This window comes from Vigna angularis, chromosome 1 (genome assembly GCF_016808095.1).
Source record: "Vigna angularis cultivar LongXiaoDou No.4 chromosome 1, ASM1680809v1, whole genome shotgun sequence".
NCBI lineage: Eukaryota > Viridiplantae > Streptophyta > Magnoliopsida > Fabales > Fabaceae > Vigna > Vigna angularis.
In genome coordinates this window covers 63,044,375-63,323,590 of record NC_068970.1, presented here as the reverse complement: position 1 = coordinate 63,323,590, position 279,216 = coordinate 63,044,375, and the positions used below count along the sequence as shown (strand labels likewise).

The window sequence follows — 279,216 nt, the reverse complement described above, 5'->3', positions numbered from 1 at the left end:
TAAGTTGAATATTTGTTCTATGGATTAAAATGACTGTTATTTTTCATTTTAGTTATTATTTTATACATGATGAGATGATATTACGTTTATTTGACTTTATTTTTCTCTAATTCTATATATAAATATCTTTGAATATATCTCAGTCTTTTAAATTCCTTATATCTACAAGTATTTTTATTTAAAAATTGTAATCTCAGTTTCATGTTGTTCTAAATTTATTATAGGTTTAGTTTCACAGTGTGATTTAAGTGTTCTAAAGAGAGTTGTATTATAAATATTTATAAATAATCAATTTTGTTATATTTTTTTGAAATAGACAAAAAGATATAGTGATATTGTTTTCTATTTTATCTTACCAATTATTACAAAAATATATAATTTTTTCAGTTAGTTATTTTTAGAATTATTGCTGAAAAATATGTTATCTGCGATAGTAAAAATCGTTGAGAAAAACAACGTGTTAAGTATTATCGATGGTTTTTTTGGCTAAAATCGTCACAATTTCTCGAGTTATGCTAAAATCGCCCTAATTTCCCAAAATTCCTCTAATACAAAATTCATTTTATATATTAATCCATCCATTTTTTTATATATATTTTCTAACAATGATCTATATAATTGAGAAAACATAACATTTACATTTCAATAGTATATAATTTCTATTCACAACAAATATTCCTTTATCTAAACATTACCTAAAACAATTCTTTAAACCCATAATCATGTACCAATTTAATTGTTACTATTATTATACATTTTAATATTAAAAAATTTACATAAAAATATATTTAAATATATATTATCATATAATAGTATAATTACTTAATTATTTCTTAAATTATTAAACTTCTTAAAATCACATCTATTTATTATATATAATTATAAAAATTTATATATATATAATTAAAACTTATTTATTTAAGTATATAATAATTATATTATTCAATTAAAAAAACAAAAAAAGACAATTAATTTACTATATATAATCTAAAAAATGTAAAAAGAATCACGATCTAACATAAGATATGACTGTTCACTGATTATATAAACAGCATTATAAAAGATACGAATAAAATTGACGAAAATTAAAATATTATTAAAAAAATATTATAATTAAATTGATAAATTGAATAATATAAACTAAACTAGTGTTTTAGTTTTTATAAATTAAGAATATGAATGATATTCAATTTTTTAAACTTGACCTAAAGACTAAAAATAAATACATACATATTTTTCTCATCTTTATATTAGTTTTTCAACTAGTAAAAGACCATTAATTTATTATAAATCATCTAAAAAGTGTAAGGACCATTAAATTCAGCAGTGAGTGGAAGTCCGGTGTAGGTGTAAGAATTCAGAAATTCAGAAATTGGAAGCCAGGTGTGTGTAGCTGAGTGACTGATCGGTTTTGACGGTAGTATACAAGGAAACTTTTCAAAATTTCGTGTCACTCTATTCTGCATGCACTTATTCTCTCTAAGTTTCTGAGTTCATATTCTTCTCCTTCTCTCTACAATTCTCTTCCTTCTTTCTACAAATTCTCACTTTCTTCTTATTCCGATCATCAATCAGGCAACGCCTGAGTCTTCCTGGTGTCAAGGGCTTCACTTTGCACCCATCAAGTTGTTGTTTTGAGCTGGTAAGTTCATCCTCTTCTTAGAACGTTTGTTTTCCAGCACATGCAAACCAAGTTTCTGGTTGCATGAGTTTATTACCTCTCTCTATTAAATTCTGATCACATTTCTGGTCTTGTGATTGGTTTATTTTCACAAATCAGTGAACTTTAAGTTTCTAAGACTTTTGGTGGTGAGCAAGTTTCTGTACTGAAAGTTCTCTATCCAGTTAAGAGGTACGGGAAGCTAGTAATTTAATTATGTTTTATGTGGTTGTGTTTGGAATCTCTATTTGAACGTTTACATGTATGAACAATTGTATGTTTGATTGAATTGTATGCAATATTTTGTGTTTGGACGAAATCTGTGAAGTAGTTGAGAAGTTCTACAAGTTTTGTAAAAAAATCGAATGATCAGTATAGAACGCTCGGTCTGGTCATGTAATCGAGCTTAGCGGTTTTAGGTTCCGTAGTGATAATCTGGTTAAGTGTTGTTCGATTTAATATTGGCGTTCAGTTTTAAAAGTATTCGTTTTTTATCTCGACAGTCTCAGGGTGGGTATTATCGTTTGTTATTAGTCATAATAGGTTTAACATTCGTTATTAATAGTACTCGGTTTGTATTGGTGCTCGGTCTTAACTGAGTTCTACTTTTGTGGATCCTTAGTTAATGACCGATCGATCTTGTATTGATATTCATGTGAATATAGCAGTCGGTCTAGACATAACATTTGAGTGTAAACAACGTTCGGTCTATCATAGGTTTTAATTTTTATTGACCGCTCAGTCATGTACTGTCTTGGTAGTGCTCGGTTCGTTACTAGCACTCGGTCTCAGAAGTAGTACTCAATCTTGTTCTTGTATCTTATTTCAATAGTGTTCGGTTTGAGCCAATAGTGTTTGGCCTAAGTCAATGGCGTTCGGTCTAAGACAATAGTGTTTGTTCTAAATATCAAGTGTTCGGTTTTAGCTTTAGAATTCGGTTGTTCTGACGTTCAACTTCAAAGACGTTCGACTCATGCTTGAGTTTTACTCTTTACATGACCGTTCGGTCATGTTCACATATGAGGAGTGTTCTCTCGTCCGGTCTTGTTCATAGGTTATGTTTATCTTTTCGTCCAGCCTTGTTCATAGGTTATGCTATTATCGCTGTTTGACTTTGATGGGTTGAGATAGTTGTATTGATTTACTGAGTATGGAAAATTGTATTGATATTTCAACAAGACATATGTTTCAAGTAATGTGGAAGAGAATTCCAAGGAGGAATGTCTCAGTGAAAAGTGTATTGAAGTAGTAAATGTCTCAATGAAAAGTGTATCAAAGTGGTGTTATAGTATGAATATGGATAGTGAAATTCACGGAGTTCATCCTGATATTTTGATGATTACCAATTCTCAAGTAGAGATGGGTAAGGCATTGTGTGAGAATGGCAGGAGGTCTTAGCCCATAGGTTCTTGGGTGAGTTATAACGGACTAACCTCGGGTGGCAGCTGATGGTTTTCCAGTTACTACACCACCCGAGTGCATGAACGACCTCAAGCTACATATTCATACAATCCGGATGGTCAAGTCAGGTGTTTGGTTTATGCATAAAGTATGGTTTTCAGTTGTATATGTTTATCGGTGATTGTTGTGGTATGTTGTAGTGTTTTGTTTTGCATTAGTTATAATTGTACGAAATGTATGTATGTTTGCACAATTAAATTACATTAACTTACCCTTATTTCCTGTTTTGTCCATATTCCTGTTCCGTTTTTCTCTTGTGATGATCACCTTTTTGGGTGTAAGCAGATGATGTGGAGTGTTCGCTGGGGCAGGAGTTGGAAGGCGAGAATCCTGTAGTTTAAAATATGACCGTTCGGTCATATTACTATTTTTAGTTTTTGGGTTGAACCGTTCGGTTAAATTTGTAATCTTGAATTACCGATCGGTAAAGCTTTAAATTTTATGATTATTTTAGGATAACTGTAATTTTATTCTAACATCTTTAACTGTCTTACAATATTAATATTATTATATGATAACTTATGTTATATATTTTTTAGGATGTTACATCTAAAAAGTGTATATAGAAATCTTTTTGTCCTTAACTTCTTAACTTACTTTTCTAATACACATATTTTGATTATTTTTATTTTTTCTATTATTATTTAATATTTATTTGATATTTTTATTTCATATTTATAATAATTATACCTTTTTTATATTTGAAATAATGTTATGTTTTCTCTTTTTGTATTTTTTTATTAAAAAATTATTTAATTAATATTTAAAATAATAATAAAAAGGACACAAAAACATTTAAGCAAATATAAAATTTTCAATGAAGATAAGATGCAATCAACTATGGAAATAGGATAAAGATGAATTTGTACTTAGAAAATGGAGATGAAATACTTTAACTTGCTCCATTTCTACTTCTATCCTTCAGTGATGATAATTTTAGAAAATAATAATTTTCTTGAGACATTACATTTTTTTTTCTTATATATGTGTACGCGAAAGAGAGGATTAAATAGAAAGTTATATTTTTTTTTTTCTCACTTTCTTTATTATCTAATAAGAGAAATGTTCTTTTATGGGCCTTTGCACCTATTACTTTTCCTTCTAAAATTCTCCGAAGTAATTAATTCTAAAGAATAAACCATTAGTTTCAGGAAAACATGATGTTGTCAATTAACCTTTGGAAGACGAAAAGTAGAACTTCAATTGTATTTTACTTTCTAAGCGAGTTTTAAACTACTTTAATTTTTCTTTTCTATAAAAAGTTGTTTTATTTTTAGTATTACGTGTTACTCTTTGATTATTTTTTGGTTGAATAACTAGTAAAATAAATTAAGTATCTTAAGATGAATACCAAAAGAATAGTGAATTTTAAATTTGAAAGGATAAAGATAAAAAAAATAAAAAGGTATTGTATATAAATTGAAATAATGTAACACACCACGTACTATTAACTAATACAATACAAATAATGTATTAAATTACAAACAAATAACATAACAATTTGCACGGTTAATGTAAAGTATGATAAATTATTTTTATTTTGTATAAATTTTAAAATATTTGGTCATATGATCTATTTAATTGTGGAGATAAAATAGTTGATGCAAAATTATAACATTATCGTTCCGAGATGATTAATGCACAAATAAGACTAAATGTTATTTTGTTCAAGTGACAGAGTTTGTAATAGAGTATGTGGTTTAGTTTTTATGGTACAGTCTCTTGTGATACATCTTATTGTTTAGTGATAGCTTGAGCCGGTGATGATTAATCATGATAATAATTATATTGTGAATGAATAAAAATCTCGATGGTGGTATGTTAGTGAAATCTGATTTTTGGACTGGTATGTTTTCTTTGGAAGATGTCACTTTCTTTGTCAATAATTTATAGAGTACACAATAATTATATTTAACTCATAATAGTTTTGTGGTAATTTCTAATCTTTTTATGTTTAAGGAGACTTGTTTTGCAAAGAAATTGAAAATAATTTATGAATGAACTAAGATGCTTGATGAGAAGAAAGATTTTAATATTCAGATGGCAATAAACTCGTTCAAATTACAAATAAATTTGATAGGTTAAAAAGTTAATATTAAATCTTTTAAAACAAAAACTAATAAAAATTTAAGTTGTTTTGAAATATGAGAGAATTGAAATATGAAATTTAAAATATAAATGATTTTCATGAAAAGATAATGGATTTTCTTTTTATAATAGGTTACTTTTTCATCTATAGCTATAATTTTATTATGTGTTTATTATGAGTTTGACACAGTCTCTCCATATTTTTCTTTTTCTTTTTTAATAAAATTTTCATGTAACGATAATTATGTTTAGCATAAACTTATTTGTAAATAAATTGCTAAGTTCGTCTTAAACTATCCTAATTTTCATACACACTTGACTTTTTTTTCCCAATTTACAACAATTTACTTGTATATCTAACTCAAATTTAATAACCTATTAAAAATATAAATGATTTAACATATATTTATGACGTGATTTACTTAATTATTATAAATCCAAAATGTTATATATTTGAAGATATTTATTATAATTTAAATTATATATAATATACATTAATACATTTATTTATTATGAAATTTATAATGTAGAAAGAAATTAAATATATCAATTGATTTAAATCATTTTATGTATCATTATTTAAAATGCATATACAAAAGCAGAGATAAAAGGTATCTAATTATTAGATAACAGTTGACTATTTTAACATAAAATAAAATAAAAATGCATTGACAGAGCAGCCACCATATTAGACAAACGATGCATTTTTGATTGGTAAGTGGAAAAAATTATATATTCACATATTTTATATGACTGGGATAAGATAAGATTGACTATTATTCAGTAACCAGTTTGATAATTCCACACTCGACTCTGACTCTAATAATCTCTGTCTTAATCCATTTTTGTACCGTATATATTTTAATGTTAATAATTTAAAATTAATTAATTCCTTAATATATTTGATCATGAAAGGGAAAAATAGCTATTCTATTCTGGCTCCATTAAATTAAGGTAGTGTTTCCTCTACGCAGTTGCGCGTTAATTGTGATTACGAAATTTGAGGATCCGATGGGATGTGGTTAAGTTGATACAGTCGCTCCGTTTCCAGCGCATGCATGCTGTCATTTGAGGTTATCCGTTGGAGACAGACAATATTAGAAAAAAAAATGCATTTTGCATATGAAATTTTGATTACTTTTTCCAAAAATACCTTTGATGGTTTTATTTACTTTTGATTATGCGTTTTCTCAAACTTTATTTACAAATGTCTTTTATTATCACGACACGTTCTCTTCTCTCATTACTTTATTAATTTAGAAATAAATAATATCTTATCGAAAACGAAAACATTAATCATTTTATTAATTTGTTTAAAGTAAAAGAGACAAAGAAATATGTAAAAGCACTGGGGTAGTAAGAAAAGAAGGATATTAAATTAGTAGATGTTGTGTATTTTAATTTTAAGAAATAAAAGAAAAAGGAGGTACCTTTTATGAGTCGGGTTGGGGGCGTTGACTCGGACACGGACACCCTTATAAGAAGCCTAAGAAGCGGAAATGTGTGTGGGTGTGTGTTTGTTGTATAGGGTGGACCTCTGTTCTCAAACACTGACACAAAAATTCAAAAGATAGAGTAATGGCAGGTGGAGGAGTAGAAAGTGGAGCACCAGGGAAAAGGGCTCACCTTTACGAGCACAGATTCACTAACTATTTCGCCTTTACATGTATCGTTGGGGCCCTTGGCGGTTCTCTCTTTGGCTATGATCTTGGTGTTTCTGGTTTGTCTTTCTCGGTCTCAGTTCATGTTTCTGTCATTACTTTCACATGCTCTGTTCTGCCAAATTATGTTATTTTTTCCTTTTATTTCTTTCATCGTTTGTCTCTTTTAGATTCATCACACCTCTTCGTTGCACCGAAAAAAATTTACAACAAAAATTTAATTACTTGACGACGATGATGCAATGGTACTCCAAATATACAATTGTGCAGAACTTAATGTAACGATCGGGAAAAAAAAGGGGGTTTTGATTTGATTTTGATTTATCGCTGAAACATACGTGTAGTGTGTCTTGATTCTGACTCCAAAACTTTGCCGGGATAGCGGCTGGAATTTCGTATTTTAGTGAATTAATGACACCCTGCAATTATTCAGGGTATGGAACAAACACTGTTTTTGCATTGGTTCTTTTACTTTATTATTCTTGGATTTCAAGCAGTATGATTTGTTATATCATTGGCTGTTAATTATTAATTAATTTTTCTGTATGTTAATTCAGATTTTGACATTTTACTTTTTAGAATTAACTTTTGATGCCTTCAATGAACTAGGGGCGTTTCAGAAAACTAAACTGAAAAGACTGGTGTAAAAATGGTTTGGTGCAATGTTATAAAACTGAATCATCAATTTCCATCTTTACAATGTTTGATTAAACAAATTATCTACTTCTGTTGCGTACTAGTAAGGGATTAAAAGTTTGGGGGGAAGTTGCACAAGTTGATTCTGCGGTTAATTTTTAAAAAATTAAATGTATTTTAATTGCCGCAAGCACGGAAGTTGCACATGTCTGAAAGCTTACGTTGAACTATGATTCGTCCGCTTAGAAAATTGGTGCAGCTGTTCAGATCTATATGTCTTATTCAATGAAGATAAGTTTTTGAGAAGAGTGTTTAAAACATCAGAACTAAAGAACTAAGTCGTATAATTTTGAAAACAAATTCGAAATTCATTGGAACTCGAGTCAACACAACAATACAAAAAAAAATCACATTACAGAAAAAAAGATTAACAGCAACGAACAAGACGACAACATCTGCCGAACTTTTATGAAATTAATTTTGATACTAAACTCAAGGACCCATAATCAAATTTGATTTCTAATTTTATTGCAGAAAATAAAATTTTATACCAGCTCTGTGTGCATAAAAAGTTGTGAATTTTTAATTCAATTTTCGGTTGAAGTGGTTTTACCATTGAAGTTTCGTATTAAAAGAAATCAGTGATTGATTTCCCCTCTCTGGTTTCTTTTATTACCTCAAAGAAAGTTCAGAATGAGAAATTTACTTGTGATGGTGTGGTGTCAGGTGGGGTGACTTCAATGGATGATTTTCTGAAGGAGTTCTTCCCAAAAGTGTACAGAAGGAAGAACTCGCATCTGAATGAGACCGACTACTGCAAATATGACGACCAAGTCCTAACACTGTTCACATCGTCCCTTTATATCTCAGCACTGGTCATGACATTCTTTGCCTCCTACTTGACTAGAATCAAGGGAAGAAAAGCCAGCATCATAGTGGGAGCCCTTAGCTTTCTGGCCGGCGCAATCCTCAATGCAGCAGCTAAGAACATTGCAATGCTGATCATTGGCAGGGTCTTTCTCGGTGGAGGCATTGGCTTTGGTAACCAAGTAAGTCAAATACTCCAAAACTAATCCTCACCGTATCAAAATCATTTTAATCATGGAACTTCCTTCACACGTAGCATGTTTAATCAGATGTTTGTGATTGTAGTTTCAACGTTGCTTCTTGTTTCTGACTGGATTTCTAACATGCATACGTTACTTATAAAGAAATATTATTCTCAATGGTGCATTCAATTGTGTAGGCTGTTCCATTGTATCTTTCGGAAATGGCTCCGGCAAAGAACCGAGGAGCGGTGAACCAACTGTTTCAGTTCACAACTTGTGCTGGAATCTTAGTTGCAAACCTAGTGAATTACTTTACAAACAAAATCCATCCCCACGGATGGAGGATATCACTGGGTTTGGCAGGTGTTCCGGCAGTTCTTATGCTTATTGGAGGTCTTCTGTGTGCTGAGACACCTAACAGCCTTGTGGAGCAAGGAAGGTTGGACGAAGCAAGAAAAGTATTGGAGAAAGTTAGAGGTACAAGGAATGTTGATGCTGAATTTGAAGATCTTAAGGAAGCAAGTGAAGAAGCAAGAGCTGTGACGAGCCCATTTAGGACACTCCTCAAGAGGAAGTACAGGCCGCAACTGATCATAGGTGCCTTGGGGATTCCAGCATTCCAGCAGCTAACTGGAAATAACTCCATCCTCTTCTATGCCCCTGTCATTTTCCAGAGTTTGGGGTTCGGTGCTAATGCTGCTCTCTTTTCATCTTTTATCACCAATGGGGCTCTTCTAGTTGCCACCGTCATCTCAATGTTTTTGGTTGACAAGTTTGGTAGAAGAAAATTCTTTCTGGAAGCTGGATTTGAAATGATAATCTGCATGGTAACTACTTGTTCTAGCTCTTATTGTCCTTTAGTTTTATCAAACTAATGCAACGCTTTTAATGGAATTGCTAATTGGACCTTTTGATTGCTTTGCAGATTATTACGGCTGTGGTTTTGGCTGTGGAGTTTGGACATGGCAAAGAACTCGGGAAAGGAATCAGTGCCTTTCTGGTTATTGTGATATTCTTGTTCGTATTGGCATATGGGAGATCTTGGGGTCCCCTTGGGTGGTTGGTTCCGAGTGAGCTATTCCCATTAGAGATAAGGTCAGCTGCACAGAGTATGGTGGTGTGTGTCAACATGATCTTCACTGCACTTGTTGCTCAGTTGTTCCTCATGTCACTTTGCCACCTCCAATATGGAATCTTCTTGCTCTTCGGTGGCTTAATTGTCATCATGAGTGGCTTCGTTTACTTCCTTTTGCCGGAAACAAAGAAAGTCCCAATTGAGGAAATTTATCTTCTTTTCGAAAACCATTGGTTCTGGAAGAACATCGTATCAGACCAAGACCGAAGGACATCAAACTGGAAACCAGTAGCTATAGTGTAAAATTGTCAACAAAATAGATTGAACAAGTATACATTTATTTTCCTTTAGCTATTTGTTTCTTACTTTCGATGTCATAAAGTTAAGCGTATTATGATATTTCTTTTAAATATAATTTGTTGCTTTAATATTTGTTGGATCTCTTTTCCTCCATGATGTCTGACAGTATACTACAAAGACCATTAGGATAATACATAGAGCAATGAAAATATATAAATGAAATAAAAAAAGATTCAGTGGTCATTGTAGGAAATAATCCCACAAAATCAGTAGCAGCACAAGCACCTCAGGAAGATAAAAACTGCACAAAATCAGCAGCACAGAAAGTGTGTTTGAAGGACCGCATGAAATGACTGTGTTCAGCACCACAACTTTTTGCGTACTTTCTGATATAGAAAACCTTATACCATGCACATTCACAGCATCTACATGGATATTTACAAAAAAGTGTTATTATAACTAAAAGTATTATTTTAATATAAGTGTTATCTATATATTAATTAATTATTTAAATTCAAAAGATATTCATAAATTGAAAAAACTATTTATGTAACCGACATTTTATAATTATAAAACTCTTACCAATTTTAAACCATTCATATATGGAATTTTATTAAATAATATTTTTTTATTTTTAAACTATTTTTGAAAACAACTATTCAAACTCAATGACAAAGACAGAAAGTAATGAAGGATGTCTATTTCTAGATTTTGAGGAAGGTTTCGTGTAGATGCTAAAAAGATCCTAATAAGCTGTTGTAACCCATATATAGTTTGTCACATGATTATACGTTAATTAACAATGTTCAGCACCACCTAAATTAGGATTAAAAAATAGATTAATTGAAATGTTTAAAATTGAATATGAACTATAATTTCAAACTTTTTTATATTATTATTTTAAGAGTTAAATATATTTTCAGTGTCTAATATAAAATTAGAATTTATTTTTGTTTAAAATTTTAATAAATTTTGATTCTCAACCAACTTTAACGTGTGACTACTAAGTTGTCAGTATATTTATATTTTTAGGTGGTAATATCTCTTTGTCTTAAAAGGCTCGTAATTTGTTGTATGTATTTCTCACAATCTTTCTGTCGAAACAATTGCATTTTAATTCAAATAATAAATTAAATTACAATAGGAAGAGTATATTTAATAGGACCTATGAGCCTACGACTGATTCGGTTTGATATTAGATGTAGTTCTATTCTTCATTTTGCAAGACTGGGTATATATCACTGAGGTCATTGGATGCTTTAAAAATCAACCCTTTAATGACTCGTCAACATCATTGGAGATGAAAAACTAAATATATGATTATATTTTAAATTATTAGGTTTGTATACACATTATAGCCATTTATTTACACTTATGTAAACCCAGAAACGTTTGTTTGAAACACGAGTATAATGAAAGTTGTGGGATTTGATAAATTCATACACATATTCTTATAAAATCAATAATAATTTATGTCTAATATTATAACCCAGTGATATGAACAAAATCAACTTAAGTTAATTAGATTAATGAAATAATGTTTTATTAGGTTGTGGGTTCCTTATTTTAACAGTTTTAAGATAATATAAGTCATTATTAAATATTGTAATTAAAAAGTATAAAAAATTTAAAATATAATTGAAGTTATCTTTTATATTAATTCTATACAATATTGAAAAATAAAAGTCGATTAGAGTTGGTAAAAAAAATGTTACTGATTATGATATATGAGATATTGAAAAATAAGAGTAGAATGAAGTGGTTACATAAAAGTTAAGAATTATATGAATACTAAGTAAAAGAAATAATTATATTTAAGAGTAATCTTAGAAAAAATATTGTGTATGCTAAATAGGGGAATCCCTAATATTGTATATATTGGTATACGTATATTAATTTAATTTTAATTAACTATCAAAATCTCTAAAACTAAGCTAAGTCAGATCAATTAAATATTATTAATTCAAAATTTTGATTTTATCCTAAGTTCCAACAATCCAATGATTTCATTCTACTATTGTTTTTAATATAAAATATATGTTGTTTATAAATATATATATATATATATATATATATATATATATATATATATATATATATATATCGCATAAAAAATATTTAAGATGTGTCTATTATCACATTAATTATATTTTTTTCACAAATATCATACAATGTTTCATACTATTATTTAGTTTCTAACTGTATTTAACTAATTATTTAAAGCTTAACAATACGTTATTTTAAAGTATAGAATAATAACGAATAAAAGTTTATGCGATCGATTCTAAGTTTATGATATATGATGTATTTAATTTATTCGAAAAATTTGCATTTTTTAAAGTCGTTAAGAAATTATTTTATAGATAAAATTGTTATTGAAACTGTCCCAACGACAATTCAAGTGTCGTAAAATCCAAATGTGACCAAGCTAAGTGCATTGGAATTTAGATACATTAAATTGTATTTTTTTAGCTTAAGGTTCAATATTAACTTTTCTGTTTTTATTCTTCACATCTCAGTTTAAATCGAATTTGATTTCAAGTAAACGAAAACATATAATATATAATATGATATATTTTCAGAAAGAGTTTATCTGTTAAATTTAAGATTTACATACTAAATAAAAATATACTTCACTATTAATTAACAATTAATTTCAATTATAAGAATTCGGCCACCTTTTCCACATATGATCGACAAACAAACCAATTCGAAAAAGATATACACGAAGAAAACTTTTTATCATTAATTATTTTTTCTTTATCTTCTCATCAACCATATTACTTTTTACCTGTCTCAAAAAAAATAAAATGAAGCAGGTTTATTTATAGCTTAAACTGGTGAATAAATTTTCTGTTGTTTATCATTCTTCTCAACATCTTTACCTTATTAAGGTTTCACTCGTATAAAAATAAAAAACAAATAGCTTATTTTATAACGGAAATAGTTACTGTTTGGTTGTTGTTCGATTAAAAGATAAAAAACAAATTGTTCCTTATTAAGAAAAGATAGGTTATTTTATAAAAATGATATTAATATTAACAACGGAATTACATACAAGTAGTTAATATATTCGTATCTGTTTGTAAAGCATGTGAACTGTCATTGACTCCGGAGGTCTTATAGATAGCAGCGTGAAAGTTGATGATTGAAAGAGCAGAGACGGTGAAACATTTTCTTTGAAAAAACAGAGAGCGAGAGTTGTGACAGAGAGAGCAATGGCAGTGGGAATAGTTGGTGGAGAGCGTGGAAAAAGGGCTCATCTTTATGAGCACAAATTCACTTACTATTTTGCCTTTACATGCATTGTTGGGGCTCTTGGTGGCTCGCTTTTTGGCTATGACCTTGGTGTTTCAGGTCATTCTTCTCTCATCTTTTTCTTTTTCATTAATTTGTTCTCGACTCTATTCATTAAACATCTAATTCTTGCATTAACTTTATTACTTTTTATTACTCTTCGTCATCAGGTATTTATTTTTTATATGCAACAATTGCAAAGTGGTATCATGTTCTGGATGAATATCATTGAAAGAACCTGTTCAGTGAATTTTTTATATGGATAAAATGTTTACGATAATTTTTTGTATCATATTTATTTTATAATTCGAATTATTCTCATTTATCATTTTTTATCATCCATAATCAGTATCGTGTGTATTTAACGTTTTGATTTCTGAGTCGAAAACTGGGCCGGGAATTTCGACTTCAATTTCGTATTTCTTTCAGTTGAGTTCGCTGTTCACAATAAACTCCAGTTATTCAGGGAATGGAACAGACGTGGTTGCTTTAAAGAAAAGAAATATACACTACTTCTTCTATTATTATTATTATTATTATTATTATTATTATTATTATTATTATTATTGAGTTCAATTTAATAATTTTTAACTGGAAATATTTAGATCATTCTAATAATTAGAAATTATCTTAATTATTATTTTTGGAACTATTTAATTATATGTACTAAAATTACATGATCATGTAACTGTCTTTTGGTCTAAAGGAATTCATGCTTAGAAAGCAGAAAATTCAGAAAAAGTCTGTGCAGCAGGATAATTAGCGATTTCCCCATTCCATAGGAAGAACTGTCTGTGATGTTATAGCTATGTTCTTCTTTTCATGTTGTCTCAAAGAAAGTTCAAAATGAGAAATTTGCTTGGGATGGTGTGGTGTCAGGTGGGGTGACTTCAATGGATGATTTTCTGAAAGAGTTCTTCCCAAAAGTGTACAGCAGGAAGAACTCGCATCTGAATGAGACAGACTACTGCAAATATGATGACCAAGTCCTAACACTGTTCACATCGTCCCTTTATATCTCAGCACTGGTCATGACATTCTTTGCCTCCTACTTAACAAGAAGCAAGGGAAGGAAGGCCAGCATCATAGTGGGAGCCCTTAGCTTTCTGGCAGGCGCAATCCTCAATGCAGCAGCTAAGAACATTGCAATGCTGATCATTGGCAGGGTCCTTCTCGGTGGAGGCATTGGCTTTGGTAACCAAGTAAGTCAAATAAATACTCCAAAACTAATCCTTCACACGTAGCATGTTTGTGATTGTAGTTTCAACGTTGCTTCTTGTTTCTGACTGGATTTCTAAAATGCATACGTTACTTACAAAGAAATATTATTCTTAACGGTGCATTCAATTGTGTAGGCTGTTCCATTGTACCTTTCGGAAATGGCTCCGGCAAAGAACCGAGGAGCGGTGAACCAACTGTTTCAGTTCACAACTTGTGCTGGAATCTTAGTTGCAAACCTAGTGAATTACTTCACGAACAAAATCCATCCCCACGGATGGAGGATATCACTGGGTTTGGCAGGTGTTCCGGCAGTTCTTATGCTCATTGGAGGTATTCTGTGTGCTGAGACACCTAACAGCCTTGTGGAGCAAGGAAGGTTGGACGAAGCAAGAAAAGTACTGGAGAAAGTTAGAGGTACAAAGAATGTTGATGCTGAATTTGAAGATCTTAAGGAAGCAAGTGAAGAAGCCAGAGCTGTGAAGAGCCCATTTAGGACACTCCTCAAGAGGAAGTATAGGCCACAACTGATCATAGGTGCCTTGGGGATTCCAGCATTCCAGCAGCTAACTGGCAATAACTCCATCCTCTTCTATGCCCCTGTCATTTTCCAGAGTTTGGGGTTCGGTGCTAATGCTGCTCTCTTTTCATCTTTTATCACCAATGGGGCTCTTCTAGTTGCCACCGTCATCTCAATGTTTTTGGTTGACAAGTTTGGCAGAAGAAAATTCTTTCTGGAAGCTGGATTTGAAATGATATGCTGCATGGTAACTACTTCTTCTAGCTCTTATTGTCCTTTAGTTTTATCAAACAAATGCAACGCTTTTAATGGAATTGCTAATTGCACTTTTTTTTTTATTGATTTGCAGATTATTACGGCTGCGGTTTTGGCTGTGGACTTTGGACACGGGAAAGAACTTGGAAAAGGACCCAGTGCAGTTCTGGTTGTTGTGATATTCTTGTTCGTGTTGGCATATGGGAGATCTTGGGGTCCCCTTGGGTGGTTGGTTCCGAGTGAGCTATTCCCATTAGAGATAAGGTCAGCTGCACAGAGTATGGTGGTGTGTGTCAACATGATCTTCACCGCACTTGTTGCTCAGTTGTTCCTCATGTCACTTTGCCACCTCAAATACGGAATCTTCTTGCTCTTCGGTGGCTTAATTGTCGTCATGAGTTTCTTCGTCTTCTTCCTTTTGCCCGAAACCAAGAAAGTCCCAATAGAGGAGATTTATCTTCTTTTCGAAAAGCATTGGTTCTGGAAGAATGTTGTCACTAACGACCAAAATGGATCAGAAGGGACGCCAGTGGCAAATGTTTAAAATCTCAGCATACTAATATATGGAACAACTCTAGGTTTCTTTATATATTTTTTTTCCTTTTTTTAGAATACTGTTTGTTACTTTCATTCTCTAAAAGATAAATCTCCGCATAGTAGTGGATGGAAACAACTCTAGGTTTCTTTATATGTTTTTTTTTTTCCTTTTTTTAGAATAGGGTGGCATTATATTGACACCATTGTCAAAAAATACATATCCACATAGTACTATATATGGAACAACTATATATATATATATATATATATATATATATATATATATATATATATATATATATATATATTTTTTTTTTTTTTTTTTTCTTCTTTTAGAATATTGTTTGTTGCTTTCGTTGTCAAAAATCAATCTATTTAGACATTTTCTTTTAAATATGATTTATCGCTTATATATTTATTTAATCTCCTTTTCTCAGCGATGATCACTTCCTCTTTTAAATATAAGTAAACAAAAGAAATAAAATGAAACAATAAGACTTTTATTATCATTTTTTGAATTGAATAAAAAGTGTGTAGAATGAGATGAATAAAAGGTGACTCGATGTGCCAAAAAGAAGGCAACTTAACGATAAATGCAATTAATCTCTACGTACCTAAAAGCTTTATTTGTTTCCTATCAAATTCGGAAGATTGTGGATTCACAATCTTATTTTTCCACCATTTCTTCATCATTCTACCTGAAGTCCATACAATGAAATCAACACTCCACCCCATTTCATCATGAAATATAAAACAATGATATGATACTTCCCGTCTTTCCATACCACTACGTACATTACATTTTATTTAACACGGCATTCGACGTCTAGCCACAGCCTAAGTCATGAGGAGGCTGATAACAAAACCATGACAGTGAGTAAACCATACCGATATAATATTGGGATCATACCATGGAAAGTAACAAAAGCAAAGGCCGAAGGAAATAAGAAAATACTTTGTCAACAAATGCACTACGTATGATTCAATGAACTCTATGCAATGGCATCAGAACTTTAGATAAAACCATCCAGCATCATAATAAAAGTTTAGCAAGTTCATCAACTCCTAATGTTCCTTGTGGTACATCATTCAGTAATTGGCCATCAAAATTAGCTTTTCTAGAAATTTTAGTACTCCTCGCCTTTTCCCGTTTCGTGGAAACAGTGGTAGTTTCTTTAGTCTCTAAAGTTGAACCTTCATTCTTGTGACTCTTTTCAACCACAGCCACAGCCTTTCTTTGTTTCCCAAAAACTGGTCCAGGTGGAGCTGATTTGGCAAAGGCAACTGCTTTTTGGTAAATATTGTCCGCATCCAAAGAATCGTTATCTAGAACAAGCGCACTACCTTGCTCAACAGCTTGTTCGAACAGTAACAAAATTTCTTTCATATAAGGAGCAGCTGACCTTGGTAACTGACTGACATCTACTTCTCCTAAAGTATCTAGCAGCTTATCACAATGAGGATCTACCATTCCATTGGTATAATTGTCACCACCTCCAACAGTTGTATCAGATCCTGAAATTGAAGCAGAAAGACCAACACAGATGGTTTGGCTATCCATTATATTCTCAGCTCCATGGTTATCACTCATAGCTCTCGTCGAGCCTTCAGAACTGTTATTATAGTGTGATAAGGTCACACTTGGACAGGGACTCGTGCAAGGGTCAGGCTCAGCATAGGAGTCTGTAGCAACATTTGCGGTTTCAACTTCATAAACTTTTGTAAGTGAAGCAAGCTCAGTAACCTCAGAAATAGATTGCCTGCTATTTTCAATGGGATATGGCACCTCAACCTTACCCAAAGTAACATCACTTGAACTGGAGGAAATGGTAGCGTCATGTGATAAATTGCTTTCATGCTCTACTGTGTTCTTCTGTAGACCTTGCGCTGAGATTTCTAGGGCCTCTGATGGCCGTGGTTCAAAATTTTTATTGTCAACAATTTTATTGGCTTCCTTGAGGTCATCTCCAAGATCTGGTATAGAGGACTTCCAATTAGGTCCTCTCCAAATAAGTATGTGCTCATATTGAAAGGAAAGCAATGTGCACGGTACAAGATCCTACAGTCAAAAGAATAGTTGTGAAAGAAAGATTTTAATATAGTATATCCTCATTAATTAATGTAAAAAATCCAAAATAACAGGGAAAAAATCTGAGTCCATATTATCTTCGACAGTGGAGCCAAAATTTGTTATACCCTTAGTTTTGCTCCAATTTTTCGATAGTCACTTTTATTTAGTCCTTGACAGTTTATACGCACAAGGTCACACTCTTCAAATGCCTCCCTGACAGTGTTAACTAGGTTATAGTAAACACCATTTTTTCCTGTAGCATGATAAAAGTAGCCAATGCATTAGAAAAGTGTGTATCAGGGAAAAAAAACAGCTCGATCCAGTTTGCCAAGAGAAATTAACTTTTCTTAATTGCTAAACTACACGTTTCTTCCTTAAAAAGGTACCTAGCCGGCATATTGGAATCAATTTGCGTCCCATTTCACGCATTTCAGTTGCTTCTTCCAGAGTTAGACCTTCAGGAACTCGCGGAATCAACCTAGGATATACTGGACTCACAGGTTTCCACAACATCAGTGGAAAACGTGGGCGTGTTTTATGATTGTAGTTTCTTCCTCGAAACAGGTAGACCTTACCGCCCCGTCTGAAAATGACTTTACCCCCTGTCTTTTCCTGAAAAATCAGATAACATGAGGCAAGAGAAAACTCAAATGATACAGCACAATGTTATTTTGCACATTTCCATTTCCTGACAAATCTGGCACTTCTCCAATCATTATTTATCTTCCGCCTCCTCAATATTTGACTGAGAAGAAAAATATGCTAATACGAATGTATACATGTTTAATTTGCAGAGCTCATTTGAGAGCAAATTAACAACTTGGAAACATTCCTAACAATTAACTACCCAATCTTACAAAACTAGTACAAGTAACATAACTTATTGACTGCTACATTATAGATGAATAACTATTTCGGTAATTATTATAAAATTTCAGGGATGCAAATTATCATAAATGTCAGTATGTGATTAGATGTGAGAATTTAAAAAATTTTAAGCATTTAAATTAACATATTGTTACTACAAAATAGAGAAGAATCCAACCTCTAGCTGCTGGCAAACATTATCCATATCGACAGTACACACTCCCAAACACCTGATCTTGCACACCCTCCGCCGCTTCCAATGAGCATGTATATTATCCAACATGTTATGCGTAAAACCATCTCTACCTAAAATAAAACACAAACAAAGACAATGAATTTTCCACCACAAGCACAACAAAAGAGAGCAGAAAACAGTAGCAAGTAGCAACAAACGAACCCATATTGAGTTGGCGTGGGGTTTTCATGCAGGATTTAACTAATTCACGAATCTCCTCCTTCGTCAATGGTTCCCCCAAAATCTCCTCCCTCGACTTCACGTACCTAGGTCCTGTCCCCGGCAAATACGGCCCCGGCGACTGCACCGGCTTAACCCCCTTCTTGTGCGGCGGTGGAAGCTCGAATGAATCGAACTCCTTCAGCTTCTTCTTGCTCGGCGGTAGCGGAGCGCGACCCGTCCACGGACGCGGCATGGTGGCCGGACCGAATGGCAGGAAAGGCGGTTCTCGTATTTTGGTTGGCTTCGCTTTGGGGGTTTCCGTGTAGCTGTACTTGAACTCGAACGGGGCACCATCGATGACGTAGGATAGTCCGTCGTCGCTGATTTTCACGTTATCCGGGGCGGAGGTTATCCGTCGCGGTTTCAATTTGGGGATGTTGGAGAACCTTAACGCCGGGTGGGACTCCGGGTCCACGTTGGGCCTTGGTGGGCTTTTGGACCTGTTGGCCGGGCCGGAGGGTCGACTCGTTCGGCGTGCATTGGGGGATCTGTCGGAGCGGGTTTGCGGGTTGCTCCAGCGAGATAGTCGGGGCTCCGAGGATGGACGCGGGTTGGGATTGGGGTCGAGGGTTGGGGCGAAGATGGGAAAATTGTGAGTGTGTGCGAGCTTCAGAGCCATGAAGAAGAAGATAAAGTGTTCTGCATTCTTCAACTTAGTTTGGGTTCATGAGTGTGTTTGTGTGGTGTGACATGGCATAACGTATTAAAACGACGCCGTTTTGCATGTTTGCTACCTCTATTCTTATGTCAATTACCGCTTTCGTCCCAAAAATATTTTGTAAATTGCTCTCCGCATTAATTTCGCAAGTTAATTCTTCTTAACTCTTTGTACAAGTGTTTTACCGCCACATTTTCTTTCATTTTTTTCTAACAAAATACATATATTGACAATATGAGACATCTGAATATCAATTTTTATGAGAAACAATGTGATAATTCATAATATTTTTATAATATTCTAATTTAATAAATTTACACTATTAACTCAAGTATTAGAAGTTGGATATTAAGTAATAAACAAATACACTTTAACATAATATGAAGTTATAATCTTTTACGAGTCTCAAATAAATATTTATTAAAATATATAAAGTTTTTTTTTCAATAAAGGAGGATTTATGAAATATAAAATTATATATATATATATATATATATATATATATATATATATATATATATATATTTAAAAATTTGTAACTTTCATATAAACTTTAATTGATCATTTTGATTCTTCTAAAGTTATTTTCTACTAAATAAATTTATAATATTACAATTTAAATTTTTCCCGGCTCAAGAAATTTCAATTTAATAATCAAAATTCTTAGATAAATTCTCATATCATCAATCAAGGTTACCAAATTTCTATAACTAATCCATATTCCACATCACCAATTCACACAACACTAATTTCCCCAGATCATCAATTAAATTCAGCAAAACATGTTATCAAAGGCCATGTCAGCTTGTTAGTATTTAAAAAGTATTAATAATTTTTTTAAAATATAATAAAAAATATTTAAAATGTTATCTGTTTGTATTTTTATTTTTAATTCTTGATTTTTCTTAAGATACAGACAAACATTTTCCTAATTGAAAAAGAAAACGAAAAAATAACTTTATTTAATTTTGAGAAGTTTGTATTTTTAAATGGACAACAATAATTTATAATAAATAAAATTTAGAAGACGAAGTAAATGAAGCGATGCAAATAAATTAAAAAAGAGGTATTTTAAAGGTATAGTTTTTTATAAAGAATAATCACAAAAAAAAAGTTTCGTAATTTTTTATTTTATTTTTTCCTTTTTTGTTACAATTTCCTTCGTCCAAAAATACATAACACATAAAAGTTAATTGAAAAATAAATTTAGAAAATACAAAATATGAAGGAATTTAAATTGTAATTTATAATTATTTTTCAATCTTTTTCTAACGTTAAATGTATCTACGAAAATATTGTGTTACAGGAATAAATATCTTCAAAAAAATTAGTATATGTGCGTTTGATGAACACATTTCCATTATTAGATACTTAAAAAGATTTTACTTAGATCTCGTCTGGTTCTGGTCCCGAACTGTTTCTTTGTTTGGTCACAATAAAGTCAAAAAAATAGCGAAAAGGAGAGAGAAAGAGAGCTTGAAGTTTGTCTCTTCGGTTTCGGTCTTCACTGTACTACTAAGGTTAGTCCTGCACTTCCCCTTGTTGTCTCGTTCCTCTTTGCGAAAATACGAAACAAATGTCCATTTTGAACTCTTTGCTTTTTTTCGCTTTCTTCAAGTTCCTCAAGTTACATGCACCTAACCTTAAGAAACAGTGAAAATTTAGACTCAGTGTTTATTTACTTGATCCGACTCAACATTTTGCTTGATTGTCTGTAGTCTCTCTAACTATAAAATATTCCAATTTTCTTAGTAGGATCCTTTGATTTTTTTTCTCTTCAAGTCTTCTTCAATGATTTGTGAAGTCATAGTAGCAGAATGTTTGGAAGATTGAAGCTAATTTGTCAAAGAACGAAGTGATCTGGTGTCATCTCAGTTCTTAACTGGTTTACCTGTTTCCATATTTTTATGAGTTATGTCAAATGGGGAACCGGAGATTGCTTTTTCTGTTGGGGGTGCTTGCTGTTAATTATTTACTGTTTCAGTCAATATTGGTTCCATATGGAAGTGGAAATGCCCCATGGTCTTCTGTGCCTCAGAAGTTCGATAAAGTTAGATTTCCATCATTGCATTCGACACCAAAGTACTTCACTGATTGGAGCCCCCCAATGGGCTCTGTTTCAGGGTTTTCTAATTCTTCTGCTTTCATTGCCACGGTGGAAAAAACGCCCAATCCTATTGTTCAATTTGAAGTTGGCGACGGTAAGAAAATGGGAAAGCACAATGATGAAAACGGTGACTTAGTCTCTGAAAGAAACATATCTAATGATGATGTTTTTGAACATGGGACAGATAGAAATGATGCTCGCAGTTTATCTGAGAAGAAAGATGTTGGAAGAAAAGGTGACAGATTGGATTTGGAGAGTGTTGGATCCCAAAACTTCAATGCAATTTTGGCCAAGGGAAGTAATGTTAACTTTTCAGGGAAGCAATTTTCGAAAACCGAAGGGGGAGCCTGGTTGGTAAATGATAATAATATGGATTCAAGGGAATATGATGGTGTTCGTGTTCATACCTCGCACAGCTCAACTTCCTCTACTAATGTGACTAGTCTTGAAAATTTTGCACAGAAAGTTGCCTTTTCTGCCTCAAACAACAGTACTGCAATGATAACTCCTAGGAGAAAGATGAGGTGTATGATGCCACCTAAAACAAGAACATTGATTCAGGAGATGAACCACATTCTAGTACGTCGCCGTGCTTCTGCTCGTGCAATGGTATTTATGCTAATATCTCTGTCAATTATGAGTTAGCTACCTGGACAACACATTGCTATGGTTATTTCAATCTGAAGATCTACTTTTTATTGCAGAGACCCAGGTGGTCATCCAAACGTGACCTGGAAATTCTTGCTGCCAGGTTAGAGATTGAGCATGCTCCCATAGTAACTCAAGACAAAGAACTTTATGCTCCTCTCTTTCGCAATCTTTCTATGTTCAAAAGGTACGCTTGATGGACTTGTTAAAGGAAATATGAACTCAACTAAAGATAGTCCTTGGATTACAAAAAAAAACTAAAGTCCTTCCTTGACATGCTTATGTTTTGAGTCAAGCTTGTTCATACACATGATTCTTGTAATTGATCATTTAAATGTAATGTACCTTAATGACAAGGCCATCTTAGTTTTTTCCTCTAAATATGATATTTGTCTTCATTTGTTTGGTCCTACATTCCTTTTTATTGTCTGACTTGGGTCTGAGCTACTATGACCAAAGTTCAAGATCATCTAGCTTTTTTCTTGTTGGATTTGCAGGAGTTATGAACTTATGGAACGCACTCTCAAGGTTTATATATACAAGGATGGAGATAAACCGATCTTTCATCAACCTATACTTAAGGGACTATATGCCTCAGAGGGTTGGTTTATGAAATTGATGGAGGAAAATAAATATTTTGCTGTGAAGGATCCTTCAAAGGCACACCTGTTTTATTTGCCATTCAGTGCGCGTATGTTAGAACACTCCCTTTATGTACGTAACTCTCATAATCGAACAAATCTCCGTCAGTTTCTCAAGGACTATACAGACAAAATATCCGCAAAATATCGTCACTTCAACAGAACTGGTGGTGCTGACCATTTTCTTGTTGCCTGCCATGATTGGGTATGCTGTGTGTTCTTTATTTTTTCCTCCTTAATTCTACTTGCACACGAACCATGGTCATCATGTTCTAAAATTATCACTCATATATTAAGTTTTCTACTGAGTTACATCATCTTTAGTTTTCTTTTGTACTTTGCGTGTATATAAACATATCGGCCTATCAGAAATGTGCATTTGTAGCATAACACTATGCATGAGTGCGTATTGGTACAAAATTTATGAGTGGATTGTTGCAGGCTCCATACGAAACAAGACACCATATGGAATACTGCATAAAAGCTCTCTGCAATGCCGATGTGACTCAAGGCTTTAAAATAGGAAGGGATGTTTCTCTTCCGGAAGCTTATATCCGATCGGTTAGAGATCCTCAGAGAGATCTGGGAGGAAAGCCTCCTCACCAAAGAGCCATTCTTGCCTTCTATGCTGGAAATATGCATGGTTATTTGCGTCCAATATTGCTAAAGCACTGGAAGGACAAAGACCCTGATATGAAGATATATGGCCCAATGCCTCATGGTATTGCAAACAAAATGAATTACATCCATCACATGAAGAACAGCAAGTATTGCATATGCCCTAAAGGATATGAGGTGAACAGTCCAAGGGTCGTTGAAGCCATATTTTATGAGTGTGTACCTGTGATTATATCTGACAATTTTGTTCCACCTTTTTTTGAGGTTTTAAATTGGGATGCATTCTCAATAATCCTTGCTGAGAAAGATATTCCCAACTTAAAACAGATACTTCTCTCGGTATCACAAGAGAAGTATCTCAAGTTGCAACTTGGGGTCAGAAAGGCTCAGAAACATTTCTTTTGGCATGTAAAGCCCTTGAAGTATGACCTCTTCCACATGACCCTTCATTCAATTTGGTATAATAGAGTGTTTCAAATAAAATTGAGATGATGATACATACAAGTCCTCTGAACTACAAAGCAGATGCACACCTGACACGAGGGTTCTGAAAAAGAAGAGCAAGTTTCTGAGTAGTGTGAGTAACTCATGATTATGAGAGAATATAATAGGAACTTGAATTTGTATTCAGTGTTTTAGACTGTCCTATGTGTATAAAGTCTGTACCATATTTCTCTTGAATGCATAAAAAGGAAAGCTGGAATTATTACATTTCAGAAAAAGCAGCCAGAAGAAGTAAAAAATAAATAAATAAAAACTCCCATTGCTCTTCATTTGGGAAAAAAAAAATAGTGTCTGTATTTGTAGCTTGCAACGTGCTGCACCTTCTGCAGGCTTCATGTTCCAACTGTATGTTGTAAAACACTATCAGTAATAGTCCATTGTTTTGATCTTCTTTAAGATATTGCTATGCAGACTTTGGATACTCTTAGCTTATGAACTACTATTGTTAAAACGGCAGCGTAGTCAGAGTTCTTGACTTTGTAATTCCTTGTTGAATTCTGTCACACCTCATCACAAGAATGAATTGTTTTTGGCTTTAGCTCACTTGCACGTGCACTTGACAGAGCACGTGTGTAGGGCTATTAAGTAGCTATATAACCTAGAGATGTCAATTTGACCACTGGTCCATGGGCTAATTCCAGCCCATTCTTCAATAACCTTCTTTCAGGGTGTTCAAACGAAGGGACCAAAAAAAACTTCAATTCCTAAAACCTTTTTTCAAGTAGAAATGACGAATTCCATATTTAAATGAATTGGACTCTATTGTAGTACAAGAACAACAACATAAAACCAACAAAATAAATGACGAATTCCATATTTCATAAAATATCAAGCCCTATTAATGAATGGTTAAAAATCAGTGAATATATATATATAAAAATAATCATCTATCTATATCAAATAAACTGTGAAAATAGTATTAGTGATTAAAATAAACAGTATAAGTTAAAATATAAAACAAATTATTATTATATATCATTATCAACTTCTTAATTAATGAGAAGGTTTTCAAAATCTTTATTTCATATAAAAAATTCTACCTTGTGAGTGAAAACAGAAAAAAAAATGTAATAAAATATTATTACATCAAATACTTCCATTACTAATTAAAAATATAAAAAAGTCAAACATTCTTTAATTTATATTATCTAATACTTCTACTGTATTAATCTAACAAGATGTCCAATTCTCTCTTTTTTCCAACATCGTCTTCGTCTACGCTGATGACGTCCATTGATCTAAATAAATAGGAAAAAAAGGAATTGAATCTCTCAATATGCAAGAATATAAAAAAATAAAGAGTGTGTAAGTGATATAATTTTTTTATATATATAAATATGATATTCTAAAAGTAGTATATTTATTATTTGGAATCTTCTGTACTAGGTTTTATTAATAGCGTGACACTTTATAATTCACTATTGATCTATTATACAATATGTTGACATTCCATTTTATTTGAAATCTTCTTGAAAAGGAATAAATATCGCAGTTACATGTCCTTGTTATTTTGTGGAAGTCTATGTTTTCTTATACAAAATCAAATAAATATGTATTCCCATAATTGCATATCTGGTTAAAGGAAAATTTAAAATTCTTAACGATCTTAACTAATATTCAAATTTATTTATGCAATGCCATGCTTATAAATTATGGTGAAAACAACATTTTATTAATCAAGTTTTTTTAAAAAAAAAAACTTAGATTTTCATGTTTTTGTTATGAAACATGCATCTCAAATTCTAATGAAACTTAATATTTAATGTAAGGATTAGTATGTTAGTGGGTTGGAGAAATCAAAAGGAAATTGAAAGTAATTAAGACTTTCAATTATTTAGTATGACAAGAAAGTTGGATAAAAGAAATGGAATTTGCAGTTATTTAGTATGGCAGCAGCAGCAGTACATGAGAGGAGCAATAAATGACATTGTCAAATAACAGATAACAGCATTAAAGTGTTCATCTTTTAACTACTGAAATGTTCCAAATTTATGGCAGAAATTGCAGAAAGGATTCTAGTTCTATTTGAACCAGACTAACTATATCATAACTTGGACTCTTTTCTGCAGCATTTCTTTCTAGTTAGTTATGGTGTGCTGTAATATCTATAACTAGCTAGACTCAATAAAAATTATTTAATTCTGGGATCTTGTATCCTTAAATAGAGAATTGAGTGAAAACCGAATCATTATAGAAAATAATGTGTTGCTAATAGGTTGTAAAATTAAAAGAATAATTATGATTCTGATACTAAATCTAGAAATAATTTTATTCTCCGTAAAAAATAATTTTTTTTCCTGATGCGACTTTGTTAAAGATAATTTCATCTTTTTTTTTTCTATCTAGGACAAAAGAAAATCATATTAATGCATCTAATTACTATAGATTTTGACGTGTTTTTATATGTTATTATGCAATATTTTATTGTATTATATAGATATATATGTACTTCTAAAAACCCTTCTTTTGATGATGTGACTTATTATGTTTTAGCATTCACATATCCAACAATTTGATAATGTATTAACATGTGTAATATAATAAAATATACTCCTAGTACGTCGAAATAAAACTAGGTTTGGTACTATATTTGTGTTTCTTAAAGAAAACACGTCGTCACCTAATATATATTTAAAAGAATTTTACATAATGAATATACTTTTTTGGAAAATATTTAAAAGTAATTTTAATGTCTTTTTGATAAATTAAGAGTATTTTCTTCTAAGAAAGAACTTTAAGTTTATGATTCATTCTTATATACTTTCCATAAAATTTGAGTTTATAATTATGGATCCTGATTTTTAAATAATCTAAAAATATCTAAGTTTATCAAGTTATATAATATATTTTGCGGTCAATTGTTAATTGGATGATATTTTTTAAAAGTAAAATTCCTTCCGATCAAATCAGATAAACAAAATTTCATAACGATCCAACATTGAAGGTAAAACAAATTAACTCAAATATCATTTTGGTTAATGTGAAACCCTCAATATTTAGCAATAATAATTCGGTGTTAAATCAAATTAATGCACACTCTAATCAATGTTTATCTCATTGAAAACCCACTCCCAACTCTGATTTCATCTCTGCTGTGCACAAAAAGCTGAGCCAAAAATCAATTTCTCTGGAAGCATTAAAAACGCACCAATCTTCGCATGCACGCACGCCACGTGTCGCGGGAGAAGCTTCCAAAGCAGGGTTTGGTGTGCAGGTGGCAGACTGGGAGACGCTCGTCCGTTTTGACGTGGAATCCACAAAATCTGAGTTTTTGAGAAACTCTCTCTCTCTTTTGCACGCACACTTCGTCTTCCCCTCAACCTAAAACCATTCATCTTCTCCAACTTCTCTCTACAAACCCTAAACTTCTCTCTACTGTAATCCTCACGTTTCTCCTCCGATCCCATTTCCAGCACCATAGGAACGTTCGTAGCACTGAGAGCTATCCACTGGACCGAACAGCTTCAAGGACTGAAACTGGTAAGTCCCCTTCCATAGCTCGTCCTTAGGTTTCTGGAAAACTAGGGTTCATAGTTGCATGCAAGCTTGTAGTCTCAGTGTTCTGTATTCTGTGGTTAGATTTGTGTTGGAAGAGTCAAGAACGTAAGAAAAGCGTAGTTGGGCGAATCCACTGTTGCATCTAAGACCAGTTTGGTTGCCAATCCGGGTAAGGGAAGCTTATATGTTTAATTTATACTTGCATGTTGTGTAATCTGGATTGTATGTATGAAAAGTATGAAGTTCGAACTGTTATGGACGTTTACTGATATCTGGTATGAATTCTGGTTTTGATTTATCTGTCATGAACGAGCACTGCCTGTATGTATTAAATACGTTGTGGACTTTGATTGAAATGCATGTTGACTTGATTACGTATGAATGGAGTATGGTTATTGTATAGTTGGAATGATTAAAATTATGAGATCTATATGATGATGATATTTGAGGTGAATTAAATCTGGAATGAAAGTTATAAAGTTTATAAATTCGAAATCTGGAAAAATTTTCTAAGGTTGAGAAATCTGAAATTTTATTCATCCCCTTTGATAAATGACGCTCGTCACTGTACGGTCTTAAACCGTTCGGTTTCCCCTTAAAATAACTTAGGATGGGATTCCTTCATTTGGAAAGAATTCTGCTCGTGAACGAGCGTCCCCATTTGAATATTTGAGAGCGTTCGACCTTATGTCGAGCGTTCGTCTTTGAGAGCGTTCGACCTTATGTCGAGCGTTCGTCTTTGAGAGCGTTCGACCTCATGTCGAGCGTTCGTCTTTGAGAGCGTTCGACCTCATGTCGAGCGTTCGTCTTTGAGAGCGTTCGACCTCATGTCGAGCGTTCGTCTTTGAGAGCGTTCGACCTTATGTCGAGCGTTCGTCTTTGAGAGCGTTCGACCTTATGTCGAGCGTCAGTTCTAAATCGCGCAAGGTCCCACCTCAAGCGCTCGTGCTAATTGATTAATTATTTGATAAATATCGTTCGTCCAAATATTTCAATATTCATTTTCTTACGTTCGTTCAAATACTGGTATCAGTTTATCTTAACTGGTCAAACAGGGAGTCACGTCCGATCATCCAGTACTATATTTGAACGCTCGTCCTAATTCTTCAAAGGACTGAACGTTCGTTCTTTTGTACTCTTAAAGTTAAAGATGAGATCGATTATGAATTATGATAAGTTACAGTGCGAACGTTATATCAAGTGATTTTATGATTTTGGAAATTGAGCGAGCGTTTCAAGGAGGAACGTCTCAGATGTGTTAAATGTTAACCTTGGTAAAGTATGAACATGGATAAGTTAAGCCTCGCGGTCCATCCTGATATTCCGTGATACTCCTCTTCAAGTAGAAGGGGGTAGTCATGCGTGGGAATAGCAGGAGGCCCTAGTCCATTGAGTACTTCGGACAGATAGGGTTAACCTCGAGTGGCAGCTGTGAGATTAGATCAGTTACTACACCACTCGGGTGCAAGGACGCTTGTAACTACATGGTTCATACAGTCCGGACGGTCTGTCTTATATGCGTATTTCTATGATCGCTGATGTATGAGTTACATGTTGTATGTGTGGATTTAGCTGTAAATGTATGTGTTGATTGTATAAACTAAATATTATAAGCTTACCCTTGCTTTTCCATTGTGTTGTCTGCTGTCCATGTATATTCCGTCTTGTCAAAATGCAATGATCATCCGTTGTGGGTGTGAGCAGATGGTGGTGCATCCCTTGAGCAAATGCTGGAAGAAGAAAATTTGGAGGAGGCAAATCTGGTTGAGGTAGAAGTCAAGGCCGAGCCTTAGAACGCTCGTTAGAGTAGGGATGTAATGGTAGAGTAGTTGGACGTGCGGTTAAGTTTTGTAAAACCGTTCGTCCTGGTTATCACTGAATTCTATTTTGAACGTACGTTCTTCCGTACTGACGCCGTTCGGCTTCTTCTTGTATTTCTGTTTAATGCCAAAGACTGTTTATGTTACTGTTAATTGTAATTAATCCTGATTTATGGTAATTACGGTATTTTGGGATGTTACATTAGTGGTATCAGAGCAGTTTTGTTCTCTTAAGGACACTGTAGGATTATGAGTGCACTGTGTTTTTGCTGTGTGCTTATTGGATGTTTAATGAGTTATTATTGCTTTAACTCTTAGACATAACTAACGCTCGTTTTTTTCTCTGTATCCAGAGAACCAATGGCACCTAGATTGCCTCCCCCTCCTCAACCGAATGAACCTGATGCTTCCAACAACTCTAGATTGTTGGAGAACGTCATTGAGAGACTCCAACAACAAAATACCACCCTCATGGAACAAAACGCCACATTAATGCAGCAAAACCAAGCTGCTATGCAGAGTCTGGAGGCCTCTCGTGCAAATTCTGAGACCACGCAGAGGCAGTTGATGGAGATACTTGCAGCAACTAGAGGTGCGTCTGGAGCATCCTCTTCAAACGCCGCTCAACCAAATGCTGAATGGAGTTTGGAGAGTTTCCTCCAACATCATCCGGTCAAGTTCAGTGGGAAAGGTTTTCCGGATGAAGCGGATCAGTGGCTGAGAGATATGGAGAGAATTTTCAACGCCAAGAGATGTCCAGATGAGAACCGCTTGGCGTATACGGAGTACTTGCTGACTGGAGAAGCAAGCCACTGGTGGGCGAGCGCCAGAGCCATTCTAACGGACGCTCACCAGCAGATTACTTGGGAAGTGTTCAGAAACAAATTCTATGAAGAGTACTTCCCTGACAGTGTCCGTTTTGCAAAGGAGGTTGAGTTTTTACAACTAGTTCAGGGGGGAATGTCAGTTTCGGAATATACGAACAAGTTCAAGCACTTGATTCGCTTCAATACAATGGCCACTAGTGAGGAGTGGCAATGCAGAAAGTTTGAGAACGGTCTACGCAGTGATCTGAAGGTTGTGATTTCCAGTTTGTGTATCCGAACGTTCCCTGCTATGGTTGAGAGGGCCAAGGTGTTGGAGAAGAACTTGGCAGAGGCGGAACGGCACAAGAAACAGCAAACAGTAAGGGGGCCGATTGTCTCAAGGGGAAATGTGAATCAGAGAGGATCCCCTTACGCTCGTCCAGCAGTCAACGCGAGTGGATCTCAAGCCTTGGTTCCTGCCGGACAGTCTGGGCAGCAAGGTAGCGTTGTATGTTTCAAGTGTGGAGGGCCACATTATCGATCGTCATGTCCTCAACTGGTTGGAGTGAAATATTGCACTCGGTGTAGGCGAAATGGCCATCTGGAGAACGAGTGCAACATGGGCGGACGCGCAGTAATGAGGTCGCCGAACGCTGGGAGAAATCAGCAGGGAAGAGGTGGTCGAGCCCAAGCTACTGGACGGGTATATGCAATCACTGGAGCGGAGGCAGCGAGCTCAGGTACGCTCGTCACTGGTACCTGCCTTGTTCATGGAATACCTTGTTGTGTGTTATTTGATTCTGGGGCGACGCACTCCTTCATCTCGAAGGCATGTGTTGAAAAGCTGGGGATTTTGGAGAGAGGTATGCAGTTCGACTTGGTGGTATCAACACCAGCGGCTGGAGAGCTTAGGACATCTACCGTATGCATTAGATGTCCTATTGTGGTTGAGGGGCATAGTTATAAGGTGAACTTAATCTGTTTACCTTTGAAGGACTTGGAAATCATTCTAGGGATGGATTGGTTGGCTGTCAACCACATACTCATAGATTGTGGCAATAAGGAGTTAGTATTTCCGGACGAAGATGAAGAGGAGTTGAGTGTGACGCTCGGTCAATTGAGAGAAGACATTATGGAGGGCGCAGCTTGTTTCTTGATCATGACGCATGAAGACCGAGAGAGTGCGGATGAGAGTTTTGAGCGTTCGTCCATTACGTGCACTGAAGGACGAACGGTTGTGGACGAATTCCAGGATGTCTTTCCAGAAGAGATCCCTGGACTACCTCCTGTGCGTGAGGTTGAATTCACCATTGATCTGGTGACAACAGCAGCCCCTATATCTGTTCAACCGTACCGTATGGCACCTGCAGAGTTGGTTGAACTCAAAAAGCAGATTGAGGAACTGATGGAGAAGCAATTCATAAGACCGAGCGTATCGCCCTGGGGAGCGCCTGTGCTCTTAGTAAAGAAGAAGGATGGCAGCTCTCGGTTATGTATAGATTACAGGCAATTGAACAAGCTGACCATCAAGAACAAATACCCGTTGCCAAGGATTGATGACTTGTTGGATCAACTGCATGGGGCAACAGTGTTCTCTAAGATTGATTTGCGCTCTGGATATCACCAAATCAGGGTGAAGGAGGACGACATCCAGAAGACTGCTTTCAGGTCGCGTTATGGACACTACGAGTATGTAGTGATGCCATTTGGAGTAACGAACGCTCCTGCAGTGTTCATGGATTATATGAACCGCATCTTCCGACCATACCTGGACAAGTTCGTGGTGGTTTTTATAGATGATATTCTCATCTACTCTAAGACACAAGCCGAACATGAAGAACACTTGAGGGCAGTGCTGAGCGTGTTGAGAGAAAAAGAGTTGTATGCAAAGCTGTCCAAGTGTGAATTTTGGATGAAGGAGGTACAATTTTTGGGCCATGTGGTCTCGGCTGAAGGTATTTCAGTGGATCCATCTAAGGTGAGAGCAGTGTTGGATTGGAGAAGCCCGCGTTCGGTTACGGAAGTGAGGAGCTTTGTTGGACTTGCGGGCTACTATAGACGTTTCATAGAGGGATTCGCCAAGATAGTGGCTCCGCTTACCCAATTGACTAGAAAGGATCAACCGTTCGCTTGGACTGACTTGTGCGAGGAACGTTTCCAGGAGTTGAAAGTGAAGTTGACGAGCGCTCCTGTACTAGTTATTCCGGACACGTCCAAGCCCTTTGAAGTGTACTGCGACGCTTCTCATCAAGGGTTGGGTTGTGTGCTCATGCAAGAGAGACGGGCTGTAGCGTACGCGTCTCGTCAGTTGAAGGTTCATGAGCGCAACTATCCAACGCACGACCTGGAATTGGCAGCGGTCGTATTTGCACTGAAGATTTGGAGGCATTACTTGTACGGTTCTACATTCCAAGTCTTCAGTGACCACAAGAGCCTCAAGTATTTATTTGATCAGAAGGAGTTGAACATGAGGCAGAGGCGTTGGTTGGAGTTCTTGAAAGACTATGAGTTTGAGTTGCTTTATCACCCTGGAAAAGCCAATGTAGTGGCGGACGCTCTAAGCAGGAAGGCAATGCATGTCTCGGTTATGATGGTGAAAGAGTTAAGTTTAGTGGAGGGTTTCAGAGATCTAAGGTTACAGTTCGAGTTAGAACCGAACAGCATCAAGTTCTGTAACCTTAGAATATCCAGCAATGTATATGATCGTATCAGGGTGAAGCAACGCGAGGACGAGGACCTGGTGAAGATTTTAAGTACGCTCGGTTCGGATCAAGCCAAAGAATTCAATACGGGAACGGACGGCCTATTACGATACATGGATAGGACGTGCGTTCCTAATGATGGCGAACTGAAGCGGATCATATTGGAGGACGCGCATCATAGTCGTCTTAGCATACATCCTGGTATGACTAAGATGTATAAAGATCTTAGGCAGTCGTTCTGGTGGCCTGGAATGAAGAACGACGTCTCTCGCTTTGTAGCGTCCTGCTTGACTTGTCAGCGTGCTAAGGCCGAACACCGCCGAACACCAACGACCAGGTGGATTACTTCAACAATTAGAGATTCCCGAATGGAAGTGGGATAGCATTTCCATGGACTTTGTGACTCATCTACCACGAACGGTTAGGAATCATGACTCAATCTGGGTGATCGTGGACAGACTAACGAAGAGCGCCCATTTCCTGCCCGTGAACTTGAAGATGTCAATGACTAATTTGGCCAAATCGTATATAAATGAGATTGTTCGTCTTCATGGTGTGCCTTCAAGCATAGTTTCTGACCGAGACACGAGATTTACATCTCGGTTTTGGCAATCCTTACAAGGTGAATTGGGAAGCAAGCTGCAGATGAGTTCAGCATATCATCCACAAACGGACGGCCAGTCTGAACGTACCATCCAGACGCTGGAAGATTTACTGAGGACGTGCGTCCTAGACCACTTAGGCGCATGGGATGAAGTCTTACCACTAGTAGAATTCACGTACAACAATAGCTATCAGTCGAGCATAGGTATGGCGCCGTTTGAAGCTCTCTATGGGAGAAAGTGTTGAACACCACTTTGTTGGTTCCAGGAAGGAGAGAACGTGCTAACTGGACCTGAGCTCGTCCAGCAAACAACCGAGAAAGTTAAGTTGATCCAAGATAGATTGAAGACGTCCCTGAGCAGACAGAAATCTTATGCGGATAGAAGAAGGAGGCCACTGGAGTTTGCTGCAGGAGATCACGTATTCTTGAGACTCAACCCAATTACTGGAGTGGGCAGAGTCGTTCGTCCAAAGAAGTTATCTCCAAAGTTCATAGGACCGTATCAGATTTTGAAGAAGATAGGACCAGTAGCCTACGAACTTGCTTTGCCTCCTCAACTCTCAAATCTTCATCCTGTTTTCCACGTATCTCAACTCCGAAAGTACATTGCTAATCCTTCTCATGTGTTGGAGTTGGAGGACATCCAGTTGTTGCCAGACCGAACATTGGAGTTACAACCAGTCCGCATTGAAGACGTTCGCACCAAGCTACACAAAGGAAAAGACGTTCGTTTAGTGAAAGTTGTGTGGGACGCTAAAACTGAAGATTCAACGTGGGAGGTGGAGAGTGCAATGAAGGATATGTATCCGCAATTGTTTACATGTAATTTCTAAATTTTCGAGGACGAAAATTTTTGTAGTTAGGGAGAATGTGAAACCCTCAATATTTAGCAATAATAATTCGGTGTTAAATCAAATTAATGCACACTCTAATCAATGTTTATCTCATTGAAAACCCACTCCCAACTCTGATTTCATCTCTGCTGTGCACGAAAAGCTGAGCCAAAAATCAATTTCTCTGGAAGCATTAAAAACGCACCAATCTTCGCATGCACGCACGCCACGTGTCGCGGGAGAAGCTTCCAAAGCAGGGTTTGGTGTGCAGGTGGCAGACTGGGAGACGCTCGTCCGTTTTGACGTGGAATCCACAAAATCTGAGTTTTTGAGAAACTCTCTCTCTCTTTTGCACGCACACTTCGTCTTCCCCTCAACCTAAAACCATTCATCTTCTCCAACTTCTCTCTACAAACCCTAAACTTCTCTCTACTGTAATCCTCACGTTTCTCCTCCGATCCCATTTCCAGCACCATAGGAACGTTCGTAGCACTGAGAGCTATCCACTGGACCGAACAGCTTCAAGGACTGAAACTGGTAAGTCCCCTTCCATAGCTCGTCCTTAGGTTTCTGGAAAACTAGGGTTCATAGTTGCATGCAAGCTTGTAGTCTCAGTGTTCTGTATTCTGTGGTTAGATTTGTGTTGGAAGAGTCAAGAACGTAAGAAAAGCGTAGTTGGGCGAATCCACTGTTGCATCTAAGACCAGTTTGGTTGCCAATCCGGGTAAGGGAAGCTTATATGTTTAATTTATACTTGCATGTTGTGTAATCTGGATTGTATGTATGAAAAGTATGAAGTTCGAACTGTTATGGACGTTTACTGATATCTGGTATGAATTCTGGTTTTGATTTATCTGTCATGAACGAGCACTGCCTGTATGTATTAAATACGTTGTGGACTTTGATTGAAATGCATGTTGACTTGATTACGTATGAATGACGTATGGTTATTGTATAGTTGGAATGATTAAAATTATGAGATCTATATGATGATGATATTTGAGGTGAATTAAATCTGGAATGAAAGTTATAAAGTTTATAAATTCGAAATCTGGAAAAATTTTCTAAGGTTGAGAAATCTGAAATTTTATTCATCCCCTTTGATAAATGACGCTCGTCACTGTACGGTCTTAAACCGTTCGGTTTCCCCTTAAAATAACTTAGGATGGGATTCCTTCATTTGGAAAGAATTCTGCTCGTGAACGAGCGTCCCCATTTGAATATTTGAGAGCGTTCGACCTTATGTCGAGCGTTCGTCTTTGAGAGCGTTCGACCTCATGTCGAGCGTTCGTCTTTGAGAGCGTTCGACCTCATGTCGAGCGTTCGTCTTTGAGAGCGTTCGACCTCATGTCGAGCGTTCGTCTTTGAGAGCGTTCGACCTCATGTCGAGCGTTCGTCTTTGAGAGCGTTCTACCTCATGTCGAGCGTTCGTCTTTGAGAGCGTTCGACCTCATGTCGAGCGTTCGTCTTTGAGAGCGTTCGACCTTATGTCGAGCGTCAGTTCTAAATCGCGCAAGGTCCCACCTCAAGCGCTCGTGCTAATTGATTAATTATTTGATAAATATTGTTCGTCCAAATATTTCAATATTCATTTTCTTACGTTCGTTCAAATACTGGTATCAGTTTATCTTAACTGGTCAAACAGGGAGTCACGTCCGATCATCCAGTACTATATTTGAACGCTCGTCCTAATTCTTCAAAGGACTGAACGTTCGTTCTTTTGTACTCTTAAAGTTAAAGATGAGATCGATTATGAATTATGATAAGTTACAGTGCGAACGTTATATCAAGTGATTTTATGATTTTGGAAATTGAGCGAGCGTTTCAAGGAGGAACGTCTCAGATGTGTTAAATGTTAACCTTGGTAAAGTATGAACATGGATAAGTTAAGCCTCGCGGTCCATCCTGATATTCCGTGATACTCCTCTTCAAGTAGAAGGGGGTAGTCATGCGTGGGAATAGCAGGAGGCCCTAGTCCATTGAGTACTTCGGACAGATAGGGTTAACCTCGAGTGGCAGCTGTGAGATTAGATCAGTTACTACACCACTCGGGTGCAAGGACGCTTGTAACTACATGGTTCATACAGTCCGGACGGTCTGTCTTATATGCGTATTTCTATGATCGCTGATGTATGAGTTACATGTTGTATGTGTGGATTTAGCTGTAAATGTATGTGTTGATTGTATAAACTAAATATTATAAGCTTACCCTTGCTTTTCCATTGTGTTGTCTGCTGTCCATGTATATTCCGTCTTGTCAAAATGCAATGATCATCCGTTGTGGGTGTGAGCAGATGGTGGTGCATCCCTTGAGCAAATGCTGGAAGAAGAAAATTTGGAGGAGGCAAATCTGGTTGAGGTAGAAGTCAAGGCCGAGCCTTAGAACGCTCGTTAGAGTAGGGATGTAATGGTAGAGTAGTTGGACGTGCGGTTAAGTTTTGTAAAACCGTTCGTCCTGGTTATCACTGAATTCTATTTTGAACGTACGTTCTTCCGTACTGACGCCGTTCGGCTTCTTCTTGTATTTCTGTTTAATGCCAAAGACTGTTTATGTTACTGTTAATTGTAATTAATCCTGATTTATGGTAATTACGGTATTTTGGGATGTTACAGTTAATGATTTAATCGTGATTAATTATGTTTGAATTATAATTATATCGACATTAATTAAAATTACATTATGAAAACTACAAATGAAAAATTCGAAATAAAACATAAATTGCATATTAATTATATATTTATTATTTTTATTTTCAAAACCGAACTAATTTGAGAAATACTCAGTTTATATGGATGAAGAGGATAAAAAATTAAAAATCAAGAAGACTGAAATCTCAAATATTGAAACAAATAAGGGATAAAAATTTCAAACTGAAGTAATTATATTTAAAGTTTGTAACCAAAATTGAAAATAAAAATGAGAGAAGAAGTTGAGAATCCCAATATGTGAAGTATGGGTGACAGCTGAATTGCATGTGAAAAGGATGAGATAGTGAGCGAGTGTTATTATTTGATCAAAAACAAATTACAAGATAAAAGAATAACATGTGGTGGCTCCATTCATTTAATACCATTTGTTTTCAGCTCTGCTCTCTGTAACTACCACCCATTATTCAATGCTTTTTCTCATGTTAAATTTTCTCAATTCAACCACATTTTGCAATAAAGACCCACAAAACAAAAATCCGTATACTCTCAAATCATACACAGAACAAGAAGATTCTATTTAATCACACTCAAATCAATGAATTTCTTTTCTTTCTGGTTAACATTTTCACCATTTAATCATTGAAATTGGGTAGCATGTGAATAGGATGTGGTACTAAGATTTTAAGCTATGGTTTTAGGAAAAAAATGGATGGCTCCACCCATTCAATAGATAAATGTCTGGGCCCTCCTATTTAGGAGTAACTGACAGCACCACTTTCCAACTTCTTTAACTCTCTCCAATTTAACAATTCTTCTTTAAATAATCTCACAGCTAACCTATTTTCGGATATGCCAATTTTCAATATACACTTTGTCAAATCCCTTATTCAAAGCCTCGTGAACCTCTCTTTTATGTTCTTACTTACACCATTTTAGTTACACTTCCTTTAATTGTCGTTGAAAATCAATGGCGGTTGAAAATTTTTGAGACATGGATGTCGTTGCCAAGAGTGCGCCAAAAGGTAACGTTGGTTTCAGAAATTAAAACGATTGCTGAGCTATGCAGCTGTTTCGTAACATTTTTTTAAGATAAAAATATTTTAACAACATTTTAATATTATCTACGTGTCATTTTGTGATTGGTTTAAAATTACTTTACAATTAATAATAATAATCATAAACACTAACATAGACCAATCAATTACAGAATGAAATATAGATGATGTTAAAATGTTGTTATATTTTTATGATCAATGTTAAATAAATGTAAAAATGTGTAATACTTTATTATTTTTTTTAACCATTTCCTATTTGATAATATAGCTTAGCATGGAGATGTTAATTTATTTTGAAACAGGGTATGTGTCATTCTCGATTCTGAGAGAGGTAGTGACTACTGGTGTGAGTTCGGAAGTACATACATTAATAGCTTCCCGACATAAAAGTAGTTTAATAGCCATTTCAATATTTAAAGTCCAACCTTTTCATGCTGGATCCACTGCTCCTTCAACCTTTTTCTTAACTTCTTCACTCTTTTAGGAAGCAAACAACTTTATCCTTACAATTACTTATCAAATTATTTCTCTTCTTCTTTTCTCTCAATTTTTACTAACAATAACTCTACACATTTTAGCTTTTCTTATTATTTATTATAGGAAATCCAAATTTCATTTATGTGCTTCGGAACCAAAAATAGACCCCATGTATTTCTTAGAACAAATTTAGTGTAATATTAACTCTTAGTTGTATAAAACTTATATATATATATATATATATATATATATATATGATATAACTATAAAGTATTATGTATATATTTATTTGAGTTTTTTATTTTTTTATATTGAATGTGTGATGCTTTTTGTAATAGTTGTATACTATCAAATAGATAGGATGTTACACAATTTTCATATAAATATTTTAAAAGAATTTTTTTTTTTAAATTCTTCAGATGATTTTTTAATTTCTAAAGAAAAAATATTCTTCGTAATCTTTTTATGTAAAGTCGTCGTAATTTATAAGAACTGTTTTTGGACGCTAGTTTATGATCATTTGAATTTTAATACATCATATGTTACTGGCTAAACGTTAGCAGTGTTAAATTAAAATGTAAAAAATACTTTTAATCTTAATATATGAAAAATAGAGTTAACTCCAACTTTACAAATAAAAATAGTTAATTATAAGTTAAGTTTATTTGCTAGCTTAGTTTTTATTTTTTTTTTAAATACTTGTGCATGTGATTTGAAATCTATTTTAATTAAATAATCGAACTCAACTATTTAGTAAAGATCAATTACTTCGTCCAAGTATTGTTTCCTTTAAATTTGAATTTGTCATAGTTTTATTTTTAAAAGGTGTATAGAATTAAAAAAGGGAAATATGTATAAACTATGATTAATTCTTTAATAATACGAGAGTAATATGGAATAATATCATTTATAAGATTATAAATTAAATTAGTTAGTTTATAACTTTTTGTAACTTATTTATTACATATCATTCTTTATTATCCTAAATTTTGTTTACCTATCTTTACCTGTTTCAATAATATAAAATTCATTAATTATTACACTGATTTTAATAATTATAATATGCGGTTTAAATTAAAAAAAAACAACCTTAAGTAATTGTGTCAACATTACACACAATACTAGTTGTAAAAAAAACATAAAAAATTAATTTAAATTGATCAACTCATTTAAATAAAATAAATTCTCCAAATAAAAAATATATCTATTTTTTTAAAACAAATATAAATACTAAAAAAATAATTATTTTAAACGAAATCTAAAATTTTAATTGAATAATAATACTTTTTATTTAAAAAATATAAATTTTATTCACATAGTAAAACCTATATAAGTATATTCTTAAATTATTTTATATTTATCAACCAAGTTTTCTAATATGAACGAAAATTATATGTTATGAGTTTATAAACTAAGAAATAATTCAGTCCCTGTTTTTCTCACACTTATCATCATTAGTTTGTAAATTAAGTACATTTAAATAAATATTATATATATAGTATGCGTTGTTATTATTTTAAAATGAATAGGTTTTTATTGTTCAGAAAACATTATCTAATTAAGTTTGGTGAGGTAAAGAGATTGTTAGGTGTTAAAATAATAGAAAAGAAGTTTATGAATAAGGTAATGAATTTAGAATGGAAAAGTGATGATGAATGTGGTGAGTGTAGATGTTTGTGCTTAGCACAAAAAAATAACATAAGCAGCTTCTCCATTAATATATCGGCCAAACCCATGAAATTACTTTATAGATATCGTATTTATGAAAGCTACGGTTTTAGAATTTATATACAGGAAAAGTAATCAGGAGAAACAAGATGTGATGAACACATATATTTGCTCACATGTATTCAATCATCATCTATACCGAATTTAACATGTTTGAAAGAAAAAAAATCTTAGTTACGGTCATTAATGATATCAGCTCAGCAATACCTGAACGAGAAAGTTTCTCTCCACTGTTTCTTAATGCAATGCTAGAAAAACCTGTTTAACCGAACTCGTGTCCATTCCTAATAGGTTAGGGAAACACTTTTTCGTTATTTATTGAAAAAAGTAGAATCACCACCGTATATAATCACAAAATGGATGCCAAATATCCAAAAATGTATTTTATGTCCACGAAAGATGTAGTTGAGCTACGTTGGATTTTGCAATGGCGGGACCAAATATACTTTAATGCCGTAGTGAGAAATTAGTAAAACGATGAAAACAAACTGTAGATTTTGTTCTGTTTTGTCATCCCCGAGAAAATATAATAAATAAAGCATAGGGTAAGCTGAGTAGTAGACACACGAACAGATGAAAACGCCAACGTTTTGTTCTGAGCTCTTGGCTCAAAAGTTAAAACCAGTCCCTTTTCTCATTTCTTCCGGGTGACAATGTGAATACGGTGGCAGTGCTTCTGCTATCTTTCATTCGCTAAAAGACAACGCACTGTGCTATTTTATTTTATCTGGTAAATCCTAATAATAAAATGTAGCAGTGTAATCAAATCGATGAGTAAAAGGGGAAAGATTAACTGACAGGCTTGGAGTCTGAGTCAAGTGTCACGGCCAAACAGGGAATCCAGTAATCACTCCTCCGTTCTGTACTTTCTATCGAATATGTCTATTTTAACATTTTAATTGCATTTATAACACACGTCTTAATCGTATTTAATAATTTAAATTAATGTGATTAAAGGCTAAACGAAGGAGAGCGGGAGAATCAAAGTGGAAAGAGACATTACCATAAAGTCTGCCACGTCGGCAGGAAGAAAATTCCCATTCAGTCCAAGAAGCCCTCCATTCCTGTGCCAGGCTGTGTTTGTTAGGGCAATGGTCAAGCTATTAAGGGCGACTGGCCCCTTGTTACCTTCCTTCACTCACTTCACTCGCTCATCACTTTCGCTACAAATAATTAAATAAATAAATAAATGAATAAATTTTAGATCTTTGTAGATGTGCATGCACCATAATGTGTGACACATATATAGATATATATATTATGTATGCATGTTGATTATGGGATGATGGGTGTTTTGAAAGCAGAGCCATTCGTGTGGGGGTCACTTACAAATATGACCCACGTTTCTCTTTCATATCTTTAGTCCCTCTTTTTCTCTTCTCTCCCCTCTCCTTACTAAAACCCAGCCCAACCCTTCACTCCTCTCATTTTCACTCAGCTCCTACTATATATGTACACACACTCCCCTCCCTCCAAGTTATTTCTCATTACATTGCATCACTCACCACTCAACACCCAATCAAACCTTCAACACACATAACACGCATACTCACTCACACAACCACTGTCCTTTCAAAATACTCAACCACGTAAGCAAACAAACGCAATGACTGAGCTACCTGGCTCAGAATCATCCTCCTCTGCTTCCACTCGCAAGCACTCGTCTCCCGAGGCCCATTTGGCAGGTCCGGATCACAAAAAGCCCAAGCAGGCCCGAGATAGCAGCAGCAAGCACCCCGTTTACAGAGGAGTCCGAATGCGGGCCTGGGGAAAGTGGGTATCCGAAATCCGCGAGCCAAGGAAGAAGAACCGGATCTGGCTCGGCACCTTCGCCACTGCTGAGATGGCAGCGCGTGCTCACGACGTTGCGGCGCTCGCCATCAAAGGCAACTCCGCCATTCTCAACTTCCCCGAGCTCGCCGGCTCCCTGCCGCGGCCCGACTCCAACTCGCCGCGGGATGTTCAGGTGGCGGCGGCAAAGGCCGCCGCCATGGAGGTGATGGATCCCCCGACGACTCCATCGTGGACGCTGTCGCAGTCGTCTTCGTCGTCCTCGGGCGAGACGTCGACGGCGGATGAGCTGGGAGAGATAGTGGAGCTGCCGAGTCTGGGGACGAGTTTGGAAATACCGGAGCGGAGTGAGGAGGTGGTGTTCGTGGAGCCGGTGGGCGGGTGGCTGTATTCTGAGGCGTGGTGTGACGGCATTTATGGTGATAGGGAGTGTGGGGGTTATTTTATTGGAGATGAGATTTCAATGCAGGAGTCAGAGAGCATGATTCTTTGTGGCTTTGAGGGTTCCTTGTGGCAGCATTAATGTGTGGGAACTGCTTTCCTTTTTTTGTCCCATTCATTTCATTTGACTTGGAATGTGTGAGCCCTTTCCCAATTTTTCACTTTAAGGGCTACACACATTTCTTGTCCCTCGACAAGGACGATGGATGGACCTACTATTTCTACTGCCACCACCCCTTCACTCCCTTCCACACCACCCACCTACCTCTACAATTTCTATACCTCCTCAACTTCTTCTGTCCATCATGTAATACTGCTACTACTCATAATAATAATGTTATTATTAATAATGCAAATGAAATCCGATATACCTGTAGAAAATGATGCCAGATCTTGTATCATATAATTATTGTTGTATTTTTGCTATACTTTTCATTGACAGGACCAATAAAAGTAAAAGCAGATTCTCTGTTTGCAGTTTGCATTTTTTTTTTCCGGCTATCTTCTCCTTCTCCTTTTCTCCTAATCAATCCTTTCGTATCTTTAGTTCGGCAGTGAAAATGGGACTCCAGTTTTACCGAGAATTGACCAAATAATAAAATATAATAAAATTTGACAAGTTACTATTATATGTGCGTTATTTGAACTGAAAAGACAAACAGATTTTATCTAGGAGAGAATATACAGTTTTTTATGGTTTATGAAAATAGAATTGGTGACAGTAAGTACAGGTAGAAATGGCTTGTTGCAACTCGTGCGGATGTTCTTATAGTTTCTCACCTCTTTGTGTAGCGATACTGCATTTTGGGAAACTGGAAAGGAGTACCAGCTCCGCCAGTTTTGCAAAATGCGGCAAAGTCCAAAATAATAATGGCGTTTTTACTGACCAGACCCACGAGGAATTAAGAATTTTCAAATATTACTGTCGTAGAAAAACAATAAGACGGACACACGTTGAAGAGTTTAAGCAAGCAATACTAGGTTCTGCGTTTTTAAGTAATTTTCCAAAACTTGACGTGAACAGTAGAGATCCTAGTTCAACTACGTTGACGCGTTTGTTTCTTTTACCACTAATGTCAATGCATAATAAAATTCAATTTTAACTTTCACTTGTCGTAAATTCTGAATCTCTCTCCAACTTCAAAACAAAACTTTTATGGGAAGAGTCAAACTTAACAGTACAGTTTGATTTTTTATATGGTTCGATCATGGTTACGTCTCTGTTTCGTGGGGTTCAGATGGCTCTTGCTGGTGGTGACAGGTTGCGTTCAGCAATTGGTGCACTGTTACGACGTGTTATGTACGTGTGTGCGCAGTGTGGTGTGGTGAGCTTGGGAATGCGGACAAAGACCCAAAATCTTAAACCTTCATAATAATAAAATAAAATAGTCAGAAAGTGTTTGATAATTGAATCCACTTTTAAATTTTGAGTGGGTTATCACTCGGGTCTCATATAAGTCTCTTTCGGTCGTTTAAATTTCCATGGTCCTGTTAAGTGTCCTGCTGTCCCATTATTTTAAATGATAGTACAAAATTAATTAAAATCGTGTCTGAGTAACTTTAATTTCAAGTTATGTGAATATAGAACAGTGGTATATAAAACTGATTATGAAATACTACAGCTAATTAAAAGATCCTTAATATTTGCAATGAATAATGGCACAGAAATTGGGGATCCCGAAATAAAATGAATGATGCAGCCTACACTGGTTACCACCCAAGAAGTGCATTTGATGAAATGAGGCGAAACAAGGACTGTGGATAATAAATTTACCATGCATGATCAAAAAGATAAACTATAATCATTCCAGAGCTTCAAACCTCTTATTTATAAGCCATAAATCTCCTCTTTGCTTTCTATAAGCTGGATCTTACCACTGTTCAACCCCCTGATTTGGAGGGAAGGCTACAGTGCCTTATGTCTAAGTTTTTTTTTTCTTTACAAAATGAATCATTAAGTTTAGATATTTTAGAATTTTCTTTTTCTCATTTAAAGGGTTGAAATTTGACATCAGGCATAAAATATTATTAAAATTATTTTTCAGAATTTAATCGAAACGTAACGGAAAAAAATAGCCGCAAAAAGAAAAAGGCAAAGCCAAAAAATTCCCACGTTCACACTTGCCAAAATTTATATTTAATAACGGTCCCACCTCACAGTACTGTTGGATTCATTTTCATCTACCATTCATCACATTAATAGTTTTGTGGTCCATTTGGTTCGCAATTTTGTGACAAAACAAGAAGATTTCGATTCTCAGTCGTGCGATTCATCATGCATCTAACTAAATCACACTCACAAATCCACCATTTCTCTTCTTAAATAAATAATGAAAACGAACCGAATTTGTGTTATTAATTTTCAAGACTACAATTTCCTAGTATTCCTAAAATTACTTTTTTTTCTGTCAGCTTTTAAAATTAATTGAATAAAAGTACTTTTAACTATCTTTTGCTTTTATAATATACCGGCATGTTTAATAGTGACATATTAGTTAGGATTTGGGAGTGAAGGCCAAATACAATTTAAATACGCTTTTTTTTTTTAACTCTTTGAAGAGCTCTTAAAACAAAGTGACGGAGATACCTAACTGGGCATGTGCATTTTGGTGTGTATTTTTCTTATTTATTGGTGTGTAATTAAAATTTATTCTCTACATTTAATTATTTGCCATGCGTCTTACATGCAAAACTATACATTTTTTTTAATTAAAACTATTAACGAATTACTGCAGTTTCAACCGTTTATTGAAGTTGTGGTCGCATTATATCATGCAGGACAAAATGACAGTTAATTTAGAAAAAATGAAGTCCGGTCGTCAGTTATAAAGCGGATGAATCATAAAATATGTTTGGTAAACATTTTTTAATGCAAGTAAGGATTAAAATAAAGAAATAATATTAAATAGCAAAAATAAACGTTAACTCAACATTATTGAAAATAATGGGAAACCCAATGGTAGGTCGACAGCTGTCACACCATTACAAAGAGTGACTTTTGTTCCAATAATTGAACAAAAGCTTCTACATGTTTCTTAGCCTTTCAGATTCACAATTGCTTTTTCATGTTATTTCAAAAACTTTTCAATACAAGTTACACGTGCTATAGGATATTTAAAATTGATAGTAAAAAAATAGTTGTTTTAACAAGAAGAAGAATATACGTACCTAAAACTTCATGGTATTGATGCAATATTTACAGCATGGTGAATTCACAGTTTCAGTGTGTATAGGTTACAATGGAAGTGAAAACTCGGTGACCCCATTACATAGCTGTAAGATGAGAGGCAAAGGACCCATATTGCTTTGCTTACCTTTTTTTTTTGTATTTTAGTAAAGATTTGGTTGTATTATTGTTGTGAGGTTGGAATTGGCAGGATCTTAGAAACTGCAAACCAGAAACCAGATTCATGTGTATATATGTGTATGTATTACATAAATAGTTTCGCTCCTGTGAAATCTTGTGGTGGCCTTTTCGTTTAATGTTCTTTGTTGTTTTATGCGTGTTTGTGTCTAAAATCACATTTATATTTATTTATTTTGAAGAAAAAAAGCTGGATCCTTTGATAACAGAGAAATTATTTTAATGCTATGCTGGTATAGATCAAACAATAACTGCATTGTTAATGTAATTTGACCCAGGGAGAGTTATATAAATGTTTATTATAAAGTTGTGGAGTTACACGTGCTCCTTCATTACAAAGTTGACTTCTTATCAATACAGGAAACATTTTGGGAACTACAAGATACACTCATGGCTGCCTAAATGCTAGTAAAATATACAGACTGCATAAGCATTTATCACACTCGATCTTCACTCTTCAGTGTATACATGTAAAAGGGTCTTAATCATTATTCACAGTGTGTAGCAAGTGATGTTAACTCATGTGAGGGTTAAGACCAATGTTTTCTTTTTCTTCCGAAGAAGAGACCAATTAATTAATGTGATTACTGTGGAGGATTATTAGGATTCCATGATGCTCACATGCTTCTGCATGCCGTTGCAGGCGCTTCAAAATACAAAGTGTCTATGTCAGTGATTTGCTTAACTTAGCAACAAAATAACTGTAAATCATTAATAGATGCAGATGCAACAGAGAACAGACTGGCTCAAGATACTGATTACTGAGATCTTAGATGGCCCTAATTACGATTGTAAACTAATTAAAAAGTTGGCCGATACATAAATCTTAAGTGTCCCAAACCAGAACATAAAACAAGTGCCAAAAAAAGTACTCCTTCAGATTACCATTTTCTTCTGGGATTTGATTCTATTACCAATTGTATTAGTTGGTGGAATTTTGTGAGAAATAATGTCACTAGCTAGCAGCATGAAAGAAGCTTCTGAATACACGAATAGGACACGGAAAAAGATATTTTTACAATGAATGCAATGAAGCATGTGGAAATGGTGTGTAGTTGCAGTGCAGCCTCCAGGGGTAGTTGAGGTGAGAGATGGCAGTGAGAGGGCCTGAGCACCATGTCTCAAAAAGTTTTTGTCTGTTAAGGAGGTCTATGCAGTCTCTTTCCATAAGGACAATGTTGTACTGTAATGGATGAATCCAGATTTGGGCCCTATTGTGGGGGATAACATAAGACAAGTGCTACAGTGATCAATCTCGGTCATAATGCCAACCCTTTTTCATTTTTCTTCCGTTGTGTGTGTGTGTTTGAAGCAGTGATGCCAGAAATGAGTGATCATAAATAATAGTCTGAATCTCAAGATTCTCTGCTCCTGCTTTGTGCTCGAGTTGAACTGTGACTGAAATATAAACAAACGTTGTTGTCCTCTTTTTCATGTGTAAGATGTTCAAATTTGATTATTTGTCTAAATCAATGAAACATATTGCATTAGACTTTAGGCCAATGGACATTCCTGGTATGAAATTAATAGAATGAAACACGATGGTTAGGTTCACGTTCCTCCGCACCCTCCTTTCTTTTTCAGCAGAGATATTTTTGGTTACAGATATTGAAAGAAGCTTCTGTGTGTTTGTTTTTGTTCTGTGAAAAGAAAAATAAAATGAAATAAAGAAATTTGTCGCAATATTTATTTATATTTATCTCTTTTCCTTACTTAACAATATAAAGAAGGGAGATTTTGCTTTGAAAGAAAGGAGAGGTAAGTGAGGAAAAATATAGAGGTGTTAAGGAAATCTACCATGTACGAAGATAGCAAAGACAACATGTTCTATGCCTCTCTAACACAGTTATAAATGTTACCCGACTACTTTTCCTTTTCTTTTCCATAATTAAGAAATCAGACACTACAAATTAAGCAATTAGTCAAAGGTTTAGCAAGTTAAAAAAGTATTTAATTGATGATGATGCACGTAGTTTACAGATGTATGTTCGAGCTATTCCTAAGATGAAGTATCAGTTTTTATATTATTAATTAAGACATGATTTTTAATTAAAATTTTCAATACGATTAATTTATGAATTTTTCCACTTATATATTAGTTATCTTACTAATTTTTATTTAATATAAAACTTTTAACTCACCTTAAATTTTTAATTTAAATAAGTACAAATTAGTGAAAAATGCACAACATCTATGTAGTGAAAAGGAGCTTCAAAACATTATACGGGTCACGTTTTTCTCAAAGTAGTACAACAATAACTTTGGTTTAATCAGAAACAGTAACCTTTGAGGAACAGAAAGCTTTAAACAGAAAACCATGATAAAACTGTGATCGTTAAATCTGTGTAACACGTTTCAGAAGTTGAACTCGTACTGCTTCAGATGGCCAATTCGATGAATCACAATAATGTGTTTTGTTCGTATGTATAAGCAGTGGCATGTCACATCACGGAGAGACTTATTTATCTTCTTTGAGAAATAAATCATTGGAACTTGGAGTTTGGTGGACTAGGACAGTGAAACAACAACTATCATTTGTCAAATTAATCACATATCGTGATAAACCTTTTATTACTTATCTTAATAGGAAATTTTGTAATTTATAAGATATTGAAATATATTAAATTTAAATTGATTGTTTTAAATTATTTTGATTTTTAAATATATGATTTGTTTTTTCATCTCCATTGATCATTCTTAATTGTTTGTTTTGTATAACATCTATCTCTTGTCTGTTTGATTTTTAAAGTCTTTGGTAATTTTAAAATTGCTCGAATGGTATTTGCATGAATATTATGATGTTAAAGTTAGTAAGTAACCAACCAGAATAGTATTAAATGTTATAATGTATGTGTATGAAAAAATATACTTTAAACTTTTATTTATAGTACTTGTTATAATTTTTTATCTTTTTATTGGTCTAATCATACCTTTAATTATTAACATTGTTTGGTTGATTTGTGGTCATCATTGACTAAGTGTTAATCACTAGTCGGTTTGTCAATTAATTATGATGGTCTGATCAAGATGATAAATTAGAGTGATTAAAAACGGTAATCATTAAAGATAATCCATAACAACGATTAATCTAAAAGCGATCAATCTAAAAATGTATTGATCAGTTTGCCTACTTGACCGAAACGACATGTGTCATTAAGCTTGAATAAAATAATTCAAATTTTTTTAATTTTAAGTTTTTGTTTAGTTTTTCAATTACAAAGAGATACCAAAATATCAAACAATTATAAATAATTTTAAAATATCAATAACTTATTTTTAGTTAAATTTTTTTTTTCACCAAATATTAATATAATGATGTCAATCATAATTGTATAGATTGGGATAAATAAGAATTTCCTTTAAGACGTTGTTAGTTGAAATTTTTTTATCCATGTCGATGAAAAAGTATATCAATGTTATTAATAAAAATTATACTTAATATTCATTAAAAAATTATGAATTTATATTAAAATGATACATTAATATCTAATTAAGATGATAATTAAAATTATGTTGATACTCTAAAATCTATTAATCATTTATTATTATATAAAAATTTATAGAATAAAATAATATTAAACCTGATGAATCACATAAAATTTATATCTCACGATATATAAACAAATTAGACATATTATAATAAAAAATCTAAATAAATAAATAAAAATAATATTAATATCATTAATAGAAAGAATGGATGCAAAAATTGAAAATAAAAAAATCACAACATACATAAATAAAAAATATAAAATTTATGTTCTTCAAAGTAGTTTCCCTATTATTCAAGAAAACTAGTAATAAAACATCTAAGTGTAGATAAACAAAGATACTAAATCAATAATAAAAGTACTAATGATAAAAAAAACGATTATCTCATGGTTGCCTAGACAAATCCTAATTAATGTTAATAGAGAAATAACTAGAACCATGTTATTCAAAAGATAACTCTAATTGATATTGATTGGAAAAATCTCGCCTAACTTTGGCTAATATTATTTGATACTGAACAACAATTAAAATTGATCAAGAGAAACGTGACTAACATGTTGAGTAATAACTCTAATCAATAGTAACATAACTTCAATGATATTGAGTGAAAAACATGTATAATTAACTTTAGTTTAAAAGAATCCTCATCAATATTTGCCAATAAATTGTTAAATATAACTCTTAAACTTCAATCAAACTAATAATGACGACTCAATAGTCAAACTGACACGTTAACCATAATCAAACAAAAAAGATAATTTAAATTATTATATTATATTTACTTTTAAGTAATTTAATTACTAACATTACATAATTTTAATTATTTTTAAAATTTCTTACCTACACAATATATTTTGTTAAGATATTTTAAATTATCAATAAAATTAAATTTACTTATGAAGTTACTATCATATAATAGTAAGCAATCATTACCTACAAATACTCAACTTACATAATTACATATGTTTTAATTACGAATCAATTATTTTTAATATACCCATGACTGTTTTTATCATATTTTTAGTAAACATGCCAACAAAAAATAAACATTTTTAATAAACATGCTGATATTAATGCTGTTTAAATGAAAATTTTGAGTTAACTTTCAACAATTTTTTTTTCCGAATGCTTACTAGTGTTTTTTTTATCCGTGCCCATGCACGAGTTGTTGTTTTTTTGTATATTATTTTTTATATTTATATTAAAATTAATATAATTATGATTATTTTTGAATAAATAATTTATTTAAATAGTTATATTTAAGTGTTATAATTATGTCTAGTTAAAAATATAATATTTAAATAAAGAGTTTGATGTATGAAAAAAAATCAAATAACTAATTATGAATATTTTCTTATAAATAGTCTTATTTTAATATTGTTTTTTAGGGTAAAGTATGGGATTATAGAAAATAAAACTAATAATAGTAATAGATTATACTACTACTGCTACTACTGCTGCTGCTACTACTACTACTACTAATAATAATAATAAATAATAATAATAGTAATAATAATTATAATAAATAAAAACATTGCAATTAAAATATTATTCCCGTACTAAATAAAAGTAAAATGCATTTAAAATATGTTTATGTATAAAATAAAGACAACATGAAGTTAATGTTAAAATTTGTAATTATAAACAAATATAAACAATTTAAAAATTAAGTTATAATAAAAAATATTGACATATGAAATTAAAGAAAAATAAAGTTAAAATTAAAATATTATAAAAAAAATATAACATGTACAAATAAATAGTCAACTTAATGTAAGATGTAAATATATTGTGAAATCTAATTTCTAATAAAAATGTTAGAGTAACATTCGATCAAAGGTCAAAATTTTTAAACAAAAATAAGTAAACTATTATTATCAATGTAGACATTAAGTATATGTGTATGCCTAGGTTTATTCTTTTGTTGGTAAATATTAAAATTAAAAAATAATGTATATATACGAATTTGTTTGTATTAAATTATAAAATTGACATAAAAATTTATCATGCATAATAAAATAATACTATTATATGTTAAAAGTTATAATTAAAATTGAGTTATATATTATATTAAAATGAGATATGTATGTGAGTCATTTTTAAATGAAAATGTAGGCATACGAGAAATATCCTCGTACAAAATAAAAATAACACAAAATTAAAAGTTTTGGTGGGTCAAATTCAATTTTGATACATATTGAAATTTATAATTTTTTAAAAACTCAATCTGAATGGAACCTGTAGACAAGATTGACTGCGGGTTTTAACATAGCACTATAAATATTAATCTTATACTATTACTAATAATACAAATAATAATACTAATAACAATACACAATAATACCAATAACATTAATAATAAGAATAGTACTACTAATAATATTATTAATAATAATAACACTAATGTTAATAATATTAATAAAGAAAAAATTGATCCAGACATACTTGTAAAAAAAAATACTTCTTTTACAAAATAAAAATATTATCTTTGAAATTAGTATCATATAAAAAACAATCATGGAAGAAAAATACTCAACTTACATAATTACATATGTTTTAATCAGGAATCAATTATTTTCAATTAACTTAATGATTGTTTTTATTATGCATTAATCTTTTTAGTAAACATGCCAATAAATTGTTTTTTTAGTAAACATGTTTTGATATTAATGCTTTTTAAATGAAAATATTGAGTTGACATTTCAATAATTTATATTTTCAATGCATATATTGTTTATTAAATATCCTCGATCCTTTTGTACCTGTAACAAAATCATCAATTTTTCATAAAAACTAAATCTACACAAATATAGTTTTAGATCTATAATATTGTTACAATGTCTATAAAGTGAATTAACTATACAGTTTAATGCGATTGAAATGATAGAATTGGTTGTTTATAAAAACTTATAATTTACAATATATTGTAAATAGCAGATTAATAATAATAATAATTTCTAAAATTTACTTTTTTTTTTAATGGAATGATTTGGTTCGGATCAGGAATAGAAACAAACTAAATTATTTATTACATTTAAAATTAATATTATATATTTTTTATTTAATTAAAAACTAAAAAGTTTCACAAATATATATTTTAAAATTGTTTGGAAATTTAAATGTATTTTATTGATAATATATTTACATTTATAAAAATATATAATAAATTTACATTTAATTTTTTACCTTTTCATAAATATAAGATGAATTAAAAGTATGGATATAACAATAATTACATAAGTACCATAATATTCTATTTTGTAGTAACACATTATGCACAAAGAGTTTTGTTTTTATCTTCTTTTGTAAAGGATGGACTCCTTTAAACATGGTGGAGGATGAAAGTAAAACAAGTACGTTTGAATCGAATCATCAACAAAACACGTGTCAAACTTCTACGAGGATAACGTCACTATCCATAACATAATAATTTATCTAGCAGTGCAACTTTATGAAAGTAAAACATCAGAAAAAGACAACCATTTTCAATTCCTGAATAATCACTGTCATTTGATTTATAACACCTGGATAAAACGTTACCTAATACTTTTTTTCTTCATATTATTTATTATTAAATAATTAATTAATATTTGTCACATTTTATATTTAATACATAAAATATTTATATTTTTATAATAATTTTAATTTTATTTAAGTTCTATTAATAATTTTTAATTATTATGTAAAACTAAAAAATCAATATTAATATCAATTAAACTTTAAAAATTATTAAAAAAATTAAATTTATAAAGTAAAAAAATAAAAGATGAAAAATTATCTTAAAAAGTAATGATATATTAATGTTAATTTATTTTTTGAAACATATACTTTTTCCTTTAATAAATATGGGACAAATTAATTATCTAAATTCTTATTGAAATTCAAATAAAATGAAACAAATTGAAATGTTTGAATTAAAATGGTATATATATTTTTATTTTATTGAAAGCGAAGTGTATCATTGAGAGAATGAGAATTAAAAAGTAATTATGTATTTGATGACAATAAAAATAATGTGAAAATGTTTACTTAATCCGATAACAATAAAAACAATGTGAGAATGTTTACTTTTTAATAAGGACAGAAATTGGATAAAAACATGTTTAATGAAAAAACAAAAATTAGTACATCAAATGAAAGTAGAAACCTATGATCTATTTAATGAGTATTACACGATGACTAAACTCATCATCCAAGGTTTTCAGTAAGCAACTAAGTGTTATGATTGAATAGTGAAACAAATTTTTTTTTTCTTTATTAATTATTTATATAGAACTGTGCTATTTTACATTAACTCGTTAGGTCATCCAAAACAAAACTTTCCAGTAACTGTCTAACTTTGTTATTTTATGTTTGTTGCTGTCATAAATTTCCAAACAAGTTTTTACATAAAGCAAAGAGTATGTAATGTAGACGGTGATATAGTATAAAAGGTTTTATAATTTTATTAACATACGTATCTTAAAGAAATATCTATTATGAGTTGTGATTAGCTTATAATGGAAGGAAATAATATACATAAAATTAGTAATATTGAAAGATGAATATAATGTTATATTAAAAGTATGTCTGTGTTTTTTTAACAATAAATAAGATATATATAACGGGAAATATTTGGAGTGTTTACGCCTATATTAAAAAACAGATGACTAAAATACGCCTATGTTATTTGAATAAATTAATGAAAAAGAATGTTAAAAGATATGTTGTACATTAATAATTATATACAATAACCTTGTTTTTTTCCGCTATTAAAGTGATCGTGGAGTAAAGCATATTATTCCTTATTAATGGGTCTAAAGTGAAGAAAAAGTTGTGAAAAATGTGGTTCTAAGTGGTTATCTTATATTTACTTTTTATTTTCCCTTTTGCATCTCTGGTACAATGTTTTCGACGTTGTTTTCTAGAACTGCGGAATGCAATGCAACCACTGAATGTGCTTTACACCTTCGGCTTTTGAATCGCAGTCCTTTTCCTTACGTTTCCTTTTGAATTGTACTGAATGCAACCACGGAATGCACTTACTTTTCTCTTAAATTCACGTAACATAATGTTAGTATATACAAAATTAAATTTTTTAAGCAATACTTTAAAACATTCTAAATAAAGCGATTTTCAAATATATATTTTCTTTTTTCCTCTAAGTCAAGAGGATCAAGATAAATATAACACTCTAGTTATGTTTGCTTTCGCATACGAAAGAACGAGTATTTACAGAAAACAGAGATAACGAAATAATAAATACACAAATTAAAAAAAAAATTAAGTATCACCTTTCTCTTCAAATTGCGGAGAAATACGAAAAAAAGTAGAGATTATACGGAATGCAGTATAGTTATTGAAAGTTGCTATAAAATAACATTAAAATAAAAAAAGACAACATTAATATCAATTAAAAATAAAATGAAAATAATCAACACAGCACAACACGTTTTCAATAAGCACGACACAAATAATTTTAGTCTTTACATTAACTATAACATCACTTCTATATTAAACATAAAAACTTTATATATAAGAGAATAAATAAAACAACCTAGCCAAATAACAATTACGTCAATTCAAAGAATTAAATTACATAACTCAATTAAAAATGATAAATAATTAGATTTTTTATTTATTAAGATATGATTAAACCTAAAAAGTTTCAATTTGAGTTGTTGACTTTGTTTATGACAATTTCAAGCCAGGCGTGATTCTAAGAATTTTTGTGTTTGAGAAAAAAGAGGTGACGGTGAAGAAAGGAGGGAAGGGTGGTGGGACTGGATTTGGCGGTGGTCGGTCAAAACCGCCGGTCACAGTCTGGCTGTCACTTGTCAATAGTGGCTGTCGGCACTGTTTGGGTCACAGCACGTGTTCCTCTCGTCGTCTCAAAAACATGGCTTCACTCATTCAACTCAACCCTTCTTCTTCATCATCCTCCTCAGCTCTCTGTACCTGTCTGCTACTATACACATCTGTGGGCCCACTTTGTTTTTTTATATTTATTTGGGTTTTTATTTCTCGGCCACCTTTCGATGTAGCACGCTCCTACCAAAAACAAAGGCTACTTTTAGAAGGCCCAAAGAAATATCGCTCTCAATTTTATACATGGTCCCCTCATCAGTTGTTCAATTTGTGCGGCTGTGATGCAGAACATGCAAGTCGACGAGAAAGAAAGTGGACCTAATGGGCCCCCTCAAATACCACAGCACCTTGTTCTGGACTTCTTCCTCTTCTTGGGCCTAATCTCATTCTTAAAATTCAAACTTTATTATTATTTTTTCTTCAAATGGTAAGGGAGGGTGTTGACGGTGGAACCAAACATTGCATAATTGTGAAAAGTCAGTTTTATGAAAAATAACAATAATTGCATAATAATAAGAATAATCTGTGTATATCATAAGGTTATGGCTAAAGATAATTGCATGATAAGAAAATATGAGAATGTCAACTTCGACACAATCTATCCTCTCAAGATATCAAATACCCTACACTGCCGACGAACAAAACAAAAAAGAGGTGTGCATGCCAGCCAACTCAAATTTTGACTTCTCAACAATGTACTGGCAAATTTCATCACCAATATTATAGGATTAAGAGTGTACACATTTTGTATAATATGTGTAATGTTCCACAAGTGGGAAACAATAGATAAATTAAATATTGCGAATGAGTTTTCATCAAATTCGTTTTCCAACAAAAATGCATGGAATAGTTGTTATTAATTTAGTTATATTTATGTCAGTTTATATATTGTAAATTGATTTATTTTTAGTTGGTACATATCTTTCAGAGACAATGAGAGTGTGAGAATCGAGGAAACTTATAATTGGTGACACGATTCAAATATTGACTATGATATATTCTTAACGATTTTATTCTATAATAATTTAGTGAAAATGATGTTGATTTTTTATATTTAAAATAAAGAACATATGTAATGATGATCTTTTTGTTAAAAAGGTTTCGTGGACATCTCTTTAACTTATTATAGCTTTTCTGAACTGGCTAATATAAACATTCAATCATTTTCATTACATTTTTCCTAATTTAAATCAATCAAGTTGCAAATAATGCAACTTTACATCACAATCACTATCACTAAAATACTTTTTGATATTTGTTAACTTTTAATTTTTTAAACTAGCCAAAACTCCGGCATTGTATACGTTGAAGAACATCAGTCACATTAAAATCCAATATTCTTTAATGATGGATGACACAAGACATCGACATTTAAATAGGATCATTTCAAATTAAAATTAATATTTAGTCAATATCCACTTTTATTCATAACTTACTACCTTTTTTTGCAAGAAATAAAATAAAAATTTCCAACAATTTTTGTGGGGATAGAGTGTGTATAGTGGAATGAACAAACAAACAGAACATTAGTTTTTGAATAAGTACAGATAAAATAATAACTTTAAATATATCATTTAAGTATTTAGGTTTCCTTAAAAAAGGTTCATTAAACGACGAATCCTTTTCCATGTTGTCTAGTTAAAATCTGGAGTGACAGGTGCGTGTTTTGCATCCACAATTGCTTGCATCTTTATCTTCTTTTTAGAAGTTATGCTTTCGGTATCTTATACGCTTTTTCCGTATACGTAATTTTATATGATGACAAAAGCTTTTTCCAATATACACACTCCATGCCAATTTACATCAATCAAAATCATCTCTCCTGAGGTAGCAAAATATTATGAACAAGGACCACGTCAAAGGTTTTAAATATATGCATGTGATCATTTTTCCCCTTTTGAGAAATCATATGTCATCCCATAAAAAGAAGGGTAATAATGTTTATACTCGTAATCAGATGGACCATCAAATGCCTACGAAACTTTAAGGGAAATTGTTCCACTTTAATTAGTGATATTATTAAGTTAAAAAATCTTAAGTACGTAGCTACGTTGAGAACTTTACAGTTCAATATAAGCACAAGCTTAATTATATGACCGAAAAAGATTGTATTTTTAACAACATATAGCTTGGAACTACTGAAATGTTACAAGAAAGAGACAAAAAAGGTGGGGATTTTGGAGCACCAATTGAAATGTGCCGACTGATAGTAGGACGTGCTGCCTGTAAAGTTGAGTGTTGACGTTGGGAAAGACAGGGACCACGTAAATATTTCATGCACGTGTATCATTTTTCTTCCCTTTTTCTCTTCTCATCTTATTCACATTCAAATCATGTTTGTTTTTCATCTATTCAATTATCAATTAAACTACCTTTGTAACTTCATCTTTCATACGGTGTTGGTAGTAACTTACTACTATATATATATATATATATATATATATATATATACACACACACACACACATATCACCTAAACATTTTTGTTAAGTAATTAAAAAACTTATTAAGTTACCAATCAAAAACTAAATTTGAATTTATTTTAAGTTAAATGACTATCCATTTAAGTATTTTGGTGGAACAGTTTTTATTTTATTAGCTTGCATAAAGAGAAATATTAATTATGATAAGAAACAAGGCAAGTAGTGTAGAGGGAGATAGAGAGGTGGGCTCATGTATGTTTTTGGACTGATTGCTATGCACAAAAAGGAAACAAATAAAAACAAATACACTGGGGAAATTGCTTCCTGGACCCCATCAATATATCAATATAACGAAAATACTTAAATACCCTTCACCATTGTATAAAATGATATTTTTAAAAATTGATGGGGTGCAAGAAGCAGTTGCCAACTAGACCATTGAGTTTCGTAACGTGTTCTAGCCATTAATAAACTATTACCTTGTTGAAGTTCCAAAATGTCTTTATAACCATATATTAACAACTTTTTTTTAACCATTTTTTTACAATAAACTAAGTGTTACTGTTTTATTGGTTCATATTTGAAATGAATTCAACTTTACAAGGAATTGTAAAAAAGTTAAAGTTGTTAAAAATAACTTTTTCCAAAAAAAATATGAACACAATTAACATCAGTGCTCCTCCCTCCCCTACCTAAGGATCTTCGGGAGCAGCAATCACTAACTTCCTTTCGGATGTAACAAAATTGTTTGAAGTATTTGGGAGATATGCACAAAAGAGTTAACTTTGAAGCAGTGTTTCTTCCTTTGTTTATGTTTTAAACGAGTGATTCTTCCCTTTAAATTCTAAATAAGAATAGCTGAAGGAAGCATATTATATGTCTTCTAAGTTTTATCTACAGAGGAAGATGCCTTGTAAGTCAAGCAACACTAACAAACCCAATCTTCACACAAACTCACTCTTACACACACTCAACGACCGCAATTTTCCATTCATTATCTGCGCTGACTAAACAAACCATAGCAATGCTAATCGGCAAGAGTTGTTGTGTTGTCAAACACCATGCACGACCACGTTGTTGTCGAGTTCGACGACCTTCCTCCTTCAGCTTTCTCCGACGCAGCTCCCAACTTATCAGAACCGGAGCTCCGGGAAACGGCATACGAGATCCTCGTCGGAGCCTGCCGGAGTTCGGGGCCGAAGCCGTTAACGTTCGCCTCGCACTCTGACTCTAACAGAGGAGATAAACGGAATCCTTCGCCGTCCTTGTACAGGTCGCTGACTTTGAAGGCGTCGAGCGAGGTGAAGAAGAAGCTGGGACTGAAAACGACGACGTCGTGGAGGAATAGAAGGGCGGCGACGACGGGGGAGTTGATGAGGGTGCAAATGAGAGTGACGGAAGTCACTGACACTCGGGTCAGACGTGCCCTTCTCAGAGTAGCTGCTGGCCAGGTCTCTTTCTGCTCCAAACTTTTATTTTTCTATCAAATAAACCCTTGAGAATTTATTTAATGGTAGCAAGCTTACTTGGTGTTTGTTCTTGAAATAGCTCGGAAGACGAATAGAATCGATGGTTCTGCCCCTTGAGCTAATGCAACAGCTCAAGTGTCAAGATTTTGCTAGTGAACAAGAGTACGAGACTTGGCTAAGGAGGAATTTGAAGGTTCTTGAAGCAGGACTTCTCTTGCATCCTCTCTTGCCGTTAGATAAGCCAGATATTAGCGCACTGAGCCTGCAGCAAATAATCCATGGGGGCCTTGAGAAGCCCATGGATATTGGAAAAGACAATGAATCAATGCACGCACTTCGCAAAGTTGTTATGTCTCTTGCTTGTAGATCATCTGATGGGTCTGTTACCGATACATGCCATTGGGCTGATGGGTTTCCGCTAAACTTTAGGATCTACCAAACTCTGTTAGAAGCATGTTTTGATAATCATGAAGAAACCAGTGTGATAGAAGAGGTTGACGAGGTCTTGGAGCTCATCAAGACAACCCGGGTTATTCTTGGAATGAATGAGATGCTGCATAATGTCTGTTTTTCTTGGACCTTGTTTCAACGTTATGTTGCCACTGGTCAAGTGGAAAATGATCTGCTTTTAGCATCGAGTAATCTGCTGGCAGAAGCTGAGAAAGATGCCAAGGCGATGATGGATCCATTTTACTCAAAATCCCTGAGCTACGCATTGAATTTGATGTTAAGTTGGGCAGAAGAAAGGCTCCTTGCTTACCATGATACTTTCCATGATGGTAATATTGAGTCAATGCAAAGTGTTGTTTCTCTTGCTGTATCGTCAGCAAAGATATTGGCAGGAGATATCTCTCTTGAGTGTAGCAGGATGAAGAAAGAGGATGATATATCCTGCACCAGAGTTGAAAATTACATCACATCGTCATTGCATGCTGTTTTTATTAAGGCAGGTTCAACCCTTCAAACTTCCCTCCCTAAGCACAAACACTCATTATGTTAAGTTTAACTCTAAAGTAATTATTATAAAATTCAATAAATTTAATATATATGACTGATTAAACCACAATGGGAAGTCATATACTCTGTTGATTTATTAATGATTTAATGTTGAATGCTTATGCAATTTTTAAACCTAGTTTTGTTTGAAGCAGAAACTGGATCCACGGAACAGCAAGAATGCAGCTAGAGAAGAGGATAAAGTGTTTACACGTCTCTCAGTTCTTGCACGAGAAGTCAGCGAAGTGGCTTTTGGCGAGAAAGCAATGTTTAGTCCAATACTGAAGAGATGGCATCCAGTTGCTGCTGGTGTTGCTGTTGCTACCCTTCATGTATGTTATGGTCATGAGTTGAAGCAATATGTGAAGAGTGTTACGGAGTTGACTCCTGATACTGTACAAACGCTGATGGCTGCTGATAAATTGGAGAAAGATCTGGTACATATAGCAGTGGAAGATTCAGTTGACAGTGACGATGGTGGGAAATCCGTTATAAGGGAGATGTGTCCTTTTGAGGCTGAAGCTGTAATTATCAACCTGGTCAAGTCATGGATCAAGAACAGAGTGGTTACACTGGAAGAATGTCTTGACAGAAATCTACAAGAAGAGGTTTGTTGCTCGCAATCTAATCAATCAATCTACAAGAGAATTTTTTTTCAAAATCGCCTTCCTCAATTTATTCTTTTTGCTGTAGGTGTGGATTCCTGGTGCAAATAAAGAATGCTTTGCTCCTTCCGCTCTTGAAATTCTAGGAATCATAGATGACTCCCTGGAAGCGTTCTTTGTGTTGCCAATAATACCCATGCATGCAGTTTTGCTTCCTGAATTCATGTTTGCTCTTGACAAATCTCTCCAACAATACATTTTGAAGGCGAAAGCTGGCTGTGGTATATATTTACTGCATACCATTTCATAATCGTATACCAAACAGTTTCTCACCAATCCTCTTCATGACCAGCCTTTCATTTCATATCATCATCTGCAGGAAACCGTAATACCTTCATCCCAATCATGCCAGCTTTGACTCGGTGTTCGCCAGGATCAAAATTTCACGGTGTATTCAGAAAAAAAGAAAAGTCACAAGTGACTCAGAGAAGGATATTTCATGTTGGAACAACAAACGTGGAAAACTCGTTCGGATTACCCCAGTTTTGTGTTCGCATAAATACCATGCAGCGCATTGGCATGGGACTAAAGGCTATAGAAAGGAGGACCGTTGCCCGTCTTGGGAATTCTAAATCCACAACAGAGGATGGTATGGAGAAGAGATTGAAGTTCAAGCTTTCTAAAGCTGCTTCTGTTGAAGGTATTCGTCAACTCTCCGAGGCCATGGCATACAAAGTGATTTTCCAGGATCTCCGCCATGTTCTTTGGGATGGCCTATATGTTGTAGAAGTTTCATCCACTAGAATTGAGCCTTTTCTTGAGGAGCTTAACCAATGCCTGAAGATAATATTATCCACTGTGCATGAGAGAGTAATAACGCATATAATAACTGATGTAATGAAGGCTTCTTTTGATGGGTTCTTGTTGGTTTTGTTAGCTGGGGGTCCAGCACGAGCTTTCTCTCTTGAAGACCATGTTATAATTGATGAGGACTTTAAGCTTCTCAATGATTTATTCTGGTCCAATGGAAAGGGTTTACCAGCTGATTTGATAGAAAAGCATTCTACAAATGTTAAAGAAGTGCTTCCCCTCTTTCGCAGGGATACTGAGGACTTGACTAAGATATTCAGTCAGCTTATTATGGAAATGTATAATTCTTCAACGAAATCTCACTTGCCATTGCCCACGACATCTGGTCAATGGAGTCCAAGGGAACCAAACACTCTTCTGCGAGTTTTGTGTCATAGAAAGGATGAAACTGCTGCCAAGTTCCTTAAAAAGAACTACAACTTGCCTAAGAAGTCTAAGCGTTAATAAGACAAGGTACAACGTATAGTATTCTAAATCAACGAATAACCTCGTGGAAAAACCAATTTGTTCAGATGCTGCTGCTGCTATTGTGCCAGGATGCTTTTTTAGTGACAACCTAGATGATCCAAAATTAGTAATTGTAAATTGTAATTAGTAATTGTTTGCTTTGGTATTTTTCTCTGCTAAAAAACCATTTGAAATTTTCTTTCCAATCCAGATGACTTGAGGTTCATCACCTAGATGAAATTTCTTCATTCAAAAATTAACTTAGACACGACAATTATAGAGAACAGAGGGGAAGGAGATAAGTAGTATAATGAGGGATAAAAGATAAAAAATAATAATACTAGTATAATGTAATAAAAAATAAAAAATAACTGATAAAACTGAATCAATGCTACGGAAAGAATAAATTTTCTTATAAAGCATATAAAAACACCTAAAACAACACTTAATTCAAAAGTAATACAGTTACACATTTGTTTGTTCACGCTGTATAACATTTGTAAGTGCTTCCTAAAGAAAATACAAAACTTTTTCATAGGTTGTACAGCCTATAGATGATCACTCTGAAGTGGGAATTACCATGATGCTCACATCTTCGTTATTTATGGGGCTTCCTATTTGCAAGGTAAACATCATCCTAAAATTATGTAATAGCGTTGTTCGCAGACAACTCAATACAGTTTAAAAATGATAGCATGGAATGTTTGTAAGACAACGTGGTAAAACTATAACCAATGAAACAGCAAGTACATGATTTATTCATTTCTTTGTTATGGATAAGGACTTGGTTCTGCCTGCATTGGGTTAACCCATCAATATAGTTGTCCTGCATTAAGGTTAGACCGTCCATTCTGGATGGGCAGAACTTTTGACAGTCATTTCTAATATCCATTACTTGGAAAAAAAAATAATCCAGCTGAAGAACAACATCGGAGAGGAAAAGAGTTTTGAAGAATGACCATTAATATTAACTTGTTATGGAGAAGAAATTAGTAAAACAAATTTCAATGAATCTCTGGACGATCATTAATCTACACCTCTGCATACCACAAGCTGTGGCAGGAAATATAATAAACAACACCAATAATGCGTTACAATGCTTCTCAAAAATTGGTCGTAAAATAAATATAAATAAAAAAAAATGTGGTCTGCAAAACAAGTAACATATAACAAGCATATTCATCCGACAGGTAACAAATGTTCAGGCCACAATATTATCCAATGGTTGGTAAGCATGTTCTCTTCATTAGGTGGATAGAGCTAAATCATCAATCTTTCAAAGCGGAACCTGCATACATTACAGAAATGATCAAAGTGCAACCTATAACGCAACTATTAAGAATGACAGCATACAAACTATACAGAACTTACAAATGGATCTGCAAGGACAAAGCTTCAAAGTTACTGATTTCAAAGAGGCTGAAGCCAAGAAACTTCTAAGAAAATACATATGAATCAATTTGTTCGATGTTGGGGAATGTTTCCCTGAGGAATGCAGTATAGTTGGGTGATTTAGCCTGAAAGAAACAAGCAGGATTAGTTCCTAAATAAGTACATCATATACAGAGAAGTCCTAAAGAAGAAACATCAGACAAGGAATAACATGGAATCTGTCACTGAAGGATAAATATAAATGTCAAATTAAGCTTCCTCCCAGAAACCCAGTGCTTAGAAAATAACAAACAAACAGGGTCGAAAGGCTCAATGGTGAAAATATATAGCAGTACAACTTATAAATTATGCTTTTTACAGAGACTTCATTTACTTATCCAGTCAAAGCCACAAATAGAATAGTGGCAATGGGAGCTTCTAAATGAAACTCAATAAGATTATTCCCATTTTATAGTCTACAACACAATTCCCTAACAAGATTAATTAAAAAGTAACACTCATAGTATAATGCATAAAACAACATGGGTTATGCTCCAGGTTTCAAGAAGAAAATGAATCAAACACGTTACACTAAAAAGGAACCGTACACATGGGTTATGCTCCAGGTAGATGGTTGTAAGCTTCTCTCTACAACCAACAACAGCCTCAGCAATTCCTTCAAGTGATGCTATTTGGTTGTCGTTAAGCCACAAATCTTCCAATCTGCAATAAATTAAACAAGGCAATGAATTTACCGACGTAAGTCTTTTAAAAGTTATTTGTGCGGAGGGAAAAAGATGGACCAACGGAGAAGCAGACATACTGCGTCAGGTTCGTAATGTCATCCACTGAAGTTAACTTATTTGACGATACATCTAAAACCCGGAGATTGACTAATGTCGACAACCCTTCCATTTTTGAAATACCATTATGGCTCAAGTATAGTTCTTCTAGAGCTATGCAGCCCTGCATCCCAGAATGAAGATTAGCAACTATAAAGTTCTAAATTAATAATAAAGAGTTTAGTGGTTATGCACAGATGTAAAACAGTTTTACACTTAGATCCAAATCACAAATTACCAATTGAATGACTTTTAAGATTATTATAAAATTGAACAAACTTACCAACATGGTTGTTTTGTGATTGTTTGAAAGTGCAAAACCATTTTAAATAATCAATGCATAGTTTTTTTACCCTAAAAAAAGGGTGCGTGTGTGGTGGGGGGCGTTAACCTACTATTCACATAGTCCTTCTATTTATCTTCATCTTATGTTTTAATTCCTACACGAGAAAAAGGGTTAGTTCCTACAAACGCATAAAGTTAATTCTGCTGGTGTTATATAGTCACAAAAAAACATATAAGAACTAAAACTTAATAATTTTTTTGTATGGAGACTAAAACTTAAAATCGGAACTAAAGAGAACAAATGAATAGTTTACCCTTAAAGAATAAATTTGTGGAATCAAATTGAGGGCAACCCCATCGGTAGAGAGCATACCTCAAAACCCGTCATTGAAGTGAGACGATTGCTTTGCAAACTAATTTTCTTAATGCAATTGAGACCACACAGATTTACAACTTTAATTCGATTCCGACCGAGCCACAGCTGCTGCAAATTCGTAAGGCTCTGCAAATTCTCCATTACCTGAATCACAAACAAAAAAAAAATCAAAAACCCCATTGGAACAAACAAAGCACAGACCCGGTAACTTAACACCGTTAACCTCAACACACCCGCAATTTATTGGAGCCGAGTTCAAGAATCTGCAGCTGATGGAAGTGGTCGATCTCCTCGATCTTCAAAACTTGATTCATGGACACGTAGAGTTCCTTGAGCGTATCGGAGACCTTGGCACAGCCGTGTAGCGAACTAATCTCGTTGAACGAAACATCGAATACCAGAAGCTTCTGGAATATGCTGACGTCAGGAATGTTCCTCAATTGATTATCCCGCAGCACAAGCTCCTGCATGTAGAAAAAAAGAGATTAAAACAAACGCGTATGAGAAAATGTTATTCATCCATCCAAACAGAGGCTTAAGCGACAACATACCTCGAGCGACGCGAGGGCGCTCCAGGAAGAGAGAGGGAGAACGGCGTTGTCGGTGACGAGGTTCTGGCGCAGTGAGAGCTTCTTAAGATGGGAGAGGTTGGCTATGCGCGGGTCCAGCGTGGACAAGCGATTCGCGGTGAGGTCCAACTCGGTGAGAGTGGGAGGCAACTCGACCGAGTCAAGGTCGTGGAGCTGGTAACTGCTGAGATCCAAAATCGTTGATGAAGGATCGTCTTCGTCGTGATCCGGAACCGCTATTGATTCTACCGACTCCTCCATCTTCCAATTAAAGAAGATTCCAATTTCACTTTCTGCTTCAACCAAAAGAACACATTGCCTTGCCCTGCCCTGCAAAATGCAACTCAAACTGTTTAATTTTTTCTTATACCTGTCGGGCCATCTGGGCTGGGCCAGGAATGAGGCCTGCTATTTTTTTAGGGCCTTTCCCTACACTCTTTATAATTGCATACTACCTAAAATGCCCTTAGTCTTGGTTTTTGAAAACCTCGCTCAATGTAAACGAAAGAAAAGGCTTGTTTTTTCGGCGCACATGCCTTGCCATGCATATAGCATGTAGCAGCGCAAGGACACTGTTATGTCTATGCGCAAGTTCTTCCAACTCGCGTTCCCCCTTCGTCGTCGTCGTTGTTTCTCTACCCAAAACTCTGCGTTTCGATCTCTTCTGGATTATTCAGGAAGCGACCTTGTAGCGTTGGTAGCTACTCATTTGTGTAATTGTTCTACTGTACAGGAACTGAATCGATTGTATGCCCACGTTCTAAGGACGCATTTTTTTAACTCCAATCCGGCGCCATTTAATTGGAACAATATTATAAGATCATACACCAGGCTAGAGGCTCCACGTAATGCACTTCGCATCTATGTTTTAATGATGGGGAATGGGGTTTTGCCCGATTGTTATACCCTTCCCATTGTTCTGAAGGCAGTCTCCCAAACTTTTGATGTTAAGCTCGGGAAACAGGTTCACTCAGTTGGTATCAAGATTGGACTGCAATGTAACGAGTTCTGTGAAACTGGATTTTTAAGTTTGTATTTTAAAGCTGGCGAGTTTGGAAGTGCCCGAATGGTATTTGATGAAAATCCTGACCCGAAGCTTGGTTCTTGGAATGCTGTAATAGGTGGGCTTTCCCAAGCTGGCCTTGTCCGGGATGCGATCGGCGTATTCCTTGATATGAAGAGGCGGGGATTTGCGCCGGATGGGTTGACCATGATTAATGTGACTTCCGCTTGTGGGAAGATTGGTGACCTCAACCTGGCTCTCCAGGTGCATAAATGTGTTTTCCAGGCTGAAGCTCGTGAAAGGACTGATGTTTTGATGTTGAATTCGCTTATTGATATGTATGGGAAGTGTGGGCGGCTGGACCTGGCTTACAAGGTTTTTGCAACTATGGAGGAACGAAATGTGTCGTCGTGGACGTCCATGATCGTGGTGTATGGGATGCATGGATATGTGAGGGAAGCACTGGAATGCTTCTGTCATATGAGGGAGGCTGGGGTGAGGCCAAATTATGTGACTTTTATTGGAGTGCTTAGTGCCTGTGTGCATGGTGGGGCAGTTCGAGAAGGGAGATTTTATTTTGATATGATGAAGAATGTTTATGGCATAACACCCCAATTGCAGCATTATGGATGCATGGTGGACCTTCTGGGCCGAGCTGGATTGCTTGAGGATGCCAGAAGAATGGTGGAGCAGATGCCTATGAAGCCAAACTCGGTAGTGTGGGGGTGTTTGATGGGTGCGTGTGAAAAATATGGGAATGTGGACATGGCGGAGTGGGTAGCTAAGCATTTGCAAGAATTGGAACCTTGGAGTGATGGGGTTTACGTGGTGTTGTCTAATATCTATGCCAATAGAGGCTTGTGGAAGGAGGTGGAGAGAATAAGATCGGTAATGGAAGAAGGAAAACTTGCTAAGGTTCCTGCTTATAGCCTGACAACTAATTCAAATTGAAGATACTTTTTTAAACATCAGTAATTTACACTAAATGTTTCGCCTGTATTGACCATGACTTGCAAATTGATGTTTTCATTTTTCAATAATGTATACTCCATAAACAGAAGATGTTTCCATAACCATTATTTTTGTGTTAATGGGGCAAGTTAGATAGGGGAAGACCCAATTAAAGGTATGGATAGCTCACCAGAGAGTAGATCAATTTTGATCTGTAAATTCTCTGTTGTTAATTACAGAATAAGTTGATTTTTAGTTTAAGCTTTCATATTGCAAGGTTATAATCTAGTCTTTGTAACTGAGGATTGAGAATCTTATTCATGCGTGATCCGCAGATATGACTGTTAAACTTATACCGAATTCAGCCTTGTGATGCATGGAGTGAATGTTTTTGCTTGACAGAGAAGAAAAATGACACTCTTTGTTTTCGGAAAAGTGAAAGCTAAATTCACTCACGAAGAGGAAGAAAAGGAAGTTGGCAGAGAAAAAAATTGTCACTCCATGATTCATTCACTCAATATGATTCTGATATATACTGCCTCATGCCTTTTATAGGCTTTCAAAAACAATAAAATAATAAAATCAAGATAAACAAAAACTTAGTTCCTAAGAAATAATGGCGGTGCAGTAAAATAAGGAAGTTAAATTGCGTGGCTCTGCCACACGTTCTTTCAAATCAATAGTTTGTTTTTTAAGAAAATACCAATTCATCCTAAGATCTCATTTTGCAACTCCAAAATTACACTTTTAACCTTTTGACATCTCATCCTACACTTTTAACTTTATAAGAAAATTTATTTTTAATTTTAATAAATATATTTTTATTTTCTTTTCTTTTTTTTTTGTTAAAAAGACTCTACACCACCTTAATAATAATTAAATTTAAAATTTTAATATTATTTAATATAATTTTATATTTTAATAATTATTACAATATAATTTATATTATAATAATAGTTATATTAAAAATATAAAAATAAAATAATTAAAATAAAAATAATAACAGAAAAGAAAATTATATTAAATAAAATATTTAATATATTCAAATACATTAAATTATATTAATATATTAAATTAAATTAAATAATTATTAAAATTAAAATAATAAACAAAATTTTAAAATAATTATTTATCAAATAACAAATAAAATTATATTAAATAAAACATTTAACTATACTAAATTATATTAAAATAATAAAATATTAAATTAAATTAAATATTTATTAAAATTTATATATAAAATAAAATTTTAAAAATCATTCTTTAGCGGATATGGATATCCGATACATAACTTATCGGATATCTATATCCGATTAACAAAATTTTCAAAATTTTGTTTTTTTAAATTTTAATAATTATTAAATTAAATTTAATATTTTAATATAATTTAATATATTTAAATATATTAAATATAATATTAAGTATTATTTTTATTTTCATTTTTATTTTTATTTTAGTTATTATTTTTCAATTTTTTTAATAGAACTATTTTAAAAATATAAATTATATTTTATTAATTATTAAAATATAAAAATATAATAAGTAATATTATAATTTTTATTTAAGTTTAATATTTATTAAATTTTAAATAAAAAGCACAAGCATTAACATATTTTATAAATTTTAATATATAAATAAGTGTTTTAAAATATTTACTTTTATTTAAAATTTAATAATTATTTAATTTATTTTAATATTTTATTATAATTTAATATATTTGAATATATTAAATCAAACTTATTATTATTTTTTTTATTATTATTATTATTATTTTTATTTTATTTTTATGTTTTTAATATAACTATTATTATAATATAAATTATATTTTAATAATTATTAAAATACAAAATTATTTTAAATAATATTTAAATTTTAAATTAAATTAAATTAAATTATTTTTAAGATAGTGAAGATTATTTTTAATAAAAAAGAAAAGAAAATGGAAAAATATTTATTAAAGTTAAAAATAAAGTTTTGAAAAAAATGGAGGTGCAGGATGAGATGCCAGAAGGTTAAAAGTGGAATTTTTGGAGGTGCAGGATGAGATCTTGGAGGTGTAGGATGAAACACTCAATACCAATTACTTGGTGATAAAGTGATCTGCGGCCCAATAAAGAAACAATAACTTGAGAGGGTTACTCCCTACACCACCCCACATTGCTCTATGTAACACCACATTTTTTGAAAAATTCAAAATTATCTTTTATATTTTAAAATATCTTACACTCCTACATTTTTTCTTCAACGGATGTCGATATTCGTTGAAGAAAAATACTTCAACGGATATGCTACATCCGTTCAAGTTTTTTTTTAGTTTTTCATTTATTAATTTAATATTTTTTATATTATTAAGTAAACAGATGTGCCACATTCGTTAATGGATGTGGCTACATCCGTAAGGTTTTTTTATTTTTTTTTAGTTTATTAATTTATTATATTTTAAATTAATAGATAAATATTATTTAAATTTTTTAAACTTTATTAAATAATTATATATAAATTAATTTTATTTTATTTAATAAAATAATTATTATTAATTTAATTTATATATTATTATTTAATTAATTATTATAATATAAATATTATAAATGAAGCGGATGTGCCACCTTAACGATCCACATCCGTAGTTTTTTTTTAGTTTATTAATTTATATATTTTAAATTAATATATAAATATTATTTTATTAAATTAATAATAATTATTTAATTGAATAAAATAAAATTAATTTTCGTAATATATTATAAAAAAATGAAAAATAAAAGTAATTTATAAACTAATTAAAATATAATATTTAAAAAACTAAAAAAAAAAATACTTAAACGAATGTTGTCACAACCGTCAACGGACATCCGTTGAATATAATTAATTAAAAAATTGGGTATGGGGTGAAACGAATGTTGATATCCGTTTTATATCAAGGGTAAATTAAGTATGGGGTGGTACAGGAAGCAATTGGTGATGGTGGAGGGAGAAACACTCATAACTTAATCTAATTTTTCCTCAAAAAGACAAGGGGGTTTCTTCTTGCACCCGTTGTTTTCTTCCTGCATTCCCAAATTTTTCATAATGGCCTAAAGAACTTGGCACTTTGACCAAGTTTAGGTTATTGTGGAGGAGTAATGGGCCAAAATTGTGGAGGAGGGTGTAGGTTTTGTTCATGTGTAACAAGGGCATAGTGAAGTGTGAAATCTAATTAAAGATACTTGTTATAGTGAAAGACAATTGGATTTCGTGTTTTAGTTAACATAGAGAATAACAAAATTATAGGATACGTTCAGATAATGGAATTTTGAAATTCAATATACACAAATAACGAACTTCAAAATCCGATAAATATACATAACTTCACATTATTAGATTTCAAAATCCAACACAAACACAATTGGATTTTAAAATTCTATAAACATACATGACTTCATATAATTGAATTTTATAATCTGACACACACAAAGACAATCGGGCTTTAAAATAGTAAGCAAGAATTACGTCGAATAAACTTGTAGAGTTTTTGTGTCTCAGCGTACAGGTTTGTGATTCTAGTCGTGTGCTTTTAAGTTAAGTGTTACGGTGGAGATTTTTTTTTGAATGGTTATGGTGTTATTGATGGGAATTCAGGGAGTCTAAGTTTCACATTAGATAGAAATAAGAGAGTATGACAGTATATAAAGATGAAAGACTTATTGACTCATTGCTTTAAGATTTTTGATAGAGGAAGTAGTGTTAATCACTTGTATGGTTGGACTCAGATCTTATTGATGTTTGTGTATTCTTCTAATAGTTTATTTTGTTACATATGAATATGAGTGTTGTACCGAATTTATTTCATTTTCTTAAAATGTTTTTTTGTTTCTGAGTGATGATTATGGTTTATACTTCATACAAAATTCAACAAGTTGAGAGGCATTTTTCATATATGATAGTATCTAAGGCGCTGGTGGCAAAGATTGATAGGCCAATGGGAAGTCAGTTTCCAAACCGCAAAAGATAGCCATGATATTCTTAACTCATGGGCAACAAACTTGGATAAATTTCTTGATCTTGTGGAGAAGAGTTGTCATCAAATACACAAGGAAACCATGGTCCATAAAGTCAACATCAATCGTGGTGTGAAGATAATACCAAAAATTATATTTAGTGAGAAGAAGAAGGATGAAAGAGATGGAATAGAAGCTGTTACCTTTGTTGTTTGTATGATGTGTGATGGAATCTTGCGTGGAGCATTCTTGATAACAATGTTAAGTGGAACACATAACCTACACCTCTCCTTCACAATCCAGCTCCCATTACTCCTCCACCACAAACCTAAACCTAGTAAAAATCAATAGTCTTATGGCCATTACTAATCTGGGGTGCATGAAGAAAACAAGGGGTGCGGGAAGAAGCCTCAAAAAATCAAATTTGTATAATTCCAAGCACTCTCTTCACTTTTAAAATAATTGAGTTTCGTAAAAATATCCACCACTCGATCTTTTTAGTCTGACAATAAATATTTTCACTTTTTTAAAACTCAATTTCCCCGAAATTGCCTATCAAGGTGCTTTGTCTGCAAGTAAAAAAAACGGATATTTAGTTAATTTAATGGCATATTTGGTAGTCACCAAATATTTTTGTAGGAGAATGTTATTCTGATTTAGTATATGGAATTCTCATCTTTAACATAGATGTTATCAAGATTCGTTCCACAAGTTAGTTAAAAAAAAACATACTTCATTATTACTTATAGTCAAATAATGTCGATTCCTAAACCTAAGACGATATTTACTGTAATTTTTACATTTTTTCTCTCATTCTGGTTGCAGTTTCATTATGTCAATCACACGGATACTCCCTCTTTCCTTCATACTTGTCTCTTCCACTCCATGAGTGTATACACGGATGAAGTTGGGTGTGGAACAAAGACATTAGCTTTTAGTGATAACTTAGTTATGTTCTCGTTTGCCTTTTGGAGAATCCCAATCAATGCAGTGCTGTAACGAATAGAGGGAGGCTGCTGGGTAGGTGTGGGTGAGTGGCTGCCAAATTTAGAGCCAATGCAATTAAAGTTTTCTCTTTCTATTTACCTTTTTCTCACCTTTTTGCATTATTACGGAGTAATAAGGACTACAGCCAAGCCTACAACGTATTGCAACTCTCAAAATGTGATTTTCATTATGAACTACGTCCTTCAGACCAAAAAGAGTAGGATTTAGGAATAAGGCATCACCTCTTACCTCAAACCCTTTACAGCATATCATCGGTATCTTTTATTATTGCGTCAATATATCAGATTTTCATCTATTCTTTCTTTATTTCTGCTAATAGTGCCTCGTATATGTCCACCAACAGCTACCAGAAATGGAGTGTGTTGACTTCATACCTGTGAACCCATTTGTAGGAATTGCCAATCATATCAGAAAACTACTTTTGAGGACCGAATAAAATACTTGGAGATACAACATTCTCCCAAAATGTGTTTTCCATTCATAAAATTAGAAATCATGGGAATCTAAATCCTTGTCACCGATTTGCAATGAAAACCAACTTACTTAAACAAAGCTGAATGTAGCTGCAAAACAAAAATGTATCATTCACAACAATTACAGTTATTTTGGCCTATACAGTTTTTCAAATCCAACGAAAACAAAGCTGCATATCTAAATGAAACCTCGAGGTCCTTGGCCAAATTCAGCAGCTAGTGATCTAAAATGTTACAATTCCCTATGTATAATTACATCATACATAGTCATGAATTAAAAAAACTCTATAGCCTAGAAACTCACCCCTTACAGCTCTGTATTTTATTTTTTTTCACTAATGAAAAGTGGCATCTATGAACTATGGTTTACAAAGATGAGAAACATAATCTCATTAAACCAACTAGCTATCTGCTTCACCGATTTCTGAAATGTGTTTGATGCCTGAAGTATCGTAATGAGCACTAATATTTCCTGCATTAGTTTCTTCATCAGCATCGTTCTTTGATGTTTCCGGATTCACTTCAACGGTGTTATCTTCTACGTGTGTGACCTCATAAATGTGTTTTCTTAGCCAACTTCCTTTACTAACATTTGACAGATTTTCTTCATGCACAATGTGTGCCCGACCAAATACCACTATCTCAGTTTCATTAACATCAGGTGGGGCACCATTTTCATCATGAAAGCTTTGGACCTCGTCTATTTCCTCTGTCAATTCAGCATTCGTGGCACCCTCCACCACATTTTTATGTATCCCGGTTTCCTTTTCTCTTATTTTTGGTCCTTCATCTCCATCATTCTCCTTTTCTGAGAAATCTAATGTGGCATTCTGTCTAACATGCTCATCATATAGCTGTTTCCTGAGTTGTACTTCTTTTTCTATGCCATTACTTTTAGAATCGTTTACTTTTGATCTTTTTGGGTATTTCTCAATGCCATGCTTTTTGTGACCTGACTCACTACTCCTTGATTCTAAACCAACCTTTCCGACTGTTGTTTTGGATGAATCTCTGCATTGATTTTCAGATAACACCTCAGGTAGAGTTTTTGGTTCAAGTTCCACTTCTTTTCTTTCTCTCGTGCTGAATTTCTCATTGATATTTACAAGCTCTGCTTCAGCCTTATCTTCCTTGGCTCCGTCAGATGATTCTGATCCATCATCGCTGCCACTACTTGACTCTTTAGCTTCTCCTGCAGAGTCTACATTTCCCGAGTCAGGAAAATCTATTTCGTATACGCGTGGTAGGATCCCTTTACGCCCTAACAATTTAGCTCCATGTCCTCCAACAAGGTTGGTTTCATCGCTATAGTTCTCTCTATCATTTCTTGATTGCTTGATCTGATATAACATCCAGGAACCAACAGCCAAAACTAGCATCACCTTCAATGCCTGCTTTATAATAGCAACTTTTGGTCTCTGGGCCCTGCCAAAAGCTTGATACTCCATTCTTCTGCATATGATTCAGAATCTCTGTCAATCAAATAAATATTTAACATCTACGTTCTTGCATTAATTCCGGAAAAGTAAAACTACTAGTAAATCTTGAAAACCAGCAAGAGGGTATAAGCAATTCCAATAAACAATTAGATAAACAAGTCCGGTTACAAACAATTACATTAAAGAAAGTTTTAGATAAAAACAAGTACAGCTACAGAAAGATAAGAGGCGCATGTGCAGGCACCGCCAAAAGTACTCTAATAATCCTGACTTGAAACAAAATTCAAGAAATAAAAAGTCAAACAAGTGAAACCAATTCATTCAAACGCGGCGGAGAAGTATTTCTTCCATGGCAGATGCTCTTAGAATCTCAACCAGGACAATCATCAAGTCGATATGCACATTCATGGACCCTTTGATGTCCCAAACATGATTCCCAAGAACATTTAATTTCATGAGAAACTACTTAATCCAAGAAAGAAATTTGAGCATGATGGTTGATGAAAACAAGAAGAAAGAAAGAATAAAAGATTGCAGAGGTATAGAAAATTCAACAGAAAAAGAAAGAGAAGCAAGAAACGGAGTGGTCTATCGAGTAATTTACCTTTTGCCTTATTTTCTTAGCTGAGGAAGTGATCTTGTTATTTGTTGTGTGGGATTACGGTTGTTCAGTCTATTTGTACTTTAAAATTGTAGTTGGAACAAGAAAATCAAAATGAATGGTTTTGAAAGTACAGAAAACCAAGAAGAGTAGTTGGGAGAACCCAAAAGTAGCAGTTTACATTTTGTCGCCATCTAAAATAATCCTGGGACGGGATTCTCCGACACGCAACTAGAGAAAGTCAAAGAAATCATTCGGCCAAAATTTCAGAATTCAAACCACTTATTAAGCCTTCCCTTCAGTGATTTACTTTTTCTTGATGGACTCAGTTTCTTACTGCACCCCCATAATTTTCTTCCTGCTCCCATATAAAAAATTCATTTTATTCTTTTCTAATTACATAATTCGAAAAGCATTTTTTATTTTATTTTTGGATTATATAATTTTAAAATAGAAAATAACTTCAGAATTATATAATCCTAAAACTAAATAACTTTGGGATTATATAATCCAGAGTTCATTTTTATTTCCAACACAATTCACAGAAGACAAAATAGGAAGTTTCTTTTTACGAGGTGCACAAAAAACTTACGAAGGTGTAGGAAGATAGGAAGAAACTTCCATAGGATCAACTTCCTATGTTGCTATTGACACCTCCAGCTTATTAATTAAACCTCCAACAAAGTTAAGAAAATAAAAATTATTGAAAATTTAGCTAAAAAAACCTTTGTTAAAAACAAATTATCAGTAATTAACTCAACCAAAAGTTTCTGTATTGTTAATTTAAAAAAATGTCCTTGAGAAACAAAAGAAGTAACTTTTTTATAAAAAAAAAATTATTAATATGTTAGTTTTTTAATAGGAAGACTCGAATTTATGATACATCTATCTTTTTCTTTCTTCTTTACTGATAAGGAGAAGTAAAATGAATAGGAAAACTTTGTGTTTAATTATATATGAATTTGTTTATAAACACCTTTTTATTATTACAAAGACAAAAAAGAAGTCCATGGCAAGACAGGTTTGATAATGTATATTTTAAATATTTTTATAATTAATATATTATTTTATGAAAATATTATGTTGTCAAGAGTCACGCGTTACAACTAAAACTCTCTTTTTTTTTTCTTGGTAAATAAAATATATACTACATCCTTGAAAGTCATGCATTACAACTAAAACTCGTTTTATTCATTAAGCTATTTAATGTTAGTAAAAATGAAATTGGAAGAAACACGTTTTGAAGAAAACATCTAGGGAAATATTTGTTAATATTTGGATCAATTTATTGAGAGAGAGATTTATAGTATTCAGTTAAAAGAAAAGGCTAATTTAAGTTATATGTTGCATATAATTGGAATGATCTCACCCTAGAACTATATGTCACGCAAATGCAAAGCAATAAAAGAAAAGTTATGAACAATTTATGTAAAATAATTGAAGAAATAAATAAGAAAGAATTACCATGCTAAAGCAACATGATTCAATATGTTTATGACAGAATTTACTATCACAGATACTATAATATGAGGTTTTTTAATAATACACTCTGATTAACATACTATTCAAATGTTTCAGTTCAACAACAACTCTAATTTATTTATCAACAGGTTTTTGTATATAATACATAACTGAAATTAGTTTTTGTGTGAAATGTGCTTAAATAAAATGTTCTACTGAGATTATCCAATACAAAAAGACACGTTTTACTACTAGACATTATGAATAAGTTATATAAGATAATTTAGGAATCTTGACAAATTTTTTAATAAATCAATTTTCAAATTCTATTGTGACCAAATGTGATTATAAAGAACTAATATGTAGCTAATGTTTTAAAAAAAAGTAGAAGAAGACAAATATTTTTTAAAACATACAACAAAAAGTTATTGCTCAAGTCAGGCCCCCAATTGTCTTTTACATTTATATAAATTAATATATATATATATATATATATATTTAATTTTTTTAAATATATTTTATATATTTGACATCTAATCTTTTTTATAAATTTATATAAAGATTTTTATATCTCTAAAACATTTGTTGAAGATCCATTAATACATAAGCCATTGTAATATAAGGTTGCACTATTCGATACACAGCTAAAGATAAAAAAAAAAAGAGAGAAGTTATAGAAAAAAAAAATACTAACTTCATAAATGTCTCTTGCAAAATAATCCTTAAAATGGGTTTACATAGATTGGAATTTGATAAAATATTTTATAGAGCTGGAAAAAATTATAAATAATACATTCAAAATATTTTCATCATATTTATTTCACAAATGAAAATCTTTATAATGCCAATGAAAAAAAAATAATAAAAAATATGGACATTTGATTTTTATTCATGATATTTTTTGTATAAATTACTCATATTTTTCATAATTATTTATTCAATTGTTCGTATTTATTTAACTAAAGTTATACACTCTTAATTAATTTCTTGTTTTTATGTTGTTTATCATAAATCCACACTTAATTAAAACTCCTAGTTATTCAATTTTTCGTTTAATTAATCATTTACATACCTCATAAGTGTCTAGTAGCCCTTTAAATTCATATTAATCTGAACACTTATCATACATTAAAAGAATACATTCAAGAGAAAAACAATCCTTTCTAATTTAAAATACAAAATGAGGCACTGAGAATCTAAGTTATATGAAATTTAATTATTTATTGTCATTTTGCAGTACAAATGAAAGGAAATAAGCTGCAAGGTACTAAGCCATGGAAGAATAAAAGGAAATAACAAAATATTTTAATATTTTTCATATAAAGCACTACCTAAGGCAAAAATCACGTGGAAGGTATTACCCACACCATCAACTTATTATTTATACTATTCAATATATCGTATATATGCTTGAATCCCACATTAATTAATCCCTTGATTTATGGTCACTTTCCACATGCTTACCATTGTATACTACTATCAGAATAGAAGTCCTATTTGCATATGTCATTACAAAACATTTTAACGATAAAGTGAGAAAAAAAGAGAAAACACTTACAATTTTCATTAAGAAAAAAAAATATATTTTAAAATTGAAATATTTTAGTTACATTATTGTTGTTATTATTAAAATGGTAATCTAATATATGTTTCCATTATATTCTAAAGTGAATCCAACACACAAGTGTTGAAATTATAATAATGGCTTAAATTGTGTAAAGTATTGGAAAAGTGAAGCATGTGTTATCCCTTCGAAATTGTCTTGCTCTTATCTAGATGCTTTTATAAAGTAAAGTGTCTAAAGTCTAAGACATGATTCAAAGTCAAAGGTTTTTGCTTGGAAGAGGACTAGGCTAAGGAAACTCCTCCATCTATATATTCTTATCCTCTATAATAATAACATTTTACTTGTTGCATTAAAAAATAAAATATTACTTTACTTTCTCACTCTCTCTGTAACAATGTAAACAAAGTTGAAGAACTTAAAACAACTTTTTCATAAAAAGATTCAATGGAAACAAAACTTAATTAGATATAGGTGAACGGAATTTTATCTTACGCAAAAATATTTGTACTAATATGTCATAATTTTATTTAATAAAATTCAGTTTAACATAAATATTGTACAATCTAATGTATAAAAACATTAGATTTTTTTTACGTCAAACATGGTATAATCTAATGTAAATAACTGTTTTTATGTTAAATATTGTACAAGTTAACATAAAATTATGTTAAGTGTTTTTCATTCTATTTAAATTTATGTGTCCCACATTAATATCAATCCTAAAACAAACGAAAAAAAAATCCAAAATAACATAATTAAAAAGTCCTTAACCGTATATTAGTGTTAATTGACTCAAAATATCAAATTGTAATAAAAAAATATAAATTGGATTAGTAATTTATCTAATCGACTATATAACAAATAATAATAATAACATAAATTATGTAATATTAATTCTTAAAGAAAGTATGTCATAGAACAATAAATAACTTAAATTTATATCATTGGAAAACGTATAAATTTATAATTCCTCTATAAAAATGTATAAGTTCTGGCATCCAAGAAAATTCTACTTAAACATTGAATTGGACATTCAATTGCCATTAAAATCCAATTCAGCTAACAAATTAGCTATAATTAAATATAGTCATTTTTATAAAGAGGAGGCTAGATATATTCTATTTTCAATTATTTTTGTCTCTTGTAAATTATCTACACTCATTTGTTCTGAATTAATGTGAGAATTGATCTTTCGTACCTAAATACTCAACGCTAGATATTAGAATGCCACGATACATGGGGAGATAGAGACACATTACATAAGACAAATTTTAGGTGTAATACGTATAAGCATTTTGTTTTTCGATAATTTGTGTCAATTGTGTTACAATGTCTCACTGTCAATGAAATCATTAAATTAAAACTCTAATTTTTAAACTTCTAATGTTTTCCCAATCACACATATTAAATTAAAATATTATGTTTTCTCTGGTCGTATAAGAGAACACCAGAATGCCACGTTTCCAAAGTACTTGTTCTATTCATGACCGATGATTGCGATTTTGCCGTGAGATATTTTTAGTGGTGTTCGTTAAGTGACACTAATAACGATACACACATATTAAATAACCTACATTATTCTCTCTAGTCGTGACTCATATTTTTTCTATTGTAATCGAGAGGTGCAAAAATTATATGGTTTTTCAGTGTTGTTGGGATTTTAATTTTGAAAATGTTGATATCAAAATTTTATTACACTGTGAAGTTGTATATGAAACGTAAACAGAAAATTAATGGCTGGAGCGATCACACCTCTCGATATTTGAAAGGGATTGCAAGACGATTATGGATCTCTTGTTTTTGCAGTGCTGAAATTGGTCCAAACAGGGCATTATTCACTGGTGACACCTTTTGTAATGCTGGTGGTTTATTATTTATATTATAGTATAAACATTTTTAATTAACGAGCAAAAGTAATGAAATAAATAATAAATTAAAATTGTTTTATGGTTTAACTAATTAGTAAAAAACACCTTGTAGTGTCTAATCTATTTCCGGTGATCAAACGCTACTCTTTCTTTCGTGATTTTAATTTTCATACATACTTTCCAGAAAACGTCTATTAATATAATTGATTTCTCACAAAAAAAAAAAGTCGCGTACATCTTAAAAACGTATCTCAAGTAAAATGTATGTAAATCATGTTAACTTATTTAATTTCAATAAGCCAAAATGTAATTTAAACAGTAAACTACGTGTTGACATATCACACTTTCCTCGAATAATAAGGTCAGAAACAAATGACGCAGAATATATATAAGTGGAACTTGACGGTAAAGATTATAAGACTTGTGAGGATGTGTATCATGTTTGTTTTCATTGTCCATTTACACAATATATTTTTAAATATTAATGAGTGAACATGTTTATGGTATATAGTAAAAGAAACATGATTGTTTCTTCTTTTGTCAAATTCTTTATGAGTGTATATAGGAAATTTATAATAATACTTAATATAATGTAAGTAGTTGTAAGAAGTAAGGTTATCAAGTTTCTTTTTTACTAATTTGTCTTTACACAAACTAAATATATTTTTTTTTTATTTTTCAAGTTAAAATCTAGTTCATCAAATTGAAATTGAAGAAATAAGAAACATTTTATCAAAATTCAAAATAGTTTAGGAATAACTCTGAAATTTTTACTTGTACAAGCTATTTTAAGGTAAGAGAAATAATTTTTTTTCAAATACATGTTTAGGTTTATTCAGTATGTTCATATATGTTTGATATCTCCTTAGTAAGTATTGTGTGAATTATTGTGGCTTAAATTGATTCTTGTTATATACTTTGATCTTATTTATTTATGTTATAATATTTTAGTTATTTAAAGTTATGAGTTATCTTGACAAAAACTGTAATAGTAAATTCTCCTTTGAATAACTCATGAGTTAATAAAATGAGATATTAAACATCGAAATGTGTGTAGTTTTAGTAAAACCTTTTTTTTTACTTATTTCTTCAATCTAACTACTATGATTGATAAGTAGAGGTTTGTGGTTAGAGAAATAATTTTCGCAATTTTGAGATAAATATGAAAATCACTACATTACTGTTTGTTTGGAATTATGTTGATAAAACTCAGGTTTCTACTCTGTTAACCATTAGATTAATCTAAAAATTTTTACACATGATTTGTAACACATATTTCTTCAACCTGATTGTCGAGATCTTCCTTTATAGGTTTGTGTTTAAAAAAGTCATTTTCACAATTTTAAAGAGTTTAACATAATATTATTTTGTTTTTTAAGTTTTTTTTTTTAAATTCTCCCTTTTTAATCATTGAATCATATCGAAATTTAAAAGATATTCTATGAAACTTGATTTTGTATTTTTACCAATATGTTGATAATTAGAGATTTATAGTCGAAAATTATTTTTGAATTTTTAAGAGAAATTTGAATATTATTTTTTCTATTTATATTTTCACGATAAAGCTTTGTTTTCTACTATCAAGTTAGAGATTTAGTGTAAAATCTATCATGTGTACTATAGAATGATATAATTAATATAATATTATCTACTAATTTAAATTATTGTTACAAAAATTACACGTATTGAAATACATTTAATCAATACCTAGTCAACACGGCAACAATACTTGGCTAAAAATCTCAAATAACGTCTCTAATTATTTGTTTTTGGTATGCAAATCTGTCTATTTACCTCTAATTAATTTTCGTTAGATTAAAATATTTTTTATTAAAATAATTGATTAATTATTTCTGGTAGGATATATTTTATTAGCTATGGTTTTTATGCATAAATTTTAAGTTTAAAACTCTATTTAAGAAATGGAGTTGATATCGACGAAGTCCTCTTAATAATTTTATTAAAGTGTAAAAATGCAGTTTAATAAAATAAATAAACATGGGTTTCCATCAGAGAGACCTTCGAGTAAACTCCAACGTCCATTCCTTGTAATGCACCAACCTACCAACATCAATGGCACGCTTTTAAATAACCATTTTTGTCATTGTCATATAAATTTCCTCTCACCTTCTCCAATCTATCATATATAATCTTTATCAATCCTTTTATTGGTGTTTGTTTAACTGGTGTTGATAATTGAAATTTTTAGTGGTCAATAAAATAATTTTTATCATAAATTATGCGAAGTACAACAAATAGTAGTAAATGAGATTTTTCATATGCGTAAACTATGCCTAAGAAGTAAATAATTAATTTAATATTTTTTATTTTATTAGTAAACTAAAACCAGCTTTTAAATTGTCAGTTTTTGTATTCTTGCCAACATATATAATAATCAAAATCACTTATATGAAATCTTATTTCTTTTTCTAAGGAAACTTGTTGAATCATTATGATAATAAACTTTATTAGTCTTCAATTCTTTAAACTGGAAATTATTAGTAAGAACACAAAAAATTACTTAACAAATTTAAAATTTCATCGCAACGTTTCAACCCGAGTATCGTTCGCAAATGATCACTTTTAAAAATTAAGGTAATGTAGCAAATTTTGAAAGAAAAAGAGATGGAAATATCAACCTATGAAGTAATTATAGTTTTTTTGTTTATCGTTAAAATACAAATTCTCATAAATATTGATTAAAATAGCATATGTAATAAATATATTTTTTTAATTCATGCATTATAATAACGACTTTTCATGTGAAAGATGTGTAGTATAATAGAAAAATAGAACATTAATTAACAAACATCTTTAAACTCTAGCTTTGAGTTTATTACGTTTTTCTCTCTTCTCTCGTTTCTTCTCTTTCTTTGTTCATTCTCTCATAATAATTGTGTCCCACTCGTTATCTCAATCATTGGTGGCATTATTTATTTATTTTTTTTGGAAAAACTTCATTTATTGTCTCGTCCAATATCATACACGATCATCTGAAGAATATATATATATATATATATATATATATATATATATATATTATGTATTTTGTATATAATTACTTGCACTGTTTTAATTATCTTTTATTCATTGATAAATAAAAATAAAATAAAAATAAATTATCGTGTATATTGTTTATAATGATTGATTTTTTTTTAACGTAGAGTAATGATGTATTATGCTAAAGATACAAATAGGTTTATAATTGTTAAATATGGCTGTGGAGATTTGTCGCGGTTGTATTTCTAAACCATAATATCCCGTTTAAACATTTTCATTCCATTAATAAACATAAATTTTAAATTAACTGTTATAAAAAAAGAATAAATAATGATAATGAGATAATAATAAGAACAACACACTTGCACATCACTGACTCCTTTAAATAGCTCCTACCCCCTCTCCCATTGCATACCAAAACACATTCTAATCATTCAAATCTCTCTCTCTCTCTCTCTCTCTCTCTCTCTCTCTCTCTCTCTCTCTCTCTCTCTCTCTCTCTCTCTCTAACTCCCTTAAGCATTTAGACATAAAAAGAAGAAAAAAAAAACACAAAAGAGAGTGAGAAAATGGAAATTGAGGGAAGCACGCAGGTGGTGGCGAAGAAGGTATGGGACATCATACGTGTGATGTTCTTCATGTTGAGGAAGGGCATAGCGAAGAGCAAAATAATGGCGGAGTTCCATCTCATGCTGAAGCGTGGGAAGAAAGCCTTGGTGAACAACCTCATGCTCAACCACCACTACATCATGGCCTCTTTCACCTGCCGCTCCAACCACAACCACGCCACCTTCATCTCCCCACGCGACTACGAGTTCAGCTGCAGCAACAGCCCCGCCATCCCCTTCCACGCCGTCAAACGCACCCACAAAAACCACCGCTTCTCCAAACCCTCCCAACACCACGACGTTTCCACCCTCTCCGCCGTTCAGAAGGTTCTCGAAATCCTCAACAACGACGCCAACAACTCACCCTTCCCCGCCTTCGGAAAAAGCCCCGTTGGCAAACAACTCAGAGTCACCGACTCACCCTTCCCTCTCAAAGACGACGGGGATAGCCAAGTCGACGTCGCAGCCGAAGAATTCATTAAGAAGTTCTACAAAGATCTCAACTTGCAGAAAAAAATGGCATATCTTGAGTCCCCATATCATACTTCCTGGAGCAGATGAACAATATTGCATTTTTCAAAACAACAACCTTTGTCATCTCGCATGAACAAAACCTTCCGCATATTTTTGGCTGCTACATCATGAGAGTTACATGATCAGATTGATCATTTGCACGGTGACATGGATGGCATGTGACGTGACTTTGTTGCTTTCGTTCGATGCAGCGGCTTTGCTTTTTTGGATGGGTTCTTGGGAGATGATTGTCCTGATGCTTATTTTGTGTTTTTGCATATACTGTCTTGTTTCGGTTCACTACACTATACTACACTGTATATTAGTGTTTTGGAACTATGTTTTTCTTTCTTCCCAGTATTTGGGGTTTGAGAATGTTGGTGACAGTACCAGTGTAATGTAAGAAAAGAATGAAAGGAAAATAAAATTAAAAAAAAAGAAAAAAGAAAAGAGATGTTATGTGTTTGTTTGTGAAATTCTTTGTGCGTGTCTTCCTCCAGTGGTTTGGAATTTCCCAGTCCCCAATAAAGGAATGCACCTACTGCAACTTTGCACAATAATAAATTAAAGTGGGAAATCAATGCAGCTATTGGTTATGTGACCAGAAATTTAACTTACAGCTTTTTCGAGTTTGGTGAGTTGGAAATTGGCTTTATTAGAGCCTTTATGTCTCTCTTGTCCCTCAATTGCTCTAATCATTCTAAATTTCTCCTTTTTCATAACCGGCTTCTATATATGCTATTACTTGTGACATAATTTGTCGGATAATTATAAAAAAATATTTTTTTACACTCTCAATACCCATAAATATTCACACATATATATATATATATATATATATATATTTTTAAATATACATTTCAAATCTTAAATAATTTTTTTTAAAATTAGATTTTCAAAATCTAAATTTATATAAAAATTAATTTTAAGTAATAATTTAAATTAAATTACTCACTAAAATATTAATAAAAATAAAAATAAAATTTTTTAAAAATCAAATCAAAAGAGTTACACTTAAATATGCATTTCAAATATGTAATCTTTTCTAAAAATAATTTTAATTCATATATCTAAATACAAAAACAAAAATATATGAAATCTAGTTTTAAATAATCAAATCAATGTTTTTTTACTAATGATTTTATTTTATAACTTTATTTTTTTTATAAAAATTTACTAATAATTATTAGTTGATAGTTGATATCCAAGGATCAGATACCATGAATCATGATATCATAATATTGTAAATTCCATCAACAAACATATAATTATATATCCATACTCGTAAATACTAATTAAATATTCATCATAAATTTTAACCATTATATATATATATATATATATATATATATATATATATATATATATATATATATATTATCATGTACTAATTTTTTATTTTTCATTCCTAATTAAAACTTCATTATCAAATTATAGAAAAAATTAAATGACAGGTATAAAAATCAAGTCATCGTGTTAAATAGTGAAGTTTAATTATTTTACTTTTTTTTATAGTGTATGGTCATACGGTCACCTAGAGGGACAAACCGGTCGAATAGATTGAGATCAATATCACCACGCGTCATGCAACCAAGATAAATAAATGTTGTTTATTAATTGATCGCATGATCATGGAAGATGAGAGATCGAATGGACAATCTGCACAACAACTACCCCTAAACATTACTTCTAATCAATATTATTGGTAATAACTACTTAGTGGGTAATAGGTCGTAATTGGACCGTGATTAGGATTTCACTAATTACAAATCCATTTATTGCGAATTTAAGATTTTATTGTGATCCTGATCGGATTAATCACTAACTTAGAGTGTCAAGATATCTTTGAATCAGGATTTTAACTAAAAACGTTTAAAACTACCTAAACTGACTTGGAATAAAGTATGAATGAACATTTTGTAAAAATGCTAGATCCTATACCGAAAACAACATTGTAAGTTTAAAATATCAATGACACGGCTAAAAAGTCTTAGAAAGGACTAGTATTCATTAATTAATATAGTAATATATTTTTAAAGTATCAATCAATGGGATTGTGTTTTTTTTTTATAAACTCAAGTTATTCTAAAATATAAGATTCATATTATATGAGTTTAGCATTGCCAATTTTTTTAATTTTTTTTTCTTTTCTAAAAGTGTTATAAAATTCACACTCAAATAATTTTGTCTTTATACTTTAATTTTTCAAATTTAAAAAAATGTTTTTTTTATGATCCAAAATCTTATTAAAAATTTAATAGCTTAAAATAATTTCATTTTAACATAGATATATTTCTAACAAGCTGTCCTGTAAAAGAATTTTATATTGAAAATGTTATGCTATTAAAAATGGTTACTTCTGAACATATAAATATAGACTAGTTTCATTATTTCGATATTAGGTTTTATATATCATATTAATATTGTGGAGTATTTATTGACTTTATCTATAATAATTACTTCTTCTTTTTTACAGAAAAACATAACTAATAACTTTTTATTGAATTTTCCTTTCCAACTACAATACTCGAATTTGAACTATTATGTAAAAGATCGAGTTTATTAGTACTTGAATTAAAAACTTAGTAGTATTTTTATATTAATGTAAGTATGGGATATCCAATTTCTTAAAATATTAGGAGGAAGAATTCTATCTATCTAATTTGAAAAAAATTGTCTCAATGATTGTATATAAAAATCATTATTTGAACTTTTTTTTTATTATGATTTGAATGTACTTTGGAGTTATCACGTATGATAAAAATAATGAGTTATTTAATTGAAAGGCGTGTCTTTGTAACACCACTACACTTTATTATTTAGTTTTGCTGGGTTGGCACTTGTCGTCGTGTGCCATCATCTGAATCTCAAAAAAAGCCCTTTGCAAGATAAACAAAATCATTGAATCTCAACATTTGGGATCCGTATCTTCGTTTCCATTTTTTTTCTTATCAATGTCAAAAATGTTATCTTCTACAAAAATAGTATCTCTTAGTCTTTATTCACTTGAATGAATTTAAAGGAGAGTAACTGAGGAGATTTGAAGATAAATTTTTTTATTGTTTATTTGAGTGGATTTGGGGATTTGGAGGTAAGTGAGTGTGGATTTAGAAGTAAAATTTATGAGAATTAGTGTAGAATTTGATTGATATGACTGATTAAAAAAATTTACTTACAAATTCACTCTCACTTATTTCCAAATCCACTCAAATAAACAATAAAAAAATTTATCTTCAGATCCTCTCAAATCCCTTCAATTACTCTCCTCCAAATCCATTCAAGTGAACAAAGCCTTAATGTTGGCAAGATAAAACTCTCAACTTTAAAGTATTTTCTTAATGAATTTTTTGATTTATGGATCAAGATTAACTATGTTTTTACATAAGGTTTTCTAATCCTAAAATTTAAGTTAAAGTTCTATTTTCAATTTGTTCTCATAGTTTGATTGAATAAGGATTGAATTAGAATGTTATTTGCAGAAAATATTTCGATATTAAAGTCAATGTTTATATAATAATAAATGTATTTATAATTACAAACTAAATGATGATGATTCAATTTATGGTTAATATAATTATTTTTAGTAATATTCAATCGATCGGTTCATCGACTGACTCATATATGACAATAGATTAGTTGATCATTTCGTTTGTGACTGATTGGACGATTATACGTTTTTTTAAATTTAAAAACATTTAGATGATTAGTAGTTTGATTATTTGGATCAAAGTCAATTCAATCTAATTAAATTTATTATTGTATAGATTAAGCATTGGTATTTTAGGTTTAACATACCCAATTACAGCTTGAAAGAAGAAATTGTTTTGGAAAAATGATGTGATTGAAAAGTGTGATTCTGTGATAGTAATGGGCATACAATACATGTGGGTCAGTGGTATTATTTGAGGGAACTTTAGTTAGTGTGTGGATTAGTTTGTCTATTTCTTCCCAAAGCAGTGGCTATGGCAAACATCGGAGCCAATTTGTCAAACACAAAATAAAGTACATGCTGCTTTAGGGATCACTAAGGACCCAAAAGACCATTGTTGCTTAGTTAGGTAATACACAGATAAAACCCACTTTCATTTTTCCTCTATGCCCATTTTTTTATTAATATATTCACTACAAGATTAGATATGTTCAATAATTACCTAATAACATATTACATGATAAATTTTAAATGATTAATTTAATCTAATGAGATTTAGACTCATTTATATATTACAAATTTGTATCATTTCAAATCAATATGAAATTTAAAATTAAATATATACATTTGAATAATTAAATGAGGGGAGTGCGAAGCACCTTCGGTTGAAGGCAAGTTGGTTGAAGCTACGACCACAACACCACCACCAGCGAAGATGCACAACAACCACACAGTGAAGAAGAAAGTGGCTGAAAAAGTTAATATTGAATAACAAAGGTTATTATTGGAGTTTCACATAATGATAGGGTGTAGGAAGAAATTTGAGGGGTGCAGGAAGTAATTCTCAAAAACAAACCACGGACAATGTTGTTTCGGCAGCCCAATTGTGGCCCACGTCCATATTGCATAGAGATAATAACAGAGCAAAACCAATCACATTGATTCAGCCCCAAAATTAAAGCAAATCATAAACTATGTTTCAAATTACCCAAAACAACACCAACGAAGTTCGACGCAGATCCGAGAAGCCTCGCAGAAGATGATAACTGATTATAAAATCTTTAGTAGGAAGGAGAAGTAGAAATAAAAGGAATACTTGATAATTATGTAAAATATGTCATGCAAATGTTTTCATTTGTTTAAAGATATCTCTATACTTATGCTAAAAATTCTTATAAAAAATATTTATTTTATTATTATACCATCAACATTTTGTATTTATGTTGATTATTTATCATTTTGCATCAATTATTGAACTATTTTAAACATGTAATATTCACATTAAATTAATATAGATCCATTATGTTTATAATTGATGTGGAATATCTTCATGAGCTAGAGATAGGCCCCGTGTGAAATATGTCACATTTTAATGACTATAATGAGCACAGAATGTGTCACCTTTTACAAAAAAATTTGATTACAACAAATATAAAGTGTAATTATTTTAATACTATATTATTTAAGCGTTTCTCCATGTAGATAAACAAATGAAACTAAACAATGTACTTTATGTGTATTAATCTTTAACCAAAATTATATTAAAACTAAACGTACTTACCACACATATATTCACCTCATTTAAGTCAATACAAAAAGTTCAAACACATACATTTTAACTTAATAAATCCTAAAAAAATACATAAAAGTTAGTAGTATTTAAATAAAGAAAAAAAAAACTTTGCCACACTTGTGACAAATTTATTCAATTGTGTGATGTGGGTACTGGTGAGCCTTATGCATTTTTTTTAACATATATAATAGATAATAACCTTCTATTAGAAAATTTGAAACTACAAAATAAGTTACTTAAGAAAATTTAAAGTATATTATTACGTTATCTCGAGAAACCTTAATATCCACATAAACTGTGGTTTACATTTAATATAATAGTCAGACTCAAAACTCTTTTTTATTGTTTATTCTAGTATATATAATTTAATCAAATTAATACTTTAAACAAAACTCTTTTTTATTTTTTATTCTATTAAAATACAATTTAATCAAATTAATACTTTAAAATAAAAATTATTTATTTCTGAAGAATTAAATACGTTAGAATAAATTCAATGAAAACTGTGTAACAAATGAAGTAAATTTATCATGTAAGACATCTTAAATGTTCACTTTAGTTAAAGCGCTCGTAATTTGTAATATTTTGGATGATCGAAAAGATTTTGATTATTTTGTAGTTAAACCATAACTTTACTACAAGTTTAAAATTCACATTCAACGTTTTTGTGTAATGAAAAAAAAAATCTCACGATTGTTTTATCTCCTAAAAAATAATGTGAATTAAAGATATATTTATATTGTTAAAGTAGACATTATTAATGATATATTTATATCATCTCAAAAATAATGAATATATAATTGTAATACACTTTCAAATATGTTTCACTCGTGAGATTTCAATTTTGTTGAAGTCTAGTTTTAACTGCAATCATTTTATTTAATATCTTAATGTTTATTCTTTTTTTATTGGTAATGAGTTTACTTTTAGTACCACTCCAAAAGGTTCCTTACAAATGGAGGTATCTTATGTTGTTATTTTATCTGATGTTGGACTTTAGTTGTATCTAACAAATTATCCTTTTAAAGATGAAATACTATAAATGAAAAATATCAAAACATCCATATTTTAATGATATCAAATGAGGCAATTTATGATACATGACAACATTAACTTGTATGAAATGTCCTAAATATATTTTAAAAATATATATAAGAAACAAACAATATTCAAATATGTTTAACAAACAAGACACAACATGTACCAAAATAACTACAATCTCACAAACTTCTAACAAAGTTTCAAATTCTCATCTATTTCTATCTCTACGAAACTTCGATAAATTTATTTCAAAAACACCATATAATAGTATCACAAGAAACATGTTACAAAACTTAACATATCTTACAAAAACTTTTCACAAAGTTAATTATCAAAATATAAGTCAAGTAGATTAAACATGTTAAATATTTAACATAAAACATATCAATATGATGTGGAATTGTCTAATAATTAAGTCACCAAAAACACTCTTTAGAAATTTTCACACATAATATTAATAATTAATGTGTACATGTTCAATGTTGTACTATTAACACTAAATAATATTTAATAAAGGTAAAACATGTAATTCACAAATCTCTTAGACCCATGAATGAGTGGAAATTAGAAAAGTAATAAATAAGTTAATTGAAGAGCTAAAAAAATAATAATCAAACCATCTCACTAACAACAAATAAAACAACACATCAATAAATTTAAATAAATACTAAAATTTATAAGTTACTCAAAACTTAATTATCCTATTTAAAAATAACCTGTTATCCATACAAAGATATTCAAAACCCAACAAATTATCTCTATATTCTCCTTAAAAAAAAATTCTTATTCCAAAAAGAATAAAATAAACTGTCCAATACTACAAATCTATATCTTTATACAAAGTACTATAGACAAGAATATTATAACTTTGCGTGTGATGATCAATATACGAGGTCAGTAGTTCTCTTTAGTTTTAAAATTCCCACCCTTGCTTCTTTTGGACAAACAACTCTCACCTCTCGATGAAGCACGTGTTCATAACAGCGATTGTTTCCTTCTAATTTGGACACCTTTCTTCAACCATGTTACAAAGCATAACAATAATATAATTAATAATGTGTACTTCGAAATAAATAATTTTGTTGCTTTAACAATTTTCTTAACATTATCTGATCCCCTTTATCCAACAAGAATACGTGACATCAGACAAAAAGTCTTCCTCAAGCCAATTAAGACCACACAGTGCCACGTATTCAACATTATCATCTAGAAATTCTATATATCTACTGTCGCCGAACAGAGACAAAGCCTTTGTCTTTTCTCTCTCTCACCTCGTATGATTTCGTTGAACATTGCCAATTTAATGGTAATTAACGACTCTCAACCAGAGATGGTTCCTTTCTTTTTTCGTATTTTACTTGTTTTTTGGTTAAAATTTGAAAATTTCCAACATGGTCACCATTAGTTAACCATCTGCAAAACGTAGTAAAATTGTAACGATAATGCACAGAAGACGAGACTTGACATGGTTTTTCGAATAGAAAATGAACTGACACATGAACCCCACTTGCACAGTGTTCCCTTGACTTTCTCTCTTCATAATTGTTGTGTTTGACATTTAACTTTTATGAAGTAGGGACACAGGTGCTCAAAAAACTTGGGAATTTCTAGCTGGTGTGACGGTGATAAGAGGAAAATATCAGAGAAAGTTGTGTTGCGTGTGAACTCGAAGGTTCGTCAACATAATAATATCCATAACACTGGTAAAGAAGAAGAGGGAGAAGAGAAGAAAGTGATTGGTAGGAAGATGGAGAGCGTACTGAAGCCACTGAGAGATGGAGAGTCAGTGTTGGACCTCAGCCCCAGATCCACCGTCAGCGGTGGCGTTGAGGATGTCTACGGCGAGGATCGCGCCACCGAGGACCAACTTGTCACCCCATGGACTATCTCAGTTGCCAGGTCCATCTCACATCACACGCATTTCTCAGTCATTATACTTCTTAATGAGTTCAATTGCATGTGGTGTATCATGGAATTGTGTGTTTTATTTAGCTGATAGCTCTGTGTTTCTTTTCTGCCATTTTGCTTCTTTTATCCCTTACTACTGGGTTGATTTTAGTAACCTCTTTATTTCTATGCACTGTTATTATCATAGAGAAACATACATGGTAAACCAATTAAAACTCATGTTAGAATGGTTTTTAAGATAATTAATGTAACATCGAGAATTTACCCTATACGGTAAGTTGTGATTAGATAGCTGTATAAACATCGTTCCTTTATGAGTGCATGTACTATTTAATCTTTTAGTAGACTCTGACTCTGAGTATCTATCTGATGTGAATTTGTGGTTTCTGAGTTTTGGAGCAATTTGTTTTACATGCAGTGGTTGGTCTTTGCTAAGGGATCCACAGTACAACAAAGGGCTAGCTTTCAGTGAGAAAGAGAGGGATGCACACTATTTGCGTGGACTTCTACCTCCCACTGTCCTCACTCAGTTACTTCAGGTTTGTGCCTTCTGAAAAGAGTTTTATTTAAAATCTATGAGAGTATTATTTTTCTCCCCCTCTTTCGTCTCATTATTTCTTTGTACTCTCTACAGGAGAAGAAACTGATGCACAACATCAGGCAATATAAGGTTCCCTTGCAAAAGTACGTGGCCATGATGGAACTTCAGGCAAGAATTTCAAGTCATTATAAATAGATTAAACACCATAAGATTAGTTCCTGTTTAGGTTCTCTTGTTCATTCATGGCGTTTTTGTTCGCATTAGCTGAAAAGAAGGGCAGTATATCATCGCAAATACACGATGCCCTTGAATTTTGCAAGAACATAGAAAATGTATCAATGTGGTGAGAACTGAAATATTTTATATAAAATGAGGATATGAAAGCTGAGAAATAACTGACGCAGCGTTTTGTTGTTGCAAACAGGAGAGGAATGAAAGGCTGTTTTACAAACTTCTCATTGACAATGTTGAGGAATTGCTCCCAGTTGTATATACTCCTATTGTTGGTGAGGCTTGGCAGAAATATGGGAGCATATTCAGGCGTCCTCAGGGTCTTTACATTAGTTTGAAAGAAAAGTATAATTCCTCATTTTCCTGCATTAGTATGAAACTTTCAGCCATATTTGGTGCGGGGTTGTGAAGTTGTTGGCCATTTGCAGGGGTAAAGTCCTTGAGGTTTTGAAAAACTGGCCTGAGAGGAATATTCAAGTTATTGTTGTAACTGATGGTGAGCGAATTTTGGGACTTGGGGATCTTGGATGTCAGGTACATATGCAGGGGAATTGAACTACTTAATTTGCACAGAAATTATAGACATGTGAAAGTGGATGAACAGATAACTAATTACGTTGGTTGTGCTTCAGGGGATGGGGATTCCTGTTGGTAAATTGGCTTTGTACACTGCACTAGGAGGAGTTCGTCCTTCAGCTGTAAAGGATTTTCCATTATTTGTTACATGTTACATATGATGTTTGTGTTTTGTCTTCTTAATTTCTTCCTCTCTTCCTTTCATTTGATTTTGTTTTTGTGTTCAGTGTTTGCCTGTCACTATCGATGTGGGGACAAATAATGAGACATTACTGAAGGATGAATTTTACATTGGGCTTAGACAAAAAAGGGCAACTGGGCAGGTTTGTATAAGATAGATGTCTTATAAGAATTATTTTATCATATATTGTTGTACAGTTAATAACTTGTTTTGATCTGTGGCAACTTTAATGGTTTCATGTTAGGAATATTATGACCTTCTGGATGAGTTCATGACTGCTGTGAAGAAAAATTACGGAGAAAAAGTTCTTGTACAGGTCGATACAAATTTTCTATGCATGGTTTATGTGGCTTCTAAACCTTTTCTTCACTTATTATGCCTCATTCTTTCAACTTCAAATGATTTTTGCAGTTTGAAGACTTTGCAAATCACAATGCTTTTGAGTTGCTTGCTAAATATGGTACAACACATCTTGTTTTCAACGACGATATACAGGTAATTTGTCTCGCAAAATCAGGCACTTATTTATGGAATATTGTTAGAATGTTGTAATTGTTAATGTGTTATTTCAGGGGACTGCATCTGTTGTTCTAGCTGGTGTTGTAGCAGCCCTGAAGCTCATTGGTGGGACCTTACCTGAGCACAAATTCCTCTTTCTCGGTGCTGGAGAAGTAAGACCATTTTCTGTTTTGTCTTTTTTTCTGACTTGTTATTTATGCTTCTTTCCATGCTACGGAAGTGGAGAGAAGCAACTAAAGTGATGGATCATTCAATTTTTTTCATCATCTAAATTTCATCTACATTCCGAGGGTGATAATACCAGCCATTAATTACCCATTTTTTTGTTACTTAACAAATCAATTTGTCTAATTCATTGTTTGTACACTTTCAGGCTGGAACTGGTATAGCAGAGTTAATAGCTCTTGAGATGTCGAAGCAGGTGAATCAGTCACTTATTCAGCAACACTGGTTTCTTGAGTTCATTTCAATTCACGAGTGGTGACGTTCTATATGTATTTCTATTTGTTTCTCTGGCAGACTAAGGCACCCATAGAAGAGAGTCGCAAGAAGATATGGCTTGTAGACTCAAAGGTAGTATAGAGCTTGACATGTTTCTGCAGGAAAATCTTCTCTGCTGATTAATTTTTTATTAAATTTTAGTTTTGTACACTTTTCTAAAGCATTTATTTATTTATTTTCATTCTGTTGCAGGGTTTAATTGTTAGTTCCCGGAAGAATTCACTTCAACACTTCAAGAAGCCCTGGGCTCATGAACATGAGCCAGTCAACAGTCTCCTAGAAGCCGTCAAGGTGTTTAATATGTTTGCATATGGTCTTCAAGGGCTATGTCCTTCTTCTTAATTACTGCACATTTCAGGTGATCAAGCCTACAGTTTTGATTGGATCCTCTGGTGTGGGAAAAACATTTACAAAGGAAGTGGTTGAGGCTATGACTTCAAACAATGATGTAAAACCTAATCTCACTCTTGTTGTGGATGAGTAATTAGATATACAATTTTACTTAAGAACTGCACTGCCATGCCAACTTGCAGAAACCTCTCATTTTGGCTCTCTCCAATCCTACCTCACAGTCTGAGTGTACTGCCGAAGAGGCTTACCAGTGGAGTGAGGTAAAGAGACTGATGATCACGTCTTTCTCTGGGCCTGGTTAAGCATTTTTTTGATGCAAATTATGCCCAACTCTCTTACATTTTTGCAAGAATATTAATGTCTTGTTGTTTTCAAATAAAGGGTCGTGCAATTTTCGCCAGTGGTAGTCCATTTGATCCTGTTGAATACAAGGGCAAAGTTTACGCTTCTGGACAGGTTTTAAAGTCTTCTCCAAATTCATTATTGTTTCTCTATTTTCATTTGTTAAACAGCAGAACATCGCATCTGATGCTTTCCTTGTTATTTCAGGCCAACAATGCTTACATTTTCCCAGGCTTTGGTTTGGGTTTAGTAATCTCAGGAGCTATTCGAGTACATGATGATATGCTTCTAGCAGCTTGTAAGTGAATGTGACAAATTTAAAAAATGATTTTAGATAGAGTAAAATTGAGAGTGGAATGATGAACTCATTGACATTCTTGTGAATTGTGCAGCTGAAGCCTTGGCAACACAAGTGAGCGAGGAGAACTACAAAAATGGTTTGATTTACCCACCATTCTCTAATATCAGAAAAATCTCAGCCAATATAGCTGCAAATGTTGCTGCCAAGGCCTACGAACTAGGTGTGTACTCATTCTCTTTGCTCTTTCATCCTCATTTATTTCCTTGTAAACTAAACAACTGTTTCAACTGTTTTTGTAGGCTTGGCCACTCGTCTTCCACGACCTCAGGATCTTGTGAAGTATGCTGAGAGTTGCATGTATACCCCTGTATATCGCAATTATAGGTGATTGAGGACAACTTCTATGGATTCTTGCCTTTTGGTTCTAACAAGGATGTGTTTTGTGTTTGATGTTTTATTGTGCTTTCCTCAAGAGTAAACGATACGCATGAACTAATGTTTTTCTACTACGTAATTCAGCTTGGCTTATTTCAACCCTATGTACCATGTATTACTGCCTTTATCCATGTCAGTTAAACACAATGAAAACTATCAGATTCATTTGAGTAAAGGACATCACAATGAAACACGTAACTACTACTGTCAGATAACGCAGAACATTTTAAAGGCACAGAGGATAGAACAAACAAATTCAACTTAAAAAAACCCTGTCAGGAGAGAATTCAAATTCCATATATACGCATAGAAACTATCGTCTTTATTCATTATGAAAACAAGCATAATTGGTTAGAACATTTTACATTTATTCATGTATTTATTAAAATTCTTGACTTATTAACTACTTTTCCTTTTCTCCTCCTATTTATTTATGATAATAATAATAGCAATAAATATTATATTTAAAATTGATAAAAAAACCTTACTAATAATAATAAATAATAAAATAACACTACTACTAATTAAAATAATATTAATATTAAAACAATATATAATTTTTCATCTACTTAAATTCAATTTATTATTTGTAATTGATAATTAGCTTTTAGTTCTATAAAATAACATTAAAAATAAGAAACCTTTTAATGTGCGCATATATATATCATGCATTTGAACCAAAAAAATATTAATGCCACATTAAACTATCATTGATTGCATTTATTGATTTTAATATATATTACATTTATTAAATATAACATTTAATGGTACTATTAAATTAAATTTATATTTTATTTAATACTTATGTCATTGACTTCATTTAATTAATATCACTCTTAAATATTTAACTCTTACCTAATAAATGTGTTATTTTTACAAAATAAAAGAAATACCCAATACATATATTTTAGAAACCTTTTTCTTCTCTCTCGTTTACTTTATTTATATGCGATATTTTTAACAACTCAAATAAATATTTGAGACAACACTAATATATTAATAAACAAAAGAATTATTTATTTCTTGTAGTAAAATATATATCTAACCAATATAGAAATAGTATTTTTGTTTCAAAGAAATCAAAAGATTTCTGCATATTTAACATCAGACTTATTAAATTAAAGTAGGAGAATAGATGAAGCCAAAACCCTTGACAGCACCAATTTCATATGTACAGAAAAAAAGTTATTAGAAACTGCAGTTTCAAGATTAGAAACCTGTGTAAGATTTGAGGGAGTATAAAAAGAAAGATGTGTGGGGATCAATGATCCCACAAAGCAAAACCTTTCTAATAAAGTAACCCTTCTCTTTCAACCATCTTCTTCTTCTTCAATTATGGGTCGTCGTAAGATTGATATCGCAGAGGTGAAGGATCCCAACAGCAAGCAAGTTACATTCTCCAAGCGCCGCTCAGGTTTGTTCAAAAAGGCATACGAATTGTCTGTAATGTGCGGTGTAGAACTTGCTATTGTTATGTTCTCTCCTGGGAAAAAGCCTCACTCTTTTGGCCACCCAAGTGTTAATGCTGTTGCAGACAAATTTCTTCGGAAGAAGCGAACGTCAAATGTTGTCAGAGCAAATTATGTACGAGAAAATGACGCACCTAATGAAGTTGATGGCATGGAGAGGTTAAGCCAACAGTTATTTTCCGTTGAAGTTCACATAAACGAGGAACACGAGAAGGCAACGGAACTTGACAGGAGAGAGAAAGAACAAGAAGCTTCACAAGCCCAAAACAAAGAATTGCAAAATTCACCAGTGCTCCAGCGTATGGTGGAAGATTATGTTGATGCGATGGAGGTCTCAGAGTGTATGTTGCTTCTGGCAAAAGAACCTGTAATTGGAATATCAAATCGTGCAATTACCAAGAGAAGAAGAAGAAGAAGGAATTGATACTCAATACCTTCAAAATTATCTTTGCATCTCTCAGGTAAATTAGTGTTTCTTGAGAAAATAATATTTCTTGTATATCAAAAAGTAACAAATAAACTCTATATATAATTATTGTGTTCGTGTTGTTATTAATTGTATCTGTGCAACAATCAATAATTTTAGTAAGTTTATGGATTTTAATCATATTAAACATCAAGAATTCAAGAATTCAAGAATTCAAGAATTCTGTCACTTTCAATAAAATTCACTTGGTTTAGATTTGTTGAGATCGATTAATATGTTTTTTTTTTCTGAAGAGATCTGCTATGCCTTGAATTAGTAATGGAATAATACAGTATAAATCTTGATATAGAGAATATAATCCAAATCTTATAAAAATATTTGTTGTTAAAGAAGAAGAAGGAAAATTCTGAGATAACTAAGATTTTCTTACTGTGTTATTGCTATCTTTGAGCACTCTTTTGGTAGAGATAAATGTCTATTGAATAATCTTACCAACGCCAGCTCATATTACATTACACTAATTAGGATAGTTATAAATTAAACATTATAAAAATAGAAGTTAATTAATAAAATATTAATTAATAAAACTTTTTAATTAGAATATATATTGTTATGGATTCAAAAGAGGGTTGGTAAAGATTGGTATGTTTGACAGGTAATCATGTTAATAAAACTTTTTAATTAGAATATATAGGTTGGGTTTGATGTCTTCTAAAATTATGATTGTCATGATTGCAGATGTTGTCCGTTAATATAAAATTTGGTAATGGTATATATTTATAATGGACCATAAATAAATTATATAAATGAATTTAAAATTATACTTAACCCAAAATTATAAGACATTAAATTTAAAGATTTTTTTATATATATTATTTATTTTTGTCTAATGTTTACACTTACATTACGATAAATATTATCACGAGAAATTTCTTAACTTGTAATAACAAGTTGATGATACCATGTTCTAAAAGTGTAACAATTTTAAATTATATGAGAATGGATTTATTTTGTTTCATAGAACATACTTGGTATAGTAATCAAAGGACTAGAAGCATATATTGTGACAGTTAAAGTGTAATTAATATTAATTTAGATAAAATTTTTCATAACTTTTAAGAAAGAAAAATAAACGAAATTATTCTTTTAAGATAAATTAACTATACACACATTCAAGATAAAAATGTAGAGAAATCATATAAAAAAAAAGTTTTATAAATTAGATTATAAGATAATTTAGATCTGTATAGATAATGCTAGTGTAGTGGAGTTAATTTTTTTTTATGCAAGATAGTAAGATAATTAATTCTTCTTTGTCAAGGCACATAAGATATCTTAAATCCAAATGGTAATTTAAAAATATTTTTTCATGATCAAATTACAACAAAGAAACTTCAAATCTTACTACTTAAAAGTTCAAAACTCCAAACACAAAAGATAATAATAAAATTTTTTTATAGAATAAGTAAACGTTCAAGAAACTTCCTACAAATGGTAAAGAAGCAAAACAAACTCAACCAAAGAGTGATAGACTTACCTTGATTGACATTCAAAATGATCACGAGTGAGGAAAGTTATAACTTCTTTATTATTGAGATGGTTAGCCCAATGCTTAAAAAAATAACAACTTTCACAAAAACGGTTATGTATCATAGTTTTTCTAACTTTTATATTGTCTTGTCATCTTTCCCTTGTTGAATATCTTTATTTCTTATTTTCAAGCTCTCATCATCTTCTTGAATTGCTTCCCCTGTGTTCATGATCATATAAAAGAGTACAAATCATGGTACCAAGCTTGAAGTTAATAATATGGAACAATTTGAAGTTAATAGTATGCAACAATGTATTCCTTATATATGCACTAATGTAAAAACATATAATAATGATGTTTATGTTGTTGGCGAAGTAATAGAAGAAACGATGACACTATCGTAACTAAATGTAACGTTACACTGACGGTTGTAAGGATGATTGTCATTATAATTGAAAAATTGAAATATGACGATGGTTCAAAAGGAATTGTCGTTATTTGTTCAAAAAATGACAATGGTATCCTGTAAAATCATCATTATATAATTGTTGACAGATAAATAACGACGTTTAAGTGAAGTAACCATTACTATTATTTTTCCCTGAGTTAAAAAGATTAACCTTTTCACTTGTCCACGTACGTACAATGTCTTCTTTCTTGTTTCTACCCTTGGTAGACAGTGTCTTCCAACCAACACTGACAACTTTAGGAAGCTATTTTAAGCCCTTTTGCTATCGACGGTCGCCATCCTTGGAGTAGTTATTTGTTTTTCGATGTACGCCTTGAATGCCTTTCGTTATGCACGAAGTTGCCGCTACCACCGCCCCTCTTCACTATTTGACTTTGGCTACCCTTGGAACAACATTGGCGACGTCTTGGGTGCCCCTTTTCGCACAAAGGCCTTGGATGTTGGCCATTAGGGATGACAAAAATATTTGTGCCCACGGATAAAATCTGAGGTAGATAGTTGATACCCACATGTATTTATTTATAAAATCTTCTTTTTCTCACACATATCTAATTAATTTATAAACATAGTTTGTCAAATTGGGTGGGAAAATTGAATTTACCGAGAAATTTTTCACCAATAATAAAAATTTAGCTCCATTAAATTTAGGGGTAACAATTTTCCTCCACATCTTATCTCTTCTAGGTGTGTGGTTTCCAAACTCTTCTCGTCTTTGACCTCGCCTTGGTCTAAAACCATGCTCTTCTTCATCATTATCCCTTCCAAGCGTGTGGTTCTCAAACTTCTCTCGTCTTTGGCCCCTCCTTGGTCTAAAACATGTTCTTCTTCATCATTATGTGAATAACAGTCTGAATCATCGTGTCTCCTTATCCTTCTCTCCACTCCCTCCAATCTCACACTCACATCTTCATTAGACTTTTGGAGTCTTTCAAACTGCAGTTGAATGTGTTGTTGCATTTGAGCCATCTGTAAGTTCAACTTCTCAAGTGTAACCATAATATTCACAGTCTTAAGTGATGGAGGATCACTATTTTGGGAAAAAGCCACGTCCTAAGAAAATGTTAGTGATTATAATAATAATATATTTAGGACCTCACCACACCTCTAAGTGTCTCACTCAAATTTCACTCGTATATCATTCAAATAGGCTTTTTTCAAGTATTCTCTAGCCTGTTTCCACTCAAACTCCCTTTAGTGCTTGGCAAAAAACTCCAATAACTTAAGCAAAGACTGAACAAACAATGTGAAAAACGTTACGAGATTTAAGTCTTGACTCAAAAGGTCAAAGAAAATAGAAAACTCTATACAAAACTTCAATAAATTTTTAAAAGACACAAAATAATAAAATTAGAAAATTATAGGACTACCAAAAGAGTTAAATGAGACAAGTGGAGACTCTAAATAAAAGGCGGAATATAATTTAATATATTAACCGTTAATAATATGCAACATTGTGTTGAACTATACATTTTTTACTCTTATATCCATATTTTCTCTCTTTTTTTAATATATATTTGTTCCTTTTTTAATTAGATTCACTATTTTTTTTTAATTTGGGAGTTCAACGCATAAATAAAGATTGTCCTTCAAATATCAAAACTCATGCAAGATCAAGGTAAAAATTTAAGTGGGACTACAATTAACAAAAGAACACAAAAAAAGAAAAACAAATAATTTTCACGAATCAAATGTAGAAATACACATAAAAGAACAACATAAAAAAATACGAAAATTAAAAACTCAAGGGAATTGGATTTTGGGTTTTTTTAGTATGATGAAAAAAAAGAAGATAAAAGAAGATATTCAAACTAAAACCTTGTTCTAGATACCAGATGATACGACCGTGTCCAGGAAAGAGTACGATCTTTTCTGAATTTGAATCCTCAAAAGACACAACAAAAATAAATCAGAAAAGAATGTGAAACAAGACAGAAATAAGGATGTCACAATCTAACAGATTGATAAGTTGAGTGAAGATTTGCCACAAAGATGTTAATCTTTGATAAGAATGAGAGTTTTAATCCAACAACAAAGAAAATCCTCTCTAAAAAAATACAAATGAATATATTATGACTCAAAAGTATCTAGTTTGGTGCCCCTATATATAGGCACAAATGTTTTAAGGAACTTAAGAAACCTTAAAAGAAAAAGGCCAAAGACATTGAGCCCAAAAATAATTCAAAAATTAAAAAAAAAGAAAACAGAAACAAATTATTTGCCACTAAAAGAAAATTGCAAATATTTTTAATTGCCTAAATTATTATATAATTATGCTACAAGCCATGATCTTCATGTTCTTTGAATTCCAATCTTCATGGAGTATCATGAGTCTAAAGGATATTTGTTTCTCCAACTGTTTGCTCTTTGACCTTGTCATAGGTCCTTTGAATTGCAAAGACTCTTCCTCAAGTTTGCCTTTTATAGGATCAAGGGATAAGGGAGTGTAAAGGATTTTGAAGGGTAGAGAAGAAAGATACTGCTTAGATTTCGTAGAAAAAAGATCAAAGTAGTTTATCAAGAGGTAAAGGGAGCTGACCTTTTCTATAATAGTAATAGTTAGAACTACTATAGAATTTTTTTTCTTTATTACAAAAATGTCACTATATCTCCTTTTTATACTAATTATAACTCCAACTGATATAAAAAGTGTTATCTTATTTATAATTTTGTCACCATATCACTTATCATAGCGAATGAATTATCATCAATATAAAAAATCGTTATAAAAATATTTTTTGTACTAATAATTATAATCAACCATCTTTTAAATTCAGTTATAGGTCTATTTTCACAAAAATAAACTATAGTTGTTATCCACATATTATACCTAACAACTCACTATTTGAGAGGATATTGAAAAAAAAAAGTTGGCAAAAATGACCAAACAATAACATTTTCTTTTAAAACTTACGCTAATATCTAGCAAATATAGAAACCATATATATTTTTCAATATAACTATTTAATATCAGTGCCATCTAATAAGGAAGTTCATAGCCAAAATTGTTGATATAGCATCAGATTTGATAAAATTAGAAACTATAAAACATTTTAAAACACTTTCCTTATGCACAATAAAAAGAATAAAAAATATAAAAAAACTTCATATTAAAAATATTGACAATTTTCATGAGTGTGTATAAATAAAGAAGTGTGGGAGTGATATCATACACCTAAACCTTTCTAATAACCTCTCTTTTGAACCCTCTTGCTTATGGCTCCCCAATAACTTTTCTTTCTTTTTAAAGCTTTGTTCTTGAATCATGGGTCGTCGTAAGATTGAGATTACGGAAGTGAAGGACCCCAACACCAAGCAAGTGACATTTTCGAAGCGTCGAACAGGTTTGTTCAAAAAAGCAAACGAATTATCAATTTTGTGTGGAGCTGAAGTTGCTATTGTTGTGTTTTCTCCTGGGAACAAGCCTTACTCTTTTGGGCACCCAAGTGTTGATGTTGTTGCAGACAAGTTTCTGCAACAAGAAAGTGCATCAGATGTTGTTGTCAAACCAAACGTTGTCGAAGGAAATAGTTCATCGAATGATGACAACATAGATGCGCTGAATCAACAGTTGTCTGGTGTTCAAACTCAAATAAGCGAGGAACATAAGAAGGCTGTTGAACTTGACAGGAGAAAGAAGCAACAAGATGTGACTAAACTTACCTATAACAAACAATTGCAACGTTCATACCTAAAGGTTCAGCGTAAGGTGGAAGACTATCTTGATGCCATTGAAGTGTCGGAGTATATGTTGCTTCTTGCAAAAGAACCTGTAATTGGAATAACAACGCAAGCAAATGCAAAAAGAAGAAAGAATTGATGCGTTGTAGCATGAAAATTATGTTCTTATTTGGGTTCCTTATAACCCTTGTTGTTCCCAGTGTGTTGGTTGAAAAAAAAATAACATTTTGTGTGTGAAATGGTTGTTATTTATATTTGCAGAATCTATGTTATGGTTTAGTATTTCAATAATTTTATCTGTAATTGATTACTAAATTTTAGCTTGTTTCAATTTGAATGCTTTTTACAAAAGAAATCTCATTGTATTGGATGATGAAAGAATCTTGAGAATATCATGAAAATCAGGAAGATATAATTCATTCTTGTCAAAGCATTGTTGATCTAAGTGGTGATTTTCTTTTTGTTTTTTCAAATAAAAATACAAAGGTTCTGACAAATCCTGAGATATCTAAACAACAATTATACATTTTTCACTATGAAGATGTCTACATTGGATAATCTTGAAAGGTATCAACTAATATTACATTACATCTAAGATAATTGTAAACTCAAAATTTTAAAAATAGTAGTTTTTAATAAAACTTTTTAAATACAGTTCGCATTTTATTCTTAATTTAAGAGTTATGCTTACTAATTATGTTACTAGTGCATTAGTTTATCAAATTATTGATATGTTCTTATCACAATTTTTTTTTCTATCTTCTCGACGGATAAAAGCCTTAAAATTTGTCTTCGTTGTTTATGTTGTCCTCTTTTAATGATTATTTGTTCTCACTACCTAACAGTTATCTCATTTTTATTTATTTATTTATTTATAGCATTTCTCTCTTATTTATTTGATATTTGGTATATCAATTTGAAAATTCTTGCACCAGATATCAATTTTTTTATATACCATTTCCCTATATGAATATACATTATCTTAATTTCTCTAAATCCTTAACATGTAACCAGGTGCTGGCCTTATTTTAACTGATAGAAGATAATATGCAATGTATGAATATAACTATCTGGTTCAAAAATTCCAATCCTTATGTATATTTGCGTTTTATTTTTATCTGCTATGTTAATTTTCACCCCCTAAAAATCAATCAAATTCTCATAAAAAACATTTTATGCAATTTTCATGAGATAGAACAAAGATTCTTTGAAAACAAAGACTCTGACAAAGAAAATATAATAAACTAGCAATTTTACATAAATATTAAAGTTTCAAATAGAAAAACAAATGTAATATGATGCGTTATCCTAATATAGTACTACACTATAGTAATTCCAATAATGGAAAATGATCTCTAATCTTCTTAAAATTCTATCACCCATGTTAAAAGATGGTTAGATCTGGAGCGTTCAAAACAATTTGAAACTTAAGGAAATAATGAGAGAAATTTAGAACTAATTCATTACAAATATAAGAGTAATAATGAATTTATTAAGTAATATAGTGTTAATACATTACTGCATTTAATACAATAAATATATCATTGAATATATTCTTGAATTTATTAAATAATACCATTTCATGAATTCAATAATATATTAAATGTAATAATTAAATGGAACAATATATTTAATATATTAAATGTAGAAATGTATCAACAATACATTTTCTAATAAATTAATTAATTACAACTATTGAATAATAATTATTGTAAAACAATAATTAAAACAATAAATGCCTAGTTTGTTATATTATCTTTGTAAAATTTAATAAATACATTATATTTCATAAAATCATTAAATTAAATTGTATATTATATTTAAAAATACAATGACTGCAGTTAATCATTTATGTTAATTTAATAAATGTTATATCTCTTAAAAATATGAACAACATATTAGTAAATATATTAAATTTAATAATTAATATTGTATTAATATCTTGTATTTTTTAATAATTTATTACTTACTATTATTTAACAATAGTTTAAAGTAAAATAAAACATGCTAATACAATGTATTTGATAAGTTTAAGAAATCTAATATAGTTCATAAAATTATTACTGTTAATTATATAACATATTAAATAATTACTAGCATGTAAAGAAAATATTTTATTTTATCAATTATTTGGGGGTAACAAAGTTTTGAAGTATTACACCACGTTCATTAACACAAGAGTTATTATCCACACTCAACTTAATTTTGACATTCTAAACTTATTTTGACATGTAAAAAAAATACATAATAATATTTTTGTAAATAATTAAAAAGAAATTACATTTGATTTTTACAAGTCAAACTTAAAAAAAAAAGATTTTTATATCTTACTATTATAAGTTAAACATAAATTTATGTCTAATAATTATATGTTAGATTTAAATTTATGTTTCTCGAGTGAAAATTAAGAATCATATTTTATGTCTCACCTTTATACGTGAGACATAAATTTGTTTAAAAAAACATGCAGTACATTTTTTCTTTGTTTTTCTTCTTATGAAAAAACTGTTGTCAACTCTAGTGACGAAAAAAGGAAGTTCTTTTTGAATTGAGTTAATTTCTATTTGAAATTTTGTAGAAATGATTAAATTTTAATTATTTGTATTAAATCTTCAATTATCCAAGTTTACAATTGAAAATTTTATTTTTTATAATTTGTTAAAATGTGTACATAATAAGGTTATGTATAAATTAGATAAAATTTTAGTTGAGACTATTTAGTGTTATTTTTTAGATGTATAAGAGTAACTAATTTTATTTTATGTATTTCAGATATCATGCAACATGTTGTCAAATATCAAATTTATTATGAAAAATATTAAATTCTTTTAAAATTAATATTTAAAAGAATTTAATATTAACCAAAATATTAATTATACCTTCTTATTATACATTAATACTATATGCAATCTTAATTATCTCATTTTTATATAACAAATAAAATTACCTTAATACTAGTTTATGAAAAGTTCTGAGTATAATAAAAATACGTGAATACGCGTAAATGATTTAATATTAGAAATTTAGTTTTTTATTAATTAAATTTAATTACATACCATCGTTATTTATATAACGATAAATTTCAGAAAACAAACTTACTGGTACGAAATTTCTACATGAACGTTCAAATGGAGAATACATTATTTTATTATTACATTATATCTTTAAGAAAAAGGTTGACTAAAGAACAGCAGAAGGAAGAGGAAAGCAAAATTGGACTTAGAATAAAATAAGGCGGCGGCAAAGGGGGCAGGAGTTGCAGTGCTCCAACCAGATGGTGATGCAGCTTGAGTGGTACACGTGGCCGCAGGGGATTCGCTTGTTTTCCCCTTCCCCGCTGTGCCGGCTGAACCCCTCCATGCAAACGGAGCAAACCTCGTCCCTCCTCACTTCGTTCACTGTCGGCAACTTCGACACGTAGCTCTTGCACGTTGCCACTACACACCCTGATTCTCCCTCCACCACCGCAAGAGCCTCGTCCAGATCAAAACCACCCAAGTCTATGAAATTGTTCACCATTGTCACCGGCGATACCATGATCACCGCAATATCATCGCTGTTCTCTGAAATCCTATGATTAGCGTTGTTGTCATCCATTGCACAAGCTCAATAACGAATCACCTATATATATCTCACCCTCTACGATTACTTTTCCTTTCACATATTTATTGACATAGCCTGGGTCTTTCAACAGTTTCATTTTTTCAAACTCTTTTATAATAATTTATTATAAATTTGATTTTGATTGATAGTCACCTTAACATTGTTATTACCCATTTCACATATTTTAGTCTTTGTTTATTTATTTTATAATGATTGACATAATTCATCATAAATATTTTTTATTGGAAGTCATTCATATTTTGATGACAGAAAAAAAAAATATAAGATTATATAATTTGTTCCTATTTTTTTATAATGACCTGGATTTAAATTTGTCAGGTTGAGTCAAATGTTTTACTTTTGTCTCGTCTTCTTAAAATAAATAATTATCCCTTGAATAGTATTTTTCTTTTGGAGAACTTTAGAACTACTGTGAGTGAATTATAGCAGGAATCCTGCCGCATTATTAGGTATTAAGATTACAATTTTTTTACACAATATAGAAACTTAGGAATCCGTTAATTAAGAAAGACCTGGCCAATTTTAATTTTGTGCGTAAGGTAGATAAATGATAATTTTATTTTGCTTGACTTAATTTGTTAATTCTTATAATTTGATTAATAAGATAATAAATTTCGTATGGTTTAGTTTTTTTTTAGTAAATCTTTTCTAAGAATTTTATATTAAATCATCTATTATTAATGATTTATAGGATTATTAATATATATGAGCTTAGTGATGATTCAACTATCAACAGCCATTTGGTGGTCAACATAGACCTAAAAGAAATTAAGACTGTTTTTTTTAATTTAATTAAAAAGAAAAAAGTTATATAAAAAGAAGCTGAAGTGTTTTTGTACTAGTCCACCTGTTGGAGGCTCTTTCTTCCTACATCTCGAATGTATTAAAAACATATATTTTCAATTGTACATTTTTTTTTTCAAAGTATTTTTAGATTTAGAATTATCTTTGAAATATATAATTCAGAATTATAGTTTTTGAAATGTATTACAGATTGTATATTTCATTTTTAAATTTAGAATTCTTTTTCAGAATATACAACCTTGTATAAAAAAATATTTTCAATTATATATTTAGAAAGTATTTTCATATTTGAGAGTATCTTTTAGAATACATAATTCAGAATCTAGTTCCTGTAATGCATTCTGAAATTCTGGAATGTATTTCAGAAACCTGCAGTCAAACAAAGAAAAACATACCAGAACCACCATTTTAATCACCCAAATCGAAAAAAAAAAATGGAAGAATTACCTCTTCAATAGGTCACCAAAAAAGTTGATAATGCTCGTGAGAAGAAGGAAGTAAGAAGAAAGTGAGAAGAAAAGAGGTTGCAGAGTTGGAGGAAGTGAGAATATTTAAGCAAGTAATAGGATTTTAATAAAATTTTCAACAAGAATAAATTGGGAATTACGAATTTTATGAGGGTGCAGGAAAAATAAAAAAAGATATGCAGAGAGAAAGAGCCCCTATTGGATCGATATTAGTCCAAAACTCCTTTTTGTTTTTTATATATATTAGGTCTTATTAAGTGCTTTAAGCACTTGGGCCGGAAACAAAATCATGTTGTAGAGACCCCCTTTTCATTTTTGTACCCTCTTTGCAATTTTTTATTTCTTTACTCATTTTAAATATGTTCATTTGTGTGTGATTCTTTTATATTATTAAATATATATTATATTAAAAGATATTTAAATATATTTAAGGATTAAGGGGAAAATAATAATATTTTTGAATTTATAATCAAATTTTGAATAGAATTAACGTGAAAAATTATTCATAAATTTAGAAAATTAATATATATGTATATAGAAATTTAAAAAATATTTTTTTAAAAAAATAAAATGATGAGAAAACATAGAATGAATCTTCTAAAAATATAAAGAATAAACACTATAAAAATTTGTTAAGTATATATTTGTTATAAATACAAATCAATACATAAATATATTGGTCTAATGTATATTGATAAACTGGTATAATCAGTACATAGCCAGATTTGTTTAGATAAATGGTATCAAAACACACTTTTACATTCATTTAATATATAGTACAAGGTAAAAGAATCATAAAAGTATAAACTTTTATATTTTTTCAAGACTGAAGAGAGTAAAATGTAAAAAAGATAATGTCAAATGAATGTAAAAAATTTAAGTGTGTGAAAAGAATAATTTTTCATTTGTTTAATATCTAAAATTAGTCTCATGTGATAAATACATGGACACATTCATGTGAAAGAAAAATCAGAATATAGTTCTTCTTGAAATGTTGTTTATATAAAAAAAAAGTTATTTTATTCAACTAGAAGAAAACATGCAAACATGAAATCTATTACCTTTGTTTTTTCCTTCTAAAAAAAGAATATTTTGAAGAAGATGTTTGTTTCATTCTAGTTATATATGATCACCCTATTTAAAGTAATTAAGTTAAAATAAATGGAAGAAGAAGAATGAAAGAAAAATATATAACACAATATCACTCGTATAAGAGAGACGTGAACAACACGGTGAAAAATAAGATTTTTCTAGAGTAATCAATTACAAAACCTTATAATTGATTAGATGGTTTTTCTAGAGTAGTCATGATCCTCTGTCTCTCTCTAAAGAAGGACTATATAATTCCATTAATTGTTTATTACATGTTATCAATCGATAAAAGAAATCCCCAGGTCTAAACCAATACATAATATAGTATATTTGTTAGAATTCAAAACCAATGCATGATAAAAAAAAATATATATATTCTTACAGAATAATAGCATAATTCGATACAAGAATTAATGTAAAACCTGTTATTTCCATCCCATCGTATTTTTCTAAATTCAATCCCCAAAAAACACATACTCAATGCTATTGCTATTTTTTTTTTCTCATTTCAATCCGCATAAGCGGCACGAGAGAACAAAGTTACATGATAAAGTGAAATTAAAATTTAACTACAAAATTACATGTTACGTAACATCAATTCTTTCTTCTTTTCTTCACCTGTTTTGTTATTTGGACAACGGGTTCTTGTGCAAGTAGAATCAAACATTCTGATACCTCAATCGCATCAGTGTAATCTTTCAGCCTACGTTGGAATTCTAAATATGAATCTTGTAATTGTTTAAATTGGGAAGGCTGTGACAGTTGGTGCTGTTTTAGTATCTGATCAAGCTCTAAGCCCTTCTTTTCCTCCACAAGTATTCGGGCTTCAATATCTAACAGTTGTTGATTCAACCTACCAATGTCACCAACTTCTACGTTGTTTTGTTCGACATCATTTGATTTGACGATTTCATGTTCAAGAAATTTGGCTGCAACAGCATCGACACCTGGGTGCCCAAAAGAGTAAGGTCTGTTTCCAATAGAGAACACGACAATTGCAATTTCTGCACCGCACAGTATCGATAGTTCATTCGCCTTTTTGAATAAACCTGTTCGACGCTTTGAAAATGTGACTTGTCTCGTATTAGGATCCTTCACTGCTGCAATTTCAATTTTACGACGACCCATTGTTTCTTCGCACTGCTAATTACTAAAAACAACACAAGAATGAGAGAATAGAAAGAGAGAGATTATTGTCAAGATTAAGATGAATATGATATGATATGATACTTCCACAACCCTTTATTTATAAAACTTTATTTGAAATTCTTCAACGTTTCTAATATTGAAATTTTCAATTCCCAATTGTTTTCACTCCTCTACGCAAGCATTTTATTATCTTTCCTGATTTTTCTTTGAATAAATACCTATTTTAGTCTCTCTTTTTTTTAAGAAAGATCCTATTTAGTTTTCTAAAACTAGTCATTTTTTTACAATTAATATCTATTAATTGTCATTTAAGATCAAATTTATCATTGTCTATATATAATAGAATTTATTTAAATACATTTATAGCATAAAATAATATGTTGTTTTAGATATTTGTGCGCGTTAATATATCTACCTAATGCAAAATCTTGATGAGGGATTAAGTTTCAACAACGACTCTAATCGAAACATTAAGGTTATTAAAAAAATGCACCGGTGATGATCTAAACATCACTGCCATGTATGCTTAAACACGTGGTCATTATTAGATTAACCCCTTTAAGGAAAATTAATTAATTAAATTATTCGTTGATAACTCTGTTAAGGAAGGAGAAAAAAAAAGAATTATTCATTTGGTACTAAAGTGAAAAAATAGGAGGAGATATTTCATTAATGATAGTTAATCAAGTTTTCTTTTTATATTACAGACACGGGAAAAAATTGTTGTTTTTCTAGCAACTGATAAAATTATATTATTTTAATTGGATTTTCGTCGTTAGTGGCAGATTTTCGCAATTGAATCTTTGTGGTTAGTAATTTGCAGCGTATTGCTAAATTGAACTCCGAGAACTTGATTAAAATAATGTCAAAATATTTCATTAGTAAAAATGTAAACTATTTATAATTTTGTATGTTGGTCCATAGACTGAAAAGATTTTAATTCGGTTTTTCATAGAACTGATGTCATATTGACTAAATTCAACAGGGATTCAATTCATAAAATTTAAACAATTCAAGGCCCAAATAAAAAATGTTTAAAAATTTACATGAAATTTCTGAATAATATATATCCAAAAAAAAAAAGAGGTTGTATAAGTCATGCCATAATAAACAAAAGGCATACTTGTCTTCTAATATTAATAACTATATTAAGTATTCACCAATTTTAAATAATTGAAACTATACAAAACTAATACCTTTATATTAAAATATAATACACACTAAATTACAAAAAATTCGTATTTTTTATATAAAAATTATGTTAGATTTATAGCAAATCACTTATAATATAACACTATAAAAAAAATTATTGAATAACACTTAATTTTTAAGAAAATAATTAGTCACCATAATTAGTAACATAAGGCTGAAACTAATCTGATTCGATTGAAAGGTAAATAAAGTTTGACCAATACTTTTTCCTTTTTACTAAGAATTAAACTCAGAAAATGTATGAATAATTCGATCCTAGATTCAATAAATTAAGCACTTGTTACCAATTGTTTGGTTACAAAAGGATTTAAAAGTAGTAGTAAAATTTGTCTTTCAATTTTCATTTTTTAGTGAGCGGTTCTTTAGTAATTTTTTATTTGTTTTAAATAATCATATACTTAATAAAAAGGTTAAAGGAATGAGAAAATAGAAGGTCTCATATTCGGTAAATTGTGTCTTTAATTAGTTTATAATTTGTGTAAACAGGGAGTGGAATTACAGCTAATATGTGATTAGTTAACCATTAATCAGATGACTTTGTTTGGATTAATCAAATCAAATTCGTGATTCACTTATCTATAGAAGCAAGGAACTGCTTAACCTAACAAATTTGATTAATTACAACTGAGAAAGGATGATTCATGAACCAATATTACACTTTAACCCTTTTATTTATTTAGAACCTGATCGTGTGTTCATTAACAATTTAAAACTTTAAGAGCAACGAATGTACTTTATAAGAGTGTAATGTAAACGGAATAAGAGAATAAAGTCTAATGTCAGATAAATGAAGTTAATAATTACAAAGTATCAGAAAAATTATATTATCAATTAAATTAGAACTTTTATTGATTGGATTTAAGGATAATTATTATTATACAGTTAATAAATTTGTTGTAAAGCATGACGTGTTATTCAATGATGGTATAAATTTATTGTATATACAGTTTGTATTTTCTATAAAATTGGTAAACATAGATGGAAATTTGTGATGGTAGATGTTTAACGGAAATGATTGACCAGTCATAATAATGATTAGTCGTCATAATATGTTTCTATGTTTACTTCCAGTTATAAATAAATAAATAAATAAAAATGTTAATATATTTTTATTGAATTTTAAAATTTGTTTTAATGGTCGGTATTTTTAATTTTTTTCAAAAATTGGATTTTTAATTTGTGTTGGTTGGATTATCTATAAATTTGTTAATTACGCTGATTTTGAGAATTTTTGGGTTGAATTTTTTTATGATAGTTGGTAAGATTTTGAGTTTTATTGCTGAGTGAACCATTTTTGATGTATCGTATTACCATAGTTTATTCTCTCACGTGAATGATTGTAAAAGAAAAAAAGAGAAAGAAAAGAATATTAAAAAAAGTTGTTCAAGAAGCAAGAAAAGTAATTTTTAGTTATTTTTAAAAGTTTACTCTTTTATTATTTTTGGATTTTAAACCCCTAAACTCTAAATTTATCTAGGTTTACCTTTATATCATTATAGTAATGTTTGCTTACATTTTCACCAATATGCCATAAAAGAACTTATATAAGATCTTAATATACAATATCTTTCGGTGTACATTTTCCTGTGTGTCTTTGTTGCTCCTGGATGTCTGGGATGCTTGCATTTCTTCAACTGTTGTCCTTCATACTCGCCAAAGGAGGGAGAGGTACCTGCAAAGATACTCCGACGCTCAAGTCAGATATGAGTTATGGAGCTGAAGCTCAGAAGAGAGTAATTGGATACTGCTCTGAAGTATTATTCAGGATCTCTAGAGCATAAAGAGAACGTACCTGGACTTGGGTCCTGTCACTGTATTTATAAAGAATAAAAATAACCACCTTACCTAAAAGTGTGGTTAGTGGCTTTGACTGATATTTTAACTGTCTAAAATATCTAAGATATTTATGTTATTACATAAATATCCTTACTACATAACATGCCCCCCAAGTCCGAGTTAACCGTTGACGTGGTAACTATAGGACTTATGAGTTTGAGGGAGGCTGTCTTTGCTGTAATTAGAGAGCGTGTTCCTGGTGGTTGAATTTGATGGACCAAAAGGAGGCGAAGCCAAACGGCAAAAAGCTGGAACAAGTGAGGCCGAACGTGAGGATACGTATGACCGAGCGGTAGAGGCCGAGTGGCATGCGAGGCCGATCATGAGGACGCTCTTTGACAATTGAATGTTGAGCGTTGAGGCCGAACGACTGACTGAGTGGACGCTCGCTGACAATTGAATGTCGAGCGTTGAAGCCGAACGACTGACTGAGTGGACGTTCGTTGATAATCGAATGTCGAGCGTTGAGGCCGAACGACTGACCGAGTGGGCGCTCGTTGACAATTGAATGTCGAGCTTTGAGGCCGAACGACTGACTGAGTGGACGCTCGCTGACAATTGAATGTCGAGCGTTGAAGCCGAACGACTGACTGAGTGGACGTTCGTTGATAATCGAATGTCGAGCGTTGAGGCCGAACGACTGACCGAGTGGGCGCTCGTTGACAATTGAATGTCGAGCTTTGAGGCCGAACGACTGACTGAGTGGACGCTCGCTGACAATTGAATGTCGAGCGTTGAAGCCGAACGACTGATTGAGTGGACGTTCGTTGATAATCGAATGTCGAGCGTTGAGGCCGAACGACTGACCGAGTGGGCGCTCGTTGACAATTGAATGTCGAGCTTTGAGGCCGAACGACTGACTGAGTGGACGCTCGCTGACAATTGAATGTCGAGCGTTGAAGCCGAACGACTGACTGAGTGGACGTTCGTTGATAATCGAATGTCGAGCGTTGAAGCCGAACGACTGACTGAGTGGACGTTCGTTGATAATCGAATGTCGAGCGTTGAGGCCGAACGACTGACCGAGTGGGCGCTCGTTGACAATTGAATGTCGAGCTTTGAGGCCGAACGACTGACTGAGTGGACGCTCGCTGACAATTGAATGTCGAGCGTTGAAGCCGAACGACTGACTGAGTGGACGCTCGCTGACAATTGAATGTCGAGCGTTGAAGCCGAACGACTGACTGAGTGGACGCTCGCTGACAATTGAATGTCGAGCGTTGAAACCAAATGACGAACGCCTTCGATGTTGAACGACAGATTCTTTGAAAGTAGATGTTCTTGGGCGAACATAAGCTAGGCTATGGGGATGGTCCCCTAAGTTTGATTGTTTGGGTGTTCTGGGGCGAACATCTGCCAGCGAGAGTGTGTCCCTTTGTTCGATGCACCTGGGTGTTCTAGGGCGAACATCGGCCAGCGGGAGTGTATCCCTTTATGCACGTGTTGCTCGATGCAGCTGGGTGTTCTAGGGCGAACATCGGCCAGCGGGAGTGTATCCCTTTATGTACGTGTTGCTCGATGCAGCTGGGTGTTCTAGGGCGAACATCGGCCAGCGGGAGTGTATCCCTTTATGCACGTGTTGCTCGATGCAGCTGGGTGTTCTAGGGCGAACATCGGCCAGCAGGAGTGTATCCCTTTATGCACGTGTTGCTCGATGCAGCTGGGTGTTCTAGGGCGAACATCGGCCAGCGGGAGTGTATCCCTTTATGCATGTGTTGCTCGATGCAGCTGGGTGTTCTAGGGCGAACATCGGCCAGCGGGAGTGTATCCCTTTATGCACGTGTTGCTCGATGCAGCTGGGTGTTCTAGGGCGAACATCGGCCAGCGGGAGTGTATCCCTTTATGCACGTGGGTGTTCTTGGGCGAACATCTGCTGGGTTTAGGAGTGCTTCAGGATGAACGACTCTCAGGTGTTCGCTTTTACGCACAAGGTATGCTTATCTGCACTGTAAGAAATAATATTAAGCATATAGGTGAGACCGTTTGGTCAAGTTTGCAAACCTGGTGGCCGCACGGTCGAGGCCAAAGATGGCCGAACGTTGTTGAGACTGGTGGCCGAATGGTTGAGGTGGCCGAACGTTGAGGCCGATAGAACAAAACGTCACTTGCGTCGTGGAGTGTTCGTAGCCGTGGTGTGTCGAGCGTTCGCATTCAAGGGCGAGGAGAACGGTCTTTTGCTTGAACGCTCGTCCACATTGAGTGTCGAGCGTTCGAACCCAAAGGCGAGGACGAACGGCTGAATGCTTGGTCGCTCGTCCACAGGTATTGTCGAGCGTTCGACTCCTTGAACGTCGAGGCCGAACGTTGGTTGTTGGGCGCTCGCACACACTGATTGTCGAGCGTGCGAGCAGTAACGTCGAGGCATAAAGTCGAGCGTTCGAGCAGGAACGTCGAGGCCGAACGTGGGCTGTTGGGCGCTCGCACACACTGATTGTCGAGCGTGCGAGCAGGAACGTCGACGCCAAACGTTGGCTGTTGGGCGCTCGCACACACTGATTGTCGAGCGTGCGAGCAAGAACGTCGAGGCCGAACGTCGAGCGTGCGAGCAGGAACGTCGAGGCCGAACGTTGGCTGTTGGGCGCTCGCACACACTGATTGTCGAGCGTGCGAGCAGTAACGTCGAGGCAGAACGTCGAGCGCGCGAACGGGAACGTCGTGGCGTCGAATTGCCGAATGGTTGAATTTTGGGGATTAGAATTTGGGTTGAATGACGTGGAGGAAGAACCGAATCACGCGTGGATGGCGCGATTGTTGCGGAAGACGTGGAGAATGGGTCTGCGATCAGTTTGGCAATCTTTTGTGTGGGAACCTTCCGCGCAAAAGGCGAGTTTGCTGATGTGGCTGTGACTGAGTTCAATTTGGGGATTTAGGGTTTTTGATTATTGGGAAATTAGGGATTTCTGGTGTGTGCGAGTGCAGAGAGGCTGCTGGCGGTGGTGCGGTGGCATTGCTCTTCATTTATTGGACGCGCTCATGGAAGATTGATTTAGGTTGCTGTTGCGATCTCCATGGTGATACGAATTGAGTTTCGCGACTCTGGAAGGGAAGTGCGAGTTTGATAATGGCTCCCTAATTTCTGGGTTTTGATTTGGGAGTCTGATTCCTTGGCCGGTGATGAGCCTGACAAATGGCAGTGGCTCTGGCTTGGTGGCATCAGATTCAAAGATGAACAGCGAGGAACAAACCAGAGATTCGAGGTTTGTTCGGTTAAAAACCGAGGGTTTGATGCGGAAGTGGTTTGAGCAATGGAGAAGTGATTTTAGTCGGTGAGGAAGGATCTAATCGGTGGAGAATGGTCGTGAAGCAGAGAGGAATATGTGGTTCGGTGGATTGGGCAGACATGAGGAGTTTGAGATTCTGAAGTAAAGAATCTCTCGAAGGCTTCGTTGATGAGGAGACTTGAAACGTGGCTGATAAAGTTGATGATGCGACGAGAAGAAATGTGTATGCGAGGAATACTGACGCGTGCCAAGTGCTGCTGGATGGAGGAGAGGTGAGTATACGGATGAGCGAGAAACTGATGATGAAGGCGACAGCCCTTCCACGACATTGTTGTATCTTCCAAATAGAAGGAAAGACTGGGATGACGACGTCGAGATTCAAAGAGGCAGTGGAAGAAGTTTCCTCTCATTTGTCCACCATCGTTGAGGGAGGTGAATGATGAATTTAAGCATGTTTTTGTACTGGATCTGACCCACAAAGGGGAGTGATTTCGTTGATGTCTACTGACATCAATGGCTCACGGGGGAAGGAGGAGAGAAACCCGATGGAGGCGTCATTTGATCTGGTAGTGACAGTGATGTCAATGGCTCGAGGAGGGGAATCTTGGTGGCGATGCCGCGATTTGATGGAGTAGCTCTATTCGAAGGAGTGATTCATTGAGGCCGAGGCTCCTCTTGTGGCTTCTTTGGGTTGGCCCTCGGCCCCACGGTGGGCGCCAAAATGTTTCGGTGTACATTTTCCTGTGTGTCTTTGTTGCTCCTGGATGTCTGGGATGCTTGCATTTCTTCAACTGTTGTCCTTCATACTCGCCAAAGGAGGGGGAGGTACCTGCAAAGATACTCCGACGCTCAAGTCAGATATGAGTTATGGAGCTGAAGCTCAGAAGAGAGTAATTGGATACTGCTCTGAAGTATTATTCAGGATCTCTAGAGCATAAAGAGAACGTACCTGGACTTGGGTCCTGTCACTGTATTTATAAAAAATAAAAATAACCACCTTACCTAAAAGTGTGGTTAGTGGCTTTGACTGATATTTTAACTGTCTAAAATATCTAAGATATTTATGTTATTACATAAATATCCTTACTACATAACACAATATAACTTAAAACTTTAATACAATAATAATTTTAAGATTCATTATATTTATATATTATCAATTTTATTCATTTATATGACTTTTAAGTCACATTAAATTCCCATCACATATATTATGCAATTGCAGAAGAAAAATGACAGCAATAAATCAGAATCTTCACTATCGTTTCACTTTTTCCTTCTCATTTTTTCTTGATACTCTAAATTTTGCATTACATCCATCTCCATACATTTTTCATTCCATTTACTATTTCATTACTTTTTTTGCAAACTATGTTATATTACACGATGAGGGTGTGGGACAAGTAAATGGTTGAGAATTTGATAGAAAGTACTGGTTATTCAAACAATAATTAAGGTTGGGCATGGTGTGCGGATCCGACCCGCACCCTCCGAAACCGAATAAGAAAATAACTGACGGGTCGGTTTTGCACGAAAATGAATTAAATTGGATAAACTAGAATGGATAAAACGAGTTTAAATAGTTGGATACGGATTTGGATAAAAATATTCACATATACCCACTCGACCTGAGGATATTATTTAATTTGTTATGAACACTCTCAAGGTACAAACTTTAACTTTTCCTTTCCAACTCATCCTCTTCTTCATATTCTTTCATATACAATCCTCACACTTTCTAAGATCTTCCATAATTTTTGGATATTATTTACTCTTTTCTATTGTCAATAACTTCAATGAATGGCTATTAGAACTCAAGGTGTAACACTAAAAAAAAAAATAAGAAATAGAAAACATATTCAATAATCAAAATGGCTTATATAAATTTTACAATAAAAATAAAAAGCGCAAAATACATACTATGTATAAGTAAAGGAAGAAAAATAACAAACACTCTTTTAAAAATGAAGATGACTAGTTCAATTGATCAAGTAAGAAACTCATTGATATATGAATAATAACAAAACAAAACTTAACATTAACATTTCCTCCTATAAGTTATATAATAGTTATATTTAGTTTATCTCGATGACGGCTACTACTTCAAGCATGTGTTGAGATTCTTTTAGATTGATCAAGATTTAATACTTGATCATTATGTCTGTTACTTGTTTATTAAAATAGAAATAGCTCAATCAAACAATATGGTCATATATCATGTCTATAAGAAACTGAAATCTCATTGTAACATGATTATCAAATAATTAAATGGTGGAATTATTGTCACGTAAGATTTATGTTGCTTCCTTTTCTTTTGACCCAAAATGTTTTAAGATTTCTCGAATCCAAATGCAAACACAAAATGCAATAACAAGCCTCAATAGTAGATAAACTTACCAATGATTATTTTTTTAAGCCCATGAGACACTTTCAATTCCAATCAAAAAGACTGAATCAGAAGTATATTTTTTATTATCTAAGTCTCTAGTATAGTTCTTGTTGGATTCGAGTGTGAAACGAAGAAACAGAAAACCCAAAAAAGGAAGAAGAGAAAAAACACAGAGAAAAATGATATGAATATTTTGAGATTGAATCGATTCTGAAAAACAAAGACAGACTACAATATATAGCCAATTCAAGATGACAGAAATAAAACTAAACGATCGTAAGCAGTAGAGGCCGAACGTAGGCCGAGTACAACAAAGACCGAACAACATAGCCAAGAACAAAACATGAACATACATAACCGAACGCTCACAAGAGAACGTTCGACCACAAACGACCAGAACAAGCCGAACGGTTATCAACAAGAAACCGAACGGTTAAAAGTAATAGAAGAGTCTAACTAACAAATCTCCACCTAGACTCAACTATTACAAGGAAGAACAAAATTACCGTACGGTACACAACTACAGACCGAACGATAAAAAACCAATTCTGGACAACAACTTCAGAAACTTCTCTTTAGCGAGCGGCTTAGTCAGCATATCTGCAGGGTTGTCTTCAGATGCAATTTTGCATATTCGGACATCACCAGATTCCACAATGCTCCTGACAAAATGCAGCTTGACGTCAATATGCTTTGTTCTAGAATGGTATATCTGATGATTGACCAAATGTATGGCGCTCTGACTGTCACAATGAACTCGGACGGTCGTTTGATCAATACCCAATTCCTGAATCAAGCCTTTTAACCACAGTGCCTCCTTTACCCCTTCAGCGAACGCACAATATTAAGCTTTAGTGGTTGAAAGGGCAACAACCGATTGCAATGTAGACCTCCAGCTTACAACAGTACCGAACAGTGTAAACCCATATCCTGACTGGGATTTCCTTGTGTCCATGCACCCAGCAAAATCTGAATCAACAAAACCTTCAATATAACCTCCACCTTGAAAGTTATTCTGGAAGAATAATCCAGTATCAAGAGACCCCCATATGTATCTAAGCATCCACTTCAACGCTTCCCAGTGAATTTGTCCAGGATCAATCATAAACCGACTGAGAACACTTACCCCATGCGCCAGGTCAGGTCTTGTGCAGACCATGCCATACATGATGCTCCCAATCCCATTTGAAAATGGAACAGATTCCATCTTCCTCCTTTCATTTCCGGTCTTTGGTGAGTTTCAAGTGTTGACCGATCGGTGTGCCAGCCGATTTGGATTCAGTCATCCGATACCTTGAAATCACCTTCTGCAAATAACTCTTTTGAGATAAAAACAAGTTTCCCTTCAATTTATCTCTCTTTATGTCAATGCCCAAGATCTGCCTTGCTTCTCCAAGCTCCTTCATTTCGAAAGCACCACCCAACTTTGCTTTCATCTCATGAATCATGCTCTTGTCACTGCTGGCAATCAGAATATCATCCACGTATAAAAGAAGATACAGTACCTCATTGTCACGGTTCAGAGTATACACGCAGTCATCATAATTGCACCGCTTGAAGTTCAGCTTCATCAAAAAATCATCAAATTTCCTATACCATTGTCTTGGACTTTGCGTTAAGTCATAAAGAGACTTCTGTAACAGGCACACTCTATCATCCACAACAAATCCCTCCGGCTGCTTCTGTAACTGGCAATTAGAACCGCAGTCCTCACATCCAACTGTTCTAGATGCAAATTGCGGTGAGTAACTATCGCCATTAAAACTCTGACCGAATAGTGCTTCACGACAGGAGCAAAAATCTCATGATAATCTACACCTTCAATCTGAGTAAAGCCTTTGGCAACAAGTCTTGCTTTGTACCTTGCTTTCTCACCCCCTGGTATAACTTCCTTTTTCTTGAAGATCCATTTTGAACCTGCAACCTTCTTACCCTTTGGTAGATCCACCAATCTCTAGGTGCTATTCTTCCTCAATGCCTCCAGCTCTTCCTCCATAGCACCCTGCCAAAGATGACGGTCGCTGAGCCTTCTTGTAACTTCTCGGTTCACCCGAGCTTTCAAGATCTTCAGCAGCATTCAAGGCGTAGCAAATTATATCTGCCTCTCTAATCTGTTTGGTTGTCTTAGAGATCCTTCTTTCCCTATCTCGGACAAGCTGATAATTCCTCAATACATCACCAGCTCCTCTTGAGTGACTCACATCACCAGATATACCATCTGTTTCATCACCAAGATCTGTTTGCATTTCACCCGTTCGATTCTCCTCTAATGACCGAACGTTTTCATCTTGTCCTTCACCCGTTCGGTCTTCCTCAGTCAATGACCGAACGACCTCATCAGTACTATGCTCCACCTCAACGAGCGTCTTCTTCTCGCATCCAGGATTTTCAGCATGCATTGCGATTCTCGTTTCGTCAAAAACGACATCCCTACCAATGATCAACTTGGACGATTTAGTATCTAACCTCCACAACCTGTATCCCTTAACTCCTTCAGCATATCCAAGGAATACACTTCTCACCGCTCGGGCATCCAGCTTATCTCCTTTGACATGAGCGAACGCCAATGAAATGAACACCCTCAAGTGTGAGTAATCAGCCGGTTGTCCACTCCAAACCTTCATAGGTGTTTTATAGTTGAGAGCCGAAGACAGAATCCTATTAATCAGGTATACGACTATATTGGCAACCTCTCCCCATAAAGCCTTTGACAACCTTGATCCAAGCAGCATGCACCGAACCCTCTCCAGAATTATTTTGTTCATCCTTTCAGCCAACCCATTCTGTTGAGGAGTTCCCACCACAGTGTTGTGCCTCCTGATCCCTTTAACCTTGCAGAACTCATTAAATTCCTCTGAAACGAACTCTAGACCATTGTCAGTTCTCAGACATTTTAGCCTATACCCCAATTGGTTCTGGTACGTGTATGCCACTCCTTGAATCTCTGAAAAGTTTCAGATTTATTCTTCAGAACGTAAATCCACACTCTTCTTGAAAAAGCATCAATTATGCTCAGGAAATACGCTCCTCCACCATGAGTCTGAGTTCTTGCATGCCCCCACAAGTCAGCATGGGCGTACTCAAATGATTGTTCGGTTAAGTGCTTTCCTTGACCGAACGGTATCTTGTGTGATTTCCCCAAGATGCAAAGATCACATAAATCCAACTTCTACAGTTTATCACCCAGAAGTAAGCCTTGCTTTTCCAATTCTTCAAGACTCTTCTCACTGATATGACTCATCCACTTGCTATTGAGACATGACCAATGACTATGGATCCCTCCAGAATGTACAGGCCATTCTTGCTTCTGCCTTTGACAACCACCGAATTTCAAGAACACACCCTCATCACTCCATCCTCGACGTTTGTGGTGTAACCTCCAAGATCAAAGGAACTTATTGAAATTAAGTTTATCTTCAATTCAGGCACATACCTCACATCCTGCAGTACCATCTCTCGGTTATCAAACATCTTCAGTCTTACCGACCACACTCCTTGCACTCGGCAAGCCTTGTTATTTCCCAACAACACATTTCCATGCTCCTTTTGATCCAGATTCTCAAAGAACTCCTTCACCGGGCACATGTGATAGCTGCAGCCAGAATCCATGACCCAGCTCCTTTGAGAATTTTCAGACGAAGCCACCAGAACACCAGCAGATTCATATCCTTCAGAAGCCTCTGCCACATCAGCAGTTTCCTGTGGCCGAACGGTTTTTCCCTTCTCTGGACAATACTTCTTGATATATCCCATCTTCTGACACTTGAAACATCTCACCTGTTTCACACCTTTTGGCTTCGACTTCTTCCCATTTCCAACCTGCTTCTTCCATTTCCCTTTCACCGAAATCAGCCCAGATGCCACCTCCTCGGTTGCCTTCGAATCTTGGAGCTTTTGAAACTCCTTGGTTCGAATTGACGTCACAACCTCCTCTAGAGTAATCACCTGATCTTTACCATAGAGCAAGGCATTCCTGAAATGCTCAAAGGTTCTTGGAAACACATTTAGAAGAATAACAACTTTATCTTTATCTTTCAACCTCACGTCAATATTTTCCAGATCATCAACAATCTTGCTGAATTCTGCAAGCTTCTCCTCTATGGTTCTTGATTCTGTCATCTTGAACGAATAGAGTTGTTGCTTCAAACACAACCTATGAGACAACAATCTCGTCATGTACAGAGATTCCAACTTTGCCCAAATTCCAGTCGCAATCTGCTTCTTTGCAACCTCTCTCAGTGCCTTATCACCTAGACACAATATAATTGCGCTTCTTGCTTTATCAACCATTCTTTTCTTCTCTTCTTGCGACATCGCAACACCCATGTTCAACTCACCCTTCAACGCTTCATCGCATCCATGCTGTATCAAGATAGCCTCCATCTTGATCTTCCACAGCCCGAAATCATTAGAACCATTGAACTTCTCAATATCGAACTTGGTTGCCATCGCTTCTTGAGTTTCTTGATTCACTAGCCCCACGGTGGGCGCCAATTGTTGGATTTGAGTGTGAAACGAATAAACAAAAAACCCAGAAAAGGAAGAAGAGAAAAAACACAGAGAGAAAAATGATCTGAATATTTCGAGATTGAATCGATTCTGAAAAACAAAGACAGGCTACAATATATAGCCAATTCAAGATGATAGAAATAAAACTAAACGATCGTAAGCAGTAGAGGCCGAACGTACGCCGAGTACAGCAAAGACCGAACAACACAACCAAGAACAAAAAACGAACGTACATAACCGAACGCTCACAAGAAAACGTTCGACTACAAACGACCAGAACAAGTCGAACGGTTATCAACAAGAAACCGAACGGTTAAAAGTAATAGAAGAGTCTGACTAACCGTTATTTTCATTGATGTGTTGATCTAAATCCAACCTAACCCGAGAGTCCTAACAACAATAATATGTAGTAAAGGTTATTAATTAAAGTAGCATGAAAAATTATTAACGTTTAAAAAAGGCATGGCAACATTTGGCAAAGAGTTGAGAGAGATGGAAGGTGTGTGTCGTGTGAGGATTCGATGATGCAACATTATAATTTGAAAAGGAGAATGATAAGCGGTGAGGGGTATAGTGGTAATTGGAGTGGAAAGGAATCTGTGTACCTTGGGAGAGGTCCTTGTCTAGGAGTGTTTCCCAGCTAGCCCAACCCAAGACTCGTGGAAGCCACCAATATTCAATCATTCAGTGAAGTGGAAGAAGAAGAAGTGTGTGGATGTAACAACCATGGAGCCTTCAATTCCACACACGCCCACGTGTTCACCCAAACAGACCCTCCTCTTTCACACGTACCCACAAGAATCAATCCCAAAGCAGATACCTCCTACTCCCAAATTCTTTCAAACACAATTTTAAAGCTCTTTCATCATGGACACTTTCTTCTTCCTTTTTCATTTTTTTAATTTTCTATTCTTAAAATTATATTTCTTTTAGTACGGACTTTTACCACCTGTTTCCTATAATTGAATTTCAAGTACCCCAGTACAGTGACAGGGATTCATCATCAGTGCTGTCCCTGCATTGCTTCTCACGCAATGTTACTTAGGAATGTTACAAACTTGGTCTATCAACACATTTAACTCATTCATTCATGGTGTATTCGGTAGGAATGGAATAAGAAACTAGAGTCAAAGTACAAAAGGTAAAACCCTATATCTATACTTTACACAGGAGAAGTAGGTGAGAAGGAAAAAAATATATCATTGTATCCTCAAAATAAATATAAATTCTCTTTCTTCTCTATTTTATTAAAAAAAAATATCCAACACTCTTTATAATTTTATTATATTTATCATTTATTTATATTTTTCATCCGATTTTGTTTTTATTTTCCTCAACTGAAAACACATGGATTTTAATGAATCAATCAGATTAACTTTCAACTTTTGTTATAAAAATTTTAATGTAGTCTCAAAATAATGCTAGTGTTACCTTGAAAAGGCATTGTAGTTCTAGATGATTGATTCTTCCAGTTGGCATTTGTCTAATCTCTTTCTACCTTGCTCAAGAAATTAGAAATCACCACGCGTTGTTGGTGTTTGGTTGAAGTCCACACCGCGATGGCTTGAATTTCAGAAGAGTGAACACCTGGAAGTATAGTAATAGACTTGTAGCCTAGAACGACCAATTCCTCTGTCGCAGTCAAGTCCTATAAAAAAATTACCCTTCCAAATTTTCTTGTACTTTTTTTAAAAAGATACTCATTCATTAATGCAAAGGGAAAATTGAAGAAAAAAAATCATGATTTTCTCATTGAAGTTCAATTAACTCGCACGTCAAATTTTACCAAACGAGTAGGTCCCCAAAGTAAGCCTTGATGCCACCTGGCGTTACTCTAATTAAAGACAGAGTACCGTTGCTTACGTACATAGGTTCCTCACACGTCACACACGCAAGGGAGCAATCCAGTGCAGGGAGGTCTGCGTGGTACTTTGAAAAGGGTTTTATCACGATTCGTAGGATGAGCAGAGAGAACAGGATGAAAGCGGGTGCAGGGTTGCGTGAAGCAGAGGATTAGAAAGATGCGTGATAAGGAAAAGAAACGTGTGGAAGGAAGATCAATGGAGGGACAGGTGGAGACACACCATAAGGCAGGTGAGTACGACTACAATTTACAAACAGTTGGTGTCTCTCTCCCTTTTCCTTTCTTTCTTTTCTTTCCCCACTCACAATTCACAATAGATGCGTGCGCCATCAACAAAACTTACAATTTCTTCACACGTGTCACTTTCTCGTCTCTCCTTTCACCTCCTTTTATCACCTCTTCGCTTCCTTTTCTTCCCGTTCCCTCTCTCAATTACGACACCGTTGAGCTATGGAGGAGGACGACCTACTCGAACGACTCGACTTGGAGTTCGCGTCCACCAGTTCTGGCTCCGTCATTTCCTCCACACTCAGAACCGAAGATTTCCGGAACCTCAACAGCTCCGGCGACATTTCCTCCATCAGTAGTGGCTCCGGCGAGATTCCTCCTTCCGCAGTCACCGAGGCGGTACTCTCGCCGCCTCCGCTGCATCGCGCGGGGCTCAGTGACTGCGAGACACCGGCGGTGAGGGAGAAGTGCATCGGAAGGAGTAACAAGGGAGTGAGTTGGGGTCACACTTCAGTGATTGGAAGAAGGAAAGAGATGGAGGACGCTGTGGCAGTTATTCCCGGATTCATGTCTCGCACGTGCGATCACTTCGGCGGTTGTACCGCTCCCGGCTCCAGATCCTCCGGCGAGATCTCTCCCGTTCATTTCTTCGGCGTTTACGACGGCCATGGTGGCTCACAGGTTCGGTACACCTTCTTCTTCTTCGCCTTCGTCCATTTTCTAATAATTATTTATTTTTTGCAAAATTTATGTTTTCATTTATATATATATATATATATATATATGTATGTATATATATATATATATTTTTTTTTTTTTTAAGTTTGAAAGAGTTTTTGGTGGTTGTGGTGACTGCGCAGGGAGGGAGTGTGGCGTTCTGATTAATATTTACTTATTATCTTTTTCAATTGTAATTTATCTGGTTGATTATTATCTATGTTTATTTTACTACTATTATTTTCTGTAAATAAATAAAAAATGATATCGGAATTATTGTGCTCGCTAAGTTTAAACTGGGAATGTGGTTGGTGGGTGTGTTGCTCAGAAAGGCCACGTGTTGTAGGTTCATAGGCAGAGTGGTCCTTACAAAGAGAGATAAATTCACGGTGCTTTTCATTCTGCTGTGACACGTGTAAATGCGATCGTGCATAATAGGGGCGTGGGCCTTTTCTTTTCTAGGATGGATACTTGTACTAATTGGGAATGGGGATTGATTTGTGTGACTGAGATCTGACGTGGTTTCTATCACAGACAAATCATCATCTTGTGGCAAGACGAAAGGTTTCAGAGATGAGTCTAGCTCGAAGAAAAACAGCTCGATTTGAAATAAATCAGAAATTCTTCTCAAGCTTGATTTTATTTTATTGTGTTTATGACTTTTTCATTAACACTACAAAAACTTGAATCAATTTATAAAAGTTTTTATATTATGTTAGTTTATGATTTTTTTCATCTTTTGTTGTTTTTATAAATACTTTTGGAGCAGTTTATTTATACAGATTCAATTTTGCCAACTAATAAGAAATTATTTTTGTATAATTCTTAAGATAATTATTATAAAAGTCACGATTTATAATTAGGTGATGACATTTTTTTGTGCATAATATTATTTATGTATATTATTTATTTAATCTAACAGAATATATTGACAATACTTAATTATGTTTTTTACCCACCTTTATTTCAAAGATTGTATTTAAAAATTCTTTCTTGATACAATTATACGTTGATTATTTATTTATTTCCTGTGAAAAGAAATATAATGATTAGGACGTGCTACTGTTGGGTGGCCACCTGGATAGAAGGATGAGCTTTTTGTCTAAAGAAAAGGTGTATTGTTCATGTGTGACGAAGTGGGACCTATACTAATTATGCTCCTTTGCACTACTTTTGGCATGTTATATTGTGGGGCCGACCGATGATGGCTTTGGTTAGTCTGTTTCATTCTAGAAAAAGTTTCCTATGTTTTTTGAATACCAATTTTTAATACATTATAATAAATTGCATAGCATTGCTCATCTCTATGTCATAGATTAAATCTCAACTGTTACAGACATTATTCTTTGAATATATAAAACAAATTTCCCTGTATATCGGGTACCGAACAACACCTATAGTTTATGTGGAACTCTCTCTCGTACAAAGATTATGCTCTACACACTCCACAACAGATAAGATTCATGCCTTGTTTAACAATTTTGATTTTAAATTTTAGGATTCTTTTTCAGCAGGATATTGTTATTTCAGCAGTACTTTTAGTGATGTTTAGTTACATAAGTAGAAACCAATCATTGTAACTGGGGTTTAAGAATGGCCTTTAAATATGCAAGTGGAGTGAAAATGGCGTAGACAGAAGGTATGAAAAAAATATCACCCTTCTAGATAAACCTTGGAAGTTTGGTTTCCCATTTGTTTATCCATCTATTTCATCCCTCGGACAAAACGAAATTTGTATCTACAATTCAGACGTCGAAAATGTCTGGGTCCCGAACTTTTTTAGTAAGGATACCTGGCGAATTTCCACTGTTTCATTAGAGCTTTAAGTAACTATTGAACTATCAGCAATTTGTCATTTTACTGTACCCATTTTATCCCTTTCCAATTCTGAGTGGCGGAAAGCCTCTTCCCGAGTTTCATTCTTTGTTATTCTGCGCGATAGCTATATCTTTGATTTGCATTTGAAGTGTATGTGCAACAGAATTTCTAGGTGAGTTGTGTGGGAAAAAAATGTGGAGCGCATAATATACCGTTGGTGCAAGAGTTTAATTCACCAGAAAATGAGAAAAACATTTAGTGGTAGTCTCGCCGTTCTTGTTCTCGTACATTTAAGCAAAAATAGTTCTATGGATGAATGAAGTTCTCATGAAAATGCCTGATTAGACTCGGTATTTGTTACAGGATGATTAAATGAGAGTTTTTATTTTATTTATATTTTTGTATCAGCAAAAAAACGAGTCTATTTTATTTTTCTTATTGAACAGCTTACCATGTAGATTGGGTGAATATTTTGCATTGTATAAAATTCATGATATTAATTATGACATTGATACCTATTATTTTGGCGTATTAAATTGAGTATATTTCCTTGACTACAACTATCTATTTCAGAATTATGATATCAAAGATGGATTAAGAAGGGCAACTGAATCTGAACGTCCTTCTCCTTGTACAAGGGAGGAGAAATACCTGTCCAAACTGCGAAGCCTGGAGCTCATTGTAGATGGATAATATTTTAGTGTTAAAACTCGTCGAAAATTTCCCCTTGATGGCTATTGTTTCTTTTTTTTTTTATCTAAACTGTACCGATCTTTGATTCTAGTCATATGCATTCGCCCAATGTATCTGGCCATCCTGATGAAGTTAATACGATAAGATCCATTCAAGAAATATTTGTCAGTCCTTAAAAGAAGACTCCACACAATTTGTTGAAGTCGTCACCTTGTTTCCCTTCTTGACTTTAATCAACTAATTACTCTACAACTAACATTAAAATTTGGTGTTTTAAATAAGGATAAACTTTGAGTGTTGTCATAAATTTTTCAAAAAGAAATAGATTATCTAATTTTACTTTTATTGATTCGTGTGATTTGGTTAAATAAACACCATATAAACAGGATGGAGTACATCATGAAATTTTTACCATTCTCCTAACTGTTGTGGTAATTTAATACTCCTAGGTGGCTAAGTTCTGTGCTAAGCGGATGCACGATGTTATAGCAGAGGAGTGGAACCGAGAAATGGCAGGTGGGGCTGAGTGGCAGAGAAGATGGGAAACCGTATTTGCTAACAGTTTTGAGAGGACTGACAATGAAATCCTATCGGACGAAGTTGCACCTGAAATGGTAGGATCTACTGCATCTGTGGTGGTTCTAACTGGTTGCCAAATTATTGCATCCAACTGCGGCGACTCAAGGGTAGTTCTTTGCCGCAGGACACAAACTATCCCCTTGTCAGTGGATCAAAAGGTCAGGTCTAGTCATAACCCACTTATCTTGATAATATAACTCCGATCATGTGATCATGCGTTCCGTTTTAGGTTTCTTGAATGGAAAATTATATGTACTTCCAGTTTATTAAAGTAGGCCGGATATTTTTCTCTGTCGTTCTTTAGTTTCCATGTGTATGTAAAGACCATAAATTTATTGACAACAATTACAATAATAAAAAAGATAAAAGCACTGACCTCTGCTGCTTTTGAAATTCTTAATAATTCGGGAGAAGGGAATAAAAAAGAGAAAACTCGCCCATGCAGTCATGTACTCAACGAAATCAGGGTCGGATGTAAGGAGGGTAACTCTAAAAAAAAACTTCAAAAATTGTATAGTTTGATTTTATTTATATAACTTTATAACATTATAATTTATTGATTTAGTTATGTTAGTGAAGGTAACTTTTACTCCCCTATGCTTATATCATTAACGGAATTGAGATACCATTGTCCTTGTTTGTACAGCCGGATAGACAAGATGAACTCTTGAGAATTGAAGGAGAAGGAGGAAAAGTCATAAACTGGAATGGAGCTAGGGTGTTTGGTGTTCTTGCCATGTCCAGGGCCATAGGTACCTTGATTTATCTTCATACCCAATCTTAGGTTAAGAATTTGCGAAAGTTTTTCTTCTTTCTGAACCATTAATAAAGGGACAAAGTTATTATGTCTCTGCTATGGAAAAATAAAAAATGCAAACGGCTATAACTGTCTAGTATTTTGATTTTAATCGTCTAGTAATTAGGGATTATTGTAATTATCTATACTCCTGTAAGAGGGTCATTTTCTTGCTGGTGTCACTATAAATAAGTTACTCAAAGAAACAAAACAAAATGCGCAGACACCGAAGCTTATTGCATTAGTTTCGATAACGAGACAGTGGGAGAATGCAGGTTAAGATAAGGAATCTGAGTTTGAGTTAAAAACCTTCCTCTGTTTTGATACTTGAAAATGAGTCCGAGGATGAGTGTCGTGACTCGTGAGATAACACAGTAAGAGGACGAAGTTGCTAAGTAATGAGAGGGGGAAAATTTATCCATGCAGAAGGAAATAAAAGCCATGTAAACCGTAAGTTATAGATGAACACAAAGAGAGGTGCTTGTGTGATAGAATTAAATGAGTTAGGTGTCAACTTTATGCTATGTTTGAGTGTAATTTTTCCAAGTTTGTTTGCTTCCTTTTCTTAAAAATTGGTCAAACACTTTTTTTTTTAAAGTTCTTAAAATTTTGGCAGCTTAACTTTTATAGAGTAATTGAAAAATAAGTTTTTTATTTTTTTTTAAAGATAGGAGAAAGATTTTTTTTTTTTGTTTTAAAGTAATTGATTTCTCGTCTCTGTCTAAATTATCTTGTTCTCTCGCTTCACATGGACTGTGTCTCTTTTCTTTCTTCTTTTGTAGGGTGGTAATAGACAAACACTCTATATCCTAATAAACTTCTATCCAAAAATCTATCATATCATATTTTTATTTTAAAATATAAAATAATTTAAAAGGAATCAACTACAAAGTTAAAAAATATTATTTTTTATTAGGTATATTATTGAGGTAGTAAAACTTTTGGGTGTTATGTAAAAATTTCCTTTTTCTTTTATTTCTCTCATTAGTCTCTCAAATTTTTTGGGTTGTCTCTTTTAATTAAAAGAAATAAAAACTGACTAACATTTTCTATTTTAATTTTAAAGTTCTTATTTTGAGGTTTAATCATAAATTAACCTTAATAAAATATTCCTACAATAACTTACTAAGAGTGAATTTGATCAATGATCGATACACACACTTTAAATGTTTGTGGAACTTGATTTTTCATCATTCACATACCTTCCTAGAAATATTAGGTACCACTAAGGGACATTTTGAATGTTGAGCAAACGTTTAAAAGTCCAACATCCATAATTTGGTTTCTTCGTCTTCTATTCATATATGGAAGGATATTCTACATTGTTTATTTGCTAATCAAACTTACGAAGGATTTCCAAACCTTCACTGCTCATGTTATGTTATCAATTTTGTCACAATTTCTTGGTTGTATCTTAAGCAACATTTGTTTTTCTCTTGAATAACTTTTCTTGCAAAATAAACGAGGACCGGACAACAGGCATGCTTCATCTGTTAAATTTACACATACTAACATTGAATTGATTTATCATTCCAATTATGCCTAACTTAGGTGCTTAAACAAGGGTTAGAGACATATCAAAAGTTTGTGATGTGGTTTTCCATCTTTACCATACCAAAAAGGCTTTACCTTCGATGAAAAAAGTCTACCATGAGGGATAATATGGAAGAATGCTATTAAATTAAATATCCAAATGCAACATTTACATAATATTTTCCTCTTTAATTAGAAATACAATTCCTATCGTTTGAATCCATTATCATTTTATTATTGTCTTCCCTCTTCTTCAATTTAATCAAATCAAGGTAGATTATTCCCGCCTCTGGCTTCTTGTGGCTTGAACTCCATAAGAATACAACTTAACCTTTTGGTGTGACGCTTGAATTTTTCTCCACCACCATTCATACACGTTGGTTCAAGTTTTATATGCTTGATCAAATTTCTCTGCATATATTTCTGTTCTGATTATAGCAACATTTTATGATTTAGAAGAGAAAAAATTCTTGCATTATAGATGGTCCTTTCACAGAGGAGGATCTCTCAATTATCAACAATAATATATTATAGTATTTCTCAACTCCCTTGAATTATGGTATAAATAAGTTTCACTAATTTGAAAAACTCCCTATAACTTTTGGTATATTACTTAGGAAGTAATTTTATAGAAATTATTCTTACGAAAAGTAAATGTAGTTTTGGAAGTTAGACACCAAGAAGCTTGCCTGCAGTGAATAGCTAACCATTATTATCACTTTCTTGAATGGGACAAATTCTAGCTATACTGCAATTTGTTAGTCTGAAATTATTTTCACAATTCCTGAGCAGTTGGGACTTGGAAATTTTGTTAATAGAATGAATTGAGTCGTCATTATGTTTGACTTTTGGATAGAGAAAAAGTCCGGCAATCCTACTTAAGTTTTGTTAAGTTCTGGCTGAATTTTGTCAAACTTTTGCTTTAAATTTTATAGTTTACACTTTTAGGTTTTTTGACACCAGCATGAGCAGTTAAAAGATGTTAAGAAGAGATATATTGACTTAGGGGATAGAATTTAAGAGAAAGATATAGCCAGAGGAGTGACAAAACCCTATTATTGTTAGTTGCTAAAAATGAGAGTGAGTTGGAGGTAAGGCTAGGTAGAGGGGCTAAGTTGGACCTCACAAAGGTAGTTTTATATCTAAGGGTTAACCATTTGTTTCCTCAACTTTAACTAAAAAGTAGAATTAGTCTCTCTTTTTTTCTAATTTTGATTTAATTTAGTATTTTAATTTTAAAAATATATGAATTGAGTTCTTTTAAATAAATTTTATTAAATTTATTTGATATTCAAGTGTATTTCAAATATTATTTTGGTGTAAATAATTTTAATGTTATTATAAAATTTGAATATTAAATAATTTAATAAAACTTAGTTAAAAAAACTAAATTAGATCAAAATTTCAAAAAAAAATTAATTTAAACTTTTAATGAAAATTAAGAGATTAAAAACATATTTAATTAAGTTTATAGGATATATATATATATATATATATATATATATATATATATATATATATGAATATGAATATGAATATGATATGATAAAACAATAGAAATTTGCAAATATATATTTATATTCAAGACTCTTAATAATTTTGTTCTATTGACTTAATATTTTTTACTTTTCTTTATGTAATTTGTTATTTGATTTTTTTTTATCAATGGAATGACTCATCTCTTTCATCTTAAATCTTTTTTTATTTTTTGGTAAACTCATTATTATAAAAAAAATGTAAATTGACGAATAAATTAAAAAAGATTATAAAAAAAAGAATAAGTTAATTGGTAAACAGGAGACAAGATGATAAAAATAAAAGACATGATACTTAAAAGAAAATATTTTAACTATACAATAAAACAACTTTCTTAACAAAAATTTAATTAAAAATTCTAACGTAGACGGATCCAGAAAAATAAGTCTTTTTCTAATTTCACATTTTAATTTGTTAAGTAGCTCCCTTCCACCCTTAATTTGGTATATAAATTTAGGAAAAAGTTTTTTTAACAACTTTTTACAACCGTATACATTCCAGTTTGTTTGTGATTGATCCATTTCAAATATATATACTAATAAAATAGTGACACATAATCTATTCTCAAAATATTATTAAAAGAATTTTTTAATATATCATACTCCATAAATTTACATAAACATTTTTATTAAGTGATCCTTGTTTTCTTGAAAGGAAAATGTTCTTTTAACAATTTTTTTTATAAATAACACTTATATGATAGCTTGTGATTAGTCCATTTCAAATATACATACCAATAAAATAGTGAGACATAATCTAGTGTAAAAAAAATTATTATCATATAGTTCTTCTTGAAATTTTGTTATCATATCATACTTCTTCTTGAAATGCTGTTATTCTTCTTCGTTCTTTTATATCCTCCCTCTTTCATAAACATGGTTCCTTGTTTCAATACCTTTATTCGTTGAACACCTTTTTCTTCCGGGTAAGTTGTCATTGTCCATTTTTTTCTCCAGACCTTATCTTACCTTCCATAAATTACATTATAGAAATATGTATCTATCTATTCTAAAAAATTATTATGGATTTTGGCTTATAGTTTTATAAATTACTTTGAATAGGTATATATTTTCCAAAAAGTTACTTTCGATGTAAATAAAATTATGATATTTTTTACAGAGAATAAAAGAGAGAGGAGAAAATAGATGTAAAGAGTTTACCAAATAAGGAGATGTGATGCACGTATTTAAAGAATAATCAGGATAAGAGTACAGGGATCAAAAGAACAATGAAGGCGAAGAGTGCAAAAATAAGGTTTAAAGTGTAATGAGGATGATACAAAAATAGGGTTTTATTATTTTTATACAGAAGATATCTTGGTAATAAAAAATAACAAGGGGAAGAGAAGGTTAAATAGCAAAAGGCAAAAAAGTTGTAGGCATACGAGCCTACAGTTTTTTCTAGTCCTAATCTGCATGAAGCATGATTCCTTATAGGGGCCAAGATGTAAGTAAACCCAAGTCTAGATGGGTCGCTTTGGTTTAAGTTGTATTCTCACAGTCCTAGAGAGTTACAAGATCGACCTATTTATCTACTTCATCTTACAAACCTATTTTTCTTCTAATCTAATAATAATGTACGGTTATTTTCTCTTTCGATATTACTAAAAATCCCAGAGTACGTAGAAATTTCTAGTTGATGGTTCTCCAGAAATTTTAGCAGAAGCTATTTAACTGTTCAGTTAATTCAAGAAAAGTTTTCAGCAATAAGATTCAGATCATCTGGAAGAAAGGTATTGTGTTTGTGGTATGTATAGCACCGGATTTTCAAGGCTGCATGTTTTTAACAGCATCTAGTGCAAAATTTGGGTTTGTTCTTTTCTTTTGGGGCTATTCAGTTACAGAAACTATATGGACAGTCTTCCAAATTGAGCTAGTATTTGGACATCTTGAAAACAAGTCTATGACTTGTCCTGTATCTGACCTGCTTAACGATGATGTTTCAGGTGATCGGTATTTGAGACCATGGATTATTCCCGTGCCTGAGATAACTTTCACAGCTAGGACAGACGAGGATGAGTGCTTAATTTTGGCAAGCGACGGACTCTGGGATGTAATGAGCAATGAAGAGGTTGGAGAAGTGGCACGCCACATTCTTAGAAGACGACGCAGATCCTTGTCAGTGGAGGAACCGTCTCCTGCACAAGCTGTTGCCGACAGCCTGACTGAAATTGCATATGGTAGAAATAGTAAAGATAACATTTCAATCATAGTTGTTGATCTGAAATCCAAGAGAAAACGTCAGCAAAGGCCTGCTTTAATTTCCTAAGAATCTGATTCTCTTCAATCTTGAGAAGGACAAAGACGGTAATGAAGTTGTAGAGTTGATCTATAAACAAACCTTTTTTTTCTATTTTTCATATGACCTCCTTGGTACTTGGTATCACTTCACCTTGTGTCTTTCTCCTAACCTGCTGTACAGAGTTGATTGGGAAAAAAGAATCTGCTTCATGACGGGTCACAACTAGCAGGGCTGGCTTGTTCTAATGAAGTATATAGATCAGTACTATTTTTCCTTTTCCATTTGCTCCTGATTCCTGAACGATTATGTGGATAACAGAATGAAAAGCCATCAATTGTATTGTTTGAATTTCTTTTAGTGAAAGAAATGGAATAAAATATGGTGAACTTTATTCCATTTCATTGCATTCAATATTCTCACCATCTTCTATTTGATTTGAAAACATAGAATGAAATTAGTCTAATGAAGTAATACTCTTGCTACCATGTCTAATTTTAAAACAGTGAAACAAAAATTACTATAATAATAAGAGATAATTATTTAATTTTAGTCTATGTCCTACCTTTTTTGTTCACATGTCATTAAATATTTAGACATAGTTGAAGTTGGAATAAGAAAATTGTCTATTTAGGCTGTTCCTTGAAACAAGAAGCATAAATTTCAATGCACTTCAATGAAAAAATTACTCAAAGAGATACTTTTGCAAATATATGTTAGAGGAAACCAAAGGATTGAAGAATGTCTTATTTTAATTACATATTAATGTTTAAGGTTGTGTTTTTTTTTTTTAATTATGGGAGATAGATTTGAATGTAAAGTTTGTGTTTTTTTTAAAAGATTTGAAGGTGATGGTAAAATTGATTTGAAAATAAAGTTTGTAAAAGTTTATGAGAGATTTGATTGATGTGATAAATTAAAAGGTAACTTATCAAATTGTCCTTGATGTTAAAAGAAATATAAAATAAATTAAAATTATTTTAGATTTTTTTAATGAATAATTTTTTTTAAAAAAGTATTAATTAAAATAAATAAAGAATACAATATATTTAGTATTAAAAAAATAAATATTTTGATTTTCAATATTAACATTTAAAATAATTAAAGATTATTGTAACTCAATTAATAAGATGAATTATAATAAATATAATCGAGATAAATTTATTATGTAATTCATCTAAAATTTGTATAAACTAAGATATATATAATACATATTTATAATATTTTAAAAAAATTTGTCACTCATACAAATCAATGTACATACACACTGATACATTCCATGGATAAACTTGTATAATTGATCTCTGTATACAAACCTTGAAGAACTCATTTTGCATCACCAAATAAAAGGTACAACACCTCCTTCTACAAAGTATCACCTGCAACACGGAATAAAATTCAAATCATAATAATATCAAAAAAAAATTATCAAACAAAACACATGGCAACATGTAACAGTACCCAAAATCACCAATGGAATAGTACACAAAATTCACAGTACTGATATAACAGTAAAATACTCAAATAATTTTTGCACCAGTAAAAGGAATGAATATTAGAATAAATTTTATTCTAGAAACGGAAAAGTTTAAGAATCATTCTATAGCTATCATAGACAATGTCCAGAGAGAGAGATGCGGTACATCAGAGAAAAGAAATTATACAGAGAGAAGGCAAAACAGAATTTCCCACAACCCCCTCTTTTTTCCTCTCGACCCCCAATATACGACTATGCTTTTCACCAATAGAAATCCTCCAGCCTGGAGTTTGTTATTTTGTTTCTAGAACTCTTTCTCACTCCTTGATGAGCTGTATTAACATTGGACCCTTCTGCCCTTTCATCATGTGTTACAATTCCACCCCCATTAAGACCAACCTTGTCCTCAAGGTTGAGATTCGGGAAAGCTTGCTGCAGGGTTCTTTGATCCTCCCAAGTGACGTTATCAACATCTAATCCCTCCCATTGCACCAAATATTGTGGAACTTGGTTCAAGCCTCGTAATAGGACCCTGGATTTTAAAATGGCAACAGGGTGAATAACTGGTGGCAATTCATTGGAAGTAGTAGGTAGAGGCACATAAGGCTGAGAATGATCCCCTCTACAAGGTTTCAACTGGGAGCAATGGAATACTGGATGGATTTTAGTGGTTGGGGGTAGCAACAATTTGTAAGCAACCTGGCTAATTCTTTGAATAACAGGGAAAGGACCAAAAAATCTCATACTCAGCTTATGATTTTTCCGAAGAGCTACAGAGTGTTGTCTATAGGGCTGCAGTTTAACCAAGACCAAGTCACCAATTTGGAATTCCATGAACCTCCTTTTCTTGTCAGCCTCTTTCTTCATGTATTGTTGAGCTTTGTGGAGATTAACTTTCAATTTGTTGATTGTTACATCTCGTTGCAGTAATTGTTCTTGAACTGAAAGAGAATCATGTGGATTAAGGTTGTATTTCACCAAGGCAGGAGGATCTCTTCCATACACGATCTTAAAGGGGGTCATTCCACAACTATGGTGATAGGAAGTGTTATACCAATACTCAGCCCAAGGCAACAACTTTGCCCAATCTTTAGGAGATTCATAAGTGAAACACCTCAAATACATTTTCAAACATTTGTTTAAGGATTCAGATTGGCCATCGGACTGTGGATGGTATGCAATGGACATGTTCAAAGAAGTACCACTTAATTTGAATAACTGCTGCCAAAAATGACTCAGAAAAACTTTGTCCCTATCCGAAATAATAGTCTTAGGAATGCCATGTAGTTTTACCACTGATTTAACAAAAATTTCTACAACTGATTTACTAGAGTAATCAGCCTTTAAAGGGGAAAAATGGCCATATTTAGATAATATGTCAACAACTACCAAGATGACCGTAAAGCTAGTTGAAGAAGGGAGGCCCGTGATGAAATCCATAGCAATGTCTTCCCAAATTTGCTCTGGAATGGAGAGTGGTTGTAACAGACCAGTAGGGAGAGTGTGAGACATTTTTGCTTGTTGGCAAATCAAGCAATTTTGAACAAACTATTGTACATCTTTGTTCATACCCTTCCAATAAAATTGAGCTGCAATTCTAGCCAAAGTTCTTGTAAAACCAGCATGCCCTATCATCAATGAGCTATGAAACTCATGTAAAATCTGTTGGATCAAAGCATGAGATCGAGGAATAACTAAACGACCCTTCCAGAAGAGTAAATTATCATGCACTGAATAATGAGGGTGAGGAGGCTGATTTAGCAAACACAAGTCTAGAACACCCTTAAGATAAGGATCCTGAGAAACAGCTTCCCGTAATGCATGCAGAATTTGGAAATTAGGTTGAGACCACGCCATGAAACAGGATCGAGAGAGAGAATCTGCAACAATATTATCTTTCCCCGGCTTATATTCAATGGTAAAATCATATCTCAGCAATTTGTGCAGCCATTTTTGTTGTTATGGGGTCTGAATAGCTTGCTCTGTTAAGCTTTTTAAGCTTTTTTTATCTGTTCGAATCACAAATTTATGGCCCAGGAGGTAATGACGGAACTTGGCAATGGCTTCTGTGATAGCAAAAAATTCTCTAGTGTATGTGGATTGTTTTTGCATGGCAGCCGAAAGCTTCTTAGAGAAAAATGCAATCGGATGATGCTCTTGGCTGAGAACTGCACTGATTCCCACTCCTGAGGCATCTGTTTCTAAGACAAAAGGTTTCAAAAAATCGGGCATAGCTAAAACAGGGGCTTGGGTGATTGCCAATTTTAATTGCTCAAAAGCTGCATAAGCCGACGGTGTCCACTGAAAATTGTCTTTTTTTAATAAATCGGTGAGAGGGGCGGCCACCACTGCGTAATTTTTTATGAAGCGTCTATAATAGCCTGTAAGGCCAAGAAAGCCGCGCAACTGCTTCAAGGTGTTAGGACATGGCCAATCCATCACAGCTTGCATCTTGCTTGTATCCATTGCCACTCCTAAGCCGGAAACAATGTGGCCTAAATAGTTCACTTGTTGAAGACCAAAAGAGCATTTAGATAGTTTGGCAAAGAGTTGATGTTGCTAAAGTTTCTGCAAAACAACTTCAAGATGCAGTAAATGAGCAGACCAAGAAGAGCTGTATACTAGAATATCATCAAAAAACACAAGAACAAATTTCCTCAACAAGCCTTGGAAAACGTCATTCATCAAGCTCTGAAATGTAGCAGGGGCATTGGTGAGACCAAATGGCATTACAACCCATTCATAATGACCTTGGTGGGTTCTAAAAGCTGTTTTGAATCTGTCCTCTTCCTTTACCAAAATCTGGTGGTAGCCCGAACACAAGTCCAATTTAGAGAAAAATTGCGCTCCATGTAACTCATCGATGAGTTCATCTACGGTTGGGATAGGAAAACTATCCTTAATAGTGATAGCATTCAATGCCCTATAATCAGTACAAAAGCACCAAGTTCCATCTTTCTTCTTAACCAGAATAATTGGCGATGAAAAATGACTAGTGCTAGGTACAATAAGTCTTTCCTTCAACATCTCTTGGACCATTATTTCAATTTGGTGTTTCTGGCTATGGGGATACCTGTATGGTCTCACTTTCACTGGTTCCGATCCTTGTAACAAGGGAATAGAATGGTTCTTTGACCTACTAGGAGGCAGCCCCGAAGGAACAAAAAAAACCACCTTATATTTATTCAATAACAATACCAATTCAGGGTCGACATCGTGGTGTAATTGCAGCTGTTGCTCTGGAAAACCGTCTAATTGTTCGAATTATAATGTAAAAAGCTCAGTTATGGCATGTGTATGAGTCATACATTTGAGATGATGAAACTGAGCTTGTACTGGTAAAGTGTTTTGCTCCCCATGCAATGTGACAAAATGATTGTCCAAATAAAATTTCAGTGTAAGAGTGCTGTAATCTGAAATATGAGGTCCAAGAGTGGCTAACCAGGCAGCTCCCAAAACTAAATCAACTCCAGTAACAGGTAGTAAATATTATTGGCAATGTCAAAAAGTGACCCTGAATTCGGACTTCCAAGTCTTTAACCAATCGTTCAGCAACTAAAGTATTGCCATTACCAACTAGAACTTTAAAATTGAAGATTGGCTCAATGGGCAACTTTAAACAATGAGCGATTCTGGGCTGCAAAAAATTATCACTCGAGCCACTGTCAAGTAAAACTTGAACTGTAATGCCATTAATTAAACCTTGGAATTTCATTGTACCTAGTCCAGAAGCTCCTTTTAAAGCATTATAAGATAGGTGGTGTTCTTGTAACAAGTTTAATTCACCTTGTTGCTCCATATCCGGTGGTTCGGGTGGTAAGTCTGCAGCATCCACGTCTTGGCATTGTAGAAACAGGTATTGCTTGTTGGGACAGCGATGGGTAGGAGAAAATTTCTCCTCACATGTATAACAGAGCCCTTTTTCCCTTCTCAGTTGCATCTCAACTGGGGTGATTCGCTTGATATGGGTATTTCAGATGGTGGTGGAAGCTGTAATCGGAGTTGGAAGCAAGGGTGGTAGATTTGTGGATTTAATGGTTTGGTGTGTGTATAGGCTGGCTAGTGTTTGCGATTAGTGTTTTGGCTGCTGTATAAGGTTGATATGGTTTGGGTTTGGTCATGTATTTTTCTTCATACAATTTAGCTAAGGAAACTGAGCGAATCAATGTTGAAGGGGATTGAGCAATTACATCCCTTCGAATATCCGATTTTAACCCTCCAATAAAACAATCTAACAAGGCTTCAGTGGTGACACCTTGGACACGGTTAGCCAGGGCAGTGAATTTGACATAATATTCCTGCACAGAATTTGTTTGGGTCAACTTAAATAAATTGGATCTAGAACACTCATAGGGAGAAGGACCAAATTCCAATTCTAGCGCACGAGTAAAAGCAACCCAGGAATGGAAGTTATCTTGACGGTTCATCATTTGAAACCATGGGACTACATCCTTGTCCAGATGTATGGCAGCAATCGTTAAACGATGATCATCAGGAGTATTGTAATATGAAAAGAATTGCTCTGCCTTGAATATCCATTGCAAGACATCAGAGCCATCAAAGCATGGAAAATCCAACTTGACGTTACGCACCTGAAACGGTGGAGCAGGGTTTGCTGTTTTCTGCTGCAACAAGGCATCAACAACTGACTCTAAAGTTTCAAATCTTGTGGCGTTTTCACGGTCTCTGATCTCCAGTACGTCGAGGATGCGTTTGACATCAGCCGTGAGGTCTTTGAGGCGAGTATTCTCCGCCATGGGCAATGAAAGCACCAATTGTAACAGTACCCAAAATCACCAATGGAACAGTACACAAAATTCACAGTACTGATATAGCAGTAAAGTACTCAAATAATTTTTGCACCAGTAAAAGGAATGAATATTGGAATAAATTTTATTCTAGAAACGGAAAAGTTTAGGAATCATCCTACAGCTGCCATAGGCAATGTCCAGAGAGAGATGCGGTACATCAGAGAAAAGAAATTATGCAGAGAGAAGGCAAAACAGAATTTCCCACAACCCCCCATTTTTCCCTCTCGACCCCCAATATACGACTATGCTTTTCACCAATAGAAATCCTCCAACCTGGAGTTTGTTATTTTGTTTCTAGAACTCTTTCTCACTCCTTGATGAGCTGTATTAACATTGGACCCTTCTGCCCTTTCATCATGTGTTACACAACATCATCACTTTCACCATGCACATGAACTCCCCTAACCACAAACCACCAAAATCCATGCAAATTGAACCACTCAACCACCTTTATCGGGGAAGTCACATCCACCACGAACAATCACCAGAGGCTTTTGATTCAGCTCTGAAACCACGTCATACAACTTGTCCAACGCTTCCTGCAACACAATACATCTTTAAGAACAAACCAAAGCTCTGGAATAAGTTCCAAACACGAGAGAATAAATTCCAAAACTCTGAATCAATTCCAAACAAAAGAACACAAATTTGAAATCAGTTCCAAGTTTTCACATATCCTATTAACTCTTGATATGGATTCTTGAAACCGAGCTTCTTACACTGAAAGCGAGTTTCCCTTACTTGTTCAATTTTTCCTATGTTGTTAAACTTGACTCCACTTCTTAACAATTCTTACTACAAACCACGAAAAGCACAAATATAAACCATGCACACACTGTCTAGTATTCTTCAAAAATTCCAAATAATTATGTGAAAATAACTATGGTAATGCATTTAAAAAATAAAACAATGCCAAAATACAGTAGACACGTGAAAGATATTTACACAAAAACAATAGATTCGATTGCAAATCTCTTTGCAATAACGGGATGCAAAACTCATAAGTGTATGTCACACATCATCACTTTCCGTGTCTTTCTCATCTCTAAAAACAAACTAAAAAGCCTTCAAAACATCAATTCTTTTCTCAATCAACTACAAAACAACACAACCTAAAAACGTAACGTAGGTGGCATGTTAAAATGCATGGCCCAAAAGAAACATCACTCTCTCACAATCTGATTTGACTCTCACAATCTGATTTGACGCCACTTCATTATGATCATACGCGCATGTTTGTCGTTCAACAAGTATATGAATATTTACAACTAATAACAAGGTTCAACTGTTATACAAACTTGCATTGTTTGCAAATTCGGTTTCCACAACCAAACTAAATTGAAAAGCAAGGCAAGTAGTCATCTTGGAAATCTTTCCCCAATATTGTTATTTGTAAATGACATTAATAAATTCAGTTGTTAAGTTGCGCATTCTATTAATATTTTCACAATATTTATGTGAAATCATATTGTCTAAATATTTCAATTTCACACTACAGAGATTAAAATTTTGCATAAAATATTATCATATTTTTATTCAGGAATGAAAATTTAGATATTAAATTGATTGAGTCTGTTAATAGTTAAGCTGATTTTAACTTTAAAATATTTTTCAATTGAGGTATGAATTGAATAACATGTTTTGTATTTGTATAGCTTAAAATAAAGGGTGAATTTTGAAATGTGTTGATTCAACAAAGTCAGTTGTTAAATAATGTATCAATATTTGATAACTAAAAAGTCCACCAATATAAAACTAATTATAAACCATTATTTCCCTAAAGGACTATTGAATGTTTAGCCCATGTTGCTAGAATCTATCACCTAATCAGACATTTCAGAATTTGGGACTTCTGATCAGAGCCTGAAACTAAGAATTATTAAGATAGTTATCAATTTAAAATAAACTTAGGCATACAACAATTCTCTGCGTTCTGGTTCTGGAATTGTTTCAAAGTTTAAGGTAATCAATCATGTGCAATTAATTCCAATTCCAATTACTCATCTCTTCCCTCATGATGGCATTTTCCACCAATCAGAAAGTTGAAAACTTGTCAGGTGCAATTAATTCCAATTCCAATTACTCATCTCTTCCCTCGTGATCGCATTTTCCACCAATCAGAAAGTTGAAAACTTGTCTCAAATTTCCTCTGGATGGCCGAGCATCTGTTGCAAACTTGCATAAATATACAAGCCGTCGCCTCATATCCCATTTAGTGACTTGTGCTGCCTCGAAGGATTTCCCATCATCAAACTTACCTTGAAGAAAGAAATGTAAACACAGGGACCAAAGATTAGTGATGGACTTATTATAAAGCATCAAAACTCACAATATTCAAGAATACGAATGCAGAAAACTTAGTTTGAGCCTGGATTTGCAAGCATAGATCTAACTCTTACTCATTAAATCTACTCTCTTATCATCTATTGCATAGAACATCATGCCAACTTACTCATCCTACAACCAATTTAAGCCTAATGACCTTTTGAGCTTCACACACAGTGATGGACATGCAATAGCAGCATAGACAAGTGAAAATGTATTATATTTGTTCAAAGTCAGACGCTTATTGTGTTTCAAACTACATGAATATTTTCATCTTGAGATAAAGAAAATGGAAAGACTATTCTAAGTGTACAATTATGCTGTAATCATTCATTTTGGTTTTAACTTTCCTATGCTTAATGTTTCCTACATAATTCCCTTACTCTATTTGACAATCAGTTTTTAAGTATTCAGTAAATAAATATGAACATGTCTCTCCACCCTCCTCTCTCTCTCTCTGTATCAAAATTGTCTTAAAAACATAAATTTTACATCAATAATACTTGAAAAATGATATGATGAATATGCAACAATAACTTTGATGCATTTATTATATAGTAAGTGAGATATGGGCTTCTTAACTAAAGTTTTCTAACAAAGTGAAAGATATACAGATCCGTACCTTTTTCATCAAATAATGACATTAAGATTGCTAAACAAACACATACACTAATATCTTCCCCTGAAAAGCAAAGAAATTTTATATATTATTTGTTTGACACATCACTTAATGGTCTATGATAATCATTTTAAAGGATTAAGGAAAGGCACCTTAGAGATTCAAAATGAAGTTAGAAAGAAAAAAAAAAAGATACAATAATACAAGTTCAAAGGGCAATGAATGTAACTCTGAACATACAACAAACACTTGAGAAGTACATATGAAGGAGCTTGGTTCACAGGAAAATATCTTAGATACACAAGTATAGGATGAGTAAAAGGTACACAGGAAATAGGTACAAAAATTGAAAGATATAAAGGATACACGTGTAATTTATGGAAGTTTGTAAAAGCATGAATTGAGATTCCCACATTTTCTTAAGTATGAGATACTATGAGTGTTGTAATGATAGGCTTTAAAGGAATTTTTACTAATGAAGATTCAAGATACCAAGAATCCTAGAGGAAGATTCATGAAAGGGGTGTTGAATTGACTACAAGGATACAAAATTGGGAGTGAACAGTAAGCAAAACAAATATGTGGGAGAGTGAAATGGGAGTTCAGGTATTCATTCATCAAATATACAAAGGAAAAGAAAAATAAACTAGAAACAATGCTATATCAATGGAAATTGAACTGTTTTCAAATCATAAACATCACAGAAGGAATGAATACATGTCATTTGGTTTCAAACAAATCCTAGTCCACTTAATAAAATACAGAAAGTAGACAGAGGCTACTTCAGAGCCATTACCATTATTACAACAAACTAGAAGTCTTTTTCCCTGGCTGAGATTGAACTTTGCAAAGCTCACCGCTTTAGGAAGATTGATCAATAAAGAAAATCTATCAAACTTTGAAGTCTGACCATAAAAGATTAAGATGAGTAGGAATGAGTAAGTATTTCCACAAGAATAAAACCAAATAAAAAGTTTCCCTTCAACTACGTACTAACCATCATTGGTAGATGCAAATACGATTCAGCACTGGGAAGACAGACAGAGAAGGACTCCTGATCACAATTCAGTATGCAATCTACATTGGCAGCATCTGCAGCTGCACCATACATGGACACCGAACAGTCGGCCACATAAACATTTTAGAAGAATCTAAAAACAATGCTCAATGTGTGATTGCTGATCAGAAGCAGAGGCAACAAAAGTATGTCCGAACTGTAAGTTTAACAGTGTATTTCCATTTTACAGACCTTTGTTTTCAAAAATTGTGATCATAAACTCAACAGGACCGGTCATCATTAAAAGAAATGCACAAAGGATTATAAGTGGCCTTGATTAATTAACTAAAGCATACCCATTCGAGATGTGCCAACTGCCAAATTAGTTGACCCCAACCAAGAAAATCCAGAATCTTGGGAAGACTCGGCATCAGTTTTAACAATCGAAGCATCGTAAGTCACTGATGGTTCTTCCTGTGTAAGAGAGGATGACTTAAGGGGCTTAACTGTAATCTGTGGTGCACTTTCTCCTCTATAAGCACGGTTTACTCTACTCTTTTCAACTATATCTGCAACCTTCTGGTTGCACACATCAGGACCTGAGTTTATAAGATCATAAACATGTTTCCAGAAAAGGACAGGTGATAAACCCCTGGCCCAGCTTTCTTCATCATCTCCTGCACCAGGTATGTAATTCCAGCTGAACTCAGAGGTAGTACCATGTTGGCTCACACCAACTGATGAAGAAGCTGAAACAAGAATGATGGGTGTGAAATCCCAAGATTCATGGTGAGGCACTTCATTTAACCAGATGACAGTTTTCTGCGAAATCCAGAGAGGGCGCAAGGGCTTCCTCAAGCAGGCAGCAAGGGATGCAATATCAGCCCCACTTGCTTTCAGTAACAGAGTCCATTCCTCTAACCTCTTCTCAATGGAAGCTCTTTCTGTTTGGGAAACCCACAGGGGAAGGTGCAAGGAGCAATCCCATTCACGAACACTTTCATCACAACCATTAGAGTCCTATTTTATGAAGACAAAGCAGTCAATCACATAACTGAAACATTAACATAAGCAATAATATTTGCTAAAGTACACTTCAGTCCCTCGTCCTTTCAGTTAAGAACCAATTTAATCTATCAGAAACAAAGAGAATCAAAAGTGAACCAATTTAATCTATCAGAAACAAAGAGAATCAAAGTGAATCGTATCAAACCAAGGACTAAAGTGAAACCCCAAAACAAGATGAATAACCAACAATGTATTTCAGCGATGAAAAGAAAATTTTCTCACACGAAAGTCCCTGATGGCCCGATTGAAAACACAGGTCCAAATGGGTATAGTTTTGGACATGCTATCAGGGAAGCGCTTTCCTCTTCGAGTGGAATCAACGATGATGCAGCCTCCCTTCTTTCCTACCTACCCAGATGAAAAATGGTGAGCGTTAACGCAGAAAGCTTACGTCTTTGACAATTGGGAATGAGAAAGAAGAGTACCGGCCAGTTGGGCGACGTGAAGGTTGAGGCGAGCGGTGCTGAAGGAGCAGTTGTTGGTGTGGCCGTCGGTGGATTTGAAATAGCAGGTGGAGTGGAAGGCTCGAGAATACCAGAGTCCACAGCGGAGGTTGGCGAGGAGAGGGAGCTGGGGCCATAGGACAGAGATTTCAGAGACAAAGATGGAGTCTTGGTAGATCGATCTGAGAGCGTTGTATAAACTGTTGTCTCTTCGCTTTATGGTTCTCGCCGCCTTGTAAATGCTAAGCCTCGCACCTCCTTCCTCCCCTTCCATAGCTCTTTTTTCTCTTTCTCTGTCCTATGTAATCTCCTATATATGATCTAATCTATGATCTGTTCCCACAATCTAACGTTGTTTGTTTCTGTTAGATTTAAAGAAACATAAATGTACTTGAACTTCGTTAGATGTTAACATACGCCCTCACTTTGTGGACCCCACAAATTTCTTCTCCTCCTATTTATTTTCGTATCAACTTTCCAAAATAAAATAAAAAATTATATTTTATTTTATACGTCTAGTTTATTTGGAATTCTGAAATTTCCAATCATTTTGTCAAATGGAAAAAGAAATACTACTTATCTTATTAGGTTTATAGTCTTGTCTGTGTTTATCGTCTCATTAGGTTTCCAAAGTATACAATGGCAATTTGCAAATAAAATTAAAGAATCAGCACATCATAAGTTGTATTTTAAAAGATGATTTATAATATATATTTATAAATGAGCTTTTTTAAAAATAGAAATCTCATTTGAATTTAATTAAAAATATTTTACTTAAAATTACCTTTGAAAATAAAAATAAAGAACTAAAATTATATTTTAAAACATAACTTCAATTATTTAAAAAGATAATAATAAAGTCTTACTTCGAAACACTACTTCTTGTTAGATGATTTGAAGTATTATTTTTAAATACACTTTATCTATATTTTTTTTTAATTACGCTTAATTTCTTTTAATTGTATTAGAAGCTATCAAATACTTGTAAAAGCTGAAAATACACATAATTATATTGCGATTTTTAATATTGTTTAAACCATTACTGTCAAAATATTTTTATACATTTTCTCACATCATTTTAACCAATATATGCTTGTTAAAGTATCTTTATAATCCGATCGCGTAATCGTGCAGAATAATAAAAGGAAATAAACAATTTGCGGATTATATACACTTCTCTCTAATAATTTGATAATTTTCAAAATAAAATAAAATAAACTTTAGGTAAAGAAATACTTTTATTTTAGTTCCTTAAAATAAAATGGAAAAAATATTGTTGGTAGTTAAAATATAGCTATAACAAGTGTTTAAAATTTTCACAATGCTACATGCTTTTTTTTTAATTATATGTTAATCAAATGCAATTCTGTATTTCTATTTTTTTTCTAATTATTTCTCACTCTTTCATTTATTTATTTTTTTTGTTCTGTTTTAAGATGGAATGGACTCATGCGGATTGTAAACTCCTATGGGTGAACTAAAATAGAACTAATTTATTTATTAGATTTATAAGTAAAGTTTAAATATGATGAAATCTTTTTTTGTCTTTGAAGGTATATGATAAAATATAGAAATGAATTTTAAATATTGAGATTAAATTAAATGCAGACCTATCTAAATTTAAATTAAATCAAAACATTTGTTTTTGCTCTTTTAAGTTTTAACTGTTACTGCAAACTAAGTGATAAATTTAGATAGGTTTGCATTTAATTTAATTTCAGTATTTAAAATTCATTTCTATATTTTATCATATGGCTTCAAGTTGTTTTAATTTGATCCAATATCACATTTTTTTACCAGCGATCCATTTTGTCACATACATTATCCATCTGCTCTCATAAATTAAAATGTAAACGCTATTATTGCTGTGTGATAATCAATCTCTCAAACATCAATGATAAAATAAAATCTCACGGCAAGACCTATTTCACTAGTCTATGTTTATGTGAGCATTCTTCATGAAACACTGAATAACTTAAGTTGGTTAATTAAAAGAATATTGGAACTCACATCATAATCAAAATCATTGTAAAAAGTAAACCTTTTTAGAAACAGATAATGCTGCTCTCTTCATTAATTATAACATTTTTTATCTAACGATTTCTATTTAGTGTTGATACTCCATCTAAAATGGGTTACCAATTAAAATGTGAAAGCCTGAAGTGATTAAAATAGGTACAAATTGTTCCACCACATGGTGTTTATCTTCATTAAACCTTTCATAATCAAACAAAAAAAGAAACTTAATTTGGTTTTTATTTAAAAGCTGGAACCTTGGCAGCTTTTTTGAGCACTCCATTGGTTGCTGAAGAAGCTGGAGTTAAAGCTTTTCGTATCTTAAAGACATTCCAAGCAGTGTTTGCAGCATGTCCAGCAGCTGCAAATACATGTTCAGTAGCTTCCCCTGCACCTTCCCCAAACCTATTACCAAATCTCATCTTTTAAATTCAACTATAGGCAAAAAAGCATATGCATATTACTTAAATATCATATCATAAGTATAACATTTAATCTACTCTTATTTGAAGTACTTTTTAAACAGTTTAGAGTAGATTCTTCTGGTAAAAGTTATATCTAAGAGTTTAAGAATTTTGTAAAAAGAAAGTAACTAGTTTGCTTAAACTTAAAATAAGGCTACATTTAATCTCTGCATAACTTATTTTCTGTGCGATGTCCTTTACCTGTTAGAAACCGCTCTTGATGCAGCTTTGGAAGTGGCAGAAAGAGTTTGTTTTTCAGCAGCTTCAACAGCATCAAGAACCTTGTCTGCAGCACATTAGAAGAGTCAGAAATTAAAGAAGTCAGGGTGGTGGTGCTTATCTGAAAGAAAAAGTACTGTTTGAAGTGTTTCAGATGGTTTTAACTTTTACTTACTCACTGCATCAAGGGAAGCCAAAAGAACCTCCCCAGGAAGCATCTTTAGGAATGCCTTTCCTGGTTGGGATTTAAGCACAGGATTCATCACTGATCCACTCACTATACCAACACCATTAAGCAGAGATTTGCTCAACTTCTCTGTCATCTTGGACACATTTCTCACACTATAATGCAAATACAAGAGACATTTATCATTACTCATTCACATGTGCACTAAACATAATGATTTATGTGTCCAGTTTCATTCCTTGAATACCGTTTGAGATTTTTATTAATCTTGTTCTTCTTTGAGGCGCTCAGAGTCTTGTCCTTCATGCTTTCCCTGGCCACAACAACACCATTTTTCTCATCTGCAGAACTATTTAGGATCTTTTCTCCTCCTTTCTGGACCTGGTGATTTTCCAACCAGCAAGTTTTAGACATTTATTGGTATAAACAGCATTTTGATTGTCTTTCTTTCTTTTTTCTTCAGACAGACTATTCATTTGATGTTTATAAATCTGTCTTTGTAATTAATTTCACTTGAGTTTTAGTCTCAAAAAGCTCATGTAAATGTGTTACTAACAAAAACATTCTAGTGATATATATAACTGCTACAAAATTTTCTAACGAGAGTGCAATATGGAAAACTTTCTGGGGTGGCTTTACCCCACGATAAATTTTTGTAACAATTTCACCTTTCACTTTATTAGCAGTAAAGTTCAAAACTTGATTTTCTGGGCTTCAAACTTAAAATGAAGACAGAGTACATGAATATAGAGAATAGTTTAACATTGTATTCTGTTCGACATCATCAGTCTTTCAGTCACAGACACATTTTTCTAGCCTCAAGAAATTACAAGGTTCAAGCATCATAAAATAAAAGTGAAAAGCAAAGGGAAAACACTGAATTACTCTCTAGTGAGTCAACAAGAGAACAAAACCTTATTGGTGTAAGCATTGCTGCAGATGAAGATGCCCTTCACAATCTGACCAGTTCCTCCTGCAATAGCCTTGGCCAGAAAATGATTGTAATTGTCAACCTTTGGAGCAAACTCCCTCCAATCTAGATTGTTCTTCTTGTTGAAATTGAAGCCAGAAAAGCAAGAGTGGTCCTTGAGAAACGAGTCCAGCGAGCTCAAACTTCCCAAAGTAGCTTCTGAAAAGGTCACACCATAGCTGAGAGGCTCACCATCTTTCACCAGCAAGGAAAACAGGTAATGGAGAGCATCCAGCTTAACTACTGGCTCATCTTTTGTCAAAGGCCATTGAAGATCATCTCCCACTTTTATGATTGTAGCCAGAGACACATTCTCTTCGAAGGTTTTCACGATCATGAAGTGGCCTTGAGCCAGTTCAAGAGCTTCTCCTTCATCCATCAGATGAACTCTACAAGCTGCTACTTGTATGACAACTTCTCCAACACTTGCAGTTGCAGGCATGGAGGTTCCCATGGGTGGTGCTGTAGCTGAGGAACCACGGAGGCAACACCCCATCACTGTTTTCTCCCTCTTGGCAGCCATGTTAATCCAGAAAAAGGAAATCGGGAAACTTTTTCTTGCTGTGGATTCCTTTGCTCCTTGCTTTATTCTGTTCTTCATGCTTTTTCAGCAATTCCCTTAATTATGAAATTAACTTAGTTTTTCAAAATTTATCAATGATAAAATGTCTTTTTTTAGAGAAATATTTGTGACAGTTCGTAATCATTAAAAGTAGTCTCACAAATTATTTGCGTAAAAAAAGGACAAGGACTCACCCATGCATACATAGTTTAATCTAGTTTAGATACTGACAAGATTTACACACAGTTACTTGTGTTGTTTTGTAATTATTGTCTTATTTTTTATAGTATAATTTATTATTATGTATATCATTGAAATAAACTTTCAATTTTAACAGAAGAGCAACACCATCACACTCCTACAATTGTAAGAAAATTTTGTAATTTTATAATTTTGAAAAGTGGCACCATGTGTACTAGTCAAAAAGTCATTCCAAATAACTGGTGCTAAGGTGAACTGACTTTCGGTGGAATATATTCTATAAAAAGAAACTAGAAAATATTTTATAAAAGATTGAGAGCACTGACATGTCGCTATAAAATATATTCTATCATAGTTAACACTCTTTTATCTAGAAAAAGCCTACATAAAAATGAGTATATTGATTAAAAAATATATTAATCAACCTGTGTTGGAGATACCATCTACTACAGATAAGTAGGCACCATTTTTTTTTTAATACAGCTATACACGTATGAGAACAAAATCTCTTCAAATTCAAATAATTACACACAATCTATCACTGCAGGCTTCAGTGAGACACAGATAAAATTAGTTTGTAAAGATATTGCATAAACAAATGCAACAATGGAGACCTTATTGAAAAATGTGAAAGAGCATTACAGCTTGCCCCCAGTGTTGAATCCAAGACTCTCTTTTTTATAGCATGTTCGTTTTTTGTCTTTGTTGAGAATTAATTTGAATTTTTCACCCTGCAATTCTTTCCTTGTTTCTTTTCTTTTGCAAGTTACTGAGTCAATCTTCCGTATCAGTGGAGATAAAACACAACAAATTGAAGTTAGTAGATTCAAATATATAAAATTGAATAATACAATATAATATTTTACCAGTAATCTTCTATAAAGATAATTACTATTGGTTTCTTAAAATTGAGCAGGTACAATAAAAAGCCATCACTACAGTGTAGGTCTGTTTTGTCTGGAAGATTACAAAGTTCCAAGTTTCTAGGTGTTCTCTTTCACTTACATATCAACGTACCAAAATGTGTTAAGATTATTATAATTTAGTTTAATTTGTTGACATGATGATGAAAAATTTATTGACATAAAATAGAACAGCATTGTATGATATATTTGAATTTTGAAATTGGGTATGAAATCTACTTAACAAATTCTAGTTTTGTTCTGTCTTACTATAAACAAATTATAATTTTGTTCTATCTTCCTATCCTATATCCTAGATAATAGGTGAATATTAACTGTTTCTAAACCTATATAAATATAGGTATATACCATCACTAACCATCTTACAATCCTAAGTAATAAGTGAGTATTAACTATTTCTAAACCTATATACCATCACTGTAAAAGGATATATACTACTAAATGGGTTTAAGCAAATCTTCAGCTTTTGCAAAGAATAATTCAGTTTTAAAAATATGATTTATAATTATCTTTTCATATTTTTATTTCAATTTCTTTCTTTTCATTCTCTCCTTTTTTTTCTTTTTAATGATTTGGATTATTTATACTATGTTGGTGGTTTAAAATTATAAATTTTATCTTAAAATCTTATTCATTAATTTAAGTTCTGAATTTTTCCAAAATTGTCTACAAATATATTGCCAATCGCCTTAACAACCTTTAACAATGACATATTAATGAACTAAATTAGACGATTTCTAAATTAGAAGACTAAAAAATCATGTTATTTTTTTCTATATTTAAAGACTAAAAAACCCAAATATGTTAAATGAAAGAACTCCTATAAAGTTGAAGTACATAAATTGACTTTGATCTATAAAGGAAAAATAAATATTCTTTTGGAGTTTTTTAAACACGTTTCATTTACCCATATAAAGATAAAATTAGGTGTTGATAGATACCAATGAATTTTAGAAAATGGTTTTAAAATATTGCTTAAAACCATGCCAATGATATTGCAATCTAATGCAACAGTTCTCTTTGGTGACACGAATAGAAGCGTTGTTGTAGGAATAACATGTTTTGTAATGTTTTTCTTTTTGTAATTATGTAAAAAAGGAATTTAAACCTTTTTAATTTCATTTTCTTTTACTCATATTTTGTTGAGTTATTTATTAATTTTAAAACACTTCATGTAATCATTCAACAGTAAAAATAAAAGTTAAATTAATGAATCAATAAAAAGAATAAACTAGATGTTTTTCTTACCCATTGTCTGGATGTGGATGTAAATGGCTACCTATATAATTCTGCAATTCTTGATCACTGAATTACATAAATCAATCACCGAACCGTTACAATTACAAAATCAACCCTAAGGGAGAAGGCCTGGGCTATAAAAAAATCATATGGATTGAATGGACAATGAAAAAATGGAACTGGAATTCCTACCACACTAAAACAATCAATCATGAATGCACCAAACAATAATTGAGACCAATGTGATCTATCAACACCCAAGCTTCCCGAGTGAGGCAAGGAAATTGAGAGAAGAGAAGGTTTCCTAGTTATCAAATTTCTTGGGTTGATGCCATTGTGCCAAACTTCTGGACAAAGAACTCAGGAATGATCCTCTAGTAGGCATCCCTTTCTTTCCGTATAAATGTTTTCCTCCCAAATCTGTGAAAACTGGACCCATATCCTTGCTTCTTTGAGTTCTTTCAATCTGCATAACATACCAAAAAAAGGAATATATTTTGGTTAAGGAAACAGCTGTTAGAGTTAATCTGGTCTTATAAAAGCTAGGCACCCCTGCACTGTGGCCTAATAAGGAAATCACAGATTACATAAAGCATCAACAACCATCTTACCTTGCTAATTTTCCCATCTTTCAAATAGTACCGAATACCAGACCAGTTGATAGATTGAGAAAAATGAGAGCGGAAGGCAGATACGGGATATAGGAAGTTATCCACCAGCATTGCAATGAACACCTGTTCAAAAGAAGTCACTTTCTAACTTTACCAACTAGTAGCAGGCTTGTTTGATATTTAACACCCTTTGTATCATAATACTACATTCATAATCATCCCCAAATATAAATTTTTCCAACATATACTCACAAGTCCATGCATTACTTTCTCAATTTTATATACCATAGTTCAACGTGTTTATGCCAGTGGCTGACCCACGTCAATTCTTTGTGCTTTCAATGTTTGATTGGACTCAAAATTTATGTTTGTTGTTTTATCAAATTTTAGAATATGAGGAGTCATTAAATACTGCATCGTTCTCCTCCCCTTGAATATCATCGTTAGCTATAAAATTGGAATACAAGGTTGATACATAAAGATTTACTCAGAAGAACTCAACTTTACAGTAAAAATGTACAAGACATCAATGATAAACAATGCCTGTCAAATTTGTCCACATAAAAAACAGGCAAGACGAAAATACTCACAAGACACCAATTATAAGATGCGAGGGAGAGTTGTGGCGCCTCCGGAGACAACATGTTGCACAGCTGGACTTCTATCCGCGTCAAGTTCCACATTGAAAGAAGTTCAACAAGAGTGCATATGGCTAGGATGGTCACCAATAACAACCCTGGGAAAAAGGTACTTATAAAAACACAAGAACTGAAAATGTAAAGTTTCATGGGAAAAAGTTCATCGCACAATAATGCAGTACACCCCATTTATGTTTTCCTACAGCCCCATCTATTCATGGCAAATACAGAAATAGCACCAGTGGAAATGTAGCATATAACAATGGGAATAGAATGTTATGGCTGGATTGAATTTCATGTCATCCCATTGCGTTATTAAAAAAGATAATCCAAACCATATTGATAGCAGTTATCAGTTTATATAATATTCCACAGAAGGTAATGACCCTTAACATAAATAAAATTCCAATAAACTTATATAATAACAAGTATTTATGAAATCATGTAAGACGAAAAAATCACACAAATACTCATGAATAGAGAGCTTCTAAAACTGCATATAAGTTGAACAATAATCCTGTTTCAGCATCATAATCCTGTCATTTTTTATCCATTAATCCACACACTAACAACATACCTAGAAAGGAAAAGTAGTGTGCTCACCACCAGAACTGTAGGTAATTTCTTCAGGAAAGAACTCTTTATTGTAAAATCTTAAGGCTGCTGCAACATGAATCATCGCCATAACATATGGTGCTACAAATCCCCATGATAAATAACAGTGTGTAGTAAACAATGCACGATTCATTATCCAGTTAACATTTGTTGTGTAGGACTCCAAAACAAATGTTTGCTTCCTCAAGTAATTCCAATATCTACAAACGTTAAAAAGAAAGTAAATCATCAAATATGCAAAGAAACACAATTTAAGATGAGAAATAATCACAAACCTTCCAAAATTAAGATCACTTGCAAGGGGATGAGGAAACACAGCAACAGGGGGAGAAGTAATGAGCCTTTTGTGAGCCCCTGTATAATAAATTGTAATACTTGTTAGAATATTAAGATTCTTATTCTTTTAGATGACTCCTTTGTTTAGTTGACTTATTAAGTAGGGGTATAACAAAATTCACAACGGTACTATTTTGGCCTATATTATCAGTATAAGTAGGACTATTAGTGGTTAGTACAAAACATTAACATCTGTAAATGAAATACACACACATACATGTTCTCTTTTCTCATTATTTTCCAACTTATCTGTATAAATTCAATAGCAATGAACTCACTCAATAAATAGGAATGAAATGATAGGAAAAAAACATTAAATATGTACCATAAAAGGTTAGTCTATCCAAATGGAATGAGTAAGAGCCTATTACATTGCCAAAAAAATGATGTCATATATGTATGTGAGTGTGTGGAGCAGTCTCTTGCACAATAATAGTTTAATGAAAACAACATTACCCAAAAGAAAACTATCATTCAATGTCATTTTTCTGCAAGATGCACATAAACAAGAAGAAATTGTTCATAGGATTGCCAAATCTATAAGGAATTAGCTTCTTCGTGGATCAATCTTCAAGTAATCATTATTTTCAATGAATGATACAGATAAAGTAGTTGTATACAATGACAAAGTGAACATAAACAAAAAGATAAGAGAACCAAAGATTAACCGGATATGGCTGCAAGAGTCATATCATCGGAATATCCACCATCTTTAAGTCCTGAGACTACACCGTAACGATCTTGCCTAAAGTCATCAGCATGCATCTGAAAGAAAAAAAAAAGCTAAATAGTTAGAACATAGTTTCTTCAAAGCATCAACTGAGTAAAAAAGAACAGTAAAAGCTACTTGCCATCATGCACCCTCCCCACAAAAAGAATGTTTTTCCACCAGTGGCAAAGCCCATTGAACAAGGCTGTGAAATAAAATAAAAGCACATTAGGAGCAAAAGAGTGGAATTATTATAACTAAATCTCGTCAAATATTAGGATTTACAAAAAATCCAAACTAAAAGTTATCCAATAAATCCTGAAACTTGAGTAACATTCAATTAGCTGAGTTTCATTTGTAGGACTTGTACACTTTATAACAAAAGGAAAATAAAAGAAAACTCAATCTTATACACAGACATGTGCTGCAGAGATTGGAGATATAAATCCAGAGGAAGTTGTGTACCATATGGTATTCATAGATGCAGTAACTCCCCAGGCTTCCAGATGGCAGATCAAGAGGGTATCCCGTTTGAATAAATATCTGCTAAGCATCAAAGAATTAAGACCATAATAAATTAATTCAGGGAAGTGAAACCACAATAGTTATAATTAATCCTTTAGAAAAGAACCACAATAAACAAATTTAAGTTAGACCTCAGGGTTCTTCTCCATCTCACGAGTGAGTGCTCCAATTGATCCAGGATGTAACCTAACATCATCATCCAAAAACAATACATACTTGCTATCTTTATGCATTGTCTCCACTCCAACCTGCACAGGTGTTAAGACCACTCAATACACCTGTGATTGGTAAAATACATCTAGCAAGGACAATCTAGGAAATCAACAAGGATGCACATGAACCAATTTTCAATGTGGGATTTCTACGAGTTAACCCTGGTCTTTCACATATGTATTTGCCTAGTTAGTGTTACATATAGAGAAGTGCTTTCTAAGATCCAAGATCATCATTTTCAACATAGATTCAGATTGACTTCCACAAAATACAAGGAAGATAAGATTACGTTCTGCATATAGCATGGCCCCAAGGCAACACTTAGTATTTGAAAAAACTATCAAAAATATATGTCAACAAAATTCCATACCAATTGATTGTGAATTTTTTGACTACAAGTTGTTGACAAATCAGCTACAACAACCTTAGCATCAACATGATCCTGCATATATCAAATAGGCATGTATTTAGCGTGAATGAGACACAGACAAGGTAATGGAGACAGTCCAAAACAGAAAAAACTAACTCCAACAGGGCAAAGCAATTAATTGAAAAGACTAAGAAGTGTGAGCGGCAAAATTTAAACGCAAATAATGAAAGACATGAAAGTGGAAATAAAATGAAAAACATGAGAGAATAACTTGTGAGCTTATTTATACCTCAAATTCTGCTATTAGCCTTGATACAGCATGGTAAGCAGGATCCTCGATACTTTCTACCACAAAAAGAAATTCAATAGGACCACCATATAGAGATGTTATCTGTGTTTAAAATGAACAGAATCAGATATTAAAGAAAGTGGACAACAGTTGTTCACAATTACAACCAATTATTATTTACTTTGCAACAAAACTGAATAACTAATAGTATGACTACAATGACAATAGATCATACCATTTAAATTACAAATTTAGGAAAATGCAAGAGAAAGTGTGTGAAATACATAAATCATACAAGATCGAATTATATTCCAACTTTCCTATTTCTAGTGTATTACTATTACTTGTGAAAGAACCAAAAAGGCACTGCACAGAAACCAAAATATTGGAAACCTCAAATAAATTCCAGGGACATGTCATATAAGTTATCACCTGACTCCTCCAGTTATGGAGATTATGTTCTCCAAACCCTTTTAGGGGCATAATCACAGTTACTCTTGGAAGATTGAGTTGGTAGGAGTGCTCAAGTTCGTTAATGTCATGAGAAAGGAAAGAAAAGCTATTGCCATTCTTCATACAATCCTTCATTTGTTTGATCTCTCTGTTCCTGTGAGTGGGGGAAAAAAACTGTGAATTTCTCAATGAAATGAAAGTGTTTCCTAGTTGATTTATATCAGTGACTACCTCACATAAGCAGCACAGGCCCACCCAAGAGCAAGTGTTAAGCAAATCATACACCCCTGCAGAGCAAACATAAAATTCAGGTTTTAATGCAATGTTCTCTTAAAAAAAACGGTGGAGAAAACAAAGCGAGATTTCAATTTAAGGAAACATAGATAATTATCATTCAATATTGAAATGCAAGAGTTATATTGCCATACTTAAGACTGCCACAAATACACATAGCCCATATTCTGACACTTAAGGTTCCATTACCTCCTTTATTATTTCCATTTCATTCAACAAACATGCAATTTTACAACCTGAGCTTGAAATGCAGCTCAAGGGAAATCCCTTTCAACAATGCATAATTTTCTATCTCAATTATTTATATTGTTTCTTCTGTTTCTAAATGTTAATTTAAAGTCTATATAGACATCCCAACTAAAGGGATTCCGGATGCTAAATCAATAAAAATGACACACATGCCGGTACCTCAACTGTCAAAATTTCTGGGCGAGAATAAAATTTGTGAAAAAGATTTCACAGATAAAAAATAAATACTGGAGACTTCCATCCATATCCTACCAGGCTAAACTAGGTCACTTTCTCAAACTTAAACAAAACACAAAACGAATTCAATCCTATTCCTGGAGGCAGAAATTGGTTTCAACAACCCATAGAAAAAAGAAACTTCAATTTAATTCAAGAACTAGCAAATTGCCCCAATTGCTTAAATCAAACGCATCATTACCAACACAGGAGCTTTATCTCGTGTTTCACCAAGTGCCATTGGGAAGCACGTCATCCAGACATACCCACTTTCCCTCCCCAGACCCTTTGTAACCACAAACAAATAAAACATAAAAAGCACAATTTTGTTCGGTACCAAAACCATCATAACTCAGCTGAAAAACCCTCGCATGGAGATACTGAATGAAGAGGAACAAGTTCATATTGGTTCCCACAAAAACCTGGAAGCCAAGAAATGCTAGGAAGGAAAGAATATCTACCCACCAACAAGAGACAAATGCTGAATTAGTTGAACAATAATTGAGACAAAATTAGTCACCCCCAAAATCAAGAGCTTTAAACAGAGATAGATCAAAAAGTGATATAAGTGAAAAACCTGGATCTGAAAGAAAACCGCGATGGGACTACACAAGACCCTGCTCAGAGAAAACAGTAACAAATCAAAGGAAGACATTGTTGTGCTTTCTTCTTTCTGAACACTTTCTTTTCTGTCTGTCTCTGAACGGAAACGCTCACGGTGTCTCTCTCTACCTCAGAAGGACATGAACAACACAGAGAGAAACACAGGCTGCAAGGGAGTTCAGGGAACTCTCTCAAAAAAAGCTCCAATTCAATTTAAACACTTATTGCGTAATTAAGGATTTTTTAAATTCAAAATTTCATCATCACCTTCAAATAATATTTGTTAATACAACCTGGTATTTTTAGCATATTAATGCTATATTTTGTTCTTTATCTTCTACAAACCTAGTTATATAAAGTACTATTTAATTTCAAATATTAATGAAAATTAATTGCGTTTAATATCTTTCTTTTGTTTGGTGGAAAATATTTAATATCTTCTACATATCCAATTTAATTATTTGTTTAATAATTATTTATAGAAGAAACAGGATATATATATATATATATATTAAGGATATAATAGGAAATGAGATGAATGTATAGTTAGAAGAATTTAAAAACTAAAATTTAATTTATTTAAAAAATTAGTAATCTATTTTTCATAAAAATATTCTCTTTTCACCTAATTCTGTTACCTTATAAGTTGCTTTCTACCTTTTCCAGTTTCTTTGAGTATTTTCGCTTTATCAATTTCATCCAAAAAAACAAAACTTTCTCAATTATTATGTAAAGATTACAACATTTTAAATAGGAACAGTTGAAGAATGCACTATGTGAAGAGAAATTTAAAAAACAGAAAAAAATTATATTAATATACTAAAAAAATTCATAAAAAGTATGGTATATAAATTTTAATAAAGAAAAAAAAACTTTTTAAACAAAATTCCAAATAAAAAAAACAGAAATATTACGGGTGAGTTCAATTTAAGTTCGGATAGGGAAAAAAAAGTCCACCAATTGAAATTAATTTGATTTATTTGCTTTTTTATTTTTAAAACAGTCAACAAACTCAAGGTTAACTAAACTAAAAACAAGTTAATTAGGTCCAACCATCAAGTTGGAAATCTATATATGCTTTTAAAATTCAAATTTTAAAGTCATATTTTTTCTAAAAAATATAAATTTTACCATAAAAAATAGATGGTAATTTAAGATATTAGTAGAATGTATTTGCTGAGGAAAAAAACTTCACAGTCCTAAAAATATAAGTACCAAATGAAGTATTTTTTTTCTCACTCAAAAAATAGTTAATCAAACCAGATTAGATGCCAAATCTGATGTCATTCAATGTGTGAGAATCCAAATACTAAATAGCATAAAAAATAAATTGAAACCCATAGTTATCTTCACCAAACTTGTCTGATAGGAAAACATAATTGAAGCATTTAATGAGAATATTCTTCCAAAAACAACACTATTTTTGTTTTATACACCTTTGTGCTGTTCTATATAAAGAAAAGAAAACGAAATATATGTTTTTCTTATAATTTGAAATTTTGTTGGTGTGCAGTGTTAAATCTGTGAGAAAAAAAAGAGAAACAGACCGTTGGATTGGTGGTTATTGATAGGTTGAGAGAAGAATGGCAGCTTGCAAAGTTTGATGAGAAGGAAGGTGCCTTTCGTAGGATCCGAATCTTTTTCCATATATCGCTTTTGGTACACACAACGCAACATTTTTTCCTTTGTCATTTGATCACTTCACAGTACATGTCTTCTCCTATCACTTTTTGGTCATTATTACACTTCATGCAACTTTGTATGAACAATAAAGAGATGAATATTTTATGAGGTAAATAACGTGTAAAGGTTCTTACTATTTCTGCTAAGTATTGACATGTACTATGTTCAGATGTTGATGTTTTTTATATGAGATGATCTTAACCTTTAAAAAAATGGTGGCAGTTTCCTCTCAGTTCCTTCAATGAGAAAATTTGATAATGCCGTGAAGGAGTTTGATATCAAATTGAGAAGAAAACAATAGAAGAAATATCGTGATTTGGTTGAGATGTGTCCATGTGAGAAATCCGTGAAACATGCATTAAATAGAAAAACAAAGTAAAAGGTTGCACAGTAATAATTAAAAGAAAGCAACATGGATGTTGATTAGAATGTGTATAATGTTATATGATTTGTATAAGTGAGAAGTTTGCAAAAATTGAAGGGAAGAAGTGAATAAGGATAATGAAGAAAGTGATGGGATTTGGAATGCATGTGTAAGTGCCCCACCTTATTCACATGACATTGCCAGCTATTGCTTTTGATGTTCTAATGGAAAACTACTCATCAAGTGGTCCATTGCAATTTTTTTGACAACATAATCTATGGTGTTTTTTGTAACTTTATGATTGCCAAAAATCAAACTCCAACAATCTACCATTCTTCATTCTATAAATAATTGCATATATATATATATATATATATATATATGTAATCCAACCTTTCAAGATTTTCTTAAAATAACTTTCAATATCCTCTTCAACAAAAAATTATTAAAATATATGTTTTTCTCATGTTTTCCATCTCAATCACTCATATTTCAATTCTTTTTATAAAGAGGTCAATTTTACTCTTTTAATATATATATATATACTTACACTCTTAGTGAATATCAATAGTTAAAAATAGCAATGTATCAAAAAATAAATTATTTATCATAAATAAAGTATAACTTATATGTTCAGCCTTGTAAAATAATTCTGTACAATATTAATTAAAAATAATTATTTCAATAGAAAATATCTTAGTGCACTTTAACTAAAAGTAATTTTCATTAATATTAACTGAAAATCTATTGATATTTTTTTAATTGTTAAGATTATTTAGTTATTAAATATTATTTTACATATAATTTAAATAGTTTATTTAAATATAAAAATCAGATTAAACATATTTAAATTATTTTATAAAATAAATTTAAAAAATAAATAATGTAAAATAAAATAAATTTAAATTCAATCTATAATATATATATATATATATATATATATATATATATATATATATATATATATTTGTGTATGAGGTTTGCTAATTTATGTAACTTCTTAAAGTGTACTAAATTTTAATGGATAAAAATATTTTCATATATTATGAATTTTAAATTTTAAGGTTAAGGATATTTGAATAATTTTTTATTTTTTTATTTTAAATTAAAAATAAATATTATTAAAATATTTCTGTGGTTAAAGTATATCTGTTTTTATGAAAAAAAAAATTTGTCAACTAAAAATTTGGTACACTTTAAGAGGTTATATAAATTAAAAAACATATATATATATATATATATATATATATATATATATATATATATATATTAAGTCAGGAAATTAACAATTCAAATATATATATTTTGGCGCACCATATAAGTATTCATGCAACTGTATAGTTGATTATAAAGGTTGAAAACTTGTCAAGTAAAATTTTTAGTATAAAGGTTGAGACTATTTTCTGACCAAACAAAGTTGTAGAAACTCATAGTAGGAAATATATATATATATATATATATATATATATATATATATATATAAATTAAGAGGAATGAGCATAATTACTTCGTTGTCATCCATAATTATTTATACTCAGAAGATAGAAATTAATCTCTTATCAGAAGTACTACTTCCAAATGAAAAATGGCATTTGACATTATTCATTTAAGAGGTGAAACAGGATAAATCTTTTAAAATAAGATAGTGATTCCAATTGTGAGAAGGAAAAGAGGAAAATAAGTATTTGATAATTTGTTGTTCATGTGTGGCTCAGTCCTTCAAAATAAAATAAATAGTGAAGCAAATTTTGAATTCTAATTGAAGAAGGGTGTTCACATTAAAAGTTCCAAAAATAATTGCCTGTACAACAGGTCCAACTTCAAAAATGTCAACACTACAACTCCAGAATATGTTTTTGGTAATATAAAACTTGAATTTCAGTTTAGACTAACTCGAAAATCATGTGACATCCATGCTTTTAGTAGGAATAATGTTTTTCTGCTACTTTATGTTGGGATTCTGAAAAATTGAGAGCATTCACTTCAACTTTCAAAAATAAGATATATCAAGGAATTACAAGCTGTTGACCACTTAAAATTGCAATGCTTATATATATATGATGATGATAAAAACTATGGAAACATAAGGACCAAATGAAATTTAAGGAAAGAAACAAAAAAATCCCCTTATCTTAAGGGCCATATAGGAGAGTGTTTTTTCGCTGTGTTGCTGCTATGTCCATATATTATTTAATGATGAGGCTCTTGCACAGTGAACTTTGTTATCTTGTTCCTATTCCTCTTATCCCCATAATTTTTGTGGGCATGTGTATGTATCAGACAGACAGACAGAGAGAAATTTCCTTATGATTTTGATCAACTCTTACCATATTTTACAATCTGTTTCCCTTAATTGAAGTTTACAATTTTTTATTGTATGATAATATGTAATTAGATTATAAGAGTTACTCTATCTCTCTATCTTCATCCAATTCTTGCTACTAGCTATTAACTGAGATGTACCACACTGTATCTATATATCTGGTATATTCATAGAACATGTAACCTTTGTTAATATCAAACTTAATCCTAGAAAATCAGAGGAGTAGATCGTGATATGATGAAGTTATATGTAATTAGTCCGGTATATAAAGAAAGCATCAATCCTGAAGGATCATCTACGATATTCTAATAAAAAATAAAGACATTTCCACAGGTTCTAACACTCAATTTAAAGCTTATTATAAAGAAAACCCTCCTTCTAATAGAAAACAAATAAGTCCTAAAAAAGTCAGGGAAAGAATAACCTAAAAATATTGCACAGCCACCGAACAACTAGAGGGACACAACAAATCAAACATGGGTGTCAAACAAGAGGAGAGATCAGGTGTGAAGCAGTAGTTTTACTTTCCAGATTATCCTTTATGGACTGAAAGGGTGCTGATTAAGGCACTAAACTAACATAGCATAAAGACATTCAAGAGAGATCCAAAGACCAAATAAGATATAAAAAATAGCGAGAGACAAAGAACATCAAAGTAAAAGCCTAAAGTCACATCCAAAGAAGTAAAGACTGGGACACCGACAACACTCCATGGGACATAGCTAGGGTAAAAATAAAGACAAAAAAACATATTATTGAAGGAGACACACTCAACCTGAAGTCCAAAGCTATCACAGATTTGAACAGAGGCAAGCGAGTTCAACCATGGAGCCAAAAAGGGAGATACAAACTTTCTGAGAAGAAGATACACAGCAATTTTAACTATACGAAATTAAGCACAAAAAGTTGCAGAAAGTAAGATAAGTTTGGGAGAAAGTTTATTTTTTAAGAAAGAATGAAGTTGAAAACAGTAAGACAAAGAGGATGACATCGCATAATGCTCTAGATAACCATGTGGAGGAAAGGAAAGAATTGAGAGAAATCTATCACTGAATTAATGTTAATAGAAATATATCACAATTTCAGAATATTTTTATATATTCATTAAATTTATAATAGTAACTCTAATGTATATTAATCTAACTAAATATGTGGAGGAAATCATACTAAGATAAAGAAAGATGATAACTATTCATAAGAGATAAAGATGAACAGAGAAATTGAACCAAAAGATAATTTAAAATGTGATAGGATATGATAAGATATTTTTGTATATTCTAACATTTATTTAGTGTAAACTAAGGCATGTTGTGCCTTGCTCAAGACATGCAGAAGATCTTTGCATAATAACGGTCACGAATGAAAATTGTAATGCTCCAGTTATATCATGCCTATATGTTACATACTGTCTTTCCAGAATAGAAGCATCTATTATTTACAAATAATAAATTTCTTAAATATAACACTGAAAAAGATGATTGTGATACTGCTTCTGGTAATACAAATCTTGCGAGTATGAAATAAATAAATTAATTCTTGATTGCCAAAATATAAATATCTAAAATACAAGGGAAGATTAAAATACGGTGTGTATAAGTACAAAACAAAAGGTATTTTCTTTAGAGAATTCAGGATAAACCATTAAGTGGAGAACCTTAACGCAATGCTAGTGTGTATCATAAAGTTCAATCTGCTGGAACTGCAACTGCATGGCAACAGTTATTTACTCATCATATTCGGAACCTAGCCATTCATTAATGAGACCGTTCGCAACCTGGAACTGAAAGTAGAGAAAAGAAAAGAAAGATAGCATTTCTTGACTGATGGCAACACAACAGAACAAAGGAGAGAGATCAGGTTTCCATTTCACAACGATTCCTCATATCCCAAAGAGATTATTGTCTATTTACAAATGATAACAAATATGAAACAATTCCTTTCCCTCCAGTAACTCCCTTTACCTACAAATGATCTAAAGATGCTAATTAACTACCCCTTTCCAACAGTCCTAACATATGCCAAAACAAGATCTTGATGTCATGTGGCTCTAATGCTGGACGAACTGAGCTCACAAACCACAAGAAGAGGTAAAAAACTGTAGGTGTGGGTTAGGATGCCCAGTCTGTAATTCAAGTCCAAAGGTCTATTCAAGACAAAGAGTTATAGAAGACGTTAGTCAGACATTTGTTGAGTTGGTCCTTGAGAAGTTGTGTTTGGTTCAGAAAGGGATTGCTCTTTAGCACAGTCATCTACTAATTTTAATACAGAAAAACTATTTGTTTCCTATTCTCTATTTCTGTTCTTGATATTTTCAGTTTGAAAAGATCTCAGTTGCCTAACAGTGGGTGTTGTTGAGCCTGAAACTTTACTCTGCAAGAATGGGTAATACATTTTACAAACAATGCAGAAAGTAATAACACGTTTAACCCAAAAGTCCTTCAGAACTTCAACAAGAACCAGAAAGAAAAAGCAACAAGAACAGGTAAAAGTAATTATACTCCGTTAGATGGTGCCACTTGTCATGGAGTCATAGGGATTCAGCTAAAGTTAAGAGTATAAGCAGGCCACCGGTTTCATGTTATATGGAGACAATGTGCAAAATTCAGGAGAAAGAAGCAGCCAACTCATAAACTTCAACACAGAGAACACAGTAACCACAATAAAAATAAATCATAATTTTCAATTGTTTCAAATTTGATTTATAATGAAAAAATCACATCTGAAACTCAAAACAATATAATTCAAGTTAAAAATAACACAACTATAAACTAATACAACTTCAATGTGATAAGCAGCAGAAGCCTCGACTTTTGATTTAATTGATCAATTCTCCTTCATTTGAATAATGATGTAAACTATATTTAGCCTTCAAGTTATATTGCAGGCAAAATTGTGAACCGACTCCACGGCAGGACAGACCAACTTTCTTACATGATAATAATATGAATACATAATCAAGTGATAAGAAATTACACTGTATTCAAAGAAACAAAAGCTGTGATCCATCGGCAAACAGTAAGTAAGATAGAACTAAATAAATTGAGGCAATGCGTCTCACTCAGACACGACAACCTGTTTATTGTCCTCTGGCAATGAATCCACTAACTTCTTCCCAATTAAATGGTGAACAAGTACACCTGCTGCAACACTAACATTTAAGCTTTCCACGGCCAAAAATGATAGAAACTCTCTACCAGAGCTCTGAGCATTCAAATCATCACTTTCACCATCCAATTCACTAGTATTTGGGTCAAGAGGAATATTCCCAGGAATCCTAACTAACTGAGTGCATGATCTCTCCACCAATGGTCTCAAACCAGTGCCCTCGCTGCCCAAAACAAGAATAGTAGGCGGACCTGGTACAACCTCATCCAAAGAAATAGCTTTGGTGGAGACAGAGCCCCCAAGAACCCGCCAACCATTTTCAGCTGAAGACACCAAGAATTGCATCATATTCTTGCAATATCTAAGTTCCATTAACTCAAGAGAGCCTGCACTTGCTTTGCTCACAACACCACTCAATGGAGCTGAATTCTTGGCACATAAAACTACCCCAGTCGCTCCAAAAAAGTATGAAGACCTAATTATTGCCCCTAAATTCTGTGGATCGGTAACCTCATCCAAAGCTATCCAAAGGGAACCCTTCCCCTCATCAACAGAAACAGGGTCCAGTTCCTTTATTTTCACCATCTCTAGTGGTGAAGCATCTAAAACCAAACCTTGATGAGGACGGTTATCAACCACCATATTCAGATCGTGTTTTGATGCTTCTTTTACACTCAAATCTAGCTTCTCAGCAATCTTTAGAACTCTTTCAAAGCCTTTCTTGTCCTTCTTCTTCCTATTATTGCTACTCAAATCCAATCCTTCTTGAACATACAATGCATAGAACTCCCTTCGATCAGCTGACAATGCAGCCAAAACAGGACCAACCCCATAAATCCCTTCACCAACAATCTTAGGCACAGTGGATTCAGTGGCCTCTTTCCATGTCTTTCTACCCCAGTTCTCCTGCTTATTCCATCTTCGAAACTCGGGTCTCTCCGTTCCAACTTTTGCCCCCACCGTCCCCTTGAACCTATTCTTTATGTTATCCCACCTTGGATCCTCAATCTCCTCCCCCATTTCATCATCAACTTCTTCCTCGTCACTATCATCATACTTCACATACCTTTTGCCATAATCACTCCTGTGCTCTCCAGCCTTCTCAACCAATCCACTCTTCCTTTCCTTACTAGCAGCTGCTGATGCACCGCCTTTCATAGAAACTGTTGCAGCCGTTGCTGATATCGGCTTAATTTCTGGAACTGTTGTTTTATGACTTTTATCTAACCTTTCAATGGATTGTTCCCAAGAGGACTTACCACTCACCTTCTTTGCTGACCCTTCCTGGATAGAGGCACTAATCCTAGTCATCTTTGCTTTCTCCACCACCTTACCTTCTCCCTGAACCTCATTAGCCACTTCTAACCAAGGAAGTTGTTTTTCGCCACTTCTTGACCTATAATACCTTCTAGCAATTTGTACCATAAAGCCGTACGGATTTGCTAACTTCCCCGCTTCCGAGGTTCCAAATTTATGTGAAGTGGGGATCATTAAGATGTGGTTTTGATTATAAGCAAGCGGTAAAGATAGGGACCTTAAGGCGTTGGGTGAAGCGAAGCATTTGGGTTGCGAAGAGATTTTAGCGGCAAAAGGAAATGCCTGGACTTTGGAGATGTTGGTGTACATTGAGGTAGCACTAGAATAACTACGAACTCGTCAAAGTGAAAACCCAGAAAAGAATCTCAAGTATTGATAGAATGGATTGAGGAAGGAGCAACCATGTGAAAACTGGATTAAAGTACAGTGAAGTTTTCAAAATGATAATGCCTTATCTTTCTTTCCTACATAGATGTGCATGCGAAATTAGGGCAGACAGATACTACAGGAGATGATTCGTAATTGTTCAGAGGGGCGATTAAACGACACCGTTTAATGTTCTTAGTTGACCTTTTATTGATTAATAAATTATTTTAAAATAATCATAAAAGTAAGAAAATGTAAATTAATAATGAAATCTTATGTAAATATGAAAAATATACTAATTTTACAATTTACAGAAACAAAACATTGAAATTAAATTAAATATATCCAACAATATTTAATCTGGTTGATCCAAAATTTAACCATAATGTATAAATAAATAGTTTATTTTATTTTTTGGAAAAATATTATTTGAACTTTAGATAACATCTCTTTTTTATATTCGAATTTTTTTTTCTTAGCTCCTTAATAAGGATAGAAATCAATAAAATTAGTATTTTTTAGCTCCTACAAACATCGAAAAAAAAAATCAAGAATTTGCAACTTTAATTACAAATAATACTTTTTTCACTTGGTGAGTCAAACTCGAACCGAGTTCGCCTTTAATTGAAGAATAAAATATAAAAAAATTCTCTAAGGTTAACCACATAACAGGATAATCGGACGCGAAAATATTACCGATATATATGTGGCTGGCAAAAGAAGAGACATGCCGCTCACCTCTCCCCTGCTAAATCTCCGCTCCCTCCACTGTCGTATCCGCCACTGCCACTCCTCCACCGTCCGAAACTTCATGGCCGCCGCCGAGCCCATAAGCCCATCAAACACTCGTGTGGGCTGGATCGGCACTGGCGTCATGGGCCAGTCCATGTGCGCCCACCTCATCCGGGCCGGCTACACTCTCACCGTCTTCAACCGCACTGCGTCCAAGGCCCAACCTCTCGTCGACCTCGGGGCCCACTTCGCTGCTTCCCCCAACGCCGTCGCCTCCCGCTCCGACGTCGTATTCTCCATCGTCGGCTACCCCTCCGACGTGCGCTCCGTCCTCCTCCACCCAACCTCCGGTGCGCTCGCCGCCCTCCGCCCCGGCGGTGTCCTAGTTGACATGACCACCTCGGAGCCCTCCCTCGCCGCCGAAATTGCGGAGGCAGCCGCGGACAAAGGCTGTCACTCCGTCGACGCCCCCGTCTCCGGCGGCGACCGAGGCGCGAAGAACGGAACCCTAGCGATTTTCGCCGGCGGGGAGGAATCGACAGTGAAGAATCTGGAACCCTTGTTTTCAGTGATGGGGAAAGTGAACTACATGGGAGGGAGTGGGAAGGGGCAATTCGCGAAATTGGCGAATCAGGTGACGATAGCGTCGACGATGGTGGGGCTGGTGGAGGGAATGGTGTACGCGCACAAGGCGGGGTTGGATGTAGGGTTGTACCTGGAGGCGATTTCCACCGGCGCGGCCGGTTCGAAGTCGCTGGACTTGTACGGAAAGAGGATCTTAAAGAGGGATTTTGAAGCGGGGTTTTTCGTGAACCACTTTGTTAAAGATTTGGGGATTTGTCTGAAGGAATGTCAGAACATGGGGATTGCTTTACCTGGTTTGGCTCTTGCCCAACAGCTTTATTTGTCGCTTAAGGCTCATGGTGAAGGATATTTGGGTACTCAGGCTCTGATTTTGGTACTCGAGCGACTCAACAATGTCTCCCTTCCTCCCTCCGATGCCTGAAATCTCAAAGCAACCATTCTCTCTATCGTCTGTTACTATTTTACTTCTACTGCATTGCCCTCTCCACTCTGCTGTCTCACACAACGCTATGGCATAATAAAGTCTGGTGATTGAGTTTTACCCTTTTTCTCACTGGAGAATCCTTTGGTATCAATTGGGGGTTTAATGTTTCCTACCTCTTTATCTGAAGAGTTATAACATTGTTGTATCATTTAGTTATGAACAAATTATCCTATTTTCAATGAAGTTTTCACATCATGGAAGTGTAGCTTCCAGAATGCATAGAAGGAGGCTGATAGCAATTTGGGGTGGCAGCAATGGCATTTCGCTTTATTTCTGGTTTCCTAGTCGATGGGTTAAAAAACAACACCGATTAAGAGGTTGTAGTTGGCCACGCAAAACCAAGGTTGATGTTTGATGTAGTGTAGGTTTTATACTTTTTGTTTTTTCTGTGATGTTTGGATTGGACTTGGACCTATGAATGTTGTTTACTTGTGAAAGCCTTCTCTCTATCTATTCTCAAGTTATGCTCCGTTAAACCACGCCAAAATCTTTAAAAGTCAATTTCCACTCAATTTTCCTTTGATATACAGTGCTGTTTGCTGGATCCAACCCATATTCGTAGTGAAAAGATTGACAACAATTTACTCTCCTCAACGAAAGGAAAATGTTGATAAGGACAGCTAGGTAGACTGGCTTATGTTGCATCATAGTAAAAATGTTCGATTAGAATACAGAAAGATGACAAACCAAAATCGGCCACCCAAAGCATTTGTCTTGATTTCATTATTAGTTAAATTAAAACAAGCAATAATATCGTTAGTTGATTTTTATAGAAGACAGACGCGTTACCGATTTATCAGATGCATCTTTAATAATGAAACTACTGCTTCGTGATGAGTCATATTTTTTCTCCACTCAACAACCCTTTCAGAAAGAGATTTTGGTTTCAATGAGTTGAAACTCTTTTACTCTTTTAGCTCACCTCACTTCACTAGTCTACAAAACGCGTTAAAACTTGCGGTTGCATGTTTTGCACTAAAATACCACAGATCCAAAACCTTTCTCTTGTGCCTTGTTACTTTCTTGCGGACAAGAGAACAGCACAAGACATTTCGCCAAATCTAAGCTCTCTGATATTTATGTATTTTCACAAAAGATATGATAAAAACATGTTTACTTTTCTCATGAACAAGAAAAAGAAAAAAACAAATCCAAGATTTGCTACAACAATAACAGCAACAACTCCTGATAACTCAAAATCAAATCCAAGAAAAAAACAAATATCACCGACAAAAAAATTGAAAAACTTAGCGTGTTTCATACAAGATAATGAAATACTACAACAATAACAGCAACTCCTGATAACTCAGAAAAGGTTTGAATAAAAAAGCACTTAGGCTTCTCAGTGCATTAAGTCCTGATTTATTCCGGTTGGCTACATCCGCAAAAGGTGACTAGTCACTCATGATAAAGTTTATATCTTTGATATTATTCCTTAACGAAGGAGAAACAAACCCCGAACCAAAATAATGAATGCCCCAGTAAGAAGAGAGATCCCTCCCGGTGGCCATGATCTGCAAGACCAATAACCAAGGCATCATTGCTTCAATGTGTTGATCTATTACCTAAGAAAAAAATGAAACTAGTATTACATTCCCTCGGCAATAATTTAAGACTCCTCCACTCCCAAATATTGGGAGTGAGAAGCTGCTAGAAGGGCTGCACCAATGCCGGAGCCATCATTAGCGTGCTCAATGACAATGGTCTCAGCAGCCTCCTCTCCCAGCAATTCCTTCAGTGTACTCTCCAGGCATTCTCTGAATTTAGTGTAGTGTTCATACAATCCTCCATCCAATGCTATCACTGACTTTTGCTTCTCCCCAACCTTAACTGTGTCTCTTCCTAGTTTCTTGAGGATGCCCAAAATACCAGCAGCAGCAAGGCGGGCCCCGCGAGTAGCAACAATGTCACATAGTTCCACAACAATCTTCCTCATTTTTAGGGAAGTGTTCGAGATCTGACAAAATGAGGAGCATTAGAAGCACCAACTTTTATTGCCCTAAACATAATCAGAATGCTATTTACTTTAAAAGACATGTCACAAAGAATAGGTGTAGTTTATCTTATCGTCATAATTTCTGTCCCCCCCACATCCAATTCAAGAAAAAGCAATTTATAGAATGGGGAGACACGATAGCAATATTTCAAAATCTTAGAAGAGCATGCATACCTCTAATGTATCCTTTAATTTGTTTCCAACCACTTTCAGATCAGGAGTAGTGTCGTGGTGCATGGCTGCCATGTCAGGTGTCCTAATAAAAATGATGTTAAAACTCTGAATATATGTTGCAATGAAGGGTTATGCAATTCAACAAGGGCACGGGTAGCATAAACAGTGTACACTGTGGAATAACAGCTAAAATGAGAAGTGAATACAATTTATTAAGATTGATTGGTATAAGCACAGAAAAAAAAAACAGCTGAAAATGAAAAGGCTAAAACTTTCGTCACACTCCAGTCTTAGCCAAAACTTTTGCCACATTTTCGGATGAAAATGTAATCCCAATAATGCCACAAAATAATTTCTTAGTTGTCCTTCTATCTTAAGCTTATACATAGAGAATAATATTATCATTTCCCTATTTACACCGCCTAAAAAAATGGTAATAAATCTTTCCCCACCACGTTCATCTTTTCTCTTATCCCTGTATCTCCTACCAACCCACCAAGCAAACCCCAGAAGAGGCAATGACAACCCAATCTTGTATTGCAGCATTCTTGTCTTGATTTACAAGTTCCAAAAAAAATTGATGCACAAGTTAGTTCATGTGACGACCTTGGTCATCAATTAACAACAGAGCAAATATCAAGCAATCTTGAGAAATAAGATTTAAATAGAAAAGGGGGGAACAACACTTTGTCAAAAATTAAATACATGATGATACTGAAGTGGTCCACATAAAAAGTCTAAACAGAGCATGCATCTTAATTTTCTCAGGTTTCTGTGTAATTCATGAAATTAAACAACTAGGCTAAGCATCAGAATCATTACTGGCACGTAAATATGCAGTAAAAGAATACTCCATATAAAGGTCATGGACCAATATTGACAGGTATCATCCAAGACAAAAAAAAAACGACTGTTTGGTGGCAGTAATCATTTCCAGACAGTGGCGCTAAGTAGCCAGACCCTAAAACCGATGTGGCTGGATAGCACATAATGGAATGACCACAATTTTGAAGGTATGATTATCAGTTATATAATTTATACTAGTCATGTATCAATCCTTAAACATTTAAAAATACATACCAAAAATTAAGTTGTAAAAAATTGTAGTTTTAAGCTAAACACACGACTCAATGGCACCGTAAGTCAAAGAACAAAAAAAAAGAGACAAAACTCATTACAACTAAGGGATAGATTGGTGATCGTGGTAAGGAAGATATCATATCTTAATCCATTGTTTTGTGAACCAATTGGATATGATCAGACAACCTTATCACCTAATCCTATCCTATCTTTTTCACCAGTTAAATTTTATCCTGTGATTCTATGTTGGAAGCTAACAGGATAAGATTAAAATATTTTCCACTTAAGTTCTCTCCGTCCATCTGTCCCCGTACTGTGTTTCATTTGCACTCTCACTGCATCACTTGTTCTCCTTTTTATCAGTGGCAGCTCACGAATCAAGTTATCATCACATCCACATTCTCCATGTTATTTTAAAATGGGAATGAATTTTTTTAAGCATATAAAATATGTACATTACGTGTTACACTCTTTTAGTTAAAATTATTTTGCTACTTTACATAATTTATTTACAATTTAAAATTTAATTGAGTTCAATACAAGATTTAGAAATAATAGCTCTAAAATTCAATGCATCCATATTAAAATTAGATATTTATAGATTTAAATAACTTTATTAAAATTAGGTAATTATTTTGTTACGTTTTTTATTATTTAAACAATAGAAAATTTGACAAAACTATATCAAAGTTAACTTACAAAAAGTGATATGCAATTGTGTCACAAGGGTAATTTTGCCATTTACTATGACTTGCATCACATGCCATTATTTGGTCCATCTCAAAACACATGATAGAATAATATAATACTATTTAGTTGTTATTCTGTGTCTACCAAAGACAGGATAGGACAAGAGCTTACTGAATTCATATCATGGTGTCTTTGGAAAAGCTTATTTAGAACTTTAGGTTTATCTTATGACATAAGCACTTATGCAAGTGTTTGGAAGAGCAGATGAAAATGGTTTATGGTTTGTCCATAAGCTAATTTTCACACACTCTTATCCTATCATTCCATATCTTATCATGTTAACCAAACAGACCTAAGAAGACCAGGGAAAAGAAGGGACAGAGCAGTGAAATGAAGGACCTATGTTGGTCTGTTATACAGAACATAGAAAGCTCCATAGTAGAGTACAGAGCAGAAGAAAAGAACAAGATAAGGGTTCACTGGAAAGTTGGAAACAACACCAGAACTGACAAGTGCAGCGGATTTGCCAGAAACAGAGCTGCACTTTACCAGCACTGCTGTTTGATCTCATGTTCATTTTGAACTTCTAGAAACAGAAAAAATGGTGGGTCTTTCTGTATCTCTGCCTCTCTCTCTATCAAAAATAGAGAGAGACGATGATTCCTATTCACAGTCATGACTCCCACACCACAAAAATGCCAAATAGCAGCCGCTGGCCACTTCTACACCAGTGCAGTATTAACAACTACGTTTGCCAGTATGAATTAGCATACCTAAGTATGAAAGGAACTTTCAATTTGGGTGGAACAGTATCTCCAAAAAAGTCAGCTTCTTCAGCCATCTTCAACAAAACTCTCCTAATAATCTCCCCCAAATACATGCCCGAAATCAATTTCTCAAAAATCTGTAAACAACAGTGGAATAATGTTAGAGTTGCATTAGTTAATTAAATAATGGATACTATAGATGATTATTACCTGTTCTCCAGGGTTTAAACTCTCAGCATCAAGAGCCAGATCATATTCTGTTAGAGAAAGATTTGATCGGAAATTACCCCACTCCATGTTTATAACCTATAACATTTAGAAATAATCAGAGCATGCTTCGTCACCATATAGTAACACCAGATAGCACACGGTAAAGATAACTCTTTCACAAGAAATTAAATCTCACACATTCATAACCTACATACCATATCTCCAGATTTTGGTATAAGGCCGTGCCATTTTGGAATAGCATGTGCACGTTCTACATATGCTGCATTTGTCCCAGTACCAAGAATCACAGCAGCAATTACATCCTGATTGTAGAATCTGCCTCCGGCTAATGTTCCAATGGTATCATTAACCTACATCAAATCAGCAAGTTAAGTTTCATTTCCAGTTTATATATTAGACCACCAAGAATGACTTAAAATAAAATAAAACTGACATAAAATCTTGTAACTCAAAAAACTCAGTCAGACACATTGGAAATCGTCATACTCAAATCATAGCCATAAAATATAAATAAAAAAAGAGAGAACAGTGAGACTGACTAGAGCAGCAATTCGCATATCCAGCCCAATTTTTTCCATGGACTTGGTTAGCTCTCCCACTACATCTTCACCAACCTACAAACGAACAATGAAGGAGTATCCATGCTCAGCAAGAGATCAGAGAAACAACAAGAAATTCACTCTATAAAAAAAATGAAAGATCCTATGGCTAAGATGCAGTTTTGAATTATAATGAGGCAAATAATGATTGTACTATTGCAATATCTGGAGACTTGCAAAACTTTATACAAGAGAGAGTGACTCGTTCAAATTTCTGGACTATCCGTCACAGTGTAATTAAGATGAGTGACAGGAAGAAAATAGTGTCTGCACAAGTAAATTGAATATCGAAAAATGCTAACAATAGGCTTTATAACACACTCTCTAGTATTGGTTGAATTTATGGGATCAAAAAACTTTGTGGCTCTCATTTCAAATATAGTTAATCAGCTTCATTTGTGATTCTGAACTTTCTCGTATATTTTAACCAATAGTAGGTGTAAAAAAGTGTGTGCTAGGACTGCTAACACTCCTCTTGAATAACAGGAAGGCAACAAGAATTACCGTATCTTCAATATTAAAACCTTTAGTCCACTTAATTAGAGTCCCAGATGAAATTGATGTTTGCCTCACTGGGAATGAGAATGTAAAACCCAGTTCTCTTTGTCTGCCGGGTGGAGGATGAAAACCTTCTGGTTCTGAAGCAACAAACTTGGCAAGAGCTGCTGCTATAAAATCAAATAATGCCTGTAACAACATAATGAATATGTATCAAAGTGTAACAACGCTTAATAGTCTGATAGATTTTCCCATAACACGCTTACCTCCGAAGTACCAGTCATCAAATGTGGAGGAATTGAAACTTCTGCAAACTCTTGGCCAAGAACACCTTTGTCTTTCCCACCCAAATGTACACGAAGGACACGGAAGTTTGTGCCACCAAGATCCAGTGCATAATAGAGTCCTTTCTCATCCCTGTATGTAATGGATGTGGTGATCAATGAACTAACACAGAAGAAATCTTTAAGAATAACTAGTTCGTATTTCTCTCTCGGCATCTTGACTGCAGGGTCTTCAAACCACAATATAAACAATCAAACGCTTTAGTGATAAACCGTTATAATCCAGAGGGTCACAGAACCATGAATGATATGTTAGTAAACACCTCCAATTTAATCACGTAATGAACTGCTAAAAAGCAGTATAATTCTGAACCTGTGACATTCGAGTTTCAAAAACCCGGATTTACAACAAACAAAAAAGCTCTAATATTTATTCTTAACATTCCAATACCACAATAAAATCATAATTGAGATAATGCATAAAATGAAGTGAACTACTTCACCACTGATCCAAATTTGTCAGTTCACGGTATCAGAATTCAGAAAGTAAAATAAACAGCACGCATAACAAAACAAAAAAAAAGGAAAAGGAGAAACATTGATTAGCCAAAAATCCATTAAAAAAGTCAAATAAAACAACAAGATCAACATTCCAGAGAGCAGGACAAATAGACAGTCAACAAAACCCGGACATCCTGATCCTCTAGTGTCTGAAACTTTTTTTACTACAAACTTTATTTAAAAAAATATAGACAAAAAAATCCTATATTTTATAAATATTAGTATTGAAAAGCTAACAGATGTGAAAAGGGAAAAGAGATGGATAAATCTACGAACCCAGTAGGGAGATTGTCGACGAAACTGATCAACATGTTAAGCTTGCTACCACCTTCAGATGCGAGCCCTGCGTGCATCTCCACATCCATGGCATCAGCCACTTGTCTGAGCTTCGCAAGTGGGGTCCCACTCTTTTCCTCAAAGTCTTTCAGTATGGCCATGGCTCGACTCCACTTGCGGGAACTAATCATGCGGTGGCGCACCACCAGCGCCGCCGCGGCACAAACGGCCGCGGCACAGACAACAGCAGCTCCCACCGCGACCTTGCCCATGACAGCAGTGGAACAAGCCGAATCCCGTAAAGTCCGAAACTTTGTCCTCTGAAGAATGAAACCCAGATTAGATTTTAGTGGGGAAGTGAGAGATTGTTGTTATTGGTGCACATTGTGGGAAAGTGACAGTGGCGTGGCCTTGGGGGTTAGGAAAGAGAGGTGAAATGAAATCAGACAGACAGGCACACAACACATACATACATATACATCAAATAGTGTTAAACACAGTAAAAAAATTTGAAATTTAGTAAAATTATGTAGATATCTCGCTTCAAATAATTAATTTCATTAGGGTTGAGTTGAGATGCCCAATCTGATCTCGATCTTACAAATTTAATGTAAAACTTCACTTTCAAATTTAATGTAAAACTTCACTTTCTTGGTAAAAAAAAAAGAAAATAGAAAGTTGATTAGTTAATTTTAGTAATTTCCGGATAAAAAGATTTTAAAAAGATTTGGTTTAATTTTTTTTATTTCTATAAATTGAATAACTAAGCTCCTTTCCTTTGTTGGAGCTTACCCAGTGATAGATTCAAAAATTCTCTATTATTTAGTAGAGGACAAATGTATAAATTTAAGAAGTAAAAAGAATAAAAAGGTAAATATATTTACTTGTAAATTAAAAACAATGAGGGGGTACAAGTGTCCATCCTTATTTAATAGGTTCACCGCTGAGCTTACATAGGGATAAAAAAATTAGATATGACAATTGAATTTCATCATAAATGAATAAAGAATGAAAACATTTGGCTTGTATTTTTTTCATCTTAAAAGTTCATTTATTATAAATTATAAATAATGACAAAGAGGGACAATGTTTCCTTAGAGAGTGTTATTAATTCAAAGATTTTTGTTTTCACTAATTACAAATCAGCACATTATTGGCAATTTGATAAGGTTGAAAGAGTGATAGAAGGATAGGTTTATATTAAGTTTTAGTTTGATTAAGAGTGTGGAAAGAGAAGGTTGGTATTTGCATAGAAAAAGAGAGATGAGTGGTGGTATGAATAAGTAAATATGTCAAAAGAAAAGAAGGCAGTGACAGATAAGAGACACTTTTGTGCATGTGTCCTAACAAATGTGTAAATAAATAAAAAATAAATAAATTATATATATACATATATATTATTTTAAAATTTTCAATTACAAATCTTATATGTATTATTTTATTTTTTTTACTTTCTCCTAGTATCCACTTTGCTTGTGAACATAATTACTATGACTTACATTCAGGAGCAATCTTACATGGAGTGAGGAAAGTTGTGTTCCCTGTTTTTTTTTTTAAGTTACTTATATATTAAGTTTTTTTTATATAGATATTGATCATTCACGTATTTTTAATTATTAATCAATATTGTACAAGTCAATTAAAAACAAATATAAGATAAATGATAGTATTAGACTGAGATAAAATTGGTACAAAAAGTTAAAGGTGTTAAAATATATAAGATAAACATACAAATAACTAATTCCATAAGATAAAGAGATTAAAATAAATCAAATCACAATGGATAAGGGGTTTGAATATAAGATATATTAGGTCTATAAGATCAATGTAATAGAATACACTATATATATATATATATATATATATATATATATATATATATATATATATATATATATATATATATATATATATATATATATATATTTGAATATAAATATAAATAGATAGAGATATTAATATAAAATATAAATTGAGTTTAAAGATATAAATATATAAGCTACTAATTTTAAAGACGAAGATATTATACTATAAAATAAAACATAAAAAATTAAGAGATCTAAAAACCTAAAAAATAAATAAGTAGTGTTTTATAATTTTATAAACGGAGTTTATATATTTTATTCTTAAAAATTCAGAATTTATAAATATAAAAATTGTTTAGTTAAGTTTTATGTTACAAATACATATTTTTTTAACTATTTCATTTCTTTTTTTGAATTTTTTCTAAGTGTTTGGTCTACCTGTTCATTTCTTTTAAGATCATTTAACTTCATACATATTTTGGTTCAACAATTATAATTGTTCAGAATTTTTTTTTAGATAAATTCATCTTTACTTCTTATTTTAAGTCATTTTTTAAAATTTATATATATATATATATATATATATATATATATATATATATATATATATTCTAGGACTATGTTTGTGGTTCAAAAGAACTAAATATTTGTTCTTTTATGATTGTTAGAGAATATTCAAACTATTAGTTTAAGTTTTCTATGTACATATATGTTATCATTTAAAAGTGAAAACTCTTAGTTTTGTTAGATTAAAAGACTTATACTGAGTGAGGGAAGTTAGTCCAATTTTCAAATTGCATTGTATGTTGAGGTTACTAGTTTTGACAATTGTAAGAGCATTCTATGTTACTTTAGTAATTAATATCGATGAATACTCAATGAAATTATGTTGATAATGGATTAATTTGATTTATATATTTTATGTATATTTAATATTTGTTATGATTCGAATAAGGAATAAAGATTTTGAATATTAAATAAAAATTGATAGATTAAGAAAAAATTGTGGTTTAGTGAGTTGTTGAATGATTTGATATATCAATTTTGTTAAATCGTTCTATTTAAAAGTATTTTTGAATTATATGTAGCATTTTTTACTTAAGAAAGGTGTATATTGTTCAAATTGACTAATTGATTGATTTGATCGTATCTCTTAAGTTTTTTTAAATTATGTAGATCCAGTAAACGAGTTAGTCATTAGTTGAGCAAAATTTAAATTTTTAAAATCCATTCAAATTGTTTACTCCTTGATCAAGACTTTAAGAAAGGCTTTCAGGTATTTAGATGGTTGGGTGAATGATTTGCTTGTTGAGAAAAAATCATTTTATAAAAGTTCAGAGAGTTTTAGGTTGTTGATCGAGTTTGATTTTGTTGAATGAATCTATTAAGTTTTGCTTTTGATACATAGTTGATATTTTGTTGTTGGGTGAGTCAACAATGAATCAGTGAATCAGAACTTGAGGATGAATATACTTTTACAAGTGAGCATGTAATGTTGATAAGGATTTAGATTATGTAATTTGACATATGATTCTTGCACTTAAAATACATCTAAATGATATATTTTTGTAATAAATCAAACCCCTTTTGCTTGGAATTATAAAATGAGGTAATAAGAAGCAGAAAAATAAGAAATTAATTATTTTTTTTATTTGCAACAATTTTTTAAGGATTTAAAGGATGATGCAATTGAGTTCCATAAATTTTTCGTTGACAAAAGCAGTTTACAAAGATCTAAAATATGACTTTTTACAGCTGAATCACAAGAAAGTTGTGGCTGAGCACTAAAAGAGGTTAAGAGAAAAAGTCAAAGGCGGTGCATAAATTAAGCAATAAAAAATGGCGTTGAATACTTAAAGTGACAAAGAAAGTAAAAAACCTCCATAGAAGGAAACCTATGCAACTAAGCATCCATGAATAGGGTTGAGCATCGATGAAAATTTTGTTAAACATATACCTCATGTCTTGGTTTTAAGCATTGAGTGAAGAAGTAAATAAGTGATAACAAAGTAGGAATCGATGTCTTGAGGGTAAAGAGATATAAATTCCATGTTTAGATGTTGAAGTTATATTGCAATATTATATGAGCAATTAAACTCTTATGTTGAAGTTGGATGTGATCAATTATAAATATCTATACTTCAACATATTTATCTATGCTTTCATTCAAATGTTTGTAGTTTGATTTATACTTTATTGTTTGGGTGAATTAACTAATCATCTTACTTTATTGATTTGGATTGAGTTGAAAAACTAATCTTAACTTGTGGTCCAATCAAACCATCTCATTTTTGTTATAGACTAGTGTATGATCTAAAGCTTAGGTTAAATATAAAGTCTTGCACTTAAGACAATGATTCATTCAACTAAAAGGAAAGGAATCACATTGGGTTTAAAGTATGCAAGAATAAGTCTAGAATTACCTTAGAGTACTTTTAAGGCATTGAATAGTTTGCATATTAAATAGACAAAATGAGTAATGATGCAATAAAAAAAAATGAGATGAAATTTAATGATAGTTTTCACTCTACTCAATCTATATAATATATACTATTATTCATATTTTTTCTACAAAAATTTCAAAAACCAACTATCAATATATTTTTGTTAAATCTCTTTGAATTACACTTGTCAACATGTCACACATCTAATAAATAATTATTTTAAAACTTAACCTTGTGTGATGTTAAGAATTTTGATACTTAATGGACATAAAATTGTCACTTTTTTTTTTCAATTATTCTTCATTGATGTTTTTCTTGTAGTAAAGCTATGTCTTTAAAGGTAACAAAATCAATAAGCTGTCCAATCTCATAACAAATTTATGACAGCTAGGCTTGACCTCATGTTAAGTTAAAAGGTCATTAAAAATTAAAGGCAGTTTTTAAAATTTAAGTCACTAATAAAATTACTCTTAATTTTAAATATAATGATTTAATTTATAAATTATAATATTACACACCTTTTAATAAATTATTTTTCAATAATTTTATTCTTTAAAATATAACTATTATTTTGTAACATCATTCTACTTGACATAAACCACGATGATAAGTTATTAAAAATGACTCGATTCAGTTTTAGTCACAAGATATTTTTACATAACTTATCAAATCAAAACCATCTTAAAAACTCTAACTAAAAAAACCTAAACAATGCAAATTTCAGCGTTCTCTAACATGGCAGTATTTTCGACAACCACATTCCACACAAACATTACATACCTATACTCCTTCTCTTCACCTTTACCTTAAACACCCAAACTCATAACTCACCTATTTTTAAATCACATGTCTTCTCCTTTTTCCTCTTTCACCCTACCGCTTCAACTACAACAATTTTAATATCTCAATTATAATCTCGTTCCAATACTCATACATTTTTGTCATAAAAATGAAAATTTTGCTAAAAATATAATATGAATCTAAGTTTTATATTGAATAAAAATAAAAATAAAAAAATCAAACAATATATTAAAGTAAATACTTATTAACTCATTGATTTAAAATTTTGAATTAAAAGTGATGTTAAAATTATATTTAGATTCATTAGTCTTATCTCTCGGTACAAAATCTTCACTGTTTTGGTTTATGAGTCAAGATTAGATCTTTTTATACAAATAATTTTTGAACTCCAAACTTAGTTTACAGTTTAATCTTCAATTTTATTTTCATCGTTCGGTCCAATTAGATATTATATATAAGAAAAACACTTCGATACCAAAATCATAATTTATCCAGATACCTTAATAATAAATACTAAACAAAAAATAATCAGTTATTACATATCATTTCATTATTGGATTGAAGGCTTTATTGACCGCTTGATCCATAACTGACCAGACGATCCTACCATCCATAAAACCTAACAAATTCAACTACAACAATTCATCTTCATTTATTTTAAGGAGTATTGGCGTGATGGTTCTTGCGTTCATTCACAATGAAATGACACAAAACAGAAGAGGACAATAATAATTGACGAAGAGTGGAGGAAAAAAAAATAGTAATTGAAAAGATTGGTGTTGCTTAGTAGTTATCCATGGTTTGGTTTTGTTGTAGGCATGTTGGGTGCGATCAGGTTTTGATTGGAAGTGTAACCAAATCATTCCAATCCAACATCTCACGCCAAAGATTCTCTCACTTTCCATTCTTTCATTTTTTTTTTATTTCTAAAATCAAAGATATATTCTTTAAGCATTCGTGTGTATAATAATTCTATTAACTACATGTACAAAATAAACCACACCAACATTCTATTCCTTTCAACATCTTGTGTTTTCTGAAATTTCTCTTCTTTCCATAATATTTTATTTTTCTTTCAACCGATTTGAATTTATTGTCATTATTTTCATAATAAATGTATCGTTTTCATTTAGACAAGGACGTAGGCCATATTTTGCTGGTACGTAAAAGCTAAAATACCTGATATTCTATTCTCATCAGTGTTATATATTTTATTACATAAAATACTTGTCCTAACCACAATTAAGTTTTTTTAATTCAATGATGAGATGACATCACAATCTAATACTCAAAACCAACCAACTTACTCACCAATGTTTATATTTTTTTCATTTTGTAATTTATAAAATATTATATTTTTTTAAGATAGAAGAGAACTACCACTGAAAATAACATGGCTATTCTTTCTTCTTAATTTTACCATTCTATTTAATGAAAATAAAAAGGAAGGTAAAGATAACATTAAAAATAATTGATGTTTCTTTATTTTTATAAAGTTGTTGATAAAATATGAGTTACTCTTTTCTTTAATGGTATTCGCTTTGATTCGTTAAGAAATATTTATATGTAGTGCTGGCTACGTTTTTGAATAAAACACTAAAAAATATATATTCAGTGAGAGTTAGATGTTATAAAAAATCCTCCACAAATTAATATGATTTTAAATAATGTTGATGAATTGTTTATAAAAATTAATAATAATAGAGGTTTTAATTATATTTTCAAGAATTTTATAACCTCCACAAATTAATATAAGATAGAATAAATTTTGTTGTTTCAGTAATTTTTTTTATCTATCTAATAAAGAAGAAAACACTCAAATTAAATAGTAACTGTTAAATTGGGTGGAAACCAAAATGTTAATTAAAAGTTATACTATGTTTATAAACTAATTTCTTTTTCTAAGTTACTTCCATCTAATTATTGAAAGATTTCGATTTTTATGGAAATTTATTTTAAATTACAATACTTTATGTTGATAAAGAAATATTCAGTCATTTACAAGTTAAAATTGCTTTACATAGAAACTAATTTGTAAAAAATATTTATTTTCCTAGTAGTTTGTCCTCATTAATTAAATAAAAATATTCTCAATCTTCCTCTTTTGGAAAAATTAATAGAACCAATACGAGAAAAAAAAGTAAATATAAATAATATGTTTAAACATGAAAAGAACAATAATGAAAAGAACTGAATAATACCACCAATTTTGTGCCCAAAGTGGATAGACAAGGCAACACGTTTATTTGACCGAACTATGTCCGATGTTCTATGATAACATTATGTGGTATGATAATTTTCTTATATGTGTATTCGAAGACACATTACAAACATGCTTTTTTTCATATTAATAGTTGTTCTTCTTATTCAAGTACCATGATTCTCACCCGTTGGAGGCTAATTAATGGTGAGTTGGGCTGTTAAAATTGTAATACTGGGGCGGGGGATTGGATTTGGGCCATTCGGTAAAGGGTTCATACTTTATACATATATTTTTCCTTTCATTATGCACCTCCAACAAAACTTCATTGTACCTTCAACTTTTTCAAAAATTTATTTTTAACCTTAGTAAATATTTCTTTCACTTTTTTTCTTTCTATTTAAAGTAATCCTACACCTACATTTTTTAACTCTGTACCCTTTTAACAAAATTTTTAAAACTTTATCTCTTATTTATAATTTAATAACTATTTAATTTAATTTAAAAATATAATATTATTTAATATTTTTTCATATTTTAATAATTATTAAAATATAATTTTTTATTTAAATTAAATTATTATTAAATTTTAAATAGAAAATAAAATTTTAAAAAATTTCATCGGATATTGGTATCCAATAACTATGTTATTGGATTTCTATTTTCAACACGAAAAATTTGTTTTTTATTTATACTTTATTAATTATTTAATTTAATTTAAAAAATTAATATTATTTAATATATTTTATATTTAAATAACTATTAAAATATAGTTTACATTATTATAGTAGTAATATTAGAAAAATAAAAACAAAAATAATAATAATTAAGAGATCTAAAATTTTTGAAATCTTATTTTATTAATTTAATATTTTAATATAATTTAATATATTTATATATTAAATCAGATTTTATATAATTGTCATTATTTTTATTACTTTTATTTTAATTATTTTAATATAAATATTATATTAAAAATTAAATTATTATTAAATTTTAAATAAAAAATGAAATTTAAAAAAGTTATCCGATATTGGTAGGATTTCCAATTCCCACGTAAAATTTTTAAAAATTTGATTTTTATTTATATCTTATAAATTATTTAATTTAATTTAAAAATTGTTATTATTTAATATATTTCATATTTAAATAATTATTAAAATATATTTTATATTATTATAGTAGTAATAATAAAAAAATTAAAATAAAAACAATAATAATTAAAAAATCTAAAAAGTTCAAAATCCTATTTTATTAATTTAATATATTTATATATATTAAATTAGATTTTATATATTATTTTTATTTTTATGGCTTTTATTTTAATTTTAATTTTTTATTATAATTATTATATGAAAAATTAAATTATTAATAAATTTTAAATAAAATATAAACTTTAAAAAGAAGTCATCGGATATTGGTATCCGATAACTCTGTTATCAGATTTCCAATTCCGACACTAAAAATTTGTTTTTTATTTATATTTTATTAATTATTTAATTTAATTTAAAAATGTAATATATTTTATATTTAAATAACTATTAAAATATAATAGTAGTAATATTAAAAAAATTAAAATAACAATAATAATAATTAAGAATCTAAAAATTTTGAAATTCTATTTTATTAATTTATTATATTTATATATATTAAATCAGATTTTATATAATTTTTTTTATTTTTATTACTTTTATTTTAATTATTTTAATTTTAATTTTTGTAATATAATTATTATAATAATACAAAACATATTTAATAATTATTAAAATATGAAAAAATATTAAATAATATTAGATTTTAAAATTAAATTAAATAGTTATTAAATTATAAATAAAAACAAAATTTTAAAAATTTTGTTAAAATGGTGCAGAGTTAAAGGAGTAGAATTACTTTAAATAGAAAGAGAAAAAGTGAAAAAGTATATTTAATAAGGTTAAAAGAATATTTTTGAAATAGTTAGAGATGAAGTGTTGAATGAAACAGCCTTTTTCAATATTTCAAAGGTGATTAGATTTGGGAATGGAGGGAGAGACACAAAAATTATTACAATATTAAGAATGTTTATTTAGGTTTTTGATAGTTAATTTCTTTCAGCACTTTTATATTTTAATATGTTATTATTTATTTTATAAACAATTTAATACTCAACCATTCATTACCTAATATAAATAATTCATAAACTTGTCATTATATAAGAGGGTACTTTTTCTACACCACCACAGTATTCTTCCTACACCACCACATTCCTAGAGTTAAAGATGGTTGGTAAAAATATTTTAAAATCATCTCTACACCCCCACAAAGAATTTGTAGAATTTTGGAAATATATTCTCTATTAATAAATTAATTTTTTTTTCTGGAAATCTAGAATACATAAGCACAACACTCTGAAATCTCACAAACATGCAATAAATATACACTCACAATTTAAAATACAACCCTCCTCTCTGTTTTGTTCTTCATGGTTCTCACAGAACACACATAAACTTTCTTTCTTCTTCAAACGGTACTCCTCATTTTTACTCACTCTTTTTAATCTTTTTCTACGCGGTGCACACAACACTGACACACTTTATTTCTTCTCTCCTACACCGTGCCTCTTCATTTGTATGTGTGCCCCTTTTATAATTAAGGAGGACACAAGGTCCAAAATACCACTCATTACAAGCAAACAAGAAATCTTTCGATGCAGCACTCTCTCTCAAACAAACCAACCTGGATGCCGAAACGAAGAACTCCGCTCTACTCCATGCTGTTCCTCGACAGTGCTCCACACCACCACTCAACGGCCAATGGAAGCAGTGAAACAGAAATGCAAAGGAAGAAGAAATGAGAATGACAAATGAAAACGAAAATCAAAAGTGAAAGGGGAGGAAGAAGAAGGGAAAAAAAGGAAATGGGGAAGAGATCCGTGAGAGAGAGAACTGGGGTGGGGTGTAGTGACTGTGGAAATAAGAGAGGGTAGAATTAGGGTTTAAAATAAAATCTAAATGGTAAAAGTAAAAAAGAAAAATTAACTTAAAAGAATATTTTTGGAAATAAAAGAAATTGGGAGGTGTAAGACTATTTTTGAAAATAAAAAAAGCTGGGGAGGTGTAGAGAGAAGGGAGCAGTGGTGTAGGGAGAAACTCTCCTCTGTAAGATGTTAAAAATAAGGGCCAACAAATTATACTGTATCTTTAAATTAGTCCGACTTTGTTCTCAGGTATTTTTTCCCTGCACCTCCATGATTGCTCGATGCACCCCCAAAATTTTGAAAATGACATTTTACTCTTTGTAAAAGTGACTTCTGGTTTACCTGTTTTGAAAATCGTTTGAAATCGCTTTTTTGGAATTTCTAGAACATGATTTTCATAATAAATTTTCTTAATGGAATTTTTGCAATAGGATCTGTGGAACAGGATTATACGACATACATTTTAGAATAAACTTTCTGAAATACAATTTTTGGAACAAAATTTGTGAAACATGTATGATACTTTCTGGAACGAGTTTTTTTATACAACACTGTTTCTGTCTATCTTCTTCTGCAGCATAGACATTCTCAATGATAATGTACTGTAGTGCAATGAGAGAGAATATTTTAGTCTTTTCCATTAATATGAGGTACAGTTAGTAATGATTGGGGTGCAGGAAGAAAACATATTTGTTTTCTTTCTCTCGGGCCAGTTTACATTTTTTTTCTTGGTTTACTTTACCCACGTCGGGAAAAAAATACTAACAAGCGAAAGACATTCTTAGCCTCAAAAGTAGGAGTTTTTCTTTTTCATCATCTTTTATTCATTTGGGAACAAATTTTCCTAAGTATAAGAAATAAAGAGGTTTAGAAAATAGTATATTAAAATATAAACATGCTAATAAAATATAGGTTGTGTGAGGTGCAAATTTTATAAGCCTTACTTTTCACGAATACAAATCTATAATTCTGCAGCAATCGAAATTTGACCTTATTCTGTAACACCTCCATATATATGATGTAACTTTGTAGATCACTCTGTGTAATTGTGTCACGGTTTAAAACATCCAGATAGCTTTTCTGACCTTATAAGGTATTAATTTGTGAAATGAAATTCAACGTGAAAAAGGACAATATATATTCAGTTCCGGCATCAAAGGGATTTGCTCTACAGGAAAATGTGAGAGCTTTTAAATGAGAAGCAAGGATCACTCACAAAAGTGATTAATTTGTGATTTGGAAGCTGATTTTTGACTCTGGCTAGTGTCTTTATTTTGATGGAGGAAGTGATTATGACTTTTTTATGGTCTCATGGGATTCAGCAATAATGATTCTTTAATGACTCTTACGATTGATTTCCATATTCAAACATGCTAATTATAAACCGCACATGTTACGGGCCAACTATAATGTGTCTAGCATAGATCAATGCAAAAAAATTAACCCCCCAAAATCCAACCATATCTAACTATAATCATTTCCCATTCTGTATTGCGGTTGAATTTGTAGACACCCCTTGTGAAAATGCTCCCTGCTTCCTGCATAAATATATCTAGTTTGACAACACTAAAAGACAACCTTAGAGATAATGTTTGCAATGCTCAATTGTTGTAATGGATGCTGATGACTTCACTCTTTCTATCATTTGACTGCACCACCACTAAAAAAAATGACCTCGTGAGCTTCGAACAATTCTAAAGTTTATCGCATATTTCTGCATCATGGATCATTTGGTCCCAGAAAAACATTGATTTTGTAGGGTGGGGATCAAATTCTCTTACCGACAAAACTTAATTAAAAAGTAATTATTTTATACAAGTTGAGGAATATACGCTTAACCCTGTAACATTGGATTTTATACAACACCTAAATCTCCTATAAGCAAAAACCACCATACATTGCACACGGCCATGCTACATGGAATCCACGGTTTTGTTTGCTTCTGGCTTTTTCTTCGGGGCAAGGTATAATAAATTAATCACCAATTAACACCTCTAACTAATCAGGTCATAGTCAAATTCGTCAAAATCAGTGACCAAGCTGGGAAATGCTGTTTGGATGAAATGAAAAAGGGCACGCACAGCAATACACAGTTGGGTTGGTCATAATTGGTACTCTGCATACATACATACACAGTAGAGGGTTAATTACAAGCCAAAAACATGAAATACAAGGTAAAATTTAAGGTTTTTATGAACCAATAATACATGTACAGTATGGCCAAGACAGTCACGGATTGAACAATTAACATATTTTTTGATCCAATACAAAATAATTGATGGGTCGATCGGTCAGACCACGTACCAGATTAACCATAAAAATAATTATGATAAATCATTATTGTATGAGTTATAATTAAGTCATTACTAATCAGAAATTCATCCAAAAATCTATAAATACAGATTTGATATACAAATAATTAATTATTTTTTACTACACATTTATTAATAGAGTATTCAAACAAACATTGATTTTAACATAAGAAATAATACTTGACTTAACCTAACAATATAGAAAGGACTGAAAATAAAGCTTTAACCTAAACTTGAAATTTAGAAATTATTTATGAAAATAAAGCTTTAACCTAAACTTGAAATTTAGAAATTATTTTTGAAAAAAGACTTAATCTCAACTTCACAAGAAACAATACATAATTAAAAAATATTGTTTATTATATACATTGATTCCATATAATTGAATTCAGATCTAAACTTAACTAATATATTATACTTTTACCACATTTTTCTGAGATTTTTATCATGAGTTGGCTAGTTAAGAAAGTTGAGAAAAATGATCAATCTTGTGAGTGATGCAAACAATGTCTAATGAGCATGTGCAGGAAAAAGTCCCCACGTGGGTTATGACAAACGTGTGGGTCTCTAATTCCAAGTGTCGCTCTTTATTTTGATAGTTTTGGCAAGATGCAATCTTCTTGGATAACAAAACTTCCTTGTGAGGAAGGAAAATCAGGGTTATTGAGAGAAAAGATGACAGAAATAATGGTGAATGAAAAAGTATAGATCTTATATTAATTAATTGCAAGGTTTGGTGATCAAGAAGGAAGCTTTATTTAAGGTATACAATTCCCATGTTGATGAGACTTATGAGATATTCTTTTTTCCTGAATCCCAAGATGAGAGCTGTGAGTATGTAGAAAGGAGCTGGCTTAGCATCTCTTTTCCAAAATCTTTTCACAGTTTCATCAATGAACTGTCTTTCTTATTTTTAACTAATGTAATTATTATTTTCTAAACTTTTTAAAAAAAAAAAACTAAACTAATTTCACATGAATCAATTTCTACCAAAGTTTCTCATTCTAAAATTATTATACTTTCTCTTCTTTTCATAGTCTTTAATGGGTGTAAAGAGGACAATCATGACCTACAATTCCTTGTGTACATATAAAATTGAAAATAAAACATTTTTCTAAAATATATATAAGTGGGAGAAATGGAGCTACATGCATAGGTAGTGTTGTTGTGTTGTATTCATATAATGTTAACCTTTTTGGCTAAAGGTAAAAGCTTGTGATGGGAGGAAAAAGGGGAATCTGGTGACCAAAGCTTCTGTTTTTGGCTATTTACTATTTATAGGGGTGCTGCCAAGTCTATATAAATAGATATTTAATTCTGTTTTCATGAGATATGTGAAATATAAAAATTGCATTCCACATGCCCCAACCCCCAAGAAATCGAATTAGAGAAATAAAAGTTTGCAAGTCATCCACGCTTAGTTACAGCAAATCAAATTTATAGACTCTAGCTTAAAAAAAAGAGTTAAAATTTTTATGTAAGGAATTATTAACGTTTCCATCTTGGAAATAATGCATGCTCAAATCCTTTTCATACAATAAAAGAATTAAATTAAATAGGGAACTTTGTATAACCATAAACAATGAATTAAATTAATATACTTTTGAGTGAACTGCTAAAACTATATAAAATATATTAAAAACCATAACATCTTTAACTATGTTAACCTATTAATTCACTAGCTTGAAATAGATTAAACTATGTTTCAAAGTTATTGATTTCTAAAATGTGAGTTAGGTTGGTTTAACATCTTGGTAACCAAAATGCAAATATATAATTAATTAAAAACTTGAGATAGAATTAATCTATATAGGAAGTCCAAAACTTTTAAGCTATTAATGAAGAAAGCATAATATATACTTTTACAATCAATGCTATATATATCCCAAAATAATCTAATAAAATATGCTCAATATTATTTATGTCGTTTTAAGTTTTAATCAATATAAAATGTCCATACTCTATTGTTTTTATTATGTGTTATTCAACCATGATTGAGAAAATAAATATATTTTGCAAGTGAAATAACTTTCTAATATTCAATTAGAATAGTAAATACTAGAGTAAATAACTTTCATAATTATACTAACCAAAATTATTACATCTCAACATATTTTACTATTTTCTTCCAATTTTATTTTTTCTGTGGATTAACTACAAGATTATTTTATTGTATCTATTTTTATTTATTAAAAAATAAATTTTAAATTTAACTTAATTTCTCAAAATTGTACACACTTATATATTTAAAAGTAAATTGAAGTGGAGTGATTGAAAGAGTATAGAGAGATGGATGTTTGAGAATTGATCGTGTCATGTGCTTCTTCCATGATATCTGGCTATCATACTTCATAGCCACACCCTCCAAGAAAGATGCTGAATTCAGAAGCAAGGTCCCACCTCACCCCAATCAACAACCATGTTCCCTTTAAACCAACAATCAATACTCACTTCACAACTCATGCAAACCTACTTTCATCATTAAACTATTATATACTCCACAATTTTTATAAACAATTTCAACATTTTTCTTTTTTCTAAGTTTCTCATTTTTTAATCATCCCATTATTAAACTATACTTGTAAAACAATAAATCACTCAAGATAAATATTTCTTCCTTATTGATATTAAATATATCATACCCTTCCAACCTCCAACTCTTGTCAAGTCACAAGATTTTATTCTGCTTTAACAAAAATCTATTTTTGGCACCAATCCTATAAAACAATTACAGAAACATTAATAATTATAAACATTTATAGTACAAATAACTAATTAATAATATCAACTTTTTCAATGCATATTTTTCTAAAGAAAAATTATAATGCTTATACGTGTATCACCTTGAAATTTGGATGATCACGTTTTTTTAAAATAACAAAACGACATAATAATATCAAAATGTAAATGATATAATACAGCTAAAGCTACCCAAAAATAGCCAAGTATATCCATACATGCAAGGGTTATGTTACTTGTACGAAAATATCTTTCTCCTTCATTAATACAATAACTAAAATAGAAGGAACAATATTTAATTATCGGATGAATGAAACCTCGAACATGCACAATGCATTATAACAATTTGATTCGTGATTTACCCCTCCTCCCACTTGATTCAAGAAAAGCGTATTTCTTTATTTCCATGAATAAAGAAAAAAGATAATGCAAATTAACACAAAAAATGATAGAAACATAAGAAAAATAATAATTCTTATTTTACTATATATTTAATATTTGTGTCCTTATGACCACGCCTGTGTTAAGTTCACAATTGCCTAAATACTTAATATGTAAATTCATTTTTTCTTAGCAATAATCACTACAATATTTAAGCATTTTTTATTTTAAAAATTAATTAACTTTTTTTAATATCCCTATACATCGAATTTCTAATGAAAAATTTGATGTGATACTAAAATACTATCATAAATGTGCCAACCTAAATTAATGTGTATAATAGAGTGTAATACTAACATTGATGCTACATATTAAATATCAATTTAATGAACGAATCGAAATACATAATTGAAACTGTAAAAGATCACATTCATAAATAATAAATGGATAAATTAAAACCTATAAATAAATGAGCAAATTAAAATGATCGATTTTGAAGTTAAACAACAATAAAATGAATAAATTATTTTTGGAAAGAAATTGTGTTTTAAAAGTGCGTATGCCAAGAAAGAAAGAGGAAGTAAAAAGAAAAGAAAAAAATGCATAGCATACGAGAAAAAAAATGGTGATTATAAAATTAAGGTATGAAAAAGTTACGAGTATAAAAGTCATTTTTGAAATAATAAATTACATTTATAATTCTCAAACAGCTTTAAAAACTTCAAAATGATTTAAGAGGAATATACTTTTGCATGAATGAAACAGTCAACATGCACTTCATACAAAAAATACTTATTTTAATTATACAAAAATGTTTATTAAATTATTTATTTGAACAAACCACTGTATTTCTTTCTTTATACTTCTTGAGTAACTTTTCTTGTCTCACACCAAAGTGACCGGTTAAAATGCATTTATATTTAGATAGTATTTTTTTTACAAAATTTTAACACCATCTACGTATCATTATGTAATTGGTCTATGTTGATGTTTATGATTATTATTATTGGTACATGTTGATGTTTATAATTATTATTATTGATCGTGGAGAATTTTTGCACCAATCACATAATAAATAAAACGTAGACGTTAAAATGTTGTAAAAAATGTCAAATATCATTATCCTTTACATTTTACCTATTCAGCATGTGAGATATCAGTGTTTCAAATATCAGTTACAAAGTGAAGGTGTAAAACAGGCGCAGTGGAAAAAGCAATAAAGAAAACCACGTTTTCAATACAAAACATACAGAATATATATAAAAGATTTCAATGTAATAGTTACTGTGAAATGGAGGTGAGTGAATACTAACGAGATAATAATGTTGTAGAATTACTGTAGTGAGGTATATGGAGATTTGCAGGTGAAACTGTTGAGAATTGGAGAATTTGTAAGAGTGGGATAGTTTTACTATTTAAGGGGGACAGATTGCAGATAACATAAGTAGGCATTCTGGGAAAGTTTTGGGAGTGAATATGTGAAAGCAAAGGTGGGTTGACATCATGTCATGCAAAAGAAAGAAACATGCAACTATGTTTGAATTGGGAATCAGAAGATGTTAAATATTTTACGTGGCTTTATGTGACCTATGGTCAGTGAGACAACCAAGTAATGAAGCACAACACAACAACACTGCATTATGTAGGCTGCTTCCCCCAATGACAGTAAACAAAAAGAAGAAGTGGTGCCACTGCCTCCCAAATGTGAGACTCTCAGAGCTGTCAGATGGGGATGGTGGGGACTGCGTTTTCTCATCTCTTCAACATCATAACACATTTTTTTACCACCTTATTCTCCTCAATTTCCTTTTCTTCTCTTCTACATATTGTCACACACACGACACTAACAAGGGACACAGGCAAAACATGCACATTTGGATGGGACAACAACACTTAATACCAACAACTCAACAAGACAGAGATAGATAGAAAGAGAATGCTACAAAGTAGAAAGTAGTAAATGCTAACCAGTACTGTATGGCCTATTGTTATGAGGGATGTTTCCCTCCAACCATCTGTTTGTGAAAATGGAAGCTGAGTGCTGTGCAGCCTCCGGCAATTTCGCACGCACCCATGTGATCCATTATGCTCAATCCACCACATATTCTTATACTCCTATCCATCTTTTGCTTCTCTCTTCTTTCATCAACCTTTCTTTTATACTCCTTTTGCTTATACTATATGCATGCCACACCATTTTATTAACTTCTCCACTTTAAAACCCTTTTGCTGCTTCCATTCAAACCCAGTTTCAGCTGCTTCACGTTCAGGAGATGCCATGAAAAATTAAGTCTTGCTCTCAAACTCCACGTGTGGCCCTTTCCTTTATCAAATCGAACAAATACAATTCATCGAATAGTCAACTAATATCTTATTACCGACTACACACTACCTAATTGTCTTCTTTCTCAACTAAAATCAAACTTAGATATCATGATTAAACAGAAAACCACGCTTCCTCGTAATTAATTTTAAACAAATGTGATTAAGAGTGGACTAATTGCGAGGGAGATAGATAATATTTATTTAATTACCACTGCCAGTTTTTAAAAATAAATAGATAAATATTATACGCCTTATTATAAACATAAAAACATTGAATAAATTTTGAAACAGCTGAGATATAATTTAATATGAAAACATTAACAGTAGAGAGCATGATAAGGCTGACTACGTTTGTGGTAAGTTTGTCATAGGAGAAAGTTCTTACTGGTCAAACACTAATCAATGTTTGGTCATACGCTTTTTACTCTTTATAATAAACTATTTTTTTACTGTCTAAATTAAAATTAAAATATCGCACAAATTAACATTTTCATGATAATAAAAAAGTTTAATTAAAAGAAATAAATATTAATGAATAAGAAGAAAAGTAATTAAAATTTGTTTGTGTTTAAGTTAATTTTCTTTTCTTATAATTGAGATTGGAGAAAATACTTTCATTATTGTTAATTAGCAATTGAAGTTAATAATGAAAGTCAAGAACATTCTTAGCTTTTGATAGATACATTAACGATATAATTGTGGAGCAAAGTCAAATGCTTTCGCTAGACCAATATGTAAGCCGTACATGCATTATGTTTTAATGATGAATGACACCTTTGTCAGTAATCCAGTGCTTTAATGCTTTTTCAAGAATTCTCGGATTAAATTGAAGTAATTGCATTGCACCTGAAGATGGCAGTGATCAATTGGAAGTTTTTGTAATTTGATATCGCAGTTACCTAAGAAGGCCAAGAAACTAGCATAATCACAATTTCACAAAAACCAAATAGCTATTCCGTTGTTGGAAATTGTTCCCCGCAGAATACACTGACTTTCCCACGTATTTAAGTAATTTTCATCCATACAATGGCATTAAACCTGAGCACACGTAACATAAATATACATTTTTTACCAAAGAGATTGGAAAAGTATGACATGTTAAGAAAAGTATAGAAAGGTTGTAAGATTTTAGGTTATTAGAAGAAACGAGAGAGGTGAGTCATGAATGACTGTTGCAAAAGCATGGAACTTGACATCAACCCTCGTCTTTTTTTTTTTGTTATTAATAATTATATATAATAAAGGAAGAGATGTAAATATTTAAAGAGGAGGTAAAAGAGTTGAAATCTCTATTTATACAAGGGTGGCCTTCCTGGACTTGTCATTCAAACTTGGTAATTATTAGTTTCGTGTATCTATCTATCTATCTGTTCACACACTCTCACTAACTCTGTGGGTGGGAGTGTTTGTTTGGGTCATCCCACACATAACAGAGTGAGGAGTGCGAAGTGTGAAGTGCAAGTTGGTAGAACTAATCCATTGGGATGGGATCAAAAGCAGAGGGAGGAGAATACACGATGATGGAGGCAGCGGAAAAAGAGAAGCAGTGTTGGGGAATAAGGAGAGAAGTGAAAGCGCTGATGGAGCTAGCGTTTCCCATAGCGTTCACGGCACTTATATTCTACGCGCGTTCCATGGTATCGATGCTGTTCCTGGGACACCTAGGAGACCTGGAACTGGCGGCGGGGTCCTTAGGAATGGCCTTTGCCAACATCACAGGTTATTCGGTGCTGTCGGGTCTGGCACTTGGGATGGAACCTCTATGCTCCCAAGCCTTCGGCGCAAAACGCATGAACGTCTTGTCATTGACCCTCCACCGCTGTGTAATGTTTCTGCTACTCTGCTCCATCCCAATATCTTTCCTCTGGCTCAACATCTCAGACATCCTTCTACCCTTGCACCAGGACCCTAACATCACCCGCATGGCACACACCTACCTCATCTTTTCCCTTCCCGACCTCCTCACCCACTCCTTCCTCCATCCAATCCGCATTTACCTTCGCGCGCAGGGCATCACCCACCCGGTCACCTTAGCGTCCCTGGCTGGAACCCTCCTTCACTTCCCCTTCAACTACCTTCTCGTCACGCGACTCCGCCTTGGCCTCGCCGGCGTCGCGGCAGCTTCCGCTGCCTCCAGCCTCTCCATCCTCCTCTTCCTCGCCACGCACGTTTGCCTCACAGGCCTCCACTGCGCCGCGCCGACCCGGGACTGTCTCTCCGGGTGGAAGCCGCTGCTCCGGCTCGCCGCGCCGAGCTGCGTCTCCGTTTGCCTGGAGTGGTGGTGGTACGAGATCATGATAGTTTTGTGTGGGCTTTTGGTTAACCCCACTTCAACCGTTGCTTCCATGGGTATACTCATTCAAACAACTTCCTTTATTTACGTTTTCCCCTCTTCTTTGAGTTTTGCGGTTTCCACTCGCATTGGAAACGAACTGGGCGCAAATCAGCCTTATCGGGCGAAGCTTTCCACCGTAGTATCTGTTTTTCTGGCCGTGATTATAGGTTTCTCAGCCATGCTTTTTGCCATTGGAACGAGACGGTCTTGGGGAAGAATGTTCACCAATGACGAAAACATTATAAGGATCACATCCATGGCACTTCCGATCCTCGGAATTTGTGAACTCGGCAACTGTCCACAAACGGTGGGTTGTGGCGTGGTAAGAGGGACGGCGCGACCCAACACCGCGGCAAACATCAACCTGAGCGCATTCTATTTGGTCGGAATGCCTGTGGCGGTTGGGCTTGGGTTCTGGTTAGACGTTGGGTTCTGTGGGCTGTGGCTGGGCCTGTTATCGGCCCAGGTGTGTTGCGCGGGACTTATGTTGTATGTGATAGGGACCACAGATTGGGATGTGGAAGCCCATCGGGCACAGTTGCTGATGTGGCACGATGATGGAACGATGGATGAGCAGAAGCAAACGTTGACCAGCATTGTTACCGTGACGCCCTTGGCTTGATTGTTTGATGAAAAGCAACACCCCGTGTTGATGATGGGGTTTATTTTGTAATTTCACTGAGATGAAAGAAAGTGAATTATAACTGCATTTTTTTTGCCTCTTTTTTCCCACCCATACGGGAACTGGATACATAGAAAGAGAGGATAACATAAAGGAAATTATTGTGTGTGTTTTGACATTGTTTTGTTATTATTTTAGTTACAGGAAATGTGGTGTAGGAAAAAAGATATGTGTGAATAGGAAAAAATTGGTGATGTGATGAAAATAATAAGATTATAGAAAAATTTGAGAATATTTTTGGTGTGAAATGGGTAAGGAAAGCACAAAGTGATTGTGAAAGGGTGTGGATCCGTGTTCCTTGGGAGTGGAATAAAGAAGTGACACCTGGGTGGGTGCATTTGAGGAAATGAGTGAAGAGAAAGGCATGTTTGCATGGTACTGTACTCTGGTGTGTGAGGAGCTCCCTTCTGTTAACTTTCGCCTTTATCTCTCGCCACTGCCACCGATAATGACCCATATTCCCTCTCTAAATATTTTCTTCTTAACTTTCTTTAACAACAAACACAACCCTCCACACTAACTTTATATATTCAACTTTTTTTTTATTTACACTCTTCTTCACACTAACGTCAAAATTACATTTTCTTTATTTTCTATCAAAACTACACATTCAAATTATTAAATAGAAACAATATGTGCGTCAAAAAGAAAATAGGAGAGGAGATAGGAGAAAGAAAAGAGGGTCGTATTTGTTGCAGTGTTAGTGTTGTCTGCATTAGGTTGGTGTGCAGAGCGTGGGTAGCATATGTCACAGAATCTTAGTCCTTCAATTTTGTTTTTTCAAACTCCACTTAAATATCTTTTAACTTCTTATCAAATTCTTTTTTCTAGTTTTTTTTTTTAATTTTTCTTTTAATTTTTCTTTTATGTTTCATGTATTTCACTGATATAATTACTCTTTACTTATTGACCAATATATTTGATTTTCATTACATAAATTAAAACGACAATTCATCATCACATGTGAAACCACGTATATAAGATGCCTAATCTATTCAAAAGCAAATTTCATTTAAAATTATATATATATATATATATATATATATATATATATATATATATATATATATATATATATATATATATATATATATATATATATATGTGTGTGTGTGTGTGTGTGTATATATATATGTGTATGTGTGTGTCATTCTTTTTTAATTAACTGGTAAGTCGTACATGCTTGGATTGTACAACCTTTTTTCTTTTATAAAAAAAAAAAAGTAGAAGTCGTCATGTTATATATTAATATTATAAATGAAATATGTAAGCTGTATATATGGTTTACGACTTTCTTGTTATTTTATTATAACACAATACATATAAGTTGTATTGCTAACTTATCATATGTTAGTGTATGTATGATCATCCTATCCATATTAGATACTCAGTGATTATTCAAATTATCTATCAAGTTATTACTAAATTCGCTCTGTCATAAATCAGACTATATATATTAATTTTAATGTTTATCAATTTAAAATTAAAATATGATTATTTATAATTAAACTAATTAAATTAATGTTAATTAAAATCTACTAAATTTATAAATAAAAGTGGGAGGTAAAAAATAATATTATACACATTTATTATTATATTGTTAATGGTAAAACATTAAATTAATTTTGATATCAAAATACTTTTTACATCAAAATACTTTTTACCGTACTTTTTCAATTTTAATATATCACTTAAACTTTTGGACAACATTTGAACTTCAAACAACATCATACAATCTAAATCATTGACCTCAACTCTATATTCAAAACAATTATTTTTTTCTCTAAATATCTTAAATTCAAAATTAATATAATTCTTTTTCTTACTCGATTGTTATTTAGTCTTTTGCTATATAAATATTTATAGTACAAAACATAAAGAATATTAAATAGAATATTTTTTTTTATTAAGTAAAATCAGCTTATGCTTTTTAAGTTTAAACTATACGAGCTTTGAGGTTGATATGATAATACACCATTTACTCTATGGAAGTTCAGGCAGGTTCCATATAGCATTTATAATAAATTAGTAATTAAAAAAAAAAAAACAAGTAATTTTGAAAATTTCAGGATACCTTTAGGATATTGCTCTGATTAATTAAAAAGATGTTATTAAGTCTGGTATTGTGAAAATTTGAAGTGGGCGTCAATCTTATCAATATAATGTAAATTTTATACGAAAAAGTAATTTGTTAATGAACTATTTTTTCACGGAAAAATTAATAAATTTTTAATTTGAATTGATTAAACTAAGCACGCCCTTTAAATCAAATCTAAGTCTTATATTAAAGCTAGCATGTGTTTGAGTTTGTAAATAAGTCGTATAATTTTTTTAGCTAATATATATTTATTTCTTATGCATGTAAGCAAAGTATGTAATTGACTACGTAAGTTATATCTATTTGACTTCACTTAATTTCTTTTTTTTTAAATTTAATGTTAGATGACATAATTGAAGATGACGGAGGATTTGTTAAGGGCTGACCAGGAATATTATGGCTTTGTGACTATTGGACTTATCGCATGGTCGTTGCTAAAATTTATATCCAAGGCTCAATCTAATAATTTTATTTACCAAACTATTAGTCAAAACCTTTATAAAATTAGTAGATACACCACGAAAAATAATAATTAATAAATAATATATTATTTATAGAGGAACCGTATTTATATTTTTAATCACAAATGATAGTTGTTATTACTTAGTTTTTTTTAAACATTTCAACTGACCACTCATTTTGTAATTTGGTCCTTAACACAAAGTCAATTTCATCGTAACCTAATAATATAGCATGTTTATACAAACTATTCTTTATTTTTTGACATTTTATTCAATTGGTTTACTTTTATTTTTAAAGTTCAAGTTAGTACTTGATATTCTTAAAGTAATTTAAAATATTCTTTGATCAACTTGAACTTAATATCTTCAAAATTTAAAGTTTCATCTTGCATTTTATTCCTCCGGCTTTCCTTTTATAAGTTTTTCTCTCTTTCCATAGAAATCCAGCAACTTTTTTTTTCAGAAACAAATAATGGCAAACTATTGCCAGCAACAGAAAAAAAAACTTTATCTTTTAAATAAAGAAATAATTTTTTTCATATATATATATATATATATATATATATATATATTCAATTTTGGAAATAAGTTTGCTACATAATTAAATTTCAAGTTATTTATCAGTTTTAACATTTCTCAGTTAAGTTTTAATTAAATATTTGTTGTTTATTAAATATTTTAAATTATATATTTTTTATCTAAGTGCTAACGGTTTAACTTATCTATTAATTGGATAATATGATCGACTATTATTTTATTCTTTTATTTTATTTATTTGTTTTAATGTATTAAAATGTACTTTCATGTATTAAAAGACATAAAACTATAATTAATACTAAGATGATATCATAACTAATCATGAAAAACGAATTTAATCATTTTTATTCGAAACTTGTTTGATAATGCAATTGTGGTAGCTTTTGGTTATTTTATAAATTATTATTTTAAGGGTATGTTTATTCTTTAAAATAGATTTGGAAAAGTAGATTTGAAGAGTAAGAGAGGTGAAAGTATGATAACGAAACTGTGGTAGTTTTCGATTATTTTGTAAATTATTTTTAAGTGTGTGCTTATTTTTTAAGATAGATTTGGAAAAGTAGATTTGAAGAGTAAGAGAGGTGAAAGTATGATTACTTGGATCAAGAGAAAAATGATGAAAAATGAAAAACTTTAATATAAAAGTTTACAAAATTAGTTAATAATGTGATAGATTTGATAGAATAACAAGACTATATTAATTGATAAAAATGAAATGTTATTATTTTATATTTTATTTTTGGTTATAAAATAATTTAAAATAAAATATAATTATTGTGAATTATATTAGAATGGAACATGAGTTATCATTTAAAGTAAAAAAATTAAAATTAATAAGTTATATTAAATTAAAATAGACTTGGTAGATATCACGTTAAAATAAAATGTTTGTGAGTAATTTAAATAATCTAATGAGTTATTAAACAAAATAACATTTTAAAACACCCTCAAGTATTTTATTAAATAATTTATGCGTGTATATAGTTGTCTCTTTTTCTAGAGTAAACAATTAAGCAAGGTAGGTGATTGATATATAGGATATAATATTAAGTAGATTTGTTTCTAATGATTAATTTGAAAGAGGGTGGAAAGATGAATTTGAGGAGATAAAGAGATAAAAGTGGTGTTATTTATTTTAAAGAATTAGGAGATGAAAGTGAAAAAATTTGAAAAAAAAATTTATGAAAATTTGTGATGATTTGATGAATAAAATAATGTTTTAAAAAAATTATTAAATTACAGTTTTACTCATATGATTAAAAGTAATATAAAATAAAATATTATTACTATTATATTATTAATTTTAGTATTATTATTATAATGAATATTACTGTTATTATTATTAATTATCTACCAAGCAAGAGCACCATTACACATTTGGAGGAACAAATTGTGTTGCATTTTTGCTGCTACTGTAAATAACAATCACATGTTATCTTGATGGCCCTCTTTCTGGTCATGTCAGTTTCATTCATCACTGTGAGAATTTCATACTGTTTAAAAGTCATACTATAACCAATTATACTTCCTTGCATAATATTCTTATATTGTCTTTCATGCTCTATTTTTCAATTTAAAAAATTTTAAATTTTAATATTGTTAACTTGGGATCTTCATCATAACTTAACTTAGGAAATAAATTCTTGTTAACTTGGGATCTTCATCGTAATGCATGCTTGTGATATCTTAATTTTTATTGCTAAAAATATTTTCAATTTTTTTTATTAATGTTTTAATTAAATAATTAAATAATTTTGTAATTATAATTTTTAATTTAATATTTTATTATTAAATAGAGCTGACAATTTATGGTCTGAGAAAAAAAAATCTCATTAATTCAAACAATAAGAATAAGGATTGTCAATTTGAATAATTATACTAACTTAATAACTAGGCGGCTAGTTACAACATATGATAATTAAAGCATAATATGCTTCTCAAATGGCTACCCTTTTGCTCCCTTCTATAAATCTTTTACCAAACTTTACTCTTTCTCTTTCTCTGTGCCTAATAACTTTATCACTATAAAATGAAATAAAATGGGTATATTGAGTAACCAAACAAGAAGCCTATGCACGATTATCAATAGCATCTTCGAATGAAATTATACATTTTTAATAGTTTATAAGAAAATATTGAAGAAAAATAGTTATGCTTGATGATTTTTTTTTCACGAATTATACTTTTTTTTAATTACCCCCAACTATGCTTAAATCCACTTTAGGTATCAAAGTAGACTTTTACTATTATTTAAAAAGTAATGTTTTAATATAGTATTTTAATTTTTATTTCTATTGATTAGTTCCTATATTAATTATTTTATTAAAATATTCTTTAAATTTAATTTATTATTTAAAACACAATAACAAAACAAAATAGGACTATTATTATTTTTTTTATTTTTATTAATATTTATTAAAGTAATATTTTTGTTATTTGTTTGCAAAATATAAAAAGAAGGAATCTCATTAAAATTCGGTTTTTGTATATGATGCAAAAATAAGGTGAAAATTTGATGTTTTTAGAAATTGAATTTTAAAGATGATAGTTAGCTTTCTTACCTAATAGATTACCAAATCACTCAAAGCTTCAAACACACAAAAAATTATATTTGCATGAATAACATAAACACGATCAAAATATATTGTTAGAATCACTAATCATCAAAGACTCAAATAGATGAATCAAAAGATACACGTAAGCTGAGCGAAGAAACTCAAAAGACAATAGATATAAGAAAATACAAAAAAAAGAGGATTGAAACTTAACTTACTCAAATAGATAAATTGATTTGTCTAGATTAAAGAACTCGCTGCAATGATCAATCTCACGGTATTGGTTCATCAATCGGACGAATAGAGGATGAGAACTCTTAAAGAAAAATTAGAGAACTCTAAAAAGTTATTTATAGAAGGACTGTGTCTTTTAAAATAATAAAATTAGTTCATAAAAAAATTATTTATATTAAAACTTTTTAATATTAAAATAATCGAGTCTTACCAATTTAAATCACTACTACTTCTAAAAGGTCAATTTCTAAGTAATTACAAATACACTAAAATATTTTCAAAAGAACTCAATTAAAAATAATCAAATATATCATTTAATTAAACCTAATTTTATTTTAGGTAAGTAAATGTATATCATATTAATATATAGAGATTCCTTCTAGTCTAACAAAAGTTATTTAAATATGAGATCATTTCATATTGACTACTTTTTTTTTAAGTTGGAAAGTTAGACATGTAAGTGTGGTTATATTGAAAGAAAAATATTTGACATTTATAATGATCCTACCTTTAAAAAAACTATTTATAATAAATAATACCTTTTATCTATAAAAAAAATGGCTAGTTTTCCATGATTTGCACAACCAAATGTTGGCTTTTATTTCTGAAGTTGGTTTGACATGTTCCCCTAACCTCTCACAAGTCACAAGGGTTATCCTTATGTTCCACACATGGCTATAACAAGATAGGGTTCTCTTCCCCACCCATCATTCTCTTCCACCTTTAAGGTCTACACTTTCTGGGCCCACACATTTTCTCAAATTCTTCTCGATATTAATTATACACTCATGCATGAAACTTTCATAATTAATGAATATACATATTAATAAAATTTTATTTTTTCCTGAACAATTATTGTATATGAGAAAATAATATTTACCATCATGGATGTCTTTTACCTCAGCCACTTCATCATTCAAGTGAGTCAAATTTTGTTGAATTAAAATAATTAAATTGAGTAAGAAAGACCATAAACACATTTATAATTGAAACATCATAGTATTCAGTGTAAACATTTTCATGGTATGGAATAATGAAAGTCAATGAAAACCAATTAAATTTGATTTTTCACACCTGTATTACCGTATTAAATCATTTATTTATTATGAGCATATGAAATTTTAATTAATTTAAGATTATTAGTCTTATACAATAGAACGAATTTGTCTCCTAGTTTATGTTATTTTTTAACCAGATTCAATGTTTTATATACAGAATTATTATTTTTTGTCTTTGTTCTTAATTAGAGGAAGATTTTATTTTTTTTCATGAACATGTTATAAGTTTTATTTGCTTCCCTTCTGTTTGTAAATATGGCAATTCGTTTATAGAGGAGCGAAGCAAAGGGTTGGACTTTTCCAAAATCACTCTAGGCAAAGAAATAGGCAGGCTTTCGTTTGGGCTTAACAAAGCCCAATTCCATACAAAATTACGATTGAAGTAAGCTTAGGACACCAGCAAAATATAATAGAAGAAACATGTTTAGGGTAAAAAAGTACAATTAAATTTCAAATATCTAAACTAAATATAAAACTAGTTAATAGAAATGAATTATAGTAAGATTAAATGATTGAAAAAGAAAAGAAAAATATAGAACTGAGGAATAAAGTGAAGATAAATATTGTAGATAGAAAAGAAACGGAGATGAAATTCTTTTTAAAATTTTCTAAAATTTAATATTAAATTTTTTATTTATTATAATTATTTTTGTTTAGTATTATTATAATGAAAAGTAAAACAAACTATGAAGTAGGTTTCTAATCTGAGGAACAAACTATGTAATAGATTAAAATATTAGTTGACGATTAATACAAATTTATAAAAGAATTATCCTAAATTTATGAAATTAAAAATGGTATACGAAAAGGATCTGGAATAAATGAAAGATTAATCTTTGTAAAAAGAGCTTAATATACAATATTTATGAAGATGTCAAGTTATATCCAAGTTATATCAAATTACCTTATATGAAAGACATACAAAAAACCTTTATATATAAAAAAAGTATATCTTATTAAATGGCATATATTATCTCTATAAGAAGAATTTGTAATAATAGAGATATATACAAAATTTTATATATTGTAATTGTATGTTATTTAAACAATATTTTAATATCTAGAGTTTTGTATTTTTATCTTTCTAAAAGTTTTGTATTTCTTTTTGCTATTTATTTAAAACAGTAAACATTTTTTGTTTGGAAAACTGAAATCTTTGAAGGTAATTAATTATTTAAGTTTGGTGCTGAATATATATTAATTTGAGATGCTAAAATTTAAGTGTTTTACGAACTAAACACTTTAGTTTTCTTACCTAATCTATTAAAGTTAGATTTGTAGCTTGTTAAAAAAAAGTTTCCTAAACTAAAGTTTAAAATAAACTTACACAATATGCATGTATATGTATTTTATGTTGACCAAATAGAAAACGGGTCGGGTCAGTAGACCCATATTGGCAGCACTAGTGAAATGATTGAGATTAAAATGAATGTCCAATCATTCGGCGGTGACATTATAAAAAGGAATTGAGCATAGAAATGACATAATGGAAGGTGTAGGCAGGAAAAGAGTGATTTGATGGAATAATGTTAGGTGATTCCTAAAGAAAGGAAAAAATGGTCCTAATTGATATTGCCATGAGAGTGTTACATGTACCTATCTAATGTCCAAATTGGAAATACAGAATGTCATCAATTCTCATATATAGGATGTGATGGCCATGTTCTGTCTCTAATCATACCAACTTTATCTAAATTCGAACACTGCTATGCTATCATCAGCTTCAACCACTTAAATATCTGCTTCAAAATATTCTCTCATATTCTGTCAACGAATTTATAAACTATATAAGGTTTCTGTTTGCTTCATCTTTAAACTGATATGTTGTTAAGATGTTGAATTTTAAACATATTTTCAATGTATAGTATAATATATCACTTCATGTCTTATTCGAAGACTTGCTCATTATAAATATCTCACAAAAAACTAACACCTGATTAATCAAAAACACCACTGATCAAAATCGATTGTAGTTTCTTAAATTAGGATAGTTCATGTATTTATTTCCTAATTAAACTTACAAACCTATTCAACTTGTAAGATTTAATATCTTAATCTCATATGATATTTATTTCTTTAATGAATTTTATGTTTAATACCAAATATTATTACATGTATCCTCCCCATTTATTTATGAAAAAAAAGCAACTATAATAGCTCATCCACAAAGGACACATATTCTACACAAATTAGAGTGTGTTTATAATTTTCTATTTGGACTATCATAAACTAAAGTCAATAATTTTAGATAGTCAATACTAAAATTTAAACTAATGAAAATTGAAGTAGATAAAATTAAATTCACAATTAAACCATACATATAACTAAAGTTAAAATTTCTTATTAATAAATATTTAAGATATTTAACAATTAAAAATTAATCATCTGTTATTTATTGGTTTACTTAAAAAGTTACCAATACCCATTAAAATTAAAAGACAAAGTGAAACTTACCTTATTATTATTCTCAACACATTTCTACTATAAAACTAAAACTTTTAAATGATCTAAATTAAAAAAAATATTACCGTGACATAACAAGATTCGGAATGATATAGTCAAAGTGCATGTGAGTAAGATTTCTGAAAATGTTCAAATTTCTGAATTTCATGACCACATAGTGGATCCTCTTTTTGAATGGTGTGGATTCTCTTCTGCTTTACCATAGTGAACAACTCAGATTTCAGAGCTTTGTATAGAACTGAAAACTTTCAAATACAAATTATTTTATTAAAAAAATATATCATTATTAAAGTGTAGAGGCATGTGTACTTTGATGTAATTTTTTTAGTATTAATTAAGTGGAACTTACCTTTGGTATTCAAAGAAAAAAGATTCAAAAACACAGAATACATGAATTATTGATAGAGAGAAGTTGTGAGATAAGTAATTAGTAGACATAAAATTTTACCCTGAATTACTGGAGTACTGTTTCATATGTTCACTAAATTACAAAATGGCACAATAATAGTAAACAGCGACGTGTTCAGCAAAATTTTGTTTTCATCTGGATCGTTACAGTCAGCAATGTACTGGAAGCATAGTACAGCTAGGTTTGTCTTTGATGTTTTGAATATCCAAAAGATTTCTATAAAAACTTGATAAACATAATCAAGTTTTTCATCATTAATCATACTTAATAGTGGATCATCCCAGCTGTTTTCTAACAATAGCATGCAGTGGAGAGAGAGAGAGGATCATGTTGATGATTTCTATGTTGCACAAAAACGACAGTAAAAACAAAGGGGAATTGGAGTTGGTACACAAAATAATTGAGGGAAGAGTAAAACGAAACAGTGAAAGAGAAAAATGGGAGATAAAAAAGGAGGAAGTGTTGCAGAGAAACAGCATAGGTATCTTGGGCTACATGCAGAGAAGGAACATGCATTGTTTCTGGTGATTCAGAGCTAGTTGGTTTTGGGAAGTGAAAGGTGAAGAGAGAGCTGAGAAAATAGAATGAATGAGAGTGGTTCATCGATTAGCTAGGAGTTAAACTAGGGAGTAAAGGAGGGTAAAACAGTTGCAGAGCACAGAGAGAGTTGATCTGTGGTACAGTTTAGGGAATGCCTTCACGAGACACGAGTGTGTCAGATGTTTTTGGGACGCTGAGGTATCTTGCTTTTCGAGGATACGTCCCTCCACAATGTAGCAGGAGACAGATGAAGATAGAGATTTCACTATGGGCCTGTTCTCTTCTTTGAGCCTTTTCCATCTTTTTCTGTTCATTGGATCACTGCACAGTTTTTCCCTTCTCACTTCCCTCTCCTTTTCCTTTTTCCCACTTCTGAACTGTTTTGGCCTTTCAAGAACTTGATTCTACCAAGGTGGGTTATCTCACTCCTGATTTTACCATGCACTCCTTCTGTTTAATACCACCAACATGGTTTCTTTGTCTACTATCTTATAGTTTCCCCTTTCAATGTAATGTGAACCCCAACACCTCAATTGAACTCTCTATTTTATATTCCAAGATTTTAATGTTGTTTGATTTTGCTCATCGTCCTGCATTTTGTCATGTAATGCATATTTTAACTGCATGTTTTATTTATTGTGTCTTGAAAAAACTGTCTGTGATTTTTTTAAGGTAGGCTTCCCAGTAGGACTATTCAAAGGCCCCAGTAACATTTTCCTCAGGCACCCAATGGAGAGAACCATTAGGTGGTTGAAGGGATTGTTTGGGATAAAGACAGACAGAGCGCGCAAAGAAAATTCAAATCCTGGCTCCAAATGGTGTCACTCAGACAGAGATTCCAGAGGTTTATGTCATAATCCTACCACCATTCCTCCCAATATTTCACCTGCTGAAGCTGCTTGGCTACAATCCTTCTACTCAGAAACTGAGAAGGAGCAGAACAAGCATGCCATTGCAGTTGCGGTGGCCACTGCAGCAGCGGCTAATGCGGCGGTGGCTGCTGCTCAGGCTGCTGTAGCAGTGGTTAGGTTAACCAGCCATGACAATGGCAGAGACACTATGTTTGATGGTGGACAAGAAAAGTTGGCTGTTGTCAAGATTCAAACTGTGTTTAGAGGATACTTGGTAAGATGCAAATTCTAATTAGCTTTTAGTAGATCCATGATACTTTGATGAAAATGCTTGCTTATTATGAACTTTGTTTCAATTATATAAAAATAAACATTTCATCTTGTAAAATTCACATCCTAAAACACTAGTTGGATTCTATTACATATCATTCTTAGTTAGTTATAACAAGTTAAATTAATATCAGTTAAAATACTTACAAGAGTTTTCAACAGTGTGCAATACAGTGCACTCAAAGAATGTCAACAGATAAATATATTCTCTTGACTGTTTAGAAATCAACAAGAGAAATACTTTCATCTTGAAATTCTTTGATTCTTCTACCCAGGCAAGGAAGGCATTGAGAGCTTTAAAAGGATTGGTGAAGTTGCAAGCACTAGTGAGAGGGTACTTAGTGCGGAAGCAAGCGGCAGCAACCCTACTCAGCATGCAGGCTCTAATTAGAGCTCAAGCTACAGTAAGATCTAAGAAATCTCAGGGACTCATGAGCACAAAGAATGAAGCACACAGGTTTCAAACACAAGCACGAAAATCCATGGTAGTATTGTATGACAGATCTTATATTCCTGTCCACTATCATGATTTGTGATAGACTTATAGTGATTGTTGTCACAATGTTTTTGCAGGAGAGATTTGAAGACATACAGAGTGAGTACATAGCTCCCATCCACAGCAGAAGGCTGTCATCTTCCTTTGATGCCACAATGAATAATGCAAACAACAGTGTTGATGGGAGCCCCAAAATAGTTGAAGTGGACACTGGTAGGCCAAAGTCAAGGTCTCGCAGGAGCAACACATCAATGTCAGATTTTGGTGATGACCCATCATTTCAAACACTTCCTTCTTCTCTCCCATTCACTCATTTATCCATACCGAACCACAGGACTTTTCTGGACTCAGAGTGGGGCTTAACAGGAGAAGAGTGCAGATTTTCAACAGCACAAAGCACTCCACGCTTCACCACCAACTCTTGTAGTTGTGGCTCTCTTGTTGTTGCCCCTATGACACCTAAAAGTGTTTGCAACGAAAACTTCTTCTATGGGCAGTACCACAATTTTCCAAACTACATGGCCAGCACTCAGTCTTTCAAGGCTAAATTGAGGTCTCATAGTGCTCCGAAGCAGCGTCCAGATCCTGGTTCAAAGAAGAGACTTACCCTCGATGAGATGATGGAGTCCAGGAGCATTTTAAGTGGTACTAGAATGCAAAGGTCTTGCTCACAGATTCAGGAAGCAATTAATTTTAAGAATGCTGTGATGAGTAAGCTTCAGAAATCCACAGAATTTGGTAGGGAGACAACACCAACTTTTCCAACCAGAGGAGGTGGCGATTGGTGAAACTTGTGATAGTGTATTTCCTTTTGCCTTTTCACCTTGTTAGTAGTAACTGTGCCTGTCTGCACCCCCATGATTGGCAATTTGAGAACATACAGTGAGGGGAGACAAGACAAAATAGGAGAACAAAGAGAAGGTCCCCCTTGTAATTTGCTCATGGAATTATCTCATCATAATCAAATGTTACAGCAATTTGAGTTTTTTTTTACTGAAACTATGCATTTGTGCTTATTTATCTGTGCAATTTGTTAACTTTGTTACGCAAAAAATAAAGCTTCAATTTGAAGGGTTTCAAAGAATGGCGTTAGAACAAGAAGACTGTTCTAAAGTTTGAAAAAGGAGCATTCTACTCTTCTTCTTTTGATTTCTTTTTAGTTGAAAAAGTGGGTTATGTTATGTACCTATAAAAAAACAAGTTATATATACATCAAAAACAAATTAAAAATCTAAACATTAAAATTTAAATTTAAGTACCAATTAATTCTGTTAACATCTTTACAATTGTTCATTCCCTTCAGAATTTATCAAACACCTCAAACAACAGCATTCCAAACAATAACATATACTACACAAGGCTTCAACATGTAATATCAAGAAATTTTGTTGGAATATAAAACATCAAGACATTGATGTAGCAATTTATTGGTTCAAGATAGCATGGTTGTTAAGTTTTTAGAAAAATAAGTGTTTACTAAAATAACTTATTTCACAAAAAAGATAAATAACCTGAAGATGTCATGATCTGATATTTAAACTGCAGAGTGTGCAGTTATTTAATGAGTGCAGAGAGTTCAAGCAATTAAATTATTGAAATGACAACTATAATTAACAATTAATGATTGAAAATTGTATTTGATTTATGGAGTGAGAGAGAATCTTGAATGTCAGGGAATGCAGGTTTTTGGTTATCTCTTCTCTCTGAGTTCTGATTCATCACATTCATACGTACTATAATCTGACCTTTTTATGTCGTTTCTTCAAATCTTTCCCTAATTCTTTTGAATTTTGAACTGTAGGGTAAGTGCTGTTTTTGTCTTTTACTGTTTCGTTTGTTGGTGCATGTTGCTTCCTTCATTCCAAAAATTATCTATTTTTTAATTACTAATTAACAATGATAACATAAATTCTTTTATGCTTTATTTATATAACACTATTGATTTTCTAAAATATAATAACATTTCTAAATTAATGTTAAATTTGAGTATTAAATCTGCAAAGTATAACTAAAGTACATTTAAGGGGGGAAATAAATGCTTTCTATCAAATTAACTATGGACAAAGTCAGATATGTTTTGATGAATGCTTTAATTTTAAAATATGTATACATATGAAAAAAGATAAAATGAAAGTGAAAAACAAAATATATATGTATAATATTTACATATAATGCAAATTAGGTCCAGTAGTCACTTTTGAACTCTCATCTAATCACAGAATACTATGAGTAGCAATTTTGTTAAATTTCAGAATAATTAATTTAAAAAATATATTACAAATAATAATTTTTATTTAGATGTCATGGTAAATTATTTAGAAGATACATATCTAATAATAGCTGTTTGTTTTGTGTTTTAAGTTTTTTTTATGGGCCTCAACATAAATGGGCTCTATGTCACTACTGATCTAAGCCCATAATACTATTACACTCTCTCGTTACAAAGGACACAATAAATCACAAAAATGTTATATGGAGATTAAATGTAGGGATTAAAAAAGTTAATTTCCGAATTAAAAATAAATTGTAAATTAAAAGAGCTAAAAAATATATTAAAGTCAACTCTTGAATACTGTTTTATTTTTTATTTTGATTTTCTTGCACCACAGCAGGAAAGACCAAATTAGAAAATGTAAAACATTTCTTCTTTTTAGAAAGAAAGAGCATTTTTTTATAAATATTTTAAAATTAATATGCATGTTTTGTTGATTTTAGTTTTGGCAAACATAGGTACAAGAATAAAAGTATAACTAAATTTTATGCCATGTTTTTCTTTAAAAAAACATGATATTATTCTGAAACATGTATACAAGAAAATAAAAAGAAGAGAAATGGAAGTAAGAAAATTCTCCTGGACCCTACCCACTTTCCCTAAAAAGAAAGTTATAGAAGAAATGTGAAGCAGGAAGAAGTTGAAGTGGGAAATGTGAAAGACAGTGTAAAAGTGTAATAATTTATATAAATTTATACATAAAAATTTTGTAATGAGATAAATAAAATTAAATCAAAAAGAAAGATTGATCCATTCAGAGCCATCGATGTAGCTAAGGGAAATAAACGGCTTAGCTTCCTCATCAGTGAGCTCCCTTGACCATGATACTCTCCCCGCGTACCTTGCTCCTGCTCCTGTGCATTTGTACTGTCCATAGAACACAGTCCTGGTGGACCCAAACCAAACCAAAACCAGACAAAATTCAAATCAACAACACACTCACATGACCATGCCAACAAAACATACATCAACAAATTCATAAATATCTACTCAACTAGGTGGCTAAGTTGTCATGCTCTTTTCAGACTTTATGCACACTGATGTGCCTTATCTATGTAAGCAAATATAGTTGCATTGTATGTGGTTTGTGGGTAGGACTCTACCTATACCATTTTGAGTATTGGAATGGGCATGATTAATGAACCAACAACAACACTTAGACTTCCACCACACATGTTAGGTCACTTCTGTTCCTGGTGGCACAATACTCTAACTAGCTATACCCAACAATGCTCTTATTCTGTCATGAGACAATGAGACTCATTAGTTATTCTGATATATTGTTACCATGATCATAGAGGCTTACTTAGTGCGTTTTCTTGTCACTTGGCATAAAAGCATTGAGAATTGCGGGGGCTATTTGTGACTTTCTCAAGTGCGAACTTCTATCATAAAGGGCAAAACGACAAACACTACTGTTGCAAAAGGTATTCAGAACATAATCTTTCTAGACAACACACTACACTTTCCGTTACCCAGAGAGATACCTTTGGTGAAATACTCTTAACTTGTAATCTAATCAGCAGAACCTATATACCCAGTGAGAAACAACACTTTATTTTTACTCTCTTGAGATAATTTGCATGTTTCTATAAAGCATTGAACAAAAGTGAGTTGAAGCAAATGATTATATACTAAGTTATGCAATGAAAAGTTGAGTGGTGTTTGAGATGTTAGTTTGATGAAGGTTTAAAGGACTTACATTTCACGGTTAGGGTCACCCCAGTTATACCATCCTTTGGGAATGATGATGTTGTCCATGTAAGTGTAAGCAAAGACAACGCGAGAAAAGGGACCCCAAGCCCTTCCAAGGTAAAGTGCTCCTGAGCCCGTGACCTTACAGTGAACGAACGAGAATCCCGTGTCCTGTAATAAGCTGCTCCTTCCTTGGGCTGTTAGGGCCCCTGTAACTTGTGCTATTGCATGCACGTGACATCCCTGTTAAGTGTTTCCAATGTCATAACGTAATCTCAACACAACAAAGGTTGAAAAATCTTACCAATGCTCAGGGTACCCCTTGTCTATCGTTTTTAATAAAAACATTATTTCTACTTTCTTTTCATTTGAAAATAAATTAAATGGAATGAGTAAGACATAGAGGTAAGCAACAACTTAGATTCCATTTCTGATTAATTTATTGAAAAGCCTTGGATTGTTTGACAGCACTGATTCAATATCACAGCTGTGAAATTTTGGAGAAAAAATCTAACCTCAAAGAGAGAGAGAGCGTTTCCAAAGATGAAATCGACAGAGCCTTCGATATAACAATCCTTATAGTAATGCCTACCCAGATGATCGTAGAGTGTGTCCTGTGCTCCCAAGAATTTGCAGCCTAGGAATATTGCATTGTCTGCTGAAATTCTTAATGCCACCGCTTGCTTTCCTACTGCTCCTGGTGCTGGAATCGGGGCAGTGTTCTGAAAGCCCATTCAACAACGTTTTTGTTGTAGAAAAACAGACAGAGCAACATTATTTATATTCTAGCAGAGGAACGGAGCTTGTTACTTACTTTGAATGTGATATTCTTGGCTACGAAAAAAGGTGAATTCACTGCAAAAGTTGCAGAACCGTAGGTTCCTGATGGCTGGCTTTGAGCACTGTCACCCCATTGAACAATGGTGTTATCCGCTCCAGCTCCTTGTATTGTTATGAAGGATTTCAAAGGAGGGATGTTAACTTTCTCCCTGTGTGATTACAAAATTTAACAAAGGCAAACAAGAGATTTTCAGTCAAATGTAAATCAAAATTTGTTCAGCAATGAACATAGAAGAAAACTTGCAATTTGTGAAACAAAGAATAAAATAAAAACAGGACAAGTCTGAAAGAAAGGACAGTCCATTAGGTGCAATGTCTCCTGCAGTCAAAGACCAATCCTCAGGGCATTTGAATCAAAAGGAAAAAGACACGTTATTATCACTTCCCTATGTACCAAATCGCACGAAAACAAAAACAACAAATAATAATATTATTATTACTATTATTTTTATTGAACGTGAACAGGACAAACAGCAAAACCCATGTCTCACATGAACAAGGACATAAAGAAGCAGCACATGGCAAAAAGACTTGAATGTGGCAGAATTCAAGTGGAGCAAGTAGAAATATAATACAAGTACTTACGTATAAACCCCTGCATGGACCTTAATTACCACTCTCACTACATTGATGAATGGAAGGGAATCAATGGCTGCTTGAATTGACGAAAAACCTCCTTTGCCAGACTTCTTAGAAACATGCAGAGTGTGAGAAGGAAAAAGCTTATTCTTTGCTGTCTTAAAGACAGAATGTTTGAGGCCACCCACAAATCGCACCCATTTCATGAACTGTTCTTCTGAAAATTGAACTCTGGTCATGTTGGTAGATAAACCATACCCAGGCCTGGGTCTGATTCCCTTGGTATGGCATTGTGTTGAACTGGGATTCTGTAGAAGAATGATAACTAGAACTAAACCATAGAAAACGGAATGAAAAATTGACATTCTCAGAGAGAATGTGAGCAAAAGAATAGTAAGGAGAGGAATGTGGTTTGGAAGTAGAAGTGCCGTGGGAATTGGCTTGTTTAACGGTTTATATACAAGCTAACAGTACTTGTTTATAGGTGGCACTGGAAAGTGAAGCTGAATCAGAGAATCAATGACAGAGAGATAGGTCACGGGTGCTTCTACTGACATGTAATGAGAGAGAGGGTGAGATGGGCAATCCAAACCACAGGACAGGTTGCACTTTTTGCCTATAAAAATGTTGTTTTTATTTTTTTTAATGTTTGGCCACTTTCACTTTGTTGTAATTGTTGTTGTTTGTTTGGTGCTGCCCGTGAGCCCCTCTCTTTCTGTTTGTGTGTGATCGTGAAATTATTCTTGTTGAGATGACGGGTCCTTTCAGATTGTGCTTCAAACAATACCATATTTTGTAAAATACTACCTACCTACCTTGAATCATCGCCGTTCAGTTGTTGGACCCTCCTATATATAATTAAGTGCTTCTTCTTTACTTGTAAATTTTTATTTCAAAACTTGTAATGGTTGAGGTTGGTGAATCAGAGAAGCACCAAAGCCACAAAGCATAAAGCACTGTTGTGGCCATAAGTTATAGCTTCAAGGAGGTGAAAGAACTCACTATGAGGCATAAATAGTCACTACTTTTGTTTGTTTTCTTTTCGGAAGATTCTCAGTTTACGACATTTTTATAATCCCACTGCATCAGTAGCTTCTCTTGCTGGATCATTTCAAATAAAGTGCTACTGTAAAATAGTATAGAGATTTATAGAATATAAGGGAAAAAACCTTTATTTTGTTCTGCAATAGATGCCAAGAAAGAAAAGAAATTTATCAAAAAATGATACTGTAGTTGTGAAAAGTTAAGCCTACAAACGCTTGAATTTGATCCAAACCTTTATGACAAGGAAAAAAATGAAAGGGTTATTGTCAATTGAAGGCCCCACCAACTGATAAGAGACAACTAAAATGATGTATGAGTTCAATAATTTTAATCAGAAGGTGAATTACTCTTTATCTGTACCTGTATCAGTACCATACCAAATCATCAATCATAATTTTGTCTTCCATAGAAATTTCTCATTACAATTTAACTAGTTGGTCTGTTTGGGAGTCGTCATCTTTATAAAAAATATTAAGCTGTAAGAAAACTTTTGACCGTAATATTAACTGATCCTTCAGATCAATTAACTTTGACTAGTATATAAAACTCCTAATTTATATATAATGATATAATGAAATAATATCTCTAACAATCCAAAAATAATTAATATAAAAAACATATCTTTTAAAATTATACTAAAATGGACAACATTTTTACATCACAGCAAATATCTATTTACCTAATTTTACAGTGAAATCAAAGCACGGTACTACTAGGGGTTGAAGCTACTTGGTACAAATGTGGCACAATGCCAACACGAGATTTTTTTTCTCCACTATCACAAACTCCAGCAGAAGACACATAAATAATAGAATGGTGAGAGTGGCACGAGCCGCGAGACATGCACTCGTGTCAGCTTATTCTAAGATAAGTAACAAACAGTGCCTATATTTTAGTTTCATGTGTTACGAGATTGGAAAGTTAAATAGATCAATTAGTATACTGATTCTAAAATCATACGTTAGACACTTACGAAGAGAAGATAATGAATGATAGAAAGTTTAGAAGGCAACATTAGACAGCTGTGCAGAAAGTCAAGATCCCTGTCCCTGTCTGTCACTTATGCTTTAATAGCTTTAAATCGCACATTTAAATCAAGTTTAGGAAAACCAATTACCCTCAGAATTTCTTTTTAAAGAAAATTGTATCTAAAGTTTTTTGCTATTAATAAGATCAACATTATTACATATTTACTTGAGTTATTAAATTTTATTTGTTTGTAAGTTAATTAATATAGGAATTTTTAACGTTATTTCACAAAAGAAAAATAATTATAAAATTGTTTGTTTTCAAATCAAAGTAGCTAAATTTTTTTTAGAAGAATTTGATATATTTTTATTTTTTAAACTTTCAAACTAAATTAAAATTTATTTATATCTCATATTCGGATACAATACAATTTCTAATTATATGATCTGCAAATGCCACCAAGAATCGTAGTATCTTGTTGAAGTACTTAAAACATCATTACATTTACTAAAGTCCTAAAATTGATAGAAAGATATGTTCTTTGGATGCTCGGTTAGAGTTAATTATACACCACCAATGTTCATATTAAAATATCGTAATATATACTAATCTCTTAAAGAGGGAAATACAACTCGTTTAATTTTTACTAATTTCTTCTATGGTTTTTACATTATAAAAGCAAGAAAATGATACAAAAGCAACTATTATTTAGTATTTATGAGTTTTAATTCTACGAATAATTGAATTATAAAATATGTTTCAGTTTAAATTCATTCATAGTTTGAAATAGAGAATGAGATTTTGGAAGAGAATTTGCAAGGCTTATTTCACCTTAATTAGAAATTTGAAAGCGCTTCGTGATTTTTTAATAATTTTTTTAATTTAAATTTAAGTTTTCAAGGCATCTATAATAGCTCACTATGCCTATATTAAAAAACGAATCGATAAAAAAAACAAAAAAAAACGATTTAAATAACCGATAAATGAAAAAATGGAATTTTTTAAATTGTTTTGGATTTTTTTATAAGAACGGAAATATTTTAAAGAAAAAATAATTTGTTCCAAAAAAAATTTCTCTTTTAATTAATTTTTTTTGGCTCAGCATTCTCTTTTCGATCATATAAGAAACAGCTTAAAGGAGTTATTTGGCACTAATTAAAGTTTACTCAAAGTGATGTGTTTGTATTAAAAAAATGAAATAATTTATGAATTGTAAATTGTTATGCAACTTGTGAACAGTGTGTTGTTCTTTGTTTGTTTGTTCCTTCCATTTATTCTTTTAGGTTATCCTTTTGTCTCTATAAGAAGAATATGTTTTAGACGTGAAGCATGAATATGATGGGAGAAAAAAGAACTTCTGTTTTGTGAGTGGAATCCAGACCCATTATAGCCAAATATAATCGCAAAAAAAAATGTCCACACGTTCATTTGGATAATTGAAGCCAACACATGAGATAAGCATTGCTGTTTGACCATAGAATCAAACAACAACATCAGGGATCGCACAAAAGCATCCCACTTTATAAATACGTACCTTAGACGCTGGGTTCTAATATCAATACTTATACCATTTTCTTTTTCTTCTTAAATAAACCATATTTTTCCTATTATTATGTCATACAATTTAATTAAACATAATTGTTTCAATTACGGGATGTGGTTATTTGTTCGTGACAAATGTTCCAATACATGTCTTCATCACTGTTCGTTCCAGAAATCTGTTAGCTCAAATTGAAAGATCATTGAGAGATGATACTCAAATACCAAAATTAGTAAAAAATTAGTAAAGATATGACAGTGTTAGTACTTTTTGAAATATATTTTGGATTACTTATGACTTAATCAAGACCCATTGGTCCTAATTATGTTTTGTTGTAAGTTAATAAACATTAAATCCAATCGTTCTTAAGGGTGACCGTTTAGTGTATAAGTTATCATTGTTCGATATCGACATGGTTAACATGGTTATGATTAACCGTTTGAACTGTCTGATAAGATTGACTAGACAATCATACGATACAATAATAAAAAAAATTTATTCTATTTCAAATACATTAAATAATATTGTTAGAGTCAATCATCGTTTATTTAAGATATTGTTTGTTTTGAAATATAAAATTTTGTCATCTTAAAAATATTGAGAGAAAATGCAAGAAAAAAAATATTTAAATTTTTTTCAAGTTGATCTTGTAAGAATGTGAAATTAATGATGTAGCATAAATATTTTTAATTTTGTATTCAATATAATAAGTAGTTTCACAGTACATATAAAAATAAATGTAGTCAATAATATATAATTGTCAATACTCATACTTAATGTTTTCGCTTACAACATTTAAATTTTTTAGTTCATGTAAGTCATTCATTATATAACATGCATTTACGTCATAATTTCACTCAAAATGTTTAGACGCTTCGGAAGTCATCATTAAATAATTATATATGTATTAATCGTTTTAAGAAAAAAATATGGTAACTAAAACTTAACATTTTTAATGGCAAAAGAAATGTATTTTTTATAAATATAAAAAATGTAATAAATTTATTTTATTTTAAGTTTTTAATCTTTTTATGTTTGATCATGTTTCAAACTTTTTTCCAATCATTTTAATCGATTAACTTCGTACTATTGTATTGGTATATAGTTGTGTGTATGCTATATATGATTTTTATTTAAACACATGTATATAATACTTAAAATTAAATATATTTATATTCAAATTTTTTATTTCATAAAAAAAATACTGCAACACATAACTATATATTTAAATTATAATGGAACTATAACTTTTTATTCAAAGTAAGAATATTAATTAATCAAGAAATACAGAAAAATATTTTTAAAAACTAAATACAAAAAAAAAAAATGGTTTTGTTTTCAATATCGGCTGGTTTAAAATTGAATTTGATACTCAATCAGTTTCCATTATATTTTTTGAGCGATTGAATCAAAATTAAACCTAACTATGTTCAATGTTTTAATTTTTCAATCAATTTATCTTTTTAAACATTTTAAGTTGATGAATCCAGTCTATTAATTGGTAGTTGTTGTAACATTCACTCTTGTTAAAATAATTGTTATTTATATTGTGTATACAATAAATAATTAGATAATAAATATCAATGTTCATGCTAAAAACATCCATGTTCCGACTTCTAAATTCATCTTCATCACCATCAATATCCCTACCAACGCTACCCAATCATTCCTTACAAAAAGTCTCTAACCTTTAAATACCGTCATGTACCACCTTCAATTGATCTATCGTCCATCACCATAAATAAACTATGACTACAAAAGCTGTAAGGTAGAACCTTTGAGCAACCATAACACTATTATTTCCACAAACTTTCTATGTCTGCAACCATGGCCTATGTGATTACAAAAAGATTAATAGAGTGATACGGTGGTATAGTAAATGCTAAGTTCTTGCTGCAGTTTTGCGATGAAATATATATATATATATATATTTGAAAGTGATGAGGATAAGCACAAAAAACTAATAATAAACCTAATTATAAAAATTTGTAAACTCAAATCCTCTTTCTATATTATCAACAGATTTCCACATAACTGTTTCACATATATTCCACAGCCTGTCTCTCACCAACAACGATTACCTAAAAGTTGTCGCATACATGTGCTAATTGGCAATCATGTATTAATTTAACTTTATTCTAGTAATAATGAAACACTGGCCATGATCCTATTGTATGAAAAACAAAGTACCACGAATTAATGATACTAATGAATCATGCGTATATGAATCAATTAACAATATGAGTATCGGGTCAGAAAAGAAGCTGAAGGTGATGAGGGCTTGAAAATTTTCCCCATTCTGTGCATAAAATAATAAGCAAGGTCTAACTAGCAAGGTTGGATTTTTCAAAAGTTCTTCTGTACAGCAAAGGAAGAAGTTCTGGAGGCTCCAAGGAAACTCCGTCTTTTAGTTAGAACAGATACAAGAGTTCCTCTTGAAGCTTTCTTTGAAATTGTAGCCTTTGGAGTGAAGGATATTCTGGGGGTATCCAAGCCTCCCTCGAAGCTTTTGCATGATTTCATTTTCTTCCTGTAAGGTCTCTCTTTCTTCACAAGATCTTCTATGCTCTCTACGCTCGCTAGAGAACTGAAAGATTGTGCCTTCCCTTGATAAAACATAGACAAGCCCCTCCTGCACATTTCACATACAATAAACTCTTGTTAACTCACCAACTTACACCAATTTTCAAAGAAGGGAATTGAATAAAGAAAGAGGCATATGCATCGTCGATCTCTTACTTTATGGGAAGTTGGTTCATTAGCTCTGACAGTTCAAACAAAGGTCCGTTTGAATGAGAGGAGGAAGACAGATAAGATGGTGAAGAGGATGATGCCTCCTCGGCCAATTCTGATGATGAAAATGAAGACACGGAGTTCTCTGAATCTCCCGAGATTGATCCAATGGATATCGAATCGCTGGTATCATCATTGACATCTTCCTTGACAGCCCAATTTGTATTTCCGTCGCCAAGATCATTATTCCCATCCATGATTCCCTTCACGTTCATTTCTCCCAAGATTGACTCTGCCTTCTCAACTGCTATATATGCGTGAAGAAGAGATGAAGAAATTAAGATCTGAATGTGTATGCTTTATCAAGTGTGTGTGGAACAGGCCTTCATTGAGGAAGGTTATCTGTGCATACTCAGACAGATTTTATAACACATGATATCATCAGATTGGGGTAGTTGTATTTAACAGATAAAAAATATATATATATGTATATTGGGTAATGGATGGTGTTATTTATAGGATTAGCAATGAAGAAATGGCTATATAGCATTATTGTTTATTTAAGTTGATGAATATTAACACTTTATCCTAAATTCTGTCCTTATCAAATCACGTTATATCGTGCAAACTTAATACCCTTTTGTTTGTTTGTTCTTCTTCTTCTTCTTGAGTTACTTGTATAGATAAGGACTAAAATTGAAGACATCCATATCCTGAGTCGAGTCAGCCATTGTTTTAGTTTTGGCGTGTGAAACTGTGGTCCCCCATCTCCCCAACTTTGCTTCTTAAAGACATGACAGATGGGTATATTCCCATCGTTTATCACACCATATGTATCAAATTTAATTATGTGACATTTTTAGTAAATGCTAGTGCTATGGCCAAGGGAGAGAGAAATAAAAGGATGACCAGGTTAAGGTTTTAAGGTCAAGTGTGGTTGTAATGCTCACGTTGCCCCTTTACCTCATTTTGCTTGGAAGTTGTGCTACCAATCGGAACAATTTATGGGGCACCCCAATTCCAATATATTCTCTCCTTTAATTATCAAAACATTAACATTTTTCAAAATTTATTTAATTCTTAACTAATTTGTAATTCTAATAGGAATATAAATAAATTGCAAATTTTCTCAAAGATGATTACTGCAAAGAATTGATATTAATTGGTCATGCACTTACCTAATTATTTTTTTGGCTTAACCTTCTTCTTGGTAGTTAAAGTCACGTGGTGCTACTTAACATCCAAAATTAATTTTACTCGATCTTCTTAACCAAGCAACCAACAAAGTATTGAATCCACGTGTTTTACGAGCTTTGAAACGATTGGACTGTAATGGCATATTGCAATTGGTTCAACGTTTTCGACTCTATCAACCATGAATCATGCTACTCTCTATACCAAATCCTTCATAACTAATACAACATTAATAATTCTTTTTTTTTTTCAAAATCACTCGAATCAGACCGGTCCAGATCTTCATAAAAGCTATATTTCATTTAATTAAATAGAATCAGTCGGTCGAAATGGTTATAGGCTTAATAAAACTGAAAAAAACATCGCAGGATTAAAATGACGGTTGAATTGGTTGTGTTTTTTTTCGAATTGAGAAAATTAACGGATTGATCGATTGACCGAAAAAATGTTTTTTTTTAGTTTGTGTTTTCAGAGATTTGTCGTTACCAATAAATCTTGTTTGTTCTTTTTGAATTTAAATATAATACATTAGATTTGTTTTCTGTTATATAGGGCTTGTTTTTGTTATATGTATTCACTTGTCGAACTTTTAAGTGAAATTTTAATTTTAATTTTATGAATTTAATTGTATTTTTTTTCTTAAATAAAAAATAAACTTACTTTAATACCACTAATCAATATCAATGAAGACTTTTTTATAGAAAATTCAAATATCACGTATAAACTAAAACGGCTCATATACATAAAAAAATGAAAAAAATAAGTAAAATAGTATAATTGGTTAGAATTTCTAAAAATAGGGTAGAGTAGAGAAAAAAAGTTAAAAAAGATAGTATAACATTAAATGATGATCTAGACTTTTAGATTATATGACTTTTTTATCTCTTAGGTCGAATATTTGTCATTTTATTCTGGACAACTTTGACTAAAAAAATTTATTTTACTTAAAGTTGCTTCTATACCAACAATCAGAGTCATTTACAAGAAAATATTATTATCAATTCTACAAAATCACGTTATAAGATTCACTTATATATTTTAAATTAAATTGATTTCTAATCGACGTTAAACTTTTAGTATTTTTATTAATATATTACATCATTATATTAAAAAGATAAATTAAGAGTATTTGTTGAAACATGTCAAACCTTGAACATTGATCAATGCTTATAGTTTTGGCAACATAGAGTATTATTGTGTTTTCCTTTTAGAGCTAGGACAACGGGTGGCCCAGTCCAAGTGGAGCAATTAAAAATGGTGTTGGTTAGTGATCTAATGAAAGTTGATTTTGATTTTGCATACAGCTAAACATTTGATGAAAAGCAACTTAAGTCCTACATAGGATGAGGTGGAATATTTATAGTAGTTAGAATATATAAGGATGTGAGACTATATGTGAGGATAAGAAGGTTGACTTGTGTAGAATGATGTGGTGATATGTGAATGGCAATGAAACGAGCACCACATGATTTTATTGTAATGTATTGACGGTGACAAGGGCAGGTAGGCCTCACGATATCTTGTTTATTTTTGGAGAAAATAATATCATGTTTCTTCACAATCTTATCTTTGCCCACCACTCATTTATTGCACATTTTCTCTTTTTATTTCAATATTTTTATTAAAATATTTAAATCAAATCCATTTACAGAGACCTTTCCCTTTCATCCAACCTCTCCATCAACCTTTTAACTTCTCGTTTAATTTTTTTTTATCGATAAATATATTAATTATTAGTATTTTGCTCTCAATAAATATATCAATTATTAGTTTTCTTGATTTAATGTTTGGTGATTGGAAACCATGGTATTCCCCCTTTGAGAGAAACAATGGGCTGATGGATAAGATTCACTGTTTTTATTCAAAACCTGTTACGAATTAATAGTTACCATGAGATACATATGGAATATGATAAAACGTAATGAGCGGATTCGATTTAGACTCCTCTAAAAACAAACAAATATATAACTTATAAAGAAGATCCAATTATTTATATCACTTTCAAAATAATTAATGTATTTATATACTTTATTTGGAATAGACCATAGATCCATACAATGTTATTTTCTTTTACAAAAGTAATTTCATCTTAATTTGATTCTAAGATTATCTCGAATGAAAATGTCATATCATAAAATCTTATTTTATTTTATGTGTCTTATTATGTTATTTCACTTTAAGTCACTTTTATAACGTTTTTTGATGGTATAGAGCCCAACTTTAATAATCTTTTCTTTATATTTTAATTTTTTTAATTTTAAAAATGTTTTCTTAACTGGAGTTTTATAGTATACTCAAAATCTTAAATCTCATGTGTTATGTAACTTATTTTAAGCTAATTTTAACGTTACATGTAACTCATTCGTTACAAATATTTAAAGATTATCTAAAACTGTAATTTCCTATTAATTACTAAAATATATCCATAGAGTCATAAAATAAACAGAAAAATGTTTATAAAAGTATACAAATATACTAATTCTCTTAAAAGTCATACTCAATTTTCAAACATGCATATGTTATCACGTGAATAGTTCCTTATTCATTTCTCATACGTCTACAAACTACTCTTTCTTATTTATGATATGGATGAAATTTATTTGTATTCTTTTGATACAATTAATTATCATGAAAATATAAAAATCATCTACACCATACGACTATAGTATATACGTCAAATTATTTAAATAAAATTTAGCATGTAATGTCATGTATATTTAAATATAATAAATATCTAATGAGTCAATCAAATAAAATTTAATTTTAAGAATGTGTTTAATTATAGTCATTAGTAACTTTGAAATTTTGAAAAGACAACTTTCCTTTTATTAAAGAAAAAGTGAAACTTATTTTGTATAATTTTTAAATATGCATGGGATAAATTCAAGAGGGATTTGTTATTATAATTTTTTTGATATGCTATTTTCTGAAAAATACAAAAATATGATTTATGTGTATGTCAATCCACAATTACAAATATAATAACTGATTATGAAAAATTATGAAAAAATAAAATTTAATATTGGTTAGTCTAATAATGAAATTATGTTTTAATATTAAATATGTATAGTTGTAAACCAAATTATTTATAAAATAAAAATATGAAAAGTAAACTAATTAGATAAAATCATATTGTCTAGATAAAATAAAATTTAAAAAATAACTAATATTAAATTATACCATTCATAATACAGTTAATCACATTTCCCAACACCATAATACAGTTAATCACATTTCCCAAACTTTACTATTCATCACGATTTTCATATCTCCAACCTAATCAATTATCAATTTACGAACACAATCAAAATAAAAACAAAAAAATCATATTAATAGAAGACAGCGGCGCCAGTGATGACCAAGGAAGTGATTGGTGTCATCAATGGTGACTCTGGCCGAGAAGACTCGTCGGTCGGAAGCAATGTCGGATATCTGGAACTGGAGAAGGGATTCCCTTACGCAGGCTTAACGAAGAGAAGGATGAGGGGAAACGCCACTGGGTGGCGCTAGCGACATCGCCAGAAACGTCGTGCGGCGCGGCAAAAAAAGGTGGCGCCGCTGCAGAAGGGGCAGTGGTCCTGTAGTTTGTGCAAGAAGGGGGATGTCGTCGTCAACGCCCTCGGTCTGGGCGACGCCATGCGAAAAGCGGCCATGCGAACGGCGGCGCTGTCACGGAGATGGGGTGGAAGGAGTTGCTATCACGAATTAAAGAAGAAGATCGAGGGGAGGAGGTAAACAAGTCAACGACGCCGGCGAGGCCTCTGGTGGCCATCGGCGCCGCCGCCTGTGGTCTCGTCAAGGTGAACGGTGTGCTGTGGCTGAACCCTAAGCATAGGTTTTGGAATGGCGCGAGGATGATGCAAGTGGACCTGCTAGGTTGTCGTCAGCCTTTTTTTTTTCCTTTAACTTTAGTTACTATATAGTTATTTCTTTGTAATATAGGACCAATTATTTAATGAGTGCGAGATGAATAACGAAGTAAAATTATGGTTGTAATATAGTTCAATTATTAACATTATTTTATTTAATAAAATTTATTACTTATTGATAATAGAGAACTAAAATTTTAATAGCTAATATTAGAGTTTAAATTAAGTTTTAATTTACCGATTAATTATTTTTTATTAATGATATATATTATTTTAGTTAATTAATAATTTTTAGTTTATAAAAGGATATTTATCTTAGTCAATCTAATAATATAAAAGACTACTTGTAATTTTATTAACATTGATATTTTTATTAGCACAAGTTAATATAAAGTAAATTATGGATATTACTTATCAAAAACTAAATGTTACATACCAAAATTAGAGTACTATTTTCTACTTTTTGATGGTTGGGTGTTGTTTATTGAGGGTTTACATGTCATATGTTGAAGATTGGATTACTACCTTCGGAAGTTTATGTGTTACTTATTTAAGATTAAATGCTACATGTTAAAGGTGGTGTATTATCTTTTGAAAGTTGTATGTTGTGGGGGTCGAATGTTTCATGCTAAAGACCGAGTATTTCCTTTCAAAGGTTATGTGGTTGTATATAAAGGGTCAGCAACTATCTGCTGAAGGTTCTTTATCGCTTGTCGTCTACTAAAGTCAGGTGCCACCTACTAGGTGTCAACAATCAGAGTCAGTTATCGCTTACCAAAACCAAGTTAATCTATTAAAACCTAGATGTCGCTTACTAAGTAACGATTATTAGAACACACCCTATGTGTTGTTTGTCGAGATTCATTTGTTGCCTACTAAAGCTAATGATGAACTATATGTTGCCAACTTATCTCACTGTTTCTATCCGACCACAAGTCTACTTGTCTTACTATTTCTACCCATCCACAAATTGTCATGTCTTACTGTTTCTACCCAACCATAAGCGGGCCTACTTGACTACAAGCGGGCCTACCTAACTACTTTTATCCGATCACAAGTCAACCTATTTTATTGTTTCTATCTGACCATAAGTCAGTTTGTTTTACTCTTTTTACCCAACCATAAGCTAGCCTGTCTGACCAACATTGGTTATAAGTTGATCTGTCCGACTACCTTTCAAACTACCAAAGTCAATGATGTAGAAACAACTGACTCATAAGTTAAACGGACCACCGGACTCATCCAAGTCCATATAGGTAAGACACACAAACATTATAATTACCCTATAAATAATACAACTATCAAGATAAATAATTACGTTCATTATTATAATATTAACTTTTCTATGATGCACTTAACTTATTTGAGCGTCAGAAAATCTTTTACATACATATCCCTCATCCATCTTGGGAAAAACAAATAGCAAAAGAAGGAAGAAAGACTAGTTAAAGAATAAAAAAAAAATCGTGTAATTAAAATCTTTTCACAATAAGATTATGTAAGAACAATAATTATTATTTATATTTGTAATTTTAGTTATTATTTAATAATTTTCTTATAATATATATTAGTTACTTAATGATTTATTTGTTAGTGAGTGTGCAAGATCAATAGCTAATAAAAGAAAGAAGTAAAATTAAGGTTGTTGTGAAGGAAAAGAGCATACACAAATTAGCATAGGAGAAGGAAAAGTGGTGTAGATCGCACAATACAAACAGTGACGAACGAAAAGAACAAAAATGATGATGAAAATAGGTCCAGCTCTAGATATGTAGGTCATGGTCCATAAATAAATAGGACTTTTGTCCTTTGCTTGAAAAAGGCTATGGCATAACTGAGTTTTTCACAGTGATTAACATGATCTACCAAGTAAATAATGCCAAATTAACTCATCCGAATAAATCAATTATTCTTTTTCCACCAACATAAAGATGGACCAAGGAAATAAAAATCACCTTCTCAAAATCCCATTGTATCCAAAAGAAAATGAAATCGTTAATCGGGAATTGTTTATTACTCTGTTCAGTGGACACCCAACTCATGGATAATCATTAGACTTATGCTTGGTCTAACAACATTGACATAGGCCTAGGAGTAAGCTTTTTTTATTTTTGACTGAGCCATAACTAATCATAGCTTTAAATTGTAATTAATCATAACATCATCCTATTAGACTCCATGCCAATCTCTAATCACTGTAGGACACTGTGGATAAAGTTTCTGCCAACTGTTCTTAAACACAACTGAGAAAGGAAATATATACTTGCCATTAATTTAACTTTGTTAGTCTGTTACTACTAATAGCAATGTGTGTGAGAATACAAAGTTATGGTAGAGGGAATGAGCGTATGAATTTTAAAGTGAAGAAACTGTATTTCATTAAAAACTAAAGTGAGAATGGTACAGTCTGGTATATATGCGAAAGGCAAAGTGGAATTGGTCAAATCTACATGACCGTTATTACAGTTGCAATTTAAACTACTCAACACACCCCTCCTAAAGTGAAACTGTTGAAAGATCTAATTCCAAGGTGTTCTCTCAATTTCTGAAATCTGTTTTGGCGAAGTGCTTTGGTAAAAATATCAGCAGCTTGATCCTCAGTTGGGCAATGTAGAAGATCAAGTTTCTTCTTATCAACTTGCTCTCTCAAGTAGTGATACCGTGTTTCTATGTGTTTGCTGCGTCCATGTGCCACAGGATTTCTGGCAAGGCTGATTGAAGATTTGTTGTCTATCATGAGCTTCACTGGTTTGCAATAGTTGATCATCAGTTCATCAAGCATCGCTTCAATCCAAGCACACTGACATGCGGTTTCTGAAGCAGCCACATATTCGGCCTCGCATGAAGACAGTGCAACAATGTTTTGCTTCTTCGAGCACCAACTAAATGTAGCCTCCATGAACTTGAGTACATATCCGAAAGTGCTTTTTCTGTCAAGCTGATCTCCAGACCAATCAGAGTCACTCCATGCTTCCAGAACTTCATTCATTTCATTGTGTTTCTTTGGATAAAATAGACCATAATTTGATGTTCCCTTTAGGTATCTTAATATGTGTTTGGCAGCACTGAGATGTGATTGTCTCGGATCTCCCATATACCTGCTAATCAATCCAACACCGTAAGAAATATCAGGTCTACTGTTGCATACATACCTGAGTGAGCCCACGATCTGCTTATACAAGGTTGCGTCAACTCTTTCATCCTCTGCTTGCAGTGACAGTTTTGTGTTGGCCATTATGGGTGTACATGTGCTGTTGCAATTCTCCATGCTAAACCGCTTCAAAATATCACTTACATACTTCTTTTGATGCACCAGGATTCCACCATCTACACGTGAGAATTCCAGCCCAAGAAAATAACCTAGACTTCCGAGATCAGTCATCTCAAAGTCTTCTTTCATCCTTGCTTTGAACTCATTGATTTCTTCTTCATTATTACCTGTTATTAATAGATCATCTACATACAAACAGATTAATACAATGTCATTGTTACTAACCTGTTTTGAGTAGACTCCAAACTCAACCCTGCATTTCTTTAATCCATTCTTTATCAGCCAGGAATTAATGTGTGTGTTCCAGGCTCGTGGTGCTTGTCTTAGCCCATATAACGCCTTGTTGAGTTTGAACACTTTAGCTTCTTCACCCTTTTTGACAAATCCAGGAGGCTGTGTCACATATACTTCCTCTTCCAACGGGCCATTTAAGAAGGCTGACTTCATGTCCATTTGACTGATTTCCCAACCTTTTGCATTTGCTATAGCTACCACAAGCCTTACGGTCTCTAACCTTGCTACTGGTGCAAATACGTCTGTAAAATCCACTCCAGGCTTTTGGAGAAAGCCTTTTGCAACTAATCTCGCTTTTAGCTTGGATATGCTTCCATCTGGTTTTAGTTTAGTTTTGAATACCCATTTGACTTCTATCGGATGCTTGTGTCTAGGTAGTTCTGTCATCGTCCATGTGCCGTTCTTCTCAATTGACTTTAATTCTTCTACCATAGCTTCCTTCCATTTCTCTTCTCTGATAGCTTGTTCCCAAGAAAGTATCTCTGTATCAACAAGAAAGGCATCATGGAAAATCTCACCTGTTTCTGTAATCTCTCTATCAGTATAGACCTCATGATTCATTAGTCTTGTGGAAGGAAATCTGGTACGTTGTGATTTCCTGATGTTGTCAACTTCTTCATTTGTAGCCATCTGATCACCAGCCTCAGGTCTCCTATCTTCTAACCAGCTGGTAACTATTCTGCTAGAACTTGAAGTTGATTCCAATTCCTGCCAATTATAGGTTGCTGATTCATCAACAATAACATCCCTACTGATTACAATCACCTTTTTTCTCGGGTTGTACATCCTGTAGGCACCTGTGTTGTGATATCCAACTAGTATTAAAGCTTCACTCTTGTCTTCTAATTTTCTTCTCTTCTCATCTGGAATGTGCTTATGACAGATTGATCCAAATATTCTCAGATGTTTTATTGATGGCTTGACTCCAGTCTATGCCTCTTCAGGAGTAGAGTCTATCAAAGCCGTGGTTGGGCACCTATTCAACAAGTAGGCTGCTGTAACAACAGCTTCTCCCCAGAGATTGTGTGGTAGATTCTTTCCTTTCAGCAAGCATCTTGTCATCTCAACTAGAGTTCTGTTTCTCCTCTCGGCTAAACCATTGTGCTGTGGGGTGTAGGGTGCTGTGACTTCATGATTAATTCCCTTTCCTTCACAAAACCTGTTCATCTCGCCTGAGTTGAATTCTCCACCTCCATCAGTCCGAAGTATCTTGACTTGTAGGGCAGATTGTCGCTCAACAAATGCACATAATTTAACAAAATATGAGTAAACTTCCTTTTTTTCTTTTAGCAAATATACCCATAATTTTCTTGTCCATTCATCAACAAAAAGGATAAAATATTTATTACCTCCATATGTAGTTGTCTCGAATGGACCACAAACATCTGCATGCACGATTTCAAGCGGCTGTTTGGCACGTTTTGGAGCAGTTTTCCCGAACCTTGACCTGGTTTGTTTGCCCAGAATGCACTCTTCACACAGTTTCTCTGGAACAGTAATTAGAGGAATTCCTTTTACTAAATCTTTGCTGTTTAACAAGCTTAAACTTCGAAAGTTTAAGTGCCCTAGTCTGTAGTGCCATTTCCAACTTTCATCTTCAATACTCATAGATGATAAGCATTGTATGGTAGAAGCATTTAGATTGACCTTGAAGGTTCTGTTCTTAGCAATTGGAGCCTTGATTATTAGGCGATCTTTTTTATCAAACACTTCTATTGAATTGTCACGCATGATCATGGAGTAACCTTTCTCAAGAAGCTGTCCAAGGCTCAATAAGTTGCTCTTCATACTGGGAACAAATAACACTTCATCCATATAGGCAGTCTCTCCATTTTTGCATGTGAGCAAGACTTTTCCCACTCCTTCTGCCATCACCATGCTGTCATCTGCAAACCTTATCTTGCTTTTCTTACTTGAATCTAATTCAACCAGCCAATCTCTTCTTCCAGTCATATGGTTGGAGCATCCCGTGTCAAGATACCAACTCTGATCGTTCTCCACATGTTCTTGGTTGTAGTTTGTCAACATAACGCGTTTTTCTTTTATTTTTGCATCTGCATGTTGTCTCTCACCTGCATGTGACACAAATTTAATACATTCATTATGTGTACCTGATTGACAACAGCTGTCCTTTATTTCTCCAATGTCTGTCAAACGTGTCGTGTTGTCCATAGGTAACGTGTAATCCACATTCTTCCAGCACATGTCCTTTGACATCGAATCTTTGTCCATTTTTCTAATTTCACTTGCAACACCCAATAATACCACTAATTCTGATTCACAGTCATGGGCATCCTGTGCCAGATTTGCAGTATCATCACTTTTACCCTTCGTGGTTGAATCGTTGTGCCAGCAATCATAAGAATAGTGACCATACTTCTTGCAAATGTAACACTGTATGTTCCATTTTTCTGTGCCTTTCCTGCCTCTACCTCTCGGACATCTACCACCTCTGCTACCTCCATCTTCTCCGTTTTCTTCATCATTCTGTTCTGAGTATGTCGTATTTCTTTCTCCATTTCGTCCACCTCTACCTCGCGATCTTCCTCGGCCTCTGCCTCGGTTCTTGTAGTTTTGCTTCGTTCTTGCTTGAAGAGCTTGCTCCGTTGCTTGTATCGCAGCTGCTTTCTCAGCATTCTTTCTTTCAAGCAGTCTCTGTTCATGTGCGACGAGCGAATTCTGTAATTCTTCTATTTTCAACGAGTCGAGGTCTTTACACTCTTTAATGGTGATTACAATGTGATCATACTGCGGGGTTAAAGTACGCAAAACTTTTTCAATTAATTTTCTATCCTTAACAATTTTTCCGCAGGCCCTCATATCATTGATGAGATTCTGGATTCTGCCCATGTATTCTATCACGGTTTCTTCCGTCCTCATGCCCAGAAGTTCATATTGACGCTGTAACGCTTGTAGTTGCACCTTTTTTACTTTTCCCGTATTCCCATAACCTTCTTGGAGAATATCCCAGGCTTCCTTGGCAGTGGACACTTTAGAGATCTTTTGAAAAATGGTTGGAGAAACGCATTGATGAAGAAGCATTCTGGCTTTGCAATCCAGGCGACGTTCTTCCTTTTGAAGTTTCTTCGCTGCTGCTGTATCGTCTTCTTTCATTTCTTTAACTCCCTGTTTCACGACTTCATCAACCTCTTGATACCCTAGAATCGCCTCCATCTTAACGCACCAGTCATCATAGTCTTTTCCATCGAAGACTGGAAGATTGCTGTGAACCATGTTTGCCATCACACCACTCTTTGATCGTCACCAAAGATTCTGCGAATGTCCCGAATCGAAACGAATGCTCTGAATACCATTGTTAGTCTGTTACTGCTAATAGCAATGTGTGTGAGAATACAGAGTTATGGTAGAGGGAATGAGCGTATGAATTTTAAAGTGAAGAAACTGTATTTCATTAAAAACTAAAGTGAGAATGGTACAGTCTGGTATATATGCGAAAGGCAAAGTGGAATTGGTCAAATCTACATGACCGTTATTACAGTTGCAATTTAAACTACTCAACAAACTTAAAGTATCAAACAGATTTAATTCACTTAAAATTATTTATCGGGTAAATATACTTATTTTATCATTTCTCTCATTCTTCATATTATGATGTTTAAAAATAGTAATGAATCATGGTAGTGAATTTTGGATATGATTTCTTTTATAATGGTAGTAACTATATTATTTTTTTATTATTATGTTTTAAAAAAAAGAATTTTGAATGTGAGTTGAGTTAGATGTTTCTCTTTTCTGACATGTAGCTTATGGACAGAGAAGTTAGAATTATGAGAACTCAATAGTACTTCAATAATGGTGTATAACTCCTCCTGTTTCACCATGGATCCTAAATAGGAAATCGAGTTCATTCTCATCAATTATATATACCTCAACGGATAATATTCTAACAATAAATAATACTAATAAAACTAATAAACGAAAATATATAAAATAATATAATCACAATAATAAACGCTTTTAACTTTCTTTTCTTTTCTTTGTTTTTCGAAATCTTTTATTTATTTACAATTCTTCTCTTTCCTTTCTTTTCTTGTAATAATAATCATTTCTATAATATTGGTCGAGTATTCTTAATTGTTTATTTGTATTACTTATTTTAATATTTTATGTATTCAATCTCTAAAGTTTTGTGTGACTCAAAAATACTCGAATAGTATCTTTAGAAGGTATCACTTTTATTTATGATACTAGTTGTGAACTTTTATATATATTTTTCTAATCTAATCACAATTTAATCTTACAATAATCAATATTAGCTGGCTGATTCGTGGTTATCATAGGTTAATTATTTATTATACAATCAATCGGCCTGTTAGTCAATAAGAATGATTAGTTAGTGTGATCACTCAGCATGACCAATCCGAATGATTGACAAGGATGGTTAGTCCAAAAATGATCAACCCAAGAGTGATCGGTTCAAAGGTGTACAGATCTGTCTACCTAGTTGACCCAAATGGTATGTATCGTACATTGACTTCCGAAGCCCAAGTACTTGTAATTGAAGGGACAAAGAGGTTTGAAAAGAAAAAGACACTTGACGCTCGTGTATGTCGAATGTTATAATCCGATTGGGAGGGGTTCATTGGTTGAAACTCGTCCTTAACCAAACATTTTAGTTCAATTGAAAGAGATTTATTAGGTAGAACTTGTTATACCTAATGAATATTTCGGGAGGGATTCCTTGCTTGAAACTCGCCCTTACCCAATGTTGTTTTTTAGAGGGGTTCCTTGGTTGAAACTCGTCTTTATTCCAATGAAGTTTTCGGTTGGAACTTGCCTTTATTTGCGAATATTTTAACTTGATCTTTAAATGGTGAGGCCAAGAAGTTGAGACTGATTGACCGAAAAAGAAGACAAAGGTTGATGATGAATAGTTGAGGTCGAATGACAAAACTAAATTAATAAAGACAAAATATCAAGACTCTAATGAATTGATGAATAAACTATCTTAACACGAGAATACATTATTGAAATACACAATAAAAAATTATTTTAAATAAACATTTACACTAAACAAAATACATGTTTAATATTTAAAATAATTTCTCAAAAATGTTCATATAAAATTTTGATCAACTTAATTGTAATTATTTTATCAATTATTCGATAAGTTTTTTAAAACACTTATATCAAATTTTAATTGAAATCTATCAAAAAAAGTGTTTTTCTTGCCCACAGAACTAGCCAGCTAACACCTGAAACATGGATAAATTCCATAAAATCATATAAATGCATTTCTAATCCTCCACCATTTAAAAAAAAATAGTTGATACAACATAAATGCATTTCTTCTTTTTTCTCATAAAAAAAGGCCACATTCACGCAAACAGCGCATAAGCACAAATTTGATTATACGGAGATTAAAATTCACTCATCTTACACTGTTACAAACCTATTTAGTTGATCGGAGAAAAAGGAACAAACATGCGAAATGGCGGAACAGATAAGGACGTATAAACTGAATTGAATAATAAAACTCAGGACCGCTGCTTTTTCTCTGACACCTTTGTATTGTGTTGTGATGTGTTGCACTCACATAATAAATTCTCTGTCGCTGTGAAATGTAAGTTCATCACATTTCTTCTGCATTCCAAATTAATTTTATTCATAATATTTGAAATAATATTTTACAAATGCTACTTTCTATTTTTTTTACATCAGTACACTTTTAATAGGACGATTAGACATGTACTGAGATGATTTTATGAATACCATATAATATGAGAAATTTAAACTAATTTAATTCGAAAACCTATAGGAATAAAATGTAAACCAAAATATAGAATATTAATTTTAGAACCTCCAGATTATTTCAATAAGATTTTTTAAATATTGTATCATATCAGTTTTATAATTTTTATCACATCATTTTTATTAAAAATTTTAAAAACAGGTAATTTAATAGTATCATATTTTGAAACTTAAATGTATAAAGTATTTCAAAATGTATAAATTTGTAATGATTTTTCATTAATTCTTTAACGAATACCTTTATACTCTTCACTACAAAATTCAAAAATAATTTCGTAATTACCCGATAAATTATGATTTACATTAAAATTATGTTACACGTTATATAATTAAATGAGTAGATAAAAATAAAAAAATGCAATATACATATAAATTATAATACTACAAAAATCACAAGCATTATATAAATAGTAGTAATGTAATATCTTATAAACACTCTCTTCATCTAATCACAAGTGTTTCAATATTTCTACACTAATTATGAAAGGGTAATGTTGAATGGTTAGGTTAGTTGAGAGATTTACTCGCAATAGTATGTTTTCGCTTTTGTTAGGGTTTAGGAAAATAGAGATTTTTTTTAATACAGTTCAAAATAATAAATACAGTTCACCACCTTTGCAGAGTAACATATTCATAGGTAATAAATTGAAGAAGATTTAACACCTTTTGCGTTATAATTTATTTATAATTTATTATTAATATTAAGGTAATGATACGTTAATATAGTTTTTTTTAACATTTTGACACATGTGTATTTTTTATTAATTTATTATTTCTTTGTTACTATATTGACGTATTTTAAATCAATGAAAATATTTTTGTTTTTTTATTCTCACGTGTTACCATCTTTTCATCTTAACATATTAGCTCAGTATTCTAAGCGATGATGAATCATATTACACTAAAACATAATTGTATTTATTTGAATCAAATATCAAGAAAAATAATGAACTCTCGTATTATTGTTGGAAATTCTTTATTGAAATATAATAAAAAGATTTACCTCTTATAAAATATAAACTATCCATATAAAACAACTACCACCATTTTTAACATAAAACTCTAATACTTAATATTTACAATTTTTTTCTTTTTACATTACTTAATTTTCTCAACTTTATTTATTAACCCGGAAACATTGGAAATAATTTATATTGATGAAACATGAAAAAACTTGTATGTATACCGAGGTAATCTTTATGTTTTTTTTTTCACAGAATAAACCTCTTTGCTGGAAACCATACTTGACAGAGCACTATTCTGAAAACATTATTTGGAGGAAAACACAAAAAAGAAACAGTAATACTCCCTCCCTCTCTGTTTCTATGTGCATTTATTTTTTTTAGGATTTATTTACTTAAAAAAATGCATTAGTGGACAAAACATAATGTCCTTCTCGCCACTCTCGAGCTCCAATCTCCAGACAGACACAGAGAAACAGAGAAAGAGAAACAAATAGCCGTTACTTTCTCAGCATTGGAACGTTAGGTAACAAAACCCCTTTCCCAACATTCACTTCGCACTTCGCACTTCGCTCTTCGCTCTTCACTCTTCACAACACAACATCCTCAAACGACATCAACAACTTTCACTTCACACTCTCTGTTCCCCTCACCAATGGTCACTCGCTTCACCCTCATCTTTGCGGCTTCACTTTTCCTCTTGCTTCTCGGTTCGTATCTTCTATCTCTTCGTCTTTTCCTTTTCCTACTTTGCTTCTCACAATGTCGGTGCTTCTAATTTTTCTTTCCTTTTTTACACATGTCAATAGAGAAATAATTAATGATCTCACTTGAACCAACGCTTCTAATAAAAACTAGATTTATGCTTGCAGTTACCTCTTTATTAACCATTGTACCTGAGGTAAGGTTTTAATTAAAGAGATGTGTCTGATTTAGCTCTTCCTAGCCCTTCCCTTTCAACTGGGTAGTGCTTCTTTCTCAATTTGTGTTACAGTTCGTGTGTAGAGATCATTTGCTGCATCATACTTTGGTTTTGCGTGACACCTTATTATAGATAGAGCTGGTAAAATGGTCGATAGAACCCAGTTTTAATTAAATGCTGGGTTTTTTAGCTTCATCCTAGTATTGTCTTATTTTTTATGGGTTTAACCTTTGAAAGCCCCGCTAAAAGTCTTGCTTTTATTTTGCTCATGCTTACTTTAAAGGCCAAGATGACATGTTTTGCCACTTTTACCTTACTGCACTTTGCATTGTGTCTATGGAATGAAAGAACTTAACGATTGATTGTTTAGACTTGCAGATACAGCTAGCAGAGCTAGCATTTTTCACTCTCAATGAATAAGTCGTGTCATCTTTGTACTGCATAATTTTATTTATTTTAATGTTATGAAATATTCTGTGCCAGATTGTTGCTCTGGGAGTTTTATTGGGGTCTGCTATGGAAGAAGCGCTGATGACCTCCCTACACCAGATAAGGTGGCACAATTGGTTCAACTTCACAAAATCAAATATCTCAGAATTTACGATTCTAATATACAGGTTCTGAAGGCGTTTGCAAACACTGGGGTTGAGCTTATGATTGGGGTTCCGAATTCAGATTTGTTGTCTCTGTCTCAGTTCCAATCTAATGCAGATAGGTGGCTGAAAAACAGTGTTCTTCCTTACTATCCTGCCACTAAGATCACGTACATAACTGTTGGTGCCGAAGTCACTGAGAGTCCTAATAATGCCTCTTCACTTGTTGTGCCTGCCATGACCAATGTGCTTACAGCACTCAAGAAACTTGGGCTGCACAAAAAGATTAAAGTTTCCAGTACCCATTCCCTTGGGGTTTTGTCCCGATCTTTCCCACCTTCTGCCGGGGCTTTCAATAGCAGTCATGCACATTTCCTAAAGCCAATGCTAGAATTTCTTGCAGAGAATCAGTCACCTTTTATGATTGATATATATCCATATTATGCTTACCGTGACTCCCCTAGTAAAGTGTCTTTAGACTATGCCCTTTTTGAGGCATCCTCTGAAGTGATTGATCCAAACACTGGTTTGTTGTATACAAACATGTTTGATGCCCAGATTGATGCTATTTACTTTGCACTGATGGCCTTAAACTTCAGAACAATTAAGGTCATGGTCACTGAGACAGGTTGGCCTTCCAAAGGATCACCTAAGGAGACAGCTGCAACTCCTGATAATGCACAAACATACAATACTAATCTGATAAGGCATGTTATCAACAATACCGGTACTCCTGCAAAGCCCGGAGAGGAGCTAGATGTTTACCTTTTCTCATTGTTCAATGAAAATAGGAAGCCCGGTTTAGAATCTGAGAGAAACTGGGGATTATTTTATCCCGACCAGACAAGTGTGTATAGCCTTGATTTCACCGGGCGGGGTGCGGTTGATATGACCACCCAGGCAAATATAACCAAGTCCAATGGAACCACATGGTGCATTGCCTCGAGTAAGGCCTCACAAATTGACTTGCAGAATGCAATAGATTGGGCATGTGGTCCTGGCAACGTGGACTGTACAGCCATACAGCCTAGTCAGCCATGTTTTGAGCCAGATAACCTAGCTTCACATGCATCTTTTGCGTTTAATAGCTATTATCAGCAAAACGGAGCTTCTGATGTTGCATGCAGTTTTGGGGGCACGGGTATAAAAGTTGACAAGGATCCAAGTACGTTCATCACAACCTACTTCTGATACCGCATTTATCTTCATTGTTTGTGTTTTGTCATCTGCTGTTTTCCCATAAACTGTTGGAGAAAGCTAGTAAAATAGAAATCCATTTTAGCAGAAGAAAGTATTAATCTGTAGAGGGACATCTGTTCGATATCATGGGGAAGTTGTTTGATATCTGTCAAACTGGCTGCTCTCATAGTTATTATGAATGTGTCCAAAAGTTGGTTTTACTATGTTGTTTGTTCGTACCTAACTGTTATGGTAGATTGTTTTCGGTCACTGATTAGCTAATGTCTATTCTGCAGGCTATGACAACTGCATCTACATGAGAGCTGGGTAAGTTCAATATAGGCATGATCTTTGGCTGTTCCTTTTATTTTTTGACCTTAAATTATACAAATTCAATTTAGGATCAGTTATGACATTTGGGTTTTTCTTCCATTGTTCTTTTGCAGAAGTAATAAAACTGTGACAAGCAATACAACAGCAATGTCTTCTTCAACTTCATCCTCTTCACAGAACGGAAATTCAACATCAGTTTTTACTATTCTTCTTGTAACTTGTCTCTCCGCCTTGATGAATATTCAATCGTACTGACAAGCTAGATTGTTAAAAGTGCAGCACGATTTTGCTTTGTTTTAGATGTATGCTGCAATAGACATGGATGGGGAAGTAATAGCTTAGTGGAAAGCGTTGATATGCTGTGTAATGTACGCATCAGAAAAAAGTGTAAACTCCGTTGTTGTTATATAAGAATTGTTTTTTCTTCACTGCATTAGAGCAGTGATAGGCCAACAGTCTTTGGTACCAGTTTTGTGTGACAAGTTATAAAAGAAAACGCCTTGTCATCTAATTTATCTTAAATTATGCGGTGTAATGCGTTGCTGCACCTCACTGTCTCGTATTGTTCTTAAGATTATCCCGAGTCTTGGAGATAATATGTGACAGTAGTTCTAATATCAGTGATGCTAAAGCCAACCAAGCATGTAAAACAGGACAGGGAAGTTTAAACTTCTAAATGCGCTAAGATTCATGTAACTGCACATAGGTCAAATACTAAATAATGAGGATATTGATTATGCAACAATAATTATCATTGTTGTAAAATTTGACTGTATTGACGAATTTAACTCAATCTAGAGTTCTTTGAGCGGTTCTAAAACCAGTCAAACCGATTAAAAATAACTTCTGAACGATTCTTTGAGCTTTTTTTTTAATAATTTCAAAAAAATTAAATCTACAGCTTTTTTTACGTAAATAAAAAGGTTTATGTATGAGATTTAGAAATGTTCTGAAAGTAATGTAAAAGATGATTTATTCAAATTTAGAAATATACTATTATATAACACTATAATTGTTATTGGTTCAACCACAGTGAATTATTAAATAGGGAACCCGTGTAGACCATCCAACAATCTGTAGCATTCGTAGCATGTTCTGTAGCAATGATTTAGGAAACTGTTAGGTTTTCTAAATGAAAGGAAATTGTAGGGTTGTTGCTCTGAGAAACTTTAGTAGTAATAATGGGTCTTTTCAACTTTCTATCCAATATTCTTTTATTCATTAAAATGAAAAATGGAAATCCACTAGTAGAGAATCTGCAATGGAAATTAGATTTCTGAAAAATTAGTTGGATTGAGTTAGTCCATGTTTTGAAAGTAAATTGGAAATCTTGACCCAACCCAAGTAGGAGTTAGGTTGAGCCAACTAGACATAACTTAAGACCTAATGCAAATTTCTTGGTGGATGGTCCAGTTTTTTTGGTCCAACCTGTGGTAGTTGGCTTTAGTTTTACCGATAGATGTATCAAAGTTAGATATTTGAATTTACACCAATTGATTGATATTTCACTTGATTGAGATAACAATATACTTCGACACTTGCGTTTCATTGTTATTCAGAAGCAAATTCAAATTATGTGCAGAGTAGTATGGTATTGGTTTAATAAATAGCTAAGAAAGTTTACAAGTGTGTGCTTGGTTATGCTTTACACACAATCGTTGTTAACATCATGTCAAATATTAAGAAAATCGGGGAAGCTACCTCAGGAAGCACTATATTAGATTACTAGATTCCAATAATGACATTGAAAACAATTTTAAATTCAAATCTATTTCCAGGTCAAGTTGTTTTAAGTTATTGTTCTAAGCTTGAGGATTAACTGGGATTAACTATGTTACAACCTATTTTATGGCTAATTGTCATGGTACCAAGTTACTTATTTTATTGGTTTGAAGTTTAGGTGTGTCGTTTTCTACCTTGGCAGACTGAGGTAAGTTAATGGAAGGAGAATGATGCAATGAATGGTCTCAACTAAGGATTATAACATATTAATTCTCTATTATTTAGCAGAAAAAATTACAAGAGAGATTTTTGAAAGGGTTTGTGGTGTTTAAAATAGTACTTTTATGATTCAGTTGTACATGTTGTTTCTGTTATTGATGTCTTTTATTGTATATTTGTGTATGCAGAATGTTTTCTCTTAAAATATCTCTTCAAATGAAATACTTAAACTTTAAAGGATAATGATACTTTGACAACATTTTTTTTTACAATATTTTAACATCATTTACGTGTGTCATTCTATAATTGGTCCAAAATTATTCCACAATCAATAATAATAATCATAAACACCAACATGAACCAATTACATAATGACACATAAATGATATTAAAATATTGTTAAGAAAATATTGTCAGAGTATCGTTATCCTATAAATAAACACAAAGACTTTTAAAGGTGCATTGTTTGTCTACTTTTTATGCCCTTTTCTTTCTGGTTTACATTTTTGTTTTCTTTTTCTAATTTGACTCTTTTAGAATATAAACGTGACTAATGCTCGTTTCTGATTTGGTTCAATTCTAAAGAGAATTTATACAAGAATATTGAATTTGAAGGAAAGAATAGAACAGTGACGAACTTTGGGAAAGGGCTTTGGACTCAAACCTTGAAAATTCAACAGATTCTTCTATCTTTTATTAAATTATGCCCGAATCTATATTTTTCTTATCGATAATATTAGTTATTAGGTTGTTAATATTTATTAATATGAAAAATTGAATTCACAACCTCATATTTCGTCTTTTATGGATCCTTATATTCCCGATGTCAGTATCTATTAAACGAAAAAGTATTTTGGTTTAGCTTCCGATCCTAAACCACGAACAAGAACAAACAAATATGGTTAGAAACACATTTTCGATTTTAATAGCTGAGTAATGACGATAGTATTTTTAAACAAATGAGAAAAGGATGACACCTGAGCATGGAAACTTTCCGATTAAAAAAAAGGTGACACTTGAGAAAAAAGAAAAAAGCAATGACGACAGTATTTTTAAACAAACGAGAAAAAATTGATACCTCAGCGGCTAAAAGCAACCTTTATTATATCTGTACCAATTGTATTAACTATCTTTTTTCTAAGAATAGATTCTAAAATGGATCATTTCATGTCTCCTCATATTCTGCCTACCCAACGACACATTTTTTCCTTCACTTTTATATTCTAAAAATAGTCTCAAAATTACATTTTTTTTAATAAATTTCGAAATTTATTAAATTTTATTTAACAAATTTCAAAATTGGTTAAAATTTTCAAAATATTCTCTTACAGATTAGAGTTTTTGAAATCCGTTGAAACACATTTTTTCAATGACAATCAAATCCAAGCCCAAATCGTCAACAACTTTATTAAGAGATGCCGATGCAGGAAGAAACAAAATTATCACAGATTTTTAATTTCCAAACACAGATCACTTTTTAAAAAAATAAATTACAATAATGACATATTTCTTTTTAAGTATATTTATTTAAATTCTAAATAAAGAAAAAGCTATAAATTTAATTTTTCTATTAAGAACGCCTGTTACTGTTAACAATAATCTTTTACATAGTCATCCCAATAATCACTCGTCACCGTGCTATTAAAAATAGAACAAAAACATACAAACCAAAATCAAATTTAACAAAAACTAGCGGTACCATAAACGAAAATTTCTGTTAAAAAATTTGAATCATAAAACTAAAACTCGACCTAAACGGGGTTTTATATAAATTTACGTTTAAAATAAATAAAGGGAGGTAGGAGTACCAAGTGATATATAAATATGAAGGAAGAATATCTGCCAGATGCATAAGAATCTGCCAACTTCTGATAAATGTGAGAACCATTATACCATATCAATAAAATTTAAAACCAGTGTAATGTATACAGGTACCCCACTAAAAAAGTACAATCATAGAGAATAATAGTCATAATTTCTTAAGCACCAAAACACTTTTTCTTCGCAACACGCACATGCCCTGACTTTTGATACCCAACAATATTATTACACTGCAATCAAAGCATTCCAGTAGAGGTAGAAGCAAAAACTTGTACAGAAGCCAATGAAATATGCACTATGACCAAGCCTTTCAACTATAACAAGTCATAAAGAGGGAATCAAAGACCCTGTTCAATGAGATAATCACCAAGCCTTTCAACTATCATATTGCATTGACCCGGAGTCATGGGCTCATCATAAATGCCAATGACCAAGGCCAAACCGGTCTTCTTGACAGTAGCACCACCAGGACCCTGGGTTAACGGGGATAGATAATTAAAGTCTGATATTACAACTATAATGGCTACACTATGCTAGAAGAATATATCTGCACCAACATGTGCAAGAAATACAACTGATGTATGCTCATTAAATTTCATTGAATTTGAGGCAAAAATTACATCAGACAACACTGAGCACAGTATTTACTTGTTCAGAGGATGCAAACAATAACCACTCTGCTTAAAGGTATCTATGTACATATCCATTTGCTTGAAAATTATAACTTGATTGATAAGAAATTCACAATCACTTAGATGGATTGCGAAAATGTGAAACGCTTTGGAAAAGAGATATTAGACATTGTACGAATTAAATCAGAGGCAACATGCAGTTGCCCAACTAAATTACTGCAGTACACCGTGTACAAGCAAAACTAAATTACTGCAGTACACCATATTCAAGCAAAACTAAATTACTGCAGTACAGCATATTCAAGCAAAACTAAATTACTGCAGTACAGCATATTCAAGCAAAACTAAATTACTGCAGCACACCATCTGCAAGCACAACCCAAATAAAAGACTGAAATCTCAACCAGATCATAGTTTAGACAACAGTATGATTGGAACTAACTCCACAGTCTATACAGTAAAAACATACAAAAATGAATATCTTCACAGAAACTGCACCGTTGTCATCACATAGCCCAGATCATCATCAAACTATATATGAATCTGTGCAATCAAAATGAAGCAAAGATCATAAAGAGTAGTTACCTTCTTGCCTCTAATGACAGAGCCGGGTTCACCTTGGATGACCATATATTTAGTGCCACCAATATACAATCCAGTGGGAGCAAGTGTTCCAGGCTCATTAAAGTCATTCATGATCCCAGATACTTCCTCAGGTTTTAACTAAATAAACAAAAACCCACATGTTATTAAATCACCAACTACAACAGATCAACAAAAACAAAAGCAGATCCGTTAACAGCGGAGTTCATAAGAGCATGAGACACATATAATAAGATAATCAATCAAGCAAGCACGCATCAAACTGACAACATCAGATTAAAATACAGTTGTTGTATTCAACAGCTCAAAACTACTAAGTGCAGTCCAAGTCAATTCGGATTGGTTTCCTTTGCGGATCAGGTTTAGCATATTGACAAACATGCCCTTAAATTTGAACTGTATTGCAAGGCGATCGTTCTGGAATCTTGGCTTGATTTATAAGCGAAGGCATTGAGCAGAGATCGGAGAATCTAGAGACTTGAGTAAAGAATTAAGAATAAACAGCGAAAGGAGGCGATTGAATTGGGAAAAGAATAAGCGAAGATGGAAACAAAAACCTGAGGAAAGCCGGAGCTCTGAGCCCAAACGCTGCCGTCCTGGCCGATGATAGCGGCGTGACTTAGGTGGTTTCCTTCAATTTCGCAGAGAAGGTGGTCGTCGACGTAAGTTTGCCACGACATGGTTCAGATTGTTTTGGGGATTTTCTGGTTGAGAGTGTTCGGTGATCGGATTTGGAGTATATCTCTATATCTCTGTATATCTATCTATATCTCTTCCTCAGCTGCTGCGTTGATATCACGGAACTATATATAGCGATAAAGTTACGTTTACGCCCTTCACATTACCCTATTTTCACTCTCTCAGACCTTGCAGAAAATATAGGAATTGTAAAATTTTAAGTCTCCAAAAAGGAAAAAAGAAGAAGACATTTTTTAATTTATCATATCACGATGTTTGTAACTATAATTGAATATGATCCAGTTACGTGTGTATGTCAACCCAAATTGTTACTTGATGGAGGTTTTCCTACTCTAGATATACTTAAGCTAATTTGTTTTAATGCTGAATCATAAAACACACTTTATCTAGCCATTCAAATTGGAAGACGATGATTAAAATAACATAATGACCTATTCATACCATCTCATATTTTTACATATACAAATAGTTACAATAGGTTAGATTAAAAAATTATACTTTATATGTGACGAATTTTGGAAATATGTTCGTGCTTACGAGCAGTTAAACTTTTTAACAAGTTCTCCAAGACTTCTATATAAAAAGAGTACGAAGAGATAGAAAGTACAAATATTCAAATTTATTAAAAAATTTAATTTTATAATCAAATTCAAGTAATTATTTATGTAATTATGGATATGTATCACTTCTAAACGTTGTTCTCCACCTTCTTTAGAAAAAAGAGTTAGCTGTGCTAACTTATATCCTTTTGTATGTTATTGGTTCAAGTTTTATATATACATAGCATTGATCATCCTTAAGATTAATCAAAATTTTGTTATTATCATTAGTAAAGTTCAATTACATTTTTGAAACAATTTTTTCTTTGTTTTATGGGTTGTGAAAATTAAAAAATATATAATAAAAAGGAATGATTTAATTATATTTTAAAAATCTTTTAGGCACTTTTACAAATATTGTCTCATAGATAATATTGAAACCATAATTTTATATATTAAGCAATTAATCCATGACAAGTGTGTCTAATGGAATAAACTTTATGACTTAATAAATTAAAAATGTTTTGATTGTGTATGTTTTTAACATTGACTCTCCTTCTAAGTTAGTATGAAAAAAATAATATAATACAAAGAGATATTAAGACAAAAAATACACATTGTAGTGATAAGTGTGAAAAACAGATGTTTTGACACTTATAAAGGATCTCAATTTTGTAATTATTCATGTTATTACTCAGTGAAAAGTCGTAATAGGAGGTAGATTGTGTTGTAAAATATTGTTCAGGAAAAGTTGTACAAAAGTGAATTTGTCAGCCAATTCTCGCATAGCAGAAACAAAATTCGCAAAGCTAGGAGAATACATTCGCACAGCGCACCACCATTGGTTCGCTGAGCGAATCATGCCAGTTTGGAGATTTCAAGTCTTGAATTCGCACAGCGCACCAGAGACTGTGCGCTTAGCGAGTTGGTGCAGTTGATTGCTGAATTAATTTTAATTCGCACAGCGAATCTGCTTCTGTGCGCTGAGCGAATGGAGCAGTTTTATGAGAAATAAACTGTCTCTTAAAAGACGTGCTTTGGAGAAAAAAAGGGAGGGACACGAAAATAGAAAAGAAAGACTGGAGAACTGTTCTGGATACCAGGAGGAGACCTCTCTGAAGACATCAAGACTGCACATCATGCAAGGAATTGCAGAAATGAGTATGTTTGTGATGTCTAGGATAGGCTAAACTTTTATTCGTTGGAATTGACTGTAATGGCTGACATTTGATGTAATCCTGTTCAATATAAATTGTGTTCGTGTGCTTTTCTTGTTTACTTTTTATTTTATTTTACGGAAGTAAAATAAACTTGTTTTTATATTTAAATTATACTGGGAAGTAAATTTGAGTATTAACGCAAGAAAAGCAACCACAAGGAAAGATGCTAGGAATAGTTTCAATTCTTCTAGTCATCAATAACATCGTTCTTAATGCAAAGTTTATGTTTAATTACTTAAGGAATTAATAATTGAACATAATTCTTTAGAACTTGTTTTAAGGAATTAAACCAAGATATTGTGATGTTGATGTTTAAACGCAAGTTATATTGCTCAGAATAGTTACTGTAATGTGGTCATGAAGTCAATTCCAATGAAGCTTTCTTTAAATTTTAATTTCAATTTTAAGTTGTCATATACTTTGAGACTATTAATTCACTCATATTTTGTTGTTCAAATTGATTTTGATAAATAAATTTTAATTGAATAACGTAACACAAATTCCCTGAGGAGAACGATACTTTACTTATCACTGTATTACTTGTAACGATTTGGTATACTTGCCAAAAAGTTATCATGTAGTACTTTTATAGTTATGTTCAGTTGTCAATCAATTGATTAAGTTTTATTAAACAAAATAGTAATGTGAAGTACAGTATAAATATTCTTTAAACTGATAATCATTCATTTTTAACTAAACCATTAAGTATTGTTTAGACTTTTATTCACTTTTGACTAACCCTTTAAATACTTTTAACAACTCTTGATTCAAATTTTATATTTTTTAAGCTTCCAACCACTCGTGTCTAATCCTATAATCTTTTTACAAGTCATTTTTTTCTCAATCTTAATATTTTGTTTGCTCTCAACTACTTTTGATCGCACAATTATTACTTATACAAATCACTTTTGGCTCAAACAACTATTTTTTCATAAATCACTTATAACTTACATAATTATTCTTTAAACAATAGTCACTAATAAATAATAATCACCTTTTATTTTACCAAATGTAACATCCAAAAATATAGTAATTACCATAATCAGAATTAATTACATTAAGCTAATAAAACAGTGCAGTCTTACAAAAACCGAACGAGCGCTAAAAGACGAACGGCATAAAGATACAGAAATAATGAACGCTTAAACCGACAAGAGTTCAGGGGCGAACGGCTTTACAAAACTATAACCGAGACGTCCACAAGGTAAGCGTAACAAAACTAAAATACACAAGCGAGCGCTCTACGGCTCGGCTTTAACTTCCACATTCACCAGATTAGCGTCCTCCAAATTTTCTTCTTCTAGCACCTCTTCAAGTGACGCACCTCCATCTGCTCACATCCACACGGATGATCATTGCAAGGACATGACGAACGTACATATACAAGATGACAACACAAGGAAAACGAAAGGGTAAGCTTAAGTAATTTAATTCATACTTCAACATAATCGTTAACATTTCAATTCAAACAAACACATAACTTCAATACACAACATCATTCAAATTATATATATATATAATTATAAATACTAAACCGACCGTCCGGACTGTATGAATCTGTGTAGTTACAAGTGTCCTTGCACCCGAGTGATGTAGTAACTGGGATACACCAAACAGCTGCCACTCGAGGTCAGTCCGTTCTTACGTCGACCATGTTAACTTATGGACTAAGGACCTCCTGCCGTTCCCACACATGACATACTTCCTCTACATGAAGAGAGTATTCACGGAACATCAGGATGGACAGCGAGTCTTAACTTATCCACAGTCATACTTTACTAAATTTAATATTCAATAAATATATCAGAGTCGTCCCTCCATGGAATGCTCGTTCAAATACCAATATCATAATTTCACTTATTATAGGGTTTGCACGCCTTACAACTTTCTTTTATTTACATTTTCATTCTATGTTCCACTTCCATAAAAAGACGAGCGTTCAATCCTCTACTCAACAAGGACGAACGTCGAGAGTGAGACCGTGGGGTTTTCTTTTCAAAATAATAAGGTTGACGCTTTGAACATGACGAACGTTACTTTTGCTAAAATCAGTTGAATGAACCGACTCATAGCGATATAATATAAGTGTTTCAGAATAATTTAAGTTTAAAGACTTTAGACTAAATTCAAAAGGATAAAGATATAACAAGACGATTTATTTAGTATTCTGAGGAAAATTGTTTAAACAGGAATCGAACGCCAGCCAGTGACCGCAAGCGAATATTCATTTATTGAACATTTGAGACGAACGCTATTTACGTACGTTCTGGAATCAAAGATATGGACGAGCGTTTGGTATAAGACCGTACACTTCTTAGGACGAACGCTAAATATAAGACCGAGCGCTATTAGGACGAACGCTCAGTGTAAGACCGAGCGCTACTTAAGACGAACGCTTGGTATAAACCGAGTGCTCTTTAGGACGAACGCTCAAATAGCATTTCAAATGGGGACGCTCGTTCTAGGACAGAATTCTTTCCAAATGAAAGAATTTCACTCTAAATCATTTTCAGAGAAACCGAACGGTATAGGACCGTACGATGACGAACGTATTTTATCATATGACAGGATCATTATATTTCAGATTTTCATCTTCATCTAAACTTAACATTTCTCATACGATTCATAATCTTAAAATTTCCGATTCATCATTTAATTCACATACTATATAGAATTCACGTTAATAAATCATACTATACAAAAATCATCCAGTATCTAATCCATACTTATCAACCAGCGCATACCATATTCATTCATGCATAACAGCGTTCGTTCAGGCATACTCAAACACAGCATACATCTCATACATTCTATTTCTATCATGCTCGCACCCAATCATATACGTATGAATCAAATTATTAAGCTTCCCTTACCTAGATAGCACTGTACTCCCAAAAAGCAAGATTTAGACTTCCTTTAACGACGTCCTACCCTCAGGTTTCGCTCAATAATTCCACTTACTCTAAAACACCAGAATTCAGAATAACTCAGACCTAGAACCCATGCATGCAACCAAAACTAGGGTTCGCATGAAACCAGAAAAGACGAACGCTTAGAAATGAGGACTTACCAGTTCCGTTCCAAATTCTGTTCGGATCAGAATGACGCTCACGTCTCCAGGAACGTTTCTACGGTTCTGAAACGTGATCGGAGAAGGAGATGGTGAGTTACAGTAGAGAGAAGGTGGACTGGTTCTAGAGAGAAGTTAGAGAAAAGAAGAGTTGGATTCTGAGGAAGAAGATGAGTGGTACAGGTGAGTGGAAGGGTTTTTCGAAAAATCATTTTTGTTCAATCCTCGTTCGCGCGGACGAACGTCTCCCAAGCCGACACCTGCACACCCACTCTGACTTCAGAAACTTCCAACGTGACAAGTGGCGCTCGTGCATGCAGCGTTTAGTGCGTTTTTAATGCACTGAACGTGTGGCGCGGTGCATTTAAAGAAGCTGCCAGGTGACTCAGCAGTGCAATAATTACAGATTTGACATTTAATTATGGTTTTAATTTTTCGAGATCTCACATTCCACCTATCTACAAAAATTTTCGACCTCGAAAATTAAAGACTCACCCGGAAATAGATTTAGGTATAAGTCCTTCATGGCGCTCTCAACCTCCCACGTTGAATCCCCAGTCTTAGCGTCCCACACCATCTTCACCAAATGAACGTCCTTGCCTTTGTAGTACTTGGTGCGGCTATCTTTTATACGGACTGGATGTAGTTCCAACGTTCGGTCTGGACGAAGCTGAATGTCTTCCAACTCCAGTACATGTGATGGATTCGCTATATACTTCCGAAGTTGAGAGACGTGGAAAACGGGGTGAAGGTTTGACAACTTAGGCGGCAATGCAAGCTCATACGCTACTGGTCCGATCTTTCTTAGAATCTTATATGGTCCAATGAACTTGGGAGACAACTTCTTTGGACGAACGGCTCGTCCTACACCAGTGACTGGATTGAGTCGAAGGAACACATGATCTCCAGTAGTGAAATCCAACGGTCTTCTCCTCTTATCAGCGTAAGACTTCTGCCTGCTCAAAGACGTCTTCAGCCTCTCCTGGATTTGCTTGACTTTCTCGATCGTTTGTTGGATAAGCTCAGGTCCAGTTAGCACGTTCTCTCCTTCCCTGAATAAGATGTTTGTAGTTAAGTAATTAACGATCAGATGATTGCTCATTGTAGAGATTGATAGTTTGTTGATGTATATAAGATTGATGTTCTCACTTCTAGCTTATTGGATATTAGCTCCAAAATTTTTAATATCATTTTTGAAGTAAAGGTGGTCTATTTTATTATTCTTCTTCTTAAATTGCTTTATATACGTTTTTAATATTTCTATTCAAGAATTTCTATTATGAGAGTCTATTTTGCTGTATTTGTGCAGACCGGACGTATGCCTTGGGGATTGGCACAGTGGCAGAGCTTAGCACAAGGGGGCTTTGGCGCTAATTTTTAAACATGAAAATTATTTTTTTGTATAAATAAAATTAATTTTTTTTTAATTTTAATATATTTAACATAATTGAAATTTCAAAATTTTAATATATCTATTTTTGACACCTAAAATATTTGTTCATGATTAGCCACTGAATCGGTGGGATTTCGGGTAAGTCGGAGTTAAGTGCTGTTGTTATCGTAGTGACGTCAGCTGTCCGGGACGTCTGTGTTTGAGACGTTTTTGGGTTATTATTAGAAATAGAATGAATTTTGTGTAATAAGAAACTGATTATGTCAATTGAAATCAATTATCATCCATTGGAACCGATTCTGCCATATGAGAATTGAATGCTTCTTCTGCCCTATAATAATAATTATAACAAATATGATTATAATTGTAATAATTACAATTTCGCAGTTACTATAATAATAACTATAACAATATTTAATAATAATAATAATAATAATAATATTATTATTATTATTAATCATAACATAAATATTAATAGCAATAGTAATAAAATTAATAATAATTATTATAATTAATATTAATAAATCCAATATTAATAAAAAATTTCATAATAACTATAATATTAATAAAAATAATATTGTGAATTTTTATTATGCTATAATATGATTCTATAAATTTAATTATTTACAATAATAATAATTTATTTTTTATTTTTTCAATTTTAACTTTTTTAATTATAAATAATAACTTCAATTTTATTTTAATATAATTTTTTACTATTTATGTTTAAATGTATTTAACATTAACTTCAAAAGTTATAACATCCCAAAAATACAGCAATGAACCATATAATCGAATAATTACATTTAACAATATACCGATCAGTCTTACATATACGAGAACGTACGGTCTCGGCCGAACGGCCTTACAGAAAGAGTTACAATTTAAACTACAAGATCAGCACAAGTCTGACCGAACGATTTACAAAAGGAAATTACCGAACGGTCAAAATTTAACAAAAGGGAGGGTGATCGAACGACCACCATATACTAACTAAACTATAATATTAACCGAACGTCCTACGGTTCGGCCTTAACTTCAACTTCTACGAGATTCGCTTCCTCCAAATTTTCTTCTTCCAGCGCATCTATCAACAGCGCGTCCGCTTCTGCTCACATCCACACGGATGATCATTGCAACGACAAAACAGACGTACAAAACAAGACACGACAGAAAAACGAAGGGTAAGCTTATGTAATTTAATTTTATGCATCAACATACATTTCAAACCATTCAACAAACAAAGTTCATTTCATCAAACATATCATACGAAACCTATTACTAGACTGACTGTCCAGACGGTATGAAATCTATGTAGCTACAGGCGTTCGTGCACCCGAGTGATGTAGTAACTGGGATGCCCTCAACAGCTGCCACCCGAGGTTAGCCCTATCTGTCCAAAGTACCCCTAAAGACTAGGACCTCCTGCCGTTCCCACACATGACCTACCATCCTCTACGTGAAGACGAGTACTCACGGAAGATCAGGATGAACAACCAGCTTAGCATGCCCACAGTCATACTTTACCAATTCAAATATCCATACATGAGTCGTTCCTCCCCGTAACGCTCGTTCATAAACCACAACCTTTCCATATCACATTTTCTTCATCTTTCACTAATACATATCTCATTTAATCACCTCGTATAAAGATTTATGAGAATTGCCAATAACGAACGTTCAACCGAACTTAAACTGGGCCGAACGCATAGAGCGAGATCGAGAGACCTTCAACTGTGAGAATGTATTTAGACCAAGAGTTGACATCGAATTTTAAGAAAGATAGCGAACACAATAATATATTCCAAGAGACGAACGGGACGAACGTCGATTTCTATGTTGAGCCAGTTAGAAGAACCGACTCTTGAGGACTCTATCTGAACATTAAAAGACCAGACGAAGAACGATGACTCCAGAGTGAAACCAATGAATAATAATATTTCAAGGCACGAAGAATAATACTTAGAATTTCTCTCGTCAGAAGAAAACGAACATTTGTGAATACTTAGTTTAGTGGAATTTAGTATCAAAATCTAAGTGACAGTCAAAGACTAGACACTATAGCGAGCGAACCCTAGAGGACTTGAACGAACGCTCATATAAAGAATTTAACTTAAGGAGATAGAACGAGTGTCGGGTGTGAGACCAAACACTTGCTTAGGACAAACACCTTATATAAAACCAGGTGCTACTAACGAATATGAAAGAAGATGGATAATTATGCCAAAACATTATTAAAGTATTATTTAAGGATACTCAACTATCTCATAGCAGGATATCAAGATAGAACTATGCTTGGCCGAACGCTCAAGCACATAAGTTCAAAGTGTAGACGCTCGTCCTCCACCAGGATTCTTCCCAAATGAAAGGATCCACTACTAACCAAATTTACTATAAAACCGAACGGTTAAAAACCATTCAGTAACGAACGTTACTTTCTTAGGGGAAATATCTTATCAGAATTAATATTATTCGAATTCAGTTCTCAACATATAGTTTTCACACTTTTATACTTTCATACCCAAATCAATATTTCATATCTCATGCCACCAAATCATAGAATTTTCATACATTTCATGCATCATAACATAGTACAATCATTTTTCATATCAAATCAAGTCAACGAACATCCATTCAATACATAGGCATATGAATTAAATTAATAAGCTTCCCTTACCTCTAACGTGAACGATCGTACAAACTTTAGGATGCAATTTGTCTGACTATACTTCCTTCTACCCTCAAAGCTCAACCAACTCTTCAAACTAAAACATATAACAGAAAACCATAATTGGTTCAGGCAAGAAGACAGCATGCAACCAGAACTTGAGTTGCATGTATTAGAGAACGAACGGCTAAGAGGCGAGGAAACTTACCAGTTCAAAACTTGAAATGGTTCGGTTTAAAATGAAGCTCAGGACACCGGTGATGCTTCTACGGTGCCTGAATGTTGATCGGAGGAGGGAAATGGTGAGATTTCTTAGAGATAAGGTATGGTTTCTAGTGAGAAGGAGGAGAAAATGAAAAGATCAGAGTTTGGGAAAGAGGGTGCATGCAGAGGAGAGTGGGACGGCAGTTTCAGAAAAAAATCATTTTCTTCCCACGTCCAAACGAGCGTTCGCTCTGCTGCCGACACCTGCCTTCCACTATCTGATTTCAGAATCCTAGTTACTTGACACTTGGCGTCCGTGCAGAGGGTTTTGGATGCGTTTTAAATGACTGACAGGAGGGTTTGGGTGCGTTTTTCCGAGGTCTGACAAAAGTAAAATAGAATCATTTAATTTTATCTATTAAAATATTTTTTAATTTATTATATTGATTATATCATACATAAAATTTTACAAATTTTTTACTCAAATTATATCATTTTATTTTAATTTAAAAATTACTGTAATTTTTTTATTTCCAAATTTATTTACTCATTTTCTCTTAAATTTTCCTTCCACCATATCCTAATGGTGTTGGAATATGAGAGGCAGAGTGAAACACACACAATAAAATATATTTGAATTGTGAGTGATAGAAGATACGATTTAAATATCTATAAATTCATTATAGGTTACAATTAATCAAAACCATTTAGTATTAAATTAAACAATATCTATAAATTTATTATGGTTATCTTTATTCTTTTATAACTTAAATTAACTTGATTGATACTTTAAATATATTTATAGTTAAAAGTTATTATACTTCTTTAAAAAGATAAAAAATATTAATAAAACAAAGCAAAATTTAGTTAGTGAAAGAAATAAGCAGTAATGGCAAAAGAAAAGCCAAACGGACCCGGCTTCATAATCGTGTGTAACAACCGTGTGTTCTCTTGCACTCTGTAGAACTCCGAAGGTTTTCTCGCTCCGTCACTCAAAGCGCAATTGCAGCGAACGCAACACTCTCCTTGGCACATCTCCGTCACTCTCTTCGTCCCGTTCGATTCAAATAAGAATTCTCTGAGGTCAATTTCATTGAGAAAGTGACGGTTGCAAAGAAGTCGATTAGATGTGTTATCCTTGACTTGCACGACACGCTGCTCAACACAGGTTTGTTGCCATTCGTCCACATAGAATATTTGTCTTTGCTCACACAGTTGAAGCATATAATCGAGTAGCTGCGTTTTTTTTCTTCCTAATCGGGGCTATATATTCTATAACGCTGGCGATTGCGAATGTTTTGATGCAGATGGCATCGTAGGCAACGTTTTGAAGGTTTTGTTAGGTGAGTACGGAAAGGAATGGGACGGCAGGGAGGTTCATAAAATAATAGGAAGGAAACCGTTTGAAGCTGCCGCTGCAGTTGTGCAGGATGATGAACTTTCCTGCTCGACGACTGAATTTCTCTCTGAAATTTCGCCTCTCTTCTCTCTGACAAGTAATAATCCATTACATCATTCTTTATAAGCTTTTTATGTGGTCTGTAGAGATGTCTCGTCGATTGAATTTTGAATGTGAAATGTCGTATGCTTAGTACCAACTAATTATCAATGAGTTAACAATACTGGATTACCGAACTTCGAGTTAGAGAATGCAAATTCATAACTTATTTTGTGAAGGTAGAGTTCCACATGAGATACACTTTCTGGAAATTTATTAACATAATGCCTTGAAATGAAACAATTGTCTAAAATCTTTGTTCGAGTTGGAGATATTGAGCTTGCCTTTCCAATTTCTGAGGGAATTTTTCTCTGAAGTTTTCTATTGGCATTTTAGGTGGTGCAACATCAAAGCATTTTCTGGTGCTAATCGATTGATTAAACAACATTTGAAGAGTCATGGAGTTCCGATGGCCTTGGCGTCAAACTCTCCAAGGGAAAGCGTTGAAGCCAAAATATCTTATCATGATGGTTGGTCAATTTCAGCAACCTTTGGCTTCTTGTGTTTCTTTTCCTTTGGTTTTGTGTGCTAACGTAAGTATGGTCTTGTTTTTTCTTTTATTTTCTTTGCGTGCAGGATGGAAGAATTCTTTCTGTTATAATTGGTGGAGATCAAGTAAGAACAGAGAAACCTTCCCCTGAAATGTGAGATGCAGTGATGTATTCTCTAGCTTTGATTATTGAGGGTCACCTGATTTCTACATTTGAAAGTTCTTCGTCTTCTAAAACTTTTATATTGTGTGTTGTGATGTTAGATTCCTTGAAGCTGCTAGGAGGATAAACATTGAGCCCTCCAGCTGTCTTGTCATTGAAGATACTGTGTGAGTTCCTTGATTCCTGTCTTTCTCCCAGTATTTTATCTTTCATATTGTTGAACAAACTTAAACGTGGATAGTTGCATTAAATAGTTTGTTGTTATAATAATGATGTTAGAGAATTGCAAAAGGTTAGGAGTGCACCTTAGTTTGATTGTCTTAGTAGAAGGATTTGTGTTTAATGCCTGTAGTTGAAAGGCCAAAACAAAGGACCTATAAATAGTTCATGAACTCCTCTATGTATTTTATACAGCAAGCAATACTAAAAGTCTATATTTAGATAGACTTGTTGTCAACAAATAGGCATCAGACCTTCAGAGCCTGAATGTTTAAGAGAAAGACAGAGAGCTAGAGAGTGCTTTGAGAACTAGAAAGTTTGAGTGGGATAGCCAACCTTAAAACAGTATGCCTCTGCCTAAGTTGTCAAAAGCTGTAGATTATGACAACCGGAGTCTGCAAATAAAAGCACTACTTGGTTTCCAAGAAGTGTGGGAAGTGGTTGAAAATGGCCACCAAGAACAACCAGTAAGCACCAAAGGACTGTTGAGTATAAGTAACGGTGTGAAGCAAGTCAGGCTTTTCTCATCTGTCACGATCTGCATAAACTGTTCTTCTACCGCCAGCATCATTCTTTGTTCATGAACCTGTAAGTTACTTTGGAGTTCGTCTATAGTCATGGCTTCCATGTTGGATTCTTCAATAAAGCATACTATGTAGTTGAACTCTGTTGTCATAAGCCACAAAATTTTTGCAGTTATGACATTCTCCTGCATGTTCTCACCACACAGGCTTTCATACTTTTAGGAATCTTCAAGGTCAGAAAAAAATGAATTCACTGATTCTCCCTCCTTCATTTGCAGGCAAATTCAAAGTCTTTGCATAATGCTTGCAGTCGTACTCGTTTAACCCCAGTTAATCCCTGAAATTTCTGCTTCATTTTTCATAATTTAGAATAGTGTCCAAAATTCAGATCCTTCAACTTTTGCTCCTCCATTAATTTGATTTCTGCTTCTGTTGCATTGACTTTATTAGAAACGTCTTCAATTCAATGCTCCACCAAGTGCCAAAACTCTTTTGATCGAAGGAAGTTTTCCATCAATTTTGTCCAGGGGTCATAGCGTCAATCAAAGTTGGGAATTGTTGGCTGCACATACTCTGCCATTGCTTCAGGATATTTTCTCAAGTTTGCACTGTATAGGTGTTTCTCTCTCTCACCCTAGTGTATACCCCTTACAGATTTTCTCTCATTCTCACCAGATTTTTCTCCTAATTAGTTTCTGGTTCATGCCCCTATAAAGGAGCTCTTATACCAAATTGTATAATGTTTGCAATGCATATAAGTGATACAAACTTATAGCCTAGTAAAGCTAAGAAAAACAATAACTAAACCCGCTACTATTACACCTCAGAGTGGGTTGTAAACTGCTAAGATTGAGAACTAAATTGTAGCTCCACTCCCTAAAGACTCGGACAGCAACTGACCATTTATTTAAAAAAAAAATAACAGAACTTCCTAAGCAGAAATTCAAATAAAACAAATATCTACTTAACAATCACTTTGCATTATGTCACTGATGCATATAAATTATAGGGTGAGAAGGGTATAATATGCAAACTTATTGTGTGGAATAACTGTATTATGCGTTTACAACAATAAACACCTGGGATTTCTGGGACAAGAACCTGTTAGATAAATGTTAAGAGCTTCTCAGATACGAATCATTCTTAAAGCTTGAATATAAGGGAAGATCAAGAGCCCTTTCAGCAACTCTGCGATCTTCATAAATTTTAGCTACCAAGCTTTCAAGGGATGGAAAATTGGCCTGTTGTGCACAATGCCCTTAGTGAAACTTTATAAGTATTCGAGGAAACAGTACAAGGATGACAAAGATAAATTGTAAGAAAAATACTCATTCAGCTAATACCTCGGACGTATGTAACCAACTATAACAAGTCGTAGTTCTTCCCCATAGAAATCCTCGTTAAAGTCATGAAGTAACCATGGTTCCTACAGTAAAAAGGCAGAAGATAATATGAAAATTCATTGGTAAATAGTTATAGTTGGGGGTGGATAATAACACTTACTATAGTCTTTTCTTTGTTGTTAAAATATGGATTCCAACCAAGGCTCATCACCATTTTAAAAACACCTCTTGCTGACAATCCAGCCCAACCAAAATAAACTCCCGCAGGATGTTCTGAAAGGAGATCTGAATATCCCTTTGTCGATAAATTTGCTGGAAGAAAATAGAGTACATAACTATTAATATAATGATACACCAAAGATTGTTTAAGACAGTATAATGGACCAGAAATTCTTTAAGAAATAAGTTGAAACAAAGTACAAACCTGTAGGAATCCCAAGTACCTTCGAGCCACGACCAAATCCCTTGACAACAGGACCACCAATATACCAAAGATCTAAGGGCAAAGTTCCCTCCACCCCTGCAATAATTTAGAATACTAGTTCAAATAAAAGAAACAATAACAAAGGCAAAGAGGACTATCTTATAGTATTTGGGATTTAAAATCATCAAAGGGAGGCAGACCCCACTTTTCGAGTTGCAAATCAAGTAGGGAATTGATCACCTCATCTGCTGTAGTGTAGAGATTCGACTGTTTTGGAATATATATAACTGATTATATATGTAAAGAAAGTTTAGAAATTTTGGTTTTCAGTCTTTGCTCACGTACAGGCTTAGATCCAAAGAGACGGCAAGTCTCCGAAGTGTTTCAACTTACTAAAATTTGACTTTAACAACTTGATAGGTTTTCGAATACATTTTTTATCAAAATTATTTCCAAAATAAACAGTCCGATCACAACCACAATTCGATAAGGAAAAGTCCAAATTACTTTCAAACTCCTGCACAATAAACCACGTTATTACAGTTACCAAAGGTTTGAACATGTCCACCTGGTTATAATGATCATTAGCAACGATTCCCGCAGTATGAATAGATGATCTGCCACGCAGAACAACGAGTTTTGGTGTGTTTGGAAAATAGTTCAGTGGACCATAACAAAGATTTTTATCAGGTCCAACACTGTTCTTGATTTAATCCCGTGACTTTTGACACCCACAAGATTACTAAACTGCAATCAAAGCATTCCAGTCGAGGCCGATGAAAAAAAACTTGTACAGAAGCCAATGAAATATGCACCATAACAAGTCATAAAGAGGGGATCAGAGACCCTGTTCAATGAGATAATCACCAAGCCTTTCAACTGTCATGTTGCATTGACCTGGAGTCATGGGCTCATCATAAATGCCAATGATCAAGGCCATATTGGTCTTCTTCACAGTAGCACCACCAGGACCCTGGGGTAATGGGGATAGATAATTAAAGTCTGATATTACAACTATAATGGCTAAACTATGCCTGAAGAATATATCTGCACTAACATGTGCAGGAAATGCAACTGGTGTATGTTCATTAAATTTCATTGAGTTTAAGGCAAAGATTACATCAGACAACACTTGTACACAATATTTACTTGTTCAGAGGATGCAAACAATAACCACACTGCTTAAAGGTATATATGTACATATGCATTTGCTTGAAAATTATAACTTGATTGATAAGCAATTCACAATCACATGGATGGGTTGCAAAAATGTGAAACGCTTTAGAAAAGAGATATTAGATATTGTCCTAATAGAATCAGATATTAGATATTGTGCAAATAAAATCAGATGCAAGATGCAGTTGCATAACTAAATTACTGCAGTACACCATATGCAAGCACAACCCAAATAGAAAACTGAAATTTTAACTAGATCATAGTTTTGACAACAATATATGATTGGAATTCACTCCACAATCTATTGCTTGATTCTAACACTAAAAATCTATACAGTAAAAAATACAAAAATGCATATCTTCCCAGAAACTGAATCATTGTCATCACATAGCCCAGATCATCATCACACTAGATACGAACCTATGCAATCAAAATGAAGCAAAGATTATAAAGAGTAGTTACCTTCTTGCCTCGAATGACAGAGCCGGGTTCACCTTGGATGACCATATATTTAGTGCCACCAAGGTACAATCCAGTGGGAGCAAGTGTTCCAGGCTCATTAAAGTCATTCATGATCCCAGATACTTCCTCAGGTTTTAACTAAATAAACAAAAACCCACATGTTATTAAATCACCAACTACAACAGATCAACAAAAACAAAAGCAGATCCGTTAACAGCGGAGTTCATAAGAGCATCAGACACATAATGAGATAATCAATTAAGCAAGTAAGCATCAAACTGACAACATCAGATTAAAATACAGTTGTTGTATTCAACTGCTCAAAACTACTAAGTGCAGTCCAAGTCAATTCGGATTGGTTTCCTTTGCGGATCAGGTTTAGCATATTGACAAACGTTGCAAGGCGATCCTTCTGGAATCTTGGCTTGATTTATAAGTGAAGGCGTTGAGTAGAGATAGGAGAATCTAGAGATTTGAGTAAAGAATTAAGAATAAACGGCGAAAGGAGGCGATAGAATTGGGAAAAGAATAAGTGAAAATTGAAACAAAAACCTGAGGGAAGCTGGAGCTCTGAGCCCAAACGCTGCCGTCATGGCCGATGATAGCAGCGTGAGTGAGGTGCTTGCCTTCAATTTCGCAGAGAAGGTGGTCGTCGACGTAAGTTTGCCAAGACATGGTTCAGATTGTTTTGGGGATTTTTGGCTGAGAGTGTTCGGGAATCGAACTTGAAGTATCTCTCTATGTCTCTGTATATCTATCCAATCTCTTTCCCAGCTGCTGCGTTACCCTGTTTTCACTCTCTCATGCCTTCCAGAAAATATAGGAATTGTAAACTTTGTAAGTTTTTATACAAAAAAAAAACATTTTTTAATTTATTTTATCAGTAACTTCAATTATTATCCAGTTATGTGTGTATATCAACCCAAATGTTATAAAAAGGATTTTCTTTAGGAGATTATTTTATGGAGGTTTTCCTACCCTAGATATACTTAAGTTAATTTATTTTAATGTTGAATCATAAAACACACTTTATCTAGACCATTCAAAAGGAAGACGATAATTAAAATAACATAATGAACTATTCATACCATCTCATCGTTTTACATATACAAATAACTGCAATAAGTTAGATTAAAAAAATATATTTAATGTGACGAATTTTGTGTAATATGTTCATGTTTACGGGCAGTTAAACTTTTTAACAATTGGTATATAAAAAGAGTACGAAGAGATAGGAAGTACAAATATTAAAATTTATTATTAAATTTTAATTTTATAATCAAATTCAAGTAATTATTAATGTAATTAGGAATATGTATTACTTGTAAACGTGTTAGACCTGGTGATTCTATTTTTTTTACAAAACAAGCGAGAATTACAATGTCATCAACCTAGGTTTTTTATACTCAATTCGATTGAGAACACGATGTTATACAATTTGGGATTGCAGTATGGACAATCTTGGTCAACAACATAAAAAAAATATTCAGAATTCAATTAAAAAAACACGTGGATTATGTAAAAAAAAGTGTCAAAATATCATTTCCGTTTATTTATATTTACTGAATAAACTTTTATAACTATAATTTTATTACATTTTGCTATTATGAAAAATAAAAAAGTGAAGATATAACGTGTTTTACCTTGTAAAAATGTAAAATTTGGTTTTCACCTACAGGCGTGGATCTATAGATCGATAGAGAGGAGGGCAATCTCCGAAGTGTTTCAACTTACTAAAACTTGACTTTAACAACTTGATAGGTTTTCAAATGCATTTTTATGTAATTTATTTCTAAAAAAGCCCATTCGGATCAGTCCCAACTATATTCAAACTCCAGCACAATAAACCCCGTTATTGCAGTTACCAAAGGTTGAACATGCCACCTGGTCATCATGACCATTATCAGCTATGAGCTGTATGAATAGATGATCTGCCATGCAGAACAGCGACTTTTGGTGTGTTTGGAAAATAGTTCAGTGGATCATAACTAAAATTTTTATCAGATCCAACACAGTTACTTCTTGATTTAATGCCATGAAAAGTACAAAGGGATGTTTAGCAATGCTGTGCAGGGTATCACCATCAAGGCTTGTTAAAACATAAATACCACTTAACCCACAAAAATAATTTGGAGGAGGTAAAGGAGGAAATAGGAGTACGAAAGTACAAATATTAAAGGCTTTCTGCCAGATAGACAAGAATCCGCAACTTTTTCATAAATATGCCAACCATTATACCATAGCATTAAAATTTTAAAACCACTGTAATGTATACAGGTACCCACTAAAAAAGTACAACCATAGGAGATTATAGTCATCATTTCTCAAGCATCAAACACTTTCTTCACAACACGCAGATCCCGTGACTTTTGACACCCACAAGATTATTAAACTGCAATCAAAGCATTCCAGTCGAGGTCGATGCAAAAAACCTTGTACAGAAGCCAATGAAATATGCACCATAACAAGTCATAAAGAGGGGATCAGAGACCCTGTTCAATGAGATAATCACCAAGCCTTTCAACTATCATGTTGCATTGACCTGGAGTCATGGGTTCATCATAAATGCCAATGACCAAGGCCAAACCGGTCTTCTTGACCGTAGCACCACCAGGACCCTGGGTAATGGAGATAGATAATTAGAGTCTGATATTACAACTATAATGGCTAAACTATGCTAGAAGAATATAAATGCAATAACATGTGCAAGGAATACAACTTATGTTTCACTAAATTACATTAAATTAAAGGCAACCATTACACTAGACAACACTGCAACACGGTATTGACTATTCAGAGGATGCAAACAATAACCACACTGCCTAAAAGTGTATATGTCCATATGCATTTGTCTGTAAATTATAACTTGATTCATAAGAGCAATTAACAATCACATGGATGAATAGCAAAATTCTGAAACGCCTTATAAAATCATATGCGTGCTTATAAATCAGATACTAGATATTTTAGATGCAATTGCATCCGCAGTACACCATATGCAAGGTCAACCACCCATGCTCGTGTCACCCTCAACATCAAGCCAAATAAAAGAATGTAAAATTTAAACTAGATCATAGTTTTGACAATAATAAGATGGGAATTGACTCCACAATCTATTGCTTGATCTTAACTCTAACAATCTACATAGTAAAAACATACAAAAACTGCATCATTGTCATCACATAGCCCAGATTATCATCATCCTAGATATGAATCTGTGCAATCAAAATGAAGCAGAGATAAGAGTGGTTACCTTCTTGCCTCTAATGACAGAGCCGGGTTCACCTTGGATGACCATATATTTAGTACCACCAATGTATAATCCAGTAGGAGCAAGTGTTCCTGGCTCATTCAAGTCATTCATGATCCCCACTATTTCTTCCGACTTGAACTAAATGAGCAAACATCCACACATCATCATCATTACTATTGTTATAATACCACAGATAAACTAAAACAGAAACAGATCTCTAGCAATTAGATTCAACCATCCGAATTATCTCGTGAATCAGCAAATCACTCACATCAAACTCACAAATAAATAAAAAATAACATTATTAAAGAATTAAGGTATAGTTGTTGCTGAAAAGTACATAATCAGAATTAACACGCGATTAATCAGTTAAGTTTTAACAATGGATGAAGATGCAGTAAACTGAGTTGAACTCTTTTGCATGTTAATCCTCACTCTATTAGCACTAGGAGTGAGAATAGATCCAGGAATCTAGGATGCTCTTTAAAAATATTACGAATAAATCACGGAAGGAATCCATTGAATTGAGAAAAGGGTGAACACAAATGGAAACAAACAAAACCTGAGGGAAACTGCCGCTCTTAGCCCAAACACTGCCATCCTGACCGATGATGGCGGCGTGAGTGAGGTGATTACCTTCGATCTCACAGAGAAGGTGGTCATCAACATAGGCTTGCCACGACATGCTTCTGATTTTCTCTCTAAACTCCGAATTTTCTCAAGAGTGTTTAACTGCTCAGAAAATGGGGTTGGGATTTTCTTTTCTTGGCTGCGTTGATTCCACGGAGCTATAGGCATATATAAATGGGTGAATCCACCGTACAATTACACAAATACCCTTTTCATTGCCCTATTTTTCGCTGTTTTGGGCTGGCAGATAGAAAAAAAAAAGAGGAAAAACAATCTTATTTTATTATTGGCCGCACTTTATTAGAAAAAAGCAATAATAATTATAATTATTATTAAATAAAATTTTAATGGTTAAAATTACGATTATCATAGAATTCAAACTTATAACCATTCTAATTACTTTGGAATAGGTAAATCTTTTATTATTAATTGAGTTTAACAAAACTGTAAAAACTTTTAAAGCAATTAATTAATATTTTGTTGAAAATAGTAAATAGCAGATAGTAAATTTATTACAAACAGTTCTGATTTGTTTTTTACATTACCATGAGTATACAGTCTATTTTTAATATTTTTAAATTAATAAATATGAGACTAAACCTTCAAAAAAGAAAAAGGAAAAGTTGGAATTGAGAGTTCACCATCACTTCTAACTTTTTCTTTTTCAGTCAGCTTTCTTTTTCAAGTAGAGACTTTCTAATTATATTATTTCTATAATTTATCAGCATGATTCATTTTGCAGTAGCGAAGTGGTGATAAACATTGATAAAAAATACATTCATAGGTTAAGATTTTGATTTTCATGAGTTTAAGATTAAATCTATGATACATATATAAAGTTATTATATTAATTAATGTACAGTAATTATTCTAATTAATTTATTATATAAATTATTAATTAATTCTTTTCAGTTTTTATTGAGAAAATAAAAACTGTTGATTTTTATTAATGGAGTGAAAGGATGTGCATTCATTGTTAATGGTCTCTATTTGTATCCTTCTCCTTGTCTAATTTGATCCTCCATGGCATTTTATTGTACATATTAACATGATTTTTATATGTATGTATTGTTGAATAAAAAAATTGTTTATTACAAAATTACTCAACTGTAGGGATAGAGAAATTGAACAAACAAACTTTAATTTCATCTTTTGTATGATAAAATCTTATTTTATTGTTTTGTTTTCGTAAATTTTAAAGTTATTATGCTTTACTTATTTGTATTACTTCTTAATATTTATTTTTATTCTCCCTTCTCCAAAATGAATGTGATGGTTTGTGAAATAATTTAACTACACTAACAACTAAGTCAAATAGATATCATAAATAAAACACAATATAAAAAAAATTCGAATAATGATTGATATTTAAATTGAACAATTATTATAAAAATATTATTGATATTGTGATTATATTAATTTCTTTATCATATAAGCTTAAAATTTAAAATTGTCACATTAAAAATAGAAAAGATGATTATGTTATTATGAGTACAAATTTGTTCTATTGTAATAAGTTGAAAATATAATTAAATGTTTTAATTGAAAAATATAAATTCAAAATATATTGCACCCACTTAATTGGGTAAAATTTCTTTTAGTTAAATCATTATATTTTTAAATAAACATATGATATATTAGTTACATACATTTAAATATTAAAATTTATAAAGAAAATATAGTTATAAATATGGTCAATAAAATGAGAGAACTGAATTCATGAAATTGAACTAAGATTTTAAAGTGGTTTGATATTACTAAATTTAATTGTATAAAGATGTAAATGAATTGATGTAAATTTCATCCTAGTTTTTCAGCTAGTCATTTCAAATTATTATCAACAAATATTTTATTTTAAATTATACTTTTCAATTTCATAAATTATATTTCAATCTAATTCAAACATTCCTATATAAGGAACTATTAAACTTTTACAAACTAAATTAGTGCAATAATTTTTTTTAAAACAATTAAACAATTTTTTATTCAATTTAACTTGTCAATTTGGATCAGTTCAAATATTATTTTAACACCCATATAAAAAAAAGGATTGACATATAGTTATTTAAAGTTACATACAATCACCTTTTATTTATTTATTTAGTTTTACCTATTTTAATTCTTTGATTTTTATTCAATTCTTAAATTTTGTTCACACACTTTTATTTTTGTTTATATTAATAAAATTGAATCCCACAATTAATTAACGTATTAATTGAATATAATCTAAAACTTATGTGAGTAATTACAATCTTTTGTCCTTTTTTATATTAAATATATTTTCTTTCTTCTATATATATATTTCATTTTCTCACCCACAATAAAAATACAGTAATAAAAAGTGCTTGTAAGAAACTAAATGTTTAGAATTATGATAAAAAGTTGGTTGCTCATATTATTTCTAGATAGAACTAAGAAGGAATAACATTTTTTGTTGAGTTCTCTTGTTCAAATTCATGGTCTCACAGACACAAACATATTTCACATTTTTTAACACTAACACATCACATTATATTTCTATTTATGTTTTATGTGTTGCACATTGATGATTTGAAATATATGCAAAAAAATTCTAACAGTTTATTCTATCACCAACTTAACCACTGAGAGAAGAAAATAAAGAAAGGTACAGAGAGAATTTAGAAGGACATGAGAGGAGAGGAATAAAAGGGGATCATAACTTAAAAATTCAAACAACAAACAATTGTTCAATTCTCATATGGTTATTGTCGGCAACAACTCCCGATTTAGGGTTGATATGTAATAGATACAACTCAAAATATATATATATATATATATATATATATATATATAAAATAATAATAAAGTATAGTATCCGAGAAATAAAAAATGTTCCAAAAGACTATGTATATCTAGAGACCTTGATCAACGAGGTAATCTCCCAGCCTCTCCACAACCATGTTGCATTGTCCTGGAGTCACAGGTTCCTCATAAACACCAAAAACTAAAGCTTGACCAGTTTTCTTTATGGTGATTCCTCCAGATCCCTACCAAAACAGACCAAATATGAGAGTGTTAGAGTTGAGGTAAAAGTTTTTTAAAAAGAATTAAACTTTTTAAATTTAAATTTGAATACCTTCTTGCCACGGATAACAGCTCCAGGCTCTCCTTGGATTACCATGTATTTGGTTCCAGCAAGGTGCAAACCTGTAGGAGCAAGATGACCTGGTTCGTCGAAATCTTTCATGATATCGGACACCTCTTGAGATTTAATCTATAGAGGAAGTAACAAAATTAGTTACAAAGTATGTCAATTTATAAGTATAAGTAGAAAGAATTAGGAAGATTGATTACCTGAGGAAAAGAAGTGCTTTGAGCCCAAACAGAGCCATCGTGACCGATGATGGCAGCTGCGATGAGATGGTGGCCTGTGCCATCAATATCACACATCAAATGTTCGTCGACGTAAGTCTGCCAAGACATTTTCTTCTTTCTTTCTTGTTTTTGTGATGCTTCTAATGTGATTGTGTTTCTGACTCTGTTTGTCAACTTTAAATTTAGTTTTAAATAAGGGTTCGATCATGGATTCATGGATGGAAGTTGATGCTCCTTCTACCGTCTCTTTGTCTCCATTCAATTCTTGTCACAACTTCCTTTTCTCCTTATTTCTAGGATCAAACCTTTTATTTTCCTATTCTTATTCTCATTCTTTTATGTCCACAAATAGATTAGAGATACCTAATTCATCAGCTAATTCATTCATGACAACTATTATTCTTGTTATTTTTGTTCATGAATAATTAAAGAATATAATAAGAATAAAATGCTACATAGTTTATGTTCTGCTAGATAAAGAAATATAAAGATATATGACACTGTTTTACTTTGAACCTGAGTTCTGACATTTACTTGAGGACATATTTTTTTCTTGTTTAATTATATGTAATTTTGTTATATATTAATATTGTTATTTATACCAAAACAATTACTAGAAGTTCAAATAAATAGTTTAATTACGGCTGACAAACATAAGAAATAGACTTAATAAAAAAGATAATTTAATAAAGATGTTTGGGAAGGTCGAAGTTGTAAATAACTAAGTGCAAAACATGTTAATCATTATCTTGAATACAAATGCGAGTGTGTATGAGATGGTAAGCACGTCGATTAGCTGAATAGTTAAAATATTGCACTATTATTAATTATTATTGAAAAAAATAAACAAACTAATATGACGCACCATCAAAACTATTATCACTGCCAAAGAAATTTTCTTTCTTCTTTTCCTCTTTGTTATTTTTTAATCCATTATTTTCATTTTTATTTGTTCAAGGGAAGAACATTCTGCTTACACATACTTTTTAATTTTTAAATAAAAATAATTTTTATATTATTTTAATTTGTAAGTTGAAAAAAGAAGAAAATTTATAACATATAACATGCAAGGTTCATATGTTTAACTTTCCTATTAGGTTTTATTTTATTTGAAGCAACTCTTATTATGCGATATAAATTTAGAGTTTTTGTAAATTTCGTTCCAATTATAAGTTTTATAAAATCACATTTTTATAGTTTTTTTTATCTTTCTTTAGTTTTTCATAACTTAAAAAATTTAATTTACTTACGTATAATCGCCAGCAATCCCTAAATAAAATAGATTAAGTCATAAAAAATTATTAACAGATAGTTAAGTTGGCCCATTGTGTTTATTTACCTCAACCTCATGAGCAATTCAGAAAAAAGCTCAGCAACTCTGTTCAAATATTGGGTTCTCACCGAAAACATTCATGACTCGAGAGTAATCCATAGTCACTAAATGACAAACAAGTATCCGAAATCAACTTTAACCTGACAAAATTCGGCTCTAGTTGCAACTTTTTTTATTTAAGAAATATGAAAATTCGATCAAATCTAAACAAATGCAAAGCGCAAGTTCGAAGGGAGAAAACCCCATCAAAATTTGGAGTATGTGGCTACGTGCATCTGATAAACTTTGATTCGGAGGTGAAGATCACGGCACTAACCTTCACACTGAATGCAAAAAAGTATACATGTCTTGAAAGTGAGCACAAAGTAAAGAATTCAGGATGAAAATTCGATGATTAATTCATAAACCTTCACTAAATCTTTCTTACAAGTAAAAGCTCCGCATAGAATACATTGAAAATTATGAGGATCCCTCAAAAGAAAGTTTGCTTTTCAACGAACAGTCAAGGTTCATACTCTGCTCCCATTCTAATTCCCAACTGATGTTCAGCTCCATTTGTCAGTGGCGTCAATAAGCAATAAAAGAAGGTGAACTCACTCTATTACATCTATCCACCAAGCCGATAGGATCTTCCCCTGAAAGCAACTCCGGATCCACTCTCAGGCTGAGGGTTATTAGCAGCCTGTGAACGGCTAATCGGTTGCATTCCAATTCTCCACCTTCCAACCAATTTACGTCTGAAAAAATATAGTTAAGAACACAACAGAGCTAGTCCCGATTATAAGGAGTTAGACGTCATTGACTAAACAATAAGATCATGGCTAAGTCCGGCCCCCTACAATGCTGCAAAAACAATATGAGGAACAACTACAGATGTGTTTGGATGGAAGAACTTAGAAAGAATGGTGGTTTCTAAAGGTGAGGGGGAGGATGTGCTTCCTATGTTGGGTTCAGTTCACAAAAACAATAAATAAAGCTTCAAGACACTATAAAATAAAAAGAAATCAAATAAATAAAAACTTAAAAATGAATACAGCATATGCATAATAACACCTTAAGCAACAGGAAACTAGAAGGATACACCCACATTGGCGTCTTCAAAATGTTCTTTCCACCTGCTAGTGGATGCAACACTGTCAAAAAGTAGTACAGATGTCCTGCGACGATACCTAAGAGGTCAGGTATAAGAGGCGAGCCAAAAATGACATCCAAAGCAAGCATTGCCCATGGAAGATAGAAGGCCTGGAAAAACAAAAGATGTGGATCCTATCAAACAACGAAAAGATGTACCTCGTAGAGCTTATGCAGCAGAGGCATAAGAACAAGGCTAACTTACAGAAGATTGAAATATACCTTAAGAGCAACAAGCCCATATATGTTGATTTGAGCATTTGGAAATTCTCTACTCCAAACATAAAGTAGCATAAAAACCAGTGGTACTGCCAAAAATGGGGACCACAATAAAGGGATCGCAGACAAAACCTATAATTGAGGAAATAAAATTACAAAGAAAAAAACTGATGTCAGGACTTAGAATACCAAGTTAAAAACGAAACTAGAAAGAAAGAACCTACTAGTGGGGAAATGGAGTTAGTGCAATTAACAACAATCAGACATGTGATCTTTCAATCAGAATTTTGTATTAGCTAAATTAACTTCCCAAATATTTTCTGAAATTCCCAAATGCCTTTCTCCACTGAACCAAGTGGTTCTGTACAGAACATTCAAACCTTCATTGACACTTCCTATCCTACCTAGCCAGAATTTATATTCCTCAATCTCCAACAGATTCTCTCCAACCAACAGTAACCTCATACGAAATTGACAACTAATCTTGACTTACCATTGACCATTTCGGATAATCAATCAGAATCATCATTCATTTGTTAATTAACCAATTATCTGAATGTTTATCCATCTAACTTTGCATTCACTAAAAACAAATCAAACATAATTTTATTACTAAAAGGTTTGAGATGTGACATATGCTAATGCAGAAATTATTGAAGACTAATGGAGAATAACTTTCACAGGCACAATGGCCAAATGGAAGTCAGATAAACAAATTAAATTGGATATATCAATTGTTCATCATTGTTATCCAAAAAAAAAAGTTTTGTTATCTTCTTGTCCAGCTCATAAGCCAGAACCACTAGAATAGATTCTACAAAATATACCTTCCCGCATTTTGAAGGATAAATGTCACATTAACAATCATAAGATGAAAAAGATATGTGGAGGATCAAACATACTAATAGTGCAAACGAACCAAATATCATCATCCACAAGAAATCAGCAGTCCGTCTGTCAAATGGTCCCTTCTCAAGTTGGACACCGTACCTTAATCTGTACATTATACGAAAAAGAATTAATTCAGATGAACTAAGTATACCTCACCACTTTATATAATCTACTTGTTCGATATATAGAAACTTAGAAATCGATGTAACAAATTATTCTTCAATTACTTACATCATTAAAAGACGGATCCCGAAATTGATAGAAAATGGTCCAAGGAAAAATAAGTTTGTGAATAACCTCCAGACCTACAGATGATGGGAAGTACAAAAGATTTATTAAATAGGTCAAATGGAAAAAAACAAACTAAGTTTATTACAAAAGATTTTCAACAGCAAGTTAAGCTTAAGGGAAATCACAAACTTCATCAGTAAAACTCTAATTGACTGCTTAATAGTCAAAAAGTCTCCCAAACAATTTGCGACCTGTCAGTCGCCAAGAAATTAAACCACTGTGCTATTAATGAAGCAGTGTAATGTAATGTAGTGCCCAGTGTCCACAGTGCCTCATCTATTTATCCACAAGTATCAGAAAATATGACCAAAGGGAATTGGGGGGATGCCATAGATTATATATCCTATAGCAGTCTAGAAGGAAGTGGAGAGCACTCCATTGAGCCCAAACAATCATTCGACACAAATGGCAGAATTATAAATAACAATAAATGGAATGTTGACCCCAAAATCACAAGTATATCAGCACATGATATGATATAAAAACAATCACGAAAATATTGCATAATCTAGTTCGCAATTGGAGGGTGGTGTTTGGCAGCAAACGTTAGGAGTAAAACCAAGTATGTCTCCATGATATTTCTTTTAATTTGGCAACTGAAAAACACAAAAAAGATACTCAATCTGTCTTATACAAAAAATAAAATAAATCTTCACATCAAAGACGCACAGAATGGGATATCGAAAGCGAAGCTTTAGAGAATGAATGCAACACTTGGCAAAAGCATTAACAGCACATTCCTCTTTCTCTGATACTGATACCAATGACATTAAGGAATTTTCACCTGAAAACCGTAGAACACTCGTTCGTACAATAGTGCAATATGAATTGGACTGTATAATCCAAGATGGTAAGCGGCAGTAGCCAACACGCAAGCAGTGCCATATGCCTTGGTTATTGGCGGAAGAGAGTGATAAAACCTGAAAGCATGAAACATTTGAAGTATTAAACAAACTGATTCAAGCAATTATAAAAATTTCCAAGAAAATTTCTATTCCTAATCCAAGAATATCAATGAAAGCAGAACTTGTAATAACAAGTTTAACTGGTTATTCTGACACTAATGAAGCTGGAAAGCGCTCAGATTAGGTTTAGCGAAAGAGAAAAAAATAATCAAAAACCTCTTAATCGACTTAAAGTAACGAAATGGATTAAAGTTGGCAATAATTCGACAGTAAAAGTTTGATAGTTCAGACGAACAAGAATTAAAAGATTCATCAACATTATCTTCATTTGAAAAACGATGAAAAAAAATGAAGGATGAAGAGAATTACTCAGCGGGAGAAGACATTGCTTACTGAGGAAGATAATGAGAACAGAACTGACTCCAGTTTGGAATTCAGATTTTGAGATCTTCCTTGTGATACCGTCTCCCTCAGACCCAGAAGCTTCCGTGCACCCTTTTCTCACGTGACCGTTGAAGCCTCACATGGCCCAAATTTTATGGGCCATTTTAAGGCTTATTCTTTCAAGGCCTTGCCTTCACGAACCCCACAAATTCATTCCTCAACCCCCGAATTGCTTCTTGCACCCCCCAACTTTGGATTCAAATTGTTCTATTGAGCAATGAAAAGTCTTGATAAAAAATCATTAAAATTGATTCATTTATGCTTAAAAAAGTGTTCTCATTGCTTTATACACGTAATGTTTATTTTCGAGGATTAAAATTTATACTATTTTCAAGTAGTGATGGTGTACCTAACGGTCTTGTTAGATGTTCTGATTGCGTTAAGAAGTGGGCTTTAAGCCTAACTCAACCCCACAAAACCGGCTTGTAAGGTGAGGTTTGCACCTCACTTATATATTATAATTTGGCCTTATCTTTAGTCGATGTGGAACTTCCAACACAGCCCCTTCACGCCGAGGTATAGACATCCCGTGCGTGATAGTAGAAATTGGATGGAATAGAAGAATAGAATGCCCACTTAGAACTCGTTATGATAGACTCCAACTATGGCTCTGATACCATGTTAGAAGGTGAGTTTTAAGTCTAACTTGAACTCGCTAGGATAAGCTCTATGGCTCTGATACCATATTAGAAGGTGAGTTTTTTAGGTATTTTTAAAAAATTAGTTAATTTGTAAAATAATTTTTATAATTTTAGATCTTTTTAGTCTTTTAAATTTGATTTCTTTTTATTCTATCCTTCATGCACATTGATATCTATATAAGGATCAAGGTTAAGAAAATAGTGTAATACCAAATTTAAAAGTTAAATGTAACTATTCTTTACAAAATATTTTGACATGGTTTAGAAAATAAGATTGAAACTCACTTATGTACTATACTTTGATTATATTTATATTGAATGTAAAATTTGGACACATTTTCTTACTTATATTATTAGACATATATAAAGATTATATATTTATGAATGATCTAATAGTAGTTTAACAATGGTATGAAATATGAAATTTACATTCTTTTATATACAATATAGTTTAGTTATTATGGATCTCTAGAGAGGATATTTTACTAGAGAGACACAACACTAATGAAACATGAATCTAACTTGTATAAAAGAATGATACTACTTCATAAAAAGCCTTAAAACAATGAGTTGATGAATTTTTTACTCTATACGACACTGAACTTTCTATTATCTACCAAATATTAGACTTATACTTAACTTAGGTTTTCAACAATCTTCCTCCAGAGTGGGTCCTTTCCACATTGGTATATTTCCTCTTTAGTAGAAGCATTCTCAACCATGAGTACCCATTAGTATCACCTTTCATCTTATTGAAATATGTTTGCCTAAACTTTTCGTCAGTAAGACTTTTAATATAAAGACCATACTTTACTCTAATGAGTTGGTTACCAAGATTAATCATTAACTCTAATACTACTTTGATGGATAAATCAACAAAACAATAACAAAAAGATATCAAAGTATGCAGTGAAATTAATTCACCGTAACTTGCAAGAATCCATCAGAAGTAATAAAAATAAAAATGACAACAATCATCACAAAAGGAAACATCAATATTTTCAACATGGAAAAATTAGGTCAATATGAGAAGTAAAAACCTACAGACACAAGTCAGTCAATAAAACTCTACTAACATCAAATATGGTATAAGAAAGTTAAATCAAAAAGTACAAACAAGTGACTACAACCAGCTAACACATTAAAACAATAATGCTCTAAAATATGAAAAACAAAGAAAGAGAAACATAATTAGTTTCTCTTTTTAATTAATTTCTCAAATGACATTGACAATATTTTAAATCATGAGAAAATTTCGCATTGTTTCGCTCCCAAAAGTTTGTCGTACGACATCTGACATCTTTAGGGTAAATCACCGTACATCCGAGATATTACTAACTTTGGAGTATGTGTTTCAGCACAATTTTATCCTTAAAGTACATTCTAATTGGTGGAAGGAATATTTAAATTGTCTTATGCCTTGATTCCTAAACGATGTGGGACTATTAGGTGTGGTAGAAACATAAGCCCTTAGTCACCAATGGAGGGCTTAAGGGACCGAATGTTCCCTTATCAGGCTTACGGTGGGAGCCAATGTTTCACTCCTCAGTTCGCTGAGCAACATTGTTGTAGGCAATCACCATACATCCATAGTATTGATCGCTTTGGCATATTTTCTCTGTCACCAATTTATTCCTTAAAAGGCACACTAGAGGGTGAAATGAGGAAGGAGTATTTAAACGGTAGGAACATGAGCCCCTAGTCGAGGCCTAAGGGGAATGACCTTGGTCATCCCAAGTGGAGATGAGACCAAATGTTCCATTATTGGCCCTGTAGTGGGTGCCAATGTTTTGCTCCCAAGTCATTAAGCACCATCGTTCGATCAATTACCACACATTTGAAATATTGTCTATTTTGAAGTATGTACTTTGTTACAATTTTGTCACTAAAAAGCATATCAGAGAGTGGAAGGAAAAATGAGTTTTTGATTTGCCTTAGACCTCGATTCCTAAACAATATAAGACTATTGGGTGTAGTAAGAACAAACACATTAGTAAAAATGACTTGACAAATTATTTTAATTTGGGTTAAATATACTTTTGGTTCCTTAACTTTCAGTTAAAATTGGAATTAGTCCATTTTCAAAATTTAGATCCAATGTAGTTCCTCAACTTTAGAAATGTGTAGATTTAACCCTTTAAACCAAATTGTGTTAAGTTTATTTAATATTTCAAATAAATTTCATGATAAAATTTTAGTTGCTTACCGTGTTTGACACATTTTTTTTTCAATATTAGTTGAGAAACATGTTTAAAAACTCAAATAAACTTAACAAAATTTGGTTAAAGAAACTAAACTCATGCAATTCTAAAAATGATAGACTGCATTAGTCTAACGTTTCAAAGAGAGATTAATTTCAATTTTCATGAAAATTATAGGATTAAAAATATATTTAATCCTTTTAATTTTAATAACATCTAATGTTTTAGCTTTAAAGTATTGTCTAATTAAATAAAAAAAAAGTATACAGATCAATCACATATAATACATACCCTTAAGCACCTCATTCCATTTCAATCCTAGATTGGCTCTTTCTATTACTTAACAAAGAGAGAGAATAACACAATAATTATATCATACACCCATTCCCCCCATACCATAAAGCAACAAAGTGGAAACTATCTTATGCAGAATTATATGGTTGGTGTTTGTCATGCAATGGATTGACACAACTAATTAATAGATTGATAAAATTTTAAAACTGTAAAACCATGGTGGGCCCCCATAGAGATGTTGTGTTCATCATTTCTTCCTCCAGCCATGGCAATGGCCAATGGAAATGGAGAACTGACATTACATGTGCATGCTGTGAGCATTAACAATATACTGAGGTTTGTATTTTAAAAAACAAATATAAATATATTTTAAAACACAAAAATTTTTAAAGAAAAATTGAAGAAAATCCAAATTTTGCTACACCATGTATAAATTATAAACATTAGACGAGGAATCGGTGAAGAAACTGAGTTGAGTAAGTGTGTGTGGTGGAAGAAGGGAACATATTCTTGGTAGCGTAGAAACACAACAAACATTAATAAAGCAGT

General features: G+C 32.5%; 32 protein-coding genes and 1 pseudogene across 60 annotated transcripts; 15 read left to right on the top strand and 18 right to left on the bottom strand.

The window, feature by feature from the left end:
• Positions 1-6,631: 6,631 nt before the first annotated feature.
• Positions 6,632-15,879, top strand: LOC108347184 (sugar transport protein 14). Of its 3 annotated transcripts, none has more exons than XM_052871341.1 (4): positions 6,632-6,929; positions 14,107-14,429; positions 14,583-15,212; positions 15,315-15,879. In XM_052871341.1, the coding sequence occupies exons 1-4, from the start codon at positions 6,788-6,790 to the stop codon at positions 15,762-15,764; spliced, it is 1,545 nt and encodes a 514-aa protein (XP_052727301.1). In that variant the 5' UTR covers positions 6,632-6,787; the 3' UTR covers positions 15,765-15,879. The 3 variants fall into 3 exon arrangements, with proteins under 3 accessions (XP_052727301.1, XP_052727300.1, XP_017441832.1); XM_052871340.1 differs by lacking the exons at positions 14,107-14,429; positions 14,583-15,212; positions 15,315-15,879 and adding exons at positions 8,233-8,555; positions 8,753-9,382; positions 9,481-10,060 and having other exon boundaries at positions 6,674-6,929; XM_017586343.2 differs by lacking the exon at positions 6,632-6,929 and adding an exon at positions 13,100-13,287.
• An 835-nt stretch (positions 15,880-16,714) lies between these two features.
• Positions 16,715-19,840, bottom strand: LOC108347727 (CRS2-associated factor 1, chloroplastic). The gene is made up of 5 exons (XM_017587151.2): positions 19,093-19,840; positions 18,874-19,001; positions 18,215-18,440; positions 17,954-18,081; positions 16,715-17,816 (listed from the first exon to the last, which is right to left on the bottom strand). Exons 1-5 carry the CDS (start codon positions 19,769-19,771, stop codon positions 16,791-16,793), a joined length of 2,187 nt encoding a protein of 728 aa, XP_017442640.1. The 5' UTR covers positions 19,772-19,840; the 3' UTR covers positions 16,715-16,790.
• Positions 19,841-21,190: 1,350 nt separating this feature from the next.
• Positions 21,191-24,726, top strand: LOC108346205 (probable glycosyltransferase At3g07620). 3 transcript variants are annotated; one of them, XM_017585214.2, is made up of 6 exons: positions 21,191-21,330; positions 21,563-22,011; positions 22,102-22,526; positions 22,622-22,752; positions 23,063-23,411; positions 23,648-24,726. In XM_017585214.2, exons 2-6 carry the CDS (start codon positions 21,732-21,734, stop codon positions 24,314-24,316), a joined length of 1,854 nt encoding a protein of 617 aa, XP_017440703.2. In that variant the 5' UTR covers positions 21,191-21,330; positions 21,563-21,731; the 3' UTR covers positions 24,317-24,726. The 3 variants fall into 3 exon arrangements, with proteins under 3 accessions (XP_017440703.2, XP_017440702.2, XP_017440701.2); XM_017585213.2 differs by having other exon boundaries at positions 21,566-22,526; XM_017585212.2 differs by having other exon boundaries at positions 21,563-22,526.
• A 17,084-nt stretch (positions 24,727-41,810) lies between these two features.
• Positions 41,811-42,962, top strand: LOC108347115 (ethylene-responsive transcription factor TINY). The gene has a single exon (XM_017586248.2). It carries the CDS (start codon positions 42,107-42,109, stop codon positions 42,812-42,814), a length of 708 nt encoding a protein of 235 aa, XP_017441737.1. The 5' UTR covers positions 41,811-42,106; the 3' UTR covers positions 42,815-42,962.
• A 15,755-nt stretch (positions 42,963-58,717) lies between these two features.
• Positions 58,718-62,796, top strand: LOC108347124 (protein unc-13 homolog). Its single transcript, XM_017586263.2, has 5 exons — positions 58,718-59,306; positions 59,404-60,258; positions 60,461-60,928; positions 61,014-61,206; positions 61,305-62,796. Exons 1-5 carry the CDS (start codon positions 58,917-58,919, stop codon positions 62,237-62,239), a joined length of 2,841 nt encoding a protein of 946 aa, XP_017441752.1. The 5' UTR covers positions 58,718-58,916; the 3' UTR covers positions 62,240-62,796.
• Positions 62,797-63,187: 391 nt separating this feature from the next.
• LOC108346303 (protein phosphatase 1 regulatory inhibitor subunit PPP1R7 homolog) lies at positions 63,188-66,036 on the bottom strand. Of its 2 annotated transcripts, XR_008247108.1 has the most exons (7): positions 65,668-66,036; positions 65,350-65,580; positions 65,114-65,260; positions 64,437-64,579; positions 64,222-64,336; positions 63,614-63,759; positions 63,188-63,530 (listed from the first exon to the last, which is right to left on the bottom strand). XR_008247108.1 is itself a non-coding variant. In XM_052873343.1 (6 exons), exons 1-6 carry the CDS (start codon positions 65,944-65,946, stop codon positions 63,679-63,681), a joined length of 996 nt encoding a protein of 331 aa, XP_052729303.1. In that variant the 5' UTR covers positions 65,947-66,036; the 3' UTR covers positions 63,188-63,678. The 2 variants fall into 2 exon arrangements, 1 of the variants encoding a protein (XP_052729303.1); XM_052873343.1 differs by having other exon boundaries at positions 63,188-63,759.
• Positions 66,037-66,148: 112 nt separating this feature from the next.
• Positions 66,149-67,900, top strand: LOC108347145 (pentatricopeptide repeat-containing protein At1g77170, mitochondrial). The gene has a single exon (XM_017586293.2). The coding sequence runs from the start codon at positions 66,263-66,265 to the stop codon at positions 67,637-67,639; it is 1,377 nt and encodes a 458-aa protein (XP_017441782.1). The 5' UTR covers positions 66,149-66,262; the 3' UTR covers positions 67,640-67,900.
• A 5,281-nt stretch (positions 67,901-73,181) lies between these two features.
• On the bottom strand, positions 73,182-75,365 carry LOC108346973 (uncharacterized). 2 transcript variants are annotated; one of them, XM_017586051.2, is made up of 2 exons: positions 75,138-75,365; positions 73,182-74,566 (listed from the first exon to the last, which is right to left on the bottom strand). In XM_017586051.2, the coding sequence occupies exon 2, from the start codon at positions 74,540-74,542 to the stop codon at positions 73,496-73,498; it is 1,047 nt and encodes a 348-aa protein (XP_017441540.1). In that variant the 5' UTR covers positions 74,543-74,566; positions 75,138-75,365; the 3' UTR covers positions 73,182-73,495. The 2 variants fall into 2 exon arrangements, with proteins under 2 accessions (XP_017441540.1, XP_017441539.1); XM_017586050.2 differs by having other exon boundaries at positions 73,182-74,546.
• Positions 75,366-83,457: 8,092 nt separating this feature from the next.
• On the top strand, positions 83,458-84,627 carry LOC108347212 (uncharacterized). The gene has a single exon (XM_017586375.2). It carries the CDS (start codon positions 83,600-83,602, stop codon positions 84,197-84,199), a length of 600 nt encoding a protein of 199 aa, XP_017441864.1. The 5' UTR covers positions 83,458-83,599; the 3' UTR covers positions 84,200-84,627.
• A 7,034-nt stretch (positions 84,628-91,661) lies between these two features.
• LOC108346892 (NADP-dependent malic enzyme) lies at positions 91,662-96,399 on the top strand. The gene is made up of 20 exons (XM_017585953.2): positions 91,662-91,720; positions 91,991-92,313; positions 92,741-92,861; positions 92,957-93,031; positions 93,288-93,439; positions 93,523-93,628; positions 93,727-93,792; positions 93,898-93,993; positions 94,096-94,167; positions 94,263-94,346; positions 94,424-94,522; positions 94,744-94,791; positions 94,890-94,943; positions 95,064-95,162; positions 95,230-95,319; positions 95,405-95,482; positions 95,604-95,678; positions 95,772-95,862; positions 95,957-96,085; positions 96,165-96,399. Exons 1-20 carry the CDS (start codon positions 91,691-91,693, stop codon positions 96,251-96,253), a joined length of 1,977 nt encoding a protein of 658 aa, XP_017441442.2. The 5' UTR covers positions 91,662-91,690; the 3' UTR covers positions 96,254-96,399.
• Positions 96,400-97,635: 1,236 nt separating this feature from the next.
• On the top strand, positions 97,636-98,193 carry LOC108346565 (agamous-like MADS-box protein AGL29). Its single transcript, XM_017585635.1, has one exon. The coding sequence runs from the start codon at positions 97,636-97,638 to the stop codon at positions 98,191-98,193; it is 558 nt and encodes a 185-aa protein (XP_017441124.1).
• Positions 98,194-103,458: 5,265 nt separating this feature from the next.
• On the top strand, positions 103,459-104,013 carry LOC108346566 (agamous-like MADS-box protein AGL29). Its single transcript, XM_017585636.1, has one exon. It carries the CDS (start codon positions 103,459-103,461, stop codon positions 104,011-104,013), a length of 555 nt encoding a protein of 184 aa, XP_017441125.1.
• A 3,080-nt stretch (positions 104,014-107,093) lies between these two features.
• Positions 107,094-107,471, bottom strand: LOC108346567 (uncharacterized). The gene has a single exon (XM_017585637.1). The coding sequence runs from the start codon at positions 107,469-107,471 to the stop codon at positions 107,094-107,096; it is 378 nt and encodes a 125-aa protein (XP_017441126.1).
• A 2,984-nt stretch (positions 107,472-110,455) lies between these two features.
• Positions 110,456-110,989, bottom strand: LOC108346568 (agamous-like MADS-box protein AGL29). Its single transcript, XM_017585638.1, has one exon. It carries the CDS (start codon positions 110,987-110,989, stop codon positions 110,456-110,458), a length of 534 nt encoding a protein of 177 aa, XP_017441127.1.
• Positions 110,990-126,138: 15,149 nt separating this feature from the next.
• On the top strand, positions 126,139-136,539 carry LOC108347481 (probable protein phosphatase 2C 6). 2 transcript variants are annotated; one of them, XM_017586752.2, is made up of 5 exons: positions 126,139-126,950; positions 129,947-130,234; positions 130,723-130,828; positions 135,887-136,247; positions 136,363-136,539. In XM_017586752.2, exons 1-4 carry the CDS (start codon positions 126,492-126,494, stop codon positions 136,207-136,209), a joined length of 1,176 nt encoding a protein of 391 aa, XP_017442241.1. In that variant the 5' UTR covers positions 126,139-126,491; the 3' UTR covers positions 136,210-136,247; positions 136,363-136,539. The 2 variants fall into 2 exon arrangements, with proteins under 2 accessions (XP_017442241.1, XP_017442239.1); XM_017586750.2 differs by having other exon boundaries at positions 126,143-126,950; positions 135,887-136,539.
• A 7,652-nt stretch (positions 136,540-144,191) lies between these two features.
• Positions 144,192-148,272, bottom strand: LOC108346243 (uncharacterized protein C3F10.06c). 3 transcript variants are annotated; one of them, XM_017585263.2, is made up of 7 exons: positions 147,902-148,271; positions 147,699-147,820; positions 146,765-147,428; positions 146,409-146,509; positions 146,208-146,316; positions 145,415-145,474; positions 144,192-144,725 (listed from the first exon to the last, which is right to left on the bottom strand). In XM_017585263.2, the coding sequence occupies exons 1-7, from the start codon at positions 148,191-148,193 to the stop codon at positions 144,547-144,549; spliced, it is 1,527 nt and encodes a 508-aa protein (XP_017440752.1). In that variant the 5' UTR covers positions 148,194-148,271; the 3' UTR covers positions 144,192-144,546. The 3 variants fall into 3 exon arrangements, with proteins under 3 accessions (XP_017440752.1, XP_017440754.1, XP_052734238.1); XM_017585265.2 differs by lacking the exon at positions 145,415-145,474 and having other exon boundaries at positions 147,902-148,272; XM_052878278.1 differs by lacking the exons at positions 146,208-146,316; positions 146,409-146,509 and having other exon boundaries at positions 147,902-148,272.
• Positions 148,273-149,988: 1,716 nt separating this feature from the next.
• LOC108347075 (senescence/dehydration-associated protein At4g35985, chloroplastic) lies at positions 149,989-152,404 on the bottom strand. 4 transcript variants are annotated; one of them, XM_052878960.1, is made up of 5 exons: positions 151,720-152,404; positions 151,053-151,186; positions 150,798-150,960; positions 150,601-150,685; positions 149,989-150,323 (listed from the first exon to the last, which is right to left on the bottom strand). In XM_052878960.1, exons 1-5 carry the CDS (start codon positions 152,374-152,376, stop codon positions 150,175-150,177), a joined length of 1,188 nt encoding a protein of 395 aa, XP_052734920.1. In that variant the 5' UTR covers positions 152,377-152,404; the 3' UTR covers positions 149,989-150,174. The 4 variants fall into 4 exon arrangements, with proteins under 4 accessions (XP_052734920.1, XP_052735382.1, XP_052735164.1 ...); XM_052879422.1 differs by having other exon boundaries at positions 150,794-150,960; positions 151,720-152,401; XM_052879204.1 differs by having other exon boundaries at positions 149,989-150,340; positions 151,720-152,401.
• A 2,277-nt stretch (positions 152,405-154,681) lies between these two features.
• LOC108347725 (uncharacterized) lies at positions 154,682-166,066 on the bottom strand. Of its 3 annotated transcripts, none has more exons than XM_052869109.1 (15): positions 165,967-166,066; positions 160,796-160,987; positions 159,691-159,746; positions 159,439-159,613; positions 159,007-159,108; positions 158,718-158,789; positions 158,266-158,382; positions 158,075-158,152; positions 157,752-157,814; positions 157,569-157,665; positions 156,840-156,918; positions 156,553-156,764; positions 155,902-156,047; positions 155,312-155,434; positions 154,682-155,166 (listed from the first exon to the last, which is right to left on the bottom strand). In XM_052869109.1, exons 2-15 carry the CDS (start codon positions 160,871-160,873, stop codon positions 155,005-155,007), a joined length of 1,560 nt encoding a protein of 519 aa, XP_052725069.1. In that variant the 5' UTR covers positions 160,874-160,987; positions 165,967-166,066; the 3' UTR covers positions 154,682-155,004. The 3 variants fall into 3 exon arrangements, with proteins under 3 accessions (XP_052725069.1, XP_052725065.1, XP_017442636.1); XM_052869105.1 differs by lacking the exon at positions 165,967-166,066 and adding an exon at positions 162,369-162,386; XM_017587147.2 differs by lacking the exon at positions 165,967-166,066 and having other exon boundaries at positions 160,796-161,028.
• A 663-nt stretch (positions 166,067-166,729) lies between these two features.
• On the bottom strand, positions 166,730-170,209 carry LOC108346860 (uncharacterized). Of its 3 annotated transcripts, none has more exons than XM_052872099.1 (2): positions 168,264-170,209; positions 166,730-166,971 (listed from the first exon to the last, which is right to left on the bottom strand). In XM_052872099.1, exons 1-2 carry the CDS (start codon positions 169,920-169,922, stop codon positions 166,915-166,917), a joined length of 1,716 nt encoding a protein of 571 aa, XP_052728059.1. In that variant the 5' UTR covers positions 169,923-170,209; the 3' UTR covers positions 166,730-166,914. The 3 variants fall into 3 exon arrangements, with proteins under 3 accessions (XP_052728059.1, XP_052728058.1, XP_017441403.2); XM_052872098.1 differs by lacking the exon at positions 166,730-166,971 and adding an exon at positions 167,002-167,561; XM_017585914.2 differs by lacking the exon at positions 166,730-166,971 and having other exon boundaries at positions 168,151-170,204.
• Positions 170,210-170,642: 433 nt separating this feature from the next.
• On the top strand, positions 170,643-172,217 carry LOC108346857 (probable 3-hydroxyisobutyrate dehydrogenase-like 1, mitochondrial). The gene has a single exon (XM_017585911.2). The coding sequence runs from the start codon at positions 170,707-170,709 to the stop codon at positions 171,715-171,717; it is 1,011 nt and encodes a 336-aa protein (XP_017441400.1). The 5' UTR covers positions 170,643-170,706; the 3' UTR covers positions 171,718-172,217.
• A 736-nt stretch (positions 172,218-172,953) lies between these two features.
• Positions 172,954-179,392, bottom strand: LOC108347521 (hexokinase-1). Of its 2 annotated transcripts, XM_052872101.1 has the most exons (10): positions 178,937-179,392; positions 178,082-178,232; positions 177,822-178,004; positions 177,258-177,332; positions 176,913-177,068; positions 176,698-176,793; positions 176,494-176,624; positions 173,951-174,032; positions 173,373-173,737; positions 172,954-173,294 (listed from the first exon to the last, which is right to left on the bottom strand). In XM_052872101.1, the coding sequence occupies exons 1-9, from the start codon at positions 179,206-179,208 to the stop codon at positions 173,390-173,392; spliced, it is 1,494 nt and encodes a 497-aa protein (XP_052728061.1). In that variant the 5' UTR covers positions 179,209-179,392; the 3' UTR covers positions 172,954-173,294; positions 173,373-173,389. The 2 variants fall into 2 exon arrangements, with proteins under 2 accessions (XP_052728061.1, XP_052728060.1); XM_052872100.1 differs by having other exon boundaries at positions 172,954-173,737.
• Positions 179,393-198,212: 18,820 nt separating this feature from the next.
• On the top strand, positions 198,213-200,032 carry LOC108346569 (protein DETOXIFICATION 51). Its single transcript, XM_017585640.2, has one exon. The coding sequence runs from the start codon at positions 198,384-198,386 to the stop codon at positions 199,854-199,856; it is 1,473 nt and encodes a 490-aa protein (XP_017441129.1). The 5' UTR covers positions 198,213-198,383; the 3' UTR covers positions 199,857-200,032.
• A 9,990-nt stretch (positions 200,033-210,022) lies between these two features.
• Positions 210,023-212,947, top strand: LOC108346918 (protein IQ-domain 26). Of its 4 annotated transcripts, none has more exons than XM_017585986.2 (4): positions 210,023-210,683; positions 210,948-211,396; positions 211,728-211,937; positions 212,026-212,947. In XM_017585986.2, exons 2-4 carry the CDS (start codon positions 211,001-211,003, stop codon positions 212,734-212,736), a joined length of 1,317 nt encoding a protein of 438 aa, XP_017441475.2. In that variant the 5' UTR covers positions 210,023-210,683; positions 210,948-211,000; the 3' UTR covers positions 212,737-212,947. The 4 variants fall into 4 exon arrangements, with proteins under 4 accessions (XP_017441475.2, XP_017441473.2, XP_017441474.2 ...); XM_017585984.2 differs by having other exon boundaries at positions 210,024-210,683; positions 210,944-211,396; XM_017585985.2 differs by lacking the exon at positions 210,023-210,683 and adding an exon at positions 210,694-210,780 and having other exon boundaries at positions 210,944-211,396.
• A 1,898-nt stretch (positions 212,948-214,845) lies between these two features.
• Positions 214,846-217,939, bottom strand: LOC108346922 (probable pectinesterase 53). The gene is made up of 5 exons (XM_017585991.2): positions 217,341-217,939; positions 216,730-216,904; positions 216,431-216,637; positions 215,923-216,158; positions 214,846-215,106 (listed from the first exon to the last, which is right to left on the bottom strand). Exons 1-5 carry the CDS (start codon positions 217,697-217,699, stop codon positions 214,953-214,955), a joined length of 1,131 nt encoding a protein of 376 aa, XP_017441480.1. The 5' UTR covers positions 217,700-217,939; the 3' UTR covers positions 214,846-214,952.
• Positions 217,940-222,985: 5,046 nt separating this feature from the next.
• Positions 222,986-224,110, bottom strand: LOC108346982 (protein OXIDATIVE STRESS 3). The gene is made up of 2 exons (XM_017586061.2): positions 223,627-224,110; positions 222,986-223,519 (listed from the first exon to the last, which is right to left on the bottom strand). The coding sequence occupies exons 1-2, from the start codon at positions 223,893-223,895 to the stop codon at positions 223,234-223,236; spliced, it is 555 nt and encodes a 184-aa protein (XP_017441550.1). The 5' UTR covers positions 223,896-224,110; the 3' UTR covers positions 222,986-223,233.
• A 15,242-nt stretch (positions 224,111-239,352) lies between these two features.
• LOC108346251 (glucan endo-1,3-beta-glucosidase 13) lies at positions 239,353-242,462 on the top strand. Its single transcript, XM_017585275.2, has 4 exons — positions 239,353-239,692; positions 240,388-241,662; positions 241,973-242,003; positions 242,123-242,462. Exons 1-4 carry the CDS (start codon positions 239,638-239,640, stop codon positions 242,262-242,264), a joined length of 1,503 nt encoding a protein of 500 aa, XP_017440764.1. The 5' UTR covers positions 239,353-239,637; the 3' UTR covers positions 242,265-242,462.
• Positions 242,463-245,816: 3,354 nt separating this feature from the next.
• LOC108347367 (profilin-1) lies at positions 245,817-247,803 on the bottom strand. Its single transcript, XM_017586554.2, has 3 exons — positions 247,564-247,803; positions 246,989-247,126; positions 245,817-246,244 (listed from the first exon to the last, which is right to left on the bottom strand). The coding sequence occupies exons 1-3, from the start codon at positions 247,684-247,686 to the stop codon at positions 246,110-246,112; spliced, it is 396 nt and encodes a 131-aa protein (XP_017442043.1). The 5' UTR covers positions 247,687-247,803; the 3' UTR covers positions 245,817-246,109.
• Positions 247,804-252,988: 5,185 nt separating this feature from the next.
• Positions 252,989-253,636, bottom strand: LOC108346570 (uncharacterized). Its single transcript, XM_017585641.1, has one exon. It carries the CDS (start codon positions 253,634-253,636, stop codon positions 252,989-252,991), a length of 648 nt encoding a protein of 215 aa, XP_017441130.1.
• A 3,183-nt stretch (positions 253,637-256,819) lies between these two features.
• Positions 256,820-259,162, top strand: LOC108346571 (bifunctional riboflavin kinase/FMN phosphatase-like; annotated as a pseudogene).
• Positions 259,163-259,302: 140 nt separating this feature from the next.
• On the bottom strand, positions 259,303-263,924 carry LOC108347366 (profilin-1-like). Of its 7 annotated transcripts, none has more exons than XM_052877755.1 (8): positions 263,651-263,791; positions 263,382-263,563; positions 263,099-263,236; positions 262,307-262,433; positions 261,461-261,556; positions 261,197-261,348; positions 261,037-261,119; positions 259,303-260,934 (listed from the first exon to the last, which is right to left on the bottom strand). In XM_052877755.1, exons 3-8 carry the CDS (start codon positions 263,207-263,209, stop codon positions 260,904-260,906), a joined length of 600 nt encoding a protein of 199 aa, XP_052733715.1. In that variant the 5' UTR covers positions 263,210-263,236; positions 263,382-263,563; positions 263,651-263,791; the 3' UTR covers positions 259,303-260,903. The 7 variants fall into 7 exon arrangements, 4 of the variants coding, with proteins under 4 accessions (XP_052733715.1, XP_052733718.1, XP_017442042.1 ...); XM_052877758.1 differs by having other exon boundaries at positions 263,416-263,563; XM_017586553.2 differs by lacking the exon at positions 263,382-263,563 and having other exon boundaries at positions 263,651-263,923.
• Positions 263,925-265,290: 1,366 nt separating this feature from the next.
• LOC108347740 (profilin-1) lies at positions 265,291-267,149 on the bottom strand. Its single transcript, XM_017587174.2, has 3 exons — positions 266,914-267,149; positions 266,352-266,489; positions 265,291-265,716 (listed from the first exon to the last, which is right to left on the bottom strand). Exons 1-3 carry the CDS (start codon positions 267,034-267,036, stop codon positions 265,582-265,584), a joined length of 396 nt encoding a protein of 131 aa, XP_017442663.1. The 5' UTR covers positions 267,037-267,149; the 3' UTR covers positions 265,291-265,581.
• A 2,553-nt stretch (positions 267,150-269,702) lies between these two features.
• Positions 269,703-270,642, bottom strand: LOC108347213 (profilin-4). The gene is made up of 3 exons (XM_017586376.2): positions 270,297-270,642; positions 270,079-270,216; positions 269,703-269,989 (listed from the first exon to the last, which is right to left on the bottom strand). The coding sequence occupies exons 1-3, from the start codon at positions 270,423-270,425 to the stop codon at positions 269,855-269,857; spliced, it is 402 nt and encodes a 133-aa protein (XP_017441865.1). The 5' UTR covers positions 270,426-270,642; the 3' UTR covers positions 269,703-269,854.
• Positions 270,643-272,023: 1,381 nt separating this feature from the next.
• LOC108346891 (derlin-1) lies at positions 272,024-275,576 on the bottom strand. Of its 3 annotated transcripts, none has more exons than XM_052875515.1 (7): positions 275,457-275,576; positions 274,967-275,102; positions 274,123-274,196; positions 273,903-273,996; positions 273,004-273,132; positions 272,704-272,892; positions 272,024-272,387 (listed from the first exon to the last, which is right to left on the bottom strand). In XM_052875515.1, exons 1-7 carry the CDS (start codon positions 275,471-275,473, stop codon positions 272,382-272,384), a joined length of 645 nt encoding a protein of 214 aa, XP_052731475.1. In that variant the 5' UTR covers positions 275,474-275,576; the 3' UTR covers positions 272,024-272,381. The 3 variants fall into 3 exon arrangements, with proteins under 3 accessions (XP_052731475.1, XP_017441441.1, XP_052731479.1); XM_017585952.2 differs by having other exon boundaries at positions 272,732-272,892; XM_052875519.1 differs by having other exon boundaries at positions 272,732-272,892; positions 275,481-275,502.
• Positions 275,577-279,216: the final 3,640 nt, after the last annotated feature.

What these genes read in the sequence shown, in the direction of transcription:
- LOC108346565 (XM_017585635.1), top strand. Translation starts at nt 97,636, where the DNA reads ATGGGTCGTCGTAAGATTGATATCGCAGAGGTGAAGGATCCCAACAGC.
- LOC108346568 (XM_017585638.1), bottom strand. Translation starts at nt 110,989, where the DNA reads ATGGGTCGTCGTAAAATTGAAATTGCAGCAGTGAAGGATCCTAATACG.
- LOC108347521 (XM_052872100.1), bottom strand. Translation starts at nt 179,208, where the DNA reads ATGGGCAAGGTCGCGGTGGGAGCTGCTGTTGTCTGTGCCGCGGCCGTT. An exon ending in GTTTAAACCCTGGAGAACAG is followed by an intron (nt 176,625 to 176,697) that starts GTAATAATCATC and finishes TGTTGTTTACAG; the next exon opens with ATTTTTGAGAAATTGATTTC. An exon ending in AAAGTTCCTTTCATACTTAG is followed by an intron (nt 174,033 to 176,493) that starts GTATGCTAATTC and finishes CATTTTTATTAG; the next exon opens with GACACCTGACATGGCAGCCA.
- LOC108347725 (XM_052869109.1), bottom strand. Translation starts at nt 160,873, where the DNA reads ATGTCTTCCTTTGATTTGTTACTGTTTTCTCTGAGCAGGGTCTTGTGT. An exon ending in AGATGGAGAAGAACCCTGAG is followed by an intron (nt 158,153 to 158,265) that starts GTCTAACTTAAA and finishes GATGCTTAGCAG; the next exon opens with ATATTTATTCAAACGGGATA. An exon ending in AAGATGGGAAAATTAGCAAG is followed by an intron (nt 155,167 to 155,311) that starts GTAAGATGGTTG and finishes TATGTTATGCAG; the next exon opens with ATTGAAAGAACTCAAAGAAG.
- LOC108346243 (XM_017585263.2), bottom strand. Translation starts at nt 148,193, where the DNA reads ATGGAAGGGGAGGAAGGAGGTGCGAGGCTTAGCATTTACAAGGCGGCG. An exon ending in GGGCCATCAGGGACTTTCGT is followed by an intron (nt 147,429 to 147,698) that starts GTGAGAAAATTT and finishes TTCATAAAATAG; the next exon opens with GACTCTAATGGTTGTGATGA. An exon ending in TCTAGTTTGTTGTAATAATG is followed by an intron (nt 145,475 to 146,207) that starts GTAATGGCTCTG and finishes TTTGCTTTTCAG; the next exon opens with GGGAAGATATTAGTGTATGT.
- LOC108346303 (XM_052873343.1), bottom strand. Translation starts at nt 65,946, where the DNA reads ATGGAGGAGTCGGTAGAATCAATAGCGGTTCCGGATCACGACGAAGAC. An exon ending in TCGGCTCCAATAAATTGCGG is followed by an intron (nt 65,261 to 65,349) that starts GTGTGTTGAGGT and finishes TTTGTGATTCAG; the next exon opens with GTAATGGAGAATTTGCAGAG. An exon ending in CTTCAATGACGGGTTTTGAG is followed by an intron (nt 64,580 to 65,113) that starts GTATGCTCTCTA and finishes TCTGGGATGCAG; the next exon opens with GGCTGCATAGCTCTAGAAGA.
- LOC108346251 (XM_017585275.2), top strand. Translation starts at nt 239,638, where the DNA reads ATGGTCACTCGCTTCACCCTCATCTTTGCGGCTTCACTTTTCCTCTTG. An exon ending in ACTTTTCCTCTTGCTTCTCG is followed by an intron (nt 239,693 to 240,387) that starts GTTCGTATCTTC and finishes ATTCTGTGCCAG; the next exon opens with ATTGTTGCTCTGGGAGTTTT. An exon ending in AAAAGTTGACAAGGATCCAA is followed by an intron (nt 241,663 to 241,972) that starts GTACGTTCATCA and finishes TCTATTCTGCAG; the next exon opens with GCTATGACAACTGCATCTAC.
- LOC108346860 (XM_052872098.1), bottom strand. Translation starts at nt 169,922, where the DNA reads ATGTACACCAACATCTCCAAAGTCCAGGCATTTCCTTTTGCCGCTAAA. An exon ending in TGCCAGAGGACAATAAACAG is followed by an intron (nt 167,562 to 168,263) that starts GTTGTCGTGTCT and finishes CCATTCTTGCAG; the next exon opens with AGTAAAGTTTCAGGCTCAAC.
- LOC108346569 (XM_017585640.2), top strand. Translation starts at nt 198,384, where the DNA reads ATGGGATCAAAAGCAGAGGGAGGAGAATACACGATGATGGAGGCAGCG.
- LOC108346982 (XM_017586061.2), bottom strand. Translation starts at nt 223,895, where the DNA reads ATGAACGTGAAGGGAATCATGGATGGGAATAATGATCTTGGCGACGGA. An exon ending in ATGAACCAACTTCCCATAAA is followed by an intron (nt 223,520 to 223,626) that starts GTAAGAGATCGA and finishes TGAAATGTGCAG; the next exon opens with GAGGGGCTTGTCTATGTTTT.
- LOC108346891 (XM_017585952.2), bottom strand. An exon ending in GAGTGTTCTACGGTTTTCAG is followed by an intron (nt 274,197 to 274,966) that starts GTGAAAATTCCT and finishes CATCATCTGTAG; the next exon opens with GTCTGGAGGTTATTCACAAA. An exon ending in TTGGTTCGTTTGCACTATTA is followed by an intron (nt 273,133 to 273,902) that starts GTATGTTTGATC and finishes CCTCAATTATAG; the next exon opens with GTTTTGTCTGCGATCCCTTT.
- LOC108347213 (XM_017586376.2), bottom strand. Translation starts at nt 270,425, where the DNA reads ATGTCTTGGCAGACTTACGTCGACGAACATTTGATGTGTGATATTGAT. An exon ending in AAAGCACTTCTTTTCCTCAG is followed by an intron (nt 270,217 to 270,296) that starts GTAATCAATCTT and finishes CTTCCTCTATAG; the next exon opens with ATTAAATCTCAAGAGGTGTC. An exon ending in CTGTTATCCGTGGCAAGAAG is followed by an intron (nt 269,990 to 270,078) that starts GTATTCAAATTT and finishes CTGTTTTGGTAG; the next exon opens with GGATCTGGAGGAATCACCAT.
- LOC108346205 (XM_017585213.2), top strand. Translation starts at nt 21,732, where the DNA reads ATGGGGAACCGGAGATTGCTTTTTCTGTTGGGGGTGCTTGCTGTTAAT. An exon ending in GTGCTTCTGCTCGTGCAATG is followed by an intron (nt 22,527 to 22,621) that starts GTATTTATGCTA and finishes TTTTTATTGCAG; the next exon opens with AGACCCAGGTGGTCATCCAA. An exon ending in TTGTTGCCTGCCATGATTGG is followed by an intron (nt 23,412 to 23,647) that starts GTATGCTGTGTG and finishes GGATTGTTGCAG; the next exon opens with GCTCCATACGAAACAAGACA.
- LOC108347124 (XM_017586263.2), top strand. Translation starts at nt 58,917, where the DNA reads ATGCACGACCACGTTGTTGTCGAGTTCGACGACCTTCCTCCTTCAGCT. An exon ending in ACAGAAATCTACAAGAAGAG is followed by an intron (nt 60,929 to 61,013) that starts GTTTGTTGCTCG and finishes TTTTTGCTGTAG; the next exon opens with GTGTGGATTCCTGGTGCAAA. An exon ending in GAAGGCGAAAGCTGGCTGTG is followed by an intron (nt 61,207 to 61,304) that starts GTATATATTTAC and finishes CATCATCTGCAG; the next exon opens with GAAACCGTAATACCTTCATC.
- LOC108347075 (XM_052878742.1), bottom strand. Translation starts at nt 152,376, where the DNA reads ATGAAGAACAGAATAAAGCAAGGAGCAAAGGAATCCACAGCAAGAAAA. An exon ending in GCAATGCTTACACCAATAAG is followed by an intron (nt 151,187 to 151,719) that starts GTTTTGTTCTCT and finishes GAAAATCACCAG; the next exon opens with GTCCAGAAAGGAGGAGAAAA. An exon ending in ATTAATAAAAATCTCAAACG is followed by an intron (nt 150,961 to 151,052) that starts GTATTCAAGGAA and finishes TTTGCATTATAG; the next exon opens with TGTGAGAAATGTGTCCAAGA.
- LOC108346918 (XM_017585986.2), top strand. Translation starts at nt 211,001, where the DNA reads ATGGAGAGAACCATTAGGTGGTTGAAGGGATTGTTTGGGATAAAGACA. An exon ending in CTGTGTTTAGAGGATACTTG is followed by an intron (nt 211,397 to 211,727) that starts GTAAGATGCAAA and finishes TCTTCTACCCAG; the next exon opens with GCAAGGAAGGCATTGAGAGC. An exon ending in CACAAGCACGAAAATCCATG is followed by an intron (nt 211,938 to 212,025) that starts GTAGTATTGTAT and finishes ATGTTTTTGCAG; the next exon opens with GAGAGATTTGAAGACATACA.
- LOC108347727 (XM_017587151.2), bottom strand. Translation starts at nt 19,771, where the DNA reads ATGGCTCTGAAGCTCGCACACACTCACAATTTTCCCATCTTCGCCCCA. An exon ending in CCCACGCCAACTCAATATGG is followed by an intron (nt 19,002 to 19,092) that starts GTTCGTTTGTTG and finishes GTTTTATTTTAG; the next exon opens with GTAGAGATGGTTTTACGCAT. An exon ending in GATTCCAATATGCCGGCTAG is followed by an intron (nt 18,082 to 18,214) that starts GTACCTTTTTAA and finishes ATCATGCTACAG; the next exon opens with GAAAAAATGGTGTTTACTAT.
- LOC108346567 (XM_017585637.1), bottom strand. Translation starts at nt 107,471, where the DNA reads ATGGATGACAACAACGCTAATCATAGGATTTCAGAGAACAGCGATGAT.
- LOC108347481 (XM_017586752.2), top strand. Translation starts at nt 126,492, where the DNA reads ATGGAGGAGGACGACCTACTCGAACGACTCGACTTGGAGTTCGCGTCC. An exon ending in CCTTGTCAGTGGATCAAAAG is followed by an intron (nt 130,235 to 130,722) that starts GTCAGGTCTAGT and finishes TTGTTTGTACAG; the next exon opens with CCGGATAGACAAGATGAACT. An exon ending in TGCCATGTCCAGGGCCATAG is followed by an intron (nt 130,829 to 135,886) that starts GTACCTTGATTT and finishes ATGATGTTTCAG; the next exon opens with GTGATCGGTATTTGAGACCA.
- LOC108347740 (XM_017587174.2), bottom strand. Translation starts at nt 267,036, where the DNA reads ATGTCGTGGCAAGCCTATGTTGATGACCACCTTCTCTGTGAGATCGAA. An exon ending in AGAGCGGCAGTTTCCCTCAG is followed by an intron (nt 266,490 to 266,913) that starts GTTTTGTTTGTT and finishes TTGCTCATTTAG; the next exon opens with TTCAAGTCGGAAGAAATAGT. An exon ending in CTGTCATTAGAGGCAAGAAG is followed by an intron (nt 265,717 to 266,351) that starts GTAACCACTCTT and finishes TCCATTACCCAG; the next exon opens with GGTCCTGGTGGTGCTACGGT.
- LOC108346973 (XM_017586051.2), bottom strand. Translation starts at nt 74,542, where the DNA reads ATGGAGTATCAAGCTTTTGGCAGGGCCCAGAGACCAAAAGTTGCTATT.
- LOC108347212 (XM_017586375.2), top strand. Translation starts at nt 83,600, where the DNA reads ATGGAAATTGAGGGAAGCACGCAGGTGGTGGCGAAGAAGGTATGGGAC.
- LOC108347145 (XM_017586293.2), top strand. Translation starts at nt 66,263, where the DNA reads ATGTCTATGCGCAAGTTCTTCCAACTCGCGTTCCCCCTTCGTCGTCGT.
- LOC108346892 (XM_017585953.2), top strand. Translation starts at nt 91,691, where the DNA reads ATGATTTCGTTGAACATTGCCAATTTAATG. An exon ending in TGGCCATGATGGAACTTCAG is followed by an intron (nt 93,032 to 93,287) that starts GCAAGAATTTCA and finishes TGTTGCAAACAG; the next exon opens with GAGAGGAATGAAAGGCTGTT. An exon ending in TTGGGGATCTTGGATGTCAG is followed by an intron (nt 93,629 to 93,726) that starts GTACATATGCAG and finishes GTTGTGCTTCAG; the next exon opens with GGGATGGGGATTCCTGTTGG.
- LOC108347367 (XM_017586554.2), bottom strand. Translation starts at nt 247,686, where the DNA reads ATGTCGTGGCAAACTTACGTCGACGACCACCTTCTCTGCGAAATTGAA. An exon ending in AGAGCTCCGGCTTTCCTCAG is followed by an intron (nt 247,127 to 247,563) that starts GTTTTTGTTTCC and finishes TTGTTTATTTAG; the next exon opens with TTAAAACCTGAGGAAGTATC. An exon ending in CTGTCATTAGAGGCAAGAAG is followed by an intron (nt 246,245 to 246,988) that starts GTAACTACTCTT and finishes CCGTTAACCCAG; the next exon opens with GGTCCTGGTGGTGCTACTGT.
- LOC108347184 (XM_052871340.1), top strand. Translation starts at nt 6,788, where the DNA reads ATGGCAGGTGGAGGAGTAGAAAGTGGAGCACCAGGGAAAAGGGCTCAC. An exon ending in GCATTGGCTTTGGTAACCAA is followed by an intron (nt 8,556 to 8,752) that starts GTAAGTCAAATA and finishes TCAATTGTGTAG; the next exon opens with GCTGTTCCATTGTATCTTTC. An exon ending in TTGAAATGATAATCTGCATG is followed by an intron (nt 9,383 to 9,480) that starts GTAACTACTTGT and finishes ATTGCTTTGCAG; the next exon opens with ATTATTACGGCTGTGGTTTT.
- LOC108346922 (XM_017585991.2), bottom strand. Translation starts at nt 217,699, where the DNA reads ATGTCAATTTTTCATTCCGTTTTCTATGGTTTAGTTCTAGTTATCATT. An exon ending in ACGCTCTCTCTCTCTTTGAG is followed by an intron (nt 216,159 to 216,430) that starts GTTAGATTTTTT and finishes AACACTTAACAG; the next exon opens with GGATGTCACGTGCATGCAAT. An exon ending in GGTGACCCTAACCGTGAAAT is followed by an intron (nt 215,107 to 215,922) that starts GTAAGTCCTTTA and finishes TGGGTCCACCAG; the next exon opens with GACTGTGTTCTATGGACAGT.
- LOC108346570 (XM_017585641.1), bottom strand. Translation starts at nt 253,636, where the DNA reads ATGAGCAATCATCTGATCGTTAATTACTTAACTACAAACATCTTATTC.
- LOC108346857 (XM_017585911.2), top strand. Translation starts at nt 170,707, where the DNA reads ATGCCGCTCACCTCTCCCCTGCTAAATCTCCGCTCCCTCCACTGTCGT.
- LOC108347366 (XM_017586553.2), bottom strand. Translation starts at nt 263,773, where the DNA reads ATGTCTTGGCAAACTTACGTCGACGACCACCTTCTCTGCGAAATTGAA. An exon ending in TGATTATCTCATTGAACAGG is followed by an intron (nt 261,557 to 262,306) that starts GTCTCTGATCCC and finishes AAATTATTGCAG; the next exon opens with GGGTGGAGGGAACTTTGCCC. An exon ending in GGTACTTGGGATTCCTACAG is followed by an intron (nt 261,349 to 261,460) that starts GTTTGTACTTTG and finishes ATTTTCTTCCAG; the next exon opens with CAAATTTATCGACAAAGGGA.
- LOC108347115 (XM_017586248.2), top strand. Translation starts at nt 42,107, where the DNA reads ATGACTGAGCTACCTGGCTCAGAATCATCCTCCTCTGCTTCCACTCGC.
- LOC108346566 (XM_017585636.1), top strand. Translation starts at nt 103,459, where the DNA reads ATGGGTCGTCGTAAGATTGAGATTACGGAAGTGAAGGACCCCAACACC.